At 43.8% G+C, this 260,888-nt stretch overlaps 4 protein-coding genes across 15 annotated transcripts; 1 reads left to right on the top strand and 3 right to left on the bottom strand.

The window, feature by feature from the left end:
* Positions 1-11,054: 11,054 nt before the first annotated feature.
* On the bottom strand, positions 11,055-40,628 carry LOC309369742 (amine oxidase [copper-containing] 3-like). 2 transcript variants are annotated; one of them, XM_081910957.1, is made up of 4 exons: positions 39,026-40,628; positions 15,106-15,391; positions 13,237-13,366; positions 11,055-12,235 (listed from the first exon to the last, which is right to left on the bottom strand). In XM_081910957.1, the coding sequence occupies exons 1-4, from the start codon at positions 40,599-40,601 to the stop codon at positions 11,951-11,953; spliced, it is 2,277 nt and encodes a 758-aa protein (XP_081767083.1). In that variant the 5' UTR covers positions 40,602-40,628; the 3' UTR covers positions 11,055-11,950. The 2 variants fall into 2 exon arrangements, with proteins under 2 accessions (XP_081767083.1, XP_081767082.1); XM_081910956.1 differs by lacking the exon at positions 39,026-40,628 and adding an exon at positions 18,977-21,484.
* A 29,081-nt stretch (positions 40,629-69,709) lies between these two features.
* On the bottom strand, positions 69,710-210,137 carry PLCH1 (phospholipase C eta 1). 10 transcript variants are annotated; one of them, XM_081910685.1, is made up of 25 exons: positions 209,747-210,134; positions 190,634-190,751; positions 142,498-142,644; positions 139,709-139,952; positions 136,028-136,157; positions 130,757-130,927; positions 118,849-118,942; positions 116,486-116,689; positions 113,562-113,682; positions 111,554-111,725; positions 104,519-104,626; positions 100,527-100,688; positions 96,318-96,386; positions 93,255-93,349; positions 92,543-92,643; positions 88,862-89,041; positions 87,887-87,994; positions 85,627-85,751; positions 84,078-84,162; positions 81,303-81,449; positions 80,598-80,677; positions 75,776-75,835; positions 74,873-75,239; positions 72,201-72,482; positions 69,710-71,099 (listed from the first exon to the last, which is right to left on the bottom strand). In XM_081910685.1, exons 2-25 carry the CDS (start codon positions 190,710-190,712, stop codon positions 70,414-70,416), a joined length of 4,017 nt encoding a protein of 1,338 aa, XP_081766811.1. In that variant the 5' UTR covers positions 190,713-190,751; positions 209,747-210,134; the 3' UTR covers positions 69,710-70,413. The 10 variants fall into 10 exon arrangements, with proteins under 10 accessions (XP_081766811.1, XP_081766805.1, XP_081766803.1 ...); XM_081910686.1 differs by lacking the exon at positions 69,710-71,099 and adding an exon at positions 72,779-72,807 and having other exon boundaries at positions 72,395-72,482; positions 209,747-210,137; XM_081910679.1 differs by having other exon boundaries at positions 69,710-72,482; positions 92,543-92,640; positions 209,747-210,135.
* A 9,323-nt stretch (positions 210,138-219,460) lies between these two features.
* Positions 219,461-233,122, bottom strand: LOC309369915 (protein C3orf33). Of its 2 annotated transcripts, XM_081911387.1 has the most exons (6): positions 232,919-233,122; positions 229,478-229,537; positions 226,398-226,430; positions 224,432-224,585; positions 221,808-221,968; positions 219,461-221,235 (listed from the first exon to the last, which is right to left on the bottom strand). In XM_081911387.1, the coding sequence occupies exons 1-6, from the start codon at positions 233,105-233,107 to the stop codon at positions 220,969-220,971; spliced, it is 864 nt and encodes a 287-aa protein (XP_081767513.1). In that variant the 5' UTR covers positions 233,108-233,122; the 3' UTR covers positions 219,461-220,968. The 2 variants fall into 2 exon arrangements, with proteins under 2 accessions (XP_081767513.1, XP_081767514.1); XM_081911388.1 differs by lacking the exon at positions 226,398-226,430.
* Positions 233,123-234,313: 1,191 nt separating this feature from the next.
* Positions 234,314-247,991, top strand: SLC33A1 (solute carrier family 33 member 1). The gene is made up of 6 exons (XM_081912886.1): positions 234,314-235,471; positions 237,310-237,500; positions 240,363-240,547; positions 241,936-242,053; positions 242,801-243,016; positions 243,824-247,991. Exons 1-6 carry the CDS (start codon positions 234,706-234,708, stop codon positions 243,992-243,994), a joined length of 1,647 nt encoding a protein of 548 aa, XP_081769012.1. The 5' UTR covers positions 234,314-234,705; the 3' UTR covers positions 243,995-247,991.
* The last annotated feature ends 12,897 nt before the right edge of the window (positions 247,992-260,888 follow it).

The following is a 260,888-nucleotide window of genomic DNA, read 5'->3' as shown; positions in this document are numbered from 1 at the left end:
TGTATGTTCTACCACCTCCACTTTCGGAGGCAGTATAGCTCTGAATACCAATTGCTGGGGATGATAAATGGGGAGAATGCTGCTGTATTGAGGACCTGCTTTGCATGCTTCCCATGGGCATCTTGGTTGGCCACTGTGAGAAGAGGATGCTGGAATAGATGGACCACCAGCCTGACCCAGCAAGGCACTTCTTATGTTTTCCTTGCACATGAAGTGCTTATGGGATTTTCCACCTCAGATGCAAAAATAACTTGACTAGCCTTGGTTCCTATGTACCTAGGTTTTTTGTTTTTTAAAACATATTTTTTATTAATTTTTAGCATACAGAAATTTTAAAGACATACCACACAAATTATTACACATATATCCTTGTTTGGACCTCCTTCAGCACCTCTGATAATCTTCTGTCTTAATTATTTCTCCTGCAATTCTTAACTTAATATTGCCTTTAGATTTCCTAACAAATCATTTCTCCTTTCCATTTTTACAATATTTCTTAAATTACTCCTCACAGAACTTCCTGTAATCCTACAAACGTAATCTGATCGTCACAAGTACTTTTCAAATACTCCACAAATTTAGTCTAGTCTTCAGTAAACCTCTGGTCCCGCCGGTCTCGGATCCTTCCTGTTAGCTTGTCTAATTCTGCGTAGTCCATTAATTTCATCCTCCATTTTTCTAATGTTGGTAGTTCTTCTTGCTTCCATTTTTGGGCCAATAATATTCTTGCTGCTGTTACTGCATATGTACCTAGGTTGGGGGGGGCACTTCAGACAGAAAAACGAATAAAGCAGCAAATGCATAAATATGCATGTAGAGTTCTGCCTGGTCTCAGTTTAAAATTCACTGCATTCATTGCATTTTCTTTCCAGTCTCTCAGGCTTCCCAGCTTTACCTTCATTATGCTGGGCAAAATCCACTCCCTCTCACACTTAAGCCCTAATGAGCAATCTAATCCATGATTTGACTTCCTTAGAACAGCTAAGCAGGATCCTGTATATAAATGAAGATTAGTGAGAGGGGCTGGCACATTTTGTTAGATGAAATACTATTTCTCATATATAGACATGTATTTTGACAGCACTTAAGCTTGGACAAGACATTGTGTGGTATCTGGAAAAAATGGATCTGATACACAATCCTATTTTATAGCTTTTGGGCACAATGTGCAAAGGGAGACTTGCATGAGGACTGAAACACTTGGGGAAAATGGAGAAAAACAGCTGTACATAAATCTCTATAAAAGACTCGTCTGATGACTGCTTGGGATATTTTTGATATCAAAGTTTATACTGCAAATAATTCAAAAACTGTCCTGATAAAGACATCAGTGAAACGATCCATTTCTTGCAACAAATGAGAATTCTTGTGGCTGTAAATCTGTTTTAATTCTGAATTGTTGTCACTCTCCCTAGGACCTGCTGGTGAGCAATGGGTAATAATTTTATTAATTTAGGAGTAGGAGTAGTAAATAAGTAAAGGAGTAAATAAGTAATATTTTGGCTGTTTCAGATGTGACAATCAGATAGAAGCAGGAACAGGATTCACAGCTGATTAAGACTTTCAGTCTCAAGCAAAATCATTTATACACATCTATCCCAGTGGAGAAATGCACAAATTGTATCCTTCCTCAACAGAGCTAGATTTAGGGCAGTACGACTGGTTCTACCGCCCTGGGCACCTAGCCTTGGGGGTACCACAAGGTGTCATAACTATGACGTATTAAATTGAGGTGCGAGGCTTGGGGAGCCAAATTTTGGCCCCACACCGGGCACCACTGAAACTTGAAAGACCAAGGTCTGCCGTTGTTGTTGTAGTTGTTGTTTTGTTTTTTCCTGCAAGAAAATTTTAATTCTGTTACAACTTATGACCTTAATAGTCAAAATCCTCTTTTGCCAAACACTTTCATGCTGTTAATGGCATTAACTTCTGTTTGACTGGTTCCCTCAGTAGACATCTATAAAGTTTTTAACTAGATAATATGCCTTGAGCTAAAAAAGTTCCATGGTTTTTTCCAAGTAGTAAGCAGGCATATTATAAAATGTCCATCTCCTTGACAAGCAAGGAATGCTGATATTTGGCATTAAGTACAGGGAAATATTAAGTACAGGGAAGTACAGAGACGCGGGTGGCGCTGTGGGTTAAATCACAGAGCCTAGGACTTGCCGATCAGAAGGTCGGTGGTTCGAATCCCCGCAACGGGATGAGTGCCCGTTGCTCGGTCCCTGCTCCTGCCAACCTAGCAGTTTGAAAGCACGTCAAAGTGCAAGTAGATACATAGGTACCGCTCCGGCGGGAAGGTAAACGGCGTTTCCGTGCGCTGCTCTGGTTTGACAGAAGCAGCTTAGTCATGCTGACCACATGACCCGGAAGCTGTACGCTGGCTCCCTTGGCCAATAAAGCGAGATGAGCGCCACAACCCCAGAGTCGGCCACGACTGGACCTAATGGTCAGGAGTCCCTATACCTTTACCTTACAGGGAAATACAAATTCTATTCCTGATAAGGCAGAGAAGTATAGAGAAGTCTGTTGCACAGGTGATTACTAGTCTCTTAAATTCTTTCTAATAATTAGAAGTCAGTGCAATAAGGAAGTTCACAAGCCCAGAGGAGCAAAACTGAATAGACCTGGTAATGATGGGCAGAGCATTCCAAGCCCTGGTTAGAGGAGACCTGGATGAATTTTATTTCAACATGGGTGATTGGACAATATCCTTTAGCGCATCCATGAGTAGCATTGGAACATAGGCGGAACAGACCAGCCTGGATAGCACACATAGTTGTGCCCTTAAAAACCTTGCTGCTTCTTGTTATCACCACCATCCCAAAGCATCTGATGCCTGAACCAACTTCCTCATGATGATTATCCACTTTAAACCCAAGGGCCACATTACCTTGTGGATAGTTTTCTGGGAAATAATAATAATAATAATAATAATAATAATAATAATAATAATAATATTGCAGATGACACCAAACTGGGAGGGGTGTCTAACACCCCAGAGGACAGGATCACACTTCAAAACGACCTTGACAGATTAGAGAACTGGGCCAAAACAAACAAGCTGAATTTTAACAGGGAGAAATGTAAAGTATTGCACTTGGGCAAAAAAAAATGAGAGGCACAAATACAAGATGGGTGACACCTGGCTTGAGAGCAGTACATGTGAAAAGGATCTAGGAGTCTTGGTTGACCACAAACTTGACATGAGCCAACAGTGTGACGCGGCAGCTAAAAAAGCCAATGCAATTCTGGGCTGCATCAATAGGAGTATAGCATCTAGATCAAGGGAAATAATAGTGCCACTGTATTCTGCTTTGGTCAGACCTCACCTGGAGTACTGTGTCCAGTTCTGGGCACCACAGTTCAAGAAGGACACTGACAAACTGGAACGTGTCCAGAGGAGGGCAACCAAAATGGTCAAAGGCCTGGAAACGATGCCTTATGAGGAACGGCTAAGGGAGCTGGGCATGTTTAGCCTGGAGAAGAGGAGGTTAAGGGGTGATATGATAGCCATGTTCAAATATATAAAAGGATGTCACATAGTGGAGGGAGAAAGGTTGTTTTCTGCTGCTCCAGAGAAGCGGACAAGGAGCAATGGATCCAAACTACAAGAAAGAAGATTCCACCTAAACATTAGGAAGAACTTCCTGACAGTAAGAGCTGTTCGACAGTGGAATTTGCTGCCAAGGAGTGTGGTGGAGTCTCCTTCTTTGGAGGTCTTTAAGCAGAGGCTTGACAACCATATGTCAGGAGTGCTCTGATGGCGTTTCCTGCTTGGCAGGGGGTTGGACTCGATGGCCCTTGTGGTCTCTTCCAACTCTATGATTCTAATAATAATAATAATAATTTATACACCAACCACCTGGCTGGACTTCTCCTAGTGTGTGTGGCCAGAGACACCCTTGGGAGGATCCAGAAATATATAGATATATATATATGGGACGCAGGTGGCACTGTGAGTTAAACCACAGAGCCTAGGGCTTGCCAATCAGAAGGTCGACAGTTCGAATCCTCACAATGGGGTGAGCTCCAGTTGCTCTGTCCCAGCTCCGCCAACCTAGCAGTTTGAAAGCACATTAAAGTGCAAGTAGATAAATAGGTACCACTCCAGCGGGAAGGTAAACGGCATTTCTGTGTGCTGCTCTGGTTCACCAGAAGTGACTTAGTCATGCTGGCCACATGACCTGGAAGCTGTACGTTGGCTCCCTTGGCCAAGAAAGCAAGATGAGTGCCGCAACCCCAGAGTCGGTCACGACTGGACCTAATGGTCAGGGGTCCCTTTACATATATATATATATATATATATATATATATGCAGGTTTTGGTGTCCTCGGGTGTCTTCCCGTGTAAAAGTTGGGGTGTCTAGGCGACGTTTCGACGAGGTCTCACTCGTCATCTTCAGGCTGGTGCTTTCGGCTTCTTGTTACTGGAACAGAGCAGGATCTCAGTGTTTGAGTTCCTATAAATACTGTTGAGGGGGTGTGGTGTATAGCCTCCAATGTTCTGGGCAGAGAGGAAGTTCCCAGGCTAGTGTGCCTTTTCTTCTTTTGTTCCTTAATTACTTGAGGGATATCTTGAGTGATTTCTTGAGTGATATCCTGAGTACCACTTAGGTGGGTCATTAGGTGTGGATTAGTTGCTAAAGTCTTTGTGTCTTGACCTCTTGAACTTTGTGAAGAGTTTTTCTGAGAAGATGGCTGTACTGCACTTAGTTGTGCTCTGGCTTGGCTTCGTGTATAGGGGCGAGCTGTGGTTTTGTGGCCTGTGTCAGCCAGATCTGTGTAGGGATTGCAGGGGGGTGCAGCATCCGGAGGTGCCACCATGGTTTGGCTACTGGATGGTGTCTGTAATTTATCTGTGGAGAGGGTCTGGGTTTGGGTCTGGTGTGGTTGATTGGTGATGGCGTTCTGTGTGCCTCTGGATCTGGTGTCAGTTTTTGTGGGGAGGGCTAATTTCCAGATGTCTGGCAAGCGGGATGTGTCGTCACGCTTGTTCATGTTGTGAGGGTGTTTCTCTATCTCGATGGCTTCCATGATTATTCTCTTGTGGTGATGTTCCATGTTAAAGAGCAATTTGGAATCTGCAAAATTAATTTCGTGTCCTGTTTCTTTCATGTGTTGGAAAAGAGAGGAAGTTTTTTCTTCTTTTTTGACGGCATTCTTGTGTTCTGCGATACGTGCATTTATTCGTCTGTTTGTTTGTCCAATGTACGTGGCTGGGCAGACTTTGCAGGGTATTTCATAGACCCCTTGGTTTTCCAACTGGATTTTATCCTTGGGGTTTCTGAGGATATTGGCTATTTTTTGGTTGGTGCAAAAGGCTGTTTTGATATTGTGTTTATGGAGGATTTTGCTAATTTTATCTGTAGTGCCCTTGATATAAGGAAGGAGGGCCATGCCATTGTTTTCTTCTGTGTCTTGGTTTTTGGGGGGTGTTTCTTTTTGGATTAGCTTCGTAACCCTGTTTTGCTGGTATCCATTGGCAATTAACACATTTGAGAGATTCTGTAACTCAGTTGTCAAGTGGTCTTTGTCAGCCAGGCGTTTGGTTCTGGAGATGAGAGTCTTGGCTACGGAGTTTATTTGTGCAGGGTGGTGGTGTGATTGTGCATGTAAGTAGCGGTTGGTGTGTGTTTTTTTCCGGTAGATAGTGTGTCCTAGGGAGCCATCAGGTTTTTTGTAGATTAGGACGTCAAGGAAGGGAAGTTGGTTGTTGGCTTCTATTTCCATAGTGAATTGTATTTTGGGGTGTAGGCTGTTGAGATGTGTGAGGAAGCTATCCAGTTTTTCCTTCCCGTGTGGCCAAATTACAAAGGTGTCGTCAACATATCTGAGCCAAAGTTTGGGTTTGTGTTCTGACTTGTCTAAAGCATTGGTTTCAAAGTGTTCCATGTACAGGTTTGCGATGACCGGTGAGAGGGGTGATCCCATAGGTGCTCCTTCTATCTGTTTGTATCTTTGTCCATTGTGGATGAAGTACGTGTTGGTTAGGCAGTGGTTGGTCAGGTCCAAGATGTATTCGGGGGGATTGTATTTGTTTTGAATGGCTGTCAAGGCTTCATTAATGGGCACTTGTGTGAAGAGAGATACAACATCGAAGCTCACAAGTAGGTCATTAGGATGTAGGTTTTGCTTCTTTATTGTTTCTATGAACTGGAAGGAGTTTGGAACGTGTGAAGAGATGGATTCTGCATAGGGCTGAAGTTGCTTGGCGAGAAATTTAGCGAGATTTTGTAGAGGTGAGCCTATGGAGCTGACTATTGGTCTGAGTGGTGTTCCTTCTTTGTGTATCTTGGGGAGGCCGTAGAGTTTGGGGCATCTGGATGATTTTTCTCTGGGGATGATTCTTAGCTGGATTTCTTCACTGATAGGAGAGGCTTTTATTTTGGATTTGGTGGTTTTTTCCAGATAGGTGGTGGGATCTGTTTTTATAGGTTGGTAGGTACAGGACACGAAATTAATTTTGCAGATTCCAAATTGCTCTTTAACATGGAACATCACCACAAGAGAATAATCATGGAAGCCATCGAGATAGAGAAACACCCTCACAACATGAACAAGCGTGACGACACATCCCGCTTGCCAGACATCTGGAAATTAGCCCTCCCCACAAAAACTGACACCAGATCCAGAGGCACACAGAACACTATCACCAATCAACCACACCAGACCCAAACCCAGACCCTCTCCACAGATAAATTACAGACACCATCCAGTAGCCAAACCATGGTGGCACCTCCGGATGCTGCACCCCCCTGCAATCCCTACACAGATCTGGCTGACACAGGCCACAAAACCACAGCTCGCCCCTATACACGAAGCCAAGCCAGAGCACAACTAAGTGCAGTACAGCCATCTTCTCAGAAAAACTCTTCACAAAGTTCAAGAGGTCAAGACACAAAGACTTTAGCAACTAATCCACACCTAATGACCCACCTAAGTGGTACTCAGGATATCACTCAAGAAATCACTCAAGATATCCCTCAAGTAATTAAGGAACAAAAGAAGAAAAGGCACACTAGCCTGGGAACTTCCTCTCTGCCCAGAACATTGGAGGCTATACACCACACCCCCTCAACAGTATTTATAGGAACTCAAACACTGAGATCCTGCTCTGTTCCAGTAACAAGAAGCCGAAAGCACCAGCCTGAAGATGACGAGTGAGACCTCGTCGAAACGTCGCCTAGACACCCCAACTTTTACACGGGAAGACACCCGAGGACACCAAAACCTGCATTCCTGTACCCGTGAAAATCTACGAAAGCATATATATATATATATATATGCAGGTTTTGGTGTCCTCGGGTGTCTTCCCGTGTAAAAGTTGGGGTGTCTAGGCGACGTTTCGACGAGGTCTCACTCGTCATCTTCAGGCTGGTGCTTTCGGCTTCTTGTTACTGGAACAAGAAGCCGAAAGCACCAGCCTGAAGATGACGAGTGAGACCTCGTCGAAACGTCGCCTAGACACCCCAACTTTTACACGGGAAGACACCCGAGGACACCAAAACCTGCATTCCTGTACCCGTGAAAATCTACGAAAGCACATATATATATATATATATATATATATATATATATATATATATATATATATATACATACACACACACACACACACACACACACATACACACACACACACACACACACACACACAGATGCCTTCACCCAGGCAGGCAAGAGACACTACCACAGGTCAAGGACACATTTCAGTCAGGCAAAAGCAGTCAAAGAAGGTGTGGAGCAGAGCTGATGATCAGGGCAGCCTGGGACAAAGGTGTTCCTTAGGGAGGATCCTAAGGGCCAGATAGAGATATCTCAAGGGCCACATTCCACCCCCAGGCCTGAAATTCTCAACCCCTGCTTTGACTAATGGTGGGAGTGGCCATGAACTGATTGCTTTCACCTCCACAGAAGGTGGCACAGAGGCAAATTAAATGATGGTCAAATCTGAATAAATTCAGGTAGTCTGTAAAACATATCACTGGCTGTTGTTCTGTGTTCTCACGCTAAACATATGCCGAGTGTTGCCTGGTGTATTGTGACATGCCAGGAGACAAAGATAAGCAGGTTATATTTGACACTGGAGATAACAGACCTTTAGAGAACATGAGCCTTGTAGAAAGATATATAGTTCTGTTCCCTTTATAACACAGAAATATTTATTTCAAAATTCACAGGTCAAAGGAACCTCTTTGGCCAGGGTGCTTGTGCCATGCCAACCCTATCTGTTGTGCTTCGGCTAATTATATACCACACACACCTGATCTAGTGGAAATAATTTCTACCACGAACAATGTATTCCCAACAAGACGTGTTGACCTTTGCAGATTGGTTCCTTTCCAGTCCTTGTTGTTCTGAGCAATGACATGGAGTCAACATTCCCAGCAGCAGTTTATTTAAGTATGTTCATTTAGTTAAAAGCTCGGGGGGGGGGGGGGATACAGATCAGCAAAACCAGACCTGGAAAGTGCAAAGTTTAAGGACATAATGCAAGCCATTTTTAGGAAAGTTATGAAAGTCAAGCAGAAACAACTTTCATAGCCTCCAATATTTATCTGATGAAAACAGGGACGTCCTATTCCATAATAATAAGAAAAAGAATTATACTATTTATACCCCACTCATCTGATTTGGTTGCCACTCTGGGGGGCTTCCAACAAAAAATAATAATTAAACATTAAAATTGTTTTTATATTAAAAAAAAACCCTTCCCTATACAGGGCTGCCTTCAGATGGCTCAGGATCTGATAACTCCATACCCTCCAACCTTCTCTGATGAAAATAGGGACGTCCTAAGGAAAAGTGGGACATTTTGGGATCAAATCAGAAGCTGGGATGGCTTCTGGAAATATGGGATGGTCTGGAGTAAATGGAGGTGCCATCTTCTTAGGACGATTAAGGGGGTAACACCATGCGATGCCCTAATGTCACATGTGTAATGCTGCAAGGAGCCAGGGGGTGGAGCCTAACACCCTCTGAGTATTGAGGGGGCTCCGCCCGCACAAAAATATTTTGGGGTGGCCAAAATTGCCTTGTCCCCTAGGAGCTGGCATGCCTGACAGTAAACACGTGTTCTGACATCCACATAAGTAAAGAAGTACAGACCTGCTATATGTGAGCATGCAATTTCTAGACAAGAAAAACAGTGTAGTCCTAAACTTAAAGCATAGATGTATTGTGCTGTTATGTACTGAGTTGAATAGGATCCAAAATGCAGCAGTCTGATTGGTCCTAGAACAATAGGATTCAGAATGCAGCAGTCTGATTGGTCCTAGAACAATGCAGCAGTATGATTGGTCCACAGGAGCCACCCAATCCAGCTCCAGAAGAAAGTGAATCCACAACCCGATTGGCTTACAGGAGAATCCCGGAATTAGCCAATCACGTGCAGCCCATTGTTTAAATAATGTATATAAAGCAGCTACTTTGGGGAAACTTCCATTCCTCCTCACCACTATGAGCTGAATAAAGAGTATGAAATCCACTCTCGACTCTGAGTATATTTCATGTGCCATGAATCATATCTTATCAGATACAATCAAAATGTAATAATAAAATCCACTGGCCAAGTTTGGACATCAGGGTGAACCGTTGTTTACTGTGCACGTTCTGATTAGGACGGGGGATGAATTTGTTCCAGTTTGCATTTAAAGTCTGATCTACCCAATTTGTGCTTCCTGAAACCGTGTGTGAACCGAATCACAGCCATCCTTCAAAATTCACACTTCTTTGACGTTTGTGATGCTGTTTCCCAGGCAAATAATGTATGCAAAAATGCATGCTAAATGCATAGATTTGGAGGAAAGGCTTGTTGAAAAGTGTATGCATTGGGCAAAAATGCATAGAAAGAATATTATTTATGTTATGATATTATTGATTATGTATACCCAGTGTATCAGTCGCCTGGGTGGTTTCACTGTTTTTGTTTTGGTTGTTGGTAAAAAATAAAAAAAATTAAACATTAAAAGGGAGCCAGTGTGGTGTAGTGGTTAAGAGCGGTAGTCTCCTAATCTGGGGAACCAGGTTCGCGTCTCCGCTCCTCCACATGCAGCTGCTGGGTGACCTTGGGCTAGTCACACTTCTCTGAAGTCTCTCAGCCTCACTCACTTCACAGAGTGTTTGTTGTGGGGGAGGAAGGGAAAGGAGAATGTTAGCCGCTTTGAGACTCCTGAAGGGGAGTGAAAGACGGGATATCAAATCCAAACTCTTCTTCTTCTAAAAAATCCCAAAGATTATTATTTATAAAATTTATATCTCACCTTTCCTCCCCTAGGATCCCAGAATATGAGAAATAAGCACTAAAATGCAAACGAATTTTTTAATGAGCACTTTAAAAAGAAACTTATGTAGAAATGTAGAGAGCTGAATTTAAGTTTGGGGAAAAAATGAGAAACTGAAATTGGTAGAGCCTCCCATTCCTAGTCTATTGCAGCCACTTTGCTGCTCCCAAGTCATGTGGGAGAGAAAGAAACTATTATTTCCCACTTTACTTCCCAACCGGGGATCATGGTTTGTTTACTCTAAAGCATAATTCTAAGCCAATAACATACCTTGACTTATCATGGTTTGCTTGAGTGAAACAAAACATAATTCCTGGTTCAGATGTAATGCTGAGCAGCACAGGAAGAGGTCAGACCTTCTCTTTATAGCACTGGGTTTTAGTGGGTTAAAAGGATCATAGCTCAATGGATCATAGAATTGGAAGGGACCACAGGCTGGAAGGGACCACAGGGGTCATGCCGTCCAACCCCCTGCAATGTAGGAATAGTTCGCCCAATGTGAGGCTCAAACTCACAACCCTGAGATTAAAAGTCTCATGTTCTTTCCTGACTGCAAGATGTTGGTGTCAACCCAGATGTGTCTAATACATATCTGTACCAGGTTGGCAAAGGTTGATGTAGACTTGCCCAGATGTCCAGAAAGGTACCATATTTGTCTTGGATAAGCTGCAAACTCAGAAATAGAAAATGTCTTCAGGTTCCGAGTGGTGGTCAGAGGGAGTAAACCTGCATTTCCTCTGCTGAAAGTTTATTCTCTTTGCCACTAAGAATGATTGAGATGCATTTTTAATAACATTTGCAATTTCCAATGTTCAGGAGGTGTGGGCATATATCTAAGAAACAGATACACAATTATTGGTAAAACCTGGATTGAGTCTTTTAATGTGGCAGCTTGACAGTGCCCATAATAAAGATGCCCCGGTATATTTTTAAAAAATGACAGGGCTTAAATTTTGAGGCTGACAGGTGGAGTGATGCTTGACTTTTCCTGACGTCTGTGGAATAAGACACTACAAAACCCCATTCACTTAAGCATAGCAATCTAGTCTGCCTTTTGCTAAATTGAAAAGCAATTCAGCAAAACGGTGCCAATGACACCAAATTAATTGAGTTTTGGAGGTGTGCTTCCATTAAAACAATAATCAGCACTGCTACTTGCAGAAATATCAAATTAAAAATTTACAAATAATCCAGGTGTATTAAAAAGAGAAACCCAATGGACTGCTTAGCTTTTGACTTCAATTTCCTCCTACCCTGTCCCTGCTTTTTGCTAAACAGATCTGTTTTTGGATTGACACTGGCAGAACTGATGTACATAAATCTTCCTGACAGGCCATTTGTGAGCAGCCACATACTAAATTTCTTGGTAATAGGCTTGAGTTTACTGGAAGGCAAATGGCATCGTAAATTGATAGTGTGCTAGGCAAATATGGTCACTTGTGCTATCACAGCTTCAGGCTATCACACTGCAGCTTTGTGTGGCAAACAGCAAGCGATGTAAAGTGTGTGGTGATCTAGTTCTCTGCCCAGCACAGAGTCCTGGCAAAAGATTCTTGCAAATACAACTAGTGAACATGTGCAATGTGTGGAAGCAAGGCTTAAGATTTGGGTTCAAAGACACTGGACGGAGCTGGGATTTGCTGGTCTTGGTATATGCAGAAGGCATCAGAGCGTTGTCATGTTTTGGAAGCCATCATAAGTGAAAGGCGGGAAGCTGGGCAAGCACGCAGCTGTTTTTGGCATGCAGGCGAGGTAGTTGACGTCGCAGGAAGTGGGGTCCTGCTGGCTGCTGAAGAAAACGCTGTCTGGAGAATCCATGGAAGGATCATCGTCAAAATAGTTGTAAGGCCTCAAAAAGAAGCCAATCATGTTCCCAAGCGTTGGAGTGTTGGGAATGTCCTCAGCATGTGGAATATGCAGGAAGCCAGCGGTGATCCAGGCAACCAGGTCCTGCCAAAGGAAGACACAACGAACCATGTTAAATGGTTATCTAAGGGAAAGGCCTAGTGGGTGAAAAGGATGGTGCAGGAGAAGCTTCAGATAAAGCCACTTCCGACATCTGGAGGAGGTGGTGGTGCGGGCTTCACGCCCCCAACATGCGCGTGGAGGTTGGCTCCAGCCCCCGCATGATCAGGGGAATCCTCAGGCCGCATCATCCCCTGAGCCAGCCAATCGGCTGGCTCGGGGTGTGTGGCTTGCCTCATTTAAGGCAAGTGCAGGCCCAGGATCTCCCTCTTTGGTCTGCGCAGCTGCTGTTGATTCCCACACGTCCACCCTTTAAGGTTCCCCTTCTGGCCTTGCTCTGGACCTTGGTTGGTCGCTGTTAAGGGGCCTGGTAGGAATTTTTTCCACTTGGCAAATTGGCACCGGCCATTTGCTACCTCGTAGCAAATCGTCACAACTCCTTTGGTTTTGGCGGTTAGGCATTGGTAGGGGTATTGTTATGTAGATGTGTTGGGGGGAGGAGCATCATCACCGCCCCCAAATATTGAAGGGTAGTCCGGTAAAGGATTCCGGGGGGCGTGGCCTCATCCGAAGCCTATGGAGGTCAGGGCCTAAAGCGCCCCCCCCCCCGAGCGGTGACCCTGGGGGAGTCCCCAGTTGATGTGCATCAGCAGGGCTCCCCCTGCTGGTGTTAACCCTTCCCGGTCTTCAAGCAAACAGGCTGAAGCCGCATAGTTGGATAGGACCAATGCCTAAGCCAATACCATTCTTTACCTGTAACCAATAAAGTTGTGGCCAATTTTAGCCCATTAACCTAAAACAATGGTGTCATGTGTCTTTATTTCTACTGGGGGGAGGTGGGAACTCATCACACAAAATGAGCCACTGTTGATGCACTCCCATGATATCTGCTCATCCTGTATATTTTAAAATATATCCAAAGTCTCCAGCTGCTGTGTGGCTTCAGAGTGATAGATCTGTCAGTGCCCATAGGGATCACAACTCACCTCATTGATAATGCTCTCATTGTTTAGGAAGTCAGCAAAGGCCACTGAAGGTGACCATGGGTCCATCTGGTTATAGATACTGGTGCTAAATGGTTCCTTCTCTTTCCGTTTGGTGACAGCGAGCTTGTACCTGAAAAGCAGGGCACTGCTGAGACTAGTGTGGAATCCCAACTACCCTAGAAAGGAGATCCAGCAGTAAGCTACAGAAGAGGGGTGGTTAGTATGCTGCCCTCCAGGTGTTCTGCTCCAACTCCCATCAACCCCAGCCAACATGGTCAATGGCCAGCTTGGAGTTGAAGTCCAAAAACATCTAGAAGCCCACGGGTTCCCCACAGTTGCTGTAGTGCTTGACTTTGGTCATTCTCTCAAGATGGTGGCTAGACTCCCAAATTTAGCTTCTCTAGAGCTGCCTGCCACTTTGGTGGTTTCTAGCTTGTTAGAATCCATATCCTCTTTGACAAACAGAAACACCACCTCCAGTATGCTCTTCCCTGTCCTTCCTATTGAGTTGTATCCAGAGATAATAACCGTGTCCCACCAGCCTTCTCCAAGCTGCCAGATTCCCATTATACCCACTTTATATTATTATTATTATTATTATTATTATTATTATTATTATTATTATTATTTTGTACCCCACCCATCTGGCTGGTTTTCCCCAGCTACTCTAAGATCAAGCATCCCAGTTTGACTGTGAGGCTTCTAGCATAACCATATCAAAACATATACACTGTGTGTGTCTCCACATATCTTTGGCACGTGTGTTTTGCCCTGCAGTGCTTTGAACTTCTATCATGTGCTCCTGTGCCTTTAATGTCTAGTTCTCCCCTGTACATTTTGGACAATCATTTTCACCCTCACCCCTAGGGAATGATTTGTGCCAAACTGGACCCTCCTCAGCTTCTGTTGGCTTTCGGCCCATGAGCAGAATGAAAGTGGTTCTGCTACTTTATATCTATATATCATCTATCTATCGATATCTCCATCTATCTATCAACCATCTATCTATCATCTATCTATCTATATCTATCTATCATCTATCTATCTATCTATCTAATCTATCTATCTATCTATCATCATCATCATCTATCTATCATCTAGCTATCTATCATCTATCTATCTATCTGTCTGTCTTTCTATCTATCTATCTATCTATCTATCTATCTATCATCTATCATCATCAATCATCTATCTATCCTCCCTCTCTCTCTCCCTCTCTCTCTCTCTCTCTCTCTCTCTCTGTATCAATCACGCACCAGCAGTCTGGTTCCTCTCCTTTGTACATTCCCCAGAGCATAACAAATCCCTTACCTTCCTCCTGACACCACATATTGAGACGTCTGAGCTGTGCCTGTCTAGCTTGCCCTGTCTACATGGGACAGGTAGCATTTCTGAGAAAGCTAACTTGAAAGTCCTGGTTTTCAACTTCTTATGTAGTAGCCTAAATTTTGTTTCCAGGATCACGTGACTACATATTCTGCTAAGCCCTGGCATTGGACATTTCCCCCCTGGCAAAGTTTCAGACATCATCAAAGCTTGTAACTGCAGGGACTCAGATGGAGCCGGGAGAGAGACAGAGTGGTGGACACAAACCAAAGCACTCAAAATCTCAACACCCTTAGAGTTAAGGAGCCCCAATTTCATGGGGAAGGGCCATGGTATGTATAAAGCCCCGGTTTCAGTCCTCAGCATCTCCAGGTAGGGTTGGGAGAGAACATGGTCTGACACCCAGAAGACGTGCCAGTCAGTGTACAGTAGACAATACTGAGATAGGTGAACCATGGTCAGTATAAGGCAGCTACCTATGTCCCCGTGTCTCTGATCTGGGTTTCCCATTTGGGTTTCAGCATCTAAAAATTAGTCACTTACCTTCCCCAACTGATGGCTCGCTCCATTGGATCTGTTTCTGGCAGGTGGTCTCCAGAAAAGCTGACCATCTGGATCCGATAGCCTTGCTTATGGCCCCACTTGTTTGTGCTGTTGGCAGCAAAATATATGTGCCTTGGCATGTTGTCGTGAAGGCGGAAGGCGGCCTTGTTCTCAGTGTCCAAGACTTTCCTTACTATCTTCATCCGGTGAATCTTATTCTCTGGACTCCAAGGGGCCTTGACTGTCTCAAAAGCCATGTCATTGGCTACCAGGGAATTTTTCACACCTAGCACAGAAAACAAATGAAGACAACTGTTGAGGCGTCATATTTTTCAGCTGCTTGGTCATGTCCACACAAGCGCAGCTTTTGTTGACATAGAAAAGCAACCACAAGTGCCAACTCCTAGGGTCCAAGGCACTTTGTGTCCCCCAAATATTTTTAATGATCCCCAATGTTCAGATGGCAGAGGGGGCAAATGCGGAGCCGTGCATGGTGCAGCTTTAGTGACTGGTGGCTCCTTCTCCTCCCACCGCATGGGGTGGGGGAAGTAGCCGGTGGCACAGCAAGACAAGGAAGAGGAGGCTGATCCTCGAGCCGAGTATAGCAGGGTGTGGCTCAGCCACCACTGGGGCAGCTTCCCCCATCTTTCCTGGCCAAGGAAGGGAGAGGACAGAGGTTGCTGGCCACTGGGGCTGTGCTCAGTATTATACCTGCTGACTGGACTCTCCATTGCTCCTTCATTGCCAACCCTACCTGGAGATGCCTGGGCTTGAACCTGGGACCTTCTGCATGCAAAGCAGATTTTCTACCACTGAGCTACAGCCCTTCCCTTACATTGTGGCATCATGGTGGTATCATAGTTATGGGAGAGGTCATACACTCTGTGGCATTGGGAACTGCTTGGTTTATGAAACAAATCACAGCCAGGTCAACTGGGGGAGGGGAGTAGCCACTATGGTCCAGAAATATCTGCTAGCCAATTATAAATGCAGTTACCTGGGTGGTTGTTCTGGCTGGAAGCCACCCAAGTTGCATGCCAAATACCTTACACTTGGATCCTATCTGCTGGACCGAGGTCAGCAAAGACCATGCTATGGTCATAATCTCATCTATTTTCACACATCTAGAAGTGGGAGTAGATCTCACAGGCTGCTGAGCTCGCTCTTCCCTGTAGAAGAATGAGTCTTCAATGGTCTCAGCAAAATAAACAAATGCAAATAACTTGCAGAATCACCTTCAGCATGGCTGCAAATCAGGTTCCTTGACACCTGCGGAGACACGTAATGTGCTGATTCCAGATCTAGACAGCATTTGTCAGGCTCCAGACAGATGTGAAGAGATGATTAAATTTGGTGGCATTATGTTCCACTGAGCTTTAACTCATTTTTATCTTGCTATTTTAAAACATCTACTGTACTTTATTTGGCTTGAGTTTTCTTAGCTGCCTTGCGGCAAGCTATAAATATTTTAATAGAGACAAATCAAAGCTTAGATCCTAAGATAAAATAACCTCAGGAAGTTCACCAAAGGAAGGCTTCCCATCCCTTCCTCCACCTACATATAACTGTGGTGCCCCCAAAGAGCCTCATGGGAGGGTTGGGACCCTCCTGAATAATTTCTGATAGGCTGGGAGGGAAGACAGGGAGACTGCCAGAAGGTCAAACTACACATTACTTTAAAGTCATAGTGTACACACTGGTTCCCCCCCCCCATTTAAATTACAGATATTAAGTCCATTGCGGCCATAGCACATGCAGAGGTGAGGTTAACCCCTTCCCTCCCCAGATGTGATTTGAACGAAAGTTAGTTTTTTGCACAGCTATGAGACTTAAGAGAGGAAGCAAGTAATCATTCTTGCCAAGTGGTAGCTTCCCGTCCCCAAGCCTCATAACCATGTGAGGAGCCAGGTTTTATCAGGATCATGGCTAAAGCAGGAAGGCTTAATCTTTCCCTCACTAAGCACAACAGTCTCAATGAAAATCTGGGGAAGGAGGGTAATCCGTAATTGGATAAAGAAAATCCGCACAGACAGCAGCTTGCTGCACAATTAGAAGGAATGTCACATTAGGTTAACCTAGAGCCAATTTTCAGATCCAACTCCAGTTTGGGATTCTTGATCCCTTAGTAGACCATTGTACCCCATTCCACATTTTTCAACCCTTCAGAGAAGGGGTATCAGGCCCTGCAGGGGAGAAGGTGGGATGGGGAACGTTCTTGTTTTGGATGCAAGTTAAAGAGTGTTAGAGGAGACCTGACAAGTGAAGAGAATTGCATAGCAAGATGCAGCCTTCTAAGCCACAGTCTGAAGGCGATTATTTGGTTTCCTAAAGGACACAAAGAGAATTTTAAGGTAATCTAGTAAGAGAAGAAATTGTACATACAGGAATATTTCCCCCCAGATTACTCCAATCCATACTTTATTTTTATGGTACATGCTTAATAAATATATCCCTCCCCCATTTTCCATGCCATTAAGACAATGTTGTCGTGGCACACTGTTCAAACACATATTCATGTTTGCGCTGTCATCATATGTCATCCATCAGCTCCAGCCTCTCCCACCTGGCCTTACACGGAATGAGTGAGCCTGTTGCTGAAATCTCAAGAGAGATTGCAGATTCTATAAACGTACAAGTCACAAGAATACCTACAGGCCAAAAACTGGACTTGGCTTCAGGACAGCCCAAAATCTATGTCTGTGGTAGCAAACTCCAAGTGTTGGAGATGAGCAGCAGCTCAGGTGTCCTGCAAACTGTTGTTCCTGTTAGTAAATCAGTCCACTGAGGCTGCATTTTGTGATTGGTATAATTCACATGACTTTCTGAGAGAGTGTGAGAACAGGAAGAAACAGTCTTATCTCTTCCTGCTGCGTATGTTCTTTGTAACTGTACTTTCGCTGTTCTTGAAGCTGAAGAGAACGCTAGCCATTATGCTTTCTCTGTATATAATCTGTAAATAAAACGTAGACTACAACTACAGCATCTCCTGCTTATTGCTGTACGATGCCAGGAGATTAGTGCACATAAATCTTTATGATTTGTGTCGCTGTAGCATCTGGAAAAGAAGGGAGTAGCTTTTCCAGAACCACACTCACTGAAGGACGCCCAGAGAAATGGGGGGCTGCCCAGGGCATTTTCCGACAGTTCCCTGAGCCTTGAATGCCTTTTTTTCCATTACTCTTGGCAGAGAGAGTGGCATGAAAAGGAAGTAACCTCTGGTAAGCTGTTCATGTAAACCGTAACAAGGAAAACATATTATAAGAAGGAACAACAGTTTAAGGGATATTGACAACGGGAATGTGTGCAGAGCAGAGCAATGAAGATGTTCAAGGATCTGGAAACCAAGTCTTATGAGGAATGGTTGAGGGAGTTGGATATGTCTACCCTGGAAGAAAGAAGACCTAGAGATGATAGCCTTCTTAAAAATATATGAAGGGCTGTCACATGGATAGTGCAGAAAGCCTGTTTTCTGGTGCTCCAGAGGATAGGACATGAACCAATGGATTCAAATTACAGGAAAGGAGATTCTGACTAAACACTGGGAATAATTTTTTGAGAGTACTGTAGATGTTCAACAGTTCAATGCACTACCTTAAAAGCTGGTGAGCTCTCCTTCCTTGAAGGTTTTAAACAGAAGTTGGAGGGTCACCTGTCAGGGATTAAATAGCTATGACTCCTGCAGCCAGGGGATTGGACTAGAGGACCCTTGGAGTCACTTCCAAGTCTACCATTCTGTGATTCTTTCTGTATGGGCTACAAGCAGTCAGCAAGCAAGCCACAAACAGGCACAGAAAAGCCACAAAAGAGACACTCCCTTACCAGCAGTAGAAATTACTTCAATCCATAAGTTACAAAAGAGGTGTACACTTACCACCAATGTCCATGTCCACCTTGAAATTAATGTTGTGAGTGTGAATTGTTCCCAGTGCCCACTCTTCAACTCTGTTTCCAAATTCCAAGGCATCGCCAAAGTAAAAAGCAGATTGAATGTATCCACTTGCATGGATCCTGATCCCGACAGCTCCATTTTGATGAAATATAAAATCCCAAACATAATCATAATTACCAACTGTAGATATGGACCTGAAGACAAGAGCAGAATCCACCAACCCTCCATAAAACGGAGGCTCTGAGCGGTCATAATGGCGTCTCACAGGGACCTCAGCATTCTGCTCAAAGATGCAGATAGAGCCTTTGCGAGAGACAGGCAACGAGGAATCAAGAAAATAGTGCCTGTCCAAATAGGTAGCCAGGTAAGGACAATCCACGCCCTGGATGAGAGTGGAGCCAGTTAAACCAAGGCCAAAGCTTAGGTCCATGTATCTGGTCAGCATTGCCCCTGGAGTGTTGGAGCCATAGATGGCAGATGCATCTTGCAAGCTTAACTCATAGACTATCCTCTCACCCTTAAACCTAACATCAAAGATCTGTGGCCCCCTATTAGCATCTATGCCAAAGGCAAAACTCCAGGGCGTGAAGAAAACTTGGTTATTCCAAATACGGTAGCGGGGACCACGAGGTTCATAGTGCAAGGGGCCTAGTCTCTGGTGTGGAACCCTCTGCTTCAATGAGGAATATCCTCCATCAGAAGGAGCCTTTTTCACCTTGGCTACTTTAACATGTCCCATAATGAACTGTCTCTCAATATCTTCCATGTCCTCAAAGTACTGCCCATTATAGAAGACTTTTAGCACTTTCCAATGAGAAATGTCTAGGCTGCTAAGATCTACCAGGATTTCAAATCCAACCGGATGCAGACGACTGCCAGGGACATTCTGAGAATGAACAACCCAGATTTTCCGGTCTCCTGATATTTGTCCAGGTGGTAAGGCAGCAAAGTTTGTGAGATTGCTTCCATTGTAATATAGTACTTTCTGCATAAAGTTTGGAGCCTTGGGGTATTCTTTGTTCTTCAGGAAAGTAACGATTTCTTTGAACTCATTATTTAGGAGAAACCTTTTGGAGTAAGGCAACTTCCCTCCATACTTCTGCACTGTGACATCTTGGTGGTACATTGGTTTTGGAAGAGGACCAACCACAAACTCTGTGACATTTGGGTCCTGCTGGTTCCCAAAATGGAGTACAGCCAGAGCTTGCCGTGCAGGCCTGCTCCCTTGGTGGTCCAGGAATTGCAGCACTTCAGCTTTGGGAGGAAGCTGAAGGGTGATAGAAAAAATGCAGTTGTCCGATGGCTTGGCTTGAGGAGGTTCTACCAGTGGCACCCCCAGGTTGTACTGCAGGTAGATCTTCACTTGCATGATCTCTTCCGGAGTCAAATCAGCAAATACCTGGCTGTAGATTCCATGGCCTCTTTCCTCCCTTCCCATCTCTTGAAGATGGCTGTCACAAAGCATGGGCTTCCCTCCTCTGTTTTGGAAAGCCCAGAACAAGATGAATATGATGGCTGTGCACAGAGCTAAAAGAAGATAAGCCAATTTCATGTTCATGTTCAGCAACGCTGTAAGCAGGTTCCAGGGATTTCACAAAGCAGACTGTAGAATGCAGATTGAATCAGCAAACAGAGTATCTAGAATCCCAGGTGAGGGCAAAATCAAAGTTTTGGTGAGAGTCCTGCTATGCAAATGAGCTTCGAAACCTCAATAATCTTTTTATGTAGGCAACCACTGACCATATGATGCAGCTCAATTTTCCTGTAAAGAGGAAAGCAATGATGTATTCCGTCACACCTTGATAACCTGATTTGTCAAGTCTGAACACCTTTGTTCCTAAATGAGTTAGACGCAGCTTACAGAGCTACAACAAACCACTCTTAAGTAATCTTCTTTATGCAGTGGGTGCAAAAAAATGTTTGGAAGAGGAAGCTTTGCAGAAAGAAAGTGCCAGCAGAACTTCCTAGTGGCTGAGTCTTCCAACTGATGCAGCACTTAACTCCACTGAGGCCACACCCTCACAACTACTGGCAGTGACTGGAGGTGGTTAGGAGGGAATGGAAGTGCCTGTCTATTGATGGAGCTTTGCAAATGAAAGAGCACGTCTGCCACATACACCTCAGCTATGCCCAGGAATTGTTCCATGGATGTAGAGAGGTTCTTTCACCACCACCACGCACTGTTAGAATTCCAAATAAGACATTCTTGAGGCTGGCAGAATGGAGATAGCCTTGGATCCACTGGATTCAAGACCCATTCATTCACCAGAGAGGCCCACAATGGGGCTTTCTCTATATAACAGCTTGGAGCTGACATAAGTAATCACAGGTGGAGATTTGCCCTATGTGGAGATGCTCTACCACTGAGCTATGATCCATCCTAAACCAGTTCCAAGGGTTCTCTATAACCGTCCAAGTGGTATCACCGTGCTAAAAATATCTGGTGTGGATCTCTCTTTGTTGTTTTGACTTACAAATCGGCTTCCATGTATTTACACTTGCTTTTCATTTACAGTCCTATTCTTCTGTAGACTGGAGAAAACACTGAAGCTGAGCTGCACACTGATCTTCTGCTTTCCATATATGCTGAATATCTGGGTCAGAGAGAATGTCATGTGTTGGGAGGGAGAGGCTGTTCATCGAAGATCACAGAGAGAGAGGCAGGAGACCGCAAGCAAGGAAGCATCAGGTGACACCAAACACTAGTCAGCAAGAGTCCTGTGTTTGTCAGTAAGCCTGCATAGCACTGGCCTTAAATTAATTAACCACTCCATTATCCACACAATTTCCGAGAAAGGCACTGCAAGTTTGATGCTCTGGTAATTCTTGAATTGTTACCGGGCTGGTTTTGCTTGTGCCCTGCAGCTTAAAACAAGCTTTGCAAGGGACCGGTTGCCAGAATTCGGAGCTGAGAATTTAAAAGTAGCTGACTTATTTAATCCTGGCATATCACTGGGTGAGATTCGCCTAACGAGCCCCATCAGTGGCAGGGTCAGCTCAAGACATTTTGCTGCCTGAGGTGAAGGACAAGATGGCACCCACCCCCAAGGCACATACAGAAGCCAGTTTGATTGCCAGTTGAATCTTACTCCAATACAGGGGAAATGAAAGTATCTTATCATGTAGATCCCTCAGGGGACAGAGGAAGATTGAGATGAGAAGAGCAAAGTGAAAGCAGCCTGGCATTGCCTTAACTTAGGCAGCATACAAACGGTGCATTTAAAGCACATCTCTCCCAAAGAATCCTGAGAACTGTAGTTTATCCATCACAGCTACCATTTCCCAGCACCCACAACAAATTACAGCTCTCCGAACTCCTCGGGTGGAAGGAAATACTTTAAATGTGCTTTAAATGTACAGTGCATATAGGTAATGGTAAAGGTAAAAGGTCTCTACCCCTGGATGATTTCAATGGAGACAGCACTCTCATGCTTAAAGGTAAAGGGACCCCTGACCATTAGGTCCAGTTGTGGCCGACTCTGGGGTTGCAGCACTCATCTCGCTTTCTTGGCCGAGGGAGCCGGCGTACAGCTTCCGGGTCATGTGGCCAGCATGACTAAGCCGCTTCTGGCGAACCAGAGCAGCGCACGGAAATGCCGTTTACCTTCCCACCGGAGCGGTACCTATTTATCTACTTGCACTTTGACATGCTTTCAAACTGCTAGGTTGGCAGGAGCTGGGACTGAGCAACGGGAGCTCACCCCGTCGCGGGGATTCGAACCGCTGACCTTCTGATCGGCAAGTCCTAGGTTCTGTGGTTTAACCCACAGCGCCACCCGCGTCCCTACTCTCATGCTTAGATTTCATTAAAGTCAAGAGCTTTCTTTGGATTGTGCCCTTAGCACGTTTGCAGCTTCTGAAAGGTCATGAAGAAATCTGCATAGTAGGCCTTTATGTAATTCAATGGCACTTCGGATCTCAAGTGGTTTTACCACCCTCTAGTGGGGAATAATCATCTTCATAAAAGGAAACTATTTTATGTGGAGAAGAGATTTATCCTTCTCTGTTGTCCTGGATCAGCAGGATTTCAGGGGGACATAGCCAAAGAAGCAGCAGTATTTGAATTCTTTTTAAAACAGCAGCTACTCTAAAACTGAATGAGAAAGCCTAGTGGGGAGCAGAGTGGGTGGATGGATTCCTCAAGACTGTCAGCATCGCCCTTGAGCCAGTACCACCAACTGGACTCATACACTTCAGCCCCGACTGGGCTAGGCGAGCTGGGTAGCACTTCCAGAGACCACCTTCTGGACAGGAACAGGTCAAAGTGCTGTGGACTCACAGCTTAGAGTTGTGAGCACCGGATTCACTTCCACAAGTAGACAGTCGTCACACAGCAGAGTATAGCAGAGTCTAGCAGAGTATATAAACGACTCGGAGAGCAGCTCTGTAGAATAACTTCTTTTATTCTATCTACAACTATTATACAACTATATACAGAGCTTAATGAGGTCTAAGCATAAATGAATGCTGTACTTCACTGAGTGTCTGCAGCTGCTCTTAGCAGCAACCTTATCTCTACACATGATCTGTAACACTCAGTCTCTCTCTCTCTCCAACACACTGACTGACTGACTGACTGACTGACTCACACACTTTGATGTGGTGCTGGGGCAGAATAAGTAGAGAGCAGAACACTGCTCCTCCTCTCTGGAGAGTCAGCAGAGATCATCAGGAGATTCTTGGATATGGGAGGGGTGAAATCTCCTCATCCTCCCCCATTCCATCCGACCATTCAAGAATCTTTAACATAACTGCAATTTGCACACACACTCCAAAAGTTGTTCTCTGCTTACAACCTTGGTTTACATATCTGTAGGTATCTCTCTCCCCCCTTATCTAAGACACTTTAACAATACCATTAAACAGTCACTGTAACCACTCTGTGTCCATTAGGAAAGAGTTAAAACATAAACCTCAACCTGTAATTTACACAAAATACACACTGTGAATACACAAATGAATAAGCAGCTTCTAGAAGACACATAATTGTCAAGAACTGCTCAGTCTCGGTGCAATACCACCATGTGGTGAACCATTGGATGGCAAGTCTGAGCTTCTCAGTGAAGTTCTTCAGACCATGGGCTGACTCCAAACTAGCCATTGGATTATCCTGGACAGGAAAGACTATTTCTTGCTAAGCTTTACTCAGATAACAAGATCTTCTGGTGTGCTCCAGTATTACTGGTTTACACCTTAGTCCCTTCTTTTGTTTAGTCCTTTGTTGTTGTTTTGGTCTTTGCCCCGGATGTCTAGCATGTCCTTAGTTCTACACTGAATATAACCCTTAGGCTTCAGCCCTGGCTACTGGCTGGTCCCATGGCTCCCGGGCCTCCCTGGATGGCTGCCCATGGCAACAAAGCAGCCCTTACTGGAAAATGAGGGAGATCTTGGTCAAGTGGCCAGATGGAAGATTTTTGCAGAATGCCAAGTACCATTTAGATTGAGTTTCATAGAATCCTAGAACTAGAAAGGACCCCTAGGGTCATCTAGTGCAACCCCCTAATCTTGGAAGAAAGATGGGACCTTAACGTAACAAATTAAATAGGTAAATCATGTCTACAAATTGCCTATGGATGAGAAAAAGTAGTTCATGTAAAAAAAAGAGAGGAAGGTAGCCTTCAACGGTTGGCGTTCAACTAAGTTTTCCTCAGAGAAGACCCCTTGAAATGAATGAACCTAACTTACATGGAGGCAATCTCCATCAATTATGTTTTAGCTATCTATTTCTGAGGAGCATATACTTCTCTGATTAATATAAAGTAATCATAGCAAAATGCTCTCGGAATGTACCATTGTGTTTTAAGTTCACTCCTGAATCTATCCAATAGGAAGCCTTTCAACCCTGCTGTGGATATTGCTCTGTTTCACTACCAGAAGTGAAGTGACCAGCCCCCGCCACCTGCCTGCCACTAGATGGACCTTGGTCTTAAAATAGGTTAAATAGAAATATACTGGGCTCAACCTGTGGCCCCAAAGTGCCCATATAATACTTTGACAACGATGTGCATTCATAATTCATTGAAATAAGAAGCAGGCATGGATTTGCCTCCCTCAAGAGATGTTTTGAGGAGAGACTTCAGGAATGTCAAGCGCTTTTCCCAGGGTTCTGTTTCCATAGAATGTTTGGTATTATTTACACATATATGGAACCTGAGCATAGGATGGATGGGAGCACAGCATTAACAGATTGTGCTTCTCCATCAGGCATCCAGGGAAACCCCCTGACACCACTTGGGTTCAGCACATGTCTCTGTCTCCAGGTTCCAGAATCAGCCCAAACTTTCTCACACAACAATTCCCTCCTACACACACACCACACACTTCACCTACAATCTACATCCTAGGATGATGCAGCATCCAGCCAGGTGGGGGGCGGGGACACCCACTCATGAATACTCCATGAAACCTGAAGATGGGTCCATTTGCAGAACTGGGAAACAAAATAACATCAGAACCACTTAAAAAGCAGCTATTAGCTGGCAGCAAGTAAGCCGCTATCAGCAATAGAAATTATGGCAATTCATAAAAGTTACAAAAGAGGTGTACACTTACCACCAATGTCCATGTCCACCTTGAAATTAATGTTGTGAGTGTGAATGTCTCCCAGTGCCCACTCTTCAACTCTGTTTCCAAATTCCAAGGCATCGCCAAAGTAAAAAGCAGATTGAATGTACCCACTTGCATGGATACTAACTCCGACAGCTCCATTTTGATGAAATTTAAAATCCCAAACATAATCATAATTAGCAACTGAAGATATGGACCTAAAGACCAGAACGGAATCCACCAACCCTCCATAAAACGGAGACTCTGAGCGGTCATAATGGCGTCGCACAGGGACCTCAGCATTCTGCTCAAAGATGCAGATAGAGCCTTTGCGAGTGACAGGCAACGAGGAATCAAGAAAATAGTGCCTGTCCAAATAGGTAGCCAAATAAGGACAATCCACACCTTGGGTGAGAGTGGAACCACTAGAACCAATGCCAAAGCTTAAGTCCATGTATCTGGTCAGCATTGACGCTGGATTGTTGGAGCCATAGATGGAACATCCCTCTTGCAAGCTTAACTCATAAACTATCCTCTCACCCTTAAACCTAACATCAAAGATCCGTGGCCCCCTATTAGCATCCATGCCAAAGGCAAAACTCCAGGACATGAAGAAAACCTGGTTATTCCAGATGCGGTAGCGGGGACCACGAGGTTCATACTGCAAGGGGCCTAGTCTCTGGTGTGGAACCCTCTGCTTCAATGAGGAGTATCCTCCATCAGAAGGAGCCTTTTTCACCTTGGCTACTTTAACATGTCCCGCAATGAACTGCCTCTCAATATCTTCCATGATGGCTGTGCACAGAGCTAGGAGAAGATAAGCCAATTTCAAGTTCATGTTCAGCAACACTGTAAGCAGGTTCCTGGAGTTGTTGCTGTTTTTTATAAATAAGTTTAAAAAAACCTGAATTTCGAAGAAAGTCGGGGGAAAGACCAGCTCTGCAAGTGAGTTTCAAAACTGCTGGTTTTCTTCGTTTATTCAAACACCACCTAATGTGATGCATCTCCAAGGTCTTTCACAGAGCAAAGGAATGATGTACACATTCACACCTTAATTAGCTTATCTGTCAAGTCTGAACACCTTTCTTGTAATTGGATTAGACACAGCCTACACAAGCAGTTGAAACATAAACTGCGATTAAGCAATTGTCTTTGTTCAGAAGCAGCCAAAAAAAAAAATGTTTAGAGGAGGCAGATATATCTGAAAACAGGATCAAATGTGAGAGCCAACTGATCCGCATGTGCCTGATTCTTGAAGCTGATGCATCACTGAATTCTACTGAATTTTCTACAGAAGGGTAATACTGAAGTCCAAATCTCCAGGACTGCTGGCAGAGACTGGAGGTGGTTAGGATAAGGTCACCAGATGGCCCCATTTCCCAGGGACAGTCCCTGGATTTACAAATCAGTCCCCTGACAAAACCCTACCATTCCAACTGAAGTTGAAAAGTGCCCCTGGATTCATTGGGGGAAAAACTGGTAACCTTATGTTAGGAGGGAGTGGAGCTGCCTCTCCGATAATGAAGAGCTTTGCCAATAGAAGATGCTCATTAATGATCCATCATCATAGAGCTCCAGTATCCAGTGTTAGGGTTGAAAGTTGACATTGTGCGAGCAAGGCAAGATGACGATGGCCTTGGATCTACTGGATTCAAGACCTCTCCATTCACCAGAGAGGCCCACAATTGTGCATGCTCTCTACACCCGCCTTCTGGACTCTCAAAGCACTATTACACCACTTTAACAGTCATGGAGAATCCTGTAAATGTGCTGGGAATTGTAGCTCTGTGAGATCAGCAGCCTTATCAAGCTACAGTTCCTATGATTCTCTATGACTGGTATTCTACGTCTCGGTACTATTTCATAGGATCAAAACCACTGTTGATTCAATAGAAGAGTTATACTGCTTATATATTCACTCAACCACTAAAGAGCATGGGGAGTGTACATTATAGCACCCGCCTCAACCTCCATAGCATGCAAATGCGTTATGGCATTTCATGTTGTTGTGCCGGCTTACAAATTAATTTCCATTGCACTTGGTTTTTCATCCCCAGTCCCATTCTTCTGTAGACTGGAGAAAACACTAAAGCCGACTCTCTGCTTTCCTTATATGCTGACTGTTTGGATCAGAGAGAATGTCATGTGTTGGGAGAAAAAGGCTATGCCTAGTGGGGAATAGAAGATTGATAGATCGTAGAGAGAGAGGCAGGAGACTGCAAGCATCAGGTGACACAAAACCATAGTCATCAAGAGTCCCTCACTTGTGAGTAATCCTGCACAGCACTGGCCTTAAATTAATCAGCGACTGAATTTATCAGCATAATTTCTGAGAAAGGCAGAGCAAGTTTGATGTTTTGGTAATTCTTGAATAGTTACCTGGCTGGTTTTGCTTGTGCCCTGCAGCTTAAAACAAGCTTTGCAGGTTGCCAGAATTCAGAGCTGAGAATTGAAAAGTATCCAGCTTACTTAATCCTGACATAATACAGAGTGAGATTCACTTAACAAGCCCCATCAGAGTTATGGCCAGCTCAAGACATTTTGCTGCCTGAGATGAAGGGCAAGATGACAGCTTCCCCCAAGTTTGATTGGCAGTTGAATTTTACTCCAATATAGGGGAAAGGAACATATCTTCCACTGCACTCAAGGGCATAGGCGGTATGTTGTTGTTTAGTCGTTTAGTCGTGTCCGACTCTTTGTGACCCCATGGACCAGAGCACGCCCGGCACTCCTGTCTTCCACTGCCTCCCGCAGTTTGGACAGACTCATGTTTGTAGCTTCGAGAACACTGTACAACCATCTTGTCCTCTGTCGTGCCCTTCTCCTTGTGCCCTCCATCTTTTCCGGCATCAGGGTCTTTTCCAGGGAGTCTTCTCTTCTCATGAGGTGGCCAAAGTATTGGAGCCTCAGCTTCAGGATCTGTCCTTCCAATGAGCATTCAGGCCTGATTTCCTTAAGAATGGATAGGGAGTATAGGTAAAGGTAAAGGGACCCCTGACCATTAGGTCCAGTCATGACCGACTCTGGGGTTGCGGCGCTCATCTTGCTTTATTGGCCGAGGGAGCCGATGTACCGTCATGTGACCGGCATGACTAAGCCACTTCTGGAGAACCAGAGCAGCGCACAGAAATGCCATTTACTTTCCCACCGGAGTGGTACCTATTTATCTACTTACACTTGACATGCTTTCGAACTGCTAGGTTGGCAGGAGCAGGGACTGAGCAACGGGAGCTCACCCCGTTGCGGTGATTCAAACCGTCGACCTTCTGATCGGCAGGTCCTAGGCTCTGTGGTTTAACCCACAGAGCCACCCGCATCCCTTATAGAGGGTATAAGGCAGACCAAATGTCACTCACAACTCTTTCCCTGCCTCTCAGCATCTACTGCCTGAAGCAGCTGTCTCACTCTGCCACATCATAGGGCCAGCCTTGGTCAGTGGAAGCCCTGTGTAAGGACTTGCATTTGTACAATAGGGCTTTCCTCTCCCATCTCCTACCACCATCCTGCCAAATTGACAACGGGGGACCCCCAGAGCAGCACAATGGGGAAGGAGAAGAGGGGTTGTTCTGTCTGGCAACCTGAAAATCTTGCACTGACTGAATATTCAAAATTGCAAGACACTGACTTCCTCCTTCTGACTCTTAGTGTAGCATTACCTCCAGGGGGCAGAGGAAGACTGAGACAAAAAGAGCAAAGTATATGTTGGCTTAACTTAGGCTGCATACACACTGTACATTTAAAGCACGTATCTCCCAAAGAATCCTGGGAACTGTAGTTTACCCACCACTACTTCAACTCCCAGGACCGGTATGTTTTAAATGTATGGTGCATATGCAACATTACAATTCCCATGCTTTTCAGTACATGAGAGAATTTGTAGATGGTTTAAGTGACAAGCACTATAGCACAGCTTAGAGGGCAATTCACAGAATAGCTGCTTACATTCAATTATTCCTATGGTGATCAGATCATCCTTAGTTCTCGTTTCAATGGAGACAGCGCTTTCATGCTCACATTTCATTGCATTTGATAGCTATCTTTGAACTGTGCCCTTGGTACATTCGCAGCTTCTGGAAAGTCGTGTAGAAAGGGCTTTGCATGGCGGGGAACATAAGATTGGGAGATCGTAGAGAGTGTGGCAGGAGATGGCAGGCATGCATCAGGTGACCCATAATGCAAGTCAGCAAGAAATCTGCATTTGTGAGTAAACCTGCACAACACTGGCCTTGACTGAATCACTTAATAAATCAATTAACTAATGCAAAGGTAACTGTTCGCTACACAATTAAAAGGAATTGTGGGTTCCCACTCCTCCAGCAGAAGCTTTTTGTTTTTTTTTATAAATATTTTATTAGGTTTTTAATAAACAAATTTCCACTTTCAAATACATACTTCCATGAATCCAATGGACTTCCCCCATCTCCCGAGCACTGCATTCCCTGTGTAACCAAAACCTCAGCAATTTGTTGACTTGTTTTATACATAACAATATATCTTCCATTTTATCGTGTTATCTAATGTAAACATTTCGATACAATTGCATTAATTTTTAATTTCCACACAATAAAAATATTTCGTTACCTCACTTCTGTCTTATAGCGTCTTATTTATCAATTCAGAAATTTGCCGATACTGAAGGTATACCTTCCTAGAAAGGAGCATTTTTTAACATTCATACAACTTATAATGCTTTTTCAAATAGTCCTTAAAATTTTTCCAAACTTCCTCCGTTTCTTCTTCTCCCGAGTCTCGAATTCTGCCAGTCATTTCAGCCAACTCCATATAGTCCATCAGCTGCGTCTGCCATTCTTCCAATGTGGGTAGATTTTGTGTCTTCCAGTGCTTTGCCAACAGAATCCTCGCTGCTGTAGTAGCGTACATAAAGAAAGTTCTATCTTTCTTGACCATCCTCTGGTCTACCATGCCCAGAAGGAAGGCCTCCGGTTTCTTAGGTAAGGTGAATCTCAGCACCTTTTTTAGTTCATTATGTATCATTTCCCAGAAGGCCTTCACTTTCGGGCAGGTCCACCAGAGGTGTAAAAATGTCCCTTCCTCTTCCTTACATTTCCAACATTTATTATCGGACAGGTGATATATCTTTGCAAGCTTGACTGGGGTCATGTACCACCGGTATATCATTTTCATAATGTTTTCCTTCAAGGCAGTACATGCCGTGAATTTCATTCCGGTGTTCCATAACCTTTCCCAGTCTTCAAACATAATGTTATGCCCCAAGTCCTGTGCCCACTTTATCATAGAGGATTTGACAATCTCATCCTGTGTGTTCCATTTAAGCAGCAAGTTATACATTCTCGAAATTAGCTTGGATTTTGGCTCAAGCAACTCTGTTTCTAGTTTCGATTTATCCTCCTGAAAACCCACTTTTTTGTCTGCTTTAAAAACTTCCTGGATTTGAGCATAATGCAACCAATCTCGCACCTTGTTTTTTAACTTTTCCATACTCTGTAACCTCCATTTATCTCCAATTTTTTCAATTATTTCCCAATATTTAGGCCAGTGGGCCTCCATATTGAGTCTTTTACGTGCTTTGGCCTCCATCGGTGAGAGCCACCTCGGAGTTTTACTCTCCAATAAGTCTTTGTATTTTGACCAGACCATGAAAATTGCCCTTCTGACAATATGGTTTTTGAACAATTTATGAACTTTAACCTTGTCATACCACAAATATGCATGCCACCCAAAAGCATTATCAAATCCCTCCAGGTCAAGGACGTCGGTGTTCTCCAATAGGATCCAATCCTTCAACCAGCAGAGGGCTGCAGCTTCGTAATATAACCTCAAGTCCGGCAGGGCAAACCCCCCTCTTTCTTTCGCATCTGTTAGTATTTTAAACTTTATTCGAGGCTTTTTGCCCTGCCAGACAAATTTAGATAAATCCCTCTGCCATTTTCCAAAGCATTCCACCTTATCCACGATCTGGAGGGACTGAAACAAAAATAGCATTTTCGGCAATACATTCATCTTTATAGCAGCTATTCTGCCCAACAAGGAAAGTTTTAATCTTGACCATGTTTCCAGATCTCTTTTTATCTCTGACCAACATTTCTCATAGTTATCCTTAAATAAATTCAAATTTTTGGAGGTCAAGTGCACCCCTAGGTACTTTACTTTTTTAACCACATTTAGTTCTGTTTCTTTTCTGAACTCCTCTATTTCAGTAGTTGTTAAGTTTTTTGCTAAAACTTTAGTTTTTTGTTTATTCAGCTTGAATCCCGCCACCCGACCAAAATCAGAAATTAATTCTAACGCTCTTTTAGTACTAGAGGCTGGCTCCTGTAATGTTAATACCAAGTCATCTGCGAAAGCTTTCAGTTTATATTGTTTCTCTCCGACCACAATTCCCTGTGTCAACCGGTCATTTCTAATCATGTTCAGTAGCACCTCCAGGACTGAAATAAACAACAGAGGAGATAGAGGGCACCCCTGTCGTGTCCCTTTTTCAATTTTAAACTCCTCTGTCACCACGTTGTTTACTATCAATTTGGCCTTTTGTTCTGAATAAATTGCTTCTATTCCATTTTCAAACCCCCGCCCTACTCCCATCCTTTCCAAATTTTTCTTCATAAACAGCCAAGAAATGTTGTCAAAGGCCTTCTCCGCATCAATAAAAATCAACACCGCTCTTGTGTTTGAATTAATCTGTAAAAACTCCAAAATGTCAATCATGTTTCTTGTGTTGTCAAATAAATGCCTACCAGGGAGAAAGCCTGCTTGGTCCTTATGAATCACTTCATTTAAGACTTTCTTAAACCTACTTGCCAAAATGTCTGCAAAAATTTTATAATCCACATTTAGGAGTGAGATAGGACGGTAGTTTTTAAGTTGAGTTTTTTCAGATTCTAGTTTTGGGATCAACGTGATGAAGGCTTCTTTCCACGTTTCCGGTGCCTTCCTCCCCTCCATAATCTGGTTGCAAACTTCCAGCAATGGTTGTGTCAATGAGTCCTTCAATACCTTATAATATTTGGAAGTAAGCCCATCAGGTCCCGGAGATTTGCCCAGTTGGAGGTTCTGAATGGCGCATTCAATTTCTTGGGTTGTAATATTACAGTTCAGGGTTGCTCTCATTTCCTGGGGTATTTTTTGTAATCCATTAGTTATAACAAATTGGTCCACCTCTGAGCTTTTTTGTGGCCTTTGAGAATAGAGTTCTTTGAAATATTTCTGGAAGGACCTTCTAATTTCATCGGGTTTCTGAACCATTCTCCCTTCAATCTCTAGATTTGTAACTGTGTTAAGTTTTTGTCTCTTTTTCAGCTGCCAGGCTAACAATTTTCCACATTTGTTTGCAGATTCAAAGGATCTTTGTTTCATTTGTTTAATTTTCCATTCCACCTCTTGATTTATCAGTTTCGAATATTGTGCCTGGAAAAACTTCACTTCTCTCAATACTTCCTTTGATTTAGGCCTGGATCTCAGTTTTCTCTCTCCTTCTCTTATTTTCTCCAAGATCTTCTCCTTCTTTTCATTCCAGAGTCTTTTTTTAATCGTGTTCTGTTGTATTAGAAACCCTCTTATCACTGCTTTGCTTGCGTCCCAGATTATTCTTTTCTCCACATTTGTCTTTAAGTTTATTTCGAAATAGTCCTTTAAAACTTTTTGGGCCTTCTTAACAATCTCCTGATCTCTTAACAAGGCGTCATTCATTCTCCATCTGAACGATCCGGTTGTATTTAGTCTCAATTCCATTCTCAAGGCGTTGTGGTCGGAGCAGGTTTTTGGGCAGATTTCCACTTTTCTGGTCTTAGGTGCCAGCCCTCTAGTTATCCATATTTGGTCGATTCGCGTCCATGTCATATGGGCCTCAGAAAAGAAAGTTCCTTCTTTCCCTAGAGGGTTCTTGATCCTCCATATGTCAATCAAATCCAAATTGTCAGTCATTTCAAAAAAGGTTTTTGGAAGTCTGCCATCTTTCGTTATATTAGCACTTTGTGACTTATCCATATTCACTGAGGCGACACCGTTCATATCTCCCAACATGATAATGTTGTTATAGTCCAAATAGTCCAGCATAATCTCGTGCAGCTTCTTAAAAAATTCCGATTTTCCATCATTTGGGGCGTAAATTCCCAGAATTAAAAACTTTTCTCCTTGTGTCTGGATTTCAATTGCCAAAATTCTGCCCTGTTCGTCTTTAAATACAAATTTTGGGGACAAGTTCTCCTTTGCATAAATCACCACTCCTCTTTTCTTAACTTTATCCGATGAAATAAATTCTTGGCCTAACCTTTTATTGATTAGCACTTTTCTATGGAGTCTTGTCACATGTGTTTCTTGCAGGCAAATAATGTCCAATTGTTCTTTTTTCAAAATATGAAATACTTTTCTGCGTTTTTCTGGAGAATTCCCGCCATTTATATTCCAACTAAGAAGCTGTAGAGACATCCCGGTCTACTTCTTGGGTATCACAGTTGGGTATCTAATTTGTCGTCCTTTTCCGGAAGCTGTGGTGCCGGGCCGCCTCCAGATGGTATGGATCCTGGTGGTAATCCCGGTGGTGGAGGCCAAGAATCTACGGCTCTCTTTTGGAGGTCCTCCTCGTTGTCGTGTAGGAACTTCTGGTGGTCTTCTGGCGTTTTGATTCTTACCTTCTTTCCTTTATAGGTAAATGACAGACCTTGAGGAAATTCCCACCTGTAAGGGATTGCGTTGTATCTTAACAATTTGGCCAAGTCTGTATATGTGGCTCTAAGGTCCAGCAAATATTTAGGAATGTCTCTATAAATTTCTGCCCTTTTACCTTCGACTTCCAGGGATTTTTTAAAGTGTTGGCCTAATATCTTGTCTCTTTCCTCTCTTGTTCTCAAACAAACCAAACAGTCTCTGGACTTATCTTTTTTAACCGATCTTCCCAGTCTGAAGGCCGTCACAATCTTGAAATCTTTATCTTCTTCAACCCCCCAAAATTTAGAAAACAGCTCCGTCAAGAATTTCTCTAGGTTGCCCTGTTCCAACTCTGGGACAGCCCTCAGCCTAAGATTACATTCCTTACTTTTCAGTTCCACCATTGACAGGTAGGCTTGCTGTTCTCCTACCTGTCTTCTCAGAGGTCTTACTTCCCCTTTGATCTCTTCCACCTTCTTGCACGCTTGCTCAGCTTTTTGATTGGCTTCCGCAGCTAATTTGTAGTTCTCCGCCGTAGCTCCTTGCAGTTTCTCAATAGCCTGAGTGTGCTGCGAAACCTGATCTGTTAACTTGCTGATAGTAGATGTAGCTCTATCAATTTTAGATGACTGATCGTCCACCTTCTTATTCAAAAGTGCCAATTGTTCCAAAATTTGTTTCAAGACTGGATCAGTTCCTCCAGCTGCCATTTCTTCTGTAGCAGGCGTTTCAACTTCCTCCTCCTGCGCCGTCAACACAGTTGGCACCGAGGATCTACGATGATGAATCAAGGTTGTTTGGACCAGCTGCCCAGCTCTCTTGTCTTTTTTCTTTTCTTTAGCTTCCTCAGCTAAAGCTTCCTTAGCTTTAGCTGCTCTTGTTTTCGCTGGGCCACTCATTCCCCAGCTGCTGTTCAAGGTCAAATAGTCTTTCAATCCATGAGAAAGGCAAGTCCAGAGTATAAACAATTAAACCACAAAAAATCCCAATAAGATACAGTTCCCAGGCCACTATGCCTCCGCAAATCCACTAGGGGGGGTTTTCAAAGGAAAGAAAGTTTCTTTTCCACCGTCAAAGCTCCTATTTCAACTGAAATCCCCAAGTTCAGAAAGGAGGATTTCAGAGAGTTCTGTTTCAAATTAGTGCCACAAGGTAACAGAGAGGTTTCGATGACAGTATTAAAGCGATAGTGTATCCATCAATGCAACAGTTTATGTTAAGAGAAAAGTTTCAGCAGCCTGACAGTACTCATTTGCAACACTGGCAGTCCAATAACTCGGTTATCCCCTTCAATTCCACGTCTCTTCACAATAGGAGGAAGATTCTCTAGCACACTGAACTAAAACATTTATTTCTTCACCCTTTTTCGATTTCTAGAAACACACAGTCTATTAATGCCCCTTCTTGCTTCTTTCAAAGTCTCTTTTTAACGCTTCAGCCCGCATCGGGTTCTTTGCTTTGCTCCGATTAGCAGGACCGGAAGGCGGACTTCCTGTTACTCGCCTCCCGTTTTCAGCCAAAATAGACAAATTTAAGTTAATCCTTAATCAGTTCTTTGGTACCCCTTACTCACGGGTAAATTGCAGCCAATCTCGATGTTTTTCAAGAAGAAAGGTCGGCGCTCATCAGCAACAGCAGCGCGGCTTCACTTCCGCGAAAAGAGCGATGAACTCACAGCGCCGCTCCCCCGTTCACGATCCGGAGCCTCTTACGAGGTCCCTTCCTCGCTTCTGGGGGGGCTTCTGGCACCCGCCGAGTCCCACGGCCACAGGCTCGCTCTGCCTGCGGTTTATCTGGATGGGTCTCCGCTTCGCCGTAGCGGAAGACCCTTTTTCGCGGAGCCCCTCTTCACTGAGTAAAGAGGACCGCCATTGCCGTTTTGCGCCGCCTCCGGAAGTCCCTCCAGCAGAAGCTTTTTGGAGGAGATGTCTGGCACTGCAGCAGAGAGGGTGAGATGGGAAACTTTGGATGCTAGAGAAAGGGGGCTAAAGGAGAAGGAGAAGAAGAGGAGGAGGAGTTTGGATTTGATATCCCGCTTTATCACTACCCGAAGGAGTCTCAAAGTGGCTAACATTCTCCTTTCCCTTCCTCCCCCACAACAAACACTCTGTGAGGTGAGTGAGGCTGAGAGACCCAGCAACTGCATGTGGAGGAGAGGGAATTGAACCCGGTTCACCAGATTACGAGTCCACCGCTCTTAACCACTACACCACACTGACCTGACAACCAAGGAGAACTGCAAAGATGGATTTTTCTCTTTCTTAGCCATTGCCACTTACAGCCTAACTACACATGGCACAAAATTCATAATACGCAGCATTATGTACAGGGTTGTTGTGTTTTTTTTAAATGAACTAATACCAAGTGGGAGGGCCCAGTTAGTATTAGGACTGCAGCCCACAGGTAAGCTACCGGTATGTTTAATTCTGCTAAGCTGACATCCTATCCTGCATGAAATTACCCAGGTGGGATGGAAATCCTTGGCACCAATGGGATCTTCCCCACCCCCCGGTGAATTTCTGAGCAGGGGTGATTTTCATGGGAACAAAACAGCATTGGGAGTGCTGCAGTACTGCCTAAAAATCAGGTTTGCTTGCCCCTGAAACCTGCTAAAGATGCAACACACATGGATTTAATTTTAGCGTATGATGCCTTGATTCAGTGTTCCTCAAAGGGTGCCTCCAGACTGCCAGTATGAAAGATTCAAGCACATACTGGAACTTCAGGTTTGTACAGTTAAAGTGGATCAAAGGTAGCTGGTGCAACAAACCCACTCAAATTTTAAATTTTTTTAGATGAGATTTTGTGGTTAGGAAATGCATTGGATTGTGTGGGATGAATGAATGGGTAAAGGGAAGTTGCACAAGGAACCCACAGGTAGGGTTGAATCCTGAAAAGACAGAAGTACTGTTCTTGGTGAACAGGGGGCGGGCTGGTGTGGAGGACTCCCTGATCCTGAATAGGGTAACTGTGCCTCTGAAGGACCAGGTGCGCAGCCTGGGATTCATTTTGGACTCACAGATGTCCATGGAGGGCAGGTCAATTCTGTGTCCAGGGCAGCTGTTTATCAGCTCCATCTGGTACACAGGCTGAGACCCTACCTGCCCATGGACTGTCTCACCAGAGTGGTGCATGCTCTGGTTATCTCCCATGCACTGGTAGAGGAATGGGAGTGTGAAGGGAGCAGACTGCCCCTGGCACCACTATTCCGGTAGGGAGCCATTGCAGTGCCCCCCCGACATGCTCCACGGATCTCCTATGCACGCCGGGTGCCACGCCCCCACAGGCAGGGAGTCAAACCCCCAGAACGTGTGGCACGCCCCTGCGGGTGGCACGCCAACCACCTGCCAGCAGCATACCACACTCTGGTATGTGCGTCATGCCCCCCTGGGGGCGCCAGCCACGCCCCTGCCTGCTCTCCACCCCCAGTAGTGGAGCATGCAGCTTCGCCACTGCTACAATGTGCTCTACCTTTGAAGGTGACCCAGAAACTACAATTAATCCAAAATGCTGCAGCTAAGACTGATGACTGGGAGTGGCCACTGAGACCACATAACACAGGTCCTGAAAGACCTACATTGGTTCCCAGTATGTTTCCGGGCACAATTCAAAGTGTTGGTGCTGACCTTTAAAGCCCTAAACGTCCTTGGTCCAGTACACCTGAAGGAACGTCTCCACCCCCATCATTCAGCCCAGACACTGAGGTCCAGTGCTGAGGGCCTTCTGGCGCTTCCCTCACTGTGAAAAGCAAAGTTACAGAGAACCAGGCAGAGGGCCTTCTCGGTAGTAGTGCCCACCTGTGGAATGCCCTCCCACCAGACGTCAAAGAAATAAACAACTATTAGACTTTTAGAAGACATCTGAAGGCGGCCCTATTTAGGGAAGTTTTTAATGTTTGATCTTTTACTGTGTTTTTAATATCCTGTTGGAAGCCGCCCAGAGTAGGTGGGGAAACCCAGCCAGATAGGTGGGGTATAAATAAATTATTATTATTATTATTATTATTATTATTATTATTATTATTATTATTATTATTATTTCAGGATGGACTTTTGTTGCTGTATATATGCCCAGCAAACAAATGAAAATAATGCTCAATGAAGACCAGCTATAATCTAACCTCCAGCTAAGCTTTATGCAGGTAAATTAGGATGAGCGTTCAATAAACAGGTCATCTGGAGCAGCCCAAAGAGGAGCCCAATGAGTTTACATGCAGAAAAGACAATCAGCTACATTGTCCCTGGTATATATACATAATCTATACGTTCAGCTCCCTTATGCTACTTGGTTACCTGGATAAATATTAATGATGAGTTCCAGTATGGATGCCAAGAGAAATGTCAGGAACTATTGTGGGATGTGGGGTTGCACAGTGAAAGCTGGCAGGTTTCTGCAACATTAGGGTGCAAGCTGCAAGCTGGTCTTAGCCACAGGACAGCCCAAACTCTATGTCTGTGGTATTGACTTTCAGGTGTTGGAGAGGAGGGACATCTCACATTTTTTTACAAACTGTCCATCACTGAGCCTTGAGTGATTGTTTATGTGTGTTTTCTGGTGCTTTTCATAGACAGAGAGGCATGGAAATGAAGAAACCATTCATGAAAACTGTAACAAGGAGAACATGTAAGAGCTACAGATACAGAATCATGCCACCTCTAGCTCTCTTAAAGCTAAAATAAAAGGCAGCCTTTTGTCAAGTACTTAAAGGCGAATTTAACAAAAGGCTCCATGAAATCTCATGAAATAATCACAGAAACAGGGGTCCCTGGGGTGCAAAATAACACCAGAACCTGTGTAAAAAGCAGCGATTAGCCCTTAGTAAGCGAGCACAGAAAATTCACAGAAGAGACATCCACTTACCACCAATGTCCATATCCACCTTGAAATTAATGTTGTGAGTGTGAATCGCTCCGTGGGTCCTCTCTTGTACCCTGTTTCCAAATTCCAAGGCATCGCCAAAGTAAAAAGCAGATTGAATGTATCCACTTGCATGGACCCTGACACCGATAGCTCCATTTTGGTGAAAAATAAAATCCCAAACGTAATCATAATTATTTACTGCAGTTATGGACCTAAAGACCAGAACGGAATCAACCAACCCTCCATAAAATACACCTTCTGAGTTGTCATAATGGCGTCGCACAGGGACCTCAGCATTCTGCTCAAAGATGCAGATAGAACCTTTGCGAGTGACAGGCAATGAGGAATCAAGAAAAAAGTTCCTGTCCAAATAGGTAGCCAGGTAAGGACAATCCACACCTTGGGTGAGTGTAGAGACACGTGCACCAATGCCAAAGCTAACATCCATGTATCTGGTTTGCATGGGTGCTGGATTGTTGGAGCCATAGAGGGCAGATGCATCTTGCAAGCTTAACTCATAGACTATCCTCTCACCCTTAAACCTTACGTCAAAGACCTGTGGCCCCCTGTTAGAATCTATGCCAAAGGCAAAACTCCAGGACATGAAGAAAACTTGGTTATTCCAGATGCGGTAGCGGGGGCCACGAGGTTCATACTGCAAGGGGCCTAGTCTCTGGTGTGGAACCCTCTGCTTCAATGAGGAATATCCTCCATCAGAAGGAGCCTTTTTTACCTTGGCTACTTTAACATGTCCCGTAATGAACTGTCTCTCAATATCTTCCATGTCCTCAAAGTACTGTCCATTATAGAAGACTTTTAGCACCTTCCAATGAGAAACATCTAGGCTGCAAATATCCACATGGACTTCAAATCCTACTGGATGCAGATAACTACCAGGCACATTCTGGAAATGAGCAACCCAGATTTTCCGGTCTCCTGATTTTAGTCCAGGTGGTATTCCGTAGGAGTATCCGAAATTGCTTCCATTGTAATAAATCACTTTCTGCATAAAGCTTGGAGCCTTGGGGTATTCTCTATTCTTCAAGAAAGTATGGATCTCTCTCAGCTCATTCTCCAAAAAAAACCTTCTGTAGTAAGGCAACTTCCCTCCATACTTCTGCACTGTGACATCTTGGTGGTACATTGGTTTTGGAAGAGGACCGACCACAAACTCTGTGACATTTGGGTCCTGCTGGTTCCCAAAATGGAGTACAGCCAGAGCTTGCCGTGCAGGCCTGCTCCCTTGGTGGTCCAGGAATTGGAGCACTTCGGCTTTGGGAGGAAGCTGAAGGGTGATAGAAAAAATGCAGTTGTCCGATGGCTTGGCTTGAGGAGGTTCTACCAATGGCACCCCCAGGTTGTACTGCAGGTAGATCTTCACTTCCATGATCTCTTCTGGAGTTAAATCAGCAAATACCTGGCTGTAGATTCCATGGCCTCTTTCTTCCCATCCCATCTCTTGAAGATGGCTGTCACAAAGCATTGGCTTCCCTCCTCTGTTTTGGAAAGCCCAGACCAAGATGAATATGATGGCTGTGCATAGAGCTAGAAGAAGATAAGCCAATTTCAAGTTCATGTCCGGCAACGCTGTAAGCAGGTTCCTGGGATTTCACAAAGCAGCCTGTCGAATGTAGATTGAAATAGCAAACTGAAATAGCAGAATTCCACATGAGGGCAAAACCAAAGTTGAAAGAAACTCAGGGAAGGAACTTGTTATGCAAGGGAGTTTCAGAACTGAATGCTGATCTTGCTCTAAGCATGCAAGCACCACCCATACCATGGATCTCAAAGGTCTTGTGTAGTAGAAAGCAAGACCTTAATACCTTGATAATCGCATTCATCAAGTCTGAATACTCCTGATTTAATTAGTCACAGACAACAGAAAGAGTTAAAACATAAGCCGCTCTTACCCAATCATCTCCCTGCAGAGGCAGAAAAAAAATGTTTCACAGAGGAAGATGTGGGAAACCTCTTTGAAAAGAGCATGTAGTGGAAGACCCAGTAAAACCTGCAAGTAAATAAACACTGCAATCCAAAATCCCAGAACAGTGACTGCAGGTCATTCAGGAGGAGTGAAGATGCCTCTCCACAGATAAAGAGCTTTGCCGGTGAAGGAGGACATCTACCACAGACACCTCTGCTAGGTTCTTGAATAGTTCTATGGGTGTAAAACTACCACTGGTAGTTCTTCCAACAGTGATAGCCAGTGCTAGGGTTGAAAATTAGAAATTCCGTGGGTGTGAGTAGTGGGGCAAGAAGGTGATGGCCTTGGAGCTACTGGGTTCAATATCCCACAACTGAGCATTCTCTAGGCTGCCATATGTCCAGGTCTTCCCAGATATATCTTGGATTCGTCCATCGGAAACTACATCTGGGCAGAATTCCCAATGTCAAAAAAATCCAGACATATTGATTTTTTGGCGATTTTCCTTAAAAGTAGCTCAAAAACAATTTTTTGTTGTTGAGATTCTGTGACTACTCAGGAGGGGTTGAAAAATAAAAAAGTCCACAAAGCAAGACAGAAAGAGAGGTGGGATCCACACCGTACATTTAAACCACTATTATAAACCACTTTAACTGTCATGGGTAATCCTGGGAAGATTAGTTTGTTAAGGGTTCTGGGAATTGTAGCTCTGTGAGGTCAGCATCCTCAATACAGCCCAGTTCCCAGGATTCTCTATGGCTGCTAGAGTGGTATAAGAGTGCTTTAAATATATGGTGACCCCCATACATCCTACCTTGGTTGTTGCAAGCCTGAAGGACTTAGTCGATAAATCTAGTACACAGCCCTTCACCCTCTTAGAATTGCACTCTCAGAAAAGTTTTCATTTATTCCTCCTTTATACATTGCATTTTCTTTTCACAGTACCATCATCCCATCCAGAGGAGCTATTTTGAGATCCTGGAGCAATTTTTGAGGCACCCACAAGATCCATTCTCATGACATTATGCCATATTTTGAGTGCTTCCTTCTTGACAGAGCAGCAATCCATTAGAGTTAAAGGTACATCTTTTTATCTCTGTCTATAGGGACGTGGATAGTTCTGTGGTCTAAACCACTGAGCTTCTTGGGCTTGCTGATCGGAAGGTCGGCCGTTCAAATCCCTGCAACGAGGTGAGCTCCCATTGCTCTGTCCCAGATTCTGCAAACCTAGCAGTTCGAAAGCATGCCAGTGCAAGTAGATAAATAGGTACCACTGCGGCAGGAAGGTAAATGGTGTTTCCCTGCGCTCTGGCACTCGTCACAGTCCTCAGTGCACCAGTAGCGGTTTAGCCATGCTGGCCACATGACCTGGAAAAATGTCTGTGGACAAACGTCGGCTCCCTCGGTCTGAAAGCGAGATGAGCGCCGCAGCCCCATAGTTGCCTTTGACTGGACTTAACCGTCCAGGGATCCTTTACCCTACCTTTACCTTATCTCTGTCTGCAGAGAGAAAATGTCGATCCGCAAGTGTGATGTGAACCCAAACCACCTGCAAATGGACTTCAAAGGGGCCTGCTGTAACTGCCTATCAGCCCTCCCCACCTGTCAAAGTTGTCACAGGGTGGGAATTAAGGATCCGGTCTACTGTTGTGATTCAGTTGCTCACCCCTGTTTTAGAGTGTAAGCCCCTCAGGGCTTGCCAGATATTTATATGAATAGTGATACATATCTATATAGCATCTGCATTTGAACTGTTCATTAGGTTTTAGTAATGCCATCTGTAAACACAGGAATGATTGGTGCTGTATTTTTAATTGGTGCTATTGCATGTCACCTATCCTGGGTGGATCCTTCTGATCACAGGAACCAAGTATCATTCTTTCAAAGGAAGGTTAGCTATCACTATTAGTTGAGACAGGAGTTTTATTAAAAGCATCAAGGCTGGTAGTACTTAATAAGAAATGAAACACATGACTTATTGGGCGAAGTGGCTCCAGTAAACAAGACTTGCAACTTCCGGGGTGAAGTGTATCGGAGAAAAGGGACTCCAAAGTGTGACTTATTTCCCCACCCACGCCTTTACAGCATATTCAGATTGAAAGATAATTTTGAAATTGCTACCAGCAGATGGCAATCAAGGACCTCATATTCGCTGCAAATGGTAAGTTGGGGAAAATATCAGTGCTTTGCTGCTTAGGGTTCTCTTTGTCAATCAGTATGTTGAACTAGACAGCTGAAATTCTGGGGGAAGGGGATTTTTAAAAAGGCACATTACGAAGATCACAGGAACACAGGAAGCTGATTCTATACTGAGTCATTCCATTGGTCCACCTAGCTGCATATTAGCTTCCCTGACTAGTAGCTGCTCTCCATGGTTTCAGGCAGGGTTCTCTCCTAGCCTGGAGCCCGTGAAACACAGGAGCTAAGACCATAGAGAAGAAGAGGAGAGTGTGTCAGCAAAAAGGTGTCGATACACATTTAGAAACAATGGCTATAATATAAATAGTAATGCAATACATCTGAGCATGGTGGGAATGACTGAGAAGGCAACTTCAAGGTCCCTGTGGTTCTCCCTTCTTGGGATTCCTTATCTTTAAACCAAATTTGAACTGGACAGCCCTTCAGATAAAGGAGCCCTTCAAAAAGAGGGTTTGCACTGTACAGGAAGGCATATGGCCGCCATGATTGATAGAGAGGCTGGCACTGTATTTCGTTTCTTTCTCGCAAGATGCTGTATTCCACTGAGTATTCCAAAATTTACAGGACTGCAGCCAATCCCATCTGCCTTGTTCTCCTGTAGACGTTGGAGCATTTCAGGTAGGTTGTCAGTGAATGATCTTGGCAGTGTATGGCTATTCACTTTGGCAGCAAGAAGTGTAGGACTACCCACCTCTGATCTCTCAACCACACATGCAGAGCAAATTTTTATATGTGATGCAGTGGTACCTAGGTTTTCAAATGCTTCCATTTTCGAACATGCCTCAGAAGTTGAACAGCTTCTGTCGAGTTTTTTTTCTTTTCAGTTTTCTCTATTGAATTTGCAGACCGCCCTTTGCGCCTCGGTTTTCAAACGTTTTGGAACTCAAACAGTCTTCTGAATCGGATCGCATTCAAAAACTGAGGTACCACTGTAACCATCTCTGGATCAGTGCTAGAGTGAATTTGACTTATAAAGCCTTAAACAGCTCAGGACCGCAATACCTCATCTTTCCATATGAACCTACCCAGACCCTGAGATCATCTTCTTAGGTCCTCCTTCATGTGCCTCCTCCTCGAGAGGTGCAGAAGGTGGCAACACAAGAATGGGCCTTCTCTGCAGTGGCTCCCCATCTGTGGGATGCTCTCCCCAGGGAAGTTCGCCTGGCGCCTTTAGGCACCAGGCAAAAACGTTCCTTTTTAACCAGGCCTTTGGTTGATTTTATTGACATCCTATACCCTTTTAAAATGCAGCTCTTTTCGAGGGGGGTATTGGTTTGTGGTTTTTATTCCGATTATGTACGTTGTGGTCATTTCTGTGAACCGTCCTGAGACCTCCAGGTATAGGGTGATATATAAACTCAATAAATAATAATAATTTCAATTAGCAATATTATTAGGCGTTCCCCAAGTTGTTCAGAATGGCTTTTCCCCTTCTTAGCTATTTTTAAACCCGTAGCCCTCAAAGTTCAAATGCTACAAATGCCAAAGGATGTTTCCTTCCAGATGAATACTAATTGAATTAGTGGTGCATGTGATTAAGCTGGCGGAGGGATTAATACTGAATACAGCTGAAAGGTAATGTGCATGTGATGTCAGATGCAACTTTTACATACATACATATATATATATATATATATATATATATATATATATATATATATTTGCTCTGAAATATTAATGCATTTCATTATTTAATGATTTATAAACCCGACCATTGTTGACATTTTCTATAGCACTTAACACATCTGCTTTGAAATTTCATGCTAAGAGGGTTTGTATCTTTTCAAGTCTTGGCCTAACAACACAATCCTAACCATGCCTACTCATAAGTAAGTCTTGTCGAGTTCAATGGGGCTTACTCCCAGAGGTCCTTTACCTTTACTCCCAGGTAAGTGCGGCCAGTATTGTGGCCTAAGATGCTGTTTGCATTTGGGTTGTCTGCCATCACAATAAACACTCAGAAGGAGAACAGGAAAGATACTGTCCTATAGGACTCAAATGGACTTAAAAATACTTAAACACATTACCAATCAAAGACATGGTTTTAGGACTAGGATCTTTTATTTGTCCCCACACCCAAGCTAATGAAAGGATTTTCATATAGAAATTGTGCTCGGAAACGTACTAGGAGCCAACGCAGATCTTTCAGGACTGGTGTTATATGGTCTCGGCAGCCACTCCCAGTCACCAATCTAGCTGCCGCATTCTGGATTAGTTGTAGTTTCCACGTAGCCCCACATAAAGCACACTGCAGTAGTCCAAGAGGGAGATAACCAGAGCAGGCACCACTCTGGCGAGACAGTGCACAGGCAGGTAGGGTCTCAGCCGGTGTACTCCTTGAGCCACAGCTGTTATTGGAGATTCATGTGACGTCAGTGGCTAAGGGTGTCTATTTACAGCGCCAGCTGGTTTGCAAGTTGTGGCCATTCCTGGATCAGAATAGCCTGCTATCAGTTACCCAGGCCTTTGGGATCCCATGTTTGGATTGTTGCAATGTGCTTTTACATGGGGCTGCACTTGAAAACAATCTGAAAGCCACCCCTAGTGAAGATAGCGAGATGGGATCGTGTATCACCTGTCCTAAAAGGCCTGCACTGGACTTGATTCAAGGTGCTGGGTTGCTAAGCTGTATAGAGGCATGACCCACATATATCTGTAGGAGCAGCTTCTCTGATACCTGGCAACTTTATCCTTAAGATTTGCAGGGGAGGCGAAGTCTGATTTTGGTCCCCGTCAGGATTCAGGGTAAGGGGATGCACAGAATGTTCATCTGCTTGGGTCAACTTTGGGATTTTATTTTTTTTTATTTTATTTCAATATGTGTATAGCAAAGTTTCATAGAAATGCAGCAAGGCAGTGCACAACATAGAAAATTACAGTAACGTTGATTAAAAACAACAACTATAAAGACATCAAAACCATAGGGAAAACATTAGAAAAGCACCCATAAAAGTTGGCTGGGAAGAAAGAGAAATATAGATTTCCAAGACCTGTCTGATTAATACAGTTTTCAACAGATGGCTGAAAGTAAGCAGGGGTGATTGCTGCCAAAGCTCTGCTAGCAGGGAGTTCCACAGGGCAGGTGGAACCCTTTGAAATTTGCACTTCTCTGAGTTATGCAATGCAGATCCCCAGCCAAACAATATGAGCAAAAAAATGCACATACTAGGGTAAAGTGTGCATAAAAATACATATATTAGTGAAAATAACATACAAGAATCTGTTATGCTAGGCAAAATTGCTTTGCAGAAATGTGTATTTTAAGAGAAATCTGCACTGAAGTGTAGATGAATTTTCAGGATTTTTAAAAATAATAATTCAGTAAGCCCACAACTTACTTGCATTTAACTTTTGTTCATTCAGCTTTATGTGGCTGGCAAAATGAAAAAAAAAAAAATTAAGAAAGGGTGGAGAGGGGGTGACGTTCTGGGAAAAATGACTTTGACACTCCCATCCACCATTGAACCTAATGTAGAGCTGCCATATGTCCAGATTTTTCCCAGACATTACTAGGATTTCAAAAGCAGAATTGACATCCAGGGGGAATTTCTGAAAAGGGCCTTTTTATAACAACAACAACAACAACAACAACAACAACCATTATTATTATTATTATTATTATTATTATTATTATTACTACTACTACTATTATTATTATTATTAAAAATACATTAAAACATCAGACATTAAAAACTTCCCTAAACAGGCCTGCTTTCAGATGTCTTCTAAGCGTCAGAAAGTTGTTTATTTCCTTGACATCTGGTGGGAGGGTGTTCCACAGGGCAGTTGCCACTACCAAGAAGGCGATGTTGGTTTCTGCTTTCTTCTCTGTGCAGCGAAGTGCTTGTCACGAGACAGGTTGTTTACATTCCACAGAGTCTGTACTGTTGGGTTCCCACGGGAATGGGAGACTGGATGTGACGTACACTGGTTTCCTGTTTTTCACTGCTCTTTGCAGTTTCTGTTCGTGATTCTCTCCGTGCCTTAGAGGAGAGAGGATGACGCTTTCTCTGCTCCGGCAGAGGGAAAATGTTTTTCTGTAACTTACCAGCTTTGAACTGTAAATAAAGTAGTATAGAGCATGTTGGCTCATACTTCTCATCATTCCGCTGTGCACTGGACACTGCTTATCTCCAACATTTGGTTTCGGGCCCAGAAAAACGCAGTGTTTTGAGAATGGACTTCACAAGTCGGGCTCCTGGCAAAGGGACAAAGGAGCAAGGAGACAAAGTGCCGGCAAAGCATCGGAACAGCGGCAGAGGCACGGATCGCAAGTATCTGCTCTGCGCGTCAAAATGATTGATGAAGGTATGTGCTACTGCTCCGGGCAGCCTGCCAGCTTCTAATTAATGGCTTTAAGGCTGGATTTTGAACTTTTAAAGCCGTTTTCCACGGCACAAGCGTAGTGGCTTGGATGGCTGGGAAAGTGAAAGTAACTTTTACAAATGCTGCAGTTTCAAAGCAGCTGCAGACATGACGCAGCAAGAATTAAAGGGCAACATAGAGAAAGCACTTGGGGACTTTCGCTATTGAACTTGCCTTTGGAATGCAGTTTGAAGCAGCTGCAGATAAGCAAAGCAGTTAAGCAGAAGAGCAGCACAGGCAAGGCAGAGGCTGTTTAGAATTTGCCTTTCGATTGAAGCAGCTGTACACAGACACAGCTTGTATAAAGCAGTCTGATTTAAACCAGCATAGATGACGCAGGAGGCAATTGCCAAAGTCATGATGGCTAGCTGCAGAAGGCTGGATGAGGCAAGTGGGGAATTTGATACCACTGATCAGCCAAATGCTCAACTCACAGTAGCCTGTAATACTGCCATGATTCAGAATGAAGCAGATCGGCGGGGTGCTGGCTGCATGGGAAATGGGGAGACTTCACAGACGTCATCCCATAGTGCAGTGGAACCACCAGATGGCGCCAAAGCTTTGAAGGCAGTGAAATGCTACTCGTGTGGACGTCTAGGCCATATAAAGAGGGAATGCAAATATCCCAAGGCCAAGACAGAGCAGCGCAGCGAAAGCTCATCGCGTGGAAAAGGCCGAGGCAAAGGCAAAGGTCCGGTGCCCAGGACAACGCAGCACAAGGCAATGGTCTCACGCTACGCTCCAAAGGTTACAAAGGTTGCAAAGGTTGCACAGGTCCAGAAGACTTCTAGATCTTTCTTCGTTGTTGATTCAGCTGCAACGCATCACATGTGCAACGATAAGCGACTGTTCGTGTCTTTTACACCGCAGGAAGGTGCGATTCACCAGGCGGATGACCACACTATCCCCAGTAAAGGCTACGGAACTGTTGTTCTTCACAGTTTGGACTTATCGATACAGGATGTTCTTTATGTGCCGGACGCGAAACATAATCTGCTCAGCGTTGGACAGCTGATTGAGAAGAAGATTGACGTTTCCTTTAAGAACAATAGATGCATCATCACCAAGAAAAATGATTATCAATTGTATGCTGAATTTGTTGGTCGTTTGTTTGTTTTGTATTATGATGATGTTGTGCAAGATGACACTTGTTGCATTGCAGGTTCTAACAAAAGTTTGCATGCAGAATGTATTCACGATTTTCATCGAAAATTTGGTCATTTGCATTTTGAGGCAGTATCTAAAATGCCTGCCTTGGTTGAAGGTATGACTATTAAACCCTGCAGGTACCACATGAAGTGCAAGGCATGCGCAGCAAACAAGGTGAAAATGGCTGCGAAAGGTAAGGTGTCTAGTAGGCAAGCTACAGAACCATACCAAATTATTCATGCTGATTTGGTTGGACCACTAGCGCCCTCTTTGGGTGGAAATAGGTACTTCATGGTTCTTATTGATGCATTTTCCAGGTATATTTATGTGTACAATCTCAAGCAGAAATCAGAGGCTTTTCCTAGGTTCAAGGAATTCTGTGCTTGGTTGGGAAATGTGCATGGTAAGAAGATAAAAATTCTTTTTACTGACCGGGGGGGAGAATTCACTTCTCAGCAGTTTGAAGCTTTTCTGGCTGAGAAAGGAATTCAACACGATTTGTCTAGTCCTCGCTCGCCATGGCAGAATGGCCTTGCGGAACGAGCAAATCAGACATTGCTTCAAGGGTTAAAAACCTTGCTGCATGATGCAAATCTTCCAGAGAGTTATTGGGCCGAAGCTCTCTCATGTTTCACTTACAGTTATAATCGCAGGTTATCTTCAGCGATTGGTTGTACCCCCTATGAGAAGATGTTTGGCAAGAAGCCATACATCAAACACATGAAAATTTTTGGTTCTGACATGTGGGTTCACTCACCACAAAACTCCAAGTTAGAAAAGCGTGGTTTGCATGGTATCTTTCTAGGTTATCAGAAAGGGTCTTACAGAATAATGATGACTGACTCTAAGGAGATTAAGCTCACAAGAAGTGTTGAGTACAATGCCAAGTGGGGGGAGAATGTGGGAATTTTCCAATGTTATCCTGAAGACAGTGATGAGACTGAGGATAGTCAAAAGCAACCGCAACAACCCACACCCACTGATGAAGGTTCTGATTCTGAGTCTGAAACTGAAACTGAATCGGGTGATTCAGAGGATTTCAAGAGTGCGAAAGCCTCTATGCGACCCTCTGAAAGCTCTGATCAAGAATTGGAGGAGCCATTGTTCACAATAGGTCGTTTTTCTCCTAAGAAGGAAGAGGAGAGTGTTGAAGACTTAAGGCTAATTCGTAGGTCACAGACAGCCACAAAAGGCAGACCTCCAAAGAGATTTGCTGATGAGTTTGCTAAGATAGCAGTAACAGCTGTTAAAAGCTCCAAGAAGGTTTTTGAACCTTCAAGTTTCCAAGAAATCCAGGATTTGGATTCAAAGGAAGCTGAGCCATGGTTAAATGCCATGAAGGCTGAGCTTGATTCCTTGGAAAGGAACAAAACATGGGAACTAGTTCCAGTAGTTCCAGGAATGAAACTGCTTGGAAGCAAATGGGTCTTCAAAGCGAAGACTGATCAAAATGGCAAGATAGTCAGACACAAAGCCAGATTGGTAGCCAGAGGATTTGCTCAGGTACCAGGTGAAGACTATCACGAGACCTACTCACCCACAGTGAGGTATGAGAGCATTAGGCTTATGCTCAAGCTAACTGCAGAAGAAAATCTACACATTAGTCACCATGATGTGAATACAGCTTTTCTGTACGGATCTCTAAATGAATCACTTTATATGCTTCCACCTGATGGCGTACAGGTAAAACAGGGATTTGTTTGTGCTCTGAAAAAGTCCCTTTATGGTCTCAAACAAAGTGCACGGTGTTGGCACACAAAACTCACTGAAGTATTGTTTTCTCTAGGTTTTCAGCAAGGGAAAGCTGATCCATGTGTGTTTGTCAAAGAGGAGGGGCAAAAGAAACTGTATTGTTTGTTTTATGTTGATGATCTTTTATTCTTTTGGAAAGATGTCACAATGTACAATAACGCCCTAGCTCAACTGAAAGAGCACTTTGACATGAAAGATCTTGGTGAGGTAAACAACTACCTATCTCTGGAAATAGAGAGAGATCAAGATGGTAACATTCTAGTACACCAGTCACGGAAAATTGCTGATGTGTTAAGCAAGCTAAACCTGATGGATGCTAACCCTGTAGACACACCGATGACAACAGGTTATCAGGTAGATGACACTGAAGAAGCATTTTCTGACACTACACTGTACAGAAGTGTGCTAGGCAAGCTAAACTTCATTGCCAGATGTTCAAGACCAGACATTGCTGTTAGCTGTAATTTGCTAAGCAGACAAGTCAACAATCCTACTGTTAAGGATTGGAAAGCTCTGAAACGCATAGCGCGGTATTTGAAAGGCACTATGCATTACAGACTGAGATTTAACAATCAGAAGTCTGGTGGTCTTGAGATATTTGCAGATGCAAGTTTTGGAAGTGACACTACAGACAGGAAAAGTACGTCTGGAGTTTGCTATAAGTACAATCAGGGTCTATTTGATTGGTCATGCAAGAAGCAAACAACAGTTAGCTTAAGTACTTGTGAAGCTGAACTGAATGCACTGTCTTATTCACTTAAAGATTGTGAATGGTTGTTACAATTGTGCAAAGACATGAAAATTCCTGTCAAATGTCCAATCCAGGTTTACCAGGACAACAAAGCATGTTTGGCTTTGCTGAATTCTGAAGGTTGTAAGCAAAGCACGAAGCACTTGCAATTGAAGTTGCAACATGCTAAGGAATGTATTCAGAAGGGACTCGTAACGGTGTCCTATATGCCAGGTAATGAAAATCCTGCTGATGTATTGTCCAAGATTGTATCAAGGGATCAACACTGTACCTATGTGCAGAAGTTGGGTTTGTACTGATATTGTACGAACACGCTGCCCAGAGATGTTCACAGAAAGGGGGAGGATGTTGGTTTCTGCTTTCTTCTCTGTGCAGCGAAGTGCTTGTCACGAGACAGGTTGTTTACATTCCACAGAGTCTGTACTGTTGGGTTCCCACGGGAATGGGAGACTGGATGTGACGTACACTGGTTTCCTGTTTTTCACTGCTCTTTGCAGTTTCTGTTCGTGATTCTCTCCGTGCCTTAGAGGAGAGAGGATGACGCTTTCTCTGCTCCGGCAGAGGGAAGATGTTTTTCTGTAACTTACCAGCTTTGAACTGTAAATAAAGTAGTATAGAGCATGTTGGCTCATACTTCTCATCATTCCGCTGTGCACTGGACACTGCTTATCTCCAACAGGCCCTCTGCCTGGTTCCCTGTAACCTCACTTTGCACAGCGAGGGAACTGCCAGAAGGCCCTCAGTGCTGGACCTCAGTGCCCGTGCTGAACAATGGGGGTGGAGATGCTCCTTCAGGTACACCGTTTAGGGCTTTAAAGGTCAGCACCAACACTTTGAATTGTGCTTGGAAACATACTGGGAGCCAATGTAGGTCTTTCAGGACCGGTGTTATGTGGTCTCGGTGGCCGCTCCTAGTCACCAGTCTAGCTTCCGCATTCTGGATTAGTTGTAGTTTCTGGGTCACCTTCAAAGGTAGCCCCACATAGAGTGCATTGCAGTTTGTCCAACAACTTTCAGCTTTTATCCAAAAAGAAGCTCAACCATTTTAGTGCCCCCCCATAAAAAGTTCAACGATTTTGGGGTCCTCAGGGTGTCCTGGTTTTTACTTTTTGAAATATGGCAACCCTACCTAATGGATTTTGACTTTATGCATTTTGGCTTTAGGAACAGTCATCAGAACATAACCCTGCATAAGCTGCGAACTTACTACAGTCAAACACTGATGTGGAAATGTGGAGACCCAAATTTAAGATTGGAAAAATGAGAAACTAAGAGAAACCACAATTAAGAGATGCACCCATCCCTAACTAGGATCCACCAAGGCTTAGTCTCCCACAACCTGCTTTCGGTGCCTGCAGCCAACAATGGAATGTTAATAAAATGGGTTCTGAGCATGTGCAGAGTTCCATACATGATAACAGGAAAATTATTCTGCCCATTAACAAGCAGCAAAGTATAGAGAATGCTCATACAGTGGTACCTCAGGTTACATACACTTCAGGTTACATACGCTTCAGGTTACACACTCCGCTAACCCAGAAATAGTGCTTCAGGTTAAGAACAGAAATCGGGCTCCGGCGGTGCGGCAGCAGCAAGAGGCCCCATTAGCTAAAGTGGTGCTTCAGGTTAAGAACAGTTTCAGGCTAAGAACGGACCTCTGGAACGAATTAAGTACTTAACCCGAGGTACTACTGTATAAGACATCTACAAAGACACAGTTGTTGTTGTTTTAAATCGTGCTCATGCATTTATCCAAATTTAGCAAGACTAGATAATAGGAACAAATTTCTCGCACTGGACTTATCCCAATTTAAAAAGGCTTAAGGATATATTATATCGCCCCCCCTTCGCGTTGTATAAACCAATACGAGTTATATAATGTACATAGATTCACTTACAACTGGATTCCAGATGGTAATAGGGTATTAAGCCAAAGCTATACAATTGCAATCGGGCAGAAAGGAGGTCAGGATTTTATTTTGGTTTGAATTATCCAGAACCTTGTAAGTGAAAAGCATGCAGACAGCAAGTCCATGACAGCTCTTAAAGGGAGAGATGACTTTCCTGTGATTAGCCCTTTCCTCGTAAAAGCTTAGATAGGTGATAGGCAATGAATACACATCAATAAAAGTAGGAGACTATTTCTTTATTATACTTGTTCTATACAAGTCTCCTTTCCGGAATCCAACATGTACAGAATCAGGTAATACAGCTTTACAAGTTTGTGCGGAGGTAGGCTCATAGCTGTCAACTTACAGATTTGAAAAGGGACCAGCAGCCTCAAAAATAAGGGATCAGCAACCAAAATAAGAGATCAACAATTACTTTGATAAAATAAATATTTTGTTGCATGCAAATGGCTTTAGATACCTATTAGGTCCATAAATTACCATATAGCATATATTAAACACAAAAAAGCAACCATTTGTTGTTGACAAAGGACAGCTGGACATAGAAAGGGCCCCATTACCTTCAGTAGCTTATTTAAGGGACATCATCAATAAGGGACAGCAGCGGGACATGGCGCTGGGATAAGGGACTGTCCCGCCAAATAAGGGACGCTTGACAGCTATGGGTAGGCCCCTTTAGCCTGAGCCCCTTTCTAATTCGTGGATCCAGCACAGATTCAATTGCTGGAATAGCCAGGCTAGCTTCCTGGTGAGGTGATGGCCCTATAAGTATGTCATGTGACAAAGGTATTTTGAGAGCAGAAGCAGTAAAGTGTTGGAAAATGCTGAAAAGTGCAGATTCATTCTTCTAGCTGATTCACTCTGACTCATTCCTTATACAAATATTGTTTCAATTGCAGGAAGTCACACGGAGCCAGGAAGGATAAATACATGGGCTCCTTACTTACTGTATATATATATATATATATATATATATATATATATTGTGTGAAGAAGCCTGTTTGCCTCAGGAAAGTTTTATTTGTTTACTGTGAAGACTCTGCGTTTTGACTTCGCTGCATGACAAAGTATCGGGCCTTAAGATAACAAAGGAAGTGGCTCTGTGCCTGACAGCAAATGGGTGGGTCCCCTCTGTCAGGAGGTTCAGCCTACACTCGAGTAGGACCCTGGCAGAGACACATGCCCGACTGGCATGTTCTCTCCCCCCTGGTCGATCGTTCGGGAGCTTCAAAAGCTTTCTTCAGCCTGAACATCACAGCGACCGATGCCAACAGACACACTTAGGGATCTGCAGAGTGTTCGCAGTTTGCGTAACAGACCTCAGCAACTCAGCATTTTGGCTAATCGACTTTATTTACATATATACACACGGAGCACTGCAACATGGCTCCCTCTCTCTCTCTAGCATCAGACAGCAAAGAGAAAAAGAACAAAGGACAATAGTCCCATGGAACACAGTAACACAACTCACAAAGGCTAGAGTTGGGAGTTGTATGAGCGAGCTAGAAGCTGGGTAGCTGAGAGACAGAGCCATGCCTGATTGGTGCTGAAATCCACGGCTGTGGCTATGGAAGAAGCAAGACCCTCTTGGGGTCTTAATGCTCCACCGTAGGCTTAGGTTGTATATGTGTGTCAATAAACTATATACCATATTTCATAAAGACATCACAGTCTTGGCTGTCTCTCATTCCAAAGAAACGAAAACCCCTGGAAAACCCTGGAATCTTGTGCCACTCAGAGGTTGGGGTGGCATGCAACAATATATATTTCCTTTAGCTCTCCTTCTAATGCAAGCGTGGGTGACATCCAGGATAGCTCTATGCATTCCAGGAGACTCGGCACTGCGCCATTTCGTAGCTAGCGGGCCATTTAATCAACATAAATTGCCTTGTGCTGGATACTTAAGTCCCAGGGACTATTCAGCACATCACCATATATCAAAACTGAATAGATAAAACACATAAAGTCAAAGTCATCTTGCTTTTTTCTTCCTTTCTCTGCATTTCTACAATCATCTTTTCCCCTTGCAGTTTTACCCAGGGCAACATCAGTCAATTTATTTCATCATTTTGTTTCCGTTTTGTTTTTGTTCTTAACCTCTCAATGAACATTTTCTACAGCTCGGAAGCTACCCATATCCACTGAAAGCAAGCATTTTAGAGAATCACACACACACCCCTTTCTTGCTCACAAGGTCATGTGCTCTCCTTGCAAAAATTTGTATGCACTTTTGATTTTTGATGGGGGTGGGGTTACATTTTTTCTGGACTGTTCTTCCAGCAACTTATTAATTTCATATCTAGAGGTGTGAAGGACAGCAGGAGGACAGCGCTGGGGAGAAACATTTCTTTGCCCTCCCCTGCCATAATATATTGGAAACAATTTGGAAAAACCAAAGGGGAAATCAACCTGCCCAATTTGTCAATTTTTTATGGGCCTTCACATCTCTATTCATATTATTTAGGATCCCTGTAAAGATTCTGCAGGAATGAAGAAGTCAACAGTTTGGCAATCAAACATAATGAATGTAAGGTAGAATTAAACCAATACAGTGGTACCTCAGGTTACATACGCTTCAGGTTACATACGCTTCAGGTTACAGACTCCGCTAACCCAGAAATAGTGCTTCAGGTTAAGAACTTTGCTTCAGGATGAGAACAGAAATCGTTCTTCAGCAGCGCGGCGACAGCAGGAGGCCCCATTAGCTAAAGTGGTTCTTCAGGTTAACAACAGTTTCAGGTTAAGAACGGACCTCCGGAATGAATTAAGTACTTAACCCGAGGTACCACTGTACTGCACTTGCTTCCTCTGCCAACCCAACAGAAGTCCCCAAATCCGTCTAGCTTGCTCCCTTCCATCTCTGTGTGGACAACTGCTTTTTATAGCTTTGCTCTTTCAAGTGCCACAGTGTTGGAACATGGGCTTCCCAGGCAGTAGTAGGTCCCAGTTCCAATCTTCAACATCTCCAGATCAGGCCGGTCAACTCCCCCTGTCCGAAACCCTGGAGAACAGCTGTCTATCCAGTGCAAGGGTCAGCAAACTTTTTCAGCAGGGGACTGGTCCACTGTCCTTCCGAGCTTGTGGGGGGGCGGACTATATTTTTTTGGGGGGGGGGAATGAACGAATTCCTATGCCTCACAAATAACCCAGAGATGCATTTTAAATAAAGGTACACATTCTACACATATAAAAACACGCTGATTCCCGGACCATCTGTGGGCCGGATTTAGAAGGCGACTCGGCCGGATCTGGCCCCCGGGCCTTAGTTTGCCTACCCCTAATCCAGTGTATGCAATACTGTACTCCATTTTTCACCTTCTCACCCCTTGCTTTTTCCTGTAAGACCTATTGCAGTCGTTAAGAGTCGTCAACAGGCTCATCACAGCTATCTGCCAATCACCCATTCCCACCACCCTTCTGAGTAATACCCCTCCCCACCTTCTCACTATATAGAAGGGTCTGGTGACTTCTGTTTCAATGTATCTGAAGAAGTGTGCATGCACACGAAAGTTCATACCAAGAACTAAGTTGGTCTTTAAGGTGCTACTGGAAGGAATTTTTTTGTTTTGTCCAGGAAAATGGACTTTTCAATCCATATCTCTGGGGTTGAGAACTTGTTGCCCTCTGGTAGTTGTTGAAATACAACTTCCATCAGCGTGAGATGACATAGCCAATGGTCAGAGGTGATGGGAGTTGTAGTCCAACAACATCTGGAAGGTCACCTTGCCTTACTGAGAAGTGAAAAATGGTCAAAACCTTCAAATATGGTCAAAACCTCCAAAAATTACAACAGCATACCACTCTGCGACGTTCTCCAAACTCGGCGATGAGAAACTTAAGAACCCCTCTTTATAAAAACATATTTAGACATTCCTATCGCACAACCCCAATTCAATTTAAACTGTCAAATCTTTGTCTCAAAGCCACCTTTGTATATGTGCAAGACTGACTGATTTGCATGCAAAGGCTGTGTAGCTGAACAGATGGATTTGACAGCTAGAGCATATTATTTCACACCCAATGGCAGCATTGTTAAGTGGAAATATTGTAAACCTGGCTACTGTTATCTTAGCCCCTTGTTTAGTAATATTGGCAGCTTGTCTAAGGCTCATTACGCACACGCGAGATTAGTTTTGTGAGGGAGACAGGAGTGTTTGGAGACAACACTCGAAACAGCACCTTTATTTCTTACGAAGCAGGGTTTATATCCAGGATATCAGCATTCTGGGGAAAATCAGTATCTTTCCTGCGTTTTGCAGGCAGGAAACAAGGAACCCAAACAAAGGTTGCCCTCCAAACATTTCTGGTCACAGATAAATTTCTAAGGCCAATCTGCAAGATTGCGATTGGATATTCCGTACTTGACACTTGCATTGCTAATGAAAATAGAATGGGTAAGAGACTGATGCTAAAGCACATAGGAATCAGTAACTGGAAAGTGAACTCCTTTACATTACCGCTCTGCCATCTTCAGTTGAAGGGCGGTATGTAAATTTAATAAATAATAATAATGACATTCCTAGCTCTGGTTGGTTCATTACTTACTCTGGAGAAAAGAGGATGTTGTGGGACATATTGCAGAGCCAAAGATGGGATATCTAAGGGTAAGGGAGGGGTGGGTGAATTTGTCCATTTCAGTTCCTCATTTTTTTTCCACTCCAGTTTTCAACATTTCCACATCAGTTTGTGAGCAGTTGTTGTTGTTTTTATATAAAAAGTCTTCATGAAAATTCAGCAGCATTTCAGTGCTAATTCTCCTAATATACAGATCTTTGCATACTATTTGGCTTAATGTGCACATTTTTACAAACCAATTTCTCCTAAAGTAATACATTTATGTAGGTTATTTTCACTAATATGTACACTTCAGTCCAGTACATGCATTTTTAAAAACATTACTTGGCTGTTTCAGAAAGATTGAATCAGGTAGGTTCACCTTTAAATGTAAATAGAATCATTTTTTCCTCATCCTTAACTAAGAGCAAGTTACTATCTACCTTCAGCAGCATCACACATTTCAATTGAAATCACTGGCAATGATGGACCATGCCTGCAAAGCAACTGAGCAGTGGCACTTGGATTTCCACTGACAAATAATCCAAGGCTATGAATCTTAGATTTCAGCTCCTCTTGGGAATAGCACAGTTTGACTGGTTGAAAACAAAACAGCACCCCAGCTTGCCATTTACAAAGCCTTTAGTGGATTTACACAAGACACAAACCATCTTAGTTACATGTAATATTGAACTATTGGGTTCTGCTTTGCCTAGCATTTTTACAGCTGTCGTAACCTTTTACTTTTTGCAATAAACAGATGTGCTTCATAAACAGCGATGCCCCCAGAGCAAATCTTTGTCTCCTGGTGTCCTTGAGTGCTGGAAAATTAAGACGAGAGCTCTCAAGCCCCTGAGATTCTTCTCATTGAGAAGAATTTCCTGCAATCTGCAGATAGACGTGGAATAGCTCTACCGGATATGCATCCCTCCAGCGTCTTCCTTCCTGCAATCAGGGTAGCACACTGTGAAAGTATGATTTTAAAAAACCATAACTGTACAATCAGTCTAGAAATTCGCCCAGTTCATGCCTCTGCTTTCAACCTTTGAAGTCACCAAGCCTGAGCAACCAGATTATCCTGAATAGCTAATCAATTGTTTGCGCTGCGCTGCTATGCTGTCCTGCGTCTGTTGTTATTCTGGCCCTGGCTATTACGTGGGCTGAAAACTGTTGCTCACCTTGATTTTGCTTTATGGATGAAATTAGAATGTTTTCCTGATATTATATTACATTCTTCCCTCCCCCACAAATCAAATCTCAAGATGAAAACCTATGGATGGGGCTATTTGCCTGCAATTTATCCAGCTTCTTTCCTAGGGACAGTTCTCTCAATTTTCAGAACAATTGCTCATAAAGCACTAGTACTATGTACACTCATATCCATTTGTAGCACAGAAAATGTAGCTTTTCTCCATCTGGAATTTTTCAAGCGCATCCTCAACATGCTGCTTTCGGTCTTGATTTACCCTAGATCCTGCCATCAGGATGGGTGCAGTTGCTTGATCCACGCTTGAAAGCCTTCTCTTTGATTTGAAAGCCTTCCCCCAAAGGAGAAAGTGGTGATGGCAATCTTGGCATATGCCCACCCACAATGTTATTGGGCAGGTCAGCCCACACCCCATTGCCAGGACCTCGCCTATTTAGGTTTCCATCGGTTTTCAAATGGACATACTGCAGGGCAAAGGCAGAATTAATCTGCAACGAACTCCTATCTTTGGAATTAAACCAGTTTCTCAAGAAGGGTTTCAGGGGCAATGAAATATGCTGTAGATGGTGTGTATGTGAACTACATAGAAAAAGCAAGTGATTCTAAAACAGCAGGTGTGAAGCTCGGTGATTCCTATTTTACCCACCTCTGTCATAATTGCCATGTTTACTATTTTCTGTCATGAACTGAACTGGAAGAGGAGGAGGAGCATCATGGCAAGGGGTGTAACCCGGACTGGGACACACCAGGGCAAGCTGAGGATGAGGAAAGAGAGGTCGGTATAGGAAGTACTCACAGGGTGAGAGAGGATGACAAGGGGATGGAGATCAGTGTCACAGTCTGGTTCAAGGGCGACCAAAGTCCCAGCTGGGGACATCAGGACCAGGGGCAAGATGGCGGGGTGGGAGCAGGAACGGGGGTCCAGAAAGCAAGGAGTCACGAAGGCAAGGGTCCAAGGAGCAAGAAGCCAAACGCAGCAAGGCAGGGAACATGTTGCTGTGGCAAAGAGCCGAAGAGTAATGCTGACCTTATATCCCTTCCCGGCTCTTGCCACCAGGTGCTGTGAGTTACCAATTGGCCTCACCTATGAGGCCACGCCTTGCCTCTTCAGAACAGACTTGGGAAGGCCCTAGTCCTGCAAGGTCCTATTGGTCACAGGGCCTGGCTCCTGCACACACACCTGACAGTCAGTGCACAGCAATCAGAAAAGCAGGACTATCACCAGAGCCAGAGGGGCCCCTGTCTCCCCAAACACAGCAGGCTCTGAGGCATAGGGAGCAGTTGGCTCTAGGAGGCTGTGGCTGGCAAGGGCTAACTGTCCAGCTCACTAGCCAGGCAGGTGGGGCTCACTAGCTTTAAGAAGAGAAGTCCAATTCATCAGCTGGAGCAGGCTTGGGACAGGTGAGGGTCACCTGCCTCATCAAGCCCAGATGCTGCAATCAGCATGCAAAGGGGCACCAGAGCTGAGGTGCTGTCTCTGCTCAACTGCTCATGTTGATGGACCTCAGCTTGGATACTCCAGGACTCCTGCAGGACTTTGGACACGTGGATTGACCCTGGACTGGGGACTTGACATACTGACTTGCCACCAGGTAGGACAGGGGTTCATGACATTTTCTACAATGCCAGAGATCTCTGGAGGAAAAGGTGGGTTTATTGAGTTGGGGATATTGTTGATGAAAAGCAAAGCAAGATTATGATGGCAGCAATGCAAGATCGTTGAACAGAAATGCAAATCAATACACTGTGTGTGTACAGCCTATCTGTGCTAACTTAAAACTTGTTTCCTAGTACAGGACTGATAATTCTTAAGCCTAAAGGCTACTTACTTTGAAGGCAATTACAGTGGTACCTCAGGTTAAGTACTTAATTCGTTCCGGAGGTCCATTCTTAACCTGAAACTGTTCTTAACCTGTAGCACCACTTTAGCTAATGGGGCCTCCTGCTGCTGCCGCGCCAGGACACTATTTCTGTTCTCATCCTGAAGCAAAGTTCTTAACCCGAGGTAATACTTCTGGGTTAGCAGAGTCTGTAACCTGAAGTGTATGTAACCTGAAGTGTATGTAACCTGAAGTGTATGTAACCCAAGGTACCACTGTATCTCCAAAGACATGGCTTTTTGCAGTCTCTTGTATTGTGTAAAAGATACAGCGGCATGAACCAGAAGATAACACAAAAGTCCTTTGTGTGGTATTGTAAAGCTTAAGTCTAAGGTTAGAGTAGCAAGATAGAATGTGCAAGTAGAGCTGTTCAATGTAGTTTCTCCCCTCTTCCCAATATATTGTTGGAACTACAACTCCTGCTAGTCTCAGCATTGTTGGAGGAAGGGGAGTGCGGTTGGTGCCCCACCCCCAGGTGCACATTATGTGCGCCACTCTGGGTGCCAGAGCAGCTAGCTCCGCCTCTGAGTCTCAGCTGCCTCTGGCAAGGCCAGGCTTCAGGGATTTGGGGAGTTGTAGTGTCGTCAGAAAATATGAAGAATTTGCTGGTAGGAACGAAACCATTCCAGCTAGAACTGTTGTCAAGACCATAGTCAATTCAGCCGAGACATTTCCAGCAAACAAGAACAGAAAAGACTACAGGAAGTTGTGTTGCTGACTGTTAATTCTTTGTCCTTTGGCTGAGCTAAGGCTAAAGAAGCAAAGCCTCTTCAATATAGGAGTTGCAAAAATATTACAAAATGATGTAGTCCAGAGGGATTTCTTGCATCTCCAAACATCCGGCAGATCGTAATCTTTTAATTCTGTTCAGTATAATGTGTGTGACACACATTATTATGTGTGTCAAGAAGAGTCATCATGCCACTATTTTTCAATACTTTTTGGTCTTTAACCCAGGTACTCTGCTCAGAGGAAATGAAGAGCAAAGATTAGATTAGAGTTATTCTGAAACATTGAGGGGGAGGAAGCCTTCTTGTCCAATAAGTTACTGAGTCACAGACTTTTCTAATTTGTCTCTCCATCAGCAAAAGGACATTAAAGATAATCTGCCAAAGAAATTCAATTTATTGTTGCTTCCAGGTTTTGCACATTAAAGCAGAATAGTAATCAGTAAAATCAGTCACTCTATTGTCTTATACATACATAATGAAGGCCAGGGAGTTTTTGCTACCACATCTGCTATAAGCACATGCAATGCTTCGTGCACAATTTGCTCATGATATCAAGGGTACTTGGAGGGTTTTCCATATAATTTTTATTTATGTTTTAAAATTATAAGAAAAAATGACAGAAGGAAAAATAAGAAAAGGGAGAGAAGCTGCCAGAAAACAAAAACAAAAAAATGAAGCATGGTGCAGCATTAACGCAGACATACCACATGAGTACAGCAGAATATTGTTGAGATTTAACAAATACCTCTATGCATTGGAAAAGGTAAATAGCACAGTAATTGCCAATATGCTGAATTCAAACAAAAATATTAATCTTAATTCCCTTGCTTTCTTATAAATTGTGTGCCATTTGACTAGAAATAGAGTAAGAGTAAAATAAGAGAAAATAAAAAACATGGATGACTTGTATCTTGTTTGTATTTTCAAACAACCCATGCTTTAGGATAGGTTGGAAGCACCATCCATCCACATGCCTCCTTATTCGTAAATGATATGAAATCAGACAGTGCTGCAAAAACTAGAGCAGTCTTTCTCAACCTTGGGTCTGCAGACATCATTGGACTACAACTCCCATCACTCCTTGCTAGCAGGACCAGAATGAAGGAGCTACATAGCTCAACAAAGCTCCCTGCCATGTACACATAACACCTTTGTGGTGTTTGGTGCTTTGGCTGCTGATTAGTTACCGGTGCAAGTTTGGTTTGCTTTACAAAGCTCTAAATAGTTCCAGGACCAGTTTAGTAACACCAAAGTGATTTCTCCAGGGCACAAGCTTGGGCTGTCGAGACAAAATCCCCCTCTCAGCCTCACTGATGTGGTCCAAAGGAAAGCATAGCAATACATTTGGCACCAACTTGGCTGCAGGGGTTGCCAGTAGTAGGTGTAAAGGTGCCATCCAACCATCTTAGAGACTCCACTCCAGATTTGTGTAGGATTTGCTCCTTGGCCTTTTCTTCTTCTGAAGATAATACACAAGGCAGCAGAGGTTTGGCATCAGAGTTTTCCTTCTCCTAGACAGGCTACCTTCTCAGATTGATGAGCCCCACCTGCCTCTTTTCCCCCTGTAACACACGTTCAGAAACAGCCTTCTTGACAGTTGGACCCACTATTGGCCTTGTCCGCTCAATCTGCAGTAGCCTGTCTTTGCATGCAGGGAAGGTCACTAACTTGCCAAGGGTTTAAGACCCATCAGCTACCCTCACCTGGTTTAGCTGACCGTTCCTGGGTTCTGGCTGCTGTCTCATGCTGACAACTTCTAGGAGCCACAGGTGAGGGCTGAGTGTAGGGTGGGGACCAAAAGTGAACAAACCACCCCAGAAACACTATCCCCCCATCACCCCAACTGTACCCCTTCAGAAATGCATCCGGTGGGAGGTGGAGCACCCTACTTCCACCCATTGTTGCACGCACTAGGTGGGATGCACTCCCAGATAAGATTAGGAAGGCTCCATTGTTGGGGTGCTTGCACCAGGAAGTGAAAACCTATCTGTTCACCCAGGTATTTCCTGACAGTGAGTACCAGTGCCTGACGTCCTGGTTACTATATTGTTGTTGTTGTTGCTGCTGTTGTTATTTCACTCATCAATTTTAATAGATTTTGTATTTATTATGCTGGAAAGCCCCTTGCATTTTCTACTAAATGGAAAGTGGTATATTAATTTTAATAATAATGTTTTTTTAAAAAATAGGACATTCTAGAATTTGTTAACAATGCTGGTACGCTCTCGTGCTGCTGGCATACTCTACATATTTGTTAAGTAGATGGATAATACTGTGCTGAATAAATGCGCTCATTTGGAGAGTGCAAACAAATTAATTTAGATTGCATCACATGGGGTGCAGACCACTATTTCCCATCAAATTGGAATAATTGCCTATTCCACACTTGGGTGTGTGTGGTTTTCTTAGCCAGCAGACAGCAAACCTCTCCATTAAATGAGAAACTGGACCAATACATCACTTGGCATTCTTTGCACATACCTCTTGCAAATATATATTTCAGGGTACCCTAGAACATCAGAAAAGGGGGCAGTAGTGGGGAGGTATACTTCTTTTCAGTTGCTGTTAGTGGTACATTCAGGCCATAATATGATCTGTCTATGGGAAGCACTGGCAACACACTGATTTTCTTTCAGGACAGAAAGACCTTTAGGAAATCGCATCTTTGTCTGGCTTGGTTTACTTCAGCGGGGGATGCCTCAGATGCTGAAAGCTACAGACAGCAAAAACTGTGCAACAGGCATAGGATCTGCTTTATCACCTTCCATCTTCTTTCTGGCTTCTCATTCTCGCAAAGGTCACCCATTCTTCTACAGTGATGGGTAAATATCAACACTTTTAAAAATAAGTTCCAGGGCTATGGAAGAGGGTTCTTGTGTGGAGAGAGAATACTTTAAAAAAATATTTTTTCACGTTCCTCACTACTACCTTAGATACAATCCAGTGACCATGATTTAAATATCACCGCAGTGGGGAAGACTGTGACCAAGTGACCAAATGCCTGCTGCATGTCTGTCCAACTAAGTGTTAATGGGCAACTTGAAGGCCTCTGGTCTCCCTTCTGAGGGTTCTTTATCTTTAGAAACTGGAAATAAACTGGTGTTTGTTTTTGCTGCTGCTGCCACTGCTACAATTTCCAGGGAGTGTGTCAAATAAGATGGGAGGCTCCATTTGCAGCACTGGCACAAATGAACATCTTGGTCCCTTTTCACGTATAGAAGAGTCAGGGACGACTGCACTCATTTCTAAGAAAACCAGCTGAGTTTTGCAGTGCTGGCTGGCAGAGGAAGATTTAGGGGAGTGCGGCTGGTTCACCTGCACCAAGCTGAGAGGGCTCTTCAAGGGGTGCCACAACAACTTGGAACAGAAGGCAAGAGGTGGGTGGCACCAAATTCCTCCACGTGCAGCTGCTGGGTGACCTTGGGCCACTCACACTTCTTTGAGGTCTCTCAGCCCCCTCACCTCACAGAGTGTTTGTTGTGGGGGAGGAAGGGAAAGGAGAATGTTAGCCGCTTTGAGACTCCTTAAAGGGAGTGAAAGGCGGGATATCAAATCCAAACTCCTCCTCTTCTTCTTCAATGTGGTTGGTGCCCATTGGGCGGAAGCCAAGGAGGCCAACAGTAGGTGGAGGCACATTCAACAAGAGGCAGAGATGACTAATTCTCCTTCCTGTTGGGCAACATTGAGACTTGGGGGAAGGAAGCTGACAGGCAGGGCTGTATCTTGGGCTGGTTTAAGGGGGGAGGGACTGTTGGGATTTTTGACTATGTGCTATTTGATGCAGCTTCCCATAGAAGCAATTTAGGAGTTGTCTGAAGGCCAAGAAGACTGAGCAGAGGGAGTTATTCTGCCTAGAGATATGGAGCCTTGGATACAACTCTGCTATTGGTCAAGGTATCCACATAGGCATGATGACTCAGGACCTTCCTTGCTAGTTAGTTAGTTAGTTAGTTAGTTAGTTAGTTAGTTAGTTAGTTGGTCGGTCAGTGTGTGTGTTCTGAGAGTCGTTTGGAGTTTGTTCAAGATAAGAGTTAAGATCCGCGTCTGTATCCTGTATATAGTAACTTGTGAGTCTGCTGTAAATAATAAACACCTATAAGTAATCAAGTTACTGGTAGCAGCGTCTTATTCCTGCTTCATCCTACCTGCCTGCAACTGATTGCTTCTGGAAGTCAGCGTATGCTCTGCTATATTCAACTGGTTCTGGCTAAGATCCTGCAACAGGTTATAGTTGCGAAACATCAATAGGGACTAGTTAAGGGCAGACTGTTGGTGGGTTAATGCCCCATTTGCTAATGAACCAGCCTCCACTGATACATTAAGAAGTTTTCATTTGATTTCCAATGAAGCACTCCTTCCTTTTTTCTCATATCAAAGGATAGGTAAAAATTAGACCGAATACTTAATACTCACATCCCCTTCAATATAAACTCCTGCTTCTCAGCAGTCGCACTACTTGTTGGTTTCCGTCGGTCAGACCAAATAATATAAATGCTTTCTGCATCGGTTTTGAAATCATTTTGTTCTTAAACTGGTTTTCAGTTTCACATCCCAGTATCATTATTGCAAAATGTATTACTTTCAAATTAGATTTAGATGGAGATTTTCTCATTTTTGTCGTATTGTATTACAGCCAGATTTTATAAAAATCAGCAGAGGGAAGAAAGGCCCCTTGTCTCTGACCCCCACAATAAAGAGGGAAGGCACTCATTTGGGTTTTTAAACAGGGATAAATTTATTAACTGCAACATTTTAAAAGAATGTGCAATGGCTTGAATATTAGGTACCCATCCTACAGTCTAGGCCCCTATTAGTAAACAGTATCTGCTACCATCAATAGGTGCTAGAAGGAGGGGTGGATCAGTGTCACCACATATTTAAAATAATATGTAATTTGCTTTACAGAAAAATTAAGAATGCTCTGGGTGTGTGTTTAAAGAAACACCACGTTTCCGGTTCTTAAGTCTGTGAAGTTATGGCTGAAAGTTTGGAAGAGACTGAACATGATTTCCAGTACTCAAGAGTGTTTGACTGCCAGGAAATGGATGGGAGAAGTGAGAAACTGGATCCCTCTTGAGTTCTTTACCCTACCTATAAACAGCAGAAGCAGCAGAATGAAGTGTGTAAAATGAGAAAACCATGCCCATTTGGTCGTTATCCACACCACAGGCCAGACTTAAATATAATGTGTTGCCATGGAGCTGGACTTTTACAAACAATGGCTCCTGCCAACCTAGTAGTTCGAAAGCACACCAGTGCAAGTAGATAAATAGATACCGCTGCGGCATGAAGCTAAACAGCATTTCCGTGCGCTCTGGTTTCTGTCACGGTGTCCCGTTGTGCCAGAAGCCGTTTAAGTCATGCTGGCCACAGGACCCGGAAAGTTGTCTGTGGACAAACGCTGGCTCCCTTGGCCTAAAAGTGAAATGAGCACTGCAACCCCATAGTTGCCTTTGACTGGATTTAACCGTCCAGGGGTCCTTTAGTTTTTTTTTACTTATGGGGGAATGAGAGATCTTAATGTCATAGGTGCATATGGAACAAGTGCATTTACTTTCCACCTTTAAAACCATTTATTCGAAGTAAAGAATAAATGTGTATGTGTGTGCGCAGGATAAAGAGTGCCCTGGTTATTGTTAGGAATCAAAGCTTTCTCTACAGGTGTGTTTAAAGCTAATCTAATTCTGTTGCAGAAGTGTGTGCCAGGTCAAGAAAGATACAGCCTATGCAAGTTTTATTTCAAAGCCGGATACTTCCGCAGCCTCCACTGTGAAAAAGCGCAGTCCTTCAGGCTACATTGAGTTAGACAGAATGACTGTCCATCTTGTGAATTGAGAAGTGGTTTTCCCCTTGCAAAGAGTGAATGTGAATGACAAGACAGAACAACTGCTGTTACAAACTGCCACTCACTTGACAGCGTCTTTCAACTTGGTTTCTTTTTTCAAAAACATGCCATTTCGGTGCTTAAGGATTTCTTTTAATGTTTCTCTTCCATGAATACAAATAATATCTTGTATTACAAAAGAAAAAGAGGTATTACTTTTACACTGAACCAGAAATTCAGCTTACAATGAGGACAAACCCTCTAGGATAACGTTGCATTCTTCTAGTCTACAGGAAAGAACTTGGACAAGCTTTTTTCTTTTTCTTTTACAATCACGCTTCCTGAAAAAGCCCTTGTCTCAAAAGCACATGATGAACAGCCTAGTTTTTCCTATTATAAGTGTGGAATAAGTGTGGCATAATTGGCCATGTTTGCACAAAATACTGAGCTTGTTGTGCAGGAGCTGAGCCCTCCTGCTGTGTTCTTTTTTCATGAGTGGGTAACTAAACCACAAAGTAGCAAGCTTAGTGTGATATCTGAACCCAGAAGCATGGTTTGTTTCACCCTAGCAAACCATAATTGCTACCCAGGGTTAAACCAACTTTAGTTGTTAGCTTGGTGATCATGGTTTACTAGGGTTTCTTTTGCCCCTCATATGAAAGGAGGTGCAAAGGATAGTGTTTCAGACAGTGTGTACCAGCCCATAACTTAAAAGTAAGCATTTGTGGTTTGGCATTAGATCCTAATGTGGCTATTCTGCACCAATTTGCTGCTGTGTTTCACTGCCAAATATACGGAACAAAATACATGGAAAGCAGGGCTGGGCAAACAGGCCATACATTTAAAGCACACAGTTTCCACAAATAATCCAGTGAACTGCAGGTTCCCCCTCACACAGCTACAGTTCCCATCACTCTTAAACAGTCCCCAGGATTCTTTGGGGGGGGGGAAGTCATGTGATTTAAATGAATGGTGAGTATGCAGCCCAAGGTTTGCATCATCTTCACCTTTATGACCATCAGAGATGGGTATCTAATAGATCCCAGAGAAATGTGAAAAAGCTTCTATTGGGAAAGAAAAGGGAAGATATGATAGTCTTATAAATCTTAGGTAGGTTTTAATGACAAACATTTTTGGCTTCTGTTTTTCCTTTCAACCCTCTCCCCCAACCCCCCCCCCAAAAAAAACTTTACACAGTTGAGTAAAGCAACACAATTGTTGCAATTGCATCAATTTAAACCATGGTTAACATGAGCTAGATTCCATTGAAACCTGCGTTTGGAAAACCCACCAACCAACCCTGATTCCAAACACTGGTGACATGGGTAATCTTGATGTTAACCATGGCTGTGATGCAATTGTAATATGCCATGGTCAAAGGAAAACACAGAAGAGAAGGTGGGAAATGAGACAGAAAAGAAGAAAGTCTGACACACCATGATCAGAGGATCAGGAACGTCACATCTATACTGGGCCTCTGTTCTTGGATCACCCAAGTTTTGCATGCAAGTTTCAAGGAATGTTTGAATGGGATGCAGCCGCTCCCCCTTTTCCTGATCATCCAATGTTTGGTTTCTGTCACTAGATGCTGCTGCAATACTGTTTATCTAGTCACAAAGACAAGCACAATATTTTGGAACTTGGCGATACCCTTAGAAAAACCCTAGTATTTAATTAACTATGTATGACTGGGCAGGATTAAAACACTACACCAATGTGGTGTAGTGGTTAAGAGCGGTAGTCTCGTAATCTGGGGAACTGGGTTCGTGTCTCCGCTCCTCCACATGCAGCTGCTGGGTGACCTTGGGCTAGTCACACTTCTCTGAAGTCTCTCAGCCCCACTCACCTCACAGAGTGTTTGTTGTGGGGGAGGAAAGGAAAGGAGAATGTTAGCCGCTTTGAGACTCCTTTGGGTAGTGATAAAGCAGGATATCAAATCCAAACTCTCTAGTTCCATGAGATCAGATTCCACTTAGTTTACACAGTCAGGCAACCGATGTGGGAAGACTGAACCTATATAATACTTAAGAGGATATGCACTCAAAGGGTAAGGAAGATGTTTTATCAACTGTTGGTTTCAAAACAGGCAGATATCCAATACTGAGATATAGACACGTGAAGCAAATCAACATGATTGTCGGTTCATGTAAAACAAAGATGGACAACCAGTAGCCTTCCAGAGGTTGCTGAACTACCACTCCCATGAGTCTCAGCCAGTATGGTCAGTTATCAGGGATGATGGGAGTTGTAGTTCAGCAACAACATATCTAGAAGTTAGCCACCCTAATGTAAAAAGGTCACTCTTTAGAGCTACAACTCAGCAATGGCAGACAGATCTGAAGTGTAGATTGAAACAAAGATAGCAAACGGAACACATGATTCAAGAGACAAGTGGGAGTCTATAAACACTGCAAAACTTCTTGGGGACAATGCTTGAATTTAAGCTTTCTTTCCCTTCTGCCAATGAAGTGAGGCTTTCAAGTTTGCTACCTTTACTCCCCCCCCCAAAAAAATCTGAAATTTGTACTTGAAAATTCAAAACCTTTGTTTCAACATTTGGAATTCAAAATGTGTGTCCCTATCATCCCTTTCACTAGTGTAAAACAGCACTGCCTCGGCGTGCCATGATCACTCTCTAATAAATACAGGTGTATTTAATTTCTTTAATGAGAATGGTATCAATTAAAAAGCTGTGCGATTAGGTTCAAAGGAGGGAACATCGAAGGAGATAATAAACCACTCTAAAATTCCTTAGAAGCACCAAAATGATAGAGACAAAAGAGGGAAGAAACGTTGTATTGAGTGCAGCATTTTGTGGTAATCAATAGCCATACCAAATTCTATTGTACAAGCATTTCAAATACAGGACATCAGGACCTCTTGCATTTTATGTCATGCAAACAACTTTTTTTGTGTATAATTTCTTTAAAAAATGAGGGAAAAGACCAAGTACATAAAGTTTTACAACATCTATTTACATCAACTGTGATGGCAATGGACACATTAATTCATGACAAGGCTCAAACAGTAGCGAAAAGAATACATTTCTGAGTCATTTAAATGCTAATGGCTACGTTGCTTATGGATCATCCTTCATTCTGTGAGGAAGCTTGTAAACAATGGAGATGTACATTTATACAATTTACAGTCTCAGGAGAAAATAGATTTCCGGTTTATCGTCTTCGCTTGGCTTGGTCTCTAAAAGAGAATCATCTGTATAAAACCGGTCATGGTACCCATAGCGCAATGATGTGCATGCACCCTCCGGAACCCCTCGGTCGACCAGATTGTCCGTATTGAAGTTATCCAGATAGCTTGCTATATAAGAGCCAGTGGAATGTCTGTTGATAATGTGAGGAGGTACAAGAGGCTTATTTCTAAGGACTACCCCTGCTACATTACTGCTAGTGTTAGAAAGTTTCTGCTTATTGGCTTCCTGGCGCTCCCTGGCGCGACTAGCAATGTTTCTCACTCTGCTCTGACTCCTGGATGACAGTTTTCTCACCAACATTTTAGGGCAGTCGTCGTCCTGCTTGTTACAAAATGATTGGCAGCTGTCCTCTTGATCAAAGGACACTAGCTTTCGTAACTGTTCCGTCAGAGAATCTGTAGCCTGTGGTTTCTTAGCCTTCAGAGCAGTCACCATCTTGTCTCTCATGCCAGATGTAATGAAACCTCTGCTGATATACTTGTACTTGCTTTCAAAATTGCACGAGATGTCTTCTGATGTTAAGTCTCCAAGGCTCTTGGATTTGCAAGGACTTGGTTGTTTTTGAGCCAAGGGAGAAGGCAGAGAATTCTTAAGAGCAGGAGAGTTCTCCATGGTACCTGTTGGAGAGATGTTCAACAATTCATTTGGGGTGTCTGAAATGTGCAAATAATTATTGTACAAAAGATCAACACACTGATGTTCTGGGTAAGGAAGATATTGGTTCTTCTTGCTCCTGAACTTGAAGTCTTCAAGTAGGTTGGTGGTGGAGAGATGCTCGCTGGTTAGGTTTCTGCAGACTGAACTGTCATAGCACAGAGTGTCCTGATTATGCTTAAGTTTCAGAGGAGAAGCAACTTGGCTCATATCTTCTCTCTTATATTCATAGGCAGTTATCAAGAGGTCCTGCAGCTCTCCATCAACTTCCATTAGGCTGCTGCCTGTAGAATTTACACAAGTGAAAGGGACAACTATTGTATGTTCCAAATCTGAGCTGTCTGAGATGCAAGAGTTGCTATTGCTAAGAGAGTTCCAGTTGGCTCCACACTTCCTTTTAGCGTTTGCACTTAGCCCAGGTGAAATGCAAGAAAACACAGGACAGGTATCTTCTGCAACATATTTTGCGTCCTTGCAAGGAGGTTTGCCAATTGATGCTTGGTGAGAGGCTGGAGTAAGAGAGGCCTCGTGGATAATTGTGTACAGCGAACACTCTGTGGTCTGAGGGGTTGATATCATAGTAATTTTGGGTGCTGATCCGATGGGCATTACACTGGGAGACTTGTGGTCAAAAGATGTATTCTGATCACTTGGAGACATATGTGGTACATGTGCAGGCTTCCTATTGTCAATCTTTTGGCTAATTCCAGGAGGACTCGGAACAACAGTCAAATTAGTTTGGACATTTGTGACATCAAACTGTCCTATCAATGCTGAGACAGAACTGCCCACATCACTCTCATCTGCTAAAGAGACCTCACTGATCAGATGAGAAATGTCACTATCTTGTATGGCTGGTATAGAATGAAAGTCACGGACATCACTACAGGTAGGTGAAGATACATCAGGTAGTGGGGAATTGGCTATAGTACTATTCACTACTGCATGAGATCTAACGCTAGTTACTTCCTGATGTCCTGGAGAAAGAGAATTTCCAGCTACTGGTTCTCTCTCTTTGCAAAACAGAGCATCATTCAACATCTTTTGACCCATGCAACATATACCTTCATTCTTGTCCCTTTCAGGTTCCTCCTTTGGGTGAACAGATTCGCTGGAAAGATTACTTTTCCAATACTCCGTGGAAAAATAGGTTTCAGCTATCCCAATGGCAAAGTCTAGGCTTTCCGGCTTTTCATACACAGGTGAGCTCACATAAATGCCAGCTTCGATGGCCTCTCTTTTAAACGGAGATGAAAACTTTGCAAAAGAGAAATCTTTCTCAGGATAAGAGGTGACCGCTTCTTTCAGGTGTGGTTGGTCCTCTTTGGTAGCTTTTTTACTTTTTGCTGTATCAGTTTAAAAACAAAACACAAAAACAGTGGTTAGGAAGATGTTCATCCACCTGTTTATGGCTACATTTTGTCTTGGAATAGGTAAATGGAGAATGTAAAAATCGATCACAATTGTGAAAGGACTTAATTATGGGATTGTGCAAGTTTAGTACAAATTATTCATGTGATATGAGGAAATGAGAAAATATATAGCACTTCATTGAAGCTTTTCTTTAATGTTTCATTACATCACTGTGGGCGTGATGTAATATTTGTTGCAAAGAATGTCAATGAGGTACCATAACCATTACCTTCAGCTGGGTTCCTATTCAGATTTGTACTATACAGAAGCATGGCAAACAAAGACAGAACAAAACAGCTCTGTTAAAACACCATCTGCAAACAAGAGGCATGCTTATCAAAATTCTTGAATTACACGTCCAAATCCTGGACTCCCATGCATAGTGGCCTCAGACAAGCATCTGGCTTTCATGAAAAGAAAGTGACTTTTCCTTTTCAGTTTCACTGGTACATTTTGTTTCTCGCTATTTCTGCATGTCTATAATTCTAGGAACTGAAGAGTGATGTCAGATTAAAACGCTTTCAAGACTGCCATGAAACAGGCTAATCTTCATGGCCATTGCATATTGTCTTGATGACACAGTAGGATCACAGATATTGGAACCTATTACCTCTAGAGTTAGTAAAGATATATAGGGACCTTTTCCAATTTCCTGTGTATGGATTTTTATTTTTTAAAAGCACCTGACTGTTGGATAAGCAAAATGAAGAGGGTTTGAACACAAGTTTGACCGTGCAAGGTTTACAAGGGTCAAGGCCTCCCTTTAATTATTTATATTTAGAAAAATATAAGCTGCTTAATTTTAAAAAAATCTGCAAGCAATAAACATTAATATAAAATAATTATCAACAGTAAATGGATAAAATCAGCAAAATGTAAAAGCAAATAATAAATTATATAGGCTTGTTTAAATAAAATAAAAGGTTTTAGCAGCTGTCTAAAACAATACAGAGAAGTCACTGATGCCGCCACACTGAAATTTCAACACCTAGCAGATGCAGAATGGACATCATGTGGCACTTAGAATCACAGAATCTTAGCGCTGGAAGGGACCCATGGGTCATCCAGTCTAACCCCCTGCAATGCAGAAATCTCAGCTAAAGCATCCTTGACAGATGGCCGTCCAACCTATGCTCAAAAAAAACCCCCAAAGAAGTGCAAACTCCATAGATCAAAGTGGTTGAGTGGGCAAACTATTAAGGACTTTATGTACTAATAGCAAAATCTTGAGCTGTTCCATTAACCAATGGGCAGCCTGTGCACACCTTTAAACAGAGGTATAATATGCTGGAGGTATCTCACTCCTGTCAACAATCATGTGGCAGCTTCCAGGCCAACGGCAAACGAAGCCTCACAGAGAGTGCATTTTTGCCATTTCGTCTTGAAGGTATGAATACTTGTGATCAAGCTATCTTGCTCCAGGAATGGTCATCACAGGGGCATACCCACTAAAGGTAAAGGTAAAGGACCCCTGACAGTTCAGTCCAGTCAAAGACGACTCTGGGGTTGTGGCGCTCATCTCGCTTTACAGGCCAAGGGAGCCGGCGTTTGTACGCAGACAGTTTTTCCGGGTCATGTGGCCAGCATGACTAAGCTACTTCTGGCACAACGGAACACCAAACCAGAACAGTGCACAGAAACGCCATTTACCTTCCCACCGGAGCGGTACCTATTTATCTACTTGCACTTTTTTGGCGTGCTTTTGAACTGCTAGGTTGGCAGAAGCTGGGACCAAGCAACAGGAGCTCGCCCCGTCATGGGGATTCGAACCACCGACCTTCTGATTGGCAAGCCCAAGAGGCTCGCTGGTTTAGACCACAGTGCCACCCATGTCCCATAAAAACTAAAAACCACTAAAGTTGATAGAAATGCTGGTGTATTCCCAAGATATTCCTTACTCTTGCGTTTGTTGTAACTTTAAATGAGTAAGAAATAAGCAGAATGTAATCATTTATGGCTACTACGGTTATCAGAGGTTAGATATACCAGGAAAGAAAAATAAATAAAGCCAATTTGCTGTCCTGCAGCCTGATACTGAATTTATTCTCGTATGGATAATTTAAGGTTCACCTATGATAATTTAAGGTTCACCTATGCCTATGATATGTTGAAGATTTTCTCCCTGACACCATGGGCAATAGGATTTAACACTTTTACATTAAATAAAAAAATAAAAACAACATTCAACAAGATTTCCTAGAAACTAGGTAAAAGTGCAACTATTACCAAAATAATAATAATCAAGAGTCGGAATCCATGAAAGCTTGAATACATGTATATGTTTTTAAGAAGCATTTATGAGGCCTCTATAGAAGGAACTTACCAGAAGTATTTTCGGTTTTGGTGGTGTCAGCAACAGGAGGTGCCTCCTGATCTGGTGATGGCAAGCCCACCAGATGGTATTTGTCAACCGGCATGGAGATGGGACGTGCCTGCAAGCTTCTACTCGTACGCCTCAGGATCTCTTCCTTCTCTTTCAAATTGGTTGCCTCAGACACGCTCTCCTTAAGCTCGGTCACTTCCTGAAACCCCATTTTGCTCTTCTTCCTGCCCTTTGCTGGCGCGCTGGCAGTGCGTCGGAGAATACGTTCCCCAATCGACCTTTTCCGAATGTAATTAGCGCTGTTTTCCACAGAATTATGCTTGGGGTTCTTGTGAAAGAGCCCTCGGAGCCCTATCAGTTGCTTGTTCTAAAAAAGAAGAATAGAGAACGGAAAGGAGGGAAATACTACCTTTTTTTGAAAATGTGGCCTATTCCACACAAAAACACATTTATAAACCGCTGCTTGTGTACATTATCTGGGCGATGAATGGAGAAGAATCCCAAGCAAGCAAGCAAACAAAGTGATCAAGCCAAGCAAGTCCACACCTGGTCAACTGAGGAGAAAGCAGGCAGTGCTCGCCATGAGTTCATGCATGTATGAGGGGATTTCTCTCTGTCAGGAAGGCAGCCTGCCATGATAGCAGAGGAGTTTTACGAGAGGCCTCCTAATCACACATGACAAGCTTGCGAGAAATGTCCTGGGGTGAGAGGCTGCCCTGGGCCCAGGAGCATTTTATGACATGGGCCACTTCGAAGCAGCAGCGGCAGGCCAAGGTTTCAAACGCTTGATGGGAAATGAAGTGACACAGCAGTTAACAGATCATGCGGTTAGGGGTGTCTCCTTTAAAAAAAGGACGATCAGCGCCCAGCAAGTGCAGAAGTGGCATGCTAAATAAAAGCTACCTTTGTGGCTCCTAGAAAGTGCATTATAGTATAACTGGGGTTGAGGATTAAGGGACTCCACTGAAAGGCAAAGAGAGGCACAGAATGATGGGCTAAATTTCCATTGATTTGGTCACATTGAAAACAACAGGATACATCGTGTTTGTCATAGAATTATGGGTAGCCAACATGGCTCTCTCGGATGCTGTTGGATTCCATCAGACCTGGACATCTGGCTATAACCCCTGATCTTCACGTTTTAACTCTGCACCTTCCTCAGAACTAGAGACTGGTAAAGATCTTTGGCTTCTAAACGCCCATTTATACATCACCTATTTAAAATAAGCCCTGAGACAATGTGCCAAAGTCCATGCAGCAACAATAAAGGAATCTCCACCAAGCAAGGATGTGCCAGGGAAAAGAGAGTTACTCAAAGCCACAAGACTTGAGTAACAAGGAACAAAAAGCAGCAGCCTCAAGCTCTAGGTAGACAGGGGAGAAACATAAAAGGGAAGGAAGGGTGTGCCAATCAACAGCAGCCATAAATTCACTGTACCAAACAAACACTGTTTTATTTGACAATAAACCACATCTACCAAGCAAGGTGGATAAAGGGGTCTAACCTCAAAATTCCATTGTCTAAAATCTGGTTTAATGAGAATAAAGCGGAACTATCTTGCAGTCCTGAAGGGCATCAAGTAATAGCTGGTAATTTTTATGGTTCCAATAGTAAACCTCTAACAGGTACAGTAGGCCAGGCCCTCCAGATGTTGCTTGACACCAGCTCCCATCCACCCAAGCCAGCTTGGGCAACAATCAGAGGTTGTGGGAGTTGTAGGCATCTATAATCATCAACAACATCTGGAGGGAAGTCTGCAGGAACTGCATGCCACAGTAAATCAAGTAATCTCTAGTTCTCCTTACCTACTGAGAGTGAAGGACAAATTTATGATTTCAGATTATGAAGCTGGGAAGGTCAGAGATCACTTGTGCCTGACTCATAGCAGGTGTTTGGTTGTAACAATAAACCATGGTTATTGTTATAGGAATGAGCCTAGGTGAGCCTTGGGTTAACTCGTTTGCCCACCTCTTCCTATGATTCAACAACGGTTTGGAATTACATTCAAACCCTAAACTGTGCTTAACCTAGGATTCACTGAAATAAGCCAGAACCATAAAACCAAGGTTCAAAGGGGACTTGTTACAGTAAAACATAATTAAGATTAACCGCAATTTGTGAAGGTTTTGATAAAATGAAGGGGGGGGGACTTTGGGAAAACAGAAGCAAAAGCTTCCAGTCTTCTCCTTGTGGTTCCACTCGAGAAAGCGGAGGTTGTTTATTGTTACATCTAAATGCAGCTATTGGAAGAAAATCTATATAGGTGCTTGAGCAAAGGTACTTGTCTGGAGCTACTGGAAAAAGAGGATTTTGTCCTCTAATGTTGTAGTTAGATGACATGGTTTCCAGGCTTCTGTTACAGGCGTGCCCCCTCCTGTAAGGCAGACTAAGACCTACCAGTGCTCACTAAATTGCATCCAGTTATTAATGGTGTGGCCTTCATTAAAATATATGAGCTGAGCATAAAATATGCATTCAGCCTTCTGGCAAAAGAAACACTGGAACATTTAAGCAAGAAGATAATAGACACTGGTGGGTTTTACCAGACTGATGCCTAGTACTGGGAGGAAAAAAATCAAGCCCCCAAATCCCAACTTACTGATATAGTAATTGATATGAAAAATATTGATAGAAAAACTCCCTTTTCTCATTTTAAAAATCCTTTCTGTTAATTCACCACATTGCATTTCTCTGATTGTGTCACAATCTTATAAGGATTCTTGAATTGCTAGTAGCAAGCTGCCTTATATTCAGTCCTGCCACTGGTCCACCTAGCTCAGAATGGCATGCACAGACTGGCAGCAACTCTGCAGGCTTTCCCAGCCTAATCTAGAGATGGCAGGGGTTGAACCTGGGACTTTCTGTATGAAAAGCGTTGGTTCTCCAGCTGAGCTACAGCCTCTCAGCTATAAAAAATATTCATCCACATGAAAAAAAAAGAAAAAACCACCCAAGGTGAAGATGACTTTTTGCCATTTTAAAACTTGGAGCAAGTCTGTAAATCTCCCATCTTCTGAAACAAAATGGAATAGCAGCAGCTTTTAATTAAGATGCATCCAAACTCAACCTCAAAAGAAAATCAATTACCTTTAAAAACTAAACCAAAACCCCAATTAAGACTGCTGCAATATATAACTATATTCATTACTTAGATGAGAAACAAATGCCATAGAACCCTCTTAGATGAGAAACAAATGCCATAGAACCCGCTTCTCTCAGAAAAAAAGTGAATTCCTGCTGAGGGTCACTTCCCAGTCTTGCAAACCATTGAACTGGCTCCCTCCAGAGATAAGGAAAATTAATTAATTTATTAGAGAAGCTGGAAAATTACAGTTGGGGCAAGGCATGGGCCGACTTCAGACCGATGACACACAGCAGTATCTAGGGGATAGGACTAACTAGCAAATTTTGGGTACCGTATTTTTCGCACTATAGGACGCACCGGTCCATAGGACGCACCTAAATTTGGGGGGGGGGAATAAAGGGGGGAAAATATTTTTTTTCCCGAGCTTCCCCCTCCCCCAGAACGGGACCCAGAGCCATGCCGAAGCTGCGTGCAGCTAATAATAATAATAATAATTTATTATTTATACCCCGCCCATCTGGCTGAGTTTCCCCAGCCACTCTGGGTGGCTCCCAATCAGTGTTAAAAACAGTACAGCATTACATATTAAAAACTTCCCTGAACAGGGCTGCCTTAAGATGTTTTCTGAATGTCAGGTAATTCTTTATCTCTTTGACATCTGATGGGAGGGCGTTCCACAGGGCGGGCGCCACTACCGAGAAGGCCCTCTGTCTGGTTCCCTGTAGCCTCACTTCTCGCAATGACGGAACCGCCAGAAGGCCCTCGGCACTGAATCTCAGTGTCCGGGCTGAACGATGGGGGTGGAGACGCTCCTTCAGGTATACAGGACCGAGGCCGTTTAGGGCTTTAAAGGTCAGCACCAACACTTTGAATCGTGCTCGGAAACGTACTAGGAGCCAGTGCAGATCTCTCAGAACCGGTGTTATGTGGTCCCGGCGGCCACTCCCAGTCACCAGTCTAGCTGCCGCATTCTGGATTAATTGCAGTTTCCGGGTCACCTTCAAAGGTAGCCCCACGTAGAGCGCGTTGCTCCCAGCTTTGGCATCGCTCTGGGAGCTTGCAGGGCTGGGGGAGGAGGAAGCCCTCCGCCAGCCTCCAAACCATGTCGGGAGACAGCGGGATGGTGCGCTGTGCCTCTCCCGCTGTCCCCTGAGTTTGCGTGGCTGGCGACGGGGAGGAGCAGGCTTCTCCCCCCACCAGCCTTCTAGCCAAGTCGGGGGACAGTGGGAAGGGCGCGCTGCGCCTCTCCCGCTGTCTCCCGAGTTTGCGGGGCTGGCGACGGGGAGGAGCAGACTTCTCCCCCCGCCAGCCTTCTAGCCAAGTCGGGGGACAGCGGGATGGCGGCGTTCCGCCTCCCCGCTGTCCCCCAAGCTTGTGGGGCTGGCGGTGGGGCTCTCCTGAAGCCTGGAGAGTGAGAGGGGTCGGTGCGCACCGACCCCTCTCGCTCTCCAGGCTTCAGCGAAAGCCTGCATTCGCCCCCTAGGATGCACACACATTTCCCCTTCATTTTTGGAGGGGAAAAAGTGTGTCCTATAGTGCGAAAAATACGGTAAGCCCCTTTAGATATTAAAGCCCATGGATCCCCACAGCTGAAGAGGGGCTACAGACACTGACTTTTCAATAATAATGTATACTTTGGAAGCACGGTAGTGAACTAAGCAACTCATTCATGGATGGTCAAAACAGGATATTGGACCAGATGGACTTTGAGCCTGATCCAGAAATACTGTTCTTATGTTTTGGGAGGTGGGGGGTGGGAAGATATGGCAAACATTAGAGACAGGATCGCATACATTAAAAAGGAGTAACTTCTTTTCTAATAATAAAAAAAACCCTGACGTTCCGTTTACTGCTTCTTTTGTAATTTTATGCCATATTCTTTTAATATGCTACTCTTATTCTACCACCTGCGTGGAATAATGTTAGAAGTTGCCCTGAGGGCTCCATTAGAGAATAGGCATGGTATATTTCAGGGATGTCCAACAGGTGGATCTACTGGTTGATCGGGGGAGGGGTCCTTGGTGATCATTCAATCCAATGGGTAGATCACTGCCAGGGTTTTTATAGTGGGAGTAGACCGCAGTGTCTTGAAAGTTGGACATGCCTGGTATATTTTATTTCTCAGATTCATCACCATTCATTATATGTTATGTTTCTCAACACAAGATTTTTTAAATTATTTAAATTATTATTTATTAAATTAGTATACTGCCCTTCACCTGAAGATCACAGGGTTGTTCACAACATAAAAATATGAAATGGGAATGCAAAATACATAATGAAACAAAAACAAACCGATAACTACCACTCCCATAAGCATATTTAAAGGGTTTATAGAATGCTAATCAGACAAAGGCCTGGTTATAGAGAACCATTTCCACCTGGTGCCTAAACATATGTGATGAATGTGCCAGGCCAACTTCCCTGGGAAGAGCATTCCACAAATAGGGAGCCTGTTATCATGTTGCCACCCTCTGGACCTCTCATGGAGGAGACACATGAAGAAGGGCCTCAGATGATGATTGCAGGGTCTGGGTTGGTTCATATGGAGAAAGGTGGCCCTTGGGGTCCTGAGAATAAAACCAACAAATCCGGAAGACCACACTGTAGGCTGCAAAATGGCAACAACTCCCCCTTACCTTTCCATAAATTTCATTGATTGTTACATGAACAAATATAGAAGCTTCAGTCAGTCCCTCCAAATAAACATGACGGTAGCCTGGTGGAAGTGGAAACCAGCAATTAGTATTTGGTATGTCAAGATGCTACCACACCAACCTATGCATGTTAATATAGGATATACAGGCCTGCTTTAGGTGGCTGAGGATAAGACAAGACAATGATGAGGCTTGGGCTTATTCTACCTCCACCTTTGTACACATGAGACATTAGGCAGAAAATGTGAAGTCTGTGCTTTTCAAGGTTGTAAAGGCACAAGCAATAATGGCTATGTCCACATCCCAGAGAAAAAGATTGCACTCCAGTCGAGGCGCAAACGTCTGCAACATAGCCTGAATGCCCAGGGACAGAAGGACTAGGGAAATGGCCATCAAAGACATCAGTTGAAAGAATCCCCACTCAGTCCTGGTCACAAAGTCTGCCACACATAATGACTTGACTCGGCTTCCTACTCTGATGTAGACTGCTGTTTTTCCTTGTTTGCCTATGCATTTCCTTCTTTCCAACAAAACCCCACATCTCAAGCTTCATAAGCAGAAAAAAAACCTAGCTAGAGCCCCCTCCCTTCCAAACCCACAAACTTACAGGACCAGCACAGGCTGAGACATGTTGTAATTTCACCCATACTGCCAGCCTATCAAAGATAGGTAAGCAGATGCACTAACCAGGCATAAGGCTGCTGAAGGCAACAGTCCTTTGTCCAACAAAGTCTCGGCCGATTGGATCATGATCCCAGACAAGAAACCGAACCAATGCTATCTCGGGCATGTGGATGTTGAAAGTGAGAGTTTCTTCCCACACAGGATTAAACCCTGTAAGGAACAGAGAATTCAAGAAGTCAAGTGCAGGAAGAGAAACAAGTCATCTAAGTACTCGCCCTGTTAACAAACCACCGAATGAGTCTATGCTGAAAGCCCAAGCAGTAACTTACTTTGTGTTGGGTTATTCCAGCTCTGAGTCTACTACCTGAAAAATACAGCATCCCCAAAGAATACAGAAATTGGCAATTCCTGTTATCCTGCCTTCCATTCAAAAATAGAGGTAATTTCACCTACCGGCTTAAAGCCTCATGAACACTGTAATAAAGTTTGTGCATTACAGTATATTCATCATCATCTTTTTTAAAGTTTATAAGCATGACACTGGTGCGTGGCCAAATTGAGGCAAGAAAAACAGATGCAACGTGAGGCACTAAAGGTCAATTCGCAAATTATACTACTTGTGAATTGCGTTCTCTTTTACACTATGCAATTTTTTGAAATATGCTGTTACCCCATAATTGCTGTCAGTACCTACCAAGTATTATCACGAAGCACCAGACACTGCTCTGGTGCTATGCCTGAACAGGAGACCTTGTCACATGTCAGACATTTCCCACTCAACATGAGAAGGTTGTTGATATGAGTGGGTTTGACAATGCACACTCATACATTAGGAGTGGCGCTTGTGTGCACAACCCATGGACATTTTGGAGCATTTCTGAGCTCGGGCAAAATCCTGTGGTCTCAGGTCAATTCTAGCAATAGGAGCCAAGATGAAAGTTCAACTAGTCCATTCCCACAATGCTCAAAAACACTCCAGTAGGTACCTAACTAACATAAAGAGGTTAAGTGCACAGTGTCAGTCTGCATGGAATGAAAAGTTGCATCCCCTTTCACCCACAAATACAAATACAAAGGGGACATGACTGGAACCACAGTGGGACAGGGAGCGGACCAAATCTTGGGGTCAAATAATGCCTAAGGCTGGCCCAGCCACAGGATGCCCAGTATTGACTATATGGAACTTGCCGAACTGACTGGGAGACTCCGAGACCAGAGAGAAAAGACGGTGGAAGAAGATTGGAAGAAGTTTAAAGAATATTTGAAAAAATATGTTAAGAATAGCTTTGGAAGTGGATATAGGCTGTAGGGTTAGAAGTAGAAGACAGTGTATTTTAAAATAGTATTTGTAAGTGATAAAATGTGAAGATTTTTATGGTAAAAGTAAGCGTGATAAAAAAATGGTTAGAAATTATGATATCTGTAAACTGCTAAAGATGAGGTAAAATGAAAATCAGATAGGGGGGACTTGGGGAAGCTCACCTAACAATGTTTAGAAAAAATAAGGATAAGACAAGAATTTGTTTGTATTGTTTGTTTTTCTGTTTGTGTTGTTTAGATGTGTTATAAAATGAATATTGTTTTGGGGGTGTGCCCAGTATTGATGCTATAGATGACTTCAACTCAAACAAACAAGAAATCCACTGACATGCTTCTTTCTCTACTTTTTTTAAATATGTTCCCTGATAAAATGCAATGACCAAGAAAAGGAGAAGTTACCTCTTTAACTTGCTATTCCAACAGAAAAGAGAAAGTTGAAAGTTCAGGGGTGAAAATAAGGCCATCTACCAAAAGGTAGCTCCAAAGCTTGATAGAGCAGGAGGACAAGCAATTATTTCTTACCCTGACACTGGCAGTGATGAGGAAATCAATAGCCATTCAACAAATAATATGACATTTTTGTTAGCTCTTCTGAATGGCTGTTTCTGAGTATTGTGTTAGCTAACACAAATTTTCAGTGCTGTCGCTTCCTGTCCATTGTGACAGAAATTCAGTAATTGCTTGGCCCTGCCCTCTTCCATAACTCTCGATAAGAAGGATTTTTTTTAACCCATTCTCTAACCTTCTCAATCTCTACAGAATTTGAGCCTACTCTTTATAACAACTGTAGCTTGTCATTCATACTGTGATCATATCTGCTAAAACGAACATCAGATTCTGTCCGAATAACTTGTGCTTAGCGATAACTTAACCTTTGGGCAGTCCCTTTTGGAGGGCTCTGGTGAATCTTCACAAAGCAACACATTCAATTGTTTACTATTAATTAGTGGTAGCATGGGATATATATATAAAACTCCAACTCATTCTGGAAAACTGTGCTTGATATTCTGATTTCAAAAGTGCTCATTGTTGCTGGCAGAAAGAACAAGCCAAATTTCACAATAAAGAAGTGCAAACCGTAAATTTGCAGATGGAGGCTTAGCCAAAATAGGCGGCAAAGAAGAACTGATACCAGGGGCAGAAGAATATAGGCAAAATGGCAAGTGTATTGAATAATGGAAAAATACTGAGTTGATATAAAAATATTGCTAATCGCATATGCCCAGTAGAAATGGGGAACTGAAATTGGCAGGAGAGGAGAAATTGAATACCTGAAGGAACATTATTAAGGCCACACTCATAACATACATTTAAAACAATATGATATCGCTTTAAACAGTCATATCTTTACCCAAAGAATTCTGAGAGCTGTGGTTTGTTAAGGTTGCTGAGAGTTCTTAGGAGACCTCCATTCTCCTCACAGAGCTACATTTTCCAGAGCAATTTTACAATCAATCCCTCTTGACAACACTTACAGCTTGCATATAACAAACATACATACAGCTTGCACCCTCTTACCATTGTCATCCACCACCCTGGTCTGGTCTTTGCAGCAGTCAACCGGTAACCCAATAATTTCCACCTCAACAAATGGATCGATTATCTGCTTGAGACATTTTTGGAAACAGAAAATACATATTTCAAATAATTATTTCATCTTTCCAAAGCATGCCCGCAAGATAGCAATTTTATAGACCTACCAGCATAATATATTAGGTTACAATTTTCCATTATATTAGATCACAACCAAGTAATTAAAAGCGAAAGTTGAGGTTTGAATTTGTTCAGAAGCCAAAATGTGGATTCATCTGTTGCAGTCTTGATAATTCTTTTATAGCAAGGGGCTGAGAGAGATCATTAGGATTCTGGAGACAAGCATAGGCTGTTTTCAGGCAATTTGGGGCTCAAGTCTAACACTCCCTCACAATGAGAATATTGTGGCCCACAGCTCTGTGCTTGATAACATTCTTAACATCACTAGCATTTGGGGTCCTCCTGATGTTGCTAGAACTACAACTCACACCATCCTTGACTGGCTGAGGTAGATGGGAGTTGGATCCAGATAGCATCTGAAGGGTCAAAGGTTCCTTAAATAACCTGTAAAAAAAACCCTAGGATAGACTTCTCTTCCTGAGATCTTGCAGAGCCATAATCCAAGCTCTTATTTTTACTACTGGAAATTTGTTTCACTTGTCTGTTCTATATATCAGCGTGTTGCTTAAAATGTTTATTTATGTTTGTTTGTTTTTCAAATTTCTATCTTGCCCTTCCTCCCAAGGAGAGCAAGCAAGAAAGCAGTGCAATTAAACCTAAAATAAAAACATGTTTGGAACATCTAAAAACACTGAAAACACCTGAACACATCTCTGAAGACATAGGCTCACAGCTGAACAAGGTTTGCAGGAACAGTTTCTCTCAGCCACCAAATGCCTGGGTGAGCGGAAATGTTTTTAAACTCCTCCTGAATGTTAATGAGGGAGACAGATGCCCCCCAACAGGGAGGGCAGTCCACCAATTTTCTAACATGTACTTCACATTAAAGAGTTAAGTAGCTGCTTCATTGCACCACGCTGTCAAGAGGACAAATTTTATTAACGAACCTTTCCGTCCCTCCAGGGTGCAATCCAATGTGTCATGAAAGGTGAACAGAAAATGCAGTAATGAGGCCAAGTGTTGAGTAAACAGAAAAGACGACTATGAAAGCAAGGTGCCTTCTCTAGCTGCAGCAACTCTATAGAGAAGAGATATGCCTGTGCTCATAAGCCCCCACTTTTGTATTTTGAACATTATGAAACCGTAAAGATACAAATTATTGCAAACTCCCAAGCCAGAAACTTTCAGGGAATATGTCCTTAAACCACTAAACAGAAATGCATGGTGAATTTCGCAATTTAGCCTTTAGCACAATGATAAATTAATAAGATGTTTATCCCACACTAAGATAGCAGCTGCGGGTGAATAAAATTCAGGTGTGCGCCACACATATCCTTAAGAAGTGCTGTAGGCAATGTGAACATCCATACTCAGAGACTGGAAAACCACAAAAGCTATCATCAACATTGTTTACCTCTCCTCTGTCTCCTAACACTGAGTCCGGAGGTTTCGGTAGCTGCTGCCCACTGATGATTTTGAGGAGAAGTTGCTTCTTAGGGAAAGCAGGCAGTGGATCTGTAGAATAGGGATTGAACGTCCCTAGAGGGTGCAAAGAGTACAGAATGGTACAGTCCTTCAGATAAGGAGTTATGCGTGTCTTACACACGTCTAAATAAAAGCAAGCAGTCAACAAGTAACATACAAATTCAACTATGGAATGATTCCCACTCCCAGAATTTTCTTCTTCTTTTACTTTGGGGGATGTGTTTGCCTGCCAATCTGGATGACTGCAGGTAGTTCACATACACAATTCATTGGCTGTGGCCAGGGCTGGATTTAGGTCTGATGAGGCCCTAAGATACTGAAGGTAATGGGACCCTTTATATGTCCAGCTGTCCTTTGTCAACAACAAATGGTCACTGTTTTTGGTGTTGAATATAAGCCACAGTGGTACCTCGGGTTACATACGCTTCAGGTTACATACACTTCAGGTTATAGACGCTGCTAACCCAGAAATATTACCTCGGGTTAAGAACTTTGCTTCAGGATGACAACAGAAATCGTACAGCGGCAGCAGGAGGCCCCATTAGCTAAAGTTGTGCTTCAGGTTAAGAACAGTTTCAGCTTAAGAACAGACCTCCAGAACGAATTAACTTCTTAACCCGAGGTACCACTGTATATGGTAATTTATGGACCTAATAGGTATCTAAAGCCATTTGCACATAACAAATAGGAGCCTACACAACACAAAACACTCTTGCTGTATGTAGGTTTTATTTTATTTGTTTCTTATCTTATATTTTGGAAATGTACATCCAGTTGTTTTTTTCCTTTAAATTTTTTGGGGGCCCCCAAGAGACTGGGGCCTTAAGCAATAGCTTGTTTAGCTTATACGTAAACCTGGCACTGGCCGTGGGATAAAAGATCAGACCTGTGTTAATCAGTTAATGCAATGGTTCCGCCACCATTCTATTATTTAGTTCATTTATCCTCCTCTGGTTATTGGATTCTGTAAATTTTATGCTTATTTTAGGCACTTCTTCCCCACTCTTCAACAAGTCAGCTCTTTTATTTCTATCAGCTTTGCCTGGAAATTTATCACTGTCAAAGGACTGTCGTTATTACCATTAATGAACATATTGCAGCCTGATTATTGACAATAGAGATGGTGAGCCTGCGGCTCTCAAGATGTTTTCGGACTACATCTCCCAGCCAGTATGTTCAATGATCAAGTATAAAGGGAGTTGTAGTTCAACAATGTCTAACAGGCATAGCTTCCTCAATTTATAAAGCTCTAGTAACACTAGAAGATGGCAATCTATTGTACACAGAACGCCATGGGAAGTAGACCTAGATGTGGAAATACCAAATGAAAACTGGATGGCTTTGTGTTGAAATCTGCTTCTGCAAAAATAAGGGAAGCCTCATTAAAACGTCTGCGTAGGTGGCATCATACACCAGTGAGGTTATCCTGGATATCTAAGGAAGTCAATCCCAATTGTTGCAGGGGATGCCCAGTCAAAAGGTACATATTTCCATAAGTGGTGATGATGGTGTGACATCATCAAATGCTTCTGGAATGCTGTCTTCAAATAAATAAGCTTGATTGAAATGTCCGCTGCGCTAGCAGCTAAAGGATCCTGTCTGCTCATGATTATCCTAAACATGACCTCTTAGCCTTTCTATTAACTCCTGCTCGTTTGGAGATAGCCTGATGTTGGAAAACCGGTAATGGGCTGAATGAACATTGATTCTTGGTGTAACAGAGTACGGTCAATAGCATTGGCTGAGAAACTAACATGTCAGGTGAGAGCGGCAAAGGGCAAACACAATCCATATTCCTTTTTATAACATATGTTGATGTTTATTGAATACATAAATAGATCAGACTGTGGCTGGAATCCACCCAGAACTCATGGGGAAATGTGGTGTGATCTCTTAGAGTAATCAAACGAAACTTTAACACATGACAAATTACTTGTTGTTTACTGTTGTAATAATTGTTTTCTCAAAATTTATCTTCTGTACCATGAAATAAATAAAAACAGTGTGTGTGTGTGTATCTATCTATCTATCTATCTATCTATCTATCTATCTATCTATCATCTATCATCTATCTATCTATATCTATCTATCTAAAACAATATCTGGTAGGCCACACGCTTCCCATCCTTGGTCACAAATAATGCATGTATAATAGCATTGCAGGACTAAAATGCATTGAATAGTACTACCTTTACACATCTGCTGGGGTTTCAGGACGTATCCACAGTTGCCATTCATCCTGAACTTGGCTTGGTTCAACTGCATCACACGCCCATCAGACTGATAGTTTAACGCCACTGTGAAATTAGCAATAGCTTGTGTTACTCATAAACTTCACATCTAACAAAACCTTGTGTGGTTTCTGCTCATAGAGATAAACCCAGAGTTAAGTTAGTGGTGCTTCATCCCTACTGAAATCAAAGGGACCTAACGACTAACTTGGCTCGCTAATTTCAAAGGAAACAAGGAGATTCAACTTACAATTTTAACCATGTCTACTCAGTGGTTAAGTCCTATTGAATTCAATGGGGCTTACTCTCAGGCAAGTGGGGTTAAGACTGCAGCCTACGTTAGCCTGGATCCTGCCCATAAAATAGTTTTGTACCCTTTCCCCCTCCCCCCATAATGCAATTGCCTTTGATTTTAAACAGATAAATGGGATTTAATGAACAAAGTATATATTTCTCTTGAAGGCTGCATTCCCTCTGGGGCAATCTGTTAGGAGCTGCATGCTGGTAGCATGTAGTGTCAAAGTCAAAAGTTGGTGAGATCTGAACCAAAAGTGGACATACCCACCCCCACCATTATTTCTATCCAACACCTCTTTTCTCTCTTTCCAACAGCTCTCTTATTCCTTCTGACATCCCAATTCTTTTCTGACACCCCCCCTCCTTCTCTCTTGCCAGTTTTAAAAAATGCTTTACTGCAGTTTGGTAGAACATCAGTATGGTGTAATTTCCTAAAAATGGGGTTTTAAGCAACAGCGAATATCATTTCGTAGCTTTCTGACACTCTTCTCCCTTCCCCTCCTGCCCTCCCTTATCTTCCTCCCCATCCAGCAGGCAGCTGGGATAGGGACATCTGAAAAAATGGGGTGAAAGGAGATCAATGGGCACCTGGGTATTGTGTGCATATTCCTCGCACGTGTACACTGCAGCACTCACCTAGCTGGCAGCCCACGTTCCAATACGCCAAAGGGTTGAAGTTGCTGGAGTCAATCCGATATGCAGATGGGTAGATTCTGGTGAGCTGCTTCTGGTTATATAGCATAAACTGCTCTGCCTTCTGTTGCACCACCTGGTGTGCTCTCGACTCGCTGAAGGATAACACATTCCCCACAGACCCTACATGTTGAAAAGGAAAATAACCAAGGAAAAGAAGATATGGTCAAGTATGACACGAAATGTGTTGTGTATACACACACAAATACACACACACACGTGTTGCGTCCAACGTTTGCCTGAGGGCAATTTGGAAATAAATGTGATTTTGAGGAGTTATGCTCAAAGCCTCCCTTCCCCTCTAAATGTGCATTTTTAAACAGCTGTTATTTCCTCTGATCTGTTGCTTCAGGGCCACTTTTTACTTGAAACACTTTCTTTTGGTGAAACAGCTCGGGGGCCTGGAGGAAATCAAAGCCCTCCAGACTCACGAGAACACCTTTGTCTACCGAGCTGCCCTGGGCCTCATTGAGAAATATTTTCCTGACACTGAAGGTGAAAACTCAATTTCAGAAACAGGAGAAGGACTGACACCTTCACCTTTCTTGACTTTAAATTCTGAGTGAGAGACCAGCCAAAAACACACTTTCTTGACTTGGCAAATGGCAGCATATTTGACTTGACTATTTAAAGCTCTGCAAGTGGAAAGCATTCATTTGTAACAAATAGCTATTTATTTATTTTTGTAATTAATAACTAATTAAAAAAGAAAAAAAGAAGTCATCTCAGACAGTCAGGGTCATGCTGCAAATGTAATGGTGCCATGATATGTTATGCTTTCAGTAAGGGCAAATGAAGTCTATGGCATAACTGGCAACTTTTCCCTTTTTTAAAGAGAAATTCCCTTATTCTGAATAGGATTCCTCACTGGAAAAGGGGAAAGTTGACAGCTATGGTCTATGGGTATGGGAAGACAACACAGCTGCCATTTACCAAGGCAACATAATCAAATACTCCCCCTTTTGTTTCAAGGTGGCTGTTTGCTATAGCCTCACTCACCAAATATAATGGGCACTGAAATAAGTTTAGTTTCATATACGTAACCATTCAAGTTGGCATTTTCGAACCATATCTACAATTGCATTATCAAACAGAACACATGTTCAGTGTCATGACTAGTTCCTCCAAGATGTTCAAATACAAAGCTATTTATCTAAATGGAGAATGTCTAATATTCAGATGATGAACATATTGAGGGGGGGGGAGAGGACCACAAGTGCCATTCTTTGCAAAGCACTGCATTCAAACAGGCTTTCCTGAGTCGAATATATATTAAGCACGCATGGAGAATCCAGAAAAGGACAGGACCAAATCTCTCAAGGCATTTCTGGAAGAAATCGGTCTCAGTATCAAAGCTGCATGAAACCTGCACTTCTAACAAAAAAGATATGTTCATAATTTTGAATCAAGATAACAAGTTTTGCAACAGAAAAAACCCCAGTCATTTTGCAAACAGAAAAAAACCCCAGTCAATTTCATGGCCTGTTGAAATAATTATAAAATTAAACACATTTGTAATATTTGCTGAAGTGGCAGGGAAGGGGCCAGAATACTGAGTCTCAGACCTTGGTCCCTCCTCACACTTCTGAGGTTTACCAGGTGATACAAACTCAACTTGAAGACTAATTTTGCAATCCTAAGGACTAGGAATATGGGCTATAATTTCAGCTAAAAAAGAACTAAGCATGGGTTTAACTCTCTCACTGCAATCATGTTTTTCTAGGATTGGCTCACTTCCCATTTTTTTTTTGTAGGGGAGGGAAAGGATACCAAATTATTTATCCACTCTCAGATTTGATGTTTCTGTTTTGCTTGTACCAAACTTTTTTTAAAAAAATGCAGGAGACACATAGCCCTGATTAGAGAAATTCCCGCTGTGTAATTCAGAAAACTCCCAACTATTTTCACTAGATGGGATTGTTTCATGAAAGAGCTGTCAGCATGTTTCCAGCTGGATTTTGACTACCTCTCTGAAGATGCTCGTCAGGAATAGGCAATGATTTCACCCCAATCTGCATTTGACATGCCAACCTTGGCTGAAATGTGCTTGAATCAAGAAAGGTGTCTCTCTGCGTAACAAAAAGCACACTGAGCGCAAAAACTACCCCTGGAGCTTAAAACCTCTTCTTCCCCCACAAATAATGCTTATAAAGGGACAGGTCCTCTTAATTAAAGTCTATCCCCAAGCAGAAACTTGTCACTTGTCACACGGTGAAGGCTGCTTGCGGTGGGAAGAACATGTCACTTTTACATGTTGAAGGCGACATCACTTGTCACAGCTTTCGATTCTGAGGAAGGTGAGAAAAGCAATCCTGTTTTGTAATGCAGCTGTGCCAACTTCCAGTGGAGGAAGAGGGAAGCCATTGCAAGCAGGTGGGATAAGCCCATAAAACAGGAAGTGGCAGAAGAGGCAGGAGCCAAGCTGGAAAGGAAGGATGGGACTGAGAAACTCATACTACCAAAGCGGGATGGGTTTTTGCACAAACCAGGTGTATGTTTGTGTCAGGGGACTGCCATCGGAACAGGGGAGGGAGAACCTCCCATGCTTCTGAAGAGCAGCTCCTTCTCCAGCAGTGGGGAAAGCCATGCCTCCAGTGGAGAAGAGAGGGAAGGGGGCAGCCAAGCAAAGGGAGGGCTCAAAGATGCTGCTGAGAGCCCAAGGGCCTCACCTAGCCCGGCTGGCCAGGAGGCACACATGCCGCTCCCATTGCCTAGATTACGCAGAGGGGTGAAACGTAAAGAGGGGAAGTGGAGATTCAGGGTGTCTAAGTTCTTATGTTGGGGGGGGGGACCGGAAGGGGCCATTCCCGGAATCTGCAAGTGACTAAGACGGACATGAACTTTGTGGTTCGGCACTGTAAATAGTTTGCACCAAAAAAACCTGTAAAAGACAGGTCAGAGTCTTGCCTGGTTACTCACAAGCAACCGCCACCAGCGCCTGACAGTTTGGGATGTCACTTGAGCATCACTTTTAAGCTCAAAAATAAGAAGTGTGCGATTGCAATGCACAAAGCACCTAAACCCACACCACTCCCCCACTAAGATCCCATTGTTATAACCTCAAAGTCTACAGAAGGATCACAAATCAACAAGACTTGTGCAACAGCATAGTGGCAATATCAAGTGACTCATATTCACCTCAACTTACACAGGAGAAATTCCCACATGCTCATCTACTATATATTTGGGGAAGTAGTTTGCCTGCTTGCTTGTCTATCTGTCCTTTATAGGTTTAGACGTCTTGAGATATTGCTGCCATATTCAGCACAAGGGTTCCTGAGGTGGGGGCAGTGGTCTTCGTCTACATTTGGACACCAGGCACCATTTTGAATCAAGATGGCAGGCCCAAATGTGACTTGGGTGTAATTCTGCCTAATTTTGCGTGGCAGATAGGAAAAAGGTTTCGCTAGGGGGAGGAGGTAGTTTTCGCCAATTTTTTGGAACACATTGTCCGCACATCCCCAAACTCATAAATTACTCTATCCATTTAAAAATCTTTGCTTGTTTCTTTGAATTACTAGGCAGCGCTGGGCACCCCCTGCTACTTTCTTATACAGGAGCAAATACAGTAATATATTTGACAGCAGGAAAAGGTTGTGCCCCAGTATTTACCCACAGCCTTACCATCATCAACTATGTCTTGAGCTGCTACCGAATTGGTGTACACCACTAAATCAGAAAGATCACGACACAGCTTCATCGTTTTTCTCCGCCGACCCAACCTGCTGAAAAGAGAGAGATTTTTTTTCTAAGTGGCTAGATTTGTCAGCTTCTCTCTCTATCCTACTACTAAGCCCAGACGAATCCAATGCCTTTTCTCAAACAACAACAGTTATTACTTGACTAGAAGGCATGCTACAAAATAAAAGACAACCAAACAGAGGAAAGAAATAGGCTGGCCAAGAGGTGAAGCCTTTTCCAAAACTCTAATTCATTTTTTTAACCCTGCCTCTGCCTCTCTGCCCCACAACCCATCCTTCATACAGATATGCCTTCCAGATACATCTCTCCAACAGAAGCAACAGGTTCTGGATACAAATAAGTTATCTTATTAAATGAAGGCAAGATGTGCAGGACAATAGGAAGAGGGAGTTTTGGATCTACAGCAAATATATGCTTTGTTTATTACATTCAGTAGCATAATGAGTTTAGACAGGCAGTATTTTTGGTTCTGCCTGTTTTCATCTAAAAACTGAATATGTCCTCACACACAAACACCCAGTATTGCTTTATTCATTCTAAAAAGCTAGTGCCGGTTACATTCTGGGGAAAATGTACATTTGCAGATTGTTTGATTTGGCAGTAAAACAGCTGGGGATAAGTGACAATTACTAACCTGTATAGCTGTCCAGGTTCCTTCCCAGAACAATTTTGTTGAGAATCCTCATCATCAGATGTGCTATGAGATTTGGGCCTTGGTTTTGCAGCCTTCTAATTGAGAAAACGATATCTGATTTAACTGTGTGGTGAACTATAAAAAGTTACTGTTCATTTCCAGTGTGGTCTGCTCAGGCTGCATTCGCAGCCCCCTCCCCCCATTTTTACCTCCCCATTTTCACAATGTTTACCTAACTGTTAATTTCTGTGTTCTGACTGAGATTTCGCATGGTGTAAAAGCCACTTACAGAAATATAGTGGAATACAGAACAAGCTTAGTGCTCATTTTTCTGTGTTATTTGCAAACAAGTTTCCCCCCCCCCCCCCCGCGCGCCAGAAACAAGTACAGTGGTTCAGGTTACAGACCCAGAAATATTACCTCAGGTTAAGAACTTTGCTTCAGGATGAGAACAGAAATCGTACTCCGGCAGCAGGAGGCCCCATTAGCTAAAGTGGTGCTTCAGGTTAAGAACAGACCTCCGGAACGAATTAAGTTCTTAACCTGAGGTGCCACTGTACTCAGCTTTTGCTAAATTCCACTATATTTCTGGGTGTGGTTTTTATGTTGTGTGAAAGCTCAAACAGAACGCAGAAATGAAGAGTTGGGGAAATGATGTGAAAATAGAATAAGCTGCCGTGTGAATGCAGCCTCAGGCTAACAGGAGCTTCCCAGGGTCCCAAAAGGAGATTTCCCTCACTCTTTACTCCCTTAAACATTTTAAATGGAAGGATCAGGGATTGAACCTGGAACATTTGGCATGCAAATTCATGCACCCTTGTCACTGAGCTACTGCCCTAAGCACTTATTGCCAAGAGTTATGTTCGATTTACAAAGGTTTTGCTCCAGCCAAGATTAATAGCTGTTAAGAGTGACGTTACCATATATGAGAGAGTGCTGGAGGGGAAATAGTTAAATAGGTTGCACAGACAGGACCCAGGGGGGTGGAGTCAGTGGGACTATAAAACCAGTTCTGAGAGGAGGTCGTTGGGAGTTGTTGGTGGGTAGTTGGTTGGATTTCGTGGGTTGGCTGGTTGGGAAAGGCAGTTGGTAAAAGAGAGAGAGTTAGGCCAGTGGGTTCTCGAGTGTGGGGAGGTAGAAGAGGTAGAGAGAGGAAAATAAGACTAAGAAAGTAAAGAGTAACAACGTTTGGAATGCAGTAAAAGTTTTGTTTGTGTCTGAAATAAAATACACTCTTCTTTATTAATTGAGAAGCTGATTGAGACTGAAGTGATTTGACCAGGGAGGACCTGGTTGGTGGCAGCGGATTAGTGGTGTACGGGTCAATAGTCCATGAGATGACCGGGAGCTCCATACGAACACCACAGTTAGTCCTGTTGATTTGACTGGGAAATAATTAATTTAATTGAGAAAGAATGAGCTCTCCCGCTGAATTTGATGGCAAACCATCTTACTACCTGCTAGGCACATACCAAAAGGTGAGAGAACTGAACAAAACTTCAGTTGTAACAGCGATCGTAAACTGCTTGCAAAAGAGCAGCCAGTTTACAGAGAACTAGGTTGCTATAAAGTCCTCAAACTTGTATAATTTAAGATTTTTTATGGGGGAAGGGTGGGAGAGTTACACAGAGTGCTGAGACCCATTGTCACAATCATTTTATACCTACTTTCGCAGACAGCAATGTATTTTGAAGGAAGGAAGGAAGGAAGGAAGGAAGGAAGGAAGGAAGGAAGGAAGAAGGAAACAACCCAGGCATTTTTCTCCCCATGTGTCTATTTCTCTGTCGACCCTGAAATGTCAGTATTTCAAGGATTTATTGAATGAATGGCATGGGAAGGTCAGAGAAAAAGTATGGGACTTTGGTGAAGGACAAAATGCAATGCCAACATCTGAAAGGGAATATATCAAAACCCTCCCACATATAGGGGTACAATTAAAGAAATACTTATGAGCTAAATGAATTTTTGTGAAATTCATTCACATCTGCAGACTTTTAAATTTTGTAATTCAAAGGGAGAACGCTTCCAGTACAGCATCCCTAAATATCTCTTATTGCCAGAAGTGCACAAAGTCAATCAATTTCCACAATGGTCATTAAGGAGAATATTCATTCTGTTTTTCATGCAGACATGAAAAAAATCAGGGCAAGCCTAATTAGGCTAATTAGCTGAAATCGTTGCATTATTGAAATATTTTGCGGTCTTCAAAGTAGTGAGTAATTGTAAGTTCTCCAGAGACTGGTTTCTCTCACAAGCATTCTACTGTACAACATTTGTTCCCTTATCAGTGTGCTGGGAATGTCAATTGTCAATAGTCCCCATTAGCAAATATAAGCTGGAAGTTGTGGGAACGCATCTGAAAATTGAATGAATAACAGCTCATTAATTGTCCTTTTTCAGTTTCTTGAAAGCCAAAGAACGTTACATATAGGAGAGCTTGTGTGTGTGTCTGTGTGTGTGTCTGTGTGTGTGTGTGTGTGTGTAAAAGTATGTGCTGCCAGCTAAAGTTTAAAGAAATAAATTATGTTTTACACTGCCCTTACCATCTGCAGAAAGAACTGGTGAAACAAAGCTGGGAGTCAGGAGTGGGACAGGGATCCTGCACGTATGTCTTGCTTGCAGCCTTTGTATAAGCTGCCTGGTTGGCTACTGTGGAAACAGAACGCTGGACTAGATGTTTAGGTTGATCCATCAGGGCTCTTTTCTTGATTCTGTGCCATGCGAGGGCTCCAATTATATCATGGCTGACCTTGGACCAGTCACATTCCCTCAGCTTAACCTACCTCACAGGGTTGTTGTGAGGTCAAAAGGGGAAGAGCTCCTCGGAGGATACGTGGGACATAAATATAAAAATAAAAACTGCCTATTCTTGCCGACCAGTGCCTCCATTTCCCCCAGCTTCTCCTGCTGTTTCCCCACAACTGTTTCAGATTGCAAGCCCCTTGGAGGTTGGGACTTGTCATACCTGTTCTATGTAAAGCAACACATACACAGAAGCTGCTCTAGAAATAGAATAATTATTATAACCATGCAAAACGTAGGTGGAATTTTAGCTCTGCTTACCTTATGTTTACCAAAATTGCTCATTAGTCTACTGTGGGATTTCTTGCCAGTATCTTTTACATCCGAGTTCTATGGAAGCAAAATAAGCAAATAACCCAATGATCAATGAAATGGGTTTTTTTATATAGTAAACACATCTATTGTATTTGCTCCCAGAAGAACAGGACTATATGTGAAAATCAGCCTTCCCCAAACTGAGGCTCCCCTCATGTTTCGGACCAGTACTCTCATCACAGAGTATAAGCTAAATATTATATATTTCAGCAAAGACTATAATATTTAGCTTGTGTCTGTACTCCCAATAATTAAGTTCTTTGAAGGGGCCGCAGGAATGCAAATGAAGTGGATATCTGGTGCCCAGATAAAGAGAGGAAAAAGAAGAGTCGACTTAAGAGGAATCAAAAATGAAAAGTGTGATCCAAGTGAACAAACATATCAAACCTCACACTTCCGAAACCTGTAGATAAACAGGGAATAATAAAAAAAAACCATGCACACAACCCAAAGACACAGAGACAGAAGTGATGTTTGCTAGGCCACCTGAGGTTTGCTGTAAGAGAGTTCCCCTGGGTCATCAGTTTGATGATCTGTGGCAGGACCCAGTGTTACTGTCAGAACATCACATCCCTTTATCTCTTTGAAGAGCTGAAAAGAGGCACTGAAATACATCGCCTCAACTATTCACAGCACAAATCCTTCCAGTTACATAAATGCGCAGCCTGTGGCAGAAATGTATTTTCCATTAGCTTTTTTTTTGTGAAGAACAAGTAATGGTTTCTCCTTTCTTTTCTTTTTTTGGCTAGTCAAGCTCGACAAACTCAAACCTACTTTTCCAAATATTTATTTCCAGTTCAGGATGCAGGATACAGCCCGAGGTATTTCTTCAGCACATGCAGGGAGGAGAGCATAGTTCACTCACAGCTCTTCCACCCCTTCCTCTTCATATGCACTAGCAAATGATGCCTATTTAACATTAAGCATCACTTTCAGTTTCCTCTTCCGGGGACATTACTCATCCCTGTGGGATGTAACATCACGGAAGCATTCAAATACAACATGTCCTGTTTGCCCAGAGTGGACACACAGGGGAATGTTGCTCCAGCCAGGAGGACCTCCTGTCACACCTGGTCTGGAGCATCCTCCCCTGGGTGTGACCAGGTAGATGGGCGTGACCCTGGCAGACCCTTCAAAAGGGTCAGTCACACAGCCATCTCTCTCTCTTGATCCCTTCTCTCCATTTTGCCTTTTGCTGTCTGCTGGCTCTCGGCCAGCAGCACATGGGCTCATCCCTCGCAAAGGATGAACCCACACTTTTCTCTGTAACTGTAACTACAAGATAAAGTCTGCCTTCAGGACCATACTGTGAACTGAATGTAAGTAAACCTTATTGTTACCTTTAAAAGAAGACTGTTGTGTCATTATTGTTTTTAAGAGAGGACTAATGGGGATTTACCAGGAACAATCCACTCTGGACAAGCGAGGCTGGATTGCTTAACTGAAATGATTCTCATGAATCCATCAACTAGCTTCCTGCAATGTATAAGGGAATGTGCTCTGCTACTAGCTCACTAGTGTGAGTGAGGAAGGATAGTATTTAATCAATATATCATCTCCTGCTATCCACAACATTCCCACAATCCCTAGTTTGACCTAGGCTTGCTGGGCTCCATGTAGTGGTCTTCTGCCAAATGGCAAAGGTCTTTGCCCACTGATTTGGCTGCTTGTTTTCACTAACTGGTTTGATTGGATTGTTTTGCTCTCTGATTAATAATAATAATAATAATAATAATAATAATGTCGCTGCTGCAATAATGAAAAGAAATAAGAAAAGCCAGTGTGGTATAGCAATTTATGTGACAGAAAAGGGTAGAGAAGGGTACAAATTGCAAATTCGCATTCAGCCATGGAGCTGAGTGGAGGAGGAGTTTGGATTTGATATCCTGCTTTATCACTACCCGAAGGAGTCTCAAAGTGGCTCACATTCTCCTTTCCCTTCCTTCCCCACAACAAACACTCTGTGAGGTGAGTGGGGCTGAGAGATTTCAGAGAAGTGTGACTGGCCCAAGGTCACCCAGCAGCTGCAGGTGGAGGAGCGGAGACGCAAACCCGGTTCACCAGATTACGAGTCCACCGCTCTTAACCACTACACCACACTGGCTCTTAACCACTAGACCACACTGACCTTGGGCCACCCACCGCCTCTCAGACTAATCCAACCTCACAAGGATGTTGTGGGGATAAAGAGTTCCCTGCACAGAGGGAAGGATTGTTAAATCACTCTGGAAATTGTAGCTCTGTGAGGAGACTAGGGATCTCCCAAGAACTCTCATCGTCTTTAACAAACAACAGTTCCCAGGAAGCCATGACCATTAAAGTGGCTTGATACTGCTTTAAATGTAAAGTGCAGATAGGGCCTCAGTTGCTGAAAAGATTTAAACCTCTCCATGTGAGCGGGCATGGAAGGAACAGAGGGGAAAGCTGGCACTTGGTGTCCAACTATATATTTCTTTATTTAAAAGTCGCTGACGAGAATCTTTGAGCCGAACGCTTAGGGCTAAGAAAGGAGTGTTAGCTGCTGGCACCAGAGAAGAGAAGACATATGGACTTTTTGACAGTCAAAGGAAATATTCCCCTTTGTATGTCCCTTAAAGGTCTATGCCTCCAACAGAAAAAAAATATTTTTAACATGACCCTGCAGGACACCTTTTAGAACTTTTAAAGGAATAAGAATCAAATATTTAGCACACATTTTCAAAGTTGCTTCGAAAAGACTAACTATAGGTTGTGAATGATTTCCCAAATGGTCTCCCAATCTCTTTTAGTACATCTTCTGCCTTTCATTGCTTTTTTTAATGCTATATTTATTTAGGTTCGTGATAAAATGCTTCTTGACCTGCTTCTTGAGACAATTTTATGGGGGGAGGGGGAGTCGCACAGTACCATTCCCATGACGGATGATTATACAGTCTAAGATGGCGATACTATTAATTAGTTAATCACCTTCCACATATATGTCTCAAGGCGATCTACACAATACAATAGAAACAGCTAAAAAACATCACAGAAAATAACAGCAAATAAATTAAAAAATGGTAAGAGTAAACACCAATGGCAGAGACCTATAATCCACCTAGGTCAAGCTTGTCAGAACAAAAGATGTCTTCAGATGTTTCAAAAAATGTAGATTGTGGGCACCTGTCATATTCTGACAGGGGTCTTCCACAGAACAGGGGCAGCCACACTGAAAGCTCTGCTCCAAGACAGATCAAGTTTCTGATCTCTTTGGAACCAACTGGGAATACAAGGGATCAGGCAATCTCTCAATAACTTAAGTCCCAAGCTGTATGATAGGGCAGGGAGAGTGGCGCTGTGGGGCAGATAAGATTCAATCTTGTCATTATTATGTCTTTTGTCAGCATATTTTAATGTTATTCCATTGTGCAGGATACAAGTCACTGTGTGGTGGATTGTGTGCAGCCTGGAAAGTGAAGCTGTGGATGTTTTCAAGCAGGCTTAGTGAACCAGTGTTGAGAGACACTTAAAGTCCTGTCAGCACTATAACAACAACAACAACTTATTATTTATACCCCGCCCATCTGGCAGGATTCTATGGCAAGGCAGATTTCTGAGGCAAATCAACAGCCATTAACTATGGTTTCCTAATTCAGATATGGCAAATTAGTGCAGACAATGGTTTGCAAATCTGCTTCAAACCAATCATGGTTTGGCACAGCCATGGTTTGGCACAACTGCAAGTCACTCCACACAATACCATTAGCCATGAGTCACATTGAATACCTTCCTAAAGGGAAACACTTCTACTGTTTTTCCTAAACATCCTGGTAGGTCACATTGTAGGTGATTCAGATGAATTTTCTGCAAGTCGTATTTTCCAGAAAAGAACCAAAAGTAGAACTATCATTCTCACCCAGAACATCCACTGTAAATCTTTATTTGCAAATACATACATAAATACAAAGGTTTGCAGCTTCCTTATTTTATTTGGGCTTTGGAGGTGGGAAAGTAACTTCTTTTTAAAAGCAGCTCCTGTACAATGCATTTTGCAAATCTCACTGAGAGACATTTCTTATATAAAATGAAGCATGACTATTTCTTTCTCACGGCAAACCTGCAATGAATGCTAACCTCATCTCAACAATGCTAGAAGAACTCAGTAGAAAGGGGGAGGGGAAGAAAGAGAAATCTTACCTGTTTGAAGTTTACGTTCAAACCTTCGTGTGTTGCTTTTAAGAGTGCTCTCACCGTGAAGCTGTCGGGGTCTTCTTTGTCCCTGATCTGAGACTCTTTTAGCAAGGATTCAAGTTTCTTCCTTATAAAAGATTCCATCTGGTGCTCAGTGGTGCCATTACTCTGAAATAGATCAGTCAGGCCAATGCAAAATGCTCAATGGATTTTTTTTTTCTTTTCTTAAGCAAACAGAGCAGGGTAGTTGTTTCCAAGTAAACTGATTCTCCCTACAGGTTCTTTGCAGTAGTAGTGAATTTGGATAAAAAAGGAAACTAAAATCTCTTCAAGGTGGGTTTTCATTCTAATATTCTGCCTGTTAGAACTCCTGGGGTGGCAATAAAAACCAGTGTCACTTTCCCTAAAGAGTCAATCCTCTCTCAGCATTTCCCTTACAAATTTGGGGACTGCCTCACTCAATGGGCTGTTAGCCTTCACTAACCTAAAGGTAAAGGTACCCCTGACCATTACGTCCAGTCGCGGACGACTCTGGAGTTGTGGAGCTCATCTCGCTTTACTGGCCGAGGGAGCTGGCGTTTGTCCACAGACAGCTTCCGGGTCATGTGGCCAGCATGACTAAACCACTTCTGGCGAACCAGAGCAGCACATGGAAACGCCGTTTACCTTCCTGCCACAGCGGTACCTATTTATCTACTTGCACTTTGACGTGCTTTCGAACTGCTAGTGGAGCTGGGACCGAGCAACGGGAGCTCACTTCATCGTGGAGATTTGAACCGCTGACCTTCTGATAAGCAAGCCCTAGGCTCCGTGGTTTAGACCACAGCGCCACCTGCGTCCCTTCACTAACCTAGGCCTCTCCATAAATTTTAGACTACAGACCCAGCTACTGGCTACTGTAGGACTGGTTGCTGGAATGTGAATTCGTGTCTGTCTATATAGGATTTTATGGATGGATTTTATGTATTGCTGGCTCAGCTTCAACAAGGGTTTGCACTGTTGCTTTTAATTCTATCTATTTTACTGTGTCACCTAGATAACATTTTTTAATGAGATACATAAATTGGGAGTGGGGTGGAGAAAACCAACCACAGAGACAAAACAGAGGAGCTCTTTTTTTAGAACAACACAACCAAAACTACCTGGAAATAAACTGATGAACATGAGCATCCCTCAGAAATACTTAAGATATACCTAGAGCCAATGTGGTTTAGAGGGCTACTTATGGGGAAGTAGTCATGTGATGGCTTCATGGACATATGCGTAGAGCAGGGAAACACAAGAGGTGATCTGCAAGGCCTCTCCTTGGTTGCCAATGACACACTGAGACCATTTCCCACTGGGAAGGGTAGGGCTCAACTAAATTGTTACAATGAATATGCAGGTGTTTAAGTAGACGAATGAAATTAACAGAGTGCTGTTACGTGCAACTCACGGTCAGCTCCAGAGGGTTAGGGGAGCCTCTACAGCAGATTCACAGAGTGCAAGAGTGAAGAAATGGAAATGTGATGCTATCCATAATGTTAGCCTGAAATATTCAGTAGCCCGGGTTGCTTTTTACAGCAGGACAAGAAAGTGGGATGAGGCAAACACACCCATGCTTCTGGGTGGGTATTATTATTTTTATTATCATCACTACTGATTTATTAATTGCCTTCTAAACAACCATCTCAAGGAGAAAAAGAATACATTTACATACAGATACATTTAAAACAAAATGAAAACCATACATAATAGATATTCATGGTAAAGGCCCATTTATATTGCTAGGAAAGTCTAAAATGCCTCCAATTGTTTCCAGAAAGTGCGGGCAGTGGGCACCTGTCGTATTTTGACAGGAATGCTCTTTCATAGAACAGCCACAATAAAAGCCCTGCTCTGAGTCATCGATCTTGTTCCCTAAGTAGCATTTCCTGGTCTCCACTGTGGCTTTTGGAGCTGTTGCTACAGGAAAATACAATGTGTTCATGCAGAGGTGGCACTGAGGGGATATAACTTCTTGGGTCACTGCGTGCAGTTTCTCTGCCTTGTGCTTTGAGCACCCAAAGACAAATCATCTCTCTGCGGAAGACAATCTCACAGAGGACACAAAAGGGATGATCCAGTGTTGTGCAGCGTTCTGAGCTTCACCATTTGAAACGACCATTTAGGAAATGGTTTTTCAAAATGGGAATGCTCTCAAGGTTCCCTCATGTCTGTTAAGTATTAATGTGTTCATCTGATTTCAATTTGGTCCCTTTTATGCATAAATGTAAGACAATGCTGCAGTGTCGGGTAATCTTGAGGTACCCTGTGGTAAAAGTGCTTAAGAGAAAAACAGTATTATGAACATCTGCTGCTGAACCAAATCTGATGGGGCCCTGTAATATCTAAAGCAGCAAAACAATTCCCAGCCTGCTTGCAAAATGTTTATGTCCCACTAGCTGATGCAAATTAGGAAGGAGGCAGGAAAGAGCTCATTTGCAGGCATCTTGGTAAACATAAGGGCTCCACTGTGGGCAAGGTGGAGAATGAGAAACCAACATCCACACCGTCACATGCTGACCTGCAAATCACTGGAGTCACCTTGCCAGTTGCCTAGACGGACCAACTCTCTACCAGACCGGTAAAAGATTATAAATACATGTGAAATATTTTGAGCCAGTCAAGTATGAACTCCTCTGAGCTGGAACAAACCATCTGTTCATGACTGAGCAGCCTTGTTGCATTGCCACCGAGCAAAGGATTTCGTTTTTTCAAAAATCCACTTCCAGACAAGACACAAATGGAAAACAGCAAGAGGAAAGAAGAGCAAGTACAGACAGAAGAAACGAACAGTCAAGGTACAACATGGTGGAGAAACAAGGGAGATACACACACACAGACACACACATGGACACAGGTGGTGCTGTGGTCTAAACCACTGAGCCTCTTGGGCTTGCCAATCAGAAGGTTGGCAGTTTGAATCTGTACAACAGGGTGAGCCTCTGTTGCTCTGTCCCAGCTTCTGCCAAACTAGCAGTTCAAAAGCATGCCAGTGCAAGTAGATAAATAGGTACAGCTGTGGCAGGAAGGTAAACAACATTTCCTCCATGTGCCAGAAGCGGTTTAGTCATGCTAGGCACATGACCCGGAAAGCTGTCCCTTGGCCTGAAGCAAGATGAGTGCCTTACCCCATAGTTGCCTTTGACTGGACTTAACCATCTCTCTCTCTCTCTCTCTCTCTCTCTCTCTCTCTCTCTCTCTCTCTCTGTGTGTGTGTGTGTGTGTGTGTGTGTGTGTGGTGTCTCATGTGGAACTCTTCTCATGAGAACTGTGTGTGTGTATACACACACATACACACACATATATAAATTACAGAGAGAGAGAGAGAGAGAGAGAATAACTGGGTTGGATCCACAGTTCCCATGAGAAGAGTTCCACATATGGGACACCCGTACTGGAGAAACGGGGAATGAAATTTTCATTTATTCCCAATTCCCTATGTCTCTCAAAAGTTTAGAGAATTGAGGGAACCTACATAACAGTGCAGAAGGTGGTATATGATGGATTGCAGTGGGAAGAGTTTTTTTTTCCCTTTCCCCCAGAAGGAGTCTCTGCTGGATCTAAGTCCCTTCCACCAACATAAGGAGTCTTTTCTCTTCACCAGAGGGCAATTTGGATCCAAGCCATGATGAATCATCTTCATTATCCCAGCAGCATCCACACACATCAAACTTTACAGAGTTTCATAAAAGAGAGGCCCCTTGCCTTAAGGACCTTAAAATCTATGTTAGTGCGAATATCAACGTATGGCTAAGAAGTTCTTGTACCCGGAAGCACACCTCAGCAGCAAGGAGCCTCACCACAGGGACGCTCGGTACTCAGGCAAGTGAGAACAGGGCGATTAAAACATGGTTCAGATCCCTGAATGCGAAAACGTCACATGCAATTCACATTTCAACTTAAGCTGTGTGTGAAATGCAGCTCTACGCAACTGCTGGGAAATTAGTTATAGGGAGGTTGCTAAGCACACTTACGTAAGAAACCTTTAACTTGCAATCATCTTCAATTTCGTCAGCGCTGTCTTCATCAGAAACCTCTCCTTCTTCAGCATCTGCTCCAAGACTATACGGGAGCTTTTTACCCTGAAAAAATGAGCGTTACAGCACAAAATTGCTACAGTCATTTGAAATCCAAATCGAGTACATCTTTATTACGCAGCAGAAATATTTCCTTACGATAAAATATATTGAAATCATCTAAAGACCTCCGTGATGATTCTATAAAATATGCAGGCATCACATAATTCTGTCGGCTTCTGATGTTCAGACTGTGAATGCCCTCGCTTACGTAGTCAAAATGGCAGGGAGCCCATCCATTTCTATTAAAGAAAGGTTGCAAAATATTCTTTAAAATCTTCCAAATTGTTTGCGGTCCCTCCAAGTTTCAAATGGCCTGCACAGTTATTACGCATACACTCTGCTCTTTCATTCAACAAATTTCTGGAATATTTGGACATATTGCTGGATCCTGCAGTGATCCCTGCAGAATACAGCTGATATATCTTTCTGATCTGGTGTGCATTCAGGAAATTACTATGTTTTCAGCATGAAGCGCTCTCTCCCTCCCTCCCTTTCTTTTCAAAAAAACCCTACCACTATTTCAATTCTAATTCTGAGCTACGCACTGTGTCGCCCACAGAGAACCAGACTATGAAGATTTATTTCGAAGTTTACTGGGCAGTCCTAAATTAGAAGCTCAGCCTGGCTTCTGACAGATGTGCACTAAGGATTGCTGACATACTTGTAAATGAGTATCTTGAGCCTTTCAGACACTAATGGGTCAGAACAGGCCTGCAAGCTCCAGATGTGGAGAATCATGCTTGTTCCACTTAGCGTAGTGCGATATCACTTTATATAATGCAGTACGCAAGTGTCAGTGTTTTGGTACAAGCTTGTCATTATTACGTAACAATGACAAGGAAGATGCTCTCCCCACTACATGTTTCCCATTACTTTGCTGTCCATATCTGAAATAGCCAATGGGGTGCCCTCCCCCCATGCTGCTGCATCCCAGCTGCCATCAGGCCCAGCCAGAACGGCCAATGACCAACAGCGATGGAAGATGGAGTCTGATAGCATACTGAGAGCACCACGTTGGCTACCCTTGGTCTAAATTCTTTCAGTTCCACTGGCCAAGCTGGAAAAACACTCAGCTCTGCTATCTCCGGCACTAATGAAGACAAAACGCTGCACCGTTCATTTTCATTAAGCATTACATCAGAATATCTTAAGCGTCGTTAGGATTGGCTGCAAATAAGGATGTAAAACAAACGAAGTGGCTTGTGCTAAATCATGGATTGCTCAGTACAGGCAAAGGCTACGATCCTAATCCCACTTGCCTGCGAGTAAGCCTCTTTGAATTCAGCAGGACTTACTTCCTAGTAAGCAAGGTTAGGATTGCATTGCAAACTGATGCACATTTATCCAGTACTAAATGTGATAGTTGCACCAAGCTTGGGTCTGTATGCAATTCCGTCGATGATTAGCACATATTTTACAAGGGAGCCGTTGCTATTGTAAAAACGATTTCTTACATTGCTTTTCTTTTTTAAAAAATTACATTTCTAACCTACATTCTTCCAAGCAGCCCAAGATAACTTCTTAGCCACATGGCAAGCCTTTGAGGTAGGTCACTGATGCAGAAATGGCTAAAATGACTGGAAGAATCAGAAATCAGGAAGACCAAAATTTTAATAAGGAATGAGGGAAATTTATAATTTATCTTAAAAACCATTGTAAACAGCTAAAATCGTTCGTACGATCGGAGTAACGCTTGTTGTTTAATGGCGAATTTTGGACATAATGGAGATGTAAAAGGTTTGGATTATCATAAGAGATGCATAAGGAAATTATTAACAGTAGGACCCACAAAGGGGAGGTGGGAAGTCCAGGAGATTCTTTGGAATCTTGTTTTTACGATGTATATTGGGTATGTCAGGGACGCCCAACTCCCAATAGACTGCGATCTACTCACAATATTAAAAAAATGGCAGTGTTCTACCCATTGTCATTAGATGGACCAAAGTTGTTGAGCTTTCTTTAGGAAGCCACAGTTGTTTTTTCCCCTTTTTGGGGGGGGAGATCACTGGGGGGGGCAGAGATCTACCAGGAACACCCCACAATCTATCAGTAGATCACAATCTACCTGTTGGACACGCCTGGGGTATGTGATTGCAAAACTTTAATCTGAAAAACCAAATAAATAATTTTTTTATATATTATAAAAAAGAGGTAGGTCAGACTAAACCAGAGATGCTTGTGGGAAGTCTGCAAGCAGGAGGACCTGAGAGCAGTGGCAGCAGGTCTCTCTCCTCCTGTGGCTTCCAGCAAATGGCAAAGGCAGAACATAACCATCAGGGTTGGTAGCCATTGGTAGCTTAATCCTTCATGGATTTCTCTAATCCTCTTTTAAAAGCACCACTGAATTAGAAGGTGACTTGTTCTCCATTGCCCCAGAGGTTATGGCTACATTTCATGGGCTTACGGTAGACTTCAGTTAAGCAGAAAGAAAGAGAAAGTTTCTGATGGTAAGAGCAGCTAGATGAGAGTTTCCCTAACTTGGGTCTCCAGCTGTTGTTGGACTAAAACTCCCATCATCCCTAGCTAGCAGGACCAGTTGTCAGGTGTGATGGGTATTGTAGTCCAAAAACAGCTGGAGACCCCAGTTAGATGGAAACTCTGAGTTAGATGGTGGAATCAATTTGGTAGTGGGGGCCTGGGATTTGCCGCACTGCAAGTCCTCAAGCAGAGGCAAAATCTAGCTCTGGATTCCCTGCATTCATTGGGTAGGGTGCTTAACTAGATGACCTGAAAGGTCTTTTCCAGCTCCATGTTTCTATGATTCTATCTCTGCATGAGTGTTTCTGAATGTCCAGTGACATACAATATAGACACAGGGCTGAATGACTCGTCCCAAGTAAAGGATTATAGGGAGATGGCAAGAGAAAGGCCATCAGATACAACCAAGTGGTTGTATTCAAAGCAGATTCACTGAAATTAATGAGCATGGCTAACATAGGTCCATTAATTTCAATGGATCTACAGTGGTACCTCGGGTTAAGTACTTAATTTGTTCCGGAGGTCCGTTCTTAACCTGAAACTCTTCTTAACCTGAAGCACTATTTTTGGGTTAGCGGAGTCTGTAACCTGAAGCGTATGTAACCTGAAGCGTATGTAACCTGAGGTACCACTGTACTCTTAATAGAACTTAGTTGGAATATAACCCAATGTGTTTTTGATCAATCTCTCCAAGTGCGATACTCATCTGGAAGGTATTGTTACTTGGTCAGATTAAGCGGCTAACTGCAAGACTGCTACACAGAGTACCTACCAGTTTATAACTTTATATACCTGTTATCTTTTTACTTGCTTGGCGCAACAGTTAATGGCCACTGATCAGTGGTGTACAAGAGTGACTTACAGGATCAATAATGTTATTCAAAGAGACAAAATCTCCCTTGTAGGAGCAGATCAACTGTGGTATTCGAGAGAATGCTATGAAAATGAAAAGTCTGACTGAGACTGATGATCAGGAAATTAAATGCATGTGTTTACCTCTCTCTGATTTTGATTAAAAGCAAAAAGTGATAAGAGAGGATGCTCTCCTCACATCAACTGAAATCACTTGATCACTACTGCAATGTTATTTATCCAAGTCAGAATCAAGAGGAAATAAAAATCCACCAGATCAAGCTAATGTCACACTTGGGAAGTAGAAAGTTGCCTTGAGACTGGCTAGAAAGAAGTGGTGGCAACATTCCAGGAGTGCTTCTGCCAAGCTTAGACTGTTGAGCCATCCTTGGGACAATCATATTTTTTTTAAAGTAATATTTATTAAAGATTTAAGGATTACAGAAAGAAAAAAAAGAAAACACAAAATTAAACAGAACAAAACAACACATCACAATAAAGAAAAAAAACAGAAAACATTACTTATCCTAACAAAACAAAAACAGAAACAGAAACAATTAAAAACACAACGAATATTCCCATAACTTATCTTTCATTTGCTTGTTTCGTTGACCTCCTCACACCTCCCTTTTTTGTATTCTATTTCAGCAAATCCTTTCCATCTTTCTCAGTTTTTGCTCTATAATTTGTCTTGACATAATTTAACTTTACTTTTCCTCCATTAGCCAATTAACAATCTAATTTTACTTAATCCTTTATAACATTTCTGCTAAAGCCATATAACTTCATTCCAACATCCTTCTAACATCCATTAATTTTACAATGTTTCTGTAAATAATCTTTAAATTTCTTCCAGTCTTCCTCCACTGACTCTTCTCCCTGGTCATCCTTGGTACAATCAAACCTGCCCATGGTTGCATATCCACTAGTTACATTGCAATTGTGCTCTTTCTGGGGCTGCCTTCAAAAATCATTCAGAAACCATTAGGAAGCTATCGGGGGGGAAAGGAGCAACAACTTTTTTTCAAGAAGTCAAAGACTTGCCCAAATCAGGCATAAAACTCCAGCGAAAGATTTGTAAGCTGGCAAGGACACAAGCAACCAAGACAATCGGAGGAATATTGTTGCTAAGAACATGGAGACAAATGATCCAAAGCTGGAAACACACAAGAAAAGCAACTGGATTATCAGACGATAAAGGAATGAAAGGGTTAGGGAAAGAGGGCCAGAGAGTCTGCAGAGAAACTAAACTACTTCTTTGCATTAATGTTCATACAGAACATGTCTGGACAGAAATCTATGCCTGCACATCTTTTTTTTTCTTTTTTGGAGAGGGGAGTGTCTTGACAAAACTAGCCAAACAAATACAACAAAAGACAACGCTCTAGGGCTAAAAAGGCACCAGATTTCAGTGGTGCCCACCCTAGAGATCTTAAAGAACTCAGATGTCAAATTGCTGTTTCTCCAATGAAAATATGCAACAACAAAACTGAACTTGGCTGTATTCCCAAGGCGGAGCTCTCCAGAGGCAACTCTGCTCCATGAAAGGCAGAGTCAGAAACTGGAACGGTTCTCCTACTCAGAAAAGCCATCAAGTTTTCTGTCAGATGGTATTAAGCCTGTGCTGCCAGCCAGCTGAATGGGGATCCTGCACAGAAGCCCGCATACATGCCTAAGTAGAATTTTAACAAACATTTATTATCTCACCCTTTCTCCCAAAGAAACCCAGGGTGGCAAATAACAAGTGATAAAGCAAATAGAAACATCTCTAAAACAACCCCAGTGCCAAAGCAGACTGGGAGAAATCTCAAAAGGCCTGTTCAAAGAGGAAGGTCTCCAGTAGGCACCAAAAGGACAACAAAGATGGTGTCTTTCTAATATTCAAGGGAAGGGGATTCCAAAGGATTCCCCAGCACTAAAGGCCTGCTTCCTACATTGCTCAGAATTGATATCCTGATAAGATGGTTATGCAAGATGCCCTAACCTGCAGTGATTGGCTAGGTTTATAAAGGGTTAAATGAACTTTCAGCTATCCTGGTCTCAAGCTCCATAGCCCTTTACAGACATTGAACTGTCAATAAAGGAAATCACTACTGCTCTTGGTTTCATACCATACATACGCAAAGCAAATGAGATACAAGGGTACTCAGGGACAAACGACATAGAGGATTCACACAATTTCCAGTTCATCTCCCATGAAGATGTAGCTCCTGTTGTGGCCCAAATGGGGTGGGTGGATTTTATTTTGTTTCCAATCAAACCAGGTACTTAAAAAACAGCAACATTATGGTTGTGGGCTGGGGGTGTTGCTTGCTTGCATTTGACTTATCTTTATTTTAATTTGGCTGTTAGATGGGCCTCTCCTCTGCTGCCTTGTGGGACATCTTTGGGAGAAGAAAAGGTTAAGGAACAAACCTGTCAGGTGGCTGTTGCGGTTGCTCGAGAGTAACCAGGTAGGACTCCGACTTTGGTTTTACAGGCTTTATTTTGGTGCAAACTATTTACGGTGAAGAGCCCCAAAGCTCATGTCTGGCTCAGTCGCTAGCAGAATCCGGGAGTGGTCTTTTTTTTTACCTCCCCCAACATAAGAGTTTCGTTACCCCCAAATGTCTCCTCCCCTCTCTGCGCCTCAAACTGCTGCGCAGGATGGGCGATGGCAAGGGTGTGTTTCCCTCCTGTCCGGCTTGCCCAGAAGCGGTGTTAAGGCTCTCACCAGCATCCTCTGGTCCTTGCAACTCTTCTCCACTGGAGGTGGGGCTTTCCTCCTCGCCGGAAGAGGAACTGCTTCGCAAGATTTTCGGAGGCTCCCTGTAACACAACTGCCCTTCTATTTCTTGCCTCTGAGCCGATGGCAGTTCCCTGACAAAACCCTACAAAAACCTGGAGTGGAGGACCTAAGATGGTTGGATGGCACCTTGGTGGCTTCCTTCTGGCAACACCTGCAGCCATGCTGGTGCCAAACATATTGTTCTGCTTTCCTTTGGGATGGATCAGTGAGGCCAAGAGGGGGGTCTTGTCGTCTGGGCAACCCAGGACCTCCACACACCCTGTCCAGGCTTCTGCCCAAAGGAGGCCACTTGGGTGCTGCTAACACAGCGGCTTGACTTAACCCCCAGAGGCACACTCCATTGTCTCTCAAGACAGGCAGATGGCAGTAAGGGTTGTGCTTCTCATTTGCTGTATCAATGTACTGCAATTTTATGCTTGACGTCTTTGATTCCTCTGTGAGCGTAAAACTCTCACAATGAAAAATATACAGAAAACAAACTTATCTTTGTAATAGAAAGTCTCTGCCCCACCCTGCTACATTCCTACAAGTGCCTTCATTTCCAGGCGAGGCAAATATAAATAAATGGATAGCTTTTTTTTTTTTTTTTTTGCATTACAGTAAAAGTACAGGGCAAGTTGGGAGAGGAATTTGCTGCCCTGGCAATCCCACCTTAGTCTCTGGAACAAACATACATTTCGTCGTTCTGGCAAATGCAATGCTAAGCCTCAGCACAACTACGGAGGGTGAAATATCACCTTTCAAAAAGAACACAGAAAGAGGAGAGGGCAGCAGGGGGCAACAATTCAGCAACTAACAAAACATCATTTTACCTTGACTAGGATTTTGCCTTTCAAGCTCTGAGGACTTGGAAGCTGCTTGGAATCCCCCGCGCTCACCGAAGTCAAGTCCAGCTTGTCACTGAAAATCTCCTTGAGGTATTGGGCAATTTTCTTTTGCTGTTGAATACTGCAGTGGTTTTCGATAGACAATATAATTGGAAATCTAAAAGGAAGAGGGGAGGAGAGGGGGAAGGACCCCCAAGGTCTCAAAAATTTATCTCGGCAAACATCTAGCCCATCGCAGCACAACACAGAATGATTGCGGTGTGTTGGTTTTCATAACTTCAGCTTTGTTGGAGGACCCCAGGCTCTCGTATTATGAAGAGTGGGAGAAAAACTTATCTCTATCCACATTCTCCACTCTATACCTAATTTGAGAAACCTACATCATGTCTCCACCAACCTCAGTCTGCCTTCACCTGCCTGTCTTCTGACTTGCATCCGAACCAGGGAGCGACGCTGCGTATCAGTTTCCTCCCCCCACCCCCAACCCTTAGTCTCAGCGCTGCCTCTTGTAAGGCAGAGGACGGAGGCAAAACTTGAATTATTGTAATTTATTCTCTGAATCGCCCAGAGATGTTGCAATGCAGGGCAGTATATAAATTTAATAAATAATATAAATAAAAATAGTAAGTAGTTGGCTTTTGGAAGACGTTGCGACTCTCGTAGCTCAGTCAGTAGAGCACAGAGACTCGTAATCTCAGAGTCGTGGGTTTGAGTCCCACGTTGGGCAAAAGATCCCTGCATTGCAGGGCGTTGGACTAGATGACCCTCAGGATCCCTTCCAACTCTAGAGTTCCAGAGTTTAAAAAGTTGTGTGTCAACGCAAACACAGCAACAGGGAGAGATTAACATTACACTGTGCACTTTTTTCTGTTTTACAATTTCAGATACACATTTTACATCCTTAAGATATCAATGACTTCCATTCATCTCTTTCCATGGTTCATTTTACATATCTTAAATCCTTGCATATTTTACAAAAACTATACTATTCACTATTCCATTATTGCATCCATCAAAACTTATTTACCCTGTTGAATTTATCTTAATGCTGCCAGTGTTTTCAGCCGTACACAAATATTTTCCATATATTCAATAAACGTTTTCCAATCTTCACTAAACATATGTTCTTCTTGTTCTCTTATTCTATATGTTAAGTCTGCAAGTTGTGCATATTCTGTCAACTTAAGTTGGCATTCTTCTTTGGCTGGGACCTCGCTCGTTTTCCATTTGGGGGCTAACAAAACATGGGTCACAGTTGTTGCATACATAAGTAACCTTTTCCGACACCTGGGAATTTCAATCTGAATTATCCCCAACAGAAAGAACTTTGGTTTTTTGGGGAAAGTACTTTTAAACGTTTTTTCCCCAATTCATTATAGATCATTTCCCAATACTCTTTTATCCTTTTACATGTCCACCACATATGAAAGAATGTTCCCTCCACCTTTTTACAATTCCAGCACTTATCTGATTCTGTCTTGTAAATCTTAGCAAGCCTACTCGGAGTTAAACACCACCTGTGAATCATTTTCAAGTAGTTCTCCTTCAAAGAATAACATGCTGTAAATGTCAAGTTACTTTTCCAGAGTTTTTACCAGAGGTTAAAATCTATATTGTGTTCTATATCTATTGCCCAAAACAGCAACAGGGAGAGATTTACATTAATCACCGTGCGACTTTAGTAACAGGACATTATGTCATTGAATGCATGTACAGTCATACCTTGGTTGATGAACGGCTTAGCAGTCAAACGTTTTGGTTCCCGAACACCACAAACCCAGAAGTGAGTGTTCCAGTTTGCAAACCTTCTTTTGGAAGCCAAACGTCCACCAGGGCTTCCGATTGGCTGCAGGAAGCTCCTGCAGCCAATCGGAAGCCGCACCTTGGAAGTCGAACGTTTTAGAATTCGAACGGAATTCCAGAATGGATTCCATTCGGCTTCCAAGGTACGATTGTACTACTATGAATTGTTCAAAGTCCCTGCTATACTTACTCATTTTTCACAAAGGCATTTTTGTTGATTGCTTCCACTACATCTTTAAAAAGTATTTTGGATGTAAGAGTATAACCATGATGCACAACTGGCTCCCCATCAGGACCATCCCAGCAGTCAACTGTTGAGACAAGAAAGTTGCACATTAAATAAATATTCTTCCAAAGAATAAACTTTCCCCCTTTTTCTTTCGCGATAATGGGAGAGGAAGAGGCATTCCAAGCACGCACACAAAGATCTGGCATGTGGAAATCCTGCTCAACAAATGAGCATTCTCTTATTACATGCATCAAGTCTCATCTTTTCCACACTCTCATGCTGGCAAAATGATTAAAGCTGACTGTTCTGCTGTCATTATCATCAAGCGTAATTAGCAAGGATACTTGCCAAGAAAACTACGGCAGAAGTCCGAGTAAGAGCTCTGACTATAGCCTTTTACTTGGCTAGAGTTGAATTGGGGGGAGGGGTATGCACAAAAAATTCATATCTTTGTAATGGAAGTTTGATCATTTGCCCACCATCTGGTAGTTAATTTGGTCCTGTATTTGATGAACATATATGGCACAAAACTGGTTCTCTGGAACAGTCATATGTTGGGACAGTCAAAGGAGATCTGAATTATATAAAAAAATACTCTAACACAAAAGGGACCTCCTCACCTTGATGCATGTGCACTTAAGACTATCTTACAATGCAGTCAACCATTCCTAGCATGCCTCTCGAGTCCAAATTGGCTGTTGGTACTGTGAGATGTAAATCATTGGAGCAGTGAAATACAACATTCCTTGTTTTCCTAGAGTGGACACAGGCAGGGGGTGTTACTCCAGCCAGTATAACTTCCTGTTCCACTGGTCTGGAGCATCCTCCCCCTGTGTGTGACTAGGGAGATGGGTGTGACCCTGGCTGACTTCATAAAAGAGCTGAGTCACACAGCCATCTCTCTCTCTCTTTCTTTCTCTCTCTCTCTCTCTCTCTCTCTCTCTCTCTCTCTCTCTCTCTCTCCCCCATGCTGCCATTTTCTTCTCTTGATGCTGTTCTCTTAATGTATTTTGCTATCTGCTGGCTCTCATGGACTCACACTATGTTCTGTAACTACAGGCTAAAGTCTGCCTTCAGGGACCATACTGTGAACTGAGTGTAAGGAAACTTATTGTTACTCTTAAGGAAAGACTCTTGTGTCTTTATTCTTTTAAGAGGGATCAAAGGGGACACGAGGAATAATATTGCTTCACTACAGAGATTCCAATGAATCTGCAAACTAGCTTTCTGCTGTATTGAGGTGAATCTGCTCTACTACATGACTCACTAGTGTGAGTGAAGGAAAGGATAATATTTAATCAATATATCTTCTCCTCTACTACCCTTAACATTCCCATAGGTATCCCCACGGCTACCTACCTGAATCTATACCCATAGGTACTTAGTCCCAGCCCCATTTGCTTCCATTGTGCTCAGTGCTCCAAGCAATGTTCCAAAGAATTCAACATATGTTCCCTAATTAAGCAATCACATCTTAAAGAATGCATTATGCACCCAGAGCTCCCATGCCAACTTTACTTCCATGGAAGGTGCAGGGGGAAATTGCACACAGAGAGGTCCATTCATTGATATTGAATTCAACAAGAGATTCCAGATCAGGCTGGAATAATATCTTATTAAGCTTACAATTTAATGTCACTTCAAATGTTTGTGTTTTGACAACAAACACATTCTGGGCAGAATTACTGGTATATGCCATGATCAGTCCAATAAATGAGAGTTGGTGCACTTATCTGAGACAACTGCAGAATTTCCTACACTGATAGAAATCAATATTTATGTGCCAAATTAAATCAGCGGGAACTTCCCTCCTAGGAGCTCATAGCAGGCATGGGCATAGCTGTCAACGTTTCCCCCCCCCTTTTTTATGGGAAATTCCCTTATTCTGAATAGGATTCCTCGCAAGAAAAGGGAAAAGTTGACAGCTATGGAAGTGAAAGGGTAAAAAAAAAAACCCTCACTGTTTGCTGCAGCCCCAGTGAAAATCCCCACCACCACCACACCTGCTATTATTCCAAACCCCACCCCCACCCTAAAGTGGCTAAAAAATGATGTGGCTATTAATGTAATAATGTGGTTACTTATATTTATTTAAGCGGTTGCTCCTGACATATTTAGCATCACCTCTGCCTGGGGAATTCTTTTTTTAAGTAATCTTTTTCAATTGCTAACGGAGATAGTAACGCAGTACCTTATCTAAACAGAATACTCATATGATTTTATTATTGGATTTTGATTTAAAATGGTTAGTATTATTACTTTAAACTTGCCAAAGGGCTAACGGGGTTTCTCATACGCATATGAATGAACACCAAACTCAGATTTAGCAGCGACGTTTTCAAACCGTCTCTTACCTTTGCATATAAGTGAACCACTTACACTGTGCTTTGCAAATTCAATTTTCAGAAATCTAACTTTCTGAATGGCACCATGCGGCTTACAAACAACTGCAAAGAATCGTTTCAGGAGCTTCAATATAGATTTCGTTTTTTAAAAAAGGAAAAAGAAGAGGCAGGAGTGTTGGAACAAGTCTTCTGCAGCATCACATTACATTCTAATGAAAGAAGCAGCGTTTCAGATTGTATGTGGCCAGGGGGCTTTTCGTTCCTGTTGCTTTTCAACAGTAAATCACCTAGTTTTGCTACAAATATAGTGATATGCCAGATCGAATGTTGATCCGTGTGCAGCATAGTTTCTCTGTCTGTCTGTCTGTCTCTCCACACACACCTCTTCTGAGGAATTAACCTTTAGACTTAGAGCAAACCCTACAGAAATATTTATTGACTTAATTAAAAAAAAAATTGCATACCACTCAGATGTAAGCAAGCAGTTTACCAAACCCCAACATATTCCAACCTAATATAAAATAAGGAAAAAGAGGACACCTTCAAGACATCGGCAGCCATCTTGAAGAACTCGGGCGTACATCTCAACTTTAGACTGAGACAGAAGCTGGTCACCAGTTAGGTATGTGTTGTGAGAAGAAGCAATGTAGTAATTGCAAAGGGGTTGATCCATATCCTGGTTCACTTCACTGTGAAGCGGGTTGAACACGTCACAGGCGGGACTGCGCATGAAGTTTGTGAAGCCTTCGAAGGAACAACAGACAGAGAGATAATAAACTTGCCCAAGTATCCGATGAACCATGCTTGGGCTTTGTGTTTGGAGGAAATAAATGAGGAGGAGGAGGGGATAAGGACTTAAAAAAGAAAGGGTCGGGAAACAAAGGGGGGCGGGAACACAATTTCAAAAAACAACAACACCAAACCCTCCCATGGGTTCCCCCACCAATTAAAGCCAAAGTCTAACCCAGGCATAGGCAAACTCTGGCCCTCCAGATGTTTGGGACTACAATTCCCATCATCCCTAGCTAACAGGACCGGTGGTCAGGGATGATGGGAATTGTAGCCCCAAACATCTAGAGAGCCAGAGTTTGCCTATGCCTGGTCCAACCTCTCTCATCAGTAATGTAATGAAAAATAGCTACTTTCCCAGCTGAAACCAAGGAGTAGAAAGAAGTAATACCAGACAAATAGAGTCTTCAGACCTTTTTTTTTTAACATAAAGTAACGATGAGAGAGAAAAAGAGATTCAAGTAGAGCTATATAAGAGAGCTTCAATAATAAATAAGCAGCAACAGAAGGCTATGAAGGTCCCCAAACACCCAACACTGTTTATTAAGCTTGTTTTCATACTGTCTGATTTCTTCAGGCTTTCAGGGGAGGAAAAGGAGTAAAAATTCTCTCAGACCCTAGAGAGCTCCACTGTGCCAATTTCAATGTACAGATTCAGGCAAGATTGCTCACATTGACTGCTGCTGTTCCGTCAACAAAATCATTCCGCTAGCAAGCAAGTCATTGTCCTTGCTATCGGAATTTACTCAACAACCGTCCCGAGGGGGGGGGGGGAATCATCTTTAGTTTTTTGTGGGGTTGAGAATTATTTCTCTTCCACTATGGACAATTTGGGATTCTGCATACAAGCTAAAATGGCATGCATCTATAGAGGCCTTTTAAGGTTGAGGGAGCCACGTTTATCAGCTGTTGAGGGAGAAGAAAAGGGAGAGCTGAAACCAAACAACTCATGGGCAGAATTTCCACTTTCTAGCACAAGGTTTTGAAGAAGAAGAAGAGTTTGGATTTGATATCCCGCTTTATCACTACCCTAAGGACGCAGGTGGCGCTGTGGGTTAAAGCCTCAGCGCCTAGGACTTGCCGATCGAAAGGTCGGCGGTTCGAATCCCTGCGGCGGGGTGCGCTCCCGCTGCTCGGTCCCAGCGCCTGCCAACCTAGCAGTTCGAAAGCACCTCCGGGTGCAAGTAGATAAATAGGGACTGCTTACCAGCGGGAAGGTAAACGGCGTTTCCGTGTGCGGCTCTGGCTCGCCAGAGCAGCAATGTCACGCTGGCCACGTGACCCGGAAGTGTCTCCGGACAGCGCTGGCCCCTGGCCTCTTAAGTGAGATGGGCGCACAACCCCAGAGTCTGTCAAGACTGGCCCGTACGGTCAGGGGTACCTTTACCTTTACCTTTAAGGAGTCTCAAAGCGGCTAACAATCTCCTTTCCCTTCCTCCCCCACAACAAACACTCTGTGAGGTGAGTGGGGCTGAGAGACTTCAGAGAAGTGTGACTGGACCAAGGTCACCCAGCAGCTGCATGTGGAGGAGCGGGGAAGCGAACCCGGTTACCCAGATTACGAGTCTACCGCTCTTAACCACTACACCACACTGGGACTGGAAAGGCAAACTGCATGTGCGGCCGCTGTCTATGTGAGCAATTTCCCATCCAGATGAGTGGTGCACTCAACAAACCCTACTTCTGCCTAAGAGTGTAGACCTAACAGTATTTGGAATGGGTGGTGGGAATGAAAAATTAGAAGAGCCATTGGAAGTATCACTGGGATTGAATTATGGAACAGTTTTGGGGTCAGCAACCTTTGGGGGCCAATGGGCACACTTTTATCTTTTATTGTTCTTTTCCTACGTCAAGCTAGAGAAACGCTTGTGGGTGCTGAGCATACACCACAATCATTTTTACTGGCAAAAACCGAATGCTTCTCTCAAGTCTAATTTAAAAAGGGGGAGAAGACCCTGAGTGCCCGAGGGAAGGCCACGTTGGCAATCCTTATAATAGTTGGTTGCTCTCACACATAAATCTCATACCAAACCTTTGCCACAGAGAAAACACTGCTGCATGAAAGCAATATAAAATGCCATTTAAGTAAACAGGGAAAATCTGAAAGATGTTACCTTCTATCCCCAGAACATTTTTGGTCTTGTTTTCTTCCGAAACCTCAAATTTCCTTATGATGTCCAGACAATACTCAGTCGTCACATTGCTCATCTGCACCAAAGACAGCAATGATACATTTCTGATCCTGCGGAGTATGTGACCAACATGCCAAAACTGACTGCCAGACTCAGAATCTCGTTGGAAATCCCTTGGTCATACTCAGCACGCAGCCAACCATGAATGCAACTGTCAGTAAAAATATTCTTCAACGACCTTTTAGAGAGCTGGGGATTCTTGTGGGTACATTAGCCCTTTCCCCCTCCCCCATAAGCATCCTGGCTATCTTTCTAAAGATGAACACTATGGAGAATTGGTGATCACAACTAGAGCTATATCTGTCAGAGCAGAAGAGCTGTCTGGGCCAAGCTTTCAGTCCTGGTTCAATATTATATCTTAGGGGCCAAATCACTCTTCTTTCCACTGCTGAAGAAGTGGCTACATGTTGCTTTCTGGTGGTATATCAACAAAATTCACACTCGCAAAGTGGGGAGCTTCAATTTACTGCAGAGCAATAAAATACATGCTTCCAGATGCACTTGTGGTGGTGGGAAAAGGCTGGGCTACTGATTCACAAGGACAACCATTTTAACAGTTTGAACTGTTTTCCCTCCCCCTGCCCTGTTCTGCCATAACATGTGGGTTGGAGGGAAAGAGAGAGAGACTGTCTTGTGCCAATTTAAGGACACTTTCTGGAAATCAAAGCATGTGAAACATCCCTTACTCTCACTCCCCACTCACCAGTCCTTTTAGTTCTTTAGTTGATAAGTTTATTGTTCCAGCCAAAGGCCATGACAAAGTTGTAGCAATAGTATTAATAAAGTAACACGGAACATGCATCCATAATATAACCAAACATCCATGATGTAAGAGAGAAATTACCAGAGACACCAGCAAGCTTAAATCTAGCTTGATTTCAGATTAAGCTTCCAAATCCCCAAAACAATTTGTAGAGATTTTATCTAACTTCCTCCCCCCCCCCCGCCACTCTGTGTACTACGAAGCTATTGTCGTCACTCAAAAGAAACTGAGCCATTTCTGCTGAGGTGTACCTTCTAGCTTGTGTAAAAGTGATCTCTTGGGTCTCTATATAAGGGGCAGGCCAACAGATAATGAGTAATGTCTACCACCTGAGGCTGACAACAAATACAAATACGACATCAGTCTGTGTATGGGGCCTTGCTATACCAGCCAACCAAGACTGTGGCGGGTAGTCCTTTTAAAGCAGCAGTTCTAAGATTTTCCAGCCAAAAAGAACCCACAGGCAGATCTGAAATTACAGGGGGACTGTAGTCAGCGATGACTGAAAGGCTAGGACTACACAATGGCCATATGCGATGTGCATGTGAACACACAAACCACCACTGGCTGTTCTGCCTTTATTAGAAATATAGCAGAGCAGCCATGCACATACCAAACATGGCCACCACAAAGTAGAGATTGCACACTGTCCTGCTCTGACAGAGCATTCTTCAGCAGCTAAAGTCACATGCCCTCCCCTCCAGGCTCTACCATTTAATCCTCCCTCCTCAATTTCATCCTCAACAATCTAAAAACATAGATTCTCTCTTGAGAAATAAGGCCTTCTGGCTACCACATACGATCAACTTAATTTCCCTATATTAGCATTATTTATTGCCCAGCCTCTACCACCTGGCCCCGGGGAGGGTTACAGCAATTTAAAATTAAATATTAAAAGCAATTAGACCAAATTACAGCTGCAGGAATAAGCAGGCTCCATGAAAACACATATCTCGGGTGTCAAAGAGGTGCATCTTCTGTGTGCAGTGGGAACCGTATGAGGAAGGTGCAGAGGGTATTTTACAACATAGGCACTGCCACAGAGAATGCCTGATTCTGGGCCACCATCTTCAAACTTCTGAGGGCAGTGGAGCTACCAAGAGGCCCCCTCTGTTGATCTTAAACACCCAAGAGGGTCCGTGGAGAATAATAATAATATTTATTATTTATACCCCACCCATCTGGCTGGGTTTCCCGAGCCACTCTGGGCGGCTTCCAACAAAATATTAAAATACAATAGTCTGTCAAACATTAAAAGCTTCCCTAAACAGGGCTGCCTTCAGATGTCTTCTAAAAGTCTGGTAGTTGTTTTTCTCTTTGACATCTGGTGGGAGGGTGTTCCACAGGGCAGGCGCCACTACTGAGAAGGCCTTCTGCCTGGTTCCCTGTAACTTGGCTTCATGCACTGAGGGAACCGCCAGAAGGCCCTCGGAGCTGGACCTCAGTGTCAGGGAAGAACGATGGGGGTGGAGATGCTCCTTCAGGTCTACTGGTCCAAGGCTGTTTAGGGCTTTAAAGGTCAGCACCAACACTTTGAATTGTGCTTGGAAATGTAGGTCTTTCAAGACCGGTGTTATGTGGTCTCGGTGGCCACTCCCAGTCACCAGTCTAGCTGCCGTATTCTGGATTAGTTGTAGATTCCAGGTCATCTTCAAAGGTAGCTCCACGTAGAGCGTGTTGCAGTAGTCCAAGCGAGAGATAACTGGAAAATGCACCACTGCGGGCAGGTAGGGTCTCAGCCTAACAGCTGCCCTGGACACAGAATTGACCTGCGCCTCAATGGACAGTTGTGAGTCCAAAATGACTCCCAGACTGCGCACTAGACTCCCAGAAGAAACTATTCTTTCAGATAGTTAGGGCCTAAGTCATTTAAGGCTTTGCAACACTAGCACCTTGAACCGAGCCTGGAAATGAACTGACAGTCAATGCAACGGCTATATGGAACCCAGCATGTCTATAGAGTTGGTTGACTTGGCCAAACTTTTCCTGAAGGGCATGAGAGCTCCAGTGTGTTGGAGCACCTCCACAGAGGACTCCCTCATTCCATTCAATGGTGAAGGAAACTCCACAGAACTCAAATTAATGGGGAAATCTCGCTGTAAGGAAGACCTGTGTTTTCACTAGAGGATACACGAAACATTGTACCAGGGGAAGATTTCAGGACATTCGCTGAATCCTTGATTCTTCCAAGCACTACACAGTTAAGGTGTCATAGACAAGACAGGAGCAACAGTGAGAACCATTAAGAACATGTGTGATTTTACAGCATAATACACACTCTAGAGGGAACTATTATCCCAGCTGGATTTCAATGGCATTTTAATGCAGTGTATAATATTCGTCACATAACCATGACGAGGGGAGGGGGAGTTGTCAATGCTTCTCCAGATTCTTTTCATTCAAATTTTGTCTCACTAAACCTTGGCAATCCAAAATTGACCTCATTTATAATATTCATTATCTTTTTCTTTGTGCTTTGATTTCATTTGTTTCCTGCTGGAAAAGAAATTTCATGTTCTCATCTACATTTGAATTACTTAAAACAGATTCCCTAGAAATACCCTCTAGAATGGTTACTATTCATACTTTTATTAGCATATTTGTACACATAGCATATCAATGAAAAAGATAATTAACATTTCAAAATCAGATTGCCCGGGAGATATGTAGTAAAAATATCCACCACTAAAGGATAGAGTAGAGTTTCTTCTTCTTTTTTAAGACTCTAAGATTAGTGGGGGTTTTTAGCAATAGTTTCTCAAAGACACCATCATCTCCAAATCTGTGCCCAAACTTTGATGCACTGTTTTATCTTTGTGGTTTAGGTATTTGTTTGTCAAATTTGCAACCTGTTTCTCAGCAAAAACAATAAAGGGGGCAGGGTACAAATGACTCTATAAGGTGTGTGCTTTTGGAACAACTTGGACAGCAATATTCTGGCTTAATCAACTGAGATATGAACAAGCCTTTTCACTCGTCAATAAATGTGCTTCAGCATTCTGCAGTATCTACAAGGGAAGGAATCCAATCTTCAAGTCAACAGTGTCTAAACCAGGGGTAGGCAACCCAAGGCCTGGGGGCCAGATGCGGCCCAATCGCCTTCTAAATGCAGCCCGTGGATGGTCAGTGTGTTTTTACATGAGTAGAATGTGTCCTTTTATTTAAAATGCATCTCTGGGTTATTTGTGGGGCATAGGAATTCGTTCATTTCCCCCCCCTCCAAAATATAGTCCGGCCCCCCACATGGTCTGAGGAACAGTGGACCGGTCCCCTGCTGAAAAAGGTTGCTGACCCCTGGTCTAAACTACTGTGGTCAAGCAGTTTATGATCAATTCAGGAGAGTGCAATCCCTATCCAGGGCCGGCAATTGGCCAACTTATCAGACACAGGAACCACACAACACACAGCGCCTGTCTTGTCAGAATTCAAGATCAGCTTGATCTATGATAAGAGCCAGGGGCGCCGACTTATAAAAAATATTGGGGGGGCGGGGGCCCATACCGACTTATAAAAAATATTGGGGGGGGCCCAAGACCTCCAAACCGCAGCTGCTGGGGGAACGAAAGGGGCGAGCCCCAGGCTGCCCCGACCTTAAGTGAACCTGTGAGGGCCCGCCCTTTGCGGCAGCCGATTGGCTGCCGCCGTGGGCAGTGAATATTAATGAGCTAGGGGGAATCCCCGCTTCTCGCGGGGCTGACGCCAGCCCCGCGAGATTGTTGATGGGTCGAGAGCCCGCAACCCCACCCCCTCTCTAGATCGGGAGTGGCTTTGTTTTAACTCATTACTGAATGTATTTTAAAAGGTAACTATTGTCAAACAAGGAAAATAAAAAATACCAACATAATTTTGTGATTTTACAAAGCATAATATAACTAATAATTTTCTTAAATTATTGAGGGGGCAGAGCCCCCCAAACGAATTTTTGAGGGGGCTCGGGCCCCCTCAGGCCCCATGGAGTCGGCACCTATGATAAGAGCTGCTAATCTTCAGATCTGCCCCTTAATGTCCTGCATTGTAATCCTTGATGAGTGGGGAACAGCTACAGTTTTTCAGTAGTGGGGAATATGCTGTCTGCCATTTGGTATGCAACAGGAGTGTACTGAGGTCAACGGTGAAGTAATGCAGTGTTTCCCAACCTTTTTTGGGCAAAGGCACACTTGTTTCATGAAAAAAATCTCGAGGCACACCACCATGCCAGATGGGGAAAGGTCACTTTTTACTTATGTAAAAAAAAATAAAAAAAAATAGTAACAGCATAGAAGGTAATGGTTATCTCTTTGATGTCTGATGGGAGGGCATTCCACAGGGCGGGTGCCACTACTGAGAAGGCCCTCTGCCTGGTTCCCTGTAACCTCACTTTTCACAGTGAGGGAATTGCCAGAAGGCCCTTGGCACTGGATCTCAGTGTCTGGGCTGAACGATGGTGGCGGAGACGCTACTTCAGGTATACTGGACCGAAACCGCTTAGGGCTTTAAAGGTCAGCACCAACACTTTGAATTGTGCTCGGAAAGGTACTGGGAGCCAATGTAGGTCTTTCAAGACTGTCGTTACGTGGTCTCGCCGGCAGGTAGCAGCGCTCACAGCTTACGGACTGCACCGTGTAACAGGTGTCTGGCCCAGCAGCCTAAGGCGGACAAGCCACTGAAACAGGCATTCAGAATCCATTCATTTCATAAAACCTGCAGGGCTCAATCTCTGTGTTTGTGTATGTGTGTGTTTCTGTTTTGCCCAAGGGTCTGGGGGTGAGAGAGAGCTCTTTAGCATGATGCTTTTAAAACAATTAAATTATCAACAAACAAACCTGATGATACGAATAGCAACGTCAGGTGCTACCGGGGGGGGGGAGGGGGCCTACTCGGAAGTAAATACTGCGTCCAGGCGCAATTAGCGCTGATTTAAGGTGCACAAAGACTGCCTAAAAACCTCACCAAAGATATGCAACAAAGTGCTTCGTTGCAGAGGGGAGAGTTTGTGCACCGTGGAGGCTGGAGGGCTTCTATTCTACATGCGGGGGTTGGGGGGGCGAGGAAAATGTGCTCCGTGGGGGGGCGGGGAAGGCAAGAAAAGGAGCTGAGCTCTAACTATAGGCTCCCACGCTTGAGCACGCCCGACTCGGTGGGGCGGACCACCCTCTCTCCTGGAGGAGGAGGAGGAAGAGGAGGAGGAGATTCCCATCCACGGCGTGGCCTCCCGCGCTCCTGAACGGGAAATCTCTGCAGCCCAAGACTCTCCGCGAGGCAGCTCCTCCCTTCCTGCCTTGAGCCGCAGCCAGCCGCGCCCCCCTCCCCAGTTATCTGCTGCCTGCCAAGCCCCGCCCCTCTTCATTGTCCTCCCCTTCTGTTTATTCCCCTTCCTCCATCCCTCGCTTTTTTCCCTCTCTTTCCTTTTTTTAAAAAAATATTTTCTCTTCCCCTTCTTTTTTCCCACCCTTTCTTTTTTCTCTTTCTCCCCCCCCCCTCCCCGCCCTCCTGGGTTAAAGGATTTGAGCAATGGGTCTGGAGGTGGAGCTCGTCGGAGGATTAGCCCGACTCGCCCGCCTCCCTCCCACGGCACACTAGGCAACGTCCGGCGGCACACTAGTGTGCCGCGGAACACCGGTTGGGAAACACTGAAGTAATGGATAAGGACTGCATAATTTACTTTAATTGGGCACAGTGGTTCTAAATTCAAGTACCTAGCAACACTGAAACATGGTTCAGGTTCATAATATAATAAAATGGTTCATCACATCATTTAATACAGGGGTCAGCAAACTTTTTCAGCAGGGGCCGGTCCACTGTCCCTCAGACCTTGGGGGGGCGTGCTATATTTTTAATATATATGCATACCGCAATTAAAGGTAAAGGAACCCCTGACCATTAGGTCCAGTCGTGACCGACTCTGGGGTTGCGGCGCTCATCTCGCTTTATTGGCCGAGGGAGCCGGCGTACAGCTTCTGGGTCATGTGGCCAGCATTACAAAGCGGCTTCTGGTGAACCAGAGCAGTGCACGGAAACGCCGTTTACCTTCCCGCCAGAGCGGTACCTATTTATCTACTTGCACTTTGACGTGCTTTTGAACTGCTAGGTGGGCAGGAGCAGGGACCGAGCAATGGGAGCTCACCCCGTCGCGGGGATTTGAACTGCCAACCTTCTGATCGGCAAGTCCTAGGCTCTGTGGTTTAACCCACAGCGCCACCCGCATCCCAATTACTGCAATTAAGAGGGTGCTAATTTAATAAATTGAAAATCTTACAAGGACTCAGCAAAATTTAGTCAAAATGAAGCATATTTAAATTCTACTGATTTCTGTGGAAAGAGGAGTATAACACTTCCCATGGAAATCAATGGGGCTCAACAGCACTGCAGTGTAGCTGGATCAGAACCCAACATTTTCAATATCTAGTCATTTCTACAGATTCAATTCTCCCAGCGAAGTCAAGCTGTACTTATCACTTACAGTTCAGCTCATGAGATTAGTATGGATGTCAAAGCCTATTGGTTTCCAGAGCATTGCATATATACACTACAGACATAGTTAAATAATAAGCTCAGCATTTCTCAGGTGCTGAAGGTAATCTGAATTATCTTGGTTTAATCCACATGGTGATCAGACCTGCAGGAGTAAAATTATCCCCCAGAAAAAGCAGTATTTGGTCCAAGATGTAAGGAACTAGGGACTTCAGAGTTTCTTAATCTGTGCAGAGGGAATAGGTATGAAGTACAGCAAGGTTAAAGAGGGAAGACTAGAAGGAATATAATCTAAATCTGGGAATCCAACCAGCTGCCACATTCATTCATTCATTCAGTGCATAAACTGCCTTTTAACAGTAGCTAGGCAGCATACAAAACAGAACAAATCCATCAGAGTTATAATAAAATGCAATTATGATGCAGCAAAAACACAACTATAAAACCAAAGCAAATCACTTTAAAGCAAAGAGTGGAAAAACAAAACACTGCACAGACACAAAAAGTAAGGCAGAAGACAAAGTAGCAAAAAGAAATTCTCAGAGTTAAAGCAATGCAAAGTATAATGAAAAGGGATGGGGAGTTTTGTACCAAGGAGTGGTTTTTGTCTTGTGCTGAAGAGACATCAAATTTGGTGCTGGGAGGGCAATCCACAACCATGGAGACACACTGCATGGTTGGAGAAAGAATTTCTCTCTTGTAGTTACCCAGCTAGTTAATAATAATAATAATAATAATAATAATAATAATAATAATAATAATAATAATTTAATATTTATACCCCGCCCATCTCGCTGGGCTTCCCCAACCACTCTGGGTGGCTTCCAACAAAATATTAAAATACAGTAATGCATCAAACATTAAAAGCTTCCCTAAATAGGACTGCCTTCAGATGCCTTCTAAAAGTTTGGTAGTTATTTTTCTCTTTGACATCTGGTGGGAGGGCGTTCCACAGGGCGGGTGCCACTACCGAGAAGGCCCTCTGCCTGGTTCCTTCTCACAGCGAGGGAACTGCCGAAAGGCCCTTGATGCTGGACCTCAGTGTCCGGGTAGAATGATGGGGGTGGAGATGCTCCTTCAGGTATACTGGACCGAGGCCTAGTTAGATTTGACAAAGTACCATGTAAACATCCTTGGGTCCTATAAAGTGACGGTCATCCAACAAAAATAAGACCAGACAGTGCCCTGGGCATTTCTGCCCAGAGTCAAAATGTGGCAATTTAAAGTTAACTTGTTTCAAACAAACCAGAGTTAACTTTAACTACAGTTTGTTTGTTTAGACAAAAGGAAAAACTGTGGTTAAACAAAAATTAAACGAAAATGGAAGGGAAAGCTTTCCATTATACAGTGGTACCTCAGATTAAGTACTTAATTCGTTCCGGAGGTCCGTTCTTAACCTGAAACTGTTCTTAACCTGAAGCACCACTTTAGCTAATGGGGCCTCCTGCTGCCACCGCGCCGCTGGAGCACAATTTTTGTTCTCATCCTGAAGCAAAGTTCTTAACCTGAGGCAATATTTCTGGGTTAACGGAGTCTGTAACCTGAAGTGTATGTAACCTGAAGTGTATGTAACCTGAGGTACCACATCATCATCATCATTATTATTATTATTATTATTATTATTATTATTATTATTATTATTATTATTCTAGCTTTTCCTGACAGTATCACAGTCCTTGGCTTTACTGCTTGAAGCTGATGAGTTTTCTAGGCCGAAACATCAAGAAGGCACCAGGTTGGGGGAGGCTGGCTTAAGATTTTTTTCTCTTTTGGAAGTATTTTATGTATTCTTTTATACAGTGCTGTGATCATCAAATAAAGTGTTGTAGAAATATTATACCGTGATAAGTATGGGTGATAAAAGAGAGTCCGTCCGTATTCTGTAGTAATGGTTAGTGTTGGATGGAGACCTTAGAGACCAGGGGTTCAAATCCCCACTCAGCCATTAAGCTCATTGGGTGACCTTGGGGCAGTCACTAATTCTCTCAGTTAACCTACCTCACAGGGTTTTTATGAGGAGAAAAGGGTGAAAAAGGGGAGCCATGGACACCACCTTGAACTCCTTCAAGGAAAAGTGCAATAATGATTTTATCATGAACCAACCCAACTCCTAGAGTGGTGAAAGTTCCACAGGATACTTGCAAACAAAATAAATATACTTATTACTTGTTTTTAATCAGAGAGGGAATCAGGGAAGGATGCTGGACTATATGGGCCTTGGACCTGATCCAGCAGGGTTCTTCCTTACTTATTAATGCTGCTTCATGGCAGCAAACCTGGATAACTCAGCTGGTTAGAGCATGATGCTGATAATGCAAAGGTTTCTGGTTTGATCCCCGTTTGGGACAGCTACATATTCCTGCATTGCAGGGGGTTGGACTAGATGATCCTCAGGGTCCCTTCCAACTATGATCCTATGAAATATGCAACAACTATATACTGCAAAATAGACTGTTTTGTCAGTTTGCATTTCTTAGTACAGAAAGTATTGATCTGATATGTAGAGATTGTTCCCATTCTGCTTAATTCAAGAGTGTTCTGGAAAGTTTTTCTTTCTATGTGAAGGAAACAGGCAGAGAGTTCTTGTTTGGATTATTCCTTCTGAGAAGCTGAGTACAGCTGGTTTAAACTGATTATGTTATCTTGTTGTCAAGGTCGTGCTGACTATAATAGGTTTCACTCCCTTTCTCCTTCTGTCTCTTTGTTCTGGATTCTGTTCTGTATGCTATAGTCTTAAGGTTTAGACTTATTATAAGCATTGTAAGTTCTATTGTAAGTGCTGCAACTGGATTTTTTATGGACTGTGCCAATCCTGAATGTATTGGATTTGTGACCATTATGCTCATTTACCTTCAGTAGCAGTAAAACTCTGCTGGATGAAATACAGTGGAACCTCGGGTTGCGAACGTGATTCGTGTGGGAGGCACGTTCACAACCTACAGAGCCGCGTCTGCGCATGCATGGGTCACAATTTGGTGTTTTTGCACATGCGTGGGACCAAAACCCAGAAGTAACCCTTCTGGTACTTCCAGGTTCATCACGGTGCGCAACCTGAAAACGTGTAACCTAAAGTGTCCGTAACCCGAGGTGGTACCACTGTATTAATTTCCTCTGGTCTATTTTTTGGAAACTCTGCAAGGTGCTTTAATTTCTTTCCTCTTCCGGAGATGGCACGGCATGTTTTCCCTGCCCTCAAGCCAAAAGGCTGTGGTGGCCCTGCATGGTTGGCCCCAGGGCTTGGGCAAAAAATAAATGCCTAAAATGGAGTCTGTGCACCTTGGCTGCATAGCTCTGTACTGGACTAACTTCAACTGGTCAGTGAGCAGCAGCCTTCAGGCCCCAGCGACATCTCATTACCCTCGCCTCTGTGTTTCTCACACATCTTCTGTTACTCATTGGCAGCAGGTCAAGGCTCAGTGAGCTGCCCATCCCACTGGAACCCCTCCTTGTCTCCAGAAGGGAGGTCATAATGCTGACAATGCACGCGGTCCTTTGAATGGATGGCAGGTGTTTCTCAAAGCCACTGATCCAAGGTGAAGTAATGGAAACAATACGACTGCCTTGCATGAGTTCACTCCAAAAGCACCTACGGAATTGCGATGGGGAGAGGGCAGAGAGGCTGGGCGCCTGACAGCTGACAAATGTATTGGTAATGAACAACAGATGACAAGCAGAAGCCGGGAGCAGCAGTGAAACAAAAAACCAATTATTTACAACAGGTGTGGGCAGTGTCTTCTGCCCGTGGCCCACACACATATTGATGAAGTCCACAGTCTGCCTTACTGGATCCCTCAAAGGTCCCAGCCTTTGAAAAGTACCGTTTTTCCAGGTATAAGACAACCTCTTTTTTCTGAATATATTTTTTGTGATAAATTGAGGGCCGTCTTATACACGGGTTAATATGCTAAGTAAGCGAGGGCTGGTGCCATGGAGGTAGCAGGTAAATGTCAGGGAGGGGGCTGCTTACCCGCTCACCTGTATTTGGTGAGTGCCAGTATGCGGTGTATTACGGCACCAGTTTCATCAGCAAAAGCAGTGAACTTACAAAAGAAGCTCAACAACTTTTGAGGGCTCCCAAAAATAGGGGTCGTCTTATACATGGAAAAATACGGTATACCTTCCTCTGTGCTATAGAAATATGTTTGGGGCAAAAGATATTTTTCCAGCACAGGGGACTCCTTCACTCAGCTAAACTAAATTTGCTGACAGGTAAGAATTGCAAATCCTTACCTGGCAGCTCATGTTTTTGCCTGCTAGAGGACATTTAATTGCTCAAGATCCAGAAAAGGGCACTTGCGCCCATTTATTTAACAAATGTATAGGGCACAAGATTCCCAGGGCATCATATAACAAAAGCAGGACAATAAAGACCATATAGAACCAATCAACAATTTATAGACTGTCAATATCAATATTTGTCAACGGGTCCAAACACAAGGGAGAATAATTGGTAAATATTTTCAAGACAAATGAATGCAAAATTATTTCTTCCTTATACGGCTGACTTCACTTTCTCCATCTCAAAAGCCTTCAAGGTTGGACATTGAGACAGAAGAAGACATTTTGACGCGCGTGAATGTAAAGACGGAATCTACATTTATTTCTTGGTTTTCCTACCTTTTGTTCCACTTTCAGAAACTGAGCAAATTCCTCGACAGTGAGGTGGTCTTTCTTGTCGCTGTAGCTCAAAAGCAGTAAGTAGAGGTCGCGCCTTAATGACATCATCTTGTAAAACACAGAAAACTCTTCAAAGGTCAAGGTTCCCTGGTTCTCATCGGTGTCAGCCTCCTGAGGAACAAGCATAACCAATTATGTATGCTGGGTAGCATGGCAGGCTGTTCACAGTAGGAAAAGATAATTGTGAATACCCATGTGACTCAATTCAGACTTAATTTAGACCTGGGACCCTCCAGATGTTGCTATACAACTCCCATCAACCCTGACCACTGGCCAAACTGGTTGGAGATGCAGCCTGGAGTCTGACAAAATCTGGAGGGGAAAAGGTTCTCCATCCATTGTATAACCATCATTTAGAATTCCAAACCACAGTTTGAGCTTCCAAACACACCACAGGCAAACCATACTTAGAGCTGCTTATTTGCTTTTGTTTTCTACCCTATTGGCACTCCATTTCATACCTTTCTTTGTGCTACAGCAGCCTCTGAATGCATAAAATGACCATAAGCGTGGCTTGAAATTCACACATCAGACAAAACTATAACAAACCTAGGGGTCTTATCTGAGGACTCAGCTACATTAGTCAAGAAACAGCATTTTGAATGTGTTCTAAACATGCAACACGAGATGGTGCCAGAGAGCAAAAGAAATTTCTAAGCGTTTTCCCATAGCGTTTTTTTCTTTTGCGATAACTTCAATTCTGACTTATTGATATCATTTTTTTCCCTGAGGGTAGATCCACAATGAGCCAATGAATCACTTCACATGCCATGCCATACCATAGTTTCTTTTTAAACAATAGTTTTAATCATGAACACACCTTCCCACACTGTGGCACAAACAAGCCATGGCATGTTTGTTATGTTGCAAAACCTCAGTCATGGTTTGCTTCTTCTTCTTTTCCAAATAAACTACGAGCAGTAATCCAGAAATAACCTCCTGACTTACAGTTTGTGACTTGTTTCAAGCGAAATGCTGTACTAAGGCTTGGTTGTGTCATTCATGGTTAAACCATGGTTTGGAACTGGCTATGGTTTGGTGTGGTGGGCAAACCAGCCCAAGGCATCAACCAATCCCAAATCCCAGCCATTCCTGTGGTTGTCATTCAGCAGCTGTTCCGTATGCCAACAGCACACCAAGCCAGGAGGGACATTCAAATGCCTCTGCTGCATGTGTCAACCTAAATGCATGCAGTGTTTACATAGCAGCAGCCTGAGTCACCAGAGCTAGGAAGCAGTGGAGGACAAATACGTGAGTCACAAGCTGGGAGAGATGCCAGAAGTGGGGTCCAGAGCCAGAGCCAGAAGGGAGACCAAGGTAGCAGAAAATGGGCTGTGACAGACACAGTGACAGACAAGTGAAGGAGATTAAAAAAAAGGATTAAAGGCTGAACTGGAAGGAATCCCGATCTCCCGGAAAACGGGATAGAGTTGACTGCATTCAAATATAATAGTAGTATAGTAGTAGTAATAATTTATAATTTATAGTAGTAATAATTTATAATTTATAGTAGTAATAATTTATAATTTATTATTTATACCCCACCCATCTGGCTGGGTTTCCCCAGCCAATCTGGGTGGCTCCCAAACATGATAATGTTAGCAATTTCACTCCTCCGATGCTGCATTTGTGATTGATGCAAATCACATGCCTGTTTGAGTGTGGGAAACGGAAGACAGTCTTATCTCTTCTGCTGTATGTACTTTGTAATGTACTTTCACTTTTACTTGTGCCTGTTGTTCTCTCGGAGCTGGAGAGAACGGACACCATTATGCTTTTGTCTGTACATAGTGTGTAAATAAATAGTAGATTAAACATTAAAAACTTCCCTAAACAGAGCTGCCTTCAGATGTCTTCTAAAAGTCAGATAGTTGTTTTCCTCTTTGACATCTGGTGGGAGGGCATTCCACAGGGCGGGCGCCACTACTGAGAAGTCCCTCTGCCTGGTTCCCTGTAACTTGCCTTCTCACAGTGAGGGAACCGCCAGAAGGCCCTCAGTGCTAGACCTCAGTGTCCGGGCTGGATGATGGGGGTGGAGACACTCCTTCAGGTATACTGGGCCGAGGCCATTTAGGGCTTTGAAGGTCAGCACCAACACTTTGAATTGTGCTCGGAAACGTGCTTGGGAGCCAATATAGGTCCTTTAGGACAGGTGTTATATGGTCTCAGCGGCCACTCCCAGTCACCAGTCTAGCTTCCGCATTCTGGATTAGTTGTTGTTTCCAGGTCACCTTCAAAGGTAGCGCTATGTAAACCACATTGCAGTAGTCCAAGCAGGAGATAACTACGAAAGCGACACTGATCAGCATTCAAAATGTCCACTGCTAAATCCCACACAAAATATTCAGCATGGTACAGTGATTAGAGCATTGGACTATTTGGAAGGAGACCCAGGTTCAAACTCCAAATTAGCCACAAAGCTCACTGGGTGATATTGGGCCAGTCACTATCTCTCAAGCCTAGCCGCCCTCACAGAGCTGTTGTGCAGAGAAAAGGGGGAAATCGCTGACACGACCTTGAGCTTCTTGAAAGGAAATGTAGGACAGAAACATAACAAAACAAAATAATTTAACAAAGGTAATTTCTTCAAATACATTGATCTCCAGCTCCACTGAGTTGAATGGGACTCATACCCAAGAAAATGTATAGCAGCCTTAAATATGAGGCTTAAAATGAATGAAAATCAGCACAGTGCTGCCTCTGAATTTTAAACCTAGTTGCGGGAGGCTGGGGGGTGGGGTGAATGGAATTCCACGGCCTCAAATTGTTTCATTTCTGCTGCCAAAATACTATTCAAGAACATTAAAAGCCTACAACAACAGAGGACTCAGGGGGAGAAATATCAAAACACTAACTCTACTTTTGATTGCTATTTTTGAGTCTGTCCTGAGGGAAGAAAGGTGCATAACCTACTACATGCTATTATGGCTTTTTATTTTTCAAAAAAACCAACAACTTTCAGCATCTGCTTAAGAGGATTTGCTTGGGATTTACAAAACATTTCACGGTAGTTCTTCCAAAGTACACTCTTCTTTTGTGTAGTTAAGTCCCCGGAGTAATAAGCTTTCAATGAAGGAAGTTTGGCTTTCGCTGCTAAGTTTCAGGCAGCTGGCTGAAAGCCATTCCAGAAGGCAGCGTGGAAAAAGGGTTCCTCATTATTAGCCCCGTTCAAATAATACTCATGTGTAGGGCATATATGTAATGTTGATGGAGTGGGGGCAGAGCAGGCACACTTTTCGTACTGCTCCCACCTTCCAGGTGTAACAACCATGAGAAGGGCACAGCTTTCTGCGGAGGAGTTCAAACATGCAAGCATCTGATCACATGTACGGGTTCCATGCAATGGAGCACTTGTCCCAAACAATTGAAGCCCCTAGGCACAGTGGAGTAGCGTGGGGGGTGCAGGGGGGACCGGCCGCCTCAGGCGCAACATCAGGGGGGGCGCTTGCACTAGCAGCTCTCTGCCCCTACTAAAATCCATGGGTTAGGGGGCGCAAATTACTTGCCTTGCCCCGGGTGCTGACAACCCACGCTATGCCACCGCCTAGGCATGAACTGGTGCTTGCGCATTTGAGTTTATCTGAAGACAAACAGCACAACCGACAAGACAACCAACAGCTTTATTTTCTTGCAGGAAATAAAGACCCAAGAGCAAAATCACAGTCCAAATCCACCATCATTACAGATTTCCCCTACACATCAAATTAAAGAGTGAGAAGCATTTGGGTGTGGGCAAGGCAGCAGCTGTTGAGCTCCTTTACCTGAGAAAGACACAGGGCAAGCAAACAACGAATTTGTTCACACGTTCTTTGAACATCCTCAGAGTAAAAGGAGCTGCCACCAGGACAGCTATACCCCTGCCAGTCTTGGGACAAAGGCCCAGCCATGACCCAGCTCTCTGGAGGAGCCAACCTCCTTGTAAGACTCCAAGACTGTTTAAAAAAAACCTAAGGGGGGTTGCTATAAAGGCAGTATGGCCTTCCACACCTGCTGGAGGGCTGCAAGTTGCCCCGCCACAGCCACACAAAGGGATAAAGGGAATGTGATTCACAATCACAGAACCTTTGGTCAATCTGCCTGCAAAACTTTCAAAACCCACTTCCCTTGCCTATCTCCCCTGCTCCTGAGAAAGAGCAGCCACCTCAACACACAGTGGGAGTTTCAAAACATATTTAACAAATGCTGTTGCATCCCATTAAAGTTAGTATTCACTTGTTTGCACATCCTTACATTTGTGCCCCACTTAAGGAGATACATGGTTCTTCTCCTCCTTGTTGTGAAAAGGTAAAAGGTAAAGGACCCCTGAATGGTTAAGTCCAGTCAAAGGTGACTAGAGAGTGCGGCACTCATCTTGCTTCAGGCCGAGGAGCAGGCGTTTGTCCACAGACAGCTTTCCGGATTATGTGGCCAGCATAACTAAACCGCTACTGCCGCATGAAGGACTGTGATGAGTGCTAGAGCACACAGAAACGCTGTTTACCTTCCCACCACAGTGGTACCTATTTATCTACTTGCACTGGTGTGCTTTTGAACTGCTAGGTTGGCAGGAGCTGGGACAGGGCAACGGGAGCTCACCCAATCATGGGGATTTGAACCACTGACCTTCTGATTGGCAAGCCGAAGAGGCTCAGTGGTTTAGACCACAGCACCACCCACATCCCATGCAGTTGTATCCTCAAAACAACCCTGGGAGGTAGCTTAGACTGAGACATAAAGAGTAACTGGGCCAAGGTGAGATTCTTAGTTAAGAGGGGATTGGAATCTAGACCTCCCAAAGTCCAACACTAACCGCTACACCGCAGTGGCTCTAATACTAGGGAGCTGTTAAGTTATGGGTGCAGAATGAGAAGGGAAATAGCACTGCTGTGTTCAAGGAAACTCACAGCACAATAGTGCAGCTAAATACAAAGGACACTCAAAGCAACTGGGTCTAAGAGCGATCAATCACTGGCCTCAACACAAAGCAGATTTCAGCTTGCAGCCTGCAATTAATTAAATGTTATAATTCCTTGAGAGAGGCCTGATGCCAGATGTCAACAGTCCAGCAAGAGCCAGATGCTGACATGGCCACAATGATTAGCTCGTCCCCATCGTCTCTTCAATTAATGGCATCCCACAGCCTGCCCATTAATCTTCGTCGATACCCTCGGGATTCTCACCTTTCACGAAACTAACACTTAAGCTCCCGGGAGGGCAAGGAAAGATGCTCACCTGAAACATTTGTCTTACTTTCCTCCGGGGCAGGCTGACGTTGAGTTTATGCATCAACTGGTGGATCTCTTCAATATTCAGCAAGCCATCGCCATTCTTGTCTGCTTCCTGAAAGGTCTGCTTCACCCAAGTGCAGATGAATTAAGGAAAGGGTAAAAGGCTTGTACCAAAATGTTCCTAGCTTTGCTTTTGAATTATTGAAGAATGCAAAAGGAAAGAGGTGAGTTATATAAATCAGGCTCAGGCTGACAAACACACTATTTGGGGTGTGGCAAAGAGAAACAGTTCACACGCGAAATTTTCCCCACAAGGGACAGCACACACACTGCAAATGTTTCCACCTCTTCATGCATGCATATACATGTACAGTGGTACCTCTGGTTACGAACTGAATTCGTTCTGGAGGTCCATTCTTAACCTGAAGCACCACTTTAGCTAATGGGGCCTCCTGCTGCTGCCGCGCTGCTGCACGATTTCTGTTCTCATCCTGAAGCAAAGTTCTTAACCCGAGGTACTATTTCTGGGTTAGCGGAGTCTGTAACCTGAAGCGTATGTAACCTGAAGCATATGTAACCCGAGGTACCACTGTACACACACACACACACACACACATATATATACGAAAGCAAATATATATATATATATATATATATATATATATATATATATATATATATATATATTTTCAGTTTTCAGGGCAGTTGCTCTCACAAAGTTGTGTACATGGCAATATGAATCCACATTACACTCCTTAAAACAATTAAAATGTAACCAAGATGCTGCAATGAAAAAAAGGGATTGAAATAATAATGCATTTTGACTTCATTTTCAATTCACCTGCAAAGGCCACACCTTCTTCCTGAGGGCAGACATCCCATAGATGTGGGGCTATGACTGAAAAGGCCCTACAGTTTAGCATTGCATACATGAGCCTCTGGCTTGTATGCCCCCCTGCTCAACACTTATGTGCATTTTCCCACTAACCACAGTTCTTTGTTCTCTTTAAGACAAAAACTGTGGTTAGCCTTATATTGGATTTGCTGAAATGAGCCAAGGCCATAGCTTGAAGTATGCTGTTTTCAATACATCCTAGTTAACACTCCCTACCATTGGTTCATCCTGATGGGAACGAGTAAGCTTGTGCACAATGCCTCCTCTTCCTCCAGTATTCAGAAAGCACTGCCTCTAAACCAGAGAGATTCTGTTTCGCTGTAGCGAACATCCATAAATGTATTTTTTTTAAGCATTTGAACTAGTGGCTGCTCTCACATATTGAGCTAATCAGTTACACAAACCAATTGTGTAGCGTGAGAGGAAACATACTTCCTTGTGCCAGTTCCAAACCTACCCCAAATCAACTCAGCTGGATCGCCCCAAGTCCTAGCAATGTGTGAATGAGTGGCGTTGGAAAATTCCGTTCAATTTATTCTTGCACTCTTTTACCATGTTCCCCCATGTGACATTGTCCTTTTTCCTGAACTCAAAAGCCGCAAGCTCTTTAGATGTGCCTCGCAGCGATGTCAGGAACTTAGAATGCTGCTGTATATCATTGGTCTATCTTAAAAAAAAAAGGTAAAGGACCCCTGGACAGTTAAGTCCTGTCAAAGGTGACTATGGGGTTGTGATGCGCATCTCACTTTCAGACTGAGGGAGCCAGTGTCTGTCCACAGACAGCTTTCCAGGTCATGTGGCCAGCATGATTAAACTGCTTCTGGCACAATGGAACACTGTGATGCACACGGAACAACGGAACAACCAGAGCACACAGAAATGCCGTTTACCTTCCTGCCACAGCAGTACCTATTTATCTACTTGCACTGGTGTGCTTTCGAACTGCTAGGTTGGCAGGAGCTGGGACAGAGCAATGAGAGCTCACTCCGACACAGGGATTTGAAGCGCCAACCTTCTGATCGGCAAGCCCAAGAGCCTCAGCGGTTTTGACCACAGCGCCACCCGAATCCCTATCTAGTTCAGTCTATCTAGTATCTATCTAGTTCAGTGTTGTTTCCACTAATGGGCATCTTCTTTCCAGGGTCTCAGATGGAGATCTCCTCCAGCCCTACCTGCAGATGCTGAGAATTGAACCTGAGACCTTCTGCATGAAAAACAGAGGCTCTACCACTGAGCTGAAGCCCTTCCCCATTTCCAGATACTTCCCTTGACCGATGTGAGCCCTGCTATCTTCAATGGAGCTCCTTTTCAAGTATGTGGAGGATTGCAGTTTCAGTTGTTGTTTTGTCTACATTCTCCAGCTCTGCAATAGCCTCTTGGACAACCATCCAATTTCATGGAACCTTTCTCCTATTGGTTGCTTTCTCCCTCTGCCCTCCCCCCCAACTGATGCACCCCCCCCCTCAAATCCACATCCCCTGGTGGCTTCTGTTCTCTTCCCACTCCAGCTGGAGCTGTTACAGGGGTCATTTCTCCCTGCCGCCTCCCCAGCTGCCAAGACCAATAACGCAAACAAGGCTTGAAGTCACATTTCAGCACAACCAAACACACGGCAGCAACATGCAGGCCTCCAAAAGTCAGGGATAAATATAGAAAGTGCGGAAGGAGTTTATGGAGCTTGTAATTTGCCACAAAAGGCTGGCAAGCACTCCTCTGTCTTCCGACAGTCAGAGCTGAAATTTGGAGGTGGGAATTATCAGGTCTGAGAAAGCGTCCCCTGCTTTCGCAGTTCACTCGGGCAACCTGGGTCCAACGAAATGGGAGTCACGATCCCGTATCTTTGCTGGAGAATAATTTGTTTCATTTCCAACTAGTTTAATACTCTGGGAAAAGGAAATCTTCAAGTGAATTTCCCACCACCAACCACCCCTCCCTGAATTTACTCCAGCTTTGCAATGTCTTCCGCCCTTGTTTTATCTTTAGCATATAGTGACATGAAAGACTGATTGAGTGATTGATGTTCTAGTTATTTTATTTTTCACCTTCCATTTTCCCTCTCTGCTTTGTCTGAGCAAAACTGGACCATCTGCAGTTCAGCTAACATAGTCCTGGCTTGAACTTTAACATTTCCTTCTTTTTAAAGGTGGTCACAGTCCAGGGATGCTTGCATGCAGGAAAAGCTAAAATGCAATACTGTACTAGTATAGTAACAAATTTTGCCTACCTGCGATGGTTATTTAATTCTGCCACCAAATGCAGAGGCCTCACACTACCTATTGATGGTGCAACTAAAATTCCAGGGCACTGCTGCCAAAGAGGATCTTGAGAAGGACTCAGCAGCTCACCAGGTTTTTTATTATTATTATTTAATCAGAATTAACAGAGACAAAGTTGTACAACCACAGTGGTTGTACAACTCTACATCTGTTAATCCTGATTACCTTCCAGAAAAAGGGAACAGGAGAGATATCACCCCACAGGGTAGTATCTAAGATATTAATCAAAAATAGCAAGCAAAAAAGCAAATCTTGGCAATCAAAAAACAAAGGCCTTTTTAAAAATATGACCAGAGGTGAAATCTAGGGCACACCTTGTACCTCAAAGCATGTCATGATGTGAGAGATGGAGAGACTGTGGCTCTCCAGGTGTTTCTGGATGACAACTCCCATCATCCTTGACCAAGCTGGTTGGGATGGAAGCTGCCATCCAATAATGTTTGGAGGCCCACAGGTTCTCCACCAACCAGAATCCCCAGACACGGAGCCAGAATCTAGCTTTCTGAAAGGATATTGATCGTGTGTTCTCTGTCGCTTGGCTAAAGAGTCCTCGTCGCTGATCCCAGCCATCAGGTACTTCAAGCCAGTGATCCAGGTGCGAGCTTCCTCTGGGTTGGAGGTGATCAGGTCCAGCGACTCCATATGGTTGCCGTGGTAAATGGTGAAGCAGCAGCTCGGGTCAAAGTTGCCTTCAGCATGGCGATGGAATATTTCTGACTGCCGTCCTTCAGTCACTTTGTAGATGGAATCAATTATGACTGTAAAAGCAAGACAAGACTGTAAAAGCAAGACAAAACGGGGGGGGGGGACACTCGAAAAGTGAAAGGGCTCAGATTCTTCAGGTTTCCATATTGTTCCTTGCAATTTAGCTAGCCTTGTACCTTAATGAGCTAGGCCGAAAATGATTAAAGAGAAGGTTTTTAGGTGGCTTTATAGAAGGCTCCTTGGTAGATATTGTGCAAAGTTGCATCCCTCTGAAGATGTAAGTCACTCTTCCCCAACCTGGTGCCCTCCAGATCCCTCACTATTGGTCATGTCAGCTGAGGCTGATGGGAGTTGGAGTCCAAAATGTCTGGAGAGTATCAGGGGGGTGCTCTTGTTAAGTGAGGGGGAGGCATAAAACAGGAAGGAAGGAAGGAAGGAAGGGGAAGGAGGGAAGGGACTGTGTATTGCTTTAGGTACTACAGCTGAAGATACTGGATACATTTTACACTGTAAACCAGTGTACATACCATGCTCCCAATTCCTTAACCATAAGAACCTAAGAAATGCCTGCTGAATCAGGCTAAATAATGGCCCATCTAGTTCAGGGTCCTTTTCTCCCCATTGCCAACCTGTAGGAAAACAGCAATTAAGAGGACCTGAGCACAAGAGCACTCTCCCCTTCTGTGGTCTCCAGCAACTGGGATTCAAAAGCATACTGCTACCAACTCTGGTGGAGCATAGCCATCGTGGCTACCAACCACTGTTAGCCTTATCCTCCATAAATGTGTTTAAAACCATATAAGTTGGTGGCCATCACTGCTCCCTGTTGGAATGAGTTGCATTAAGTTTTCTGTTTTACAATTTAAAATACTCACTTTACATCCTTAAGATATCCATGACTTCCCCTCATCTCTTTCCATGGTTCATTTTACATATCATAAATCCCTGCATATTTTACAAAAACTATACCATTCAGTATTCCATTATTGCATCCATCAAACCATGTTTACGCTGTTGAATTTATCTTAATGCTGCCAGCATTTTCAGCTGTATACAATTATTTCCCATATATTCAGTAAACATTTTCCAATCTTCTTTAAAGATATGTTTTTATTGTTCTCTTACTCTATATGTTAAATTTGTGAGTTATGCATATTCTGTCAACTTAAGTTGCCATTCATCTTTCGTTGGGACCTCATCCTTGCCATTTTTATTTTTTATTTTTTTGTTAGAGCGTTTATTAATTTTCCAATAAAAATAAACCAATTAGCATCAAATCATAATCCAATAAAAATAAAAAATGAAATAAAATAAATCCAATTGTCTTCCGAATTTAATTCTAATTTTTGCGACTTCTCACGGCCTGAACATCAAAGCAATTCCAAGTCTCAGTGCTGCCTCTCATGATATTTCCATATTTCCATATCCAATTTTATCTCTCTAATCCTTGCCATTGTTCTAAACTAAAAAGATCCAAACGTGGCAATCTTTCCCCACAGGGCAGTCGTACCTTGTTAATTTTGGTTGCCCTTTTTTGAACATTTCCCAACTCTACACCTATTGTTCTTATTATTATTTACAAAAGTATGTGCATTGTCTCTTTTTTCAGGTTGTGTTTTCTACAGATCAGTTACATTTATTGTGAGAAATTTGTATTGTATGCAGTATAAGGTGGGGGGCAGAGAGGGAATGGGGCAGTAAAGCTTATATTCTTCTACTGTTTGTTTGGGGTATGTTTGGGGTTTTGTGTCAGTGTCACTTGGGTAGGTTCTCTTTCTGTTCACTTGTTATATTTCCTTGGTAGTGAGAGAGGTTGTGGGGGCAGCCTAGGGCTTGGCTGGTTGTCTTGGGTTGGCTGCAGTGAGATTTGTTTCTGGTTGGGGGGGTTATTTGGTCAAGTTAGCCATGCTGATTCGTATGCTGTCGGTACACTATCCTGTTTAAGGTTAGGCACCCAGAACTGTACCCAGTATTTGAACTACTAGGAGAGAGCTTTGGGATCAAATGCAATCCCACACTTCCCTACCCACATCCCTCCCCCTGCCAATCTTAAGCATAGTTAAGTTTTATATGGCGCTGGGGACGTGGGTGGCGCTGTGAGTTAAACCACAGAGCCTAGGGCTTGCCGATCAGAAGGTTGGCGGTTCGAATCCCCGTGACGGGGTGAGCTCCCGTTGCTCGGTCTGCTCCTGCCAACCTAGCAGTTTGAAAGCACGTCAAAGTGCAAGTAGATAAATAGGTACCGCTTAGGTGGGAAGGTAAATGGTGTTCCATGCACTGCTCTGGTTCGCCAGAAGCGGCTTAGTCAAGCTGGCCACATGACCCGGAAGCTGTACGCCGGCTCCCTTGGCCAATAAAGCGAGATGAGCGCCACAACCCCAGAGTCAGCCATGACTGGACCTAGTGGTCAGGGGTCCCTTTACCCTTTACCTTAAACTTAACCATGGGGACAGGGTTTGAATGTGAGAAGAGTGGACAGGGGATTTGGGCCACATGAAAAGGACTAGGAGTGATGGATATGCACCTGCCCTTTCCAAATTCAAAAAAGGATAGACCTAAAAGACGCACAGACAAAAATGCATCTTAGAAAGAACTTACTTTTCGCTTTTTCGCTTTTCCTGGATGGCCTCCATCGGATGCAAGTCCTGTGTTCATCGAGGTAAAAAAGGCGCACAAGTCCTTTGGCTCCACTCTTCAGTTTAACCATCTGAGTCCCAGACTGCATTACACTCATGCATCTTTCAACTGAGGGGAGGCGGGGGAATAGAACACAACAAATATAGCTGAGAGAGTGATTTGATGCCTAAGTAATTACTGCAGCGCTTATCAGCAGAATAAATACTGCATAATCCTTTTATTTTTCATCTGATATGAAGGAAAACTGGGGATTAATCGGCCTCTGAAAACATTTGTAACATTAGAATGAAGCCTATTTAAGAAATTATAACTAGCATTGAGCATTTGTCCTGCATTCATCCCAATTTGCTTACAGGGTGTGTGTCACTCACTCACTCACTCACTCACACACACACACACACACACATATCTTCCTGTAATCATCTGTTCATTCCACACGTTTCAGGGCATTTAGTCTTCACTTTTCTAGCCACAAAAAGTTTGTGTTTTAAAACAGACTTGTACTAGAGTAATGTACTTAGGGTTGCCATATTTCAGAAAGTAACCCAAAAGTTTTATGAACCCAATTTTTTACCAAAACGCCAAAATTTTTGATTGGCTTGCCTAAAATCCAATACAAAGTGCCACATTTCAGAAATTCCCCCCAGACGTCATTTCTGCCTTTGAAATCCCAGTAATGTCTAGGAAAATCCGGACCTATAGTGGACCTAGATGTACTCCAAACCTAAATTTCCAGTATGCTTTTGAAATCTTCCCACAAAATACTGACAGTCTGCAGATGACCCATCTCATAACTGTAAATCCAAGGGTTTCTGGTACTTTTCTACTTCTGCCGATACAAATCTTTTAAAGTGTCCCATTTTAATCTCTATACAGTTTAGGCAACTTAAATTCCAATTTATAAAAACAGCACCTGTGATATGGCAAAAAAATATTTTAGGGTGCTTCTCCCTCTACCCCATACACACACAAATGCCAAACCTTTAACATACCCATTTCTCCCTAACAATATATGCTCTTGGTTCAAGTTTAAACATAAGTACATAAACTCTCTCCCATTTCTCTCTGCTTATGTGACCCTGTTCATGCAATTCAAACTCCAAGAGCAGAGAGTGACTCTTACACAAGCTAAGTGCAGAATCCGCTACGTGAAAGAGCTTTCTATAAATCAGAACAGATTCAGAGGAGGGCAATTAAGATGGTCAGTGGCATGGAAAACAAGTCCAATGAGAAAAGACTGGGACTGCCTATGCTCAGCCTGAAGAAGAGAAGACTCAGGGGGACATGTTAAGATTCTTCAAATACCTGAAGAACTGTCACATAGAAAAGGGCAAAAGACTTGTTCCCTGTTGTCCGTAAAGGACTCCATCTGACAGGCTGAACTTACAGGAAGGAAGATACCTGTTGAACAGTAGCTGAAATCTCACAACTGTGACAGCTGTTTGACAATGGAACTGATGAGTCATTAGCCACTAGGGCTAAAAGCAGCTTTTATAAAGGGAAAGATGGTGTCAGTTGGGGAAACCAGGAAAGGAAAGGGATTAATCCAAACTTCCCTCAACACCACTGTTTCCCATTCATGGTGGTTTTGAAGAAAGGGGTATTAAGAGAGCAGACTCACGGATTTCCTGCATTACATGAAGTCTGGCCCTTCTTTTACAGCATTCTTCTATATCATGTTGTATTATTTTACTGTTGTTAGCCGCTCTGAGCCCAGCTTCATAGAGTTTCATAAAGTTTGACTCAGAACCTTCAAAAACATTATAATAACTTCCAGAGATGACCTGGTTACACTTATTCATCAAACAATTGTACAGAAAACCTACTTGCAGACAAGCCTGGCCGGTAACATTCCGAAAGGAAAATAAGACACAAATTTGTTCAAGAAAATTAATTTCCCCCTAACCATTAATGTATAAGAATGAATCACAACAGCAATCTTTCCTGAACTACTGGCTGGGACTGAAAAGGAATTATAGTTCAAAACGTCTGAAAGGCACCAAGCTGGGAAAGACTGCCCTAATATATGAGTTATGTTATCAAAAGACAATAACGGTACATGAAGAAAAAGTCTGTCCAGGAATGCAGTCTCTTTAGGAGGAGAAGTAGGGATCACAAATGGGAATTCATCACAGAAAAAGAAAAATACAAAATTCTTTGGCGCTAAACTGTATTACCAAATAACAAACCCATTAGGGCAGGGCAGGTTTTCTCTTGATGTTTGTTTCGATTATACAACCCTAATTAGGAACAAGAAGTTTGAAAATCTGTATTATAAAGACAACTTGCTGTAGCACTTATTTGAGGGGGAGGGGAACTGAAAAGAACACATAATTTTGGATATACCGGCTTGTACAAATATCTAGCCTTAGATGATGGAATTAACATTCTAGCCATGAACAGGCAGTCTCTGTTGTTTCATATTTAAGTATTTCAGCCCATTTGATATATAATACACATGTATGTGCATCTGAAAATGATAGTCACTTATACAAAAACCAAATTGTGATATAGTTCATATATGTGTGTGAATGAAATCCACATGTGTGGAGCTTGTTATTTTTTGTTAGATTTTCAAGGGGGGGCAAAAATCATGAGTACATACAGAAATGCGGTTGTTGCTTTTCTGTTCTGCAAATGACAGGAAACGACTGGTGACTCAAAAATTATATTTTCAACAAGGACTCAGCTAAGTAACACAGGGCTTTAATCTATAATCTGTCTGTGCCTGCTGATATATATGGAGGTTAGAGGTAAGCAAATCTTCTAACTTTTGAAAGCCTAACAAAAGCCTATTTTAGTCTGCACTTCTATTCTGGGAGTACATTATCAAAAATTGCCTGACAATGGAACATCCTACTACAAACAAAACCATGGCCATAGAAATCTGGTCCCATCCTCTGGGACCTTAGCATTAGAGTTAGTCAGAAGGGATTCTGGAGAGCACGTACCTCTGGTTACAAACTTAATTTGTTCCAGAGGTCCGTTCTTAACATGAAACCAGAGGTCCGTTCTTAACCTGAGGTGCGCTTTCCCTAATGGGGCCTCCCACTGTGTGCGTGCCTCCGGCGTGTGACTTCCGTTCACATCCCGGGGCAAAGTTTGCTTCTGGGCTGGCAGAGCTCATTACCCAAAGCATTCACAAGGAAGACGGTACATAACCAGAGGTATAATAATAATAATAATAATAATTTATTTATACCCCGCCCTCCCCAGCCAAGACCAGGCTCAGGGTGGCTAACAACCAATAATAAAAACAAGTTGATTAAAATACAATTTTAAAAACAAGATTAAAATACAACATTAAAACATTAGGATGCAGCCTCTTCACAGGAGGAGAAAGGAAAAAGAAAGAGGGGAGGGAATCAAACTGATTCTACTGTAGTCCAACTCCCTACTCAAAGCAGAATCCACAGTACAAGACTGAACTACAGCACCCCAACAGATGACCACTCAGTCTCTGCTTCGGGTCATGGAAGAATTACAGAATTGTAGAGTTGGAAGGAATCCCGAGGATCATCTAGTCCAACTGCCTGCAATGCAGGGCTATGCAGTTGTCCCATATGGGAATCAAACCTGCAACCTTGGCATTATCAGCACCATGCCCCAACCAACTGACCTATCCCAGCAGTTTGTGGGTCATAGGAAGCTAACTTATCCTGAGTCAGAGCATTGGTACATCTAGCTGAGTACTGTCTACACTGACTGGCAGCAGCTCTCCAAGGTTTCCGCCAGGGATCTCTTCCAGTCCTACCTGGAGCTGTCATAAACATCCTGCATGGAAAACAGATGCTCTAACAGTGAGCAATGGGAGAAAAGCAATGACAAACCTAGATAGCATCTTAAAAAGCAGAGACATTGCCTTGCCAACAAAGGTCCGTATAGTAAAAGCTATGGTTTTCCCAGTAGTGATGTATGGAAGTGAGAGCTGGACCATAAAGAAGGCTGATCGCCGAAGAATTGATGCTTTTGAATTATAGTGTTGGAGGAGACTCTTGAGAGTCCCATGGACTACAAGAAGATCAAACCTATCCATTCTTAAGGAAATCAGCCCCGAGTGCTCATTGGAAGGACAGATCCTGAAGCTGAAGCTCCAATACTTTGGCCACCTCATGAGAAGAGAAGACTCCCTGGAAAAGACCCTGATGCTTGGAAAGATGGAGGGCACAAGGAGAAGGGGGTGACAGAGGATGAGATGGTTGGACAGTGTTCTTGAAGCTACCAGCATGAGTTTGACCAAACTGTGGGAGGCAGTGGAAGACAGGAGTGCCTGGCGTGCTCTGGTCCATGGGGTCACGAAGAGTCGGACACAACAACAACAACAAACAGTGAGCAACAACCCTTCCAGGGAAGGATAGCCCACCACTTCCCAAGGCAATTTAGGAAATTCAGCTGGTTGTTTAGACAAAATCTGCGTCCCTACAGTTTCCACCCTTTGGCTCTACCCCTGCCCTCTTAAACAATGGAGAACAAACGTCCTTAAACTACTCTGTAACTGTATGAACCCTAAAATCAAAGCTAAGCCATTCTCCTTTTTAAGCAAGAAAGTGGCAATTCTGTGATCTCTGTTTAGGAGGGACTTAGTCACTAACAAACACTACATAAAAACAGACCACATAGCGACAATCCTTTATATTCTTACCTATAGTCCATTCCCTTGAATACAGTGTGGCATACTTCCAAGCGAGCATAAATTAGGGTTCAGCTGCAGCTGTTTTATTTAGCAAATCAAAACAGCTGTTTTTGAACGACAGTCAAACTAAAAACAAAAGATGCATCTTGCTATTTAGGAACGAATCACGCAAAAGCATGGGACACCAAACAATTAGTATTTGCTATTTAAATGGAATCAGCCCAGCAGCACGCCCAAACTAATCTCGCAAGCATTTCAAATAATCTTTTAAAAACAAAAACAGATCGGAGCGCCCACGGCATCTGTCGAAATAAATAGCGTGGGAATCACACCTGACAGTGACATCCTGCTGCCGCTACTTGCCCTGCCTGTCTTCCGGTTCCCTTTTGCAAAGGGAGCACGTTGAATCTGAAACTCTGAAAGAGATACCGACCCATTTGAGCCAAGCGGCAAACTTGTGGAGTTCCCACGCTTCCCACCACATGGTAGACCTCTGAAGCCAGAGAAGACGCCATTGGAGAGCGAGGAGTCCAGATGTTGCTCAGAAGCTTCTCAAAACAGGCCGGTGATATTTATTCCGCAGCCCAAAGCGACGCTTTGCGGCGCTGAGCAAATCAAAAGCTGCCGGACTGGGACAGCTAAGCTGCGAGTCTGAGTAGCAGCCCACACAGGGCGGATATGTCCAAAGAGCCCTCTAATCTGCGCGGCGGCAGCAGCAGCCAATACCACCTTCTGCTTGTTATTTATCCCTGTGTAAAATGAGGTCTTTTAACATCCTGAGATTGCCTTGGTACAGACCCTTGGTATTACTGAGTCGCTCGGATAACAGGGCTGTGTGACACTGACCCCTCTGCAGCCTGTTTCCGAGCCAAAGGCCCGTTTCTAAGCAGTTTATGCCTCTCTTTGAATAATGCAAAGCCTGCAACCGTAATAAAATTCAAGTGGGCCTGGTTTACAGCGTGCAAAGGGAGCATCAGAGGACGGCAGCAAACAATCCAAAAACAGGAATTCCTTGGACTTTGGTGGTAGCTTCAAAACACACATATTCTCTGCAACCTTGAAAACACATTTGCACATTAAAGTGTGTGTGTGTGTGTGTGTGTGTGTGTGTGTGAACTGCTATACAGTGGTACCTTGGGTTAAGAACTTAATTCGTTCTGGAGGTCTGTTCTTAACCTGAAACTGTTCTTAATCTGAAGCAGTACTTTAGCTAATGGGGCCTCCCACTGCCGCTGCACGATTTCTGTTCTCATCCTGAAGCAAAGTTCTTAACCCGAGGTAATATTTCTGGGTTAGCGGAGTCTGTAACCTGAAGCGTCTGTAACCTGTAATCCAAAGATCCCAGGGTGGTTCGCAGCATCAAAATACAATCTAAACACACAATGCATAATAAAAACAAGAAGAAAAACAAAGCAAACCAACAATCCCTCATCCAAACCTTCCTCTTTCTCCCCCTCCCCCCCTTCTGCTCAAGGATGGAGCCAGAGCCTCCTCATCCTGTGAACCATTCATCTCACAGCATAAAATCCCTGGTTTGCGGGTCAAAACCCCCATTGGGTGGGGGAAACAAAGGGTTCCACCATTTAGTTAAATATGCATGTTGAATGCTTGGCATATAGCCTCCTTTCAGCATGTCTTGAAAAATAACAGCTCTCATTTTATTTATTTTCCACACCCAATTCTAGAACTTGCTCAGTCAGACAGGCCTCCTTCTTTGCGCCTGCCCGTCTTGGGAATTGGATCTAGAAACCCTTATAATTTTTTTAGATATAGATATAGATATAGATGATATAGATACATTTTAAAAAATCATTTCTCATTTGGGGAGTGTTCTGTGGTACAGTGGTACCTCGGGTTACATACGCTTCAGGTTACAGACTCCGCTAACCCAGAAATAGTACCTCAGGTTAAGAACTTTGCTTCGGGATAAGAACAGAAAACGCATGGTGGCGGCACGGCGGCAGCAGGAGGCCCCATTAGCTAAAGTGGTGCTTCAGGTTAAGAACAGTTTCAGGTTAAGAACGGAACTCCAGAACGAATTAAGGACTTAACCCGAGGTACCACTGTACTCCCATCTCCCCAATCCGGCAAGACCCAAGAATGCAAAACGAAACACGGGAACTCTCCAAGGTCCTGCAAGTGCTCTGGGTACCATGAATTCATTCCCCCATAGTACTGACTCAGACCAGCAGTCACGTGCCTTTTTAGGTCTGTGAGTAGATTTGGATTTTTTTAAAGTAATTGCTGTGGACACCACCCACTTTGGTCATGCCCCCCACCACCACCCAAACCACCGAGACACACAAACAGAGAGAATGCAGAAAAACTGAGCTTTTCCAAGGGATTTGGGTGGAAGTCAAATCGAGTAGAATTAATCTGACCCAAGAAAACGCAGCTGAAAGATGAATTGGGAAAGAGGACTGCTCTTTCTTTATTAAAAAGATTGTTTTTGAGTTTTCAAAAGCAGCAGCGTTCAAACAATAAAGAAACAAAGAGCAACGAGTGCATGGAGCGCATTATCGCAGAGGGAATAAAATAAACAGAAGGATCAGTAGACCAGGGATCAGCAAACTTTTTCAGCAGGGGGCCGGTCCACTCTCCCTCAGACCTTGTGGGGGGCCGGACTATATTTGGTGGGGGGGAATACCGCACACATAACCCAGAGATGCATTTTAAATAAAAGCACACATTCTACTCATATAAAAACACGCTAATTCCTGAACCATCCACAGACCAGATTTAGAAGGCAATTGGGCCGGATCCAACCCCCAGGCCTTAGTTTGCCTACCCATGCAGTAGACTTTGTCAGGCATCACAATAAAATAGATTCATTTCCCCAAACCACAGTGGTACACAACCTATGGTGCATGTGTCCATAGGTTTGTCCATCATTGGCTATGGAGAACAAGTCTACCACTGGCAACATGGAACCTGTGTTCGCAATGGTGGAATTGCCATGGAATATTAGTGCTGGGGAGTAACTACAAGAGGAGACTATTGCCTCCAAGTTAACTTATAAAAACTTCATTTTCAACAGCAAACAAAGTCAATAAATTGTGTCTCATGATGCATTTCTTTCTCACTTACAAAAGGTTCCGAAATAATGCCCATCCACAAGGATAGTGGAAAGCCACTGACATGAGCCGAGTGGCAGCCACAACCTTGTGTTAAGAAGAAGCAACTCTAGAGAACAAGAACATTTTATTAGAGTAGGCAGCATACATCAGCTTCTCTTTGAAAGAGATTGTATTCAGTTCCTGCTTCACCATGGTTCCCTGTTCACAGATAATAGGAAACTATGGTTAGCTATAACTTCATGGTTTGTTTTACTGCTTGATGAAGGAAGGAGCAACGGGGTTGTGTGCAAGTGAACGAACCTCATGCACTTCCTAGTTAGCCAGGATTTGATCACCCAGATGCAGCCACTGTGTGCTGCTGCTCATAAGGGCAAGATCCAGCTACGTCATACTCTGAGAGTGGTTGAAATAAATGATTGGCACAAATAAACACTGGCTGTCACCTTAGGAAGATATATGAGGTCTCCCAAGACTTCTCTTATCCCACAATTCTTCTTGCCGAAAGATTTCTTGAGAATCTCAAGAAAGAGCCTCTCCAAGTTGGGTGGATAGACAACAAAAGTGGCTCAATATACAGCAAGTTAAAGTGGGGGACACACACCTCTAATTTTGCACATACTGAGCTGTTAAAATTTGACCAGGGAACACACCTTGGAGTTATGGTGGATATGCACGTAATCGCACTTACATAACCAGAGAGAAAAATAGTATAACAAACTGCTATTTGCTGCAGAATTACAAATGGAAACAAACTTTGATTTTACAAGCCGAGGAAAATGCTCTTCCATTAGAGGCCTAATGCATTTTTTTTTTCCTTTTTAAAACGCAACCCTTAAAAATTACAATCCCAGAGGGGAAAGCAGGTTTACAGTGACTGGCTTTTATAGAATTATTAATGTTACCATCATTCAAATGAAGGGAAGATTAGATCAGTCCTAAAGAGCACTGCCCAACAATGGAAGTGTAATTATTAGAAAAGGAAGCTAAACTGTACTTCTAAATTAAATACCTAAAGTGGTATGAACAACATGAAGGCCGGAGGCACAAATCCAACAAAATTCAGTAACAATGAAATGTCCAAACAACCAGAAAATTTAATTCACTGGCAAGCGGCGCCACAAATGCCAGGGGGGTATTTACTGAAATATTATATATTTTCTTCCTTTCAGGTCCACAGCAGACCTGTAGACCGGATCTGGAGAACGACAGAAATAAAAGCACTATGCAGCATCGAAAGCAAAGTTACAAAGCAGCCATAAAAATAAAAATAAAAGCACACATTGGAAAGGATGCCTAAACAAGGCATATTTTATCTAGCACCGAGAGTGGGGAAGCAGCTGTCTTCCTGAATAAATGATGCCCGATAACTTTCGATACTAGCTATGACATGGCTCTTTTCCAAAAAAAAACCCATTTCATATTTTATCCAGACCAGAGGTGGGAAACTTTTTTCACATTCCCTTTGCTGGTCGAAATTAGCCAGGTGCCAGGTGCATTTTGCAGGTGGCTTTCGACCACTTGTGACCAAGTGAAGATGCCTGGGTACCAGGATGGAGCCTGACATCTCCACCATCTGGAGATTCTTGGATCTGAACAGTTTTCACACACTAATATCCCCACCTTGTAGAATTCTATCCATTATATTTTATTTTATATTTTATATTTTATCAGAAAATGAATTTCTGGAACCAAAATGCTTTTTCTGTGCAGCCTGAGCAGGAGCAGTTGCCATTAAGAAAAAGAGGTTGGAACAGGCTAATAATAATAATAATAATAATAATAATAATAATAATAATAATAATTTATTATTTATACCCTGCCCATCTGGTTGAGTTTCCCCAGCCACTCTGGGCGGCTTCCAATCAAGTGTTAAAAACAATACAGCATTAAATATTAAAAACTTCCCTAAATAGGACTGCCTTCAGATGTCTTTTAAAGAGATGATAGCTGCTTATTTCCTTCACATCTGATGGGAGGGTGTTCCACAGGGCGGGCGCCACTACCGAGAAGGCCCTCTGCCTGGTTCCCTGTACCCTCACTTCTCGCAATGAGGGAACCGCCAGAAGGCCCTTGGCACTGGATCTCAGTGTCCGGGTTGAACGATGGGGGTGGAGACGCTCCTTCAGGTATACAGGACCGAGGTCGTTTAGGGCTTTAAAGGTCAGCACCAACACTTTGAATTGTGCTTGGAAACGTACTGAGAGCCAATGCAGCCAATCCACATATAACAATAGATATGTGGACTGTCCCTGGATCAAGTGGCTATTCTTCCTATCAGTTCTCAACATCCTTAACTTAGATCACGGTTGTCACTGAACTAGCCATATGTTTAACTAAGAATCAATCAGTCCATCACTTGCAAAATAAAACTTTAGAGCTGTCTTGCCCCAAAATGGCAACTAGGCATTCCGTTTTGGCAACCGCAACCATGGTTTAAGGAGCTATTTGGCGCCTAGCTTACACATCTGAGTTTCAAACACTGATTCCCTTCTGAGAGATCTTCTGGGGGCCATGTGCTAGCGGTACGCAGGGCCAGATGCGAAGGTGGATGGAGCAATTAATGTAGCTTCCAACTTTGTACAATAGTCTAAATTCCTACATACACACGTGGTTCTATTCTCCTTTTAGGCAAGCAGGAAACATTATCAGAGTTCAAAGGCCAGGTAAAAGTACTCAAGGAGGATACGAAGCAGGGCAGGTGGGGGTGTGGATAGGGAAGGGACCTGTCTATTGAGGGCCCAGGGGACCAGAAAGAGGGGCTTGAAGGGCCATATTTGGCCCCCAGGTCTGTCGTTGCCCACCCCTTGACCCAGACATTAAGCAGTGAATTGTGGGATCCTGCCACAGGAAAGCGGGTGACATATTGCTTAGCATGTGCCAGTGAGATCCATTACCGTATTTTTCGCCCCAAAAGACACACCAGACCATAAAGCACACCTAATTTGGGGAGGAGGAAAACAAGAAAAAATTATTCTGAATCCCGGAAGCCAGAACAGCAAGAGGGATCTGGCTTCTGGGATACTGTGTGGCTGTTCTGGCTTCTGGGATAACCGCACCAAGCCTCTTCAGGGCAGCGGGATGAAGGCTCCCCCTGCCTAAAGAGGCTGCACACGACTAAGGCAGAAGCCAGGACGGCGCATCGCTGAAGGGGCGCTGCACAGTTCTCCCTCTCAGAGAGGGTGCCCTTTCAGCGAAGCTGGAGAAGGAACAGAAGGAGACCCTTCTGTTCCTCCTCCGGCTTTGCAGGACAGGCGCTGCACAGAGAGGTAGAGCTGCCGCAGCACTCCTTCAGCAAAGCGGGAGGAGGAACAGAAGAGGCTCTGTTCCTCCTCCCGCTTCACTGAAGGGGTGCTGCGCAGCTCTACCTCTCTGTGCAGCGCCATTCGCTCCATAAGACGCACTCACATTTCCCCTTACTTTTTAGGAGGAAAACTGTGCGTCTTATAGAGCGAAAAATACGGTAGTTATGAGTACTGGATTTCACCCTGAAAGACTCGGGTTCAAATCCCTACCCACCTGTGAAGCCAGTCATCATCACCCTAACCCTTCCTCACTGCGTTGTTGTGCAGATGAAAGACGTATTACACTGAATTCTTTGGGGTAGAGATGAGGAGCCTAAAGTCCTGTTGGACTTCAGTTCCCATCAGCCCCTGACCGGTCTCTGCTAGCGAACTGTAACTTGCGCTCCGAGCATCCACAGCTAATGCTATTTATTCTTCTTTTTTTTCCTTCTGAGAGTGCACTTTATCTAAATCCCAAAGTGCAGTGCTAATATCTAGACTATAATTCAGCTTACCCCCTAACATCAGGAAGCTGTTGGTTGTTATTCTACTTTGGGGGCCTGTTATATAACAAAACATAGAAGGACATACGCTTGCGACTGTCTATCCATGGAATTATTTGTGCCTATGTACCTGAGCTTCTTTTCTCCCTGCCATCATTTCCATTTATTCTGTTACACTTTCCCCAGTCTTGAGGCAGAACATTTTCCATAAAATCATAGAGTTGGACGGGTCCCTGGTGGTCATCTAGTCCAAACCCCTACCCAGAATTCCCCGGGCCAATTGCAACAAGGTGGAGATCTCTGGATGCCAGAATGAAGACTATAATCTCCATAGTGCTGGTGATATACACAATTCATTTTCAGCTTCGTAATCTTGTAAAAAATAAAAAATGGTGCCTAGACATTCCATTGTGGCAACCGTAACCTAGGTTTAAGGTGCCATTTAGTGCATAGTCTAAACATCTTGAGTTTCTAACACTGCCTACAATGCAGGAAATCTGTATGCTTCTTATAGCAGCTTTAACCAACCCTGCTTTGAAAGTTCTGAAAGCAACGTGAACTTTTGTTTCTAAAGTTCATGGCTTCCCTGAATACAATTGTGAAATCTACCAATAAAGAGCCTTGTGGGTGTTACAATATTCTGTTCTACCTTAACAGATGTGTGGAGTTGTTGTATGTCACACGTCTGTTTACATTCCAGCACAGCTTGCTGGGAACTTCCGTTGTGTGTGTAGCTTTTGCTTAAGCTGTTTGCTTGGACACGAAGGGGAGAAGACATGTTTTTCCCTTTGTCCTGATGCTGAATAAAACGCCTGTAAATACGCTTTACGCAACCTCTATCTGCCCTTCTGTTGTGAAGAGTCTTTTACTCTGCTGGCTTGAGTGCTCAGCTTCCACAGGTTTCTGAAGCTCGGACATCGCTCGGCTGCCAGCCAGAGCCAGCTGGGGACCTGCCATTTGCCCCCATTTCTTTGGATGCATCCCAACTGTGGGATCAGACCAAAGGCCCATCTAGTCCAGCATCCTGTTCTCACAGTGGCCAACCAGATGCTTGTGGGAAACCCATAAGCAAGACCCGAACACAAGAGCCCTCTCCCCTCCTGTGATTTCCAGCAAGAGGCGTATTGTGTCTGACAGTGGCGGTATGCCATAACCATTGTAGCTGGTAGCCATTGATCGTTAATATCCTACCTTTCAGAGTACAAAGCCTTCCAGGGGAGCTTACAGTTAATATCAGAATACCTTTTTAAATAGCAATATCATTAGACACAGGGCACTGGTGATAGGGGTGACTTTATGGGGGTTATAATAATTCTCCAGAGTGTTCCACGTATGTTTTGAGCCATGTTTTCTGCATCGGTCAAAATCCAGTTCCTCACTTCCTAGGCCACAGAGTTCCCTTTTTGCACTGTAAGCCTGACAGACAGAGCTCTGTGGTTCAAGGGCATTCTCTAGGTGGCAGTGCCAGCCTGCCTGGGCACCGAAGTCAGCTGACAGCCAAGAGCCAAACCCTGTCCATGAGGTCCAAAACAGCCTCAGAGTGTGCTCAGGCTGGGTTTGGGATGCTTGAGGAAATGTATGCTTTCTGAACGCTGATATGAACTGACTGGATCCACACCTCCTAGACAAATGTGCAGATCAGAACGTGAGCCGTCCGTCGGCTTTTGCACTTCCTAAATGCTCCGGTGAAGATTTTGCCTTCAAAAAAACAATAATGTTGAAATACAATTGATAATAATAATAATAATAATAATAATAATAATAATAATAATAATAATTTTATTTATACCCCACCCTCCCTGGCCAGAGCCAGGCTCAGGGCAGCTAACACCAATAAAATCACAGTAAAAACATAATAGGGGGAAAAGAGGGGGGGCGGAGAAGAAAAAGAAAAACCAAGTTAAAATACAGGTTAAAATGCAGCCTCATTTTAAAGTTGCTGATAAATCAAGAGCATAAGGGGAGGGAAACATAAGGATCAGACCGAGTCCAAACCAAAGGCCAGGCGGAACAATGCATTTTAAAATATGTATTTAAATCCAAGACTTAGTGCAGATTTAAAATTAACAAATTAATGCAGAAAAAGGGGTGAACCCATACAAAAGGGTCACAGACCAGAAATAGACAGATTCCTCCATCCCTAGTCTGAGGACACTGAACAACTTGTCTCTTGTGCAAGGACACTGCCTGACTATGATTTCCTTATCCTAACGCCGGGTGTCAATGTAGCACATTTCAAATGGTGCAAAGCAGTTTGCCTGCCCTGTGTCAATATGCCTTCCAACAGCCATCCTGTAAGGTAGGTCAGCATCACTGCAAGTTTAGGGGCTGGAGCTGAAAGAATGGGAGCTTGCATGGGCCCACTAAGTCAGTTTAGAAACTGCAGGAGTGCAAAGTGCTGTTGCACCCAGTTCCTGCTTGCAGGTTCCCTATACAGTGGTACCTTGCTTCTCAAATGTCTTGATACTCAAACAATTTGGAACCCAAACACTGCAAACCCGGAAGTAAGTGTTCCGGTTTGCAAACTTTTTTCAGAAGACAAGCGTGCTCCGTTTTGAGTGTTATGCTTCCGATTTGAGTGCCACACTTCCTTTTTGAGTATTACACTGAGGTCTGTCTGTTTTTGCTATTAATTTTGCATTTTTGTTTTTGGGGCTCTTTTTGTTTTGTTTTTATGACTGTGTGGAATGCAGTTCAGCTACTGATTGATTGATTGTGACTGCAGTACATTGTTTATTGCTTTCATTTTATGGATCAATGGTCTCATTAGATAGTAAAACTCATGTTAAATTGCTGTTTTAGAGGTTGTTTTTAAATGTTTGGAATGGATTAATCCATTTTGCATTACATTCTATGGGAAAGCACGCCTTGGTTTTGGAACGCTTTGGTTTTGGAACGGATTTCCGGAACGGTAAACCAAGGTAAGCATCTGATTGGCCAATATGACAACAGGATAATAGACTAGCTGGCCTCATCCATAAGCTGACATTTTAAACCACCACCACCCATGCTTTTGTTCCTTTTGTAGTGCCATTTTTGTGAACCACTAAACATTGCAACCATGACGGCTGTGATGAGACCGTGAAGGCAAGGGAATTTTTTGATCCAAAGCCACCCTGGTAGTAAGCCTTTCTTTTTTTTTAATCAAGCATGGAAGAAAAAGAAGTAACCACTTAACTCTAAATTGGGCTAATTGCCAAAAACTGTTGCAAATATTCTGCCACTTCATTATACTACGCAGAACATAAGTTTTATTAATCAAACATGCCTAATGAGTTTACATAGCTTAATCATCACTACTATGAGGGGGAACAGCTTTTCGATAGAAAGCCTTTGTACCACTGAAAGAAAAGTGTGAAGAGTTAACGTTTCAATCTGGTCCAGGATTCTAAAAGCCTAAGCCAAGGGCAAACAATATGGCAGTTCTGCAGATGCCCTTCAGCTACAGATTCCACCATCCCTGACCCATCCACAGTGACCTTGCTGGCTGGAGTTAATTCAGTTATGATTTTTTAATTTTCCATATTTGTAAGCTGCCTTTGAGGATTGTCCTTCCAAGGCAGATCTCAATCATAGAATCGTAGAATTGTGCAATTAGAAAGGACCCCTAGAGTCATCCAGTCTAACCCTCTGCAATGTGGCAATCTCAGCTAAAGCATCCATGACAGATGGCCACATTAAAAATGGCCACATTAAAAATAGTTAACAACTGATAACATTACAAATCACAAAAAAATATAAACATCTGAGACACTATATAACTCATATAAAAATCATCACAGCAGCAGGAAGAACCAGTAACAAGCTGACTAAAATAATACAAGTGTGAAAACAGAAAGCATAAAGAGCACATTTAAAAACCACCAGGAGAAAAGTACCAACACAAATACTGACACAAAAAGCAGTTTGGATTTCTTTTTAAGTCTTTAATTTTAAAAGTCATTACGGAGCCTTATGTATTGACCTAAGGGGGTTTTTCCACGGGATCACCATGAAATAGGCCCTGTCTTTTGTGTCTGCCATTCTAATACAATCTAATATGGACTAGAGTTGATTCAGCAACTTCCAGGTGGCTGTGCTGTCTGTGGACGATGGGAATTGTAGTCCGAAACATCTGGAGGTGTGACAGGTTTTGGAAGGCTGCTATGAGCATTTGCTTTTTCTGATAATATACTCTTTCGCTTTAGAGATAATGCTGGTCAGAAAATCTTTAAAACTGCAAAGAACAAAAGCCTCTTTTGCAAAGCAAAAACAGTCTATGGTGCAGATTAATTCACAGAATCCAGACCACAACGGTGCTATTGTAACAGATATGACATGCACCTGTGAAAGAGGCTTGCAATTAAATTCAGATGAATCCAGAAATCAGTACGTCGAAAAGGGTCTTACCTTTAATCATGCGCAGATATTGTTAGTCTAGAGGATTGCTATCGAACACCACATAACTTCCTGCTACAGTTCTTCTCAATTAGGAACAAGCAATCGCTCTCCTTCTTCAATTACACTTCAGAGCAGCTAGACTAGAATGCTGGAAGGCAGGAGCAGACTTGCTTACCGAACCATTGGGCAGAACAGAGCCACACATTCTCCTTATTATCTCCAGAACAACAAAGACTCAAATTTTATGCTATTTTTTTATTTAAAAAAAACACACTTAAGAATTCCATCTACAAAATTTTGCAATGATTTGGTTTTCACTCGGTTTGAAAGAATGAAAAATGATGTGAAATAAACACAGAGGAAATGTGCTTCTAACAAGAAGGACATAAGAGCATCTCCTTTGAATCACACCAGAAGTTCCCTCTGGCCCATCATCCTGTTCTCCCAGTTACTAACTAGATGCCTAAGGGAAGCCGTACAGAAGGACTGGAGGCTCAATATTCATGGGGTCAAGGCAGCCTCATCTCAAAACCAAGGCCAAATACAGAGGGCTATTTTCCAAATGGTAACTTTAAATGGGAAGAACTACCTCTTATCAAGACAGATGTCGGGGGTGGGAAGGACGCAGGCAAGTGTGCACCAGGGGAAGGGGGCCTGGAGTCTGACTTAGGAGGGGGGTAAGGTAAAAGGTAAAGGACCCCTGGACAGTTAAGTCCAGTCAAAGGCAACTAGGGGGTTGCGGTGTGCATCTCATTTTCAGGCCAAGGGAGCCAGTATTTGTCCACAGACAGTTTTTCGGGTCATGCGGCCAGCATGACTAAACTGCTACTGGTGCAATGGAACACCATGACAGAAGCCAGAGCGCACGGAAATGTCATTTACCTTCCTGCCACAGTGGTACCTATTTATCTACTTGCGCTGGTGTGCTTTCGAACTGCTAGGTTGGCAGAATCTGGGACAGAGGAATGGAAGCTCACTCCATGGTGGGGATTCGAACCACCAACCTTCCGATCAGCAAGCCCAAGAGGCTCTGACTGTCTTCATAAGCTGAATTCAGACATGGGGCTTGTTGCGTTAGTTTTAGTGGTTCTAATGCCAATACATCGGTCCAGATTCCTAACGTTCCTTTTACCACACTGCAGTGCTAGTTGTGCTGTGGCTTTCTGATCGATAACAGCGCCACGTTGCACTAAAATTTAAACAGCGGGAAAGAGCTGTATGCTGTGATACTGCCCCAAAATGTCAACACATGAAACTGCAACGCAGTGCTCCTGTGGTTTTCTGAGTTAACAGGGCTGCAAACAAATCTTTCCTGGAAATCAATGCTAAACTTCTGTCATGTTCCACTGGATTTCCAGAAGTGGTTGTTTACGTTGTGTGAAAGAGCACACAAAAACGCAAAAATTAACAAGTTAGGAAATGTCAGGAAAGCAGAATAAAGAACCGTTGAGCAGCTTTTCTGCTGTGAGAGGCGGTGTTGCAGGGAAGCCTGCAAAGATGAAGCAAAAATGAGTACAGGGCAAATTGCATGAGTGCTCCAAACCTAGCCACTGTCCTCCCTCATAGTGATGAATGAATAGGAAGGGAACACACAACAGACTCTGCCCATGTGGCTCCAGAAGTCATGCACCTACAGGATCACACCACAAGAAATACTCTCAGGGTCCTTCTCCAGATGCATGCAAACAAGTCAGGGTATCATCCTGCAATTTTGGAAGAATGTGTGGTAAAACAACCATCTTCAACCCCGCTGTGAAACCTTCTCCAGAGGTCAAGAACAGGAGAGTAATTTGTTATTAAGCAATCAGTGTTGGACATCAAAAGATCCTCCTGCTGAGCCTTGCTAATAAAAAAAAATATACATTAATCACTCTCTACCTCTTCAGAGCAAATGCTCCTCCTACATAGCAGCAAGGGGCTGTCGACCTCCAAGAAGGGTTAATTTGTGAGATAACTATCTCAGCCACCAGAACAGATAAAAAGCACCTTCTAATTTCGTGTCTGATTATGCCCAGGGGTACACTATGAAAACACCCAGATCCGTAGCATAAAATCATTTATTTGTTTTTACATCTTGAATACATTCTCTTCTGCTCTGCCTCCCTCCCAAAATGATTTAGATCTAATGATAGCAGCAAAAGGCACTGGATTTTCCTGCACCAACCTCTGTTGTTCCCTCCAGGCTAACTCAAGAGCGCACAGGATTTTGAACTATGAAGGCAGCTCTCGATTTGTTAGGCACAGATTCCCCATGAAGGAACCCTGAAGGGCAAAATATAAAAAGAGGAGATATATCTACTTGCCTAATAGGTTCGGCGCTGGATACTGGCTCAGGTACTAAAAGTCTCTCTAGGTCTCTCTCAGAGCACACGGGATCTGTTCCACTTCCAGCTCATGCAGGGTCTGAGAGAGCCACTGTGTAAGCAGGAAAGCCAGCCAGAGTGATGCAAGTTACTAGGAAAAGCTGCAGATTTTTGCATATATTATGACGAACCCTTTCACCGTCTAGTAAGAAGGAAAGGCACAAATGTCTTGCGATCCCATCCATTCACCTGCATGTGAAGATGAATCAGCGTATAGGGAGGAGGTTCAAAAAGTCTTGACATGGTGCCTAGAGAACAACTTTCACCTAAATATCAGTAAGACAAAGGAGATGGTGTTGGACTTTTGGAGGAAGAGAGGGGAACTAGCCCCGTTGTATATCAGGGGGTGATGTGGAGAGAGAATCTTCCTTTAAATCCCTGGGAGTCTACCTTAGTGAAGACCTAACTTGGAAAAACAATACAACCCAGGTGGTTAGGAAGGCCCAACAGAGACTCCATTTCCTCAGAGTCTTGAGAAAGAACAACGTCAAACAAAAATTGATGATCGGTCCACAACAGAAAGTGTCCTTTCAGTATTACGGTGTGGTACGCTGGTTTGACAGCCACGGACAGGGAGTCCCTACAGAGGGTGGTGAATACAGCACATGATATCATGGGCTGTCCCCTGAGTTCACTAGATGACATCGCAGGAGACCATTGCCTCAGGAGAGCGAGGAAAATTCTTAGGGACGACGCACACCCCAGCCAGCACCTCTTTAATCTCCTACCTTCAGGCAGGAGATACAGAAGTATAGTCAGCCGCACCAACAGGTTAAAGGACAGTTTTTATCCGTGGTCTGTTGAGCTGCTGAATGGGAAGAAAAGTAGTGGTGCAAATGAATTCCAGCAAGCACACAGACTGTGTACAAGACTGAGTGTGGGGGGGCTCATTTAATTTCACTGTACACAGGTGGTGTAGTGACAATAAAGGTTTATTATTATTTGTTATTATTATTAAGATTCAAGTTCACTTTTATGTAAGATGCGGGGCCCCTGTCTTCAGCAAGTACATGCTTTAATTATACATCTATAGCCCACCCTGTGTGATGGTCTGGGATTCGACTCAGAGGCTGAACCTGAGGAATCCCAGCCTGCACAGGAGTCCCCGCCTCTGGAACCAGCTGAGCCGGGGCTGGGGCCTGAGCCTGAAGGGCCCTCACCTGTTTTGGGTCCTCAGGTGCAGGCATCAGCTGAGTCTGCTCTGGCTCCAGAGGTGATGGAGGACCCATTGCCTGCAGGTGCTCCACTCTCAGCCCCATCAGGGGAAGGTGAGGTTGCCTCTGGGTCCGGTAACCCTCCAGCCTCTCCTGAGTTGCAGAGGCTCAGGGCAGAGAGGCAGAGGGAACTAAGTTCCTGTAGGAGGAGTGCTCGCCTCCAGGCCAGGAGAGGCGAGACACCTGTGGACCGGGGCCGCCCTATGCCTCGGGGCAGATAAAAGCCAGTAAGCCCCAGTCCCAGGTTGCAGGAACAACGTTGTTGGTAACCTGTTCCTGCCAGACCCTGTCCTGCTCTTCTGCCAGAGCTCCTGACCTTGCCCGACTCCTTGCCTTGGAACCCGCTTCAGGCTTGACAGACAGCCTACACACCACACCCTTGACCCCGGACTGGACACAGACGTCGCCGCACGGAACCCCCCCCCAGGACCAGCACACCCTGTCCCAATAAAGTTACCCCAAAGCACTATGTGAATCAACCTGCATTTCCCAGTAGTGACACAGTAGTGAATTCTCTTTCTCATGCTGTTTCGGTACCATGGGAATGGGGAATCATCAACAACAGCGGCAAGAGTATTTTTAGCCCAGAAATGGAAGCAAGAAGAAATTCCCATGAAAGAAGAATGGCAGATAAAATTAATGGACTACGCAGAATTGGATAAAATGACAGGAAGCATTCGCAACCTGTGGGACCAGAGATTCACAGAAGATTGGGAGAAGCATACTAATTATTTGAAGAGCAACTATAATCAACAAATTATGTTAGTAGGACTACAAGAAGTTTTGTAAGGAGAAAGAGATGAAATGTTGCAAAGCAGAAAAAGAAGAGAGATATTAGTTATGAGATTTAAATGTAATAGGGAAAGTAAGAAATGTATACTAAGTGATTGGAAAATTTTCGGATGTGATTGATGGAAGTAAAAAAAATTGTATAAGATGTAAAAGTATGTTTAATTACTGTTGAAAATGATACGTTAAAAAAACTAATAAAAAATTATAGATAGAGAGAGAATGGAGAATCGACGTATGAAGAGTGGAATTACATGGAAAGATTTACAGAAGTGGCATCCCTCCATACCAGTCTCTGAAGCCCCTTCCAAGTCATCCTGTCCCTGCCATGAGGTTCCTTCCCCTCCTGGGTTACTAGATTACAGTGGTGCCTCGCAAGACGAAAAGAATCCGTTCCGCGATTCTCTTCGTCTAGCGGTTTTTTCGTCTTGCGAAGCAAGCCCATTGACAGCTTAGCGGATTAGCGCTACAGCGGTCTAGTGGCTTCTAGTGATCAGCTGTTAAGCGGCTTATCAGCGGATCAGCTGTTAAGCGGCTTAGCGGCTTAGGAAAAGGGGGGGAGCGGGAAAAAAACCATGGGGACTCGCAAGATTTTTTCGTCTCGCGAAGCAACCCCATAGGGAAATTCGTTTTGCGAAGCGCCTCCAAAACGGAAAACCCTTTCATCTAGCGGGTTTTCCGTCTTGCGAGGCGTTCGTCTTGCGGGGCACCACTGTAAGTGGAAAGAAGCCACAAGGGGGTGGGGACAACTTCCCCTGCTGCTTCCAGTAAGTGTGAATGAAGCTGAACACATCAACGCCCCCAGCGTGTATAGAAACAGAGATGCTGATGTGAATAGCAGGGGCGGGGTGCAAGCCATGAACCCTCCAATAGTGTTTGAAATTAGCTTTCAGCCACTTGTGATCAAGTGAAGATGCATGGGTACCAGAATGGCACCTGACATCTCCACCATCTGGAGATCCTTGGATCTGAACTGTTTTCACACACTAATACCTGTAGAATTCTATCAGTTACATTTTAGCTGCACAATCTGGAAAATGAATTTCTGGAACCAAAGTGCTTTTTCTGTGCATCCTGAGCAGGAGCAGTGGCCATTAAGAAAAGGAGGTCGGAACAGGGGAATATATCTGTGGACTGCCCCTGGATCAAGTGGCTTTTCTTCTCCAAGTTCTCAGAGCTCTTAATCTAGCTCAGGGGTCAGCAAACTTTTTCAGCAGGGGGCCGGTCCACTGTCCCTCAGACTTTGTCGGGGGGGGCGGACTATATTTTGGAAAGAAAGAAAAATGAATGAATTCCTATGCCCCACAAATAACCCAGAGATGCATTTTAAATAAAAGACCACATTCTACTCATGTAAAAACACAATTTAGAAGGTGATTGGGCCGGATCTGGCCCCCGGGCCTTAGTTTGCCTACCCATGATCTAGCTCAAGGTTGTCATCTGAACTAGCCACAGAATCAACCAGTCCATCATTTGAAAAATAAGAGTTTAGAGCTGTCTTGCCCCCCCCCCCATGGCAACTAGACGTTCAGTTTTGTCAACTGCAACCTTGATTTAAGAGCCATTTGGCGTCTAGTTTGTGTATCTGAGTTTCTAACACTGTTCACCACACACACAAAAAACCTTTTTGTTATGCTCAAAGGCAGTAATTTGAACCCTGCCTTGGTTGGATTCATCCCACAGTCTCCATCTCTCGCTGCAGATTCGCTCAGTGCCTGAAATTGAAGGCAACTATACCTGAAAAGTTGGCGTGAATCATGAGAAAAGACAGAGCAGTGTGTTAAGTGATGCCCATCATCCAGCTCCTTCTGAGTGGGTGCTGCTGAGACGGCCTCTCCCTCCTACTTACAGATACAGGGGGGGGGGGCCTACGGAAAAACCCTCTTGCTCCGATGGGAGACGACGCAGCAGCTTTTCAGATAAGCACATTCAAGAGGAGAACGTGTAAAGGCAAGAGCATGTCCTCAAGCAGTCAATTAGCCTGTGACAAGCACAGAAAGCAACTCTTAACAAAAACGATGTGGATTATGGTGGTATATGAATTCACCAAGCTCACTGTCACTGGAGAGGCAATTCCCAAAAATGCCCTAAATCTAGTCTGCCAATTTCAAATCTCATCAGCCCCACCAAATTGTCCAGCAGTCAGGGATCATGGGAGCTAGAGTCTGACAACATCTGGAAGGCATCACATTGGGGAAGGCTGGTATTAATGCATCACTTGCATTTAATCTCATTTTCATACAAAAATATTTCTTATGTGTACCTGTAGGGTTTTTACAATACAGTGGTACCTCAGGTTACATACGCTTCAGGTTACATACGCTTCAGGTTACAAACTAGTTTAACCCAGAAATAGTACCTCAGGTTAAGAACTTTGCTTCAGGATGAGAACAGAAATCGTGCTCCAGTGGCGCAGCAGCAGCAGGAGGCCCCATTAGCTAAAGTGGTGCTTCAGGTTAAGCACAGTTTCAGGTTAAGAACGGACCTCCGGAATGAATTAAGTACTTAACCTGAGGTACCACTGTATTTCATACTGCCAATGAAAGAAAGAGTGAATTAATGGTTGTTCCGTGGAAGTATGTGTTAGGCAGATTTCAATATCTCCTTAACGTCCTGGAGCTTGCTTTTCTCCCTCAGAAGAAAAGACTCCCTGGAAAAGACCCTGATGTTGGGAAAGATGGAGGGCACAAGGAGAAGGGCATGACAGAGGATGAGATGGTTGGACAATGTTCTCGAAGCTACCAGCATGAATTTGACCAAACTGCGGGAGGCAGTGGAAGACAGGAGTGCCTGGTGTGCTCTGGTCCATGGGGTCACGAGGAGTCGGACACGACTAAATGACTAAACAACAACAACAACAACATGAGCACAAGAGGGTGTGGAGCATAGGAAGTTGTGTTATTCTGAGTCAGACCACTGGTCCATTGAGCTCAGTAATGTCAACACTGATTGGCAGTGGCTCTTTGGGATTTCAGATGAAGATCTATCCCAGCTCTTCCAGGATACTCCAGGAATTGGATTTGGGATTTTCTGTGTGCAAAGCAGATGCTCTAGCACTGAGTTATGGTCCTTCCCCGAGTACCAAAAGGCTCATAGAAAATTAAGTACTATTAAAGGGGATTCCTGAATTACGGGTCTGCTTTTTAAAGTCCGACCTTAAAGGCACAGAGGTGCTCAAAGTTGCAGGTTCATTAAGCAGCATTAATAACAGCCTCCAACACACCAGCCTAGATTTATTGCCAGTCAGAAGAAATGGAACGGGGGGGATATTACATCGAGAAGTTTTTAAACTCAGGAGTTCTGCCAAACCAGAGGCAAAATGCAGACCATGGGTGAACTGGACTTCCCCTCTCCCCCCCCCCACCCCGTGACCTCTTTACCACTTCTGTCACTGAATGGCCAACCACTACCCTCCAGTGGTGTTTTGGTGTAAGAGTAATAAGACTTCAATAACTTGTTTTTCAATGCAAAAGGTGGCAACGCATAACTGCATGGAAATTGCATCTTCTGACCTTGAAGTCCTGTCCCTTCATTGTACAGTGGTACCTCGGGTTACATACGCTTCAGGTTACATACACTTCAGGTTGCAGACTCCACTAACCCAGAAAAAGTGCTTCAGGTTAAGAACTTTGCTTCAGGATGAAATCAGAAATTGTGCTCCGGAGGCGCAACAGCAGCAGGAGACCCCATTAGCTAAAGTGGTGCTTCAGGTTGAGAACAGTTTCAGGTTAAGTAGGGACCTCCAGAACGAATTAAGTACTTAACCGGATGTACCACTGTAGACATGCATTTAACCTGTTTTGGCTTCTCGGGAACAAGAGTGAGGGCACTTTGCACATACTCTGAGGCATTTGTTACTTCACCTTTCTCAGGCATTGACATGGTAATTTATTTGTCCTCAACAGATGTTTGTTTTAATTTTGTTTCACTGTATGTTGCTTTAGAACAGGGGTCAGCAAACTTTTTCAGCAGGGGGCCGGTCCACTGTCCCTCAGACCTTGAGGGGGCGGACTATATTGGGGGGGGTGAACGAATTCATATGCCCCACAAATAACCCAGAGATGCATTTTAAATAAAAGGACACATTCTACTCATGTAAAAACACGCTGATTCTTGGACCGTCCACGGGCCGGATTTAGAAGGCGATTGGGCCAGATCTGGCCCCCGGGCCTTAGTTTGCCTACCCATACTTTAGAAAAGTAACCAGCGCAATATAACCCATAGGGGTGCACCCAAAGTTCTCTGCCTGCTTGCACAAGAGCTCTTGCACTAGGGGATGGCTGGGTTTTAATGCTGCACAACAGAGGAATCCAACTGTGCTACCGGAAACTTGTTCAACAGATTGCGCAACCTATTGTGAAACAACGTTACCAGCAGCCTGCTTGCACATTTATTTTGTGCAACAAAGTTTCACTGGTGAAAAACATTTCCCAGCCAACTAATATGCCACTAAGTGGCTATAACTCATCCACACCGGATACAAACCACAATGGATATCGCCACACCGGATACAAACCACAATGGATTGCTGCAGCTTGAATAGCTCCATATGCGATGCATTGCGAACACTGTTGATCTGCTGATCATTTGTGTAAGCAAGAACAAGCTACCTAGCATCATTGTGACATCAGGGGTGATTGACAGGTTGGCAGCCCCCTGGTTCATGGGGGAGATACGGATCAGGTGGGACCAGCTCCCTCCCCCTGACATATATGCATGAATCCATGCTGAATCCTGGCAGAAATTAAGCCCTGCAGCTTTAAATTGTAGGTGACACTGCTTCCAACATAAATGCATTACTGCGGTTTAAAAGAACCTTATATTTTTTTTCTGGGCAGTATCAGATGCGCATTCTTCGGGTCCCGTGAGCAGTCGATACTTAAAGGGCCTCTTTATGCTAGCATTAGCAATGTTTGCACTGCTACACATGCAGTTAAGAGACCAGCAGTGTCATGTCTGCATGGTCCCCATCAGTAAAATCATAGAATTTGCAGGTCAGGCCTTCATTCCTTGCCAAAAAAAAAGCATGAGAGAGACACAAGCATTTTGCAGGGATCAGGGGCAGCTTTCCTGGCACAAGCTGAGTTCATGTATGTCTCTGATGAGGGAGAGACCTGTGAGCACTCCCTTGTTATCCTAAATGACAATAACTGTGCTGAAAAACGATCTTATGGCTTATCTGGCACTTTGGATCACATTCGGTGCAGCTGACTGCTCCATCAGGCAATTATCATCCCCTTTTAAACACTGACCTTTCCTTTGTTTATATCCTGACATTGAAAACCAACTATGTTATGACAGCCTGGGAGGGAAAGTTTGTTGCATTGACAAAGAAATAAGTGAATCCTTGCTTCATGAGCCATGTGCAGATGTTCTTCCCTACATCTCTCCCCCCGGTCTCTCTCTGTGTGTGCAACCACATTCTGCTGACATTTCTACTGTCTACACTCCTGGTTTCTGCTTCTACAGTGACCTTGCAACATAAACAGAAATTGTAAAACTGGCACATGCATTTTTCTGGTGCCCTATTCATGCATTGCTCATCTATGTGCCTGGTCCTCTATGCACACATTCAGCAAAACCTCTGGACATCAGGCCAAAGCAGAAAGCAGGGCCTGTCGCTTGCAGTCGCAATCTTCCCTCACCCAAGTCCCACAAAAAGCCGCACATAAGGATGCTTTAAATAAGCAATATACACTCATAGGGGAGGAAATCACAGTAAGGGGGGGGGAGCTAGCAATAAGCACATAGAACGAAAGTGACAAGATCAACAGAAACAGCTTCATTAACAAGCTTTCTATTGGTCCCATTGGAATGGCACATTACATTGTACTACTTGAAATACAGAGATACTGCTGTGTTGTTCACTCTCAAGGTATAAAAACACCCTCTGCCCAACACAGATGGCAACCACAGTACAAAATCAAGACAGAAGACAATCTGCAGCAATTTCTTCCCCTCCTTTAAAAAGTAAAGGACCCCTGGACAGCTAAGTCTGGTCATAGTCAAAGGCGACTATGGGGTTGTGACGCTCATCTCGCTTTCAGGCCGAGGAAGCCAGTATTTGTCCACAGACGGCTTTCTGGGTCATGTGGCCAGCATGACTAAACTGCTTCTAGTGCAACAGAACACCGTGACGGAAACCAGAGCACACGGAAACACCATTTACCTTCCTGCCACAGCAGTACCTATTTATCTACTTGCACTGGCATGCTTTCGAACTGCTAGTTTGGCAGGAGCAGGGACAGAGCAACAGAAGCTCACTCAGTTGCAGGGATTCGAACTGCCAACCTTCTGATCAGCAAGCCCAAGAGGCTCAGTGGTTTAGACCACAGTGCCACCCGCACCCAAACTTTAATTAGAGGTCACTCCTAAGTAGGCAAGTCTGAGCATGGGTTTTTGAGAGCCTGTGTGCTATTTCAGGTCCTTGTGGGTCCCCACAGGCATTGAGAGGACCAGTGTGAGAACAGGATTTTGGATTAGATCAGCCATTGGGCTGACCCAGCAGGCTCTCCCTTAAAGGGATTTCCATAGCCAAAGGTATTTTAAGCTTGTCCAAAGTGCCCCATTACTTGGGTTCCATCCAAAACCATCTGCAGCAGCATTCAGATGTTTTTGACTACAATTCCCATTAGCCTCCTTTTCACACAGCTCTGGCAGGGGCTCCAGCCCTGTGATTTATGATGTGATCAAGACTCGTGCAGATTTCTAGGTTCTATATATATGCGGCTGAACAGGCACCGCCAAGGGGGGAACATCGCTTGTTCGTCACACTGCATTAAAAGTATAACGTAAGTTACGTGAGTGGCATCAATGAAAAACACAAGGGGCAGGTCTGTGGTTGGGCAAATCACGAGGGATTGAGGGAACATGCCCTAGTCTTTGACAGGCAAACGCCTTCCAGTAGCGAGAAGACAGGCTATGTTAATCAGAGACACATAAATTATATTGAAGGTATGTGGATAGGCCCTTAGTTCACAGTTCTCCAAGAAAAAAGTGGCTAAAAGATTACCTGTAAATCAACTGTGACATAAAATGTTTGTCTGAAGCATTTTTATCAGGAGGCACACATTTTTTTTAAGCCGCCAGAGTCTGGTACGTGTAAAAAAGTAACTGCTGAGGCCGAACCAATTAGGTCTCTCTCCCTCCCTCTGCTACTTTAAGGACTTTAGCAAAGCTGCCCTTTACAAAGCTAATCCTTGTCAATTATTAAACTCTTATTCACATATCCATTACCTTATAAAACACTGTGCATACGGCAGATGGGCTGGCACACCGCCTGTTTCTGCTCCAGCATATGCATGAAATTAATCTCCAAGCTCTGTATACAAAACACAGGAGATCTCCAAAAATATAAACACAGTTCCTGGAACTCTAGATAAACTAAACCCTCTGTGTATTTGGCCTCTGCTCTAAACAGCATGCCAGAAGTGTGACCCGCCAGGAAGTGCTACCTCAAATTACTTTCCAAAATCAAAAGGTATTTCCTAGGACAGCTGATTCCCAAACTTGATTTTCCCCCAGGGACGCACTGAAAATTGCTGAAGGTTTTGGCGGACCACTTAACTAGCTGTCAACTTTTCCCTTTTTTTAAGGGGAATGCCCTTATTCCGAATAGGATTCCTCGCAAGAAAAGGGGAAAGTTGACAGCTATGCCATTTAAGGATTCTTCTGCCTGTTGCAGCAATTGCAACGTGCTGTGCTAGGAGGTGTGTAATTTTTACTTGTACTTTTATTGCTCCTTTTATTTCTTACATTGCATTTTATGTGGAAACCTGAAGGAGTGTCTCCACCCCCATTGTTCTGCCCGGACACTGAGATCCAGCGCCAAGGGCCTTCTGGCAGTTCCCTTGCAAGAAGTGAGGTTACAGGGAACGAGGCAGAGGGCCTTCTCAGCAGTGGCACCCACCCTGTGGAACGGCCTCCCGTCAGATGTCAAGGAAATAAATATTTGATGCTGTATTATTTTTAACACTTGATTGGAAGCTGTCCAGAGTGGTTGGGGAAACTCAGCCAGATGGGCAGAGTATAAATAATATATTATTATTATTATTATTATTATTATTATTATTATTATTATTATTATTATTATTATATTGCATTGCAATTCAAATTCTGCACTGGGAAGTGCTCTTCACCGACATGCTATGGGTCACATTTTGGAACCACATCCTATTTCTTATTTTAATACTTTTTTTATTTCACTGCATTTATATCGCACCCTGGAGCTTTCTTCCTCCCCATTTTTATCTTCACAACAGTCCTATGAGGCTGGCTAGGCTAAGAGATTGCGACTGGATCAAGGTCATCCAGCAAGCTTCACAGCTGAGCAGGGATTTGAACCCTGGTCTCCAGGTCCTAGTTCAGCACTCCAACCACTACACCACACTGTCCTAGGGGAGAACTTGACCAGCCACTTTTCTCCTCCATGGGATCATCTTATAAGAACATAAGACCAGGGCTGTTACAACCTGCAAAAAGAAAAAGAAAAATGAGCCGGCATTTCCTTCCCGGCTACATAGAAGGTAAAACCTCTCCTCTGCAGCTAGCACAGAAACACAGGTGACTTAAGACTCTTAGCAGGCTAGTGTAAAAGAAGATTTTGCATAATTATTCCTGCATTGCAGGGGGGCTGGGGACTAGAAGATCCTTGGGATCCCTTCCAACACTACAATTCTATGATTCTTTGAATCTGTATATACACGTATTTAAATAAGAGGTGACTACGTTTCAAGGCCCCTAAATATGATAGGCTCTGCACAAAAATTAAAATGCGCAAGCCCTGCCTTCAGCCTTGTAGCCTGTAAGATCAAGACAAGGTACATCAGTGTGCAAAGGAAAGGAAAACAGGAGGAGGTTCAACAAGGAAGCCGGGATATGGCTGGGGAAAGAGAGAGTGCTGGTTTTGACCTTTAACGCCCTATGTGGCCTCAGACCCTCGTACTTACGGGACTGCCTCTCCTGGTATGTCCTGCAGAGGACCCTAAGATCCATGAATAACCATAGTTTAGAGGTCCCGGGCCTTAAGGAAGCCAGACTATCCTCCATCAGGGCCAGGGCTTTTTCAGTGATGGTCCCCAACCTGGTGGAATGCTCTGTCCCACGAGACTCGGGCCCTGCAGGACTTGATCTCCTTCCGCAGGGCCTGTAAGATAGAGCTATTCCGCCTGGCCTTCAATTTGAATTAGCCGGATCCTCTATTCCCTTTTCCCCTTTCCTCTTCTATGAAGAAACCCTTTCTGGGATCCCACATTTAAATTCTTCCCTGGTCTCCTTGCTGGCCCTAGTAACTTGGCCAGTTAGCCCTGGTAATCATTTGATGTCTACTGACTGGGGGGTTTTTTTCCTGACCCCTGAATTTTTTTAATTTTATTGATATTGATGCTGCATTTTATGTTGTATTTTATGCTGTTTTATGCTGTTTTTAAGTCACATTTTAATCAGTGTTTTATATTTGCTGTTAGCCACCCTGAGCCCGGTTTTTAAACCGGGAAGGGCGGGGTATAAATAAAAAAAATTATTATTATTAAACAGAGTCAGATTACTGGGCAGTTTAGCCTAGTGCTCCCTAATCCAATGGGCAGGACTTCTGAAGCAATCTTCTGCAGACCTGGTAGCCAATTGGATGTGCTTGAGATTGGACCTGGGATGAAATACCTGTGTTGCACCCACCGACATCCATCGGTCACATGTTGCTTAAAAGCTGCAGAATTTCCTCTAATGGTCAGTTAACAACAACGCATGACATTCTAGTACCACAAGGAATCCGAACCACTTATCTCCCCACAAACTGCGGCGAACAACACTACAAAGAAAACCCCTGAGGTGAATCACACACACACACACCTGGCAGCAAGCTGCTTTTTCAAACCCTTCAACCCATCCTGTATATCTGGAGGAGCACTTGGTAAAAATTGGGAACGTGGAAGTGCAGGGGAAGGTCAGAGCAGCAGGAAAGTTCTGTTTTCAAGAGGCATCAACAATCCCCCTTTGCACCAAGAGAAGCCAGGCTTCCTGTGGGACCCAGAGTATAATTCGGTTCCCGTTACAATCTACTAAATTTAATGGAGAAATGTTGTCTCTTGTCGCACTAAAGAAAAACTGTGGTTTTTATAGGTCGAGACTCAATACCTTCTCCCACCGCTAAGGAAGATCGATGCATGTTGTCATGTACGGCAGATTATATTTATGTACGATGCCTTGTGTTTGACAGATTGACCCGATGGCTATAAATATGAAAGCAGCTTGTTTCAACTTTTAAGGCGAAATTAACCCACTTTTCACCATAAACAATGCCACCCCATGAAAAATGGTTGAACAATTCATTCAGAATACATTTGGGCAACAAGAAATCAACCTTCATTCAAAGACGATGCACAAGAGATGATATAATTTTAAAGTGCCAATAAGAAAGCATAGGTTTGGAGGGGGGAGAGAACTATCATTTTTTAAAGGTTTACAAATGGGCTGAGTCCAAAGATACTCTGTAATTAAAAAAAAACAACACCTCAGCTGGAAGAGACACATTCTCCCTCCCTTGGGTTGCAGCCCCTACTCGTTACCAACCACAGTGACACTTTGTCCGGTACACTGGTCCTTTGATTCTCTGGAGAGGCTTTTCAGAGAAAGAATATTGGTGACTCCTCCATGCATGAACAGAAGTGACTTTTACCTGCACATGAAGATGTTCTGAATCAATCCTACATCAAATCAAAGGAAGTGGAGAAAAACAAGCTTAAAATATTCCATCATACTGACAGTCATCTCGCAACAACCAGCTGCCCATGCCCAAACACATAGAAATGGTAGTTTAACAGCCACTGAGATGAAATGCACCTTAAAATCCGAAAGAGATTGCACATCATGCCTTTCTGCCAAAGACTAATAGGAATGTGAATGGTATCCTTACCTTTCTCTGGGCTTAAATTTTTATATACTTCGAGGTCTGCCATTAAATCTGTTATTGTTATACATTATTGGCAGGCAGAGCAGAAAGTCTCCTTGAAGCAAAAGCCCAAATTCATTCACATCTGCAGGGATAGAATATTTGCAACACAATTCTTAGAAGTATCCATGAACTTTGTCAATCCTGTCCGTTACGAAACAAGTTGAAGTCTATGTGATCCGCAGCATGGATTTGGGAAGATTAGCAATCACAGAATCAGAGGACCGTAGAGTTGGAATCATTTTTTAAAAAATCCAAAAGGTGATCCTGGATAACTTTGCTCCAAACTGGAAGGCAGGGAGGGAAAGAAGAAGAAAATCCCCAGGCAGAGAGGAAGACTGGAAAGCTCTGCTCTGTGCAGCTGCTGTTGTGGAAATGCAGGACCACTTTGGGTATGAGACATGCATGCACAGTGAAATGATTCAAATCCTCAAGGCACAAAATGTGCACAAAGCACTGTGAGAAGCAGGTCTCTCAAACGTCACGGAGGAAATCCTTTGCACCTCGGAAAAGAAAACCCATCCCCACTTTTGGGTTTTAAAATCAGAGGAGTGACGCAAGCTGAAAGCTGAAGAAAAGAAAGCAGAATACCACTAAAAAAAAAATCTCTAGCTGAGAGAATTTGTGAAGTGGAAAAAAGCAGACAAAAGACAGCACAATGAGCTTTTCCAAGACTTTCTTTAACAAAGAAAGGGCTTGTAAATTATTGTTAATTGGACGGTACTCCCACTTTGCTTTGAACTTAAATAAATCAAAACTGCAAGCATATAATTAGCTTCAGCATCCTTTTTTGCCTAAATGAGTCTACGAACCCTGAACACAGCAGACTGAAATTCTACAGATATCTCTTTCTGTGTAGGCAACGGGGAGGTGTGTACCTGTTGAATTTCTGCCTGCCATTTATTTTATTATTTTTATACCCCACCTTTCCCCCAAGGAGCTCAAGGTGGCATACATGAATTCCCCTCTCCCCATTTTATCCTGACAACAACCTGCGTAGGTTAGGCTGAGAGGCAGTGAGTGGCCCAAGGTCACCCTTCATGGCTGAGTGGGGGCTTAAACCCTGGTCTCCCAGGTCTTAGGCAAACACTCTTAACAACTGTACCGTCCTGGCTCTTCATCAGCCATGCAGTTGATAAAGGCACAGAACCACCAGCAGTTCCTGGTGGAGAGTTCCTTAGTGTCTTGTGCATTGCTTGAGTGCTTATGACTTCCGAAACACACTGGTCTCCCTGCTAAGGGGCCAAGGCTTAGCCTCTGGCATCTTCAGTTAAATATATCTCTGATGCTAGGAGTCATTGCCAGAGGAGGCTGCAATCCACTTGTTTGCCTCAGTGCAAAACTGCTTGAGAGAATCAAGTTCTTCCAAGAATATTACACAGCATTTATACCAAGTACAGTGGCAGATTCTGATTCTTCTTCAGCAAAGCCAGCTAGAATCCAACTCCCTGCAAGAGGCTCTCTCCGTCTTTCAATCGAGCGCCAGCAAACCTGAGGAGAAAAGCCTGGGGGGTATACTGCAAACACACTCTTCTCCAGCTGCCTGTCAGCAGTTGGTTGTCAACAAGGCCATCTACAGCCTGCCCTCACTGGAGGCACCTGGCACCTAAGTGAGTTGCCAGCAGGAAAAAATCCTTGCTGTCCCTGTGGTATTTTTGGTCTGATGCAGAACAATGGGCTTGAGGAATGAAGGTGGCCGAAAAAACAAGGCTTACCTGCCAGTACCACCACTTGCCTTGAATGAATCTTATCAGAAGAGCTCCAGAGAGGATTTTATGTCCTTTATATTATTAAACAGCACTCTTAATGTTATTTGTATTTGTGTGGTATTTGCTTTGGCCTCACCTCTAGCCCAGAATTAATCTCCCCACAGCATGCCTCTTACGTGAAGGGGGACTAAGTCTGATAAATACTGACCTGGCCAATGTGTCACAGCTGATGCAGCTCAAGTCAGCATCTAAAGCCTAGTGACAGATGACTTTGAATCAATCCAGCCCTAGTGGCTTCCAATTAGACCCTCAGAAAGCCCTGCTGAACCAAATCAAAGCTCCACCTAGTCTAGTCTTCTTCTTCTTCCTGTGCCAAATGCCTTCAGGAAGCCCACAAGCAATGCACAATAGTAAGAGCACTCACCTGTTGCTGTTTCCCAAGAACTAGTAACATTGCCTTTGGACTGAGATCCCACTGGGAAGAGCCATGGTTCAGAGGCAGAGCATCTGCTTTGCATGCAGAAGGTCCCAGGTTCAATCCCCAGCATCTCCAGGTAGGGCTGGGAGAGAACCCTATCTGAAATCCTGGGGTACCACAGCCAGTAAAGGTAGACAGTACATTTACTGGGTAGACCACTGGCCTGGTTCAGTATAAGGTCCTAAGGTCCTGATGCAAAGGGGAGAGTTCAGCAGGGAGCACTCTTGAAGCCCAAACCCTTTAAAAGAGTAGTTTAAGACAACTGGAAGAGGTTGGGTTGGGTTGGGTTGGGGAAGTCACCATGGACCTTCCATAGAAGCTCAGCCAGGTCTCACATGGTAAGGCTAAATTTGGTACAGAAGTTGGGGATGCGGGTGGCGCTGTGGGTTAAACCACAGAGCCTAGGACTTGCTGATCAGAAGGTCGGAGGTTTGAATCCCCGTGACGGGGTAAGCTCCCGTTGCTTGGTCCCTGTTCCTGCCCACCTAGCAGTTCGAAAGCACGTCGAGGTAAACAGCGATTCCGTGTGCTGCTCTGGTTCACCAGAAGTGGCTTAGTCATGCTGCCCACATGACCCAGAAGCTGTACGCCGGCTCCCTCGGCCAATAAAGCGAGATGAGCGCCACAACCCCAGAGTTGGCCACGACTGGACCTAATGGTCAAGGGTCCCTTTACCTTACAGAAGCAGCATTCACTGTGGCAGCCCCTAAGTGGTGGAATTCCCTCCCCAGAGAGATGTGTCCAGCACCTTCACTTTCAGCTAATGCTGAAGACCCGCCTCTTTATCCTGACCTTTGAAACACGAGGTGTGTTTTTCAGGACTCCACCCTATTTCTGTGACGATAATTCATTTTAGCTGGTTTTTTTACGTCTGAATTTTAAATTGTTGTAACCAACCCTACAGCCTGCTGTCGAAGGGCTGGAAACAATAATATTAATAATGCAAATCACTGCGCTGAACTCACTCTCTCCTTTACTCCCGAGATAATCAGATTCCTCTCAATTACACAGCATTAGACACCAATTATGTCACAGCCTTTTAACATTTAGCATCCCTAAGCAAATCTCAGTGAAGTTATTTTTCATTTTGCTACTTTATGATATAATGGGCTCCTGTGCAGTTCTCGTTTTTAACTGAAATTGCTTGCAAAGAAGAAATGCTGCCGTAAAGAGTCCTTCCCTGTTACTTTTACAGCCATAATTTTCCTGAGTGCAGAACATCACAATCTTCTCCTGAGCCAAGAACTCTCTTGAATTTGTAAATATATCCAGCAGATTAAACAGATCAACTGAAGTTTCCAGAAAAATAATTGCAATACTCGTGAAGTTAGCACCTGCTTATGATAATGTTTTTTCTTCCTTCGTCAAGAGAACCTCTCTGCTGAGAGAGTATTGCACAGCATGGTAACACAAAACAGCCAACTTTTAGGTGAGGCCAATCAGGCTTCTGTAACATGGGCGACTACAGCCTGCTCCTCCAGATGAGCTTCTCAAGCAGTCCTTAAGGTACCCCAGGCAGGACCTAGGTTGTTCAAAGCTACATACAGTGGTACCTCGGGTTACATACGCTTCAGGTTACATAGGCTTCAGGTTACAGACTTCACTAACCCAGAAATAGTGCTTCAGGTTACCAACTTTGCTTCAGGATGAGAATAGAAATTGTGCTCCGGTGGCGCAGCGGCAGCAGGAGGCCCCATTAGCTAAAGTGGTGCTTCAGGTTAAGAACAGTTTCAGGTTAAGAACGGACCTCCGGAATGAATTAAGTACTTACCCCGAGGTACCACTGTATATCAATGCAATATCCTTGAACTTGACCCAGTAGCTTATGAGCAACCACAGCAAATGCTTTAGCAAAACTATCACATCCTGTCCGCTCCAATCAGCAGTCTAGACCACACTGCAAAACTTTGGTCTCAAGCGATGCAACAAAGAGAATTTTACCATGTCTCCACAACCAATCAAAAGAAACAGACAAAGATTGCCCTGAGAAAGGAGTCTGGATACTACAGACAACCAATTCCCAATTTGGTTGCTTGCTACGTTTACAAGTAGTCCTCCATGTGGAAAATGGGCATCTGAATCAACCCTCTATATCTCCGGTTGGCTCTTGATACTATGAGAAGCACTAACAAGGAAAGCATGCTTTGGAGAGTTGTGCATCTGAGACCTGTGCATCTTCCACATCTGCATTTATGTTGCTGTTAGAGGAAGTACCCATTATTCATACATTGACTTGACTGTGCTAACACACAAAGTTGCCCTGTTATTTGTAGCACAGACACAGCTCTCTTCCGCAGCCCAGTGCCATAATAAATACACGTTGATGTAGCGATGGCCATTAACTTGCATGGCTTTAAAGGAGAATTGGACTAATTCATGGAGGGCAAGGCTACCAGTGGCTACTAAACATGGTGGCTATGTTCTGCCCGCACTGCAGGGGACATGTGGCGCTATGGTCTAAACTACTGAGCCTCTTTGGGGTTTGCCGATCGGAAGGTCAGTGGTTCAAATCCATGTGACGGGGTGAGCTCCCGTTGCTCTGTCCCAGCTTCTACCAACCTAGAAGTTTGAAAGCACACCAGTGCAAGTAGATAAATAGGTACCACTGTGGCAGGAAGGTAAACGGCATTACTGTGCGTTCTGGTTTCCGTCAGTGTTTTGTTGTGCCAGAAGTGGTTTAGTCATGGTGGCCAGAAAGCCATCTGTGGACAAAGGCCGGCTCCCTTGGGCCTGAAGCGAGATGAGCGCCATACCCCAGAGTCAAATTTGAGTGGACTTTACCATCCAGGGGTCCTTTTCCTCTGAATATTAGCTGCTGAGACTCAAAAGTAGGGAGAGTTGCTGTTGCCCTCGGGTCCTACTTGTGAATTTCCCACAGGCATCTGAATGGCCACTGTGAGAAAAGGATGCTGGACTAAGTCAGCCTTTGGTCTGATCGAGCAGGACCTTTTATGTTATTAAACTGGCATTATTGAGAGAGCGGATGTTCTGAGGTTTATTGCTAGGGCTCCCACCCCCCTTTTTCATCTATTCATTGCATCTAATTAACTTAAAAGGAGAATTTGGAGACCAGACCTAATGAAATTGTAAAACAAGCTTCCAGGAACAGTTTTGGAATAATCAACTGTTGGTGAATAGAGTACAGACTTGGATATACTTATGACAGACTTTTGTTCCAAAGCCTTCGTTGTGTGTCATTTGAGTTTTCTGCTGTATGTTTGAGGGATTTTCTTGGGACCTCACAGTTGTTCACAGACTACAGCTTCCATCATGCTAGCTAGGGGTGATGGGTATTAGAGTCCTGCAACACCCAGAAGGTTACAGGTCCCCCACTTCTGTTCAATGTCATCAGGCAATGCCATGATTCTGGAAAAGACACTGATGTTGCACAGAGCTTCCAGTTTAAATTCCAACTCAGTCCCGAAACCATTGGGTGGCTCCATGCAAGCCAGTATTAGGCTTAGAGAAGCTGGCCAGAAAAAGACCAATGTGTAGTTTCCTCATTTCTCTATGTATCTCTACATGTCACTCTTAGTCTGCCTGTCCACCAACTTCCAGATCTTGTAACTATTTAGAGCCCTCAATTTCAGATTCACTTGCTCCTCCTCTGTTCCACCATCCTTCACACAGCCCTTCAAGTTTGAACCTTAGCTGATGGATTATGACTACACCACAGAGGCAGTTTCCAAACACTGGTTGTTGTAAAACAGGGGTCAGCAACCTAAGGCCCATGGGCCACAAGCAGTCCATGGGGGTCGTTCTACTGGCCCACAAGCCACCCCCAAACTGAGCCGCCCACTCAGTGAGTCCATGCACACTGTGCTAAACTGGTGCAGCATGGCGACTCGCTTCCACAGTTCTGCAAGTCTGCGCAGACACAGATGACAGAAATCACAGGCACGCGGAGTCATGCGCACCTGTGATCTGGCCCATAGAGGGGGCTCTGCAGCAGTGAACCGGCCCAGGCAAGGTAAGCCTTGCAGACCCCTATGGTAAAACCCTGGGAGGGTGGAATGCTCTTGTGCTCACGTTCTGCTCCCTGGTTTCCAACAGACATCTGGTTGCCCACTGTAAGAACAGGGTGTTGGACTAGATGGGCCACTGGCTTGACTCAGTGGAATCTCACGTTCTTCTCTACATACAACTTTTCCACCAAGGAGCTCATGGTAGTGTAAATGGTTCTCCCTTCCTCTCCATTTTATCCTCAAAACAACACTGTGAGGGAGGTTAGGCTCAAAGTCAATGAGGTCAACCAATGAGCTTCAAGGCTAAATGGGGACTTATCTGGTCTCCCAGGTCCTAGTCCACCCCACTGGCTCTGTCCATGAATAACTCTACCTCTCTTTTTTATTTTGTTTTGACTATGGCAGACCAACACGGCTACCTATCTGTATCTGTTGACCTTGTTAGACAATGGTGATGAAGCCTCCTATGGAACTGGCTAGCATGCTCCATCATGACTGGTCCAAAATAATACAGAAACAGGAGGGAATGGACTTCTGGGGGAAAGAGGTGCAGATCAGAAATAAGACTGATTTGACCACCCCAAAGATGCTACTTTGCTTATCACATAAATGGATGTGTCATGCCAAGTCATGCTGGCGACAGAGCTACAAATCTATGGTTTTCACTTTCAGATACAGAAGATGGTGAATTAATTAGCAGGAAAGTCACAGAAACTCAAGCTTAGGTACTGAAAAAATTAAAAGCTACATATACTGCCACACAAAAGGAGAAAGGGTGGCAGCATTTATTCATCCTGAACAGACGGAGGAAGGGGACAGTAGCCTAGAGCTGAAATGTAAGATTTATGTCAGATCCCTAGGACTGTCAATCACAGTCAATATGAAGCAGCTGCACCCATGAAGAAAGCCGCTGAGATTATAATTAGTTTGTCTAGAAAGGAAAAGGGGAAACTAAAATGACAATCCTCTTTTTTTCTTTTTTTGCAACACCTGTCCAAACAGGCAGGTTTGGCTTAGACGTACCTTGAATCTGAGCCATCTCTGTCCTTCCAGGATTGCCTGCTTTCCACTCAAATTGTTGCCAACATCAGCGCAGAGAGCCAATCTATTCAATGGGAAACTCTGCAGAGCATCCTAGAGCAGCTTTTAAGCAGATATATTTGAAAGCCTTTCTTGACCATTCTGTAGGGTCAATCAATCATAAATTAAGGCAAGATGCTCCGGGGACAAAGAGACGTCGGTCTGCATGAGATAATCGTAATTGGCTCTCTCTCAGCCTTGATCATTAGGAGAAATCAAATGCTAAATGAAATGGTTCCTTTGGACCACACTTTCTTAAGGTGCTGTGTCAACACTGACAAGATGAGCGTTTTCGTCAAGAATAAAATCCCACGGTGGCAAGAGTCTTAATAGCACAAGGATGGAAGAACGAAAAAATCCCGACAAAAGAACTGTGGCAAGGGAAACTAATGGAATATGTGGAACTGGCGAAACTGATGCATAAATTACGTGAAAAGGACAACTGTGACTTTAAAGAAGAATGGGAACCTTTTACAAAGTATTTAAAGAAACAACAAAATGAACTGATCTCCTTGGCAGGTTTTGAATAAACAAACACAAACTTACTATTGGTAACAAATAGATAGATAAATTGAGGATCATTACAATTTGATAATATGCAGAAAATAACATGTGCTTAGAAACCAGAGAGAGGAGCTATGGGAAGTCCAGAGGGGGGGAGGGAAAATTAGGGGTGGAAATGAGGATGATATGTTTTTTATAAATTGTTATGTTGAAATTCTCAATAAAAACTATTTTTAAAAAAGAAGAATAAAATCCCACCCACCCAAGCTGTAGTCTGGGAAACCAAAATGAGTGAGTGTGACCATTAATATGGTTAAGGTGACTGCCTCCTTTTCTACAAATCTTGTGTGATAAGATTGACAGAGGGGCCCTCTTGGTATTTCCACCACCCTCAGAAGTTCAGGACTGGCAGTCCAAAGGAGGGCATTCTCTGTGGCATCCCATAAACTGTGGCACTGGCTCCCCACAGAGAAGAGTTGGCATATTCATTGCACAGCTTTCATCCCACACTGAAGGCGCACCTTTTGGCTCTGTCCTTTGATATCCGAAGGACAACTGTGCACTTTTTAACCAACTGTATTTTTATATTGTTTGTAAATTGCTTCATGGATTATTGCTTTATATTTGGGAAGCACAAGCCATCCCTTGCCTTATAGGGGAAAGGACTGTAGCCGAGTGGCAAAACATTTGTTTTGCATGCAGAATATCAGTCTCCCAGGTATGGCCCTGTCTGAAATCCTGGAAAGCCGCTACTCATCCGTGTAAATACTTAGCTAGGTAGATGAATGGTCTGACCTGCTATAAGGCAGCTTCGTATGTTCCTATGGTGGTCATCTGCTGGGACTTTATGGTGTGGTGCAGGTAAGAAATTCAATAAAGGCTTATGTACCAATTGACTGCAGGCCAACAGCAGATGGAGAGCAGCCCAATTTGATGAGAAAAAGATGTGGCTAGAAGATCTCGGGATGCTAGCTCTATAGACAGCACTAAAGCCCTTCAATCAGTCATGGGTAAATCAGTAAGATCCGACAGCAAATAAAATGCCAAGCCTAATCTTGATAACACAGATGCAGAAACTATCACCAAAGTTGGAAGGGACCTCCAAAGTCACCTAGTGCAGCCCCTGCAATGCAGGAAGGGCACAGTGAGGCAGCCAAGTGGCCTAAGCAAAACAGTCACAGTGAACCCTCTCCCCTTACAAAATGTTCCGTACACATACACACAAAAACCACTGACAACATGGCTTGTTAAAGCTAAGAATTGCAGCCCCACAATAATTTTAATTTTCTGCTTCACCAACCTTTCTCTTTCACTATCCAAAGTCACAGAAAAATTGCTACTTTTTGCCAAAGAGAGCGATTAGTGGAGGGCAGAACTTTGCTTTCCTACAATAAATATGGAGGGGGAAAACAGTATTATATAAGCATTGTGTTGCAACCCAAATTACCCAATTCAGCTAATATAAAATGAGCCCATGAAAGGCTACGGAACACTAAACACAGCCCCAGAAGCTTTTCCCAAAATGGAATAATATAGGCAGAAGTCAACACACTGAAATCATGAGCGTCCCAGGTGGGTTTTCTCCAGGTTCCAAGAGAGAAGATCATGAACGTTTGGCTCCTACTCTAATCCTGCTTAGCATATCATCTGAAACTGGGCTTGTGACAAGTCATGCCCTATACAACAAGAACAAACCTTGATTACAGCACGTCTAGACAAGTGAAACACTGGATGATATGCTAAGGCAAACCATGGTTTGATTGACAGCAGCACAGCAGCAGCAGGAGCAAGGAGAAACAAAGCTTCCGCAATCTCCTCTCCTGGAACCAACTCACCATTTTACGCTAAAGCATGTTTCCGCTTTGTGTTGGACATGAACAGGGTCATTCTTATTCTTATCATTTTATTTATACCTCACCCATCTGTCCGGGTTTCCCCAGCCACTCTGGGTGGCTTCCAGCAAAATAATAAAACGTCAAACATTAAAAACTTCCCTATACGGGGCTGCCTTCAGATGAGTTCTAAAAGTTGTGCAGTTCTTTTTCTCCTTGACATCTGAAGGGAAGGCATTCCACAAGGTAGGCACCACTGCCAACAAGGCCCTCTGCCTGGTTCCCTGTAACTTGGCATCTTGCAGTGAGGGAACCGCCAGAAGACCCTCAGAGGTGGACCTCAGTGTCCAGGCTGAACAAAGTGGGTGGAGATGCTCCTTCAGGTATACTGGACCGAGGCCGTTTGGGGCTTTAAAGGTCAGCACCAATACTTTGAATTGTGCTCGGAAATGTACTGAGATAAACTAAGACATGATGTTAGCCTGCCATTCCCACCCCCACTCCCCGACCAAAGCATAGCGTGCACAGAGTTCTAAGAAATGAAGAGATGTAGGATTAGCAGTTCAGAGATCAATAGTTATGTGGAATATACAGCCGCAGGGTGGCTTTTCACTGACATGTATCCAGAGATCTACTGCTAAAAATAAGCTTGATGTATCCTTTTGAACGTGCACCTGTCTGCATGGTGTTCCCCAACTCCACAAACAAGAATAAGCCCAAGAACGTAGAGCAGGCAGAAGCACGTTTACAACGGAATGCAGATAGCTGACTGCAAAGAAGGACTATATATGTATAAAAGAACAGCCCTTGGCTACAGCTCATGGTTAGCAGGGACAGAGTTTAGCCACCAGCCCCAGTTCAGGGAACACGCTAAGCCCAATGCTGGCTTAGAGCAGCATGGCAATACAGAGGAACCTCGAGTTGTGGACGTAATCCATCCCGGAGGCACATCTGCAACTCTCAAAGCATTCACATCCAGAAGTGCCATGTCTGTCTGCACACATGCGCAGCGTGATTTAGTACTTCTGCACATACGCGAGCAGCGAACCCAGAAGTAAGCCATTCTGGTACTTCCAGGTTGCCGCAGGACGCAACTTGAAAAGACGTAACCTGAAGCAGACGCAACATGAGGTATGACTGTAAAATGTGGAGGGGAAAGGCAGCTGTTAGTTCCTCTCTGGGAGCCCGCACATTCACGCTGCCTCCGTAAGCCATAGAAGAGCCATAGAAGAAGCACGCTAGAAGAGCTCCATAAGCTCTTCTAGATTGGACAAATGTGCAGGAAGGCAAGCCATCGTTTGGCTTTCTGTGTCAAGCATGTCAGCTCAGTGAAGGTGGAACCAAACATGGGAAAAGCTGGCTTCTGCATATGGCGCAAGAGTGGAGATTAGCCACTACAGAAACCCCAATTGCCATTTGTTCCAATTCAGCACTAAACTGCAGGTTTCCCTGGAGGAAAGCGGCCTGGCAAAGGGAAATGTGGGTAAGCCCTAAATGTGTCAATGCTATGGTTCAGAAGACAGCTGTGAACACAAGGACCTCAAGTCCACTACAGTCCAAGGAGAAGGGTCATCTCCCCACCACCAAACAGAATTGCACAGGCAACATGCAGGCACTCTAAAGCCCACTTCAGATGTTCAAAAAGGACACATGAGATGCAAACAAGGAAGGGGGTGCACTGACATTCCTAATCAGCAGAACACACTCAGAAAACACCTTCAGAAGTGTGGGGTATCTATCTGAGTGAACATATGTGTCTCTGAAATGCACCTAAAAACCCACTAGGGCTGGTTCAAATCAAATATATATTCCTTGCATTATGCCAGTACTAAAATAGGAGCTTTAAGTTTAGCATTTCCATGCTTGCTTTTTGGGGTACATGAATGCATTTAAACTCCCCTTTTAAATACTCCCCTAGAATATTTTGTGCATGTCCAGAGACTCAATCCTGGAGTAGCCTATAAATCTGTCATTCCTCTGGCACATTGAATCCAAATAGCTATTTTCTTTCTTCCTTCCTCCATGCTACAAATTAAAGATTCCCACTAGAAAAGTACCAGCAAAAAATAATAACACTTGATCTAATCTGAGCTCTGATCTCTCCCTCCCCTTCTCTCTGGTTATATATGTATGACATTTTTAGCTTTGGGGCACTCAAAAGTCTCCCTGGAGTACCAGACATCAGCAGCAGCAGCCTGAATGTTTGTGACAAGGAATTTCTGACATAAGCAGATCAGAATATTAATATCATGCAAATAGAGCTATTAACAGTTTTTCCTAATAACATTAGAAAAGGACAAGGAACCCTCAGGCAAGTTTTGAGTCATGAAAGTGGTCGGGTTTAACATGCACAGAATGTTTATTCGCTGCTCAGGCAGTTTTTCCATGTAGCCGAAATGATCTTCCCAAACACATAAAGAGATGCCTGCTGGCCTCTACTGGCTGCACTCAGAAGTGTTCATTTCTTGGAATTTGGGAGGGTATCCTCAGTGAGAAGATTGCTGCCTCTTCGAATGACACCTTGTCCAACACTGCCAATTATCCCGCTGCAATTCACAGAGGCAGGAAAAGAGAGTAAGCCTTGCACAAGCTTTGCATGCAAGAAGAAGACAGAAAAACCTCGCAAGTTCAATTCTGGGCATTTCCAGTGAAATGAAATAAAGTGACAGGAGAAGGGGGAAATTGCTGCTTGAAGCCCCGGAGGGTCGGTCCAAGGGGTGGTTAGTGTCTCCCAGTGGGAGGATGGCTTTGAATTGAAAATAAAACTGGTCATCTCATAATACCTTTATACAAATCTATGGTGCGACTGCACTGGGAGGACTACGTGCCATTCTGGCCACCTCACCTCAAAAAAGGACATTGTGGAGTTGGAGAAGGTTCAGAAGAAGGCAACCGAGCTGGTCAAAGGGATGGAGCAACTCCCCTTTGAGGAAAGGAGACACAGCAGAGAAATCCATCCATTCCTCATCTCCAGTCTCAGTCTGGTGCCAACATTCCACTTAGCAGCAGTTATTCCAAAGCATCTTCCCACTCAACTCCCTTCTGCAGACCACGCTAGACAAGACTCTCTTCTGCAGACTCCTGTCTGTCCTGCAGACAACCCACCCCAGTTCTCACCTCCCAAATCTCTCCCACTGGAATCCTCACTATTCTTGATCTCCACTCAGGGCCTTCTGATTTCCTGGGGGTGACTTTCTGCCAGGTGGCTCATCACCCACTGATAAACACCTTTTACCTCCCTGCCCTGAAGATCAAAACGCAACCTTCCATATTTCTACAAGGATATGGGGCACATCAAGAGGAGAGGTCCAGCAATAAGAGTCTCCCAATTATTATTTCTATAGCATTATCCATGTTCACGCCGTTCCCAAGAACACCCCCTTCCCCCAAAATCCACTGCAATGCACAAGAGATCCTCTGCAGAGAAGTCACTGCAGAAAGGATTCCCAAAAGTAATCTCATACACGGAACTATGCGCCCGAAAATCCTATATACTCATGTCCAGACTTTTGAATCTTACACACTGAACTTCAAAAAACCATATGGCCAAGAGCTACAAGCTTCAATAACCAATCCCTCTTCCCAGGGAACTCTGGGAATTGTAGCTTTGTAAGAGGACCAGGTACCTCCTAAGAGCTCTCAGCACCCTTCATAAACTACGGTCCCAGAATCCTTTGGGAGAAGTCATGGCTGCTTAAAGAGGTATCATTGTGTTTTAAATTTAATGTGTGACCATGGCATAGGCTTTTGGTGTGATCCTGTAGAGATCTTTTTATGTTCAGAGACACAAATATCATGCTGTTTTGCATGATTTGTACATTCAGCTGCTAGTTACTGTGTGAAATTGGCACGTAGGTGTTATTTTTACGACCACCACTCCGGGCCTAAGAACCATCATTAGTCATTGGGCATTGCTCTCTTATTCCTTTGCTGGGATTTAAAATGAATCAGTCCTCACATATTTCATTTCCTGCTGAGACTGCAAGGAGGTTCCCTGTGCTACATGTCCAATTATGACTCTATCACAGTAAGCACAGTGGGAAAATTACGATCAGATACTCTTAACATAACCAAATTAACCGCACTAAGCAAGAAAGCAAGGGATAGATTTCTCTGTGAGCAAGACTTATCTAACATGACAGGATTCTAACACCACTCAATTCATTCTTAAGACCAAGGTCTCCAAGGCAGAGAGGAAAGGAACTGATTTTATACGGCAAAGTGGAGCCACTGCCATTAAATGCAGTTTTAAACAAGGAGTTGTATGCTTCAGACAGGCATCAGAAGAGGGGGGGAAGAATAATTCTCTCCAAACCAGGAATAATAACACAAAAAAGGGGAGTGGGCTCTTCTTGGAACTGATCAAAGAAAACAAGCTGTTCATTAAAGATGTCGTGTCTGCTTTCCGCTTAGGCAACTGAATGACCCTAACATTCCTAAGACTGTAGAAATAAGCGAATCAAGCAAATATTATAAGGCTAATCTAAAAACAGAAAAAGGCTATAATTGACAAATTATAAGTCCTAAATAAATCAGAGATAGGCAAGATGTTTTCATTCGAGGGCCACATTCTCTCCAAGTTAAGGTGGAGGGGGCCACATGCGAGCAGTGGAAGGGGCAGAAACCAGCCGCCTCTGCGAGAGGTCCAGACTCAGGCATAGGCAAACTCATCCCTCCAGATGTTTTGGGACTACAACTCCCATCATCCCTAGCTAACAGGACCAGGTGGTCAGAGATGATGGGAGTTGTAGTCCCAAAACATCTGGAGTTTGCCTATGCCTGGTCCAGAGTGTGGCAATACAAGAAAGGGCCTTTTCTGCAGTGGCTCCCCATTTGTGGAATGCTCTCCCCAGCGAAGCTCGCCTGGAGCCTTTGTTACGTATCTTTAGACTCCTGGCAGAAACATTCATTTTCTCCCAGGTCTTTGACTAACTAAACCATCTATGGCCTTTTAAACCATGAAGGGGTATTGTTTTTTGTTTGTTATTATGTTATGTATCTTTGTGTTTTTATATTGTAAACCACCCTGTGAGCCATAGATGAAGGGTAGTATAGAAATGCAATAAAAAAGTGAAATAATAAAAATAATAATCCAGAGATTAGTAGCAGCCTAGACCAGGAGGTCCTTACTTGCAGCCACACCTAATAGCAGCTCCTACAGGCAAGAAGACAGGGCAAACACACACAAAATGTTGCTATCTTTAATCAGATTATTCCGGGGGGGGGGGAGGACCTCAGCTCCTGAAACATGGATTAATTTTTGAACCAAACACAAAGCATAATGAAGAGGCAGGATAAAATCATTGCCTAGTGATACATTTCATATTTTGTTCACAAAAATAAATATATGAGAGATGCTAATCAATATTATCTCCAGGATTCTCAACTTCGCAACACCAACCTGGTGAATATTGTGTTTCCAGTATGATAAGAATTCAAATTAATTCATGCTAATTGTAATTCTAGCCTTAGAACAACAACAAAAAACACGAATATTGGCTTTTCAGTCCTTTTCACATTTGCATCAAAATTAGCATCGAAGCAGGCAACTTCTGTAGAACACACACAGAGTCAGGCAGGCAGAAATGAAAATTAATACAAATAACCTCTCCTCTCCTCAGGAATGCTTCAGCTGAACTAAAGAGATACAGGCCATATTCACATATCACACTAAACCAGGGGTATCTATGTGGTGTCCTTCAGGTGTCGTTAATTCTAATTTATTTTAAAAGCAACTCTTTATATATGAAGCCCACAGCGGGGTTTGAAGTTTAAGGGGGGGTGGAAATAGTAGATTATATTAAGAAACCTGATGAAGAGGATGAAACCCAGTATGAGGGTACTTTAAAATGCAATTACATGTGATTACAATTATAAACATTGAGGGTCGGTGAGCAGGAAGTCATTAGCATTGTAGAATAGGATTATACTTATCTAGTGTTAAAATGTAATTTTGAATCTTGAAACGAAATAAAATGCTAATATCAAGGAATTCCACCCTTTGGAATTTCCACATTTCCTACTGGAAAGCGCACCTGGTCATAGCAAGAGGAGCAAAGCCCAGTTCTCTGGTGGTCTTTTGGGTTCTGCCCATTAAGGCTGGATACTTCAACATTTCTGGCCAAAGGTTGATGGGCCCTTGGCTGAGGCAGATCATGGACACGGAGCCTGAGGAGGTGTATAGAGTTAAGTCAAGGACCCGCCACCATTTATTCTGGCTCATAGCAGGCAAGAAAGGGCAGGAGCAGACGAAGAAAACTGCAGCAGCAGCAGCACTGAATTAGCATTCAGAGATACCCCTCTATGTTGCAAGGGGCTTGGGCAGCTTCTTCTGGGAAAGGGAGTCCAAAACTCGCCACCCATTGAAAAAGCAGTCGTAAAAAGCAATTCTCATTTTAATATTAGACACTGAAATGCCATTTTATACCTTTTTTATTGAAAAACTGCTGCGAAATTGCAAGTCCCTGTGTTTAATAATGTCTCCAGACAAGAGAAATCTAATTATATATAATTTTTTATGCTTTTACAAGGTGATTTAAGAATACGTGAAGGAATGAAATTCTTTCATTTTAAGTCCAATACTGCCACCCAGTGTAGGATTTCGGTGGTTAAAAGCTCAAGCAAATGGTTGCAAATCAAACTTTATGTGGGGTGTGTGGAAGGGGACAATATAAGCCTTGGCTTTCCTCTCCCTCACATCCCCTTGAGGTAATTGGTTAGAAGGTTATTAACAAGTTAATAATAACAACAACAGCAACCAAAGCCATTCTTTCCTGCTTCTGTGTTAATCTGCATTTTAAAAAAAAATCAAGACAAAAATTTGTATTTCAATACATTTTTGTAATGTATTTGCTCACAAAAGCCACATTTTTTAAACAGTTCGGGGGGGGGGCTTTTTTTTTAAGCTTAGAACTGTGTTGCTAAATTCAGAAAAGTCCAAATCCAAAAAGATAACGACAGTATGTTCTGAGCCACACATTAGTCTGGGAAGTGCAGGATAGGTCAGTACAAACCAGAATCCACAAAATATCAGATTCCGGCTTCAAAGTGCAACTATCGGAATGACAGTGTGATGGTATCAGCAAGGCACCTGACACTTATGCAGCCGGTTTTGCTTTGCTCCCAAAGGTTTGTTCCCCTTCTGCTCAAAGCGTACAAAAGTGTTAACAAACCAGCGAGTGAGAAAGCCCCACTTCTAAGAATAAATTTCAGCCTTTAGGCTGGATCTCTGCAGGTAGATAAGGACCATCTGTTTTGTAGGCCCCGCTGTGTAATTTCAGCCACACTTAAAAGGAGGTAAGAAACAAGAGACGGCAGAAGCTAGCAGGGTAAGGTGCCACTTACCATGAAAAACTCCATTGTCCACCAAAAAATGCCGGCAGTACTGCAGACAAGTTCTCTTATCCAGGTTCCAGTAACTCATCCTTAGGAGGGTTTCTTCTCAGCATCAAAGACAATTCTCCTGCAAAATTAAGGAGGTAATGCGAAGGTAATTATTAAGTTGAAAGGAAGAACAATTCAGTGATATTAGTCCTGATAAAAGAATTCTTTGGGGATTATTTCTCATATATTAAAAAATAGCAATAATTCCTGCTTTACTCAAAATGCTTCAGCAATTATTGGCTGGGGTTGGACAACTTCTAGTTATCTGCAATTAGCCCATCATCAAGGTGCTTAGGGTCACTTTCACACAATTACCGCCCACTCATAGAAAGCAGGAAGAGAAACAGTTTGCATGGCAAGGGATATGGGTTTAACAATGCAGGTATTCAAGTATTCATTGCTTTCTCACCCCATCTCAGCCTACACCAGCCTCACCACTGAGCGGAGGGAGGGAGGAGGGTGGTAGCCAGTCTCTGTTGGCAGACTAGGAGGCAAAGTGTTTTGAGTACAGAACTGTGTGCATTATGTCACCTGCACCTCATAAGCTAGCCTGCCACCCTTTAGGTGTGGTGATGGAGGCTCTCCAATCTTTTCCTATAGATCAAAGCAAAAGGTACTTTTATGCTCTGGTAGTGGCGCTGTGGGTTAAACCACAGAGCCTAGGACTTGCCATTCAGAAGGTCGGCGGTTCGAATCCCTGCGATGGGGTGAGCTCCCATTGCTCAGTCTCTGCTCCTGCTAACCTAGCAGTTTGAAGCACGTCAAAGTTCAAGTAGATAAATAGGTACACTCTGGCAGGAAAGTAAACGGCGTTTCCATGCGCTACTCTGGTTCGCCAGAAGCGGCTTAGTCATGCTGGCCACATGACCCGGAAGCTGTACGCCAGCTCCCTCGGCCAATAAAGCGAGATGAGTGCCACAACCCCAGAGTCAGCCACGACTGGACCTAATGGTCAGGGGTCCCTTCACCTTTACCTAGCTTTCATGCACTATGTGCAGGATGAATAAAGCAGTTTCATAAGTAAGCACACATTAAGTTACTAGCCTGCACATGGAGATGCTCTTATGGCTGCTCTGTCCCTGATGGTGTAAAGCCATATTCCACAAGGAAATGCAATGCATCCATTTTTCCCCTTTCTTTATATCTACTAGCCAGCCGAAAGAGTATTATTTGGAATCTCCAAGCCCTCTTCTCTGCCAGCAGGAAAATGCAGCATTGGCAATTTATTAGTCTGCTGTCCACCAATTGGGCATCCCAAGGAGAGATGGAGGCCAAAGGATGGGCTTCCTTTCCTCCACAGCAAGCAAAGAAACTTTTCTTGCAGAGATCCGCCCTTCTTCTACAAGCCTGCTTATTTCTCTGCATTAAATCCCCTCTTGTCTATGGCTGCCAGGTGAGCTGTAAAATGCAAAGTTGCAACAGTCTCCACCTAGACTGAGAACCCATGGCCCTCCAAATGTTTCTGAACAGCAGCTCCCATCGTCCCTGGGCCTTGCTGGGTGGGGCTGAAGAAAGCTGGAGTCCAACAGCAAATCAGGGCAGTCCCTCCAAGTGTCCCTCTTTTCCAGGGACAGTCCCTGATTTAGATAAGCCATCCCTGTTTCTGATTTGATCCCAGAATACCCCACCTTTCCTTAGGACATCCCTATTTTCATTGGAGAAACGTTGGAGGGTATGGAGCTACCTGTCCCCTGAGTTGTCTGAAGGCAGCCCTGTATAGGGATTTGTTTTTTTAAAAAAGTTTGTTGTTTTTATAACTTTTTATAAATGTTGGAAGCCCAGTCAGATGGGTGGGGGATAAATACAGTCATACCTCGGGTTACAGACGCTTCTGGTTGTGATTTGGGGTTGCGCACCGCGCCAAACCCGGAAGTACCGGAACAGGTTACTTCTGGGGTTTGGCACTTGTGCATGCGCAGAAGCGCTAAATTGTGCTTTGTGCATGCGCAGAAACACCAAATCACAACCCGTGTGTGCTGCAGGTTGCGGACGCTGCGGGTTGCGAACGTGCTTCCCGCACGAATCACGTTCGCAACCCGAGCATCCACTGTAGTAAAATTATTATTATGGAATGGGACGTCCCTATTTTCATTAGAGAAATGTTGGAGGGTATATCAGGGGCCACAGGTTCCCCACCCTTAAAATAATGGGTACACCATAGAATCGTAGAGTTGGAAGGGACCACAAGGGACATCTAGTCCAGCCCCCTGAAATGCAGGAATCTTCGTGTTTAATGTGGGGCTTGAACCGACAACCCTAAGATTAAGAGTCTCACGCTCTACCGACTGACCTAACTTTTCAGCGTGCAAGAAGGTTCTGTTCTGGCCTTGGATTTAACAACTTGCCTGCTTTATATTCTAGTGTGGCCACAGAACTGAATCCAGGATGGAGCTATGCAAGCAAAAGCCACAGTGGTTCTGTTAAGAACTTCAGCTTTGGAGAACCAAAGCTCCAGAGATACAAGGGGTAGATTTAGCCCCTTATCCAATGGTGTTCCCAAATGCATCCCTCTGCAGTTTCTCCCCATGGCATGAACTATGGAAAGAATAACTGCACATGGAGATGCTCTTATGGCTGCTCTGTCCCTGATGGTGTAAAGCCATATTCCACAAGGAAATGCAATGCATCCATTTTCCTCCCTTACCGGCATATACAATATACAAGCCCTCCCTCCAGACATACCATAGGGGCAGGTGTTTTGCTAGCTACTCGCGAGAGTTCCAATGAAAACGCATAATGAGCAAACTCATAAACAAGGCCAATGCAGTGAAATATCTATGTGAAGCTGAAGATGCTGGTACCAAAAGGGGAGGAAACCACCTCCATTAAAAAAACAAAAACAATTACCCTCCATCAGCTACTACGGTTTTGTCCATTGTTTGGAGCCAGGACCCCAAACAATGCAAACAATTGCCACTATTATTTTCAGAGACTAACATATAACTCATTAAGAAGTTGACCATTGGATTTCTCTCCACAAGGCTTCCTTTGTTCCCATAATCTCATTCAATTCATTTTTGAGAACTCTTTTCTTTAATCCTACAAATGATGCCTTGCAAAATCCAGTTTGCTCAATGCAGGGCCTGCAAAGGGAGGTATTTTTAAGGCCAAGCTTTCAAATATGTGAATAGAGGGGAAATTGAAGTAACTGCCACATCACTTCATAATAGACAAACCGTTAGTCCGTCTAGCTGAATGCCATCTACTCCAGCTATGACTGGCAGCAGCTCTCTTGGGTTTAAGGACTTTCTCAGCCTGATCTGGCTTGAACCCGGGACTTTTTTGCATGCAAACCATGCCATCCTGCAGCTCTTCCCTAGGACAGGAGTTGCAAACAAAAGGCATCCAAAGCCATTTGGGGGAAACAAGTCATCATCAACATCAACGTGATGAGCCTCTTGCATAAGTAACTAAAAACCCTAGGTTTCACTGATAAATTGTAACAAGTATGGTCACATTGAAAGGAAGGAAACAGATACAGACTCTTTCTCTTTTTTTTAGTTCAAAGGATGAAGGGAATCAGGGAAAGAACTGGGTGTTTTAGCAGGGAGTGGAAAGCTGTTGCTTGGATTCCAGGTCTACCTACAGCCAGCAGCCCACTGAGAAAAAACAGAGAGATAGACCCAGCTTCTCAAGAAGGGTCTAGTAAAACAGCTCACCATTACTCACCCAGCAAATCTGCCAGAAATGGAAACCTGTTCTCTTCTCTGATGCTAGTTATTTTCTGTTTGTCTGTTTATTTGTTCGTTGGTAGCCATACATACTTTGCGACCACATAAATATACGAACAAACAAAAAACCCTGCAGATGCCCTCAAGACCCATTATAAGATGGACTCCATGAGTACACCAAATATTAGTCAAATACCCTCTGTTTCTATTCTCAGTTTAACATTTAATGCATTTTACCTTGTGAAGCACCCTGAAATCGTCAGATGAAGGGCAGTATGTAAGTTTAATAAATGATAATAATAAAATAATTTAAGAGCAAACCTTTGAAAATTGCTGGGCTTCTTCCAGTTTGGAAGAATCTTTTAGTGTGGTAAAGGTAAAAATAAAGGGACCCCTGACCGTTACGTCCAGTCACAGATGACTCTGGGGTTGTGGCGCTCATCTCACTTTACTGGCATGACTAAGCCGCTTCTGGTGAACCAGAGCAGCGCACAAAAATGCCGTTTACCTTCCCGCTGGAGCGGTACCTATTTATCTACTTGCACTTTGACCTGCTTTTGAACTGCTAGGTTGGCAGTGTGGTACTTAAGAACAATTCACATATCCGCTTTCAGCCTGACCAGTTCCATCTAGCTTGGCTTGCTGAATCTACTGCCAAGATGGCTAGAGAGGCTGCAAGATGCTACGAACCAACTCTCATTCTGTTCTTATGTCCAAGAAAGAGGCAGGAGGCACATTTCATTTAGACAATATTACTGCCAGTCACATCACGCTCTCCCTGGAAGCCTTGTCCTGTTCCAAAGCAAAAGGAAGTTATCTAGGAACAATTTAAGTAATGTGTGCATGTTAAGCTGGGCTAGAAGATTAAGGGATGCTTCTTGCAGCCTTCCTGGGGGTGCAGACATCAAAAGAATCTTCTAGACAAGCCTGAAAACGATGAGAGAGGGAAGGTACAATTTGTTGTCATCAAATTACAACAACAAAACATCCACAACAGCAAAAACAAGAGCCTTCTGGTCAAAGAATCAAGATGAAATCAACCAGATTTACACCAACTATAATAACTCAGTGTCTCCATAGAACCCTGTGATTAAATGCTGAAAGAATCTGAACTAGTCTAATTAGTTTTTGCCATCCAATAGATGGGATAAGATGTCTGTAACAGAATGCCAGTGACCCTGCCGTTGGGGGAAACACACAAAGAATCACAGTATAGGAAGAGAGAGGGATTGTTTTCTGAGAAATATTTAAGAAGACCACTTAGGCAAGGGGTGGGAAACCTGTGGCCAGTTAGGAGGCTTTAGCTGCTAGTCTCCATCTTGTGTTTAAGAGTGAACCAAAGATGGATTTACCTAAGCCAAAAGACCCTGGGAACAGATCCTTTTGTCTTGACCTCATTGACCTTCTTGCCAGTAAAGATCCAGACACTTCATTTGATTCACCAGAAAGCCATTGGCAATAAGGCAAAATGATTTGTAAGCAAAAGGTCACCAGATACAGGTTTTGTATCAAAAAGCCCTTCTGTCTGGAGACGAGCATCTTCAACAAACCAGGAATTCCATAGAAATGAAGATGCAAACCCCACAGAACAATAAAGTCTGTGGACAAGACAGCCGGACTCACCAGGAAGCCACCACAGTTCTTCATAGGTCCATTCAGGAGGACCATCCGCAGATGAGTCATTCTTTTTACTTGAGGTGCCCCAATCTACCTCTTACCAGAACCTGCCCCATTACATTATGGAAGTTTTCTCGCCTAAAGCTTCTCCCCTATGGCCAAGCACACACACATACCTGGATTTTAACCCATCTGCTCCATCCCCTCATTTTGACCCCATCTCACTGGTCATCTTGCCAAGTCACCTAGACACACTTTTGGATCCCCAACAAACTGATTTAAGACCAGGTTTTTGACCTTGCTGTGTATATGTCATCTCTGTGGACCCTATGTCTGTATAAGCTCTCTGCACACCCCAGGAACATCTTTTAACTCACCACTGGACTTCAGACCCAAGGCTTGATGAAGTGTCCATGCCTGAGATCCTGTTTAGTAATACGGATCTGGAATCATGTTGGGCACAGACTCCAGACCTCAACACCTAGGTCTCAGCTTCTTTTAAATAAATACCTTCCCCCCCCCCCTAATCTTTCTGAGGCCAATCTGACAAAAAGAAAACTACGCTAAGAAACTACTGGGAAAGGTTTGTCTGACAACCTCCATCAGAGCAAGCCCTACTTGAGGGCTTCTGCTTGCGCAATGGGGCTTTCCCCTCCTTTCCTCCCCCTGCATCCCTCAACACCCCCAATAGTGGTTCGTGAGGAGCTGGAAGAACCCCCAGAACAGCACATGGGGAAGGAGAAGGGGGATATCTAAGCAGCCAGGGCTCCTCCGGATGACAATATCTTTTTGCACCAGGTCAGTCAGGACTACTTGCTTTTTAAAATTCTCCCGTATTTATAGAACTCCCTGTGCACCTTTTGGACTGTATCTGTAGGTTTCCCCCTCTGTGTCAAGTAAGTGTTGTTGACTTTTTATAATACATAGAACATGGATCTCCCTTGGATGGTTCTGGACTCTCCTTCCTTGCAGGTTTCTAAGCAGAGGCTGGATGGCCATCTGTCACAGATGCTTCAGTTGAGTTTCCTATATTGCAGGGGGTGGCACTAGAACAGGGGTCCGCAACTTGTGGCCAATCAGCTCCAGAAATCACTTCTGCGCATGCCCAGATGCCGAAAATCACTTCTGTGCAGGTGCGTTTTTTGGTGTCTGGGCATGCGCAGAAGCGATTTCTGGCACCACGGACATGCACAGATGCAATTTCCAGCGTCGCGCTGCACTGGTCCAGCCCACAGAGGATCTCCGTGGGAGTGATCTGGCCCATGCCTGGTAAGCCTTGCCGACCCCTGCACTAGAACATGGGTAGGTAAACTAAGGCCTGGGGGCCGGATCTGGCCCAATCACCTTCTCAATTCAGCCCACAGACAGTCCGGGAATCAGCGTATTTTTACATGAGTAGAATGTGTGCTTTTATTTAAAATGCATCTCTGGGTTATTTGTGGGCCATAGGAATTCATTCTTTTTTCTTTTTTTAAAAAAAAATATATAGTCCAGTGAAGTGAAGGCCCAAGACAGGTGTTGATCATCATGTGAGCTGCGCACAGGTGGGCTGAAGCAAGCTACTGCCATTCCTGTGGAGCCTCCTTTTATTGAGACAAATATGCAAGCCAGGCAGATACATTTTGGGCTGTGACCTTTACACATCTTCCGTCCCGAGATCGTGGGGTGGTACAAAGCTATTTTGGCACCTGTTTCCACAGCGTCATTTTCCCCTTGCACAGTGTATGAGGAAGGGGACAAAAGGTCTCAGGGACAAAAGGTTACAGACAGGACACCGCTGACTGCTGAGACCGCAAAAGGTCAGACATAGGTGGAACGATGTACAGACAGCTGTGGCTTGTCTGGGGGGGGGGTTCCCTGCACCCCAAGGTCACGCGTGCAGGCAGACATGACTGCCTGCTGGTGGGGAAGTGTGCTCCCTCCGGACCCCACTCCCCACTCCGCAATATCCCTACAGTCCGGCCCCCCACAAGGTCTGAGGGACAGTGCACCGGCCCCCTGCTGAAAAGATTTGCTGACCCTTGCACTAGAAAGACGGCCTTTGGGGTCCCTTCCAGCTTCATGGTTGTATGTTTTTTCTGCTTCAACCATCTTTCATTATGTTCCTATCATTTTATGTCATTGTATTTTGTATAAATTATTAAAAATTATAAATAAGCCATATTCTATTTACAAACAACATTTAAATAGCTACCTTTCTACCGGTAGTCTGGGGGAGCATGGGTGTAGGTAGGATTTTTGTTGGGGAGGGCAGGCTTTTGTTAGGGGGCAGAACCTAACAAATTGTATTGATTTTTACTTATGGGGGTAGCTGGCCCCTGCCCTGCCCCCCTGGGCTGCGCCTGGGGGGGAACAGGAAGGAAACAAGGTCAGAAGGGGGCCATGGTTGGAAAAAGATTGGGAAGCACTGGTTTAGACCACAGCGTCACCCGCGTCCCTTATGTTTTATGTAGAAGGTACATGGTGGACCAGCTGAGGGGGAATTGGCTCATTAGCCTGCTGAACTGTTTCAAGGAACAAACAGTCCTAGGAATGCTTCCTTGGCTGCCGCATGCAACCTGAAAGATACAGTGGTACCTCGGGTTAAGAACTTAATTCGTTCTGGAGGTCCGTTCTTAACCTGAAAATGTTCTTAACCTGAAGTACCACTTTAGCTAATGGGGCCTCCCGCCGCCGCCACACAATTTCTGTTCTCATCCTGAAGCAAAGTTCTTAACCTGAGGTACTGTTTCTGGGTTAGTGGAGTCTGTAACCTGAAGCATCTGTAACCTGAAGAGTCTGTAACCTGAGGTACCACTGTACTGTAGCTCAGACCAGTGGAGGAATTGTCAACAAGGTTGAAAACAGAGTCATAATCCTCGCCTCATCTTTTTGCTAAGGTTCAAAGAGCTTAAATGCATTAAAATGAGAGGCTCACTGGGTGAGGAGATAACTAATCTCCTCTTCCTTCAATGCCTCCCACCCCCATCTTTTGTTTCAATTCTATCAGTCAAATATATTGCCTGATCAGCAGGGAATCCTATTGATCGACACAGATGGCTATTTAATGCTCTCTTTTCCCACTGCCAGAGCCCAAGTCTGTACAAACCAACTGAAACAGCAGGCACACAAAGACACGGAACACGTTCCAATTAGAGTAGCTCCTTTTCTTGGCCTATATTTTGCAAAGTGTCCCAGAAATAGCCGCAAATGAACCAAAGAGCAGTGCTGCAAGTCCCAGCCAGTAAGGCCAACATTTGGGGACAATGAAAGCTGTAGTCTAATAATATCTGGAGAACTACAAGGTTCCTCAAAGTTACCATAAAAGTATAAAGTAAATTTTTTTTAGGTAGTCTAAATCTTGCTACAAAACAAACACACAACAATATAGCCACAACAATAGAAAGAAAATTCACAGAGCAAAACAAGGTTTTGCAAACCCTTTTGAAGAGTAGAGCAGAGAAAGAGAAAGAGAGATCAACAAGGAGGTTACTCTATTACTTCCAGGTCACTGCTGCATCTTGGACAAAGCTATATGTTCCAACTTCATGAAGTGAGTTAATACAAAGGAGGGAATGGATCATGAGTGAATGTATCATGGGGGAGAGACACACAGAGATGCAGGATTGACTTACGGCTCCTCATATACATTAAGAGTGAACTGGTTAAGGCCACATAGATGTGCTCCATGTGTGCAGGAGAAACACAAGCACAAAGCATGCACAGCGGAAAGCAGTGAAGACCTTTGCCACTGACCAGGCCAGCCTCCCCATTCCCCATATCGAAACCAGCCACAACCAGAGTGATGGGACAGCATCTTCCTCAGCACCTGAACACCACAAACCAAATGAGGGACCACAGGGGCAAGCTGCATGCCCTATAAAGTTCTGTGTTCCCACACTTACCTGCCACCATTCCTTGCTAGACAGAATCTGCCACTTAAGGCAGGTGCCTCACTCTGCCTAACAGTAAAGGTAAAGGGACCCCTGACCATTAGGTCCAGTCATGACCAACTCTGGAGTTGCAGCGCTCATCTTGCTTTATTGGCCGAGGGAGCCAGCGTACAGCTTCCGGGTCATGTGGCCAGCATGACTAAGCCACTTCTGGCGAACCAGAGCAGCGCACGGAAACGCCATTTACCTTCCCGCCGGAGCGTTACCTATTTATCTACTTGTACTTTGACGTGCTTTCGAACTGCTAGGTTGGCAGGAGCAGGGACCGAGCAACGAGAGCTCACTCCGTTGCAGGGATTTGAACCGCTGACCTTCTGATCAGCAAGTCCTAGGCTCTGTGGTTTAACCCACAGCGCCACCATGCAATAGGACTGGGGGGGGGGGGAGCTGCCACTTTCCTTTTTCAAATAAAGAGATTTCAAACATGGCATTCTCCCACAGTCCATTCTAGCACCTTAGGGTTTTACCAGGTCATTCTGCTGTGTACACACTGCACCGGACATACCAAACATTTGAAGCACACGGCTGCCTAAGAATCCTGAGAACTATAGCTTACCCCTCACAGAGCTACAGTCCCCAACACCATTAACAAACGACAGCTCCCAGGGTTCTCAAAGGTGTCGGGAATTATAGTTCTGTAAGGAGTAACGCGGGTGGGAACGCGGGTGGCGCTGTGGGTAAAACCTCAGTGCCTAGGACTTGCCGATCGCATGGTCGGCAGTTTGAATCCCCGCGGCAGGGTGAACCCCCCTCTTTCAGTCCCAGCTCCTGCCCACCTAGCAGTTCGAAAGCACCCCTAAGTGCAAGTAGATAAATAGGTACCGCTTTATAGCGGGAAGGTAAAGGGCGTTTCCGTGTGCTGCTCTGGTGCCAGTTCGCCAGAGCAGCTTCATCACGCTGGCCACGTGACCCAGAAGAGTCTCCGGACAGCGCTGGCCCCCGGCCTCTTAAGAGATGGGCGCACAACCCTAGAGTCAGACACGACTGGCCCGTACGGGCAGGGGTACCTTTACCTTTTAAGGAGTAAGCTACAGTTCCCATTATTCTTTAGGTGAAACCGTGTGCTTTAAAAGTATGGTGTGTATGCAGGCCAAGTCACCACATGATCTTGATCTCGATAGGTCCTCTCTAGAGATGGGGTTGTCAAGCAGTCCGCCTCTTTTTCCTCCCCCCATTAAGGTTACTTAAAACCCTCTCCTAATGTAATGAGGAGAAGACAGATGGCCTGCCTGGCAGCGTTGACTGGTGTCTTTGCCCCAGAGGCAAGCAATACAAAGGAAAAGGGAAGCCGCACTGTAAGGCCCCCCAAAGGAGGGACATGGACCCCAGGGAGGCAAAGACATCCTCTGGTTATCAGCTGAAAGGGAAGGACATGCAGCTGACTCTATTGTGCCAGCAGGGAGGACATACCACCTGGCTCTGCCAGGATGTGCCAGAAGAAGCTTGCATCTCCCCAGTAACTGTCTGGGCCCCCCTGTAAGGAAGGCAGTGTCAGAAAACCCAATGCTAAATCATAGTCATTATGTCACAAACTAATCACCAGCCATCAGAATATGTCCCCAGAGGCAAAGTGCCAGATAACACAGAATGATGATTAGATATTCCTTTAAATTTTCTGCTAATCTGCAGAGTACAGAGAAAGGGTTGTCTTCTGCAATGATTTAGCAAATACTCTCTTATCAGGTGCCCTGCATGGTGAAAATGATAATGATGATGATGATGATTATTATTATTATTACTTATACCCCACTCTGGGTGGCTTCCAACAGAATATTAAAAACACGATATAACATCAAACATTAAAAACTTCCCTAAGCAGGGCTGCCTTCAGATGTTTTCTAAAAGTCAGGTAGTTGTTTATTTCCTTGACATCTGAAGGGAGGGCGTTCCACTGGGGGGGGTGCCACTACCGAGAAGGCCCTCTGCCTGGTTCCCTGTAGCTTTGCTTCTCACAGTGAGGGAACCGCCAGAAGGCCCTTGGCATTGGACCTCAGCGTCCAGGCAGAACGATGGGGGGTGGAGACGCTCCTTCAGGTATACTGGGCCGAGGCCACTTAGGGCTTTAAAGGTAAACACCAACACTTTGAATTGTGCCCAGAAATGTACTGGGAGCCAATGTAGGTCTTTCAAGACCAGTGTTATGTGGTCTCCTGCTTGCCGGTTGGCCACTGTGAGAACAGGATCCTGGACTAGATGGACCATTTGCCTGATCCAGCAGAATCTTCTTTTGGTACTGTGTCTTTAAAGCTGGCAGAACACAAGCAGAGAGAGGCCCTCCAAGGTTCGTGGGATGGAGTCCCATAATTTTGGTGCCACTACTGAAAGGGCCCTGTCTCTAGCCTTGGCCAACCATGATAGAGGAATGAAAAGTGGGGAGGCTGATTGGGGAAAAAACAGTTATTTGGATATCTTAGACCCAAGCAGTTTAGGGATTTTTTTAAAAAAAACTGTAGGCTCCAGGTGCTTAGCTGTTGTCTTTTCTTATAAGGGGTCTTTAATGTGTGTTTTTCCACCAAGTCTCTAGAGATGTGGACCTGCCACCTGACAACAAAGACACCTCCCTGATTCAGCAGGAGATGTAAGCAGAGCTGTGTCCTTGCAGGCATTGCCACCTGTCTGCCTTTTGATCTGTTGTGTGCCATACCTGCTCACACAGGTGTGGGGTGGGTAGGCAACAGGGACATGGAGGGAACAGGTGCCTTGCCTCCTGCTGCCTCTGGAGGCCAAGGCTGCGAAGCTAACCCTACAGAGCCTAGGGCTTGCCAATCAGAAGGTCGGCGGTTCAAATCCCTGCAACAGGGGTGAACTCCCGTTGCTCAGTCCCTGCTCCTGCCAACCTAGCAGTTTGAAAGCACGTCTAAGTGCAAGTAGATAAATAGGTACCGCTCCAGGGGGAAGGTAAACAGCGTTTCCGTGTGCTGCTCTGGTTCACCAGAAGCGGCTTAGTCATGCTGGCCACATGACCCAGAAGCTGTACGCCGGCTCCCTCGGCCAATAACGCGAGATGAGCGCCACAACCCCAGAGTTGTCCACGACTGGACCTAATGGTCAGGGGTCCCTTTGTCTTTACCTTTAAAAGTGCAATAGGGCTGAGTAGACATGGTTGGTGTCACTCTGCAAAACTAGATCCCAGGCAATATACTCCTAAGTAGGGGACTATTAGGCCTTGGAAGGGGTTGGCTATATGCTAGAGATGGACTAGACATAGGGCTTTGGCCTGATCCAACAACGTTCCTCTTATGGCCTTATTTGTGGCATTCCTCCAATCAATTCTTGCTGGTGCCAGGTTTCTTTCATTTCAAAGGATGGCAAGTACTGTTTCACTTACCCTGACTTTGTAGTCATCTGGTGTGAGCAGAGTTCAGGCTATCGATCCTGCTGAGTTTTGTGATTAGTCATTAGAATTATTGGCTATTTAGTTGCAAGCCCACTCACCCTATGTTCAATTCCTCCCCGTCCCCCTTTTTGTTACTCTAAAGAGAGGCATAAGCCTGTCCAAAATAAATTAATAAAACTCATTCACTGAGCACGAACTTCACATGCAGAAAGTCCCACCATAATCTCTGGTTAAAGGACATCAAGAAGGAGATCTAGAGTAGGGAATTGAGTGAACCACTAAAACAGCACTCATGGGTTTTTTTCTATAACAGTCTGCCCATGAAGCGTTAACATATTTCCATAGGAAGGTCATGTGGCCAAGCTATGCATTCAATATGTGACCCAGGGCTTAAGCCAAAATCCACAAACTAATCAGTGGTGCTTTCATGCGCTTCTGTCCTTGCTGTACAGATGGTGCTCTGCAGGACTAGCCATTGCTCACTGACATGTGAAGAGGTCATTAATCTTCATTGACACTCAGAGCAGCATCAATTTACATTTCAATCTATACAGAATTATCTCCTACTCAACCTCCTCCCCCCAGTGTGTGTGTGTGTGTGTGTGTGTGTGTGTGTTGCCAAAAGGTGTGTCAATTCACCTAAAAGGTTTATTTCCACAGGATCGGTTTTAGCACTTCCCACATCTTGTAAATTGAATTAAATGACCTACGCTAGCTAAAGCGTGCAGTCATTCACTCGCTCCTTTTTTATTCCACATCAACCATATTTTAAAAAGTGGCATCAGCCAGACAACGGCCTGGTTCACACATAACGCAAAGCCAAACCAGAGTTTAGTATGAACAAGCATACTCTCAGAAAGGAGATTATGGCCACCAGCAGTCATTCCACTGCTGCGCTGAGCTAAGCTAAGCTATAGTTTGGCTTTGCATGTTCTTGAAACAAACCATGAGTTGTAGTCAAGGCTCTTTCACACTAAGCCACAATTTGGTTCAGAGTTACGCATGAATGAGGTTGACAGCAGTTCTCACTTGTGAAAGCGTGCTAGTCTTTTCTTTGCTGTACTTTAAATGTACCCATTTCATATTTATGGCGCAAGCTTATCTCAAGTCAGTTTGCCATATACAATGGTACCTCGGGTTACATACGCTTCAGGTTACATACGCTTCAGGTTATAGACTCTGCTGACCCAGAAAGAGTACCTCGGGTTAAGAACTTTGCTTCAGGATGAAAACAGAAATTGTGCTCCGGCGGCGCGGCGGCAGCAGGAGGCCCCATTAGCTAAAGTGGTGCTTCAGGTTAAGAACAGTTTCAGGTTAAGAACGGACCTCTGGAACAAATTAAGTTCTTAACTCAAGGTACCACTGTACTAGCAAAATATCTTCTCCGACTCTTCATTTCGTAAGAGCCAGGGTAGTAAAGCATCTAGTATGCTGGATTAAGACTGGAGAGACAAAATTTCAAATCTCTGCTCAGCCGAGTGATTCTCACTTTGGGTCAGCTGCTAATCCTCCATCTATTTCACAGGACTGTTCTGGATTAAATAGGGGTGGGGTAGAGAAGAGTCATGAACACAATTATTTACTTGTGTTTTATTCTGTGAACCACCCTGATGAAGGGCGGTATATAAAATTAATTAACAACAGCCATGGAGCCCCTGGGTACCAAGTTGGCGACTCCTGGAATAGTCAGACAAGCCTAAGCCTCTTTCAGACTGAATGTGAGGACAGCCATCCATTCCTAGCCCAAGACCCAAAAATACTTTTCATGTTACACTGGATGGAAGGCAGGAACCTGAAAACTAGTGGGTAGTTGCCAAAGACAACTATCCATGTTATAATAAAATTATTATTATTATTATTATTATTATTATTATTTACACCCCAGCCATCTGATTGGGTTTCCACAGCCACTCTGGGCAGCTCCCAATAGAATATTAAAAACACAATAAAACATCAAACACTAAAAACTTCCCTAAACAGGGCTGCCTTCAGATGTCTTCTGAAAGTAAGTGGTACCTCTGGTTAAGAACTTAATTCATTCTGGAGGTCCATTCTTAACCTGAAACTGTTCTTAACCTAAGGTACCACTTTAGCTAACGGGGCCTCCCACTGCCGCCACTGCCGCGCAATTTCTGTTCTCATCCTGAAGCAAAGTTCTTAACCCGAGGTACTATTTCTGGGTTAGCAGAGTCTGTAATCTGAAGAGTCTGTAACCTGAAGCGTCTGTAACCTGAGGTACCACTGTAGTTGTTTATTTCCTTGACATCTGGTGGGAGGGTGTTCCACAGGGCAGGCGCCACTACCAAGGAGGCCCTCTGCCTGGTTTCCTATATCCTCACTTCTTGCAGTGAGGGAACCGCCAGAAGGCCCTCGGAGCTGGACTTCAGTGTCCGGGCTGGATGATGGGGGTTGAGACGCTCCTTCAGGTATATGCCCATGCATGATTACCATTGCATGATGAGGGCTGTATTTGCTGGCCACACACACACAGTTACATCCCCATCATGTGACCCTGCCGTGCTCCATATTTTGGAGAGGAAGTGTACCAGATTTTGGGGGTACGGGTGTATGCTAGAACCTACTATTTAGGACTCTCCAAAGCTAATGACTGTATAAATGTAGCTAGGGTGAGTCTCCTTCCCTAGATACTGCTCAAACTATTTGGATCCTATAGCTTTTTTGTAGAAACCCATTCACATGAAATGCACCGTTCCATCATTACATGCTTGAAAGACTATCTGCCATTGAAGCAGCCACAGTTAAACACAGCACTATCCCAAGGAGACGATATGCCCCCCCTTCACACACCCTCCCAGTGCTGATGCTTTCAGTCATCCTGGAAAATAGGCCTCACAGGGTGAAAGGACTGAGGCATTTACTCCATTTCCTAGGCAACCTCACAAGTTGAGTCGGCATTGTTAAATCTTGCACAGCTAGACACAGAGCCACCAGTTGATGACCGCAGTCTACAAAAATAGGTGGAAGAAAGATAGGGGATGCTCTTGTAATGCATCACTTATATCCAGCTGAATAACCTCCATGTTCTTCTGCAATATATCCTATGCAAAGCCAGCAATAGTTTTGCTGCAACAGAAGCATGGGAGTTTGAACCTGGAAAACTCTGGACAATTATTGCAGCTTTGAAATCAGAGGGGTCGTCGTCCCCCACCTCGAATTTCAGACTCTGAATCTGTTGCTGGGATAGAAACTAACAAGATTCCAAGCATAGTTCCACGATTCTCACATTTTCCTTGCTCGCATGACTAAGTAAACTCCTGCCTACGAAAAGCCAACAGGAAGAGAAACGGGAGTCTCAACTGAGATATTCTAAGTCTGAACCAGCTCATGAAGAAAAGAAGCCTGAACTGTTTTATACTGCAATAATGGACACATCAATTGCATAAAGAGAAATGCATCCCTTTATTAGCATACAACCCAAAGATGTTGGTCCTGTCCCTTTTCACGGAGCCAGGATATCAGCTACCAAGCAGGGGACTCCCCAAAATGCACACCAACTGTATTGGAGGAAACAATGATATTTATTTGGAAACTGGCGCAAGAAAAAGGGGGAAGTGGGGAGGTCACCAAACAAAAGTTATATTGCTGGATGAACATCATAGCACTTAAAAAAAAAAAAACCTGCAGTGGTTGGCAGCCTTAAAGAAGATGGAAGAACAAAGGCAAAAGCTGGTCTAAGTCCAAAGAATTGCAAAGACTGTTGACACAAGAGACCTAAGCATATTGACATGCACCAGATGTAATCCTGTTGGTAAACAGGCACAGAGACCAAGACTCTTGTTTTGAAAGGCAAGGAAATGGTGCTTTCCAACTGGTTCCCTGAGCCTTTAATGGCTCTCTTGGGTCAGCAGTGACAGCTCACCAGTGCCTTAAAGGGGCAGAGCAGTGCCGCAGGAAACCAACAGGAAAAACAATCAACCACTCATCAAAGGGTTCACCTTTTGCTCCGACTTTCCTGTAAATCAACTCATCTGTTTAATACATAGAGCATATACGGCAAGAGAGGGAGATTTGGAAACTGGGCATCCATATTTCTTCTCAAAAACCTCTCCACTCTCTATAGGAAGAGCACATTCCCCACTTCACTTGGAGATCAATCATCAAACCGGTCACTGCTGGCTTTGTTTACATATAACTTCATCCAATATCAAAACAGAAACGCCCAAAGTGTTTGGCCTCATTTAGGCAGCCACTTCTCTAAAGTGCTGTCAGTGATAAGCTAGAGACTTTCAAAAAGAAAAGAATTCTAGGACATTCCTAATAATAATAATAATAATAATAATAATAATAATAATAATAATAAAATAATTAAAAATCAATAGCCTATTGGTCCTGCAGCCCACTCTGTACATTTACTCATAAATTAATTCACTCACTTACAGGAAACCAAGACCCACTGAAATGCATGGAATTTTACTTCTGAGTGGACAAGTATTAAACTGCATTGTTACTTCCAAAGCAAGCATAACAGAATTGGGCTGTAAAACTGCCATGCAAAAAGTTTTTTAAAATATATATATATTGAAATATTTTTTTTAATAATATATTGAAATATGTAACTGAGGGCCTTAAAAGGAGATGTGTAAGGAACCAAATCCATCCTGAAAGGGTTACTTTGCTGATAAATAGTTTCCAATACAGAAAAAGTGAATATACACCACATGGGATAAATGTACGCTTACCCATTTTGGTATACATACACTTGAAAAAACACAGCAGAAGTTATGAATACATATGTATCTTTATTTTCAACTTCACGGAAGCAATATCAGTTGTAGGGAAGTAGAGCAGTGCAAAGTTTTCCTAGACACCCCTAAAGTTCTACAGAAGTTAATGGAACTTACACATGTGCAAAGAGAACATTTTGGCTTTCCTTCTAAATTGCATTTGCCTTAAATAAATAGTAGCTAACAGTTTTACTACCAACAACAACAACAATAGCCCCACATTTATACAGCGCTTTCAAGTGTTCATTTCCTTGGAAGTAATCCCCAATTGAAATAACCTGGGATTCACTTCCAAGCCTAGAATGACATAACTTCTCACTTACAGCACTTCTTTTAATTTACAAAGTGCTTTACAATATTGATTATCCTTGCCCACAACAATTGCAAAATGCTTTGAGGATGGGTGGCTGTTGTTGGGTTGTTGTTGTTTACAATCAAGTGGTATATAAACTGGATGAAATACAATACTAATAATATATCTCAGGCCGCTTTTCTCCCCATTTTACAGGTTGCAAACTGAAGCAGAGAGCTGTTGACTTTGCCAGTCACTTAGGATGATGCTGTGCAAGTGGCACAAAATCCAAGCCTGCTTTCTCACTCACTCACTCATTCACACTAAATTCAGCTGAAAGGCTTCTGGTCCATATTTTAACCTTAGAATCCTGGACCAGCCTGATCAAACACAGTCAATGCAGGACAATTTATCACAAAGATCAACGAGCGTTTGTGAGAATACACGCTGCCTGGAAGCTGATCCTGGCCACCAGCTTCTCCTTGACTTGTTATCTCTCTCTCTCTCTCCCTCCAAAACATGCAACAAAGGGAGCTCTCCAACCCCCAACCGCAGAGGGAGGGAGAGGAGAAAGAAGCTGCCAACAAGGGTGATGGTTTTCTGGTGGGGAGAAACCCTTTGGTGAGAGCAGCTCCAAGCAATGACCTTTTTCCTGGCAGGAACCAGGGACGATCTGGAAAACCAGATGGGAGACAATAAAGACACGCTCTTCCCATTTGGCTCCCAAACGACTTTTTACAAGAGGTGAGCTGCAAGCCGGGAAGATGGGATGGCAAAATTCTCCTACCCCCACCTTCCCCTTCCCATCCATCAGCTTCCACTGGTTCCAACCGTAGCCGGTTAATCCTCTGCACGCTTTCTTGCAGTGGCGCAAGTAGCCCAACAGTCCCGGTGGGACTTTACTTTCCAGCAAACATGCACAGGAGCGGAGGATTAAGATTTGCGGTGTCCTTGCTTATTTGAAGATGCCGTTGCAGCTTGCCAAAGGTAGTTGCAAATTTACGTTCCATCTTAAATTAACGCGCTTCGGCCGGGGTTGTTGTTGCAGGATCGGAGACACGATCCGCCGGGGTATTTCCCAGGAATTCAGGGGAGCTTCTCTTTTCGCCCCGATGGGGCGCAGGTGAATTTTGAGGCAAAAAAAAAGACCACCTTACATTTTCAGCAATGCAAAGAGGGACTCGGCGTAGATCACCCTACTTGGATCCAGTGGGGAGTGTTCACATTGCAGATTTAGCCCCCTACCCATGGGCGTAGCCAAGGGGGGGCAGCTGCGTCCCCCAATCAATAAAAAACATATTTAACTGAGGTTCTGCCCCCCCCCCAACAAAAATCCTGGCTACGCCCATGTGGTTGCCCCCTCCTAATAGACAAAGTGGCTGCGAGGCTAGCCTCCCCAAAGCCCCCTTCCAACGGCTTATAGCTCCAGGAGGTCGCCCCCTCGCAAAGCCCCTCAGTCTTCTGCAGGATTCGCACTCACCTCTCGGTTCCCAGCTTCGGGACTTTTGCTGCTTCTTCTTATTATTATTACTCCGCCGCCCAGAATTAGGCTTGGCTTTGTAGGGTTTCTGCAGTACTTTCCGGAGATCCGCGCCGGCACCAGCTCGCTTCGGCTGCCGCCACAACCTGCTTTTCTCATTCAAACATACAACAAACCACCCCCGACGGCGCGGCGGAGGGCTGAGAAACCCGGCCTGGATTCTGCCGGATGGGGATTCCCAGGTCAGCGTGCAGGGACACTTGCCAGAAGTGAATTAACTTCTCTTACATTTCACTTAGCAGATGCCGGAGCTAAAATTGGATTGACTGCTACAGTACCTTATCTTACACGGTGTCATTACTCCGTGCAATTGTTGTAGACAGCAGGTAAAACATCTGGGCTCCCCCACCTCAGCTTTTTGATGAAGCAGCTTTTTGATGAAGGAAGCACCCGCAGGTTCCCCCCCCCCCCGACAGTTCCAAGGAAAAGGGGTTGCAAGCAGAGCCGGATTTACGTATAAGCTAAACAAGCTATAGTTTAGGGCCCCACACTCTTGGGGGCCCCCAAAAAAAATTAAAGGGAAAAAATGAATGCACATTTCCAAAATATAAGATGAAAAACAAATAAAACAATTCCTACATACAGCAACAGTGTTTTGTGTTGTGTAGGCTCCTATGATGTAAGTCATGTGCCCCGCCTGCTAACCTGCTCCCTCAAATATCACTGGTTTGCTCATTTCTATATATAGGGTGCCTACATTCTGCATGGACTAGTTGCATGGTAACATGCGCAAATGGCTTTAGATACCTATTAGGTCCATAAATTACCATATAGCATATATTCAACAGAAAAAACAACGACAATTTGTTGTTGGCAAAGGACAGCTGGAAGTATAAAGGGCCCCATTACCTTCAGTAGCTTAGGGCCTCATCAAACCTAAATCCGGCTTTGGTTGCAAGGGAGAAAGAGCAGAGATCAATCAGTACAAAAAGAATACTTTAAAAAAGAGAGAGTTGAGTAGGGAGGGTGAGGCGAGCATCAAGACAGGCACAGCTTTTCCGCAAAGCAGGACCAATGTGGCCAGTGCCAGGTTAGTACTCAGGAAATCCAGATTCAAATCTCCACTCAGTAGTTTAGTTCATTGGGTGACCTTAGGCTAGTAACACACACAGTGTAATCCTAACTTACCCTTACAAGGTGGTTTTTCTTGGGAGGATAGAATCAGGGGAAACCGTGGGCCTTGCCTTGAGCCCTTTGGAGGAAAGGCAGAGAATAAACGTACAAGAAAAATAAAAGAGGCCATAGCAGGAAACGCCATCTCTTTGGTGTTGCTGCAAGGCCCTTCTTCAGCCAGGCCTCAGTCTCCTTTTTGTGCCACATTATATACTGCCCCAACACGGGTGGCACTGTAGGTTAAACCACAGAGCCTAGGACTTGCCGATCAGAAGGTCAGTGGTTCGAATCCCTGCAATGGGGTGAGCTCCCATTGCTCGGTCTCTGCTCCTGCCAACCTAGCAGTTCGAAAGCATGTCAAAGTGCAAGTAGATAAATAGGTACCGCTCCAGTGGGAAGGTAAGCAGCACTTCGCCAGAAGTGGCTTAGTCATGCTGGCCACATGACCCGGAAGCTGTACACCGGCTCCTTCGGCCAATAAAGCGAGATGAGCACCACAACCCCAGAATCGGCCACAACTGGACCTAATGGTCAGGGGTCCCTTTACCTTTACCTATATACTGCCCTACCAGATATGGGGAAATGTGTGAGAGCCAGTGTGGTGTAGTGGTTAAGAGTGGTAGTCTTGTAATCTGGGGAACCGGGTTCGCGTCTCTGCTCCTCCACATGCAGCTGCTGGGTGACCTTGGGCCAGTCACACTTCTCTGAAGTCTCTCCGCCCCACTCACCTCACAGAGTGTTTGTTGTGGGGAAGGAAGGGAAAGGAGAATGTTAGCCGCTTTGAGATTCCTTAAAGGGAGTGAAAGGCAGGATATCAAATCCAAACTCCTCCTCTTCTTCTTCTTCTTCTTCTTGTGTACTAGAAAACACTCACTGCTCACTACAAAATTCTCCAAAGCCGTTAAGTATCTCCAGCCACCACTAGAAATGTCAGTGATCAATAGCAGACAAGTCAAATAAAAAAGTCAACAACTTGACATGACACTATCACATTCCTACTACAAAAATGCATGGGTTGTTTTTTTAAAAAATAATAAAACAACAACACAGTGGAGTTCCATCTTTGCACATGTTGCTTTTCATTTTGTGGACACTCCAGTACTGCCTGGAGAAATCCAGTGCCAGGAATTCCGGCGTATCCCTGCCTCCTTACCCAATTCAACCTGCCTCTATTGTTTGCTGGTTCAAAGTCTGCTTGGAGGAACTGAGCAGCTTTTCATTCACCTATTTCAAATTCTCCTCCAGTGAGAAAGCCAAGGAAGTTTGGGGCACATTGTTTAAGCAACTGCCAGATAAATCACAGTGAAATCTCAATACTGAAAAATGAAAGCTTATATGGAAAACTGCCCCAACCAAACACCCAGGTCCGCCCCCCCCCCCCGTTCCTTCTAGTGCAGAGCATAACAATATTGATTTGCATCACGTTTTATGACAGGTTAATGAACAAATAATAGTATCTATTACCAAGCATTCTTAAATAGGGTGTTTCAAGCATTCGAGCTGCCTCTCCGTATTTTGGCTCAGTAATCCTTGCAACAGCATCTTAGACAGCATCCTAGACAGCAACTTAAAAAGCAGAGACATCACCTTAAAGCTATGGTTTTCCCAGTAGTGATGTATGGAAGTGAGAGCTGGACCATAAAGAAGGCTGATCACCGAAGAATTGATGCTTTTGAATTATGGTGCTGGAGGAGACTCTTGAGAGTCCCATGGACTGCAAGAAGATCAAACCTATCCATTCTTAAGGAAATCAGCCCTGAGTGCTCACTGGAAGGACAGATCCTGAAGCTGAGGCTCCAATACTTTGGCCACCACATGAGAAGAGAAGACTCCCTGGGAAAGACCCTGATGCTGGGAAAGATGGAGGGCACAGGGAGAAGGGGATGACAGAGGACAAGATGGTTGGATAGTGTTCTGGAAGCTACCAGCATGAGTTTGACCAAGCTGCAGGAGGCAGTGGAAGACAGGAGTGCCTGGCGTGCTCTGGTCCATGGGGTCACGAAGAGTTGGACACGACTAAACAACAACAACAATCCTTGCAACAACCCTGTGAGATGGATTTTAAAAACCATGTGCAGGTGGGCATGGTACGGGAAGGAGGTTCCAAGAGAGTGGTGGTTTGCTTGAGGGTTTGCAAAACCGTTGCCCTCCAGATCTTGATGGACCACAACTCACCACTGGCTGGGACGTATGGGACTTGGGAATCCCAACGGCACATGTAGTTCCTAAAGCCATGCGCAGAGTAAGCCTAAACATGTTTGCGCAGAATTAAGTCTGCATCCTTAATGTATGTACAAGGACTGCAGCTGTAGCCAGTTCACAGCTGCGGTGAGGTCTAAGCAAAGCATTCTCTAGCCAGTTTGCTGCATCTACTCTTCTGTTTATTATGAGGGAGAATCTAAGAAACTGTGCAAGTTTCTTGGGGGGAGAGGCATCACTCTTGTACTTAACACTGGCTGCAAAAGAGAATTATTGTCAGTCTGATTTGCCAGCTTAGGAGACAGCTTTGAGGAAGGGAGGGTGGAGGGGGAGAACTGTGACCTCTAGGAGCAGCTAGCTTAAGTTTCACCTTTTCATCCCTGTCCAGCGAGGGACTGGCTGAAACCATAGAAACAGCCCATTGATGTCATTCCATTCAACTCAAGTGACTGCAATTTCATAGCAAAAGCATCTCAGGACCCCCACCCCCAGTGAAGAAACTTTATCCAAAGGTAATTGGATGTGTCATGGTTGGGAAGTTGTGTGTCTCTATAATGCCAACAAAGCAAGTCCCCGCTGGAATTGGGTACCTTTTATCACCCCTGCTAAAATAGCAAGAGACTTGCCAGAGAAATAGTCTACCTGCCCGCAAGGATTTCCTATCTCACACCGAAGTAATTTGACCAGATATTTCTGGTCCTTGGCAAACACTAGCTTAGTGGTCTATCCAAACGGAATAGAAATGTTCCTTTTGGGAACCAAAAGAAGGCAAAGCTACCTTTTCTTAAAAGATACGATAAAATCCTGAAGTTCTTCAAATCAACAATAGAATGCCCCCAGATCAGGATTTCATTCCACTTTTAGCTTGGGAATCCTGCTCTAAAGCCATGCTTTAAACAGTTGAACAATTTAAAATAATTGTGCAGAGTAATGACTAATAATAATAATAATTAGTTTACATATGCTTCAGGTTACAGACTCCGCTAACCCAGAAATAGTACCTCGGGTTAAGAACTTTGCCTCAGGATGAGAACAGAAATTGTGCAGTTGCAGCACAGCGGCAGCGGGAGGCCCCATTAGCTAAAGTGGTGCTTCAGGTTAAGAACAGTTTCAGGTTAAGAACGGACCTCCAGAACGAATTAAGTACGTAACCAGAGGTACCACTGTATAATCATCCTTTAAACCATTTCTGTACCACAATATGGCAAACTGAGGCAACAAATGTTACAAAAATATACAATAAAACTATTCATACAAATTACTAAGAAATATATACGGTTATCAATTCCTTCTCCTCCTGACATTCTACCCCACTCAGCACCTCCTGGCTCTCACCAAGGGCCCAGCCCTACAAGTCAGCTTCCCAAACCTCACAGCAAAGAGGGTCCCTGGAATCTGCTGACATCCGTCCCCTCTAGGCTTTCTTTTATGGGCAGACACCAAAGTTGATGGCGCTTCCTCAGTCATGTTCCCTTCAGCAATGTCCCAATCCCCATCTAGAGACAAGGCTTATTTCTGCATGAAGTTCCCTTTGCCCACACCATTCAGATCACTACCTATCGCAGGTCTAAAGTGGGTTTATTTATTTTCAACTATGTGCTCTAAGCAAATTGATACCTACAATAAGCAGAGTAAGAGCCTCTTTCCCCGCCTAAAGGAAATCTATCCGGCATGCTACATCGCAAAACAGAACGCTGCAAGCATTCTGAAGCACTGTCTTCCCCCTTCCTTTTATTAATTAGCTAGGTTTCCTTTCACGGCTGTCCTTTTTTTTTCTACTCCGACTGAAGTTCACCACTACAACCCCTTACATGGATTTCAGAATCATCAGCCGACAGGTTTCCAAGCATTACTCCCTCATCAGTAGGACTTGAAACTTGGGTTTTACAAAGTGACTTGAGTCTCGACGATGGTTTCATTCGCTATTCCACTTACCACAAAAGTAAAATGTGTGCAGTCGACCAATTCTTGCAATGGAATAACGGAAGAGGCAAACATGTATCTAGATAGAAGTTTGGAAGTATTATGTCCACCAGCCACTGAGGCCACCATGAAGGAATTTATCGCATTCCCAGACTTTTAACAGCAGGGTTGCTGCAGTCATGCTGTTTTTTCCAGGACTTTTTACTATCTTCACCCCAGCAATGAATCTTCACTTAATCACTGAAGATGCTGCTACACAGTAAAAATAGATGTTGATGAACTCTCCAGAGTTCCCCAATTCAGTTTCCCCACCTGGTTGCCACAAAGTTGCTTGTTTCTACCCTTGTTGTTTCCAAAATGTACAGGGAAAGGCTGTGCAGGTTTCAAAGCACAGCACAAAGAAACTCTTCCCCCAACTGATATTTAATAAAAGCTTGACTAAAAGAGGGAAGCAATTGTAAAATACATTATTTCTAAAGTTTAGGCTAAGTTTCATTTGCCCTCTTCAAGTCCTGTAAACCAAATTGGTCAGACCACACCTGGAACACCATGTCCAGTTCTGGACACCACAATTTAAGAAGGATGCTGACAAGCTGGAATGTGTGCAGAGGAGGGCAACCAAGATGATCAAGGGTCTGGAAGCTAAGCCTTGCGAGGAACGCTTGAAGGAGCTGGGTATGTTTAGCCTGGAAAAGAGGACAACGAGAGGAGATATGATAGCCATCTTCAGATGGAAGAGGGAGCAAGCTTCTTTTCTCCTGCTCTGGTGGTTAGGATTTAAACCAATGGTTTCAAGTTCCAGGAAAGGAGATTCCTGATAAACATTCGGAAAAAACTTTCTGACAGTAAGAGCTGTTCGGCAGTGAAACAGACTCCCACGAGAGGTGGTGGACTCTCCTTCCGAGGAGGTTTTTAAGCAGAGGTAGGGTGGCCATCTGTCATGGATGCTTTCGCTGAGATTCCTGCATTGCAGGGGGTTAGACTAGATGACCCTTGGCTCCCTTGCAAGTCTACAATTCTATGACTCTTTAAGATGGTCCTGGCTCTCAGAACTCAAGAGAGGAGGTTGTTTTCCATGCTAGATCCCAGTCTAACCAGTTCGATACTCTCTCCAGCACATGCATGACACTACCACCATGTATGCAAGTCCTTAAACCAGAGCTGTAGCTTGGGGGGGGGGAGGTGCTAGCCAGACTTTTGCCCCAGGTGACGCCTCCAGAGAGGTGCCACTGAGGCCCCCAGTCTGTGTGTGCGCACGTGAGGGGATGCCAACTGGGTCTTTGACCCAAGTGAAATAAAGCCTAGTTTCGCCCCTGAACACATTCACAGTTCCTCTTCTGCAATAGTGTGGCTCTGCAAGAAGGGGGAATATGCTCTGCTCTACAGTAAAGGTAAAGGGACCCCTGACCATTAGGTCCAGTTGTGGCCAACTCTGGGGTTGCGGCGCTCATCTCGCTTTATTGGCCGAGGGAGCCGGCGTACAGCTTCCGGGTCATGTGGCCAGCATGACTAAGCTGCTTCTGGCGAACCAGAGCAGCGCATGGAAATAGCTTTTACCTTCCCACCGGAGCAGTACCTATCTATCTACTTGCACTGTGTGCTTTTGAACTGCTAGGTTAGCAGGAGCAGCGACTGAGCAACAGGAGCTCACCCCGTCGCGGGGATTCGAACCGCCGACCTTCTGATCGGCAAGTCCTAGGCTCTGTGTTTTAAACCACAGTGCCACCTGTGTCCCTTTACAGTCCTAGCCAGCAAACCTGCTTCTCCGCTGTCTTTCAGCTGGTGGGAGAGCGCAGGGGTGGGGGCGATATGCGTGCTTTCCCAAATTAATTTTAGAACACAAGTGCACTCTGAGAGACATTAGTGATAGATTGAGTTCAGCATCTCTTTCAATGCCAAGCTATTAATTCTAAAGTTTGCTTGACAAAGAAATACACACATACATACACAGTGTTTAAACAGTGGCATCATTTTCAGAAAGGAGCAAAACCTGACCGGCAGCAACAGCCCAACCTTCCCCAGATTTCTGCTCTCAGTATGGTTTTGGACTCCCGACTCTCGTCAGACCCAGGCAGCATGGCCAATAGGCAAGAAGGGATTTGTAGTCCGGAACATCTAAAAGTTGCCAGGTTAAGCAAGGGTGGTCTACGGAGTGTGGGAACAGATGCTGGAAGTAGCCTACAGAGATGCAAACTGATGGCATTGTTGGCCAACACAAGACTACCAGAAGCAAGGCTTGAACCTTCCTTCCTTCTCCGCAATCACTGCTCATCAGTCAAAATTGCCTCATAGCATGAGGAATGATCCTTGAGTTATTAGTAGAAATTGACTGAAATGTTGCTAGCAAATATAACAGAAGTGGATGCTCGTCTCACGTAGAGACAAGATGTTTGGTGCCAAAAGCAGCCAAGCCACTTAAAATTCATTTTCAAAAGTTACCTCTCGAAACATTCAAAAGGCGTATATTTTTAGGTTGTTGTCTAATATTCCTGGTAGGTAATGAAAGCAATGTACATGACATTTATTTTCTTCTTCTTTAAATAACTCCTACAGGTGAAAACCTGTAGGAGAAACTTGTGGGTGAAAACTTACAGGTGAAACTCCTACAGGGACGCGGGCGGCGCTGTGGGTTAAACCACAGAGCCGAGGACTTGCTGATCCGAAGGTCAGCGGTTCGAATCCCCATGACGGGGTGAGCTCCCATTGCTTGGCCCCAGCTCCTGCCAACCTAGCAGTTCGAAAGCATGAAGTGCAAGTAGATAAATAGGTACCGCTCCGGTGGGAAGGTAAACAGCATTTCCACGCACTGCTCTGGTTCGCCAGAAGTGGCTTAGTCATGCTGGCCACATGACTGTACACCAGCTCCCTCGGCCAATAAAGCAAGATGAGCGCCACAACCCCAGACTCAGCCATGACTGGACCTAATAGTCAGGGGTCCCTTTACCCTTTACCTTACAGGTGAAATGCTTGCAAAAACAACAACACAAATACTTAAAGTTTATCCACATCTGCCTGAAATTCCATTAGTGTAATATAAAAGCACAACTTTATTCTATGCAAAAAAAGAAAAGAAAAAATGGGGCTGGGGAGGGGAAACACGGAACAGAATATGGCATTATTTCTGACATAAGTAGCAAAAAACAATGAGCCTTGGGTCTGATCCAGAAATGCTACACAGCAGAACTACTCGGTGTTATCAGTAGTTTTGAGTTTTGGGAGCAGAGTTGGGGGGGGGGGAGAAGAAGGGAAAGGAAACTCCCAGCTTTGAATACCCTGCCTCCAGCTGCACTCCTATCCCTTCCTTAATGGGAAAGCCCAGCTTCTTTTGAAAGACAGTTCAGGTCTTCATCAGGAGCTAAGATGACACAACAGAACTACAGAGCCTTACAAAGTGTTGGTGCTGACCTTTAAAGCCCTAAATGGCCTCGGTCCAGTATATCTGAAGGAGCATCTCCACCCCCATCGTTCTACCCAGACACTGAGGTCCAGCACCGAGGGCCTTCTGGTGGTTCCCTCACTGCGAGAAGCCAGGTTACAGGGAACCAGGCAGAGGGCCGTCTTGGTAGTGGTACCCTCCCTGTGGAACACCCTCCCACCAGATGTCAAAGAGAACAACAACTACCAGACTTTTAGAAGACACCTGAAGGCAGCCCTGTTTAGGGAAGCTTTTAATGTTTGATGTATTACGGTATTTTAATATTTTGTTGGAAGCCGCCCAGAGTGGCTGGGGAAGCCCAGTCAAATGGGCAGGGTATAAATAAATTATTGTTATTATTACATACTGCATGGATGCATATTTTCATTCGTCCTTCATACTGCATGGGTGTTTTGCAATCGGCACAGCTGCTGCAATGAAAAACCTAGTTTTGGGTTCGCTGAGAGGCGTGGAGGGGTGGAAGCACTGTGCACTGCCTCAAAAACAAATACTAAAAAGGCATTGTCAAGACAGCCAAGGACTGTCCAGGAAGGACATGATTATTGTTCAGTGCAGTTAACAAAGCCCCTGCCAAGACCCCCCCCTTTCCAATTTTATGCCTCTTAGCTGAGAAAGGATCCAGCTCAATTCCTCAACTCTTTCTCCACTCTTCTGTTGATACACCCATGCACATAGTACTAATTATTAGGAGTCATAAACAATAATGACAGTCTCAGGTAATATGGCACTGCCTATTGATTTATCCTTTCGACAAGACATAAGGGAAGGTCCTGAGATGCAGGCTCACAAAAAGGGCTTCCCTCACTGTTGGCAACCACAAAATTTGTGCGTGCACCAAGGGCCAGTAACAGATGCTCTGTGCACATACAAACCACATTTTTAGTTGTGATGCTTTCAGCTATACGGCTAAGGAACAAGATATTAGGGAATTTCCAAGAGAGGAAAAGGTCACTTCATTTGTTCAAGGTATAGAAATATGTAACTAAGTATGTTAAGCTTTTAATGTCTATATATATACGACATACTCCTTTCAAGGGAGCCATTTGCAAAAATTATACAGGACAACAGGAGAAATACTATGTTTAATCCTCCGTGTACAATATTATCATATTCTAGATTGTTTAGCAAGATTATTAAAACAGTAGCCTTATCATCGGGCCGCCAAATTCTAGCTAAGTATATAAATTAAATGGTTCAGAACAAACAGGCATACATAATGTTCCACCAAAGTAAACATGAGTCAAGTGCTCAGATCTTATGATCATCAATCAGGTCAATAAATCTTGGCAAGAATACATAACGAAGGTCATACAGGAATGAATTTCCATTTCAATGGAACTTTGAAGCAAGAGAGTACAATTGGCACTGCAACCTTAGAAAGCAGTTCAAAAGCCATGTAAGCAGTGTCCCTTTACTTTTAAATCTGTTCAGCTCCTATGGAACCATGCAAGGCCTAACTCACGCAGGCCACAACTATGTGCAGTGGTTTGTAATGCTACCATGTAGGCACTGCTCAGTAGAGGATGGAAAGCTGTTCATGAAAAGCTGTTTCCCTACACGGTTCGGTGGATTTCAGCCAAACAATCACAACTCACATAGATAGCACAGAACATGGCGCAGTAACCCACACATCAGTTGCATTAGAACCAAACCTCAGAATACAACCAGAATCAAGTGAAAGCAACTTCTTCTAGAACAGTCCTGGTATATTCCCAGGGGCTAAAACCAAGAACTGTGATTCCGATTTTTAAAGCTCGTGCATGGCGCAATGTATGATACCACACACTTGTAATGTCCCTGGGAACAGAGACTACAGAGCCCACTGGTGGCAAATGCCCACGTTTTCAGTTGATGGCAGCACCAATGTCAAATTGCATCAGTTTACAGCATAGGTGTTGTGCTCATGCTGATGCCATGAACCAAAAGAGCATTTAGGAATTCAAGTTACTGTTCAGTACATTACCACTTCATCACAGGCTAATGCAGCAGAAGAAATCAGCACTAGCTGATTAAGAATGGTGGTTCCCAATCCTAGGAGCTGAGCCTATGTTCCACTCACAACCTCACAGGAGAAAAAAAGGCTTCTCCACTCTGTCTGCTGCCTAATTCAGGTGCTCCACGATTAGGGAAGAACTGACAGCAGCCACATGCATGGATGAGACATACCCCAGTTAATTCCAGTATTTCCCTCTATGAAGCAAGCTTTCAGTTTTATTCTCTTGCTGGAATGTTACGTGGCCCAGATTTGGGTCTCTGTTTTTATACTTTTGGATAACTTACATCTGAATCAAACTAATATCTGAATATGCTATGTGCATGTATCTCCTCCAGAAACATGTTCTGCGATGTTTTCGTTTTCTTCCCCTAAGGCAGAAGCCACCAACAGAAGGCCAGGCATTAGTTGTGATATTCTGACAGGAGGAAAATACAGTGTTGCATCCTTCTCCATCTGGTGTGTGTGTGTTCTTCCTCCTCGACAAACCCATCGATTTTAGAGGCGGATGCTTAGCCAGGTTGCAAATTGTTTCAACTTCTGCATGTATCTGTTGTTTCTTATACGCTCTTTCAGCTTGTCAATTAACGTTTCTTCTTTCCAGATTCCTCTATTTTTCCTCACAGCTTTCAATTCAGCTCGAAGGAGCCTCTTGTGGAGTTTCCAATATATCCGGGATTCGTGAGCTAGTCCGTCAATACGAACTGTCTTGCCAAGCCCTCGTCTCAGGATTTCTTCATTTAGGCAGATACTGGAAAATCTACCCTGTTCGGAATAGACATCGATAGCGCTACTGAGTGTCTTACACAAGAATTACAGAAAACAACAGCCACATTAAAGGTAAAGGGACCCCTGACGATTAGGTCCAGTTGTGACCGACTCTGGGGTTGCGGTGCTCATCTCGCTTTATTGGCCAAGGGAGCCGGCATACAGCTTCCGGGTCATGTGGCCAGCATGACTAAGCCGCTTCTGGCGAACCAGAGCAGCGCATGGAAATGCCGTTTACCTTCCCGCCGGAGCGGTACCAATTTATCTACTTGCACTTTGACGTGCTTTTGAACTGCTACATTGGCAGGAGCAGGGACCGAGCAACGGGAGCTCACCCGGTCGTGGGGATTCGAACCGCCAACCTTCTGATCGGCAAGTCCTAGGCTCTGCGGTTTAACCCACAGTGCCACCCACCTTAAAAATATTAAATATGCAGAGATTAAGGGTGCAATTCTATGCATTTTTGCTTGGCAATAAGTCCCAGAGAACACAGAGGGTCTTGAGTATACATGCTTAGGATTAGGTTCCATGGATGCATATCCATTCCTCCTGCCCCCATTTTTATTTACCTTACTTACTACCACAAGGCAATCAAGCGCTGAGTCCTTCCTTCCCAGAAGTTGGAACCACATCATCTGTGGGGGTTTTACCTCTTCTTTCAACCAGACCGTGCCATCTGGTGTTAGCTCCACACCAGCAAGTCTGATCAGCAATAAACCATCTGAATTCCCTAGGGATGCATGCAGAATAACATTGTTTAATTACAACATTATCAGAGACACTTTGTTGGCTTAATAAATCTAAGCAGCTGGGGTTCTGATCTGCTAGGTTTACATGGAAAATTTCCCAGCTTGAGTGAATATTCTTGGTTTTGCAGCTAGAACTGTGGGTTTTGGGGGCTTTTTTTTAAAGTTAACATTTGCCATGGGCTGATAGAGCCAAAGCAACTTCAGAAATCATTTGCCTTGTAATATTTCCAAGATTCTCCATTATTATGGGATTCATGTGGACTCCCTACCAAATTTTGCCTCCAACAGAGTCAAGCAACTCATCAAAGAAAAAATTTATTTGGACTCTAAACAGAGGGACCTTCATTCACTTTTCCAGATGGCATACCCATCCTGGTATCCAATATATAAAACATCTTTTGGGCTGGAGCAATACTTTATTAATCTCATGCTGGGACCACTTAGAAAAGTATTTACAGCTTTGCATTCTCAGTGCATGCCCTCTGCATATGTAATGGAAAGATTTAATAACAAAGACTTTGCATCTGTGAGTCGGGAAACGTGGAGGACATTGAACCCTGTTTGTTATGGTGCCCTTTATATATATATATCCCCTAGACAAAAATTCCTTGACTACATCCTTTGCTCTCTTTCCAACCCACCTCCCCTTGAGCAAATCTCTATTTTGCTGGCTGGCAATAATGCATTTATTACTGCACTGGTTGCAAAATTTGCCTTGGCTGCACGTAATTTGAGAGCTAGGCACCAAGACAAGTATCATAAGGGGAAGTGTGAGATGTGGAGTGCTTAACCTATGCAGGTGTGATTTTTGTATGTTTGCTTTGCTGTTGTTGTGGTTCAGTTTTAAATCAAATATTTGTATTCTACACATTGTGACCAGTTGTGACGGCTTATAGCTTTTAGCTATAATTCATTCATATTTCCAATGATGTGGAATATAGTAACCTTCCATCACCAGAGACCACCTGTACTGTACGGCTTTCTGTATCAAAAGTGGTCGGGATACAGACATGAAAAAGGAAAACATATTTTGACGTTGCTTATTTAAATGGTACAGGCTATACACCTGCTCTGTGCACCTGACAGAACAACACTTGAGGAATGAAAAATACCATAGACAACCCTTGTAAATAATCTCCTGTAAGGAGTGACAGTTAACCTTAGTCTCACAGCATGTGTTTCCAAGGTGTGCAGAAGGCTTGAGAAAATAAGAAGTATGTGCTTCAAATTTTATACTATAAGTACAAGCTGCTCAAGCTGTAACATGTGAAGCAGTCCTCGTTTAGAAAATGTTCACTCTATAGCTAGGATAGGATGGATTATACTTGAAAAATACTAGGACCTCTGTCTTTGAAGTAGGAAAACAGTCAACGGTGCAGTTATTTTCATCTGCGTGACACTGTTATGGAAATACAATGTTATCTCTACATCAAGCCTTGCAGAAGTAAGAAAGGAGCACATGGTAGGTACACTAGTTCTAGAATTCCAGAATCACTACGCTTAAGAATGACTTTTAGCCCAAGGGCTTAGTTATGCTCAGCTCAGTAAGATTTTTGCTACCTTTTCCTTGAACGGTAGACCCCAAGCAAATGGCTTTTGAAATTCTCCTCAGTTGTATCTCATGTAGCATGGGGAAAAAGCAACCCTGAATCGCCTTTGAGTTAAGTGGAACAAGTTGTGCAGCACTTTGGGTCCCTGCTATTCTATTTTCACTTTGCTGGATTTCATTTCCCATGGATTTCTCAAAGAGATTAAGATAGCAATCCTAACCCCACTTCCCTGAGAGCAAGTCTCACTGAATTAAATAAGTAGCTAGGATTGCAGTTAAAGCACTCAAATTCTTTTGCAATGTCTAAGCACACACTGTACAGTGGTACCTCGGGTTACATACGCTTCAGGTTACATACACTTCAGGTTACAGACTCCACTAACCCAGAAATATTACCTCAGGTTAAGAAATTTGCTTCAGGATGAGAACAGAATTTGTGCTCCAGCGGCACGGCGGCAACTGGAGGCCCCATTAGCTAAAGTGGTGCTTCAGGTTAAGAACAGTTTCAGGTTAAGAGCGGACCTCCGGAACGAATTAAGTACTTAACCCAAGGTACCACTGTATTTGCTTTGCGTATGCATTTTCTGGGGATTCCATTCAATGATACCAGGAATACCAGGGATATTATTATCAAAACCAAAAAGTACTCTTGTGGCATAAGCTTTCCTGGGATACAGTCCATTTCATAAAATGCATGAAGTGTTATTCTGAGTTTGTACATACATACCTACATGATTGGGGCGGTGGAATTGTGTGGAAGGGTGAGATCAGGACGAAATGAGTGGAAAGGTACAGACTGTGACAATCATGCTATTAACAGTATCAAGTTTGCAGATAGTTAAATAATGTTTAACTTGGCCACTACGGGCTCACGCATGTCTTTCATCCTACTTACATCTTCTCTGCAAAGATGAAATGATTGGAATTGTAATGGGAACATGTTCAATTTCCAATCCTTGTTCACTTATTCGGTGCAACCGTCCCCGCAGCTTAACGTTCTTCTCTATAAATTCCACTGGTATTTCCATAGCAGTTGCGAATTTGGTTGTCTTTTCATGAAGAAAGGAAAGAGACAGGGGAGGGGGAATAAAAAATGAAGAACTTGTAATGTCCAGATAGATCTCTGTAATTATTTAAATCACATAATAATATACCGGCAAATGTTTCCAAGCTATAACCTGTTACAGGTATCACTCAATGGCAAGTTGTCACTCTATAAACCTATTGTATGAAGCAGTTTAAGACTCTGTCATCCACATATCACAACTCACCTTCAAGCCCCTGACATAGAATGGGCTATACATTGAAACAATTGAAATTTAACATATAATGTCGCCCTATAGACATCCTACTAGCAACGTCCTACTAGCAACTTCGGCACATTTCCCTCAGTGGGATCAGGTCCTCAGCCTCAACTCATCTCAGAAGGAAAAGGAGCCAGGTTTTGGGGGGTGGGGAGGGGAAGAGAAGTATGGAGGGTGGATGCCCACCTCTGAAAAAGCAGTACGGATGTAGGAGAAGCTGGTAAATGGAGCAGGGCCCAGCAGAATAACTAGAGTTTACCACCAGAATGGTCTTTTGCTATGTTGCTCATATCACATCTGGCTTCTATTACTGAGGAGGTCAAGCCACCAGGAATTAATTTATTACCCAATCCTTCTCTCCTGTTGTCCTGCAAGGTCTCTTCACAGAAACAGAAGACCTTGCAAACAACATCCGAAGGTTCTGTAAATAAACATAATGAAACAAGTCTGCTGATTGCGCTTAGTCTGGCTTTCCAAAAGCAACTGACATGACATATTCTTAACATGGAAAATACTCCAGTGAAACCATGTTTGGCCACAGAAACTGCACAGCGCTGACTAATTTAAAATTAAAAACATAGCAAGACCTGCTCACACACTGAAGCTAGGCTACATCTCAACTAGACAAGTTGCATATAAAAACAAAGGGACGCAGGTGGCACTGTGGTCTAAACCACTGAGCCTCTTTGGCCTGCCAATTGGAAGGTCAGCAGTTTGAATCCCCATGACGGAGTGAGCTCCCATTGCTCTGTCCCAGCTTCTGCCAACCTAGCAGTTCAAAAGCACACCAGTGCACGTTGATAAATAGGTACCACTGTGGAGGGATGGTAAACGATGTTTCTGTGTGCTCTAGTTTCTGTCACAGTGTTCTGTTGCAACAGAAGCGGTTGGCCTGAAGCGAGATGAGCGCAGAAACCCCAAAGTCAAATTTGAATGGACTTAACCGTCCAGGGGCCCTTTACCTTTTAAAAACAATGTAAAAGCCCACCCTCGGGCTTGCAAGACACAAGATGAAATTCAAAGCAAGGGCAGAGGTGGGGAAAGGTAAAGGTGGAAGGCTGAGTTGGAGAAAGATGGTGAGCAGCCAAGTTTTGAAGGAGGTGTTTAAATGCAACAATAGGAGCCAGATGGACAGCAGGAGGCAAAGCGTTACAATGGCAAAGAGGGATGAAGTCAGTGAAGTAGTAATGTGTCTCTCACATTGCCATTATCTGCTGTTTTACTCACTGCCAGCTACTACTCATGGTACTGCTGCTACTATTAATATTGCTACTGCTTCACACATACCACTTTTCTGCACTGGCCCTCGCACACAGCCACTCACTATATTACCAGCCCAAGGTGACAGCTCCTGAAAAGAAGAAATCAGGGGCCTGTCAATTTGGTCTTCAGAAATCCCAGTGGGCACATTGAGACATTTGAATCTTGATTGCTTATGGGCCCGTCACTAATTGAACACATGAAACCAATTGCATACGCATACACACACACACACACACACACACGTATCCCGTTCTCCATCTGGGAAGGAGAGTATGTGCCAACCGTATAAGATACCTTTTCTAAAGCAATGTATCTCATCAGATAGTTCTGCGAATAAAACAAAAATCATGTGAAGGCAGATTTTTTTTAAAAAAATTACACAGTGATGCTACTGTCAATCTCATCTGTAAATTACGAACCCACATTTGAACAATATAGGTTTCCACACTGTCAAGAAAATGATTCATATACTCATAGGAGGAGATCGACATAGATCACAAAGTGGAAAACTGCCCAGGAAAGTCAATATTTATTTGCCATGTGCCGGAAGACCCATACAGGTACTGACAAAGGAAGTCAAATACATGTATAATTTAAGAGAAACATCATGGGTGATTTGGGGAGAGAGAAACAACGCAACATAAAATAGCAATGAAAAGTTAATAGAACACATATAAAAGCAGCTGTTTTTACACAGAACAGTCAAGTACAAAGTAGCTAATATCCTAGTGATTTACATCCTTAAAGAAGTGAAGCTTGATTTGGGCCTTCCACGTCAGTTTTCCGCATTTGCTTGCTTAACAAATAAGGATTTGGCTGGGAAATGGCCAAATATGTTTTGTCTGTGAAATACGTGACTAGCCTGGGACACAAACAGAGCCTTGAAACACTAATGTCCAACTAGTCTATTGCGTTTCAAGGAAACACATGAGGCTGTTTTCCAGCCAATCTCTCACAAAGGTTTGTAGGGAAAAGTAACACATGTAAAAGCCATCCCAAATCATGTGAAAAAACGAGAAATGCCTCCCAGATATTCCAGCTGAAATCTGATTATTTTATAATAATTTTTATTGCGGTCCAACAACCCATAACATGGATTCAGAATAAAATACAGATTCAAACCCCCAGGGAAGGGAGACCGAAGCGTTATTTGTTTAGTCATGGGTATGTTGATCTTTGATTCGTATGACTACTGAAAGAAACTTTGCTACGGCCACTGTGATATCACTGGACTTGTCATCCAGAAGATATTTGATATACCGTATTTTTCACCCTATAGGACGCACTTTTTCCCCTCCAAAAATGAAGGGGAAATGTGTGTGCGTCCTATGGGGTGAATGCAAGCTTTCCCCTCTCGCTCTCCAGGCTTCAGGAAGCTATTCGCAAGCCTTGCGAGCCCGCGGGAGTTCCCGCCAGGCTCCCACGGCTTGTGGAGAGCTGCCTCTATCCTGAAGCCTGGGTGCGCTGAGCAGTCGCTCCCGGGCTTCAGGTAGCTCTCTGCAAGCTGTGGGAGGGCTCCCACGGCTTGCGGAGAGCAGCCTGTTCTGGGGGCTGGGGAAGCTTGGGCTTCCCCTGCCCCAGCCCCGTGCCTGGGGGGGAAATAATTTTTTTTCTTCATTTCCCCCCCCCCCCAAATAAACTAGGAGCACCCTATGGGCCGGTGCACCCTATGGGGCGAAAAATACGGTAGTAGGCTTCAGATTGACCCGGCCGATTTGCCAATAGTGGTTTGGGTGACGCTGTGGGTTAAACCACAGAGCCTAGGACTTGCCGATCAGAAGGTCGGCGAATCGAATCCCCATGAGGGGGTGAGCTCCCGTTGCTCGGTCCCTGCTCCTGCCAACCTAGCAGTTCAAAAGCACGTCAAAGTGCAAGTAGATAAATAGGTACCGCTCCGGCGGGAAGGTAAACGGCGTTTCCGTGCGCTGCTCTGGTTCACCAGAAGCGGCTTAGTCATGCTGGCCACATGACCCGGAAACTGTACGCCGACTCCCTTGGCCAGTAAAGCGAGATGAGCGCGCAACCCCAGAGTTGGTCACGACTGAACCTAATGGTCCCAAGTTATTTACTATCGTAAAAAGTGCCGCAAGAGGACCCCACCAGTGCTGATTTGATATGATCAATTCAGCCAAGATAAAGTCATTTCCTGGGGCCTTACCACTCTTCAGGTTCCCAATTAATGTATAGACGTCTTCCACTGTAACCAGTGACAGTGACAGTTCTGCCAAATCGTCATCATAAAAACTGGTGGGGAGATTTGAATTTTCCGTGAATATATTTCTAAAATGGTTCTCCATACCTGAGCTGGAATGGCACAGCTAGGGGCTGGGGAGCTATTGCTCAGGAAACCGGAGACCAGTTTCCAGAAGGGTTTTGCTTCATTGTTTAGCAAGGCATTCAGTTAGAGAGACCAGGCTGCCTTTTTTTTTTTTTTGAAGCCAAAAGGGCTAATACTCTTTTCTAATTTTGAAATAGGTTGGGGGTAAATAGTTTAGACCAGCGTTTCTATAGAGCTACAAGTGAGAGCAGGGTGGAGATCAAAGGTGGTGAACTACCCCAGAAGGAACATGATGTATCTCTCGCCAGAAGTATGAGCCCCCCCAACAAAAAATAGCTTAAGGCAAACTGATATTTCATGCCTGTATTTATATATTCTAGGCCATTTTTATTAACTGAGAAAGTGGAGCAGCTGGATGTCATCTTTTCACAACAAACTGAACAGCCAAAATGTGGTGCACCGTTAAGTATAATGAAATATGTTAAATGAGACCCCCAAAGTCTTGTTTCTAAGAACAAGTGATGATGGGCTTTGACAGGTCTTCTTGTAGAGGAGGGGCCATGAGTGATAAGCCCCTGTTCCATGCATCAGGCAAGCTTACCTAGTTGGCAATTACAACCCTCCCTGAAGGATCTCAATGATTATGTGGATTGATATATGGAGAGATGCTGCTTAAGATATGATGGTGCCCAGGCATTTAAACCTTTTAAAGTCCTAAGAGTGAAAAATCAACAAAGCTTGACAGTTCTGGGAAGGACTCTTAAGTCCTCTTCATTTCAATTGGCCCTGAGTAGATAAAACCACCATTTTAACAGGGAGTAATTTATTTTATATTCATTCTAGTTAGAAAACCGACTGCAGTGAATCTGCCTGTGTTTTCAAATTTCAGCTTACTCTAGGGATCAAGCAGGCTAGAGATCTAAATATTCTGCTAAAAGTACACTTCAGATTGAACAGGCTCAATTACAATAATAGACTTTGGCTAAAAATTACAGATAAGCAAGCAATTACTGCTCATTATTGAACTTGTGCTATGTGTAGCACCTAACCGCTTCAGGCAACTCATAAACGTTATTAAATTCAATACATAACTTACCAATTTTACACTCTTTGCAAGTAAAATTACTCCAGCTATCGCCATTCCAGTACTGATGTTCTGCAGAAAACAACATAATAAATTATTTCATAAAATGTTTAAGTCTCCACTGCATGTCTTTCATTTAACTGAAGCCAGAGCATGCTATCGTTATAAAGAGGAAAGCAAAAAATACATATCTGAGAGCAGCCACAGTTATGTGTCAGAAAGGTTTTCTGACTTAGGTTTCGGTTAATCTAAACAACAACAACGTTTACAAAGAGATCTCAGATTTAGTTTTCTCTAAGCAATCCATTATTTAAAGAAAAAGTTAAATAAATAAAAGTAAAGTAAATGATATAAAATTTATAATTATTTTTGGTCATCTGCTGAATTCATTATCTAGCAGCACAATCCTAACTGGGCCTATTCAGAAGTAAGTCTTATTTAATTCCACATGGCTTACTCCTGGGATTGTATCCCCTCTGCATAAAATTTATATACTACTTGGCAGTAAACTGCAAACAAACCTCAAAGCGACTTTAGAGTAGAGGTTACTTTGGAGTAAATATGCATGGGATTGTGCTAAAATGCAAGTAACGGCAACCCCAAACCTCATGGAAAATAACCAGGACTTCTAAAATGGAAGGGACTCCAAAGGTCATCTAGTTTAACCCCAGCAATTCAGGAATCACAGCTAAAGAATGCCTGGCAGATGGCCACTCAACCTCTGCTTAAAAACCTCCAATGAACGAGAGTCCACCACCTTCCAAGGAAATCCATTTCACTCTCAAAACAGTTACGATCATCAGAAATTCCTTCCTAACATTTAGATGGAATCTTTTTTCTTGTAACTTGAACCCATTGGTTCGAATCCTAACCTCTGGAACAGCAGAAAACAAGTTTGTTCCCTCTTCTATGTGATGACCTTTCAGATACTTGAAGATGGCTATCATATCATCTCTGCCTCTTCTCTAGGCTAAGCATACCCAGTTTCAACCCTGACAGAACTCTGTGGCACCCCACTTCTCACTTGTTCCCAGGATGGCAAGGAACCACTACTGAAACATCTTTGGGTTATGAGTAAATATGCTTAGGAACATATTTTGAACATGGTCATCATAGCATTGTGCACACTAAACTACAAATGATTGACATATCGAATTTGCTTAGAGATGTTGCCATTCTGAAACTGTTGCCCATCACAAATGAGCCAATCTTAGAAAATATGACATATTGAAAATCTATTTTGTTGATTTTTGTTTACTGGTTTTGATCCAGGTTCCGCAGGTAGACCAGCAGAACCCAGAGGTCTCCCATCTGACTCCCAGAATGGCCTCCGGTAACAAGGAACACGCACACACTCATTATTTTGAACCTCAACCACTTTCACTTCCAACTTCCTCTCTCTCCAGAGTGTGAACAGATACTCTTCCACACCTCCTCTCCTTATGCAGCCAGCTTCATATGGGTCTATGCAAGCCTTTGCTGCTGTTCACGCCTTGCCCAAATCTCTGCTAGTGAGAGTGAGTCTAGGCAGGAAGAGCAGCAACTCAGGGAAATGAATTGCAATCGATTAAGCCTATCAATTTTATTTACGGCATGTGCATAAATTTTCATATGAGTATTCTGGGAAACATGGATAGTAGCAAGCTTCCATCTTTTTAATTTTATTTTTAACACACCTTTATGCTCAGGCTTTTCCTGATCATTAGTGCTAGATCTACTGCCCTAGATTTCTTGATCTCCTGATATTTGCATACTTGCATGCTTCAATCCATTCTAAACAACTAGGGAGCAAGCCTCATAAACCAAATTCCTTCTGAGAATTCAGAAGTACCGTAGCTACAGTGGTACCTCGGGTTAAGAACTTACTTTGTTCTGGAGGTCCCTTCTTAACCTGAAACTGTTCTTAACCTGAGGTACCACTTTAGCTAATGGGACCTCCTGCTGCTGCTGCACCACCACACGATTTCTGTTCTCATCCTGAAGTAAAGTTCTTAACCTAAGGTGCTATTTCTGGGGTTAGCAGAGTCTGTAACCTGAAGCATCTGTAACCTGAAGCATCTGTAACCGGAGGTACCACTGTATTGCTTTTGTTTCAACCAAGCAAAATATCTCTTTACTGCAATGGCTTTTAGAACTTCAGCCTTGAAGCTGAAAATATTTTTCAAAAAGGTTGTGATATATGTGCTGGCATAAACCTTAAAATGTGTTTTGTCTGAGGAAAAAAGACAACGTATTGAAGACGTTGCACCGCTGAAGAATTTCCCTCTTGAGACCCCTTGATTCCAGCTGATGTGGTGTAAACCTCCAGTTTAGACAATTAATCAATTAAAAATATTTTGAACAGTTAAAAAGTTGCCTTAATTAATTGAACAGCTTATTTTTTAAAAATTAAACCAAATAAAGCCTAAATCTCCTGTGGTCTTTTAAAAGTGTAATTGCAGCCACGGAGAAGGTCTTTTAAAAGTGTAAATGCAAGCACAATTTAGATCAGGGCTACAGAGCTGGTAGGGTGGCGCTGGGGTCTAAACCACTGACTCTAGGGCAGGCTTCCTCAACCTCGGCCCTCCAGATGTTTTGAGACTACTATTCCCATCATCCCTAACCACTGGTCCTGCTAGCTAGGGATCATGGGAGTTGTAGGCCAAAAACATCTGGAGGGCTGAGTTTGAGGAAGCCTGGTCTAGGGCTTACCAATCGGAAGGTTGGCGGGCATGTCAAAGTGCAAGTAGATAAATAGGTACCACTCCGGCGGGAAGGTAAACGCATTTGCGACTGGACTTAACTGTCAGAGGTCCTTTACCTTTTTTACACACCTGGTGGCTGTGGCATTCAGTTCTTGTCTCCAGAACTATTTCCCAAGTCTGTATCACCCCCGTTCCCCAACCCCTCTTTGCCCCACATGACAAAACACACTTTATACTTTGAAGGAAGAACACGGTTACAAGTTAGTATTTCCTAACATCTTTGAACATCGTTTGACTCCACGAAATCAAACCCTTCCCTCACAAGGAGGACCAAATGTACCCCCCCGTTTTCCCCTCAGCCAGTGAAGAAAATCGTGCGTGTGAGCAAAGGCGGAACCAAAATAGGCCAAAGAGGGGACTCCCATGTTCCTCCCTCCATCCGCACCCGGGTCCCTGTTATAGCCTGGCGCAGCAGAGCTACAAACCAGAACCTGTTCCCGTGCCTCCAGGGCACGCAATCAAAAAGGGAAAGAGCGCCTCTGAGCATATGCTTAGTGCCCATCCCCAAGGATGGTGCGCGGCCACGACATATTTGGAGAAGCAGCAGGGATCCCGGGCTGCAGAAATTCAACATGCCCATTTATTGTCTTGGTCGCCGCTGTTCTGACCTCTTTTCGTTTCAGCCTATCCCCAAAGACCTAGGGGCGAAGGCAAGCAAGCGCGCCTTGCCGAGGCGCCAGCCGGCTCCCTCCCTCGCCACTGCTCCTACCCGGACGAGGGTGAGGTGCTCGTCCGCCCATGCCGAGAGGCGAGAGACGTAATTCGCCGGCTCCCCGCCTCGCTGCCCCGCCATGGCTGACCAGGCGCCGCCACTGCCTGCGCCTTCCTTTCCCCGGGCTTCCGCGCGCACCAGGGCGCAGCGCCGCTTGCCGGACACTTGCAGGAGTCGCGCCTTCATTGCTGCTGCCGCTGCTGCCGCTGCAATAAAAAAGATTCAGTCGACGCCGGTGTTCTTCCTTCTTTCTCCTAGCTTCCCCTTCGTGGTTTGCCGTAAACTGTTTACAGCGCAGTCCTAACTAGGGTTGCCGCCTTTGTTCTGGCCAAATATGGGGGGGGGGGGAAGAGAAGCGATTTTTATTTTTGTATCCGGTGCTGAAGTGTTGTCTTTTGTGGTTTTATATCTTGATTTTATTCTGTGAACCGCCCTGAAACCCCCGTGTATAGGGCGGATATAAATTATAATAATAATAATAATAATAATAATAATAATAATAATAATAATAATAATAATAATGTGACTTCAAAGCATTACCAATCTGTTGCAGCCTATTGTCAACACACGTATGGATTTGTAACACCTGTCTGAGCTTGGCTACCCAGAGCTTAAATATGACCTTTCACACCTAAATCAAGAGATATCAATAAAAATACTAAACTGAGGTCCTGCACCCCCTAACAAAAATCCTGGCTAAGCCCATGTTTCACACGTCCTTCCAAACACAAGCATTTAAGAGAGGATCCTTTGGCAGAAACCTGCAATAGAAAACTGTATCAATACAGGACGTAGCATTTTGCATTGGAATATGGGACAGCACAGGAGAGGCGGGCAACCCTAGCTAACCATGTCTTCTCAGAACTACTGAATTTACCTGGTTGCTCCCAGGTAAGCCAGCTACGGCCCTATACACCTATTTGCCAGAAGAGGGAAGGGCAATGGCACTTCACAGAACTTATTTCTTGGGGAGGCATGGTTAGGGTTAATGGGGGGTGCTTAGGTGTTTGCAGGTATCAGTGAGGTATCAGTTGCAAAACTTAACAGACTCTCGGTTTGAAGCAGGCGCACACAATGCACCGCAACCCCTGCAGCCGCTCAAGGAAAGCACGCGGCTCTTCACTTCTGGCCTCCAAAAAGCCGCTCTACCCTTCACGGATCTTTTTCCGCCTCTCTGCCCTGCCCTTCCATCGAGCCGGCTCTATAGTTCTTTCCCTATCCCTTCTTCTTCCCTCTTCCCCTTGATAGGATGGCTTCCCGGTGACGTAGCTCGCCTGCTCCTCCAGTCAGATAGGACCACGGCTGCTCAGAGCTCTTCGGCTGCCTTGGCGGTACCTTTGCGAGCCGGGTTGTGTTTCCAGCCGGGGAACTTGGACGCGTCGGACCGTGCCGGGTAGAAAGTGGGGTTGGGGTGGGTAGGAATTTATTTCCCTTCCTTGCTCCCTAACGGACTTTTGCGGGCCGGGAGAAGGGAAATTTGTGTTTTGTCGACGAGGAAGAAGCTACTGCTTTGTTTTGGTGGGGAAGCTCCGCGAGGAGGCCCGTGACTTCCAGCTGACGAGCCTGAAGCGTCCTCGACTTCTCCGTCCTTCCAGCGGGTGTGAGGGGACCCCTCTGACCTGGAGCTGGTTAGGCCCAGGTGGGAGGCGGAGGAGGGAAGGCCGGGCCCCTGTTCCAGGCGGGGCGGAGCTGGAAGCCTCCCTTGAGCTGCCCTGCTGCTGCCGCCGCGGCGGGGGAAAGGCTCCCCGGTCCCGAGGACGACGGCGCTGGACTACGTGTGCGACATGTCCCCCACCATCTCCTACAAAGACAGCAGCCGGCAGCGCCGGCCGGGCTCCTACCAGAACTCGGTGGATATGCTGAAGAGGGAGCTCCCGCCGCCGGACTTCTGCGGGGATGGCCGCGCCGAAGTGGGAGATGACCGAGAGGCGCTTCTCCAAGAGCCGAGCGTCACGCCGCTGGGGACACCCCGGGGCTACCGAGCGGAGCTGGGCAGCATCTTACTGCTTCTCTTCCTCTACGTGCTGCAGGGCATCCCGCTGGGGCTGGCGGGCAGCATCCCGCTCATCTTGCAAAGCAAGAACGTCAGCTACACGGACCAGGCTTTCTTCAGCTTCGTCTTCTGGCCTTTCAGCTTGAAGCTGCTGTGGGCCCCCCTGGTGGATGCCGTGTACTTCAAGAGCTTTGGCCGGCGCAAGTCGTGGCTTGTGCCCACTCAGTACACCTTGGGGCTTTTTATGATGTACCTTTCCAGGCAGGTGGACTCTTTGCTTGGGGAGGAGGATGGCAAAAGCCCAGATGTGGTGGCTCTTACAGTGACCTTCTTCTTGTTTGAGTTTCTGGCAGCCACTCAGGACATAGCTGTAGATGGCTGGGCATTGACTATGTTGTCTCGGGAGAATGTGGGCTATGCTTCCACTTGTAACTCTGTGGGACAGACAGCTGGCTACTTCTTGGGAAATGTCTTGTTCTTGGCTCTGGAATCAGCCTCCTTCTGTAACAAGTATTTGCGGTTTCAGCCTCAACCCAGAGGAATTGTAACGCTTTCAGGTATACATTTTTGAAATGAATGTAATGATGCAGATCTATCCGAGAGCCCCTTTTATCTCTCCCCCCCCCCCAAGCTTCTGTGTCCTCTTCAGGTTGACAATTGTTCATGTGTAGTGTGGTAAGAAGTGGTGATGGATTAGTCTACTATGGAACATTTCATTTACACCCCTCTTATAGAACTGCAAAAAGAATTACAGTACCTGTGTGGATTTTCTATTCCAGATTGCTATATCAGCTGCCCAACTTTGAAGGTTCACATTTGTTTAGGAACTGTCTGATCTTGATACTGTACACTCTTTTGATAAAAAGCTGGTGGATGGGTGGGTGAAACCTGGAAGAACACATGCTGCTATATTAGCACACTTAGTGAAAATGCAGTGTTATCTTACATAAGTTTTGGTATTTGCTGGTTCATACTAGATAGCAATTCTGCATTTACACATTTTGCCCAGATTACTTTGCTTGAAAATGGAGCTGCCATGTCATCTTAATTAATTAATAAGCTAAACTAAGCTAGTTGTCCTCATCCATGTTGCTAACAATAATAATGAGAGGTAACATCCTTCAGATACCTATGGTGAAAAGACCCAAAGCAAAATGAACAATTATAGCAGGCACATCTACTCACACTATAACAAACTGGCAGAGATCTACCCATTGGTTTGACCAGAGTTGTTGAGCTTTTTGGGGGGAGGGGGAGCCAAAGTTGTTGAGCTTTTTTTCCTTTTTTTGGGGGGGGGATGTCAGGAGCCTGTGACTGACAAGGGACGACCATGGGCATCCTGTGATCAACCAGTAGATCGTGATCAACTGGTTGGACAGGCCTGAGTTATAGGTTTACAACTAGAAGCAGAATTGGTAAAGACCTGTCAAATCTAGTTTTTTTCAGAACTCTTCAAGAAAGGGAAGAGAGGCATTGTTTTTACACATCTACTTTCCTGCCACCATAAGGTTCTGCATGAGGTTGAAAGCACACAATTGAAATGTACGGTGTAATCATATGGTATTAAAAACAGTTTAGAAGCAATTGTAGTCACAGGAATAGGGTAGTTCCTGAAAACACGTCTCAATTGCCAGAGATCAGAGCAAAGAGGTGTGTCTTTAGCATATGTTGGAAATTGTGTATGTTTCTGGAAAAAGTGATTAATACAATATATATAATATAATGAAGGTGCCAGATGTACTTCTGTGGGGAGGGAATTCCACAACCTAGGAACTACCACAAAGAATTCCCTCTCCCACAGCACCGCTTGAACTTTTGAGGGCAGTGGGACTACCAAGAAGGCCCCCCTCTACTGATCTTGCCAACAAGAGCATCTGCATGGAAGTTATGGGCTAGTGTTATATCAGACAGACACAACAAAGAGGCAACAGAGATCCCAGTGATTTCAGACTGGCTTCTTATATATCTTGCTTTGTGCATGCATGTTTTAATTTATCACAATGCTTCCAGTTTGTTAAGTAGGGTTCTTGAGGTTGGGGATAAGAGTATTTGCTTAAATGAGTTCTTAAATTTCATTATTCTTAACTTAATTTGCTTATTCACATTGTGGTCTCCACGTCCATTCCTACAGGGATTAATCTGACATCTTTTCTGTTGGTAAAGATTAAGGCCGCACTATGTAGACTGTTTGCTCCTGTGGAGCCCCTTATTTATTTGGATGAGCTAATAATCCAGCATAAATTACCAGTAATTGGTTTTGTGAAATCTCTTTTTCTTATTGGACGGTATGTTAATTGTTTTATGAAGGTTGCAGCTAGTCTTAGTGTTGGTTTTAAATAGTATGTTATTAGCATCAAGTGTCTTCATAATGGAAAAGGTTTCATTTCCCCTTCAGATTTCCTATTTTACTGGGGTGCTGTTTTCTTAATCACTACCACCTTGGTCGCACTCTTGAAAAAAGAAGATAGGGAACGACACCCATCAAAAGAAGAAACAAAAGGCATCATGGATACGTACAAGCTGCTCTTCTCAATAGTAAAAATGCCAGCAGTCCTTACATTTTGTGCCCTGATTTTAACAGCAAAAGTGAGTACATGATTTGCGATTATCATTTGGGAATGTGCCTCATTTTTATAAGTTCCTGTTATTCATGGACCTATATGCCAGTCTTATGAGCTACTATGCCAGAAAACATATTAATTGAGAAGAGAGCTACTATTGCTAGCTAGCTATTTATTTATTTGATTTATATACCACCCTTTAACCAAAGATCCCAGGGTGGTGTACAAGATTAAGAACATAATTTATGGAGCATAATAATAAAAGCATAATACTGAACATAATAATAGACAGCATAACAATAAAATAATCATGATAACAGTCCGTCCCCTCTGCCGCAGATTGTTTAATGGCCAAACACCCTGGTAAAGAGGAATGTTTTCACCTGGCACCTAAAGGCATGTAATGCTGGCACCAGGTGAGCCTCTGTGGGGAGAGTGTTTCACAGTTGAGGGAACCATCACAGAAAAGGCCCATTCTCATGTTGTAAGTCTCTGAACCTCTCAGGAGTGGGGACATAGAGAAGGACAAGCACAAGGTCTAGATCAGTTTGTATGGGGAGAGGTGGTCCTTAAGGTATTGTGGTCCTGAACCGTGTAAGTTATGAGATAGCATTGTAGCTGAGATGATACAAAGCAATATGTGTGTCATCTTAAGTATGCACTTTCTGTAGGAGCAATAGATTGGAAGCCCTATACAGACATTACTTTGTGTGCAGAGGGGGAAGCCAATGTGGTGCAATGGTTAAGAGTGTTGGACTAGGATCTGGAAGAATAGAGTTCAAATCCCCACTTGGTCATGAAGCTCACTGAGTGACCTTCTGGCAGTCCCTACCTCTCAGCCTAACCTACTTTACAGGCTTGATGTGGGAATAAATTGAGAAGGAATGAACCAGATTAAAATACATGTCAACCTTCTGCAGTCTGGATAAGCTTGCCTAAACAAAAATGCTTTCAGCTAGTGTCAAAACCACTGATGTCAATAGGCAGGGAGTTCCAATGAAATGACAACAAGATTGCATTTCTCAGTGGTTGAGGTGTTTAAACTATTGGACTCTTCAGAATTGGCATTCCAGGGGATGGCAAGCTCCCACTTTTGTTTTCTTCTCCTGCTAACAGAGAACATGAGCCTTGTTAGCTCTGTAATGCTGACTGTGCTGTTACTTTTTGTATTTTTCGACACCATTCTCTGACATGGGAGGGGAAAGAGGGAGCCTCGTGCTCAGTCTCCAGAGGGCTGCTCTGTCTTTGATTGAGAGCTCATTGAATGCAGTCAGTTGAGAGAGGAACAGAGCCGTTGTCATTGGCTCCCTGACGGCTGCAATTGAGCAGTCATATCTTAACCTAATCAGCAGGGATATAAAAGAGGATTATGACGATGGCCCCATAGTGTGCTGCAATGGATCCTAGAAGTCCTCAATTAACCATAATTTCCTCTTACGTCTGAATCAGAAAAAAACATGATTACTACAGTTTCAAGTTCTTTGTTCTGAACCTAGTCACCACAGCTCCTCCCCCCTTTCTGGTTCTGATTTAACTCTGGCTAATTGCTGGCATTGTGGCATATTGCAGCATGCCAGGGAGGGAATTGGTAGCACAGCAACAAACTCACAGGCAGAAGGCTTGAGCATGTCTCAGCTTATTAAACTACAGCACGATCATTCAACTTTTCCTGGGGTTCTTTCTTTAAAACTTTTTGTAATTTGCAAGACTGCATAAACAATATGCTACCGAAGCCTCTCTGCCAGGAAGCTGGATTAAAAAAACAGTTGTTGAACGGGTTTGTTCTAAAAACAAACTCAGCTCCTGAGAGCCAACAGGATTATTTCTCAGTGACTGTCATAGCTGAAAGAGGGAGGTATTGGCATGCAAGGGGGAGCTCCGTTAAATATCCCGGAAGAAGGTATTATTAGACTACTGGAACCCTGGACAAGAGTTGTCCACACTGTAACATTTTGTTGCAGTTCCTACTTGTTTAATGTAAACACTGCCTCTTTCGATTGTTACATGGGCTATATTTATGAAGCCATGCTAGCACTGCAAGATTATTGATCCAATACAGTGGTACCTCGGGTTACAAACACTTCGGGTTACAAACTCCGCAAACCCGGAAGTAGTTGCTCCGGGTTGCGAACTTTGCCCCAGGATGAGAACAGAAATCGCGCAGCAGGAGGCCCCATTGGTAAAAGCGCGTCTCAGGTTAAGAATGGTTTTGGGTTAAGAACGGACCTCCGGAACGAATTAAGTTTGTAACCTGAGGCACCACTGTGATTATTTTTGTATAGTCTCCCATATTTACCCTGATATGGCTATCATCTGTGTTGCTTCCTGTCAAATGTTGGAATGATTCCAATTGTTAAAGAAGCTGCAATCTCAAATCAAGGTTTCATACCCTACTTTGATGGCCCACCACAAACCATGGTTTATAAACTGACACAGGCTCAGGCAAAAAAGCAAACCATGGATTTTGCATAATGTTCTATAAGCGGAGGGGCAGGATTTAATTTTTCTAAGCTAGTGATTCCCAAACTGGTCCATGAACCACCTGTGGTCAGCAAGCTTCATTTAGGTAGTATGTGGCATGTAATATTGATTTTTAGCTGTATTTTGATTGTTTCTTTTTATTTCTTACATTGCATTCTATTTATTGCTATCTGCATTCAATAACTGAACAATATAAGAGAAAAAGAAGCAATAAAAATACAATTAAAATCATACATCATTCAGTACAGTGCATTACAATTGCTGTAGTGAGCAGAAAAATCATTAAGTGGTCTGCAAGACACTCAGGATGGGTGACCATTAATAAGTTACTACATAGCAGTACAGCAGGAAAACCACCTTGTAATGTTGAATGTGTGTAAGATTGTAAACTGATTTTATGTTGCAGATTGGATTCTCAGCAGCAGATGCAGTCACAGGCCTCAAATTGGTAGAAGAAGGAGTACCTAAAGAACACTTGGCTCTTCTTGCTGTTCCAATGGTTCCACTGCAGATCATATTGCCTCTGATTATCAGCAAATACACAGCAGGTCCACAGCCCCTGAACACATTTTACAAAGCTATGCCTTTCAGGTAAAAAACCTATTGATAGCTAAACCTGTTAATATACAGCTCTGTTAATGTGAAACTATAATTTTGTAACCATTAAAAGCAATGAGATGTGCATTTTGGGCTTATACTTGGAAAGTTTTGCAGTGGTTATTGGTTCGGAATCCCCCGCTCTTGTTCGTTATGCAATATATAGTGAAATGCTGTAGCTTTGCTGAATTATCCTTTACAAGAGCTGTGCTTGGTTAAAATTCCACTTGTGTCAGAACTGGTGTTTTCCTTTCCACACTTAGCTTTCATTAGATGACTTTCCCCCTATGGACAAGGCTAAGTTCAAGGTATTGGTTCTGATGTATAAAACCCTGGGCAGTTTGGAATCAGGATACCTAAATCAGTCTTTAGATGCTCAATGAGTTACTGTGCTCTGCAGGAGAAGGGATCCTGCAGATACCATCTTATAGGGAGGTCCGCATTCTGTGTGATGTTGAAACTGGGCCTTAAGTGTTGTGCCACATGCCATTTGTTATGCCCTCCTGCTAAATATTAGATAGGTTCCGCCTCTGTAGACATTTTGACACCTGCTGAAGACCTTCCTCTTTCAACAAGTCTTTTAAGTAGAGATATTCCCCAGTCTGCATCTGTATAGGAATTGTTTTTAGATGTGTTTATTGTTTTATCTTTTGTGGCATTTGGGGGCCTTTCATTTCCATGAAGACCACAGAATGTGTCTCATGGATCACTCATTTCCTTCCAACTTATATGGATGGGAAACGATGGGTTATGTAGGAGTAGCCAACATAGAATTCTCCATATGCTTTGGATTGGAACCCCTCCATCGCCCCTCATCATTGACTGGCTGAGGATGATGGGCCTTGGAGTGCCCATCTAGAGGGGACCATGTTGACTACCCCAAGGTTAGGCAACCTAGTATCAAAGGGGCTGATTTCAGTCTTGTATGGCCTGCCTCTTTTTAACTAGAATTCCTGAAATCTACTTGCTAAGTTGCAGATCATGGTCAAGGGGGAGACATCTTAACCATGATTTGGTAAGCAAAACCTTGATTTAGCTGCCATCTGCTGATGTTAAAAGGCCCAGGGAGGAGCAAAGTATGTGCGAGCCAGCACATTTGCACAGTTGCTTATTGTCATGTGCAAAGCAGACCTTGTTTAAGGTGCATTACTGAATCAACCCAAGGTTCACCTAGATCAGCATTCTTCAAAAACTGCATCTGTTAGGTAGCCCACCAGAAACTGGCCAGTGAGTCACCACTGGCTCATAATCTGACTCTGCCGTGCCTCAGGTCTACCCCTTGTCAAAATTTTTGGGTTGCCTTCCTAGCTCGTATTGGTTTAATGCAGACATGATGAGGAGTTTGGGGTATTCAAGGTGTTTCCCTTATCTTTTCCCTACAGGTTACTGTTTGGGTTGGAATTTGCTTTCTTGGTTTGGTGGACTCCCAAAGTAAAATACGAAGGAGGATTTCCCATCTATTACTATATTATATTGCTTCTGAGTTATGCTTTGCATCAGGTAATAAGTTGCTGTGTGTATGCGTATTTGAGTAGTCTGTGTAGATACAAGGCTTTGATATATGAACAATATATTGAGCTTAGGCTTTGTTACCACCCAAGGTCTATTCAATTTCCTAAAACACATTTGTCAGCTATCTACAAGTCTTTACTGATACTGTTAGTACTAGAGAAGGATGGACCAATTTCTTTCTTTTCCATGTTAAATATAGTGGGGTAGGAGAGCTGAAAATAATGCCAGTATATTTTACATCTGTCAACCAATGTGGCCCTTTAGTTTCAGGTATTACATGGGTAGATGAGTTTATAAAGCCAGGGACATACATTATCACAGCTCTCTGGCAGCTGTGGTGGCTCATTTACCAGAAGTAATGTGTTTAGCATTAACTCTGAAAGTGTAAACTGTATTCTGACCAAACCAAGCTTAGGAGTATACAGATTGCCAGATGTGAATTTTTCCTCAGCTCTTCCACCGCACTATGTAAGTGTTTTCCTTATTGAAATCTTGTGTTAGAGGGTTATTTTGTTGCAAAAACAATGTTTTCGTTTCTTCCTACAAGATATGTAAAAGTGGGAATCTTTGGTCTTCCAAGACCCAACAGCTCTCAACAGCTGGCCCCTTTTGACTACATTTCATGTTAAAAGGCAGCTCCACAGTGTTCCATAAGACATTTCACTAAAAAAGCAGTTGCTACTTGAAGCTGTTCTCTTGCGTAATTCTCTTTGTGTTCATCTGTCTTTCCCCCAGGTTACACTGTACAGCATGTATGTTGCTATAATGGCTTTCAATGCCAAAGTTAGTGACCCACTCATAGGCGGAACGTACATGACGCTACTTAACACAGTGTCGAATTTGGGAGGAAACTGGCCAGCAACAGTAGCTCTTTGGCTTGTGGATCCACTTACAGTGAAGGAGTGTGTCGGAGCTCAAGGACAGAACTGCGGGACTGCAGCTGCTGCAGAAGTAAGTTTCGTATAAGAGACGCTTTCATTCCAATACTAGTCTTGATGCACTGACACTAACTTTCAGCACTGATATTTCCTCTTCATTTAAAAAGCATCTTAGGAATAGCTTTTGTTCTTGCATATTATCAAGTGAGATAATTTGCACCTCCTGTGTTAGCTATATGCAAGACCTTCGCTTTATTCACCTTATGGGGTTTGAACAGTGTGATTTTAGCCACATAGTAGTGTGATAGCAAAGTTGTGAGACTTTTCCAGAATGCTCGTATAAGATCATCTTGAAAGAATCATTGTTCCTTCAGCTTTGGCTACAACCCACATGCTTCAATTGTCTTCCTCCAGTAGGCATCACTGATGGGGCATTCTGAAGCTTACGGCAGCTGCATTACTCCCTACAAAAGTATAGACTTTTAATTTTAAAAAGGGTGGACATCTGGGGAAAAAGTCTTTTTTCCCTTGATGCCCACCCCTTATTTTTTAAAAAAAATTTGCCAAGTATGTAAAGCCAAATCCACACAATTTAAATGTACACAAGTTGCGAGTTACCTTTAATAGAAAATTATTATTAATGGGTGGTAACCAATGTTAGTCATACTCTGAGCAGACCCATTGAAATCAATGGACTTTGTAACATCCACTGATTTTAGTGGGGGTACCACTTAGTTAGCTATCACCCAACATACTATATTTTTAAGGATAAAAGCAGTGTGTTCATCTAGAATGCTTCATCAATGCATTTTAACTTATTCTGTTAATACATATATCCGTGTGCCATCTTTTGACACCCTTCTCTCATTCTCTCTTGCAGCTTTGTACAAAAGAAGGTGGATCTTGTATTATTACCTTGGATGGTTATTACGTGGAATCCCTAATATGCGTTGCTTTGGGATTTGTTTGGTGGTTGTTTCTCGGTCCCAAATTCAAAAAGCTGCAGAACGAGAGGGCATCTTCATGGAAATGCAGGAGAACCAGTTCATAGGAAAACACTGTCAAAAGTTGTTATGGTTTTATCCCATAATGAGTACACAAAAGAATAAATACATCTACGTAGGGAAAAAATGGCCATTTTATGCCAAATGACTTTCCAAAAAACCAAGCCAGGAAAGTAGTATATGGATCAGTTTAAAAAGCACACACACCAACAACATTTCCTTAAGTTAAAAATGAATAAATAATCATACTCGAAACAGCACTTTAAAATTACAGAGCTGTTGTGCTAACTTGCAGCGTCTGCCTTTTGTCTTCTGATTGATTTCTTTAACATTATCTGTAAACAAAACTTTTATGAAACCATAACATTTTGATTTAAATGTAAATGTTGAATGTATATGGTAAAATAAGCTGTAGAGAGAACAATCAATCTGATACATTTTCCGCAGCCCCTTTTAATTGCTGACCATAACTACGCTTTATGGGAGAAAACAATGAGTATCAAAGGATTCTCTCAAATGTATTTTCCTGGCTTCTACAAGCTTTAAAGATTTATAAGAGGAATATTTTTATAATGGTGAAAATTTTGCTTTTTTCTTTTCTTTTAATGTGCACACTTGACTTCAAGGCACTTGATTTGCAGATAGAAGTGGTTTCTTCAGGACAGCATTTGTATGAGAGAAGCAGCTGGCTAGGTACTTACGTTGATCACACCTGGTAGAGTGGTAGGCAGGTATATTGACTAGTACTGAAGAACGGGCTTCCAAAAGATATGGGGCACATATAAGGCCAGTGAATTCAGCTTGCTTGAAAAAGCAAATACACTGTTTCTCAAGAATTGCTGTTTTTTTCTTTTATGAGGCCCAAAGAGGACTAGGCAAAAGATGTGGTGCCTTTTGAAAAGAAATGGTGATGGATTGTCTGTACTTTCAATGTTTTAGGACATTCATATCGTTCTATTGTAAGTCATTCAATCATTCCTGGCTGCTGCCTGGAATCTCCTACAACTGGTAACGCGATTTTTGCAATTCTCATTATTAAGAGGGAATCTCTTTAGTGCCTTAAGGATGTACAATACAATGTATATCACATAATAAAGGGGCACTGTTATAGTATGTTGTTGGATGTATTTTGTACATCTCTCATGATATTAAAATACCTTCAAAAGGTGTGGCAGGCTAGTGTCATACTCTTGATGCTGTCTCAGCTTTACTGGTTATTTCAAGAGGTCAATTCTTTCTGAAATGGATATTAATTCTTGATTCCAAGTGAATCTGTGATTTACGGTGTACTGTTTTTCTTTTAAAGCTCTTTTCTGAGTGTAAATAAATGTTAAGCCTGTTTGAGAAGGAAGTTTACACAACTCTTAAGCACACTTACTTGGGAGTAAATGCCACTGAAATTAGTGGGACCTACTTCCAGGGAAACAGAGTTAGGATCATAGGGTTGGAAGAGGTTTTAAAATCAACATAGAGAAAAACATTCTTAGTCTGCCCTTGATCTATATTCCTCTCCTTCTGAAGAACAAAGTGGCCCATTGTTAAGCAATGTATAACCGAAATTGCCAACACCTTAAGATCCCAGTACTTAGATTTATAGCTGTTTAAGTAGTTTGTGGATTTCAGGGATCCTTCTGCAACCTTAAAACTATATTTATAGCCAGCTGTTTGTTTTTACAATAATAGGGAGAACTCCTGGACTACTCCCAATTGGATTTTAAGATTGCAGCCTATCAATGATATTCATAAACTAGTTAAATCAGCAATACTCTGATTGAATTCATGGACCTAAACTAGATAACATCCAGTTTAAACATATTTAACTAGTGACTTTGGCAGGAAATTGGGTTACACATTGCTTCCCTGTGGCCACTTGTTTAATATGTTCTGCAGGTAGGCAGTATGTGCTGAGATTGCAGGTTGTTTGTGTGTTCTGTTGGTTGAGCTCCAGTAACTTCATTTAGATTTGGCTGGTAGAATATAGGGATGACATTTTTATTGGTCCCTCCTGCACCTTTAAAAGCAGCTTGATTTGCAGGCATTTGTTAGGTGATAATGCTGATCTCTAACAGCAAAGAGTTGCACCTGTTGATTTCTATAGATCAAGCTGATGTTGAAGGCATGGTGTTGGGTCTGTTAGTAAACTTCATAGGGTTTGAGACACTCTAGTCCCCACCTCCCGCCCTGGGCATATTCTAACATGGTGATATTGTTGTATTAATATCTTATAGTTCAGTTCATATGAATAATCAGACCTGTTTACTTGAATGAAAAATCATTGGCGCTCTCACTAAGTACTTTTAGTTTTCATTCATTGTTTACAATAAACTGATTTTGTTTGCCTTAATTTTGATCCATCCCTATTGGCTAGGTGGGACGAATAAAACGATGCTACTTTAATACTATATGTGTATGATAGTTAATGAGAGGATATTTAGTGGCTAAAACTTGTATTTATCATTTCCATTTATTTTTGGTTTGCCACCGCATAAATGAAAAGCCTCTTAACAGAGAACGTTTATTAACTGTCTCTAGAAGACAATGTTAGGGAGGGGATACTTCTAGAAAAAAGGTGTCTGGCTTGCAGAACATGCACAGGAAATTAGCCAGTGAGGCTTTTTATGTTTTCCAGTTCTGTATTACTGTTTATACAGGGTGCCAAGAAAAATAAAGGCTATGCATTTAAACAAATGTCTGATGCTGTAGAGTAAATGTTGTGAATGGCTAATTAAACTAAAACCCAGAATCAATAGCAAAGCTTGAACTAAAACTTTCCTAAAAAATGAGAAACCTTAAAAGAAATTTCAGCATACTCCGAGAATGAAAGAAGTGCTCAGCATTACTTTTTTGCACTTAAACACATTTGTATTAAACTTGTTGTGTTGAATTCTTGGACACTCATCACCGATGTGATTTTGCAGAGGGAATTCCTATAGATTTGGAAGCATATCCTGAGTTGTGCCTGCATCCGAGATAGCAGAGTCTGTGGAGTTGCTATAGGTTAAGCATCCACCTTTCACTTATCTGAATTGTACTAAATGAGAACAAAATGAGACCTGTAGTTATTGAAGGCTATCTGCATTATTTGAGAGGCAAATTATACTGCTTGATATAATTTCAGGTGCAGGCTACAAATGATGTAAATTGGGGAAAAGGTTTAATTAAAGTTCTATATGGTGTTCCCTTAATTGCAGTAAATAATAACGTGATACTCTTGGCATAAAATTGCTTCCCATTTTCAGGATAATGAGTGATTCCCTGACAGCAATTTTGATCATTCATGGCAATCAAGTACAATTACCTCACAAAAAGTGGAACACATCTTCTCACTTGTATATAAGGTTCACAAGAAAATGTTTTCTATAGCAATAATCACATCATGTGAAAGGAGAAATTGTCAAGGAGGGAGATATGCTGAGTTGTGATAAAAGTATTATTTGATAACTACCACTTGAACTCTCACCTGCACTCTGTGGTGCTGTCTTCAGTTCTGATTAGATTTACAAAGCTTAAGCTGTTTTTTTCTGGGTTTTCTATTGGCTATAAAGTTCATAGTTTGGAGAATATTCTTTTTATATTTTCAAAGGTTCATCAGAGATGACTGTAGAAGTATTGAATAATAAAATATTGCCTTTTTAAAAAGAAGGCTAAAACTATTTGCTCGATACAAACGATATATAAAGCAAGTTAATCTACAAAGGATTTGTAGGTGTACATACTTGTTGCATACTTGTTGATAAAAAAACTAAAATATTGCTCAAATGGATGACAAATTGATTTAAGTGTGAATCATATAAGTAATGGCCAGGAACTCTGTGAAACCAATTCCTTTGACTGTAATAGAGAGTGGAAACAGAAGTATAATGTATATGTTGGAATATTTCTTGACTGTTTGTTTGTTTTCCTTTATAATGTGCTGTAAATTGAGGCACTGGTACACACAAAATGGGTTTGCTTTTGAAACAGCTGTTAGTCATAATGAAGAACAGAACAAAACGGCTGGACCATTTCATGATTAAAAATAGCTGACTTGTAAAATGGAACAAACGTGTTTAATTTTTCTATTTTACCCAAAGCGTTTCCTGGGTTTTCTCTTCATGTTTAAGCTTTAAAATAAATAAATAAATAAATAAGTTCTGTCAATTGATAAATATGAGACGACACAATTACCTTGCTGAAAGTGCTAAATTTACAGAACCATATCCCTTAGGAAGTCTCAGAAGCTCTATCGTTTCAATAAAGCAATATTGCAATTTTATTTTTTGTTTCTGTATTGATCAGCCAAACTAGTGTTGGGAGCCCTATTGAGAAGATTGGTTTAGAAATGTGTTCATTGCTGGCATTTGATACTAATAATCATTGCTGAGGCACTATTTTATTTTGTGCTCTCCTATTTATGCCAGTGTCTGAGACGAGGATGGAAGCCAAAAGGGATGTCAGAGCAGCTGGTAATTAAACCCAACACCTTAAAATGTTTATTGCATTAAGCAATAGAACAGCAGCAGTTAAAACCCTATGTGTGATAAAACAAACTGCAGATAAGTTTTTTGCCTCCTGCTCAAAAGACAACAAAGTTGGCACCAGGAAAGCATCTCTGGGGAGGGATGTTCAAAGGCAGGAGCCACCACTAAAAAGACTCTATATTGAGTCCCTTGGTTGAATGTGGTGGTATAGAAAGAAGGGCCTCTGATGTGATCTCAGGTTTTGGGCTGGCTCCTGCAGGAACATTGAGAGCCGTGTTTGAATGTGAAAGGTGACAGCCTTGCAAAATGTTTTAGGAACATTTGTGATCCTTTCGACTGGAAATCCAGACCAAGGACTGAACTTGGTTGCCTCTCTATGCAACCAAGGTTGGTTTTGTATTCTCTGTTGTTTTTACCTTCCTCCGAAGAATCCCAAGAACTGTAGTTGGTTAAGGGTGCTGGGAATTGTAGCTATGTGATTCCTTGTGGGAAGCAATATGCTTAAAATGTACAGTGTGGATCTGAACCAATAGTCTGGATCATGCCAGTATCATATGCAATTGTTTCCTTGAATGCTAGTGGGATGATTCCAAGACTGCTCCGGAGTAAGTGATCCATAGCTTTGTGTATCAAGCTTGATGTCCATGGATTAAAATCAGAGCAGAATATCAAAGTCAGGCACAGGGAGAGTAAAGTCATCACTCAATTACCCAAGCAATTGCTCTCTTCGTGAATCACTCAGTTCCTTGCTGTGTGGGCAGCACTCAGGGTCCCTGGTTGAAAAATCAATGTTCTAGAGGTGCCCAGTGGTGTTTTAAATACAGTAGTACCTCGGGTTACATACACTTCAGGTTACATACTACGCTAACCCAGAAATAGCACCTCGGGTTAAGAACTTTGCTTCAGGATGAGAACAGAAATCGTGCTCTAGCAGCAGCGGGAGGCCCCATTAGCTAAAGTGGTGCTTCAGGTTAAGAACAGTTTCAGGTTAAGAACAGACCTCCGGAACGAATTAAGTACCGTATTTTTCGCCCTATAGGATGCACTTTTCCAACTCCAAAAATGAGGGGGAAATCTGTGTGCGTCCTATGGGGCGAATGCAGGCTTTCGCTGAAGCTTGGAGAGCGAGAGAGCACAACCCCTCTCGCTCTCCAGGCTTCAGGAAGCTATCAGCAAGCCTGGGGAGCCAGCGGGAGTTCTAAATCTGGCCCACAGACAGTCCAGGAATCAGCATGTTTTTTCATGGGTAGAATGTGCCCTTTTATTTAAAATGCATCTCTGGGTTATTTGAGGGGCATAGGAATTAGTTCATTTCCCCCCAAAAAATATAGTCCAGCCCCCCACAAGTGACAGTGGACTGGCCCCCTGCTGAAAAAGTTTGCTGACTCCTGGGTTAGAACTACAACCTACACAGCTGAAAAAACAGATCTTTGCAAGGCCCTTTCAGCACTGGGGGTGTTATTTTGTGCTTGCCCATGACCCGGAAACTGTATGCCGGCTCCCTCAGCCAGTAAAGCGAGATGAGCGCCACAACCCCAGAGTCGGCCACGACTGGACCTAATGGTCAGGGGTTCCTTTACTTTTAACTTAAGCACATAGATTGCAATGAGACCTAAGTGCAACTTAAGATGCAGTCTGATGCATACTTGCTTGTGAGAAAGCCTCATTGGATTCTGTAAAGAAGAAGAAGAGTTTGGATTTGATATCCCGCCTTTCACTCCCCTTCAGGAGTCTCAAGGCGGCTAACATTCTCCTTTCCCTTCCTCCCCCACAACAAACACTCTGTGAGGTGAGTGGGGCTGAGAGACTTCAGAGAAGTGTGACTAGCCCAAGGACTAACCCAGCAGCTGCATGTGGAGGAGCGGAGATGCGAACCCAGTTCTCCAGATTACAAGTCTACCGCTCTTAACCACTACACCACACTTACTTCTGAGTAGATGTGCCTAGGCTTCCTCTGAAACTTAGTCTGAATCCAACCCAATACACCAGGCATAGGCAAACTCGGCCCTCCAGATGTTTTGGGACTGCAACTCCCATCATCCCTAGCTAACAGGACCAGTGGTCAGGGATGATGGGAATTGTAGTCCCAAAACATATGGAGGGCCGAGTTTGCCTATGCCTGCAATACACAAATCAATATGTGTGAAAGTTTAAAGCAGGCAGCAGAAAAAAAAGTCTGTTTTGGCTACAGCAGAAATTCCAAGATTGGAATAGAAAACTCCTATAAAACTGTGTGTTTAACAATAGTGGAGCCCATTCCTGCTATCAAATTGTCCTAGAGGCTTATCAGATAGTTTATGTTACAAACTAGATTGAGCCCTGCGTAAACCAGCTAAGTATATGATTCTACAAAAGAAGCTGTTCTAATCTAAACTGAGCAGAAAGGGTGTGATTTCTGAAGTGGAACAAAGTCATGGTAAAGAGAGTTCTGAGATAACTCTCCTACATATCTCTCTCCCCCCCCCCCCATTTCATTTTGTTAGATAGAGAATGTGTGCCTGTGTGTTTTCAGTGAATCACACAGCGTACACTAGATATCTCCAGACTATTTGCACGGCTTCTATTTGCAGAAAATATTAATGTGATGTAATGGGATCTGCTACTGTGACAAACGTCGTGTCCCTGACCAAATGTTAAGTTCCAGGTGAGTAATCCTGTACATATCTACCCAGAAGTAAGATCCACTGTGTACGGTGGGACTTACTCCCAAGTAAGCCTGTGTAGGACAGGATTGCAGCCTTAAATAGGATTCCAGAGCTGTTGCTGCTTTTTCTTGATGGACTTTTTATTCATATTCACATCTAGAAAAAAAAATCAATTGGTATACCAATTTTGTTATAAATGTGCTTTCATCTGTTTGAAAAAAGAACAACCGCTAGCAACCTCTAGTGAGCAGAACATGAAACTACAAGGAGAGTTTACACAGCGCAGGATAAAAAACCTTTAATCCCCCCCAAACATTTACTATTTACTATAAAGGGCCCTCTAGACATCTTTTTTTATTGTGGATTCATGATGGTTTGTGCTCATCATGGTATGGGGTGGTTATACAGGATCCCGCTTTCAATTTTGCTGGCAAGTGGGTAAGTTTTGGGGAAGTCATATTGCTTTGTTTCCCATCAGGCTGGGAAGGATAAGAAGAGTTTGGATTTGATATCCTGCTTTATCACTCCCCTTAAGGAGTCTCAAAGTGGCTAACATTCTCCTTTCCCTTCCTCCCCCACATCAAACACTCAGTGAGGTGAGTGGGGCTGAGAGACTTCAGAGAAGTGTGACTGGCCCAAGGTCACCCAGCAGCTGCATGTGGAGGAGCGAGACGCGAACCTGGTTCACCAGATTACGAGTCTACCGCTCTTAACCACTACACCACACTGGCTCTCAAACCACACTGGCTCTCAAACTGGGATAAACTGGGAAAGTGCCATGGCGCTCATGTCATGTGTGTTTCTCATAGATGGGCCTGATTCAACAGACTCTTATGGTTTTGGGGTTTTTTAATGTTCATTTCCTCCCCTCCCTAAGCCCAGATCCTAGGGCTTTGTTTTCTTTTGGGAGCTGGAGATGTTATAGTGTTGGCAACATCATCTCCCCTTCACCTGAACCTTCATCAGCTATTATTGCCCTGACAGTATAGTACAAGAAAAGCAGCTGGATTCATGCTGGAGCTTGACGAAGAGGAAGAATGCTGCAAAATGACAATTCTAATTAAATTTACCTTTGTAAAACTACATGAAATGGATCTTAGTCAATGAATCAAGATAACTTGGATAACGACCCATCTCCTGCAGATGACAGGGGATTAATTACAGAGCACTTTGTAAAAGAAGGGAATTATTCAAATTTCTCGGGGTAAAATCACCACATTTGTCTTTCTAAATGTGTTATGACTGGGTACTAAGTCTCTCAGTTCATATAATATGCATAATAGTGTTTTGGAGGGGATGTTTTGGTGTGTGTGGGTTAATGCAAGTATAAAGCAGTTGCCAGCTTCATTCTTTTCATTTTTCTGTTGCTAACCTCTCTGTCTTTAGTCTCTCTAGTTTGTAGCATTAGAAAGAACAGACATGCCACTTATGAGAGATCATTCTGCTATACAGCTGTCCTTCCTATAAGACACTATAGACATATCTGCGTACATAATATGAAAAAAAAATAGCAGACATTTTAATTCAAGGAAAAGAAGAAATATTTTTCTTCCTCGGACCATTTACTGGAGGCGGGGGGGGGGGAGAGAATGCAACAGCCTCGTTTGATAGACGTTCGGCTTGGATATGATTCTCAGGTTTGAACAAAACTTTGCAGGATTGCTCCTTTCTCTCCTACTGACACATTCAGTACCATATGAATGATGGCTGTATAGCCATCTGCCATGGATGCTTTAGTTGAGATTCCTGCATTTCAAGGGGTTGAAGAGTTCCTATCAACTGAACAATTCTACGATGCTGCTTTGTTTTGGGTCAGATTGGCGCTGCATTTAGGACAAGACTCCGACAGTAGGTGTGCAGGGTTTCAGATGTGCCTGTTTGCGTAAGAGAGAATGGGTATACGTAAATGGAATGGGCACATGGCCTTGTCTCAGCGCTTTTGGATTCACCAGCTGATACTGTGGAGAAAATGCTGTATTCCGTGACGGTCAAAGTTCGAGGCCTTGTACGGTTGCGATGTCGCAAGCCTGGTTGGCAGTAGTTCTGAGAGGAGAGAAGGGTGAGAATTTATTAAGCAGGTAAATTCATTTGAGATTGGTCTCGGTGACTGCCAGCTCTGATGGGCTGGACGTTCTAGTCTGTTGGGAATTAACAGAGTAAATTGAGGATAGGCAGTTGGGGATTTGGAGGGGTGAGGGAGGTGCATGGGGGGGGGGAGGGCAGAAACCAGAGAAACCAGAAACCTGGATATTAATACCCAGTATGTTGTTAATACTTGTCTGGTGAAGATCAGAGGAAGGGAGCCAGTTTCCACAAGCGAAACTATCCAAGCAGCCAGAAGTACTACCAGAGGACATTTCTGGGTTCAGAGACAGATTGACCCCAATTGCTGGGCTGGATTGTGGATGTATTTGGCTGGGGTTAATTTGGCAAGCCACTCCAGAAACTGTGTTTTGGGTCATCGAATCATAGAATTGTGGCGTTGGAAGGGACCCTCAGAGTCATCTAGTCCAACCTCCTGCAATTCAGGAATCCTGCTCACAGCTGTCCCTGGCTGGACTCGAACCACCAACCTTCTGGTTAACAGCCAGATGCCATTGTCCCATTTCATAAAATTTGTACACGGCTTGACTGTTAAAAACCCTCAAAGCAAAAAAATTCACAACCGTACTTTAAAGCACACAAAAGTTAAAATGCTGAAACGGATTAAAAAAACCACAACTTTCTAAGCATCTGCGTAGGCTTGCCTAAGCAAGAATGTTTTAGCAGGCGCTGAAAAGAGTACAGTGAAGGCGCCTGCTTGATCTCAACAGGCAAGGGGTTCCAAAGTGCAGGCACTGCCACACTAAACGACTGAGTTCTTGCAAATGCGGAATGGGTGTTATGTGGGCCAATTCTGCTGATCGAAGTGGTTGAGCAGGCACATGTGGAGCAAGGCGATCTCAGGTAATTGGTCCCAAGATGTTACAGTCATACCTCGGGTTACAGCCGCTTCAAGTTGCGTTTTTTCAGGTTGCAGACCGCCGAAACCCGGAAGTACCGGAACAGGTTACTTACGGGTTTCGGCAGTCAAGCATGCACAGAAGTACTAAATCACGCTTTGCGCATGTGCAGAAGCACCAAATTGCAACCCGCGAGTGCGCAGTCGCGGGTTGCAAATGCTGCGGGTTGCGAACATGCATCCCGCATGGATCACATTCGCAACCTGAGCATCCATTGTACTAATGAAAACGCTTTGATCCTCGCCCGGTAGCAAATCAGCAACGAGTGCAGATCTCTGAGCATATGTGTTATATGATGACAAGGCCTCACTCCTGTCAGCAATCGTGCTGCAGCATTCTGCATTAACTGCAGCTTCCGGATCATGCATAAGGAAAGCCCCACACAGGGCAGCCCTCCAGTCTTGAAGTAACGAATGCATAAAGTACCATGGCAAGGCTTTTCCCATCCAAGAATGGCCGTAGCTGTTAAACAAGCTGCAGCTGGTAAAAGGCACTACTAGCCATTGAAGCTACCTGAATCTGCAGTGACAGAGCTGGAGTCAGAAGCAGCACCCCAGACTGCAAAAATCAGGGGGAGTGCAACCCCATCCTGACCATTTTCTCAGGCACAGGAGCAGCTTACTCACAGCGCATAGTACACAGTATTCCTTTAATAAATCAACAATCTCAGTTTAAGGTTTATCCTGTTTCTAGTGTTGGTGCTCGGCTCTCACACTTAAGCCTTCTGTACCAGGTGCTAGGAGGTTTTTGAAAGCGTTCGGAGTGAATTGGTGGCAGTAGAAAACGAATGAAGCATGGATAAGCAAAATGGTGTTTATCCAAGAGAGGCTGAGGGAACCAGCATCCCTGATATATGGCGTGGCATTGCATGTTCGTCCACCTTCAAAACACATCCCCAAGCACATCTGCAGACTGTTTATTCTTCTTCAGGGAATAATGAATGAAGATGAATCACATCTAAAGTGACCATTTCCCACCACGACCCTTGCTCTGTTCTTCCAGAGGACAAGCTGTTATCTGGCTGGTTGAGCAGACCTGGGAACCAAAACACTGGCATAACACAAAAGGAGTCAAATGTGAGTAACTCTGGATTGTTTAGACTAGACAGCAGAGCGCCCAAGCAATGTATTCAGGAGAGCAATGGAGATGAAATCAGAGCTTTTCTACAAATGGGGGTTTATTGGAAGAATATATTAAAAGAAGCAATTAACTGATGGACTGTTGAATCCTTTCAAGGAACAGAGAGAGAAAGCAGGGTTCTGGTATGGCTGTGCAGTTCAGCTTCAGAGGAGGTGGAGGGGAATGGGAATGGGGGGAAAGGCAATTTGAAAGGGAGAATCAAAGAGGGAGAGAAATTGTACCTATCCTTCCTTTAGGCTGCATTCAAAAACCAAGGGCTTAAAAATAGATACACAGCTGGGAGCTTAGGGCAAAATCAGTAGTGGCCAATAGGACTGGGCAGAATCATTCAGCCACCCTCTTAACACTGGCTACACTGCAGCTTACCTGGGCAGGGCAGAGTAGATCAGCAACAAGGTTGGGGCTGTAGCATCACATTGCATGAAACATCAGATTGGCAGCAGTGGTAGACCAGTGTACCCCAGACCTCACCACCCCCTTGCCACATCCCAGCCACATCCAGGTAAGCTGCAGTAGTATCACTGTTAGGAGGGATAGACGATTTTCTCAGGAAACTTTCAAACTGAATTTGCCCTGGTTAGCTAGGTTTCTGCTTGTTCACCTTCTCAGGCAAAAGCACCCGTAAAGGGCCACCTTAAATGGGCAGGAGAGATCCCTTTGTCTCAAGTCATTTTAAACCATTTTTAATACAGTGGACTCTTGTGTTGCAAACGTAATCTGTGCGGTATGCATGTTCGCAACCCGCAGCGTCCGCAACCCGCAGCAGCGCAACTGCACACGTGCGGGTTGTGATTCGGTGCATCTGCGCATGCACAAAGCGCGACCCCGAAACCCGGAAGTAACCCACTCCAGTACGGTCTGCAACCTGAAAAAATGCAACCTGAAGCGTCTGTAAACCAAAGTACGACTGTACTGCGTTGCAGTAGGGCCAGCGCTACCATGAGGCTTTCTAAGTCAGCTGCCTCAAGCGGCACTTGTCATGGACTGGCTGGCTGAAGAGGGGTGGCGGGAGGCACCAGCTGGGGAACCCCCAAGGGAGCTCCCAGGGGAAGAAGGCTCAGAGCCAGGGGATTGGTGGTGGGACGGCAATGTGTGCTTGGAGGGAGAAGAAGGAGCAGACTGGGAGGAGGTGGTGTTAGCTGAAGAGGCAACAGGCTTGAGTGTAGGCACAGGCAAACTTGGCCCTCCAGATGTTTTGGGACTACAATTCCCATCATCCCTGACCACTGGTTCTGTTAGCTAGGGATGATGGGAGTTGTAGTCCCAAAACATCTGGAGGGCCGAGTTTGCCTATGCCTGCTTTAGTGAGCAGGAAGAGGTTGTGGCAGAGAGTAGCCCAGAATCAGAGGCAGAAGTGGAGGCCGGAGAGGAGGTGGGCCAAGGGGCAGAGGTGAGTCGGGCTGGTGAAGAAGCCAGGGGGTCTCCCCTTCCTGCTGCAACCAGCTCCCCTCCCCACTGCTATCCCAGAACCTTCAGAGGTATGAAGAGGGCAGAGCAAAGACAGACAAGAAGAAGGAGCCTCAAGTTACTTGTGAAAGACCTAGGGTGGGGGGAAACCTAGAGAGCTGTGGGAAGGCAGGGACCTTCAGTCCTCGCAACTGTCTCATTGGTGCAAGACCTACTGGGAAGAGTTGCTATACTCACTAGGCCTTAGCTGTATTTGTTTCTTTAAACAGAGAGTTAACTTCACTGACTCCTTGTGAGTTATTCCTGACCTACTCCCAATTCCTGCCTTGACACACTCTGGGTGGGGCAGCAAATTTGCATCTGGGTACTGTGCCACCCTGCTGCCTGCTTGCTTGTTTGCAGCGGCAATGCCTCCTCCCTCTCCCCGGAGCAGTTTTGGCAGGAAAGTACCCTCCTTTTTCCCTTCTCCTTTTTGTTCCCCTGGCTTTCCGGCTTTCTCTCACCCTGCCACTCTCGTTCCCCATCTTGTCCCTGTGGCTTTCCTACTTTCCTTCTCCTCTCCCCGCTGCATTTTCATTCTCCGTTTCACCCCCCTGGCTCCCCCGTTTTGCAACCCTGGCTTTCCTGCTTTCAGTCGTCATCATCATTTTTAATCTGTATACCGTCTTTCTATCTTACAATACTCAAGGCGGTTTACAAGCTGAAGAAACAAAAAATGTACATCTTATAACAAAAATGTGATAATAAAACATAACTTCAAAATAGGCAACCTACATCAAAAAGTAACATTCAACAATCATTAGAATAGTATTAAATAATAATGACATATAAAAGTTAAACAGAAATCCACTCAACAGTTACAATAAATAATTTCCAAACTATACTCAATGAAACAGCAGCAAGCCACAGTACACAAAATAATACAATACAAATTGAGAAGCAGAGACTAGAGGGTGGGGCAAGGCAAGTGGAAAGAGGCCTTGCCTGATGGAGTCTCTCCCCTCACCATCAAGGAGGGTGCAAAGCAGGACTGGAGAGAGGGTGGTCTGAGTCCCAACGAAGCAGCCTAGAGGTCTGCGTTGGTCTCTGAGCCTGATATTCTCTATCCATGCTCTAAAGCAGGCTTCCTCAACCTCAGCCCTCCAGATTTTTTTGGCCTACAACTCCCATGATCCCTAGCTAGCAGGACCAGTGGTCAGGGATGATGGGAACTGTAGTCTCAAAACATCTGGAGGGCCAAGGTTGATGAAGTCTGCTCTAAAGCAGCATCTTTAGCAAACTACAATTCCTGTGGGCTGTGCCATTTTCTGTTTTGCCTCAGGCAGCAATATGTCTTGGGCCTGCCCCAGTGAACTCAGTGTGGTTTTCTTTTTCAATATGAAAAGGAGCACATTGTTTTAGCTCAATCATTCTTATGTTTCTGTTCAAATACTGAGTTCAAGTAAACGTATTCCTACGTACGCGTTCAGAGAGTTTCAGTCTTGCTTGAAAATAAATCTAATTGATTTCCTTATGGAAATTAGTTTTAAGAAAGTATACCTAGGATTGCAGATTGAGAGATGAAAACAGTAACATCCGAACATGGTTTGGTGTAACAATAACCACACACAGATACTTTTATTTTTTTTGAATTGGGGGGGGGGAGATGTAAGGGACTCTTATGGAAGTAGCCAAAAGCATTCAGAAGATTTAGGTAGACCCTTGGTCACAAGTGCTGAAAGCACTCAACAACAATTGAAGCCTCGTGGGTCCACTTGAGATTTAAGGGACTGAAAGTCTTTTCAGGGCTGCCGCTAAAATGTCTGATTTGCTTTCGGCAAGGCCAGGTCTTTTGCAAAGTCTGATTGCATACAAAACCATCTAATCCACCAACCTTGAACTTCAGCTGTTGACTTGCCAATTAATCCAGCTTGAACTTTCAGTTTGCTAAACATCAAACGAACGTTACAAAGCCAAAGCCATTTGTGTACTTAAAGTGAACCCGAGGACTCAGCTAAACCAAAATCTGAATGATTTTCATCCGTTGAAAATATCAGTGTACGGTGTATTTCAGCCTTAACAAGGAGGAGTTAAAAACCCTTAAGAATGTCACAAACGTGGTTGGCCCTTTTGTTAAGCAGACTGAGGCAGCTGCCTCAGGTGGCAGATGATAGAGGATGGGGAGTGTGGGCAAAATGTTGAAGGGCAGAGTTGTGTTTGCGCTGCATGGCCTGCCACCCACCCACTAAGCTAGCCCACTGCCTTCAGATGTCATGGAAGATGCCATTGCATCATCACCAGTGTTGAAATGAGATTTGACTGCCAATCCAGCTTCTTTCTGTATATGAAATTGTTGAGAAGTATGTTGCCCTTCACCTCAGGCAGCAAAATGCCTTGTGCCAGACCTGATTGCAAAATAAAGGAAAGAAATGATCACCTAAAAGCCCCTCGAACCATGGCTCAAACTTTGGTGTGGACAAGAAGAAGAAGAGGAGTTTGGATTTGATATCCCGCTTTATCACTACCCGAAGAAGTCTCAAGGCGGCTAACATTCTCCTTTCCCTTTCTCCCCCACAACAAACACTCTGTGAGGGGAGTGAGGCTGAGAGACTTCAGAGAAGTGTGACTGGCCCAAGGTCATCCAGCAGCTGCATGTGGAAGAGTGGAGACTTGAACCCGGTTCATCAGATTACAAATCTACCGCTCTTAACCACTATACCACACTGGTTGGATCTATGAAGGTATGAAGTGAAGTTGTAAAGGTGTTCCAAGGCCCTATGCTGGTTCTGAGGGGCATCCTAGGCCGGGAGAAGGGCTCTTTTTAAGGCAATCTTCACCAATTTGGAATATTCTAAATGGCTTGGACTACAGCTCCCATCAGCCCCAGCCAGAACAGTCCGACTGGCTGAGGCTGATAGGGGCTGTAGTCCAAAATATCGAGAAGGTGCCAGGTTAATGAAGGGCAGCCGCTGGAAAAGGAAGTTGGCAAAGTCTGGCTTCCTGTCTGGTTTTGAGTGGCCTTGCTTCACCACCCTCAGCAGCAGTCTTTGCAGGGCTGCTGCTCAAATAATGTGACAATGCTGAGAACCATTGCAGTGAGCAGGGTTCAACTCCTATCATAGGGAAAACAAACAGAAGTTAGAACGGGTGTTTTTTGTGCTGATTCCAGAGCAGCCCGGCTTCCTTTACTTGACCTAGACAGGAAGTTTGACCATAGATGTTAGAGGACCCAATTCCATTGTCTGGTAGAAAAGAAGACTTCACATGCAGTGTTAGCTCCCCTGTGAGAAGTGAGATGAAGGCTAACTCCCAGTTTCAGAGGGCCTGGTCCAGCCCCCCACCTCCCCAAACAAAAGTTTCTCACCCCAAGACCTCTACCCCTCAATTTTGGAAAGGCAAAGAATTAAAGCAGACATAGCACCGAGTTGGGAGTGGGGAATGCAAATTGCAGGGGGATCATTTTATGAGTAGAGTTTGATGAAGATTGGTCATTTTATGTTTGGAGATAGCCCTCATATAGCTGATAAGGGGTGTGTGAGCTTGTGTGGTGGACATGATAGTGTGGGGTGGCTGGCCACACCTACCACCTCCCTGCGGCCCCTAGACGGTTTTGGCCCCTGAGCCAATGAAAAAGTTAGTCACCCCTGGTCTACATGTTCAGTTAGTACAGTGGTAACTCGGGTTAAGTACTTAATTCGTTCCGGAGGTCCGTTCTAAAACTGAAACTGTTCTTAACCTGAAGCACCACTTTAGCTAATGGGGTCTCCTGCTGCCGCTGGAGCACGATTTCTGTTCTCATCCTGAAGCAAAGTTCTTAACCCGAGGTACTATTTCTGGGTTAGCGTAGTCTGTAACCTGAAGCATATGTAACCTGAAGCGTATGTAACCCGAGGTACCACTGCATGTGGAGACAGTATTGTCGCCCCTGGCCTCACCTACAAGCTCCAAACATTCAAGTGGTGATGAGAAAGGGTTCTGCATGTGTACGATTGAATGCACACAAGCCCTATTTGTGTGTTATGATTCAGAGTAAACCAAACACATGAGGTGGGCAGCAAGGAAAAGCACGCTAACTCTGCCCTTGCCCTAAACTTGTGGAGGGTGACTGGTCTGAAGTGGAGCGGTGTGGGGCAGGCCTTCAGCACTTGTGGAGGCTCCCTGAACATTGATTTTCTAGGTTTCTAAAGTTCATAAGGAGCCTCACGTATAGGCAATCACTGCAAATTGAGGGTAACGCAAATGACCAGGAAAGGGCAGAGCTAGGCCTCTCAACGCTGCTGCCTGCCCCTTCATAACACATGAAGAGGG

Source organism: Podarcis melisellensis (genome assembly GCF_964234715.1).
Source record: "Podarcis melisellensis genome assembly, chromosome: 5".
NCBI classification, from domain to species: domain Eukaryota; kingdom Metazoa; phylum Chordata; class Lepidosauria; order Squamata; family Lacertidae; genus Podarcis; species Podarcis melisellensis.
This window is presented reverse-complemented; position numbering and strand designations above follow the sequence as displayed.

What these genes read in the sequence shown, in the direction of transcription:
- LOC309369742 (XM_081910957.1), bottom strand. Translation starts at nt 40,601, where the DNA reads ATGAACTTGAAATTGGCTTATCTTCTTCTAGCTCTATGCACAGCCATC. An exon ending in CGAGCCATCAGTTGGGGAAG is followed by an intron (nt 13,367 to 15,105) that starts GTAAGTGACTAA and finishes CCTGCTTTTCAG; the next exon opens with GTACAAGCTCGCTGTCACCA. An exon ending in ATGAGAGCATTATCAATGAG is followed by an intron (nt 12,236 to 13,236) that starts GTGAGTTGTGAT and finishes TTCCTTTGGCAG; the next exon opens with GACCTGGTTGCCTGGATCAC.
- PLCH1 (XM_081910677.1), bottom strand. Translation starts at nt 190,712, where the DNA reads ATGAGTTACTGGAACCTGGATAAGAGAACTTGTCTGCAGTACTGCCGG. An exon ending in GAACCTGGACAGCTATACAG is followed by an intron (nt 92,644 to 93,254) that starts GTTAGTAATTGT and finishes CTCTCTTTTCAG; the next exon opens with CAGGTTGGGTCGGCGGAGAA. An exon ending in CTTCAGCAGCCTTATGCCTG is followed by an intron (nt 80,678 to 81,302) that starts GTTAGTGCATCT and finishes CACTTCCACCAG; the next exon opens with GCTACCGTCATGTTTATTTG.
- LOC309369915 (XM_081911387.1), bottom strand. Translation starts at nt 233,107, where the DNA reads ATGAAGGCGCGACTCCTGCAAGTGTCCGGCAAGCGGCGCTGCGCCCTG. An exon ending in GATACATTGCTTTAGAAAAG is followed by an intron (nt 224,586 to 226,397) that starts GTATCTTATACG and finishes CTTCATGAAAAG; the next exon opens with ACAACCAAATTCGCAACTGC. An exon ending in TTCATCTTTGCAGAGAAGAT is followed by an intron (nt 221,969 to 224,431) that starts GTAAGTAGGATG and finishes ATGCATCCCTAG; the next exon opens with GGAATTCAGATGGTTTATTG.
- SLC33A1 (XM_081912886.1), top strand. Translation starts at nt 234,706, where the DNA reads ATGTCCCCCACCATCTCCTACAAAGACAGCAGCCGGCAGCGCCGGCCG. An exon ending in TACAAAGCTATGCCTTTCAG is followed by an intron (nt 240,548 to 241,935) that starts GTAAAAAACCTA and finishes TTTTCCCTACAG; the next exon opens with GTTACTGTTTGGGTTGGAAT. An exon ending in GGACTGCAGCTGCTGCAGAA is followed by an intron (nt 243,017 to 243,823) that starts GTAAGTTTCGTA and finishes TCTCTCTTGCAG; the next exon opens with CTTTGTACAAAAGAAGGTGG.